Source organism: Salvelinus alpinus, chromosome 3 (assembly GCF_045679555.1).
Source record: "Salvelinus alpinus chromosome 3, SLU_Salpinus.1, whole genome shotgun sequence".
In the NCBI taxonomy this organism is placed as follows: Eukaryota; Metazoa; Chordata; class Actinopteri; order Salmoniformes; family Salmonidae; genus Salvelinus; species Salvelinus alpinus.
Window position 1 is genome coordinate 33,264,394 of NC_092088.1, and position 211,073 is coordinate 33,475,466.

Here is a 211,073-nt window from a genome sequence, read left to right on the forward strand (position 1 = left end):
TGGAGCTGCCTTGGGAAAAACTCGTGGGTTTGACAACCGACGGAGCACCTGCGATGTGTGGACACAGGAGCGGACTGGTGGCGAAGATACGGGAAAAGATGCAAGAGGAAAACGCGACAGGTGAGCTGACAGCTTATCATTGTATCATACACCAGGAAGCGTTGTGCGGTAAAGCCTTGAAAATGGAGCATGTAATGAGCATCATCACGCGCACAGTTAACTTTATCAGAGCCAAAGGTTTGAATCACCGCCAGTTCAAGGCATTTCTGACGGAGTTAGAAACGGAGCATGGTGATTTGCCTTATCACACAGAGGTGCGATGGCTAAGCCAGGGAAAGGTGCTTCAAAGATGTTTCGAGCTTCGTGAGGAGATTTGTCTGTTCTTGGACAGCAAAGGGAAAGACACAACACAACTCCGAGACGAAATGTTTCTGTGTGAAATGGCTTTTCTGTGTGACATTACGAGTCATCTGAATGCAATGAACTTGCAGCTGCAGGGTCGGGATCATGTCATCTCTGATATGTACAGTACAGTGAAGGCATTTAAAACCAAACTGACTCTGTGGGAGACGCAGATGCGGAAAGAAAATTTGAGCCACTTTCCCAGCTGCCAGACCATGAAAGAGAAGCTCTCTACCAGTGCGTTCCCGAGCGCACAGTTGGCTGATAAAATAGGTATGCTTGCCGCTGACTTTCGACGCCGATTTGCTGACTTTGAAGCACAAAAAAGCAGGTTGGAACTGCTCGGTAACCCATTTGCTGTTGACGTGGAAAGCTCACCACCAAACCTCCAAATGGAGTTGATTGACCTCCAATGCAATGATGCACTGAGGGCAAAATATGCGGCAGTGGGTGCTGCGGAGTTCGCCCGTTTCCTCCCCGACACAATGCCCCAGCTGCGCATCCAGGCTGCTCAAACGTTGTCTATGTTTGGCAGCACATACCTGTGTGAACAACTGTTTTCTTTGATGAACCTGAACAAAACATCACACAGAAGTCGACTTACTGCTGAACACCTCCACTCAATTCTGAGGATTTCCTCAGCTCAGAGCCTTACCCCGAACATTGATGAACTTGTGGAAAAGATGGGACACCACCAAGTATCACCCTCAACCTCAAACAAGTGAACATTACTGTGCAATCACATATTTAGAGTTTTTACTCAGTTCAAGTTTAAAAGTTAAAGTTTAATATTTGTTTTCACTGCATGTTACTTCTCCTTAAACAAAGTGTTGTTTTTGATTAATAGATTTTTGCACTTTATTTTATTGTATTTCAATCCAATTATATTTTAAAAATATTTCAGTTGAGTGGATGATAGAAAATTGCTATTATTGTTTTTTTCTTTGAAGTAAATTTAGCCCACTTTTGCTAAAATAGAAAATATAGGCTACTGATGGTGCCTTGAATACCGGTTTCTTTCATTTAATGTTCATGTTATGGGGATTTTTATATAAAGGAAATTTGTCTTTTGTGTCTGTTGAAAATTAAAGATTACTGACAGAGCCATAAGAAAATATTGCTTTATTTATCTGATCATATTGGAATATATTTGTTAGGTTTTCAGTAGGTTCAATTAGGTTCACTAGACTATATGCGTCATTTAAAAAATTTTCAATGAACATTCGAACAGTCCGGCCCTCGGCTTGTAGCTAAATTTTTTATTTGGCCCTCCGTCCATTTGACTTTGACACCCCTGCTTTAGGGCATAACTGTACGCGTGCCAAATAGCCTACCCGCCTATTGCCAAATGCTTTTGGGAATAGTCCAAAAAAGTGGCGTTTTCACAGCTTTCTATTTCCTTACAAATGGTCAAACTGATGTAATTTGGACATTTTCCCCCAAAAAAGGGAAAGTATTTTTTATTTTTTATTATTGCATTTTCTCCCCGGTCCCTCTCTTCTCCGCGAAAGAAGTGGAGATGACAGAACTTTACCGATGTCAACTAGATTTAATTCTATCGACTTATGACATTCTGAACAATAATACACTGCTCAAAAAAATAAAGGGAACACTAAAATAACACATCCTAGATCTGATTGAATGAAATATTCTTATTAAATACTTTTTTATTTACATAGTGGAATGTGCTGACAACAAAATCACACAAAAATTATCAATGGAAATCAAATTTATCAACCCATGGAGGTCTGGATTTGGAGTCACACTCAAAATTAAAGTGGAAAACCACACTACAGGCTGATCCAACTTTGATGTAATGTCCTTAAAACAAGTCAAAATGAGGCTCAGTAGTGTGTGTGGCCTCCACGTGCCTGTATGACCTCCCTACAATGGCTGGGCATGCTCCAGATGAGGTGGCGGATGGTCTCCTGAGGGATCTTCTCCCAGACCTGGACTAAAGCATCCGCCAACTCCTGGACAGTCTGTGGTGCAACGTGGCGTTGGTGGATGGAGCGAGACATGATGTCCCAGTTGTGCTCAATTGGATTCAGGTCTGGGGAACGGGCGGGCCAGTCCATAGCATCAATGCCTTCCTCTTGCAGGAACTGCTGACACACTCCAGCCACATGAGGTCTAGCATTGTCTTGAATTAGGAGGAACCCAGGGCCAACCGCACCAGCATATAGTCTCACAAGGGGTCTGAGGATCTCATCTCGGTACCTAATGGCAGTCAGGCTACCTCTGGCGAGCACATGGAGGGCTGTGCGGCCCCCAAAGAAATGCCACCCCACACCTTGACTGACCCACCGCCAAACCGGTCATGCTGGAGGATGTTGCAGGCAGCAGAACGTTCTCCACGGCGTCTCCAGACTCTGTCACGTCTGTCACATGTGCTCAGTGTGAACCTGCTCTCGTCTGTGAAGAGCACAGGGCGCCAGTGGCGAATTTGCCAATCTTGGTGTTCTCTGGCAAATGTCAAACGTCCTGCACGGTGTTGGGCTGTAAGCACAACCCCCACCTGTGGACGTCGGGCCCTCATACCACCCTCATGGAGTCTGTTTCTGACCGTTTGAGCAGACACATGCACATTTGTGGCCTGCTGGAGGTCATTTTGCAGGGCTCTGGCAGTGCTCCTCCTGCTCCTCCTTGCACAAAGGCGGAGGTAGCGGTCCTGCTGCTGGGTTGTTGCCCTCCTACGGCCTCCTCCACGTCTCCTGATGTACTGGCCTGTCTCCTGGTAGCGCCTCCATGCTCTGGACACTACGCTGACAGACACAGCAAACCTTCTTGCCACAGCTCGCATTGATGTGCCATCCTGGATGAGCTGCACTACCTGAGCCACTTGTGTGGGTTGTAGACTCCGTCTCATGCTACCACTAGAGTGAAAGCACCGCCAGCATTCAAAAGTGACCAAAACATCATCCAGGAAGCATAGGAACTGAGAAGTGGTCTGTGGTCACCACCTGCAGAACCACTCCTTTATTGGGGGTGTCTTGCTAATTGCCTATAATTTCCACCTGTTGTCTATTCCATTTGCACAACAGCATGTGAAATTTATTGTCAATCAGTGTTGCTTCCTAAGTGGACAGTTTGATTTCACAGAAGTGTGATTGACTTGGAGTTACATTGTGTTGTTTAAGTGTTACCTTTATTTTTTTGAACACTATATTTAGTGACCGAAGAGAAGCTGCATGTATCAACTCAAATTTTATTGGTCACATACACATGGTTAGCAGATGTTACTGTGAGTGTAGCGAAATGCTTGTGCTTCTAGTTCCAACAGTGCAGCAATATCTATCAAGTAATATCTATCAATTCAACAACAACTCCTTAATACACACAAGTCTAAGTAAGGAATGGAATAAGAATATATAAATACAGTTGAAGTCGGAAGTTTACATACACCTTAGCCAAATACATTTAAACTCAGTTTTTCACAATTCCTGACATTTAATCCTAGTAAAAAGTCCCTGTCTTAGGTCAGTTAGGATCACCACTGTATTTTAAGAATGTGAAATAATAGTAGAGAGAATGATTTATTTCAGCTTTGTTTCTTTCATCACATTCCCAGTGGGTCAGAAGTTTACATACACTCAATTAGTATTTGGTAGCATTGACTTTAAATTGTTTAACCTGTGTCAAACGTTTCGGGTAGCCTTCCACGAGCTTCCCACAATAAGTTGGGTGAATTTTGGCCCATTCCTCCTGACAGAGCTGGTGTAACTGAGTCAGGTTTGTAGGCCTCCTTGCTCACACACACACGCTTTTTCAGTTATGCCCACAAATGTTCTATAGGATTAAGGTCAGGGCTTTGTGATGGCCACTCCAATACCTTGACTTTGTTGTCCTCAAGCCATTTTGCCACAACTTTGGAAGTATGCTTGGGGTCGTTGTCCATTTGCGACAAAGCTTTAACTTCCTGACTGATGTCTTGAGATGTTGCTTCAATATATCCACATAATTGTCCCTCCTCATGATACCATCTATTTTGTGAAGTGCACCAGTCCCTCCTGCAGCAAAGCACCCCCACAACATGATGCTGCCACCCCTGTGCTTCACGGTTGAGATGGTGTTCTTCGGCTTGCAAGCCTCCCCCTTTTTCCTCCAAACATAATGATGGTCGTTATGGCCAAACAGTTATATTTTTGTTTCATCAGACCAGAGGACATTTCTCCAAAAAGTACGATCTTTGTTCCCATTTGCAGTTGCAAACCGTAGTCGTCTGGCTTTTTTTATGACGGTTTTGGAGCAGTGGCTTCTTCCTTGCTGAGCGGCCTTTCAGGTTATGTCGATATAGGACTCGTTTTACTGTGGATATAGATACTTTTGTGCCTCTTTCCTCCAGCATCTTCACAAGGTCCTTTGCTGTTGTTCTGGGATTGATTTGCACTTTTCGCACCAAAGTACGTTCATCTCTAGGAGACAGAATACGTCTCCTTTCTGAGCGATGGCTACATGGTCCCATGGTTTTTATACTTGCGTACTATTGTTTGTACAGCTGAACGTGGTACCTTCAGGCGTTTGGAAATTGTTCCCAAAGATGAACCAGACTTGTGGAGGTCTACAATTTTTTTCTGAGGTCTTGGCTGATTTTATTATTTTTTTCCCATGATGTCAAGCAAAAAGGCACTGCATTTTGAAGGTAGGGCTTGAAATACATCCACTGGTACGCCTCCAATTGAGCCTATCAGAAGCTTCTAAAGCCATGACATCATTATCTGGAATTTTCCAAGCTGTTTAAAGGCACAGTCAACTTAGTGTATTATAAACTTCGGACCCATTGGAATTGTGATACAGTGAATTATAAGTGAAATAATCTGTCTGTAAACAATTGTTGGAAAAATGACTTGTGTCATGCACAAAGTAGATGTCCTAACCAATTTGCCAAAACTACAGTTTTGTAACAAGAAATTTGTGGAGTGGTTGAAAAACGAGTTTTAATGACTCCAACCTAAGTGTATGTAAACATCCGACTTCAACTGTATTTGTTCTTCTGCTGGAACAAGGTGTTAGTGACAATGAGATCGTGCTGGGCATATAGTTAGCGGTCTCATGCCGTTCTCACTGACCTGGCAAACACCATGTCTACCCAGCACTCCGCTCCATATCCTGTTGTTCTGTCCCACCCTAGCGTTGAAGTCACCCAGCAGAAAGATCTTGTTATTCCTGGGGATGCGGTGAAGGTCTTCCTCTAGTATCTGGTAGAAGCAGTCCTTTGCCTCATTTTCAGATGGTAACGTTGGTGCGTATGCATTGACAAGAGTAGCATAACACATCTTGGCTAGGGGGATACAGAGAGATATGAGACTTTCACTTATGGCGACATGTGTTTAGGTGAGGCTGGGTCGAAGGCTGTTGTTAATTGCCAGTTCCACACCGTGCTGATGTTGTCCACCCAGAGGGTAACCGTTCCAGAAGGTGTAACCTTCTCCCTCCTCTTTCAGGAAACCTTCATCCAGGTACCTGGTCTCACTCAGGGCAGCAATGTCAATGTGTAGTGCCTTAGTTCTGCAGCAGTCAAAGCTATCCCTTTTATCGTCAGTGTCCAAAAGAGTTCTGATGTTCCATGTCGCCAGCTTCAGGGTTATTATTTTCTTTAGGAATTTTTGACCGCTGAGTGGAACTCCCGATAGGTGCTGTAGCCTGTCCAGGATGGAGTGAGTGGGCAATTTTTAGGCCACCTTTTCCAAGCCTCTCCATAGCTGGGGTGAGCACTGTGGCTCTTAAATAGGGCTGTTCAGTCACACGGGTCTGCCAAAAGCAGCTGCCACTAAATTCCCAACTGCTGGCGACCATAATAGTCCTGTGCCGCTAGGATGCAGGGTTCTTATTTAAGGGCTCCCAGTGCATTCACTCCTGCCCCCGTCACCAGAGACTCCAACTCCGCCAGACTTTAGTCCGGTTACCGGATGATTGCTTCACCGAGGTCAGAAGTGGATACCTGTGCAAAGGAAGTTATTTAAAGTGCTGCTGAGGGTGTGCAATCCCCAACAACACTACTTCACTGTAGGAAGGTAAATTCTAGTGGCAAGGGGGGAAACCCAGGACGACCAGTATCTTCCACAGCTGCAGGAGGCTGCCGGAAACTCAGTCTGTCGGCGGCGTCCTAGCGCACTCTGCTTTTCTCTAAAGGTCTGCTAACCTAGCCTTTGTTGTACTACACTAACCCACAAGGCAGCGGGACAGTGATTGATGGCTGCCAGGACCTGTCCACACACAGGTGGGCCTGTACAGGTGCATCTCTGGGGCCCACTGCTGCTCAGAGATCCCCTGCCAGTTAGCCTGGAGTTCCAAGAAAACCATTTAATGTGTGCCGCTACGAGGAGGCCCGACGGGAGTCTTGGTCATGGAGAGGCTTTGTACCGGCAAGGGGAGACTTGTGCATGATGCTGCTCCCCAATTCACAAGGGCTAGCGAGCTGTAAGCGAGAGTATGCAAGCACGTGATAAGCGGGCATGCAACTAACCTCTACCTAGGCACTACTGTACTAGACGCATCACATGCACCCTGCTCTTTCCCGCTGACACGTTTGATCCACAGGTACATGCGTTATACCCTGGTTTGTCCTGAATAGAATGAGCCTATTTGTCTTAAGACCATTGGCCGCGGAACACGCACTTGAATGCAATCATGAGTCCAATCTATGCGCACCAAAATTGCAAGATGGGAAAACTGCACCCTCCCTCCCTCTAGAACTATTTGGCCATAATGACCATCGTTATGTTTGGAGGAAAAAGGGGAGGCTTGCAAGCCGAAGAACACCATCCCAACCGTGAAGCACGGGGGTGGCAGCATCATCTTGTGGGGGTGTTTTGCTGCAGGAGGGACTGGTGCGCTTCACAAAAAGATGTCATCATGAAGCAGGAAAATTAGGTGGATATATTGAAGCAACATCACAAGACATCAGTCAGGAAGTTAAAGCCTAGGTCTTCACTGCAGGCTGCAGGGGTTGCCGTTCACCAGCAGGACGCTGACATTTTAAAGGTTAGGAAGACAGACTTTGTGGCCTTTATAGCTATGGTGATTAATGTCGCTGCCAAGGTGGAGAGCAGATCCAGGAAAATAGATATCATCTTCGATGAGTCAGAGCAGTTCCTGGGACTGAAAGATTTCTCGGCAGAGGAATTACGGTACATGGAATATTGTCATACGCCCGTACCACCCTCTCAGGCCCTAGAGCCTGAGAAGGGAGATACGGAGATTTGAAAAGAAGAAATGGGAGTTTTGTTTTTGTCAATGTACAATTTTTATGTGGGTGGATTAAGTTAGTTTCCCTATCACATATGGATTTTCTTTTTAAAACATGTTTTGGTTTTTCAACCCGTCCAGTTCGTGGTGGCAATACACTTTTTGGGGTTGTAGTCCGCCATAAAACCCACAGAAGAAGAAGGCCTATGGGAGTGACTGGAACTGCAAAACAGTCTTTTGACCATACCATGCTGTTTGTTTTTTGTTGTTTAATGATCGGGATTCGTTTTGGTAGAATTCTATATATTTTTGTATGATGAAGAATGACAAATACATTTATTTTTCAACTTAAATCAAACTCTGTACATTGGATTTGTATGCGTCAAGACTAACATTTCACCACTCTCCATTGTGGCTAAAGGAGTAGAATGGAAATTGTATTGGGACAATTATATTGTAACATTTTGGCACTACATTTAGTCAAAGTACTACGCTGGAAAAGACTAAGTTGGAATTGAAAAACTGGATTGTTTGGAAAGACGGGTAAGCAATGAACAAGGGACTCTCGCGACCTCAAGACTACGGCGTAGAAAAGACGCACTTAGGTATGCAAAATAACCTAACAAGCGCACAAACTTTTGGATTGATTAATGGGTACATTTAAGTGTATGGCTACATTTATCATGTATTCAAAGTAATGGAAAGTTTACTATTGGAGAGACTTATTTAGACACAGGGTTGAATGCATAGAATCCAATTTCCCATATCTACTTCCTAATTCATTAAAGTGTGAATATTAATGATATAGTGACACTGTTAAAGGAACGTAGCGCACCGGATCGCTTATTGATCTATGTTCATGCTTGCATATTCAAAATATACATTGTGACAGTCTATTGAGGGAATATGGCTGAAGATAATTATACCACTGCAAATAGCGTTGTGTTTGGGGGCGACATGGTGCTAGTGGAGGAGCTTCAATCAGAAAAGGCCTTGAAGGAGAAATGCGCAAATGCAGAAGGGGTAAACTGGGAAAGCCTACTCGCAAAATGAGCATTGTTACTGATCTGATGACTGTCAATAAGAATATTGAAGTTGTAAAACAAAAACATGTTACAGTTTAGTGAAATGTTGAATGGATTCAAATAATTTTTTGATCCTATCATCACCTGTCGGGGCGACAGGTAGCCTAGTGGTTAGAGCGTTGGACTAGTAACCGAAAGGTTGCAAGATCGAATCCCTGAGCTGACAAGGTAAAAATCTGTTGTTCTGCCCCTGAACAAGGCAGTTAACCCACTGTTCCTAGGCCGTCATTGAAAATAAGAATTTGTTCTTAACTGACTTGCCTAGTTAAATAAATAAAACATGATACCTGAGGATGAAATAAAAAATGATATGTTGAATTGGTATGAACCCAAATGGTAGCATATTTAGGCATTTCTTGTTACTGTGTCCCAATGGATCTCAGGTCCAGCACCAGAGAAACGTGATGAGAAAGATGTTAAACCTACTGACAGTGTGTCCCAAACCTCCAGCCACAGGTCTATCAGGAGTTCACGCTCAGGTGTATCATCTTAAGCCTGCATTCGAGCAGAGGCTGAAAGAGCAGCATTAATAACAAAGGCTGCTGCTCTCAAGTTCAACCACCATAGAGGATAACGAGGAGGAATTAAACCAACAAAAGATGGAACTGAGGAAAAGAATGGAGACGCTAGAGCTGCAAACTGAAATAGTAGCTGCTTCAATAAAACTCAGTTTTGACATCCGCAGGTGAAGAAAGGCCAACTCAACAACACTAGATGGCATGAATGACTACTTTGAGTAAATGGCAGAGCGATACAGGATCTCAGACCTTGAATTTCACACAGAGCAGAGACAGAGCTTCTGCCAAACATGCACTAAGTGTGCGTCCCAAAGAAGGACCCCAATTCATGTAGCACATTGACATTCAATCAGCCCAGGCTCACAGTATTTCAGCTCAATCAGAACAGTCAGGACACAGCAGCTCACGGAGAGCATACTGCAGACAGCAGCTCACGGAGAGCATACTGCCGCACAAGACTCTAACCCAAGTCTGCAGGCCTGTACAGGACTAGGCCCATCTGTGTTGGCCAACTCACATAGAGGGCCACGGGGAGAACAGGCAATACTTTCCAATTCACACGACGGTGCTCAGTACATTTCACAGGAAAACATAGAAAACCCTCTCATCACCATTCTCTAAAAACCGAATGAAGTTACTGCTATGTTAGTCTTTCTAGTTTTTGTCACAACCCGGCTTTTAGGATGTGACGAAGAGCTCTTATAGGACCAGAGCACAAATAATAATAATCAATAATTTTGCTCTTTATTTAGCAATCTTACATATAAGACCTTATTCATTCATCAAAAATTGTGAATAACTGTGAATAACCACAGGTTAATGAGAAGGGTGTGCTTGAAAGGATGCACATACCTCTGCAATGTTGGGTTGTATTGGAGAGAGTCTCAGTCTTAAATCATTTTCCACACACAGTCTGTGCTTGTATTTAGTTTTCATGCTAGTGAGGGCCGAGAATCCACTCTCACATAGGTACGTGGTTGCAAAGGGCATCAGTGTCTTAACAGCGCGATTTGCATAGGCAGGATACTCTGAGCGCAGCCCAATCCAGAAATCTGGCAGTGGCTTTGATTTAAATTAAATTTTCACAGAACCGCAATTTTGATGAGGCTCTCTTGTTGAGATATCTGTAAGTGGACTGGAGGCAGGGCATGAAAGGTACAGTATAACGAATCCAGTTGTTTGTGTCGTCCGTTTCGGGAAAGTACCTGCGTAACTGCTCACCCAGCTCACTCAGTTGCTTCGCTATATCACATTTGACATTGTCCGTAAGCTTGAGTTCATTTGCACACAAAAAAATCATACAATGACGGAAAGACCTATGTGTTGTCCTTCTTAATGCAGACAGAGAAGAGCTCCAACTTCTTAATCATAACCTAAATTTTGTCCCGCACATTGAATATAGTTGTGGAGAGTCCCTGTAATCCTAGATTCAGATCATTCAGGTGAGAAAAAACATCACCCAGATAGGCCGGTCGTGTGAGAAACTCGTCATCATGCAAGCGGTCAGACAAGTGAAAATGATGGTCAGTAAAAACTTTAAGCTCATCTCTCAGTTCAAATAAACGTGTCATTACTTTGCCCTTGATAACCAGCGCACTTCTGTATGTTGTAAAAGCGTTACATGGTCGCTGCCCATATCCTTGCATAATACAAAATATAAACGAGAGTTCAGGGGCCTTGCTTTAACAAAGTAAGATGTCAGGAATTCCCTTGGCAGCAAGAGACTCTCAGTGGATGCTGCATTGTACCCAAGTGGCGTCGGGAGAAACTGCTTGCACGCGCGTTACCACTCCACTATGTCTCCCTGTCATGGCTTTTGCGCCATCAGTTCAGATACCAACACATCTTGACCACAAGTCCATTTGATGTCACAAAGCTGTCCAGTACTTAAAACATATCCTCTCCTGCTGTCCTGGTTTCCAGTTGTTTGCAGAAGAGGATGTCTACCTTAATTGACCCCCCATAAACGTAACGGACATATACCAGGAGCTGTGCCAGGCCAGCGACGTCTGTTGACTCATCCAAAATCAAATACTTATGTCATGCAATAAAATGCAAATTAATTACTTAAAAATCATACAATGTGATTTTCTGGATTTTTCTGGATTAGATTCCGTCTCTCACTGTTGAAGTGTACCTATGATAAAAAAATACAGACCTCTACATGCTTTGTAAGTAGGAAAACCTGCAAAATCGGCAGTGTATCAAATACTTGTTCTCCCCACTGTATATCCATCCTGCCCTGCCTTTCTAAAGTCTTCAAATGCCAAGTTAACAAACAGATCACTGACCATTTTGAATCAAACCATACCTTCTCCGCTGTGCAATCCGGTTTCCAAGCTGGTCACTGGTGCACCTCAGCCACTCTCAAGGTACTAAATGATATCATAACCGCCATCGATAAAAGACAGTACTGTGCAGCCGTCTTCATCAACCTGGCCAAGGCTTTCAACTCTGTCAATCACCGTATTCTTATCGGTAGACTCAACAGCCTTGGTTTCTCAAACGACTGCCTCACCTGGTTCACCAACTACTTCTCAGATAGAGTTCAGTGTGTCAAATCGGAGGGCCTGTTGTCCAGACCTCTGGCAGTCTCTATGGAGGTGACACAGGGTTCAATTCTCGGGCCAACTCTTTTCTCTGTATATATCAACGATGTCACTCTTGCTGCGGGTGATTCCTTGATCCACCTCTACGCAGACGACACCATTCTGTATACATCTGGCCCTTCTTTGGACACTGTGTTAATTAACAAACCTCCAAACGAGCTTCAATGCCATACAACACTCCTTCCATTTTTTTTTTTTTTTTTTATTTCACCTTTATTTAACCAGGTAGGCTAGTTGAGAACAAGTTCTCATTTGCAACTGCGACCTGGCCAAGATAAAGCATAGCAGTGTGAACAGACAACACAGAGTTACACATGGAGTAAACAATGAACAAGTCAATAACATGGTAGAAAAAAGAAAAAAAAGAGAATCTATATACAATGTGTGCAAAAGGCATGAGGTAGGCAATAAATCGAATAATTACAATTTAGCAGATTAACACTGGAGTGATAAATCATCAGATGATCATGTGCAAGAAGAGATACTGGTGTGCAAAAGAGCAGAAAAGTAAATAAATAAAAGCAGTATGGGGGGTGAGGTAGGTAAATTGGGTGGGTAGTTTACAGATGGACTATGTACAGCTACAGCGATCGGTTAGCTGCTCGGATAGCAGATTTTTAAAGTTGTTGAGGGAGATAAAAGTCTCCAACTTCAGAGATTTTTGCAATTCGTTCCAGTCGCAGGCAGCAGAGAACTGGAAGGAAAGGCGTCCAAATGAGGTTTTGGCTTTAGGGATGATCAGTGAGATACACCTGCTGGAGCGCGTGTTGCGGGTGGGTGTAGCCATCGTGACCAGTGAACTGAGATAAGGCGGCACTTTACCTAGCATAGCCTTGTAGATGACCTGGAGCCAGTGGGTCTGACGACGAACATGTAGCGAGGGCCAGCCGACTAGGGCATACAGGTCGCAGTGGTGGGTCGTATAAGGTGCTTTAGTAACAAAACGAATGGCACTGTGATAAACTGCATCCAGTTTGCTGAGTAGAGTATTGGAAGCTATTTTGTAGATGACATCGCCGAAGTCGAGGATCGGTAGGATAGTCAGTTTTACTAGGGTAAGTTTGGCGGCGTGAGTGAAGGAGGCTTTGTTGCGGAATAGAAAGCCGATTCTTGCTTTGATTTTGGATTGGAGATGTTTGATATGAGTCTGGAAGGAGAGTTTGCAGTCTAGCCAGACACCTAGGTACTTATAGATGTCCACATATTCTAGGTCGGAACCGTCCAGGGTGGTGATGCTAGTCGGGCGTGCGGGTGCAGGCAGCGAACGGTTGAAAAGCATGCATTTGGTTTTACTAGCGTTTAAGAGCAGTTGGAGGCCTCCAACTGTTCTTAAACGCTAGTACAACTAAATGCATGCTCTTCAACCGATCGCTGCCCGCACCTGCCCGCCCGACTAGCATCACTACTCTGGACGGTTCTGACTGAGAATATGTGGACAACTACAAATACCTAGGTGTCTGGCTAGACTGTAAACTCTCCTTCCAGACTCATATTAAGCATCTCCAATTCATAATTAAATCTATAATCGGCTTCCTATTTTGCAACAAAGCCTCCTTCAGTCACGCTGCCAAACATACCCTCGTAAAACTGACTATCCTACCGATCCTCGACTTTGGCGATGTCATTTACAAAATAGCCTCCAACACTCTACTCAGCAAACTGGATGCAGTCTATCACCGTGCCACCAAAGCCCCATATACCACCCACCACTGCGACCTGTATGCTCTCGTCGGCTGGCCCTCGCTACATATTCGTCGCCAGACCCATTGGCTCCAGGTCATCTATAAGTCTTTGCTAGGTAAAGCTCCGCCTTATCTCAGCTCACTGGTCACCATAACAACACCCACCCGTAGCACGCGCTCCAGCATGTATATCTCACTGGTCATCCCCAAAGCCAACACCCCCTTTGGCCGCCTTTCCTTCCAGCTCTCTGCTGCCAATGACTGGAACGAATTGCAAAAATCGCTGAAGTTGGAGATTTATATCTTCCTCATTAACTTTAAGCATCAGGTATCTGAGCAGCTTACCGATCGCTGCAGCTGTACACAGCCCATCTGTAAATAGCCCATCCAACTACCGACCTCATCCCTATATTGTTTTTATTTACTTGTTTTGCTCTTTTGCACACCAGTATTTCTACTTGCACATCATCATCTGCACATCTATCACTTCAGTGTTCATTTGCTAAATTGTAATTACTTCGCTACTATGGCCTATTTTTTGCCTTACCTCCTTACTCCATTTTCACACACTGTATATAGATTTTTCCATTGTGTTATTGACTACTTTTGTTTATCCCACGTGTAACTCTGTATTGTTGTTTTTTGTTGCACTGCTTTTCTTTATCTTGGCCATGTCGCAGTTGTAAATGAGAACTTGCTCTCAACTGGCCTACCTGGTTAAATAAAGGTGAAATAAAAAATAAATGAAACATTTTTTGTTTCTAAATGTCTGCGCTACAGTGAAGGTTTCCCACGAGAGAGTAATGGTTAATGTGATTGGATGTTCATTATTTGACTAGGCTACCTGTATTTGACATTGTTATTTCCCTGAACACTAGATGGTTTAATTTCATTTTTGGCAGTGAAACGAGGCTACTCAGGCGAGGGGAAAAAACCTCACCCAAATGTATAACCCAGTTGGAAAATATAAATGTACTGTTTGAAAATGTGAAGAAAAAACATTTGAATCAGATTTTTACTTGGCGTACCCCCGACGGTATTGCGCATAGCTCTGGGGGTACACATACCCCAGTTTGGGAATACCTGGTATAGAGAATAGAGCCCAAACTATTCAAGACAAACTGCACTTCCTCGAACAGTACACCAGAGGACAGGCTCGAGAGGTAGTTAGGAGCTGCCAACATATGGCTCCAGATAAGGGCTATCAGATAGCCAAGGGCATATTAAAGGAGCACTACAGCAATGAATACAAGATTGCCAATGCATACATGGAGAAGGATTTTAGCTGGCCTAGCATCAAATCTGAAGACCCCAAGACATGACAGGCTTATGCATTATACCTCAGAGGTTGTTGTAATGCAATGGAAGATGGAAGACATGGATGAGTTGGATCTGGCCTCCAGCTTAAAGAACATCATCCTGAAACTACCCTACAAGCTCAGGGAGAGGTGTAGGTTGGTTGCTTGTGAGTTACAGGAGCGGCGCCATGGCAGGCGTGCTAGATTCCTTGATCTCATCCTGTTCATTGAAAAACAAGTGAGAATAGCCACACATCCAGTGTTCGGTGATATTCAAGATCCTACAGGATCCAGAGGCCACAGTCAAGGCTCATTCACACGTCTATTCACAAATCCACAGGGAGCAGCTTTGCTACCAGCGTGTCATCACCACAGAAAACCCCCAAACCCAATATACATCAGATGTCTGTTCTGTAACGGCGGTCACAAATTGGAGCTGTGTCCACAACTTAGGAAAATGAGCCACAGGGAGAAAATTGGGTTCCTAAAGGAAAAGGGAATTTGTTTTGGTGGCTTGACAAGTGGAACACATGCCAAGAGATTGCAATGGGCCTCTCAAATGCAGTGTATGTAACCAAACTCATGTTGATCAGAGGAACAGCAGAGCAGTCATCAGAAGCACCAGTGAGCAGTGCATCGGTTTCTCTGAACACATATGGGCATACCGGGGCCGGGGACCAAGAATGTGTACTTGCTATTGTACCAGTAAAGCACAGTAAAGGCAATATGGTTATCCAGACATACGCCTTTCCTAGACCCAGGAAGCACAGCCACATTCTGCACAGAGAGACTGATGACACATTTTGACATCACAGGAAGAGGAGCTAAAATTGTATTGAAGACCATGAATCAAATAAAAGGGAAGTTGATGCACACCCTTGTTATCAGAGGATCGGACATTTCCGAGTTGAAGAAAAACATTAATGGAATTACCTGAAGTCTACACTCAGAACAACATGCCAGTGAGTACAGAAAACATCACCACAGAGAAAGACCGGCCCAAGTGGCCTTACCTGAGTAATATAAAGATTACTGAAATGAATGCAGAAGTGGAGATGTTGAAAGGAACCAACGCTCCTAAGGTCATGGAACCATGGGAGGTGGTTAACAGCTGTGAAAATGGACCATATGCTGAGGACCCTACTGGGGTGGGTTGTCAATGGTCCCCTTAGAAGCCATAATAATGAGGACAAGTGTCGCCATCCTGCTGTTACAGCTAACAGAATCTGTTTCAAATCTGGAATAGATGTTGATAAGTCAATACAACACAGATTTCAATGAGAAATCCTATGAGGAGAAATAGAAAATGTCAGTGGAAGACAAAAGGTTTATGAAGATAATGAATGATTCTGTCAAGTTACAGGAGGGCCATTACAGCCTGAGGTTACCTTTCAGGAAGGATGATGACACCTTACGCGACAACCATCATGTTGCTGAACAGCGCCTCCTAAACTTGAAATGCAAGTTCAATGTTTTTACCTTGCTACATAAATAGATACGCAAGCGCAGGGGTGTCAAATTCAATCACCGCACGGGCCAAAAAAAACGTGCAACTGCCACCCAAACTGGCCATTGTTTTATTAGAAAGAATATGGTCCTTTAGAATGTCCAGTTACGTACATAGGAATCTGTATATACAGTAGCATTTTAACATATTAAAACAAAAGTGATAAATAATATTTGTCAAGCCTTTGCTGCTATTCTTGTAGATGAATAATATGCTGCGATCCTAATCAAAAAGTAGTTAATAACTCCAAATAACAGAAACGGAGCTATAGGTTTGTAACATTTAAACTTAAAACATGTTTTAATTTTTTTTAGCACTGCATGGATCACTGGTGCGGTTGAATGCAGCATTGCTGTATGGAGCACTCAAAAAGTATTGTAGTTGAGTAGCCAACCTAGGCTACTGCCCAAATGGTCTACATGTTTCTCCTTTGCATGTTGTTTTGTTGCAGGTTTTGTTTTTTGGTTATTCATTGTCCAGCTTTAAAAGCCAAAGCCAGACTGCAACATTTTAGTAGCCTAGCTAGGACTGTGGCGTTTGTTTGTACACTTTCCCTCCACTGTGCACTGTAAATGGGACACACGAAAGCAGCGCAATTGAAATTGAATTCACTGACTCGAGTGCATCAGGCTGTAATTTCATGAAGTAGATTACTCAACTGTTAACTCCTTTATACATTTACATTTACATTTAAGTCATTTAGCAGACGCTCTTATCCAGAGCGACTTACAAATTGGTGCATTCACCTTATGATATCCAGTGGAACAGCCACTTTACAATAGTGCATCTAACTCTTTTAAGGGGGAGGGGGGGTTAGAAGGATTACTTTATCCTATCCTAGGTATTCCTTAAAGAGGTGGGGTTTCAGGTGTCTCCGGAAGGTGGTGATTGACTCCGCTGACCTGGCGTCGTGAGGGAGTTTGTTCCACCATTGGGGTGCCAGAGCAGCGAACAGTTTTGACTGGGCTGAGCGGGAACTGTACTTCCTCAGAGGTAGGGAGGCGAGCAGGCCAGAGGTGGATGAACGCAGTGCCCTTGTTTGGGTGTAGGGCCTGATCAGAGCCTGAAGGTACGGAGGTGCCGTTCCCCTCACAGCTCCGTAGGCAAGCACCATGGTCTTGTAGCGGATGCGAGCTTCAACTGGAAGCCAGTGGAGAGAGCGGAGGAGCGGGGTGACGTGAGAGAACTTGGGAAGGTTGAACACCAGACGGGCTGCGGCGTTCTGGATGAGTTGTAGGGGTTTAATAGCACAGGCAGGGAGCCCAGCCAACAGCGAGTTGCAGTAGTCCAGACGGGAGATGACAAGTGCCTGGATTAGGACCTGCGCTGCTTCCTGTGTGAGGCAGGGTCGTACTCTGCGAATGTTGTAGAGCATGAACCTACAGGAACGGGTCACCGCCTTGATGTGAGTTGAGAACGACAGGGTGTTGTCCAGGATCACGCCAAGGTTCTTAGCACTCTGGGAGGAGGACACAATGGAGTTGTCAACCGTGATGGCGAGATCATGGAACGGGCAGTCCTTCCCCGGGAGGAAGAGCAGCTCCGTCTTGCCGAGGTTCAGCTTGAGGTGGTGATCCGTCATCCACACTGATATGTCTGCCAGACATGCAGAGATGCGATTCGCCACCTGGTAGGAGCGACCTAGGTTTATAGTCGCTTTTGTGTCCTATTCGGCCCGTGGGCCTTGTGTTTGACACGTGTGCTAGCCCATTAGCCATGTTATGCCTGAATTGTGATCATTGCCCTTGCTAGTTTGATTGTATGGACATTCTCAGACAGACTGTAGCTCAATCTATTTACCACTACAAACCGATGGTGGCACAAAGACCGCACTCAACCAACTCTATAAGGTCATAAGCAAACAAGAAAATGCTCATCCAGAAGCGGCGCTCCTAGTAGCCAGGGACTTTAATGCAGGCAAACTTAAATTGGTTATACCTCATTTCTACCAGCATGTCACATGTGCAACCAGAGGTAAAAAAAACTCTAGACCACCTTTACTCCACACACAGAGATGGCCTCCATCTGACCATAATAGTATCCTCCTGATTCCTGCTTGCAAGCAAAAACTAAAGCAGGAAGTACCAGTGACTTGCTCAATACGGAAGTGGTCAGATGACGCGGATGCTACGCTACAGGACTGTTTTGCTAGCACAGACTGGAATATGTTGCGGGATTCATCCAATTGCATTGAGGAGTATACCACCTCAGTTATCGGCTTCATCAATAAGTGCATCAACGACGTCGTCCCCACAGTGACCGTACGTACATTTCCCAACCAGAAGCCATGGATTACAGGCAACATCCTCATCGAGCTAAAGGGTAGAGCTGCCACTTTCAAGGAGCGGAAAACTAATCTGGACGCTTATAAGAAATCCCGCTATGCCCTCAGACAAACCATCAAACAAGCAAAGTGTCAATACAGGATTAAGATTGAAACCGACTACACCGGCTCTAATGCTTGTCGGATGTGGAAGGGCTTGAAAACTATTACGGACTACAGGGAAACCCAGACGCGAGCTGCCCAGTGACACGAGCCTACCAGGCGAGCTAAATGCATTTTTTGCTCTCTTCAAGGCAAGCAACACTGAAGCATACACAAGAGCATGAGCTGTTCTGGACGACTGTGTGATAACGCTCTCGGTAGCCGATTTGAGCAAGACCTTAAAACAGGTCAACATTCACAAAGCACACACGTTTACTCAAAGCATGCGTGGACCAACTGGTAAGTGTCTTCACTGACATTTTCAACCTCTCCCTGACCGAGTCTGTAATACCTACATGTTTCAAGCAGACCACCATAGTTCATGTGCCAAGGAAGCGAAAGTAACCTGCCTAAATGATTATCATGCCGTAGCACTCACATTGGTAGCCATGAAGTGCTTTGAAAGGCTAGTCATAACTCACATTAAAAGCATCCTCCTGGATACCATAGACCCACTCCAATTCGCATACTGCCCCAACAGATCCACAGATGACGCAATCTCAATCGCACTCCACACTGCCCTTTCCCACCTGGACAAAAGGAACACCTATGTGAGAATGCTGTTCATTGACTACAGCAAAGCGTTCAACACCATAGTGCCCACGAAGCTCATCACTAAGCTAAGGACCCTGGGACTAAACACCTCCCTCTGCAACTGGTTCCTGGACTTCCTGACGGGCCGCCCCCATGTGGTAAGGGTAGATAACAACACATCTGCCACGCTGATCCTCAACACTGGGGCCTCTTGGGGGTGTGTGCTTAGTCCCCTACTGTACTCCCTGTTCACCCACGACTGCGTGGCCAAACACGACTCCAACACCATCATTAAGTTTGCCAATGACACAACAGACACAACAGGCCTGATCACCAACAATGATGAGACAGCCTATAGGGAGGAGGTCAGAGACTTGACAGTGTGGTGCCAGGACAACAACCTCTCCCTCAATGTGAGCAAGACAAAGGAGCTGATTTGATTTGAATCATCCCCAGCTTCCAATTGGCTCATTCATCCCCTGTCACGCCCTGACCTTAGAGATCCTTTTTATGTCTCTATTTTGGTTTGGTCAGGGTGTGAGTTGGGGTGGGTATTCTATGTTCTATTATTTGTATTTCTATGTTTTGGCCGGGTAGGGTTCTCAATCAGGGACAGCCGTCTATCGTTGTCTCTGATTGAGAACCATACTTAGGTAGCCCTCTTTCCCACCTGTCTTTGTGGGAAGTTGACTTTGTTTGTGGCACATAGCCTTAAGCTTCGCGGTTTGTTTGGTAGTGTTTATTGTTTTGTTTGGCGTCTTTTCTAATAAAAAGAAAACGTACGCTCACGACGCTGCGCTTTGGTCCAGTTCTTTCAACGGCCGTGACATCCCCCTTCTGTTCTGTAACTATTCCCCATGTTGTTGCTGTAATGAGAATGTGTTCTCAGTCAATTTACCTGGTAGAAATAAGGGTTAAATAAAAAATGAATCAATAAATATCCAGGTGTACTCATACCCCAATGCATCCATACATAAGAATGGCAGGGTCCAAGACATGCTGTTGGCGCGAGGGTCGTCACTAATTACCACAGCCACAAAGTCATAATTATAGCTAAACCCTGCCTATTTCTACAATTTCTGCAACCTTAACCACATTGCTAACCTTATGCCTTAACCGTAGCCTTAAATTAAGACAAAAAAGCACATTTTTGTTTTCATGAATATTTACGATACTTTGGACTTTGTGTCTGGGGTAACTAGTGACAACCTGACCGAGCCACCCAACTTTCTCAACATTCAACAAAACATTCATCCATAACTTCACAAATATATTACTTAAGAGAAGGTGATAAAACATTTGTTTTTTCTTATTTGTAATGATCATACACTGTTAATGTTATTGAATGTTAAATATGCCATCGTATACCAACATCTTATAGCTTATTTGTAATAATTGAGGATCAAAATAATACAATTCCTAAGTGTCTTTTTTTGTTTTTGAAATTGCCTTACCATAAAAAATATGTGGAAAAGTGAGCACACACAGTAGGTCACCCACAGAGATGGAGAAAAACCCCTCTAAAACAGCTTGAAACTTTAGATACCGGACTGAGTACATAAGGCATAGGCTACAGAATATAAATATTTATATCCACAAAAAAAAATCACTTATGTAGGAAAAAGGATCAGAAAAAGTAGACTAGTATCGGCCTAGTGTGTGCAATATAATAGTCTGAAGTAAATAAAACGTTTCTTCATTAGCATTTTCAGGTAAGCCTAAATGAAGCCTTTAACATACGAAAATGAAATTCCAATAGAAGTAGCCTGCCTGTAACCTGCCTGTTAGAGCAGGTAGCAAGAACACAAATGGTATAGGCTATAAGCTTACTCAACATCTTGTAAAAGGTGCAATAAATAAAAAGTGAAATCTCTAAGTAGTTTTGTGCAGTTGTGCATCTCTATTATAGCACTTCATAAGGGACAGGATTTTTCCTGACCATATGGAAAACTGAATGTGAATTAAAATAAATAACTGGACGAGGGACTACTGGATGAGATTGAGAAAGGTGCCCGAGTGGGGGGTGTCACTGTAACACAAATACAATCTATACCCGTCCCAGAGTTTAAGACCACAATTCACCCAAAAGTCAAGACCTATTTCACATTTGTGTTTTTAACTTAAAAATAGAGAGGTACTGTGTTTATTAATAGGACACGCCCTGCTGCCCGCTACCATGTTCTCCATCGCGTCGCGCAGGACTATTTCCTGCGCCAAGCCCACAAGCCTATATACGGTCTAATGTAGCCTAGCCTACACAGGGAAAATAGTGTATTTTAATGGCCTCTCCAAAGCAGCACTTTAGGATCCACTAGAACCGTTCCCGCAAGAAGGTGGTTACCGGACATGTCTGCAAGAGGTGAGTAGCCTATCCAATACCGCACTAACTGCAAAAGCCGTCATCTCATTCTGGACAGGAAAAACACATGTCAGATTTTGTTATCTCGGATGAATTCGAGAGATATACTGTCATCCTGCGGGAGTAGGCTACGTGATTGAAATACACTTCATGATAGGATACCAGTAGCCATATGCAGCACATGCACAGCTAGAGGAGGGGGGAGGCTACATAAGACTATATCGTTCCACTTATACGGGACTAGTAAAGGCCCAGTGCACTACTTTTGTGAAAAAAATGTTTGTGGCATTTTTTTAATTGTTAAAAAAAAAATATTTTCAGGGGGTGCTGCAGCACTCTCATCAACCTTACTTCCCGCAGCTATGCATAGTGATATGATATATCCCTTGTTGATATTGACTGCTAACATGAATTACTTTCAGCTCCAAATCCAAGTGTAAAACGCTGTTTTATTTTGTATTTTGACAAATAATTCACAGTTTATCGCTGTAATGAGTGTTTCTTGGTAGTGCTAAACAAATCTACTTTGAAATAAATTAAAACACCTCACACACATTGGTTATGGACTTAAAAAAGAAGACACCTGTACCATATCAGATATAGAGTTGAAAAGTATGACATTTAGATTTTGCATCCCAATATTACACTTTATATCACAGAAGACTGAAATACATTGAAACCGTTTAACATAATTTCAAAATAAACATTATGTTTCTATGAAAAATATTAATAACATTGCACCCATGAGGCCACGAGGTCATTTGACTGCAGGAAAGGGCAACTAAGTGCAGCATTTATTACAGTTCAAAATAAACTCAGCATAAAAAGAAACATCCTCTCACTGTCAACTGCGTGTATTTTCAGCAAACTTAACATGCGTAAATATTTGTATGAACATAACAAGATTCAACAACTGAGATATAAACTCAACAAGTTCCACAGACATGTGACTAACAGAAATGGAATAATGTGTCCCTGAACAAAGGGGGATCAAAATCAAAAGTAACAGTCAGTATCTGGTGTGGCCACCAGCTGCATTAAGTACTGCAGTGCATCTCCTTCTCATGGACTGCACCATATTTGCCAGTTCTTGCTGTGAGATGTTACCCCACTCTTCCACCAAGGCACCTGCAAGTTCCCAGACATTTCTGGGGGGAAAGGCCCTAGCCCTCACCCTCTAATCCAACAGGTCCCAGACGTGCTCAATGGGATTGAGATCCGGGCTCTTCGCTGGCCATGGCAGAACACTGACAGTCCTGTCTTGCAGAAAATCACACACAGAACGAGCAGTATGGCTGGTGGCATTGTCATGCTGGAGTGTCATGTCAGGATGAGCCTGCAGGAAGGGTACCACATGAGGGAAGAGGATGTCTTCCCTGTAACGCACAGCGTTGAGATTGCCTACAATGACAACAAGCTCAATCCGATGATGCTGTGACACACCGCCCCAGATTATGACTGACCCTCCATCTCCAAATCGATTCCGCTCCAGAGTACAGGCCTCGGTGTAACGCTCATTCCTTCGACGATAAACGCGAATCCGACCATCACCCCTGGTAAGACAAAACCGTGACTCGTCAGTGAAGAGCACTTTTTGCCAGTCATGTCTGGTCCAGCGACGGTGGGTTTGTGCCCATAGGCGATGTTGTTGCCGGTGATGTCTGGTGAGGACCTGCCTTACAACATGCCTACAAGCCCTTAGTCCAGCCTCTCTCAGCCTATTGCGGACAGTCTGAGCACTGATGGAGGGATTGGGCATTCCTGGTGTAACTCGGGCTGTTCTTGTTGCCATCCTGTACCTGGCCCGCAGGTGTGATGTTCGGATGTACCCATCCTATGCAGGTGTTTTTACACGTGGTCTGCCACTGCAAGGACGATCAGCTGTCCGTCCTGTCTCTCTGTAGCGCTGTCTTAGGCATCTCACAGTACAGACATTGCAATTTATTGCCCTGGCCACATCTGCAGTCCTCATGCCTCCTTGCAGCATGCCTAAGGCACTTTCACACAGATGAGCAAGGACCCTGGGCATCTTTCTTTTGGTGTTTTTCAGAGTCAGTAGAAAGGCCTCTTTAGTGTCCTGAATTTTCATAACTGTGACATAATTGCCTACCGTCTGTAAGCTGTTAGTGTCTTAACGACCATTCCAGAGGTGCATGTTCATTCATTTCTACAGTTGCCTATACCATACCATAGTAGCCTAATTAGTAAACAGAAACTTTTGCAGACAGCCAGGCACAATCTTACAGATGTAAAGAAAACAGTTACAGTAAGGCTGTTTGACTATAATAAACAGTTTATTATAGTCCATCAAAAAATTGTGAACAAAAAAGGCTCATACTGCTCTGTAATTTGCACAACCTCAATTCACTATGTTGAATATGTGGCTGTGCCTGGAATGTTTTTTTTCTTCGTCTGTATGTGTGACTTTTTAGACATTCATAGGTGCATAGCCTACTGGATGAAACCCTGCCATTATATTGAATACATTCATGTCTTCATATGGTATAAACATGTAGTGATTATATTTCAGGGATGAAACACCTGTAGTATGGAGGTAGACAACATTTCTTTCCAGAAAAAGTCTTGAGCCCTGTGTACCCGTCCAGGGAGGTTAGTCAAATATAGACTACACTCTCTTGCGAACATCTTCAGCAGAAGAAAGGATCAATGAATGTGCAATAAAACTATTATTTGAATAGCCATGTTCATTATTTCACTCAATGAACTAGTTATTGCATTTGTTAGTGTAAATTGATGGCACAGTAACCAATGTTCCCTCAATTTTTTCGGGACTGAGCAAATGTCAGGTCTGCTGAGCGCAAACTTGAGCACGTTTACTGTGAACACCGAGGCTGTACCCACTTTTATAGTTATAACAGTGGCCAAGTAGGCTACTGTGGCTATTTGATCATAATGTAGGCCTACCATTTACATTTTAGTTTACCATAAAAAACAATGGACAAAATGCATCCCAAAGTAACATGGAAATAGCTGTTCTATCATTCCGCCTACAATAGCAGCCAATGTCTGGTGTTCAATGTAGGCCTACATTCCGTGAGGCCTTTGGAAAAAAATATACAGGGCTTGACATTAACCTGTTTATCCACTTGTCATTCAGACAAGGAGGTGACTGCATGTTTGGTTTAATGCAAGAAACCACTTTACAAAACAAAGTTCATTATTATTCCCATACTATTATTACAGAGAATCAGACAAATTATGCTACCCAGCTTATTCAAGCCTGTCTCAAAATACAACACTGCCCCTTTAAGTCAGAAAAAATGCTCTTTACCTGACTTGCTTTTCAAAGATGGCTAGAAATGCAGAAGTGTTGTGCTCTTGTAGGAAGCAACTACTTCCCCATTGCTGACTAGAATTTTTAGCTATAACTGGGCTAATAACTCACTTACTAGCAAAGAATATTAACAAATGTGCACACGTGGCTACCTGCAGCTCTCGCTTTGATCTCAAAACAAGCTTATCTACTCCCAACCAGTCATGCTGTAAACACAGTCTAGTTCAAAGTGAATGGCACAGATCCATATATGACAATGTTCTATTTGCATAGAGGGATACTGTAGATCTGATTGGTAATGCCGCACTGGTCTGTAGAGTATGGATGAGTCCTGCATGTCAATGCGATAGCATCCTACTCTGGTGCATTCTGCCTACAATAACATCTCTTGCATAGTTCATTTTGTTTCGGTGTGTTGTATTAAAAGTGGGTAATATTGGCAATTCCCACAGTAGAGGGAAACATTGATAGTGTTAACTAAAGGGGAAAACTAAAAAGTTGAGTGATGTTAAATCTCGTGCTTCTCTGCCCTGGCTAATATTTATTCTGTGCAGCAGTCCTGAGGGAGCTCCGTGCAGTAACTTCATTTCAATGTAATATAATTTCCACTCCAAACCATTTTTTTCTTCCATTTAGTCCTTTTTAAAGGGGCAATCCAGGATTGGCACATCCACTTTTCCCCCCAAAAAATTATAATCCCAGATTGTCCCTTTAACAAACTCATGTAATTCAGTGTTTTACTTCCTATTGCTTAGCTAGGCAACAGGACGACTGATGGGGAACCATCCTGGGCTGAACAAAAACAGTTGTTCTCATGAGGGGTTATCTTTGCTGGGGGACAATGACAAACAGCACACATCTTCATTTGTCAATTCCTCTGTACGTTGTAGAGTATTTTCCTCACATTCAGTGCATTCGGAAAATATTCAGTCCTCTTAACTTTTTTCCACATTTTGTTATGTTACAGCCTTATTCTGAAATGGATTAAATCCTTATCGATCTACACACAATACCTCATAATGATTAAGCGAAAACAAGTTTTTAGACATTTTTACATAAGGAGTCAGACCCTTTGCTATTTTTTGTATTTTATTAGGATCCCCATTTTAGCTGTTGCAAAAGCAGCAGCTACTCTTCCTGCTATGAGACTCGAAATTGAGCTCAGGTGCAACCTGTTTCCATTGATCATCCTTGATGTTTCTACAACTTGATTGGAGTCCAACTATGGTAAATTCAATTGATAGGACATGATTTGGAAAGGCACACACCTGTCTATATAAGGCCCCCACCTAACAGTGCATGTCAAAGCAAAGACCAAGCCATGACATTGAAGGACTTGTCCGTAGAGCTCCGAGAGAGGATTGTGTTGAGGCACAGATCTGGGGAAGGGTACCAAAAAATGTCTGCAGCATTGAAGGCCCCCAAGAACACAGTGGCCTCCATCATTCTTAAATGGAAGAAGTTTGGAACCACCAAGACTTCCTAGATCTGGCCAAACTGAGCAATCGGGGGAGAAGGGCCTTGGTCAGGGAGGTGACCAAGAACCTGATGGTCACTCTGACAGAGCTCTAAAGTTCCTATGTGGAGATGGGAGAACCTTCCAGAAGGGCAACGATCTCTGCAGCACTCCACCAATCAGGCCTTTATAGTAGAGTGGCATGACGGAATCCACTCGTCAGTAAAAGGCACATGACAGCCTGTTTGTAGTTTGTCAAAAGGCACATAAAGGTCTCTCAGACCATGAGAAACTAGATTCTCTGGTCTGATGAAACCAAGATTGAACTCTTTGGCCTGAATGCCAAGTGTCACGTCTGGAGGAAACCTGGCACCATCACTATGGAGAAGCATGGTGGTGGTAGCATCATGCTCTGGGGATGTTTTTCAGCAGCAGGGAGACTAGTCAGGATCAAGGGAAAGATAAAAGGAGTAAAGTACAGAGAGATCCTTGATGAAAACCTGCTCCAGAGCACTCAGGACGTTAGACTGGGGCAAAGGTTCACCTTCTAACAGGTCAGTGACCCTAAGCACACAGCCAAGACAATGCAGGAGTGGCTTCGGGACAAGTCTATGAATGTCTTTGAGTGTCCCAGCCAGAGCCCGGACTTGAACCAGATAGAACATCTCTGGAGAGACTTGAAAATAGCTGTCCCCATCCAACCTGACAGAGCTTGAGAGGATCTGCAGAGAAGGATGGGAGAAACTCCCTAAATACAGGTGTGCCAAGCTTGTAGCGTCAATTTCTAAAACCCTGTTTTTGCTTTGTCATTATGGGGTATTGTGTGTAGATTGATGAGGGGGGGGGGGGGGAAACAATTTAATCCATTTTAGAATAAGGCTGTAACATAACAAAATGTGAGGTCTGAATACTTTCCAAATGCACTGTTCTTCCTCTCAGTGAACAGCCTATGTGGTGAAGAGAAACTGTTGGGGTTGTGTTCATTAGTGCACACCGTTTTAAAACATAGCAAAGCGTTGTGAAAAGGAAAATTAGCTATTCTTATTGAACAAGTTCAGGTAGGTTCTCCCTGTTTTGTGTTTTCTTTCTAGTGCCTAATACAACCCCACTGTTTTACTGATTTTAGTGCTGTTTCTCTATGAGCTGGCTCTGCGGCTTCACCCTGTTGGCCTGTGATGCATTGACTCATCTGTCTTACATTTCCCAGTGTTACCTGGCAAGCTGACTGTACAACACAATAACTGAATGCCACCCACTTAAATAACAAGAACAACAATACACAAGTGGAATCAAACATGTTGTAGCACTTCACTTAAAGCCTGTAGGTATTGCACATTGTTATGCATTTATAATGCATTATGTTTTCTTATCATCTCATAATGATCCTGACTAGCTAACATACATTTTTTTTGTTAAAATGTTATAAACCTTCTAAGACAAAGTTTCATACATGCTTATAACTAGTAATAAATAGCTGTAGGCTTCCCACTCTATAACACATTTGAATTTAAATGTATCAGGAGTTATTTTAACTTGGAAAATATGGTAATACAGTATATTGCTTTGCTTAGCAGTCACCAATATTGTGGAGAAATGTGGACCAGTGTCCACAGGGTAAAGTTTCACAGTGAACAGGTTTTAATCCCCCAGGTGGGCGTTTGTTGTGTCCTGGATTTGAGGGCGATTGCAATTATTTGACACAGATGACGTAAACTACCTCCAACTGTTACTGCTAGAGATTCTGATTAGATATACTGAATGTTGTGTGTCCTGTAGAAGAGCTGGGGCTGGACAGAGACAAGATAAAACAAATATATCAATCTTGACCTCTACTGTATATGATTATAGCATGCTTTATCCATGATTTTGGCCTGAACTTAAACGAATCATTTCGGTGAGAAAAATGTCCATATACTGTTGGTGAGACCGGGAAACAAAGTAACAGTTTAAGGATTTTTACTTAGTAAGAAAATAATATTTGAGGTAGTTTGACAATATTTATATACAAACAACATACATATCTTACCATTACACACAGTAAGTGTCACAACTTCCGCCGAAGTTGGTGCCTCTCCTTGTTCGGGCGGCGTTCGGCGGTCGACGTCACTGGCTTTCTAGTCTCTACCGATCTACATGTATTTTTCCTTTTGTTTGGTCTTGATTGTACACACCTGGTTTCCATTAAGTTATAATTTATTCCCTATTTAACCCTCTGGTTCCATCATGGTTTTGTGCGTGTTTATTGTTGTCAAGTTGTCTCATTTATGTGCTCTGGAATTTTGTTCTCCTTGATGGAAGATTGTTTATTGAGTAAAGTTACGATTATTACTCATCTCTGTGTCCTGCGCCTGAATCCACCTTACCCACATCACCTAGACTATTGACAGAAACACGCACCTCTAATGGAGTTAGCAGGTGCACACAGCCCTCCTCTACCTGTGGAGGAGCGCGTCCAGCAGCACGCGACTATGTTGCAAAGTCTCGGCACAGCCATGGATCGCGTGCTGCAAACCATGGAGCGATGGGAGAGAGGGGGTTTTCCAGCAACCCCATCATCATCACCCCAGCTCCCACATCAACCCACACCGCTGTCCACCCCTCCTTCACCTGGATCCAGTGGGATTCGGCTCGCGCTCCCGAGGGTATATGATGGAACGGCTGCCGGGTGCCAGGGGTTTCTACTCCAGCTGGAGCTCTACCAGGCAACCGTTCACCCGACTCCTTCGGGACGCGATAGTGTGAAAGCCCTCATCTCCTGTCTGACTGGTAAAGCACTTGAATGGGCCAACGCCATCTGGAGAAGGGAAGGACCGATGTTGGACAACTATGAGGATTTCACCCGGTTTAAGATCATCCACCTGAAGGGAGAGCGGCGGGGGAACGCTTGTATCATCTCAGACAGGGGATGAGGAGCGCACAAGACTTCGCTCTGGACTTTCGAACTCTGGCCGCCGGCACGGGATGGAATGAGCGGGCCCTGATCAACCAATACAGGTGTAGTCTACGAGAGGACGTTCGCAGGGAACTAGCCTGCAGGGACACCACCCTTACCTTTGACCAGCTGGTGGACCTCTCCATCCGGCTGGATAACTTGTTGACCTCCCGCGGACGTCCGGATTGAGGTCCGTCAGTTCCATCCCCCAGCACCTCCGATCCGACACCGATGGAGCTAGGAGGGGCTGCTATGAGGGGGACCGGAGGGGGGGCCATTCCCTGCACCACCTGTGGCCGCAGAGGGCACACTGCTGGTCGGTGCTGGGGAGGTTCCCCAGGGAGTCGAGGCAGCAGGATCATCCCAGGTGAGTAGGCACCCGACTCACCCAGAGCCCCCTGTTGCGCACATGTGTGTATGTATAACATTTCCTGAGTTTTCCCCGCATTCCCAGCATAAGGCACTAGTAGATTCAGGCGCAGCTGGGAACTTTATTGACCGTTCATTTGCACTTAGATTAGGGATTCTTATTGTTCCTGTTGATGTGCCCTTCCCTGTACATGCCTTAGATAGTCATCCTTTAGGGTCGGGGCTGATTAGGGAGGTCACAGCTCCACTACGTATGATAACGCAGGAGGGTCATGAGGAGAGAATTAGTCCCTTGTTGATCGATTCTCCTGCTTTCCCTGTGGTGTTTATTTAACCCTCTGGTTCCATCATGGTTTTGTGCGTGTTTATTGTTGTCAAGTTGTCTCGTTTATGCTTTTGTTCTCCTTGATGGAAGATTGTTTATTGAGTAAAGTTACGATTATTACTCATCTCTGTGTCCTGCGCCTGACTCCCACACCTTACCCACATCACCTAGACTATTGACAGTAAGGACGTTTCTAGGACGTACCAGTTGTTTACAATTCAACAGAAAAAAATCTAATCAAATTTTATTTGTCACATGCGCAGATTACAACACTGCCCTACCAAGCAAAAAGCCAGTAACTGCTCATTTGGTTCAAATGTGAGTTAATGTCATTTTTGCTACATTAAATACGTGCTTAATCGTGTGGACAAGTATCATGCCTCTAGTGTATTGTGTTTTGGACAAAATGGGGGTCATGTTAAAAGTAACTGCATAAAGTTACTGTGAAACCAAGGTTTAACAGTAACTGAGGCATTTTTCTCAGATCCACGCTATGAGCAGTTACTGCCTTTTTGCTTGATAGGGCAGAACAGGTGTAGACGTTACCATGAAATGCTTACTTACAAGCCCTTCATTTTTAACCAACAATGCCATTTTAAGAAAAGAAAGTTAAGAAAATATTTACTAAATAATCTAAAGTAAAAAATGTAATTAGAAATGACACAATAAAATAACAATAACGAGGCTATGTACAGGGGGTACCGGTACCGAGTCATTGTGTGGGGGTACAGGTTAGTCGAGGTAATTTGTACATCGAGGTAGGGGTAAAGCATGGATAATAATAAACAGTGAGGAGGAGCAGTGTAAAAAATAAAGGGGGGTCAATGCAAATAGTCTGGATGGCCATTTGATTAATTGTTCGGCAGTCTTATGGATTGGTGGTAGAAGCTGTTAAGGAGCCTTTTGGACTTGGCGCTCTGGTACCTTTTGCCATGCGGTAGCAGACAGAACAGTCTATGACTTGGGTGATTGGAGTCTTTGACAATTTTTTGGGGACCTTCCTCTGACAACACCTAGTATATACACTACCGTTCAAAAGTTTAGGGTCACTTAGGGTCCTTGTTTTCCATGAAAACATACATGAAATTAGTTGCAAAATGAATAGGAAATATAGTCAAGACATTGACAAGGTTATAAATAATGATTTTTAATTGAAATAATAATTGTGTCCTTCAAACTTTGCTTTCTTCAAAGAATCCTCCATTTGCATCAATTATAGCCTTTCAGATGTTTGGCATTCTAGTTGTCAATTTGTTGAGGTAATCTGAAGAGATTTCACCCCATGCTTCCTGAAGCACCTCCCAGAGGGCACCACGGAAAATCTTCAGATTACAAAGTTATAATTTTCAGAGTATAACTTGAGATATTTTAATATCTGATCAATTAGTCTTCTATTAATTAATTATTCTTTACCTCACGTCAGTCTCATTCCAAACGTCGAAAATTGTTGGTTATCTGCACGAACCCAGCCTAAACTATGAATCATCCATACACCAACTGGCTTAATCATTTATTTACTAACTAACTAAATAAATAATCACAGAAATGCATAAACAAACGAACAGTAGATATTGGTTACTAGCAATGATAGGGAAGATCCCCTAGTGGGCTAAACCGATATGACAGCTTGGTTGACAAAGGGAAGGGCGTGTGGACTGATTAAGAGTGGGAAAGACAAAATGGATCACTACACACAGTGGATAATTATATTCATTGAAATGCGAATTGTTTGCAGATGAACGCTCGCTCATTCGGGAATAATTGCAATCAATATATTTACGCCCATATGTCGTTGTTGTCTTCTTTGTTGGAATCGTCAGTCCATCTGCGGGAGAGTCAGTTCATCAGAGAGTCTCTGGCTACTCGTGGTGGTTGCTCTATCGGCAGCTCCTGATAGTGTCTGTTGTAATGGATACGTCAGGCGTCCATTGTTCTTAGACTAGATGTTTCGGCGGTTGTCGGTATTCACATCCCAGGTTTACATAATTTCTAGCTGCAGACTAGTAAATAGTATCTAAGATTTGCTCTTATTCTATAGGGATTGATAGTCTCAGAGTTGAACCATTTCCAGATGTGTAGCCAATGCTCCCCGTGGTATGGTTTTCTAATCTTGGTACTCAAACATTTCTCAATGTTTCTGAAACTAGACACTGTAATGTACTTGTCCTCTTGCTCAGTTCTGCACCGGGTCCTCCCACTCCTCTTTGTATTCTGGTTAGAGACAGTTTGCGCTGTTCTGTGAAGAGAGTAGTATACAGCGTTGTACGAGATCTTCAGTTTCTTGGTAATTTCTCGCATGGAATAGCCTTCATTTATCAGAACAAGAATAGACTGATGAGATTCAGAAGAAATGTCTTTGTTTGATTTTGAACCTGTAATCAAACCCATAAATGCTGATGTTCCAGATCCTCAACTAGTCTAAAGAAGACCATTTTTTTTTTAGATTGCATCATCTTTGGATCTGTTGGGGCGGTATGTCAATTGGAGTGGGTCTAGTGTTTCCAGGATGATGCTGTTGATGTGAGCCATGACCAGCCTTTCAAAGCACTTCATGGCTACCAACGTGAGTGCAACGGGGCGGTAATCATTTAGGCAGGTCACCTTTGCTTTCTTGGGCAGAGGGACTATGGTTGAAACGTGTAGGTATAACAGACTCGGTCAAGGAGATTTTGAAAATGTCAGTTATTGCATTCTCTGAATACACGTCTTGGTAATCCGTCTGGCCCTGCGGCCTTGTGGATATTGACCTGTTTAATGGTCTTGCTCACATTGGCTACGGAGAGCGTGATCACACTGTTGTCCGGAACAGCTGGTTCTCTCATGCATGCTTCAGAGTTCCTTGCCTTGAAGCGAGCATAAAAGGCATTTAGTCTGTCTGGTAGGTTTGTGTCACTTGGCAGCTCGCGGCTGGGTTTCCCTTTGTAGTCTGTAATAGTTTGCAAGCCCTGCCACATCCAAAGAGCATCAGAGCCGATGTAGTAGGATTCCATTTTAGTCCTGTATTGATGCTTTGCCTGTTTGATGGTTTGTCTGAGGGCATAGCGGGATTTCTTATGAGTGTCCAGATTACTGTCCCGCTCCTTGAAAGTGACAGCTCTAGTCTTTAGCTCGGTGCGGATGTTGCCTGTAATCCATGGCTTCTGGTTGGCATAGGTACGTATGCTTATTGATGAAGCCGGTGAATGAGGTGGTATACTCCTCAATGCCATTGGATGAATCCCGGAACATATTCCAGTCTGTGCTAGCAAAACAGTCCTGTAGCGTAGCATCCGCGTCATCTGACCACTTCTGTATTGAGTCACTGGTACTTCCTGCTTTAGTTTTTGCTTTTAAGCAGGAATCAGGAGGATAGTATTATGGTCAGATTTGACAAATGGAGGACGAGGGAGAGCTTTGTATGCGTCTCTGTGAGTGGACTAAAGGTGGTCTTTTTTCTCTGGTTGCACATGCTGGTAGAAATTAGATAAAATGGATTTAAGTTTGCCTGCATTAAAGTCCCTGGCCACTAGAAGTGCCGCTTCTGGGAGAGCATTTTCTTGTTTGCTTATGGCCTTATATAGCCCGTTGAGTGCGGTCTTAGTGCCACCATCGGTTTGTGGTGGTAAATAGACGGCAACGAAAAATATAGATATACTCTCTTGGTAGATAATGTTGTCTACAGCTTATCATGAAGTACTCTACCTCAGGCGAGCAGTAACTTGAGACTTCCTTAATATTAGACATCACACACCAGCTGTTATTCAATCAAATGTATCAGCAGATGTCGCAAAGCACTATACAGAAACCCAGCGCAAAACCCCAAACAGCAACCAATGCAGATGTAGAAGCACGGTGACTAGGAAATACTCCCTAGAAAGAACGGAACCTAGGAAGAAACCCAGAGAGGAACCAGTCTTTGAGGAGTGGCCAATCCTCTTCTGGCTGTGCCGGGTGGAGATTATAATAGTACATGGCCAAGATGTTTAAATGTTCATAGATGACAAGCAGGGTCAAATAATAATAATCCCAGTGGTTGTAGAGGGTGCAACTGGTCAACACCTCAGGAGTAAATGCCATTTGTCTTTTCATAGCCGATCATTCAGAGTTAGAGACAGCAGGTGCGGTAGAGAGAAAGAGTCGAAAACAGCAGGTCCGGGACAAGTTAGCCCGTCCGGTGAACAGGTCAGGGTTCCATAGCCGCAGACAGAGCAGTTGAAACTGGAGCAGTAGCATGACCAGGTGGACTGGGGACAGACAGCAAGGAGTCATCAGCCCAGGTAGTCCTGAGGCATGGTCCTAGGGCTCAGGTCCTCCGAGAGAAGAGAACGAGAAAGTGAGAAAGAGAGAGAATTAGAGGGAGCATACTTAAATACACACAGGACACCAGATTAGACAGGAGAAATACTCCAGATGTAACAGACTGTTATTGACAAATAGACACACACCACCACCCCTCGTCTTACCGGACGTAGGTGTTCTGTCCTGCCAATGCACAGAAATCCCAGCCAACTGTATATTATCTGTGTCATCGTTCAGCCTCGATGCGGTGAAACAAGATATTACCGTTTTTTATATCTAGTTGGTAGGATAGTCTCAAACGTGATTGCACGTTGGCCAATAGCATGGAGGAGGAGATGTGAGGGTGCTTTGCTGGTGTCACTGTCAGTGATTTAACCAGCATGGCTACCACAGCATTCTGCAGCAATACTCCATCCCATCTGGTTTGCGCTTAGTGGGGCTATCATTTGTTTTTCAACAGGACAATGACCCAACACACCTCCACACTGTGTATTGGCTATTTGACCAAGAAGGAGAGTGATGGAGTGCTACATCAGATGACCTGACCTCCACAATCACCCGATCTCAACCCAATTGAGATGGTTTGGGATGAGTTGGACCGCAGAGTGAAGGAAAAGCAGCCAACAAGTGGTCAGCGTATATGGGAACTCCTTCAAGACTGTTGGAAATGCATTCCAGGTGAAGCTGGTTGAGAGAATGCCAAGTGTGTGGAAAGCTGTCATCAAGGAAAAGGGTGGCTACTTTGAAGAATCTAAAATTCTATTTTGATTTGTTTAACACTTTTTTTTGGTTATTTCATAGTGTTGATGTCTTTCACTAGTATTCTACAATGTAAAAAATGTAAAATGTAAAAAACCCTTCAATGAGTAGGTGTGTCCAAACATTTGACTTGGACTGTATGTTAAATAGACGTCCGTGCCCAGTGGGATGGGTCGTTCCACCAATTCGGTGCCTTTGAAGAGTGTACAGTAACTTGTTAAAAACATTTTTTTTAGGATTTAACCTAATTGTTTAACTTAATAAAAAATACGTTTTCCTATCTCAAGAGGTTAAATAATAAAAATACTCTAGTAAGTGCCAAATAAAGTAATGAGTTGACCGTAACGGGGTTGACGATTTCATCTTAAATCAGCCATAAATCCCCTTGTGACAGGGGCAATGGAAGCTTGTTGTGTGCAACAGGGAGTGGCAATTGAATTCAAGCGTCACAAAAAAATGAAATACCTAAAACATTTCTAGTCTGTCTATCTATGGGTAACAGGGTTGACGTTTTAAGCTCAAACCAAACCAGCTCACTTGCTTTTACACTATGATTTGACTATTAGATGTTCAATGTTTCTTTTTGACAAAATATTTAAAAAGGAATAGTTTCACCATATTAAAACGAGAGTTCAGTTCACGTAACATATCAGGGTTGATTTTAAATGATGGACTAAGGCTTTACAATTATTATTTTGGGATTAAGTGTTCAAAATCTACCTAGAAGTGACACAGGGTTGACCGAGGGACATGTCACAATGCTATATTTTGGCAATTTAGTAAGCCTTTATTCATGTAAAAATATGATTGATTGAATTCTCCATGTGGTCTATATTAAAGGGCACTTAATTTAATACAACAGGCTTTTGAAATTCAATATTGGTGCACAATAAAAATATATTTAAAAAAAAAAGGGACACAAAGGTACTCTTTTCGTGGAACGACCCAGATACAGACTCACAGCAAGCATGCCCAGCCATTTATTATCAGGGTTTCTCTGGAATAGCTGACTCTGTATTGAAGGAGCTCTTTGATCTCCACATCTCTGATGTGTGCCTGGCTGCATACAGGCTATAATGTTCTGTTATTGGGGATCGATGCAGTTCAGAGCTCTCTGTTAAGCACCCTCCCATAGTATGCAGATGTGATTAGCATCGCTTTAAGCGTGTTCAGTGTTAAACCAGCCAATCGTTATCAGTTAATTTAACGGCCGGTTACCTCCCAAATGGCACCCCACTCCCTATATAGTGCACTACTTTTGATGAGGGCCCATAGTGCATGTCATAGAAAAAACCAAACCATGGCAAATCCCTCCACTCTACAACTGTTTCTTGGACTCCACTTTACATACGAAGGAATTGTCCGTAGAGCTCCGAGAGAGGATTGTGTCGAGGCACATGGGAAGGGTACCAAAAAATGTCTGCAGCATTGAAGGTCCCCAAGAACACAGTGGCCTCCATCATTCTTAAATGGAAGAAGTTTGGAACCACCAAAGACTCTTCCTAGAGCTGGCCGCCCGGCCAAACTGAGCATTCGGGGGAGAAGGGCCTTGGTCAGGAAGATGGAGACAGAGTTCTGACAGAGTTCCAGAGATCCTCTGTGGAGATGGGAGAACCTTCCAGAAGGACAACCATCTCTGCAGCACTCCACCAATCAGGCCTTTATGGTAGAGTGGCCAGATGGAAGCTACTCCTCAGTAAAAGACACATGACAGCCCGCTTGGAATTTGCCAAAAGGCACCTAGACTCTCAGACCATGAGGATCAAGATTCTCTGGTCTGATGAAACCAAGATTAAACTCTTTGGACTGAATGCCAAGTGTCACATCTGGAGGAAACCTGGAACCATCCCTGTGGGGATGTTTTTCAGCGGCAGGGACTGGGAGACTAGTGAGGATCGAGAGAAAGCAAAGTACAGAGAGATCCTTGAAGAAAACCTGCTCCAGAGCACTCAAGACCTCAGACTTGGGTTCACCTCAGGACAATGACCCTAAGCACATAGCCAAGACAACACAGGAGTGGCTTCGGGACAAGTCTCTGAATGTCCTTGAATGGCTCAGCCAGAGCACGGACTTGAACCAAATCGAACATCTCTAGAGATATCTGAAAATAGCTGTGCAGCAACCTGACAGAGCTTGAGAGGATCTGCAGAGAAGAATGGCAGAAACTCCACAAATACAGGTGTGCCAAGCTTGTAGCGTCATACCCAGGTAGACTCGAGGCTGTAATCGCTGCCAAAGGTGCTTCAACAAAGTACTCAGTAAACGGTCTGAATACTTATGTAAATGTGATATTTCAGTTTTTTGTTGTTGCTTGGTCATCATTGGGTATTGTGTGTAGATTGATGAAAAAAATGATTTAATCAATTTTAGAACAAGGCTGTAACGTAACAAAATATGGAAAAGGTGAAGGGGTCTGAATATGTTCTGAATGCACTGTATGTGTTCTAGTCAAAGTCAAAGACACTGGAGTTAATATTTCGATCCAGAGCCATATATTTTGTAGATGGTTCTGTCCACAGCCAACACGTATGATTTCAAGCTGTTCACCACACTGTTGGCCTATGGAGAAGTTTCCCTGCTAGAATAGTCAGGGATGTCCTCTTGTCTACCTTCCCGTCATTAAAGCCCCATTCATGCACTACTCTTCCTCTGGTCCAAAGCACCACCCTTCCTCTGGGAAGTGCCAGCAAGCTCGCCCTACTTACCTGTTGCACTGCAGCAGAATCTGTACGACTCAGTCGGTGCTGAATTGGAAGGCATCGCACAGCACCGCAGCAGTAACCCAATCCCCTGGCTTCTCCAAAGTTTGATCATAGGACAGGGCTGCCTGCTCACACTCAGCAGCATGAAGACCCTTTCACCTCTACATTTTTTTCTCTGCATGTGTGTGAGTGCATTTGGCCTGTGTGTGTGTGTGTGCGTGTGTGTGTGTGACTGTGTGTCTGTGACTGTGTGTGTGTGTGACTGTGTGTGACTGTGTGTGACTCCATGCAAGAGGCTGCATTATTGATGTGAAGAGGAAGGAAGGATTGAAAGCAGTGCCGGGACGGGACGGGACGGGACTGTGTGTGTGTGTGTGTGTGTGTGTGTGTGTGTGTGTGTGTGTGTGTGTGTGTGTGTGTGTGTGTGTGTGTGTGTGTGTGTGTGTGTGTGTGTGTGTGTGTGTGTGTGTGTGTGTGTGTGTGTGTGTGTGTGTGTGTGTGTGTGTGTTTGAGTGTGTAGAAGAGATGAGGGAGAGGAGTTCGGTGCAGCAGCACAAGCATCCTCCCTACGATGGTGGGCTTTGCAACTATTCCCAGAAAATCATCTCCTGCTTCGGACTGGACGGTAACAGAGAGGGGTGGTTGTCCTGTACAGTGTGGAGGGGGGTTGGAAGGAAAAGACCAATGACTGAGTATATATGACATTAATTTCTCTCAATGATCCGGATGTCTAGGATGACATAGGAATGTTGTCTTTTGTGTCTAGTCATGGTGCGTTTGTGAGAGTGTGTGTCTTGGTGTGTATTTGTTTGTGTGAGTATCGATGTGTGCCGGGCTGACTGGGTGTGTAGCTAGCTGCACCCACCGATAGACGGTAGAATCGGGGAGCAGGGACGAGCAGGGCCGTGCCCCACTGCAGCAGAACTAACCAGCCTGTCCTCTAACAGAGCTAGCCTCGGTCATCAGCCTGTGTGTGTGTGCGTGCGTGTGTCCTCTGCCTTATTCTTTATCATGCCATATCCTTTTATCTACATTTTATTGGTCTCTTTACTGTACATTGGATGTGTGAGAAATTGATGTGGGATAGATTTGTGGGTGAGAAATAGACCGATAAATAAAACATTGATGTCAGTATTAAAATGCTCAATAAGCAGTAATAAGCCCTAGTTCTCTGCAGTAATAAGCCCTAGTTCTCCTCTAGAGTCTGTTCCTGCTCTGTTTTCATCCTCGCTTGTGTCATGATTTTCAAAAGCTTTCGAGTGGGTAGTGTAAGGTAGATGTTTGCCGTGTTTACTGTATCTGTTTTGTGGACAGTGTTACTATGAGAGAGCATTAGTAAAATATTATATTGGTTTATATAGAAGTGGTGTGTGTGTGTGTGTATGACCTTAAGTGACTGTGTTCAGTTTGTGCAGGTAGCAGTAGCACGTCAGTAAATGTGTTCAATTGAAAATGGTTCACCTTACAGACCAAAAAGTGTATAGTTCATCTTTACATTTTAGTCATTGAGCAAATTATCTTATCCAGAGCGACTTACAGGAGCAATTAGGGTTAAGTGCCTTGCTCACGTGCACATCAACATATTTTCACCTAGTTGGCTCGGGGATTCAAACCAGAAACCTTTCGCTTACTGGCCCAATGCTCTTAACCGCTAGACTACCTGCCGTATTCAATCATTTTAAATCAACATTCTCTATAAGCGTGTCTCTGTAGGTTTTGCTCAATTCATACTGGTAGGAAAACAGTTAATTTTCTTTGCCTGTTTCATCTCGCATATTACCTCTCACCGGGAGAGCCTGATGATTTTCTAAATGTGGCTTAGGAAGGAAAATCCAGTCCTTAATCAAGGAGATGGAAGGTATCATCTTTAATTCATGAAGTCTCACGCAAATCCAAAGATGGATGAAATAAGGGGGCTTGTAGAGGGACATCTGCTATATCTGGATGTTTTTCCAGAATCTTGGTGATAATACATTTCTCCCAAACATTAAATGGTTTCAAGATTACAAGACCAATCCAAGACCCTCTACATAGTTTATATCCGCCTAATCCTGAGGATCTGTTTGTGTGTGTGTGTGTGTGTGTGTGTGTGTGTGTGTGTGTGTGTGTGTGTGTGTGTGTGTGTGTGTGTGTGTGTGTGTGTGTGTGTGTTTATGGTTTTAATGAAGTAGAGGCAACAAATGTGACCTGCAGAGTAATAGAATAGAAGTAATGTTGCTAATAAGGCTTAATTTGTAATCAAGTTGTTGTAATCAATGTAGTTGTGACTTGGATCAATGTGGTCCTGTGTGCCTCAGTTGGTAAAAGCATGACACTAGCAACACCAAGGTTGTACGTTCAATTCTCTCAGGGATCACATACATAGTGGTGTAAAGTACTTAACTAAAAATACTTAAAAATACTACTCAAGTAGTTTTTTGGGGTATCTGTACTTTACTTTACTATTTCTATTTTTGATAACTTTTACTTCTGTCACGATCGTCGTAACGTGGAAAAGAGGAGGACCAAGGCGCAGCGTGATAACAATACATCTTCTCTTTATTTGAAGACGAAACGAAACGACACTGACAAACTAAACAAAACAACAAACGACCGTGAAGCTATGAAACGAAAGTGCAGACACAAGCAACTAACGTAAAGACATAGACAATCACCCACAAACTACCTAATGACTATGGCTGCCTAAATATGGCTCCCAATCAGAGACAACGATAGACAGCTGTCTCTAATTGAGAACCAATCTAGGCAACCATAGACCTACATACACCTAGACTGAACAAAACCCCATAAACATACAAAACCCCTATACAAAACACATACATCCCCTATGTCACACCCTGACCTAACTAAAAATAATAAAGAAAACAAAGATAACTAAGGCCAGGGCGTGACAACTTCTCTTACATTCCTAAAGAAAATAATGTACTTTTTACTCCATACATTTTCCCTGACAACCAAAGTACTCGTTACATTTTGAATGCTTAGCAGGACTGGAAAATGGTCCAAGTCACACACTGCCGCTGATCTGGCGGACTTACTAAACACACACGCTACGTTTGTAAATTATGTGTCGGGAGTGATCCCCTGGCTATCTGTAAATTATGTCTGAGTGTTGGATTGTTCCCGTGGCAAAAAACAAGAAAATGGTGCTGTCTGGTTTACTTTATGTAAGGAATTTGAAATAATGTATACTTTTACTTTTGATACTTAAGTATATTTGATCAATTACATTTACTTTTGATACTTAAGTATATTTAAAACCTTACACTTTTACTCAAGTAGTATTTTACTGGGTGACTTTAACTTTTACATGAGCCATTTTTTATTAAGGTATCTTTACTTTTACTCAAGTATGACAATTGGATACTTTGTCCACCACTGCATATATAATGAAAATGTATGCACGCAGGGTTTAGATAAAAGTGCCTGCTAAATTGAACATTTAGAGCATAGTGTAACCTGGCTACTTTAGATCTCATATAACCACTCAGCATGTAGGAAGATATAGTCCACTGGTATTGGACTTTGTTTTTACTACAAATAATTCACACTATAAATAAACAATTAACTTGAATCACGTTTTTTTTTTAAATTTAACCTTTATTCAACTAGGCAAGTCAGTTAAGAGCAAATTCTTATTTACAATGATGGCCTACCCCGGCCAATCCCGTGTTTGCGCGCAGGTTTATGCATCTATTATACAGTTGAAGTCGGAAGTTTACATACACATATGTTGGAGTCATTAAAACTAGTTTTTCAACCACTCCACAAATTTCTTGTTAACTTCTCTGGGATATGTGGGACGCTAACGTCCCACTTGGCCAAAAGTCAGTAAAAATGCAGCGCGCCAAATTCAAATAAATTACTATAAAAATCTATCTTTCATGAAATCACACATGAAAGACACCAAATTAAAGCTACACATGTTGTGAATCCAGCCAACATGTCTGATTACAAAAAGGATTTACGGCGAAAGCACCCCAAACGATTATGTTAGGTCAGTACATAGCCAAAGAAAACACAGCCATTTTCCCAGCCAAAGATAGGAGTCACAAAAAGCAGAAATAGAGATAAAATGAATCACTAACCTTTGATGATCTTCATCAGATGACACTCATAGGACATCATGTTACACAATACATGTATGTTTTGTTCGATAATGGGCATATTTATATCCACAAATCTCAGTTTACATTGGCGCCATGTTCAGAAATGCCTCCAAAATATCCGGAGAAATTGCAGAGAGCCACATCAAATAACAGAAATACTCATCATAAACTTTGATGAAAGATACATGTTTTACATAGAATTAAAGATACACTTGTTCTTAATGCAAACGCTGTGTCAGATTTCAAAAAAACTTTACGGAAAAAGCACACCATGCAATAATCTGAGACGGCGCTCAGATATAAACAACATTTCTCCGCCATGTTGGAGTAAACAGAAATACGAAATTACATCATATATATCTTTATCAGAATGCACTCCCAGGAATCCTAGTTCAACAATAAATTGTTGTTTTGTTCGATAATGTCCATTATTTATGTCCAAGTAGCTACTTTCGTTAGCACGTTTAGTACACATATCCAAACGCTTGCGCAGATCCAGGCGAACGTCAGACGAAAACTTCAAAAAGTTATATAACAGGTCGAATAAACTTGTCAAACTAAGTAGAGCATCAATCTTTAGGATGTTGTTATCATAAATATTCAATAACGTTCCAACTGGAGAATTCCTTTGTGTCTATAGAAGTAATGGAACGCAAGTAGATATCATGTGGAATGCGCGTGACCAGGAACTGGCACTCTGCCAGACCATTGACTCAAACACCTCCCATCCGGCCCCACATCACAGTAGAGGCTTCATTCAACGTTGTACAGACTGTTGACATCTAGTGGAAGGCGTAGGAAGTGCAAACATATCTTACTGGGATTTGAATAGGCGATGAGTTGAAAATCGACCAGCCTCAGAATTCTCACTTTTGCCTGCCATATGAGTTCTGTTATACTCACATACATCATTCAAACAGTTTTAGAAACTTCAGAGTGTTTTATATCCAATAGTAATAATAATATGCATATATTAGCATCTGGGACAGAGTAGGAGGCAGTTCACTCTGGGCACGCTATTCATCCAAAGTGAAAATGCTGCCCCCTATCCTAGAGAAGTTAACAAACTATAGTTTTGGCAAGTTGGTTAGGACATCTACTTTGTGCATGACACAAGTAATTTTTCCAACAATTGTTTAGAGACAGATTATTTCACTTCTAATTCACTGTATAACAATTCCAGTGGGTCAGAAGTTTACATACACTAAGTTGACTGTGCCTTTAAACAGCTTGGAAAATTCCAGAAAATATGTCATGACTTTAGAAACTTCTGATAGGCTAATTGACATCACTTGAGTCGATTGAAGGTGTACCTGTGGATGTATCTCAAGGCCTACCTTCAAACTCAGTACCTCATTGCTTGACATCATGGGAAAATCAAAAGAAATCAGCTAAGACCTCAGAAAAATAATTGTAGACCTCCACAAGTCTGGTTCATCCTTGGGAGCAATTTCAAAATGTCTGAAGGTACCATGTTCATCTGTACAGACAATAAACACCATGGGACCACACAGCCATCATACCGCTCAGGAAGGAGACGCGTTCTGTCTCCTAGAGATGAACGTACTTTGCTGCGAAAAATGCAAATCAATCCCAGAACAACAGCAAAGGACCTTGTGAAGATGCTGGAGGAAACAGATACAACAGTATCTATATCCACAGCAAAACAAGTCCTATATCGACATAACCTGAAAGGCCGCCCAGCAAGGAAGAAGTCACTGCTCCAAAACCGCCATAAAAAGCCAGACTACGGGTTGCACATGGGGACAAAGATCATACTTTTTGGAGAAATGTCCTCTGGTCTGATGAAACAAAAATAGAACTGTTTGGCCATAATGACCATCGTTATGTTTGGAGGAAAAAGGGGAAGCTTGCAAGCTGAAGAACACCATCCCAACCGTGAAGCACGGGTGTGGCAGCATCATGTTGAGGGGTTGCTTTGCTGCAGGAGGGACTGGTGCACTTTAAAAATAGATGGGATCATGAGGAAGGACAATTATGTGGATATATTGAAGCAACATCTCAAGACATCAGTCAGGAAGGTAAAGCTTGGTCGCAAATGGCTCTTACAACTGGACAATGACCCCAAGCATACTTCCAAAGTCGTGGCAAAATGGCTTAAGGACAACAAAGTCAAGGTATTGGAGTGGCCATCACAAAGCCCTGACCTAGAACATTTGTGGGCAGAACTGAAAAAGCATGTGCAAGCAAGGAGCCCTACAAACGACTCAGTTACACCAGCTCTGTCAGGAGGAATGGGCCAAAATTCACCCAACTTATTGTGGGAAGCTTGTGGAAGGCTACCCGAAACATTTGACCCAAGTTAAACAATTTAAAGGCAATGCCAATCAAATACTAATTGAGTGTATGTAAACTTCTGACCCACTGGAAATGTGATGAAATAAATAAAAGCTGAAATAAATAATTCTCTCTACTATTATTCTGACATTTCACATTCTTAAAATTAAGTGGTGATCCTAACTGACCTAAGACAGGGATTTTTTACTAGGATTAAATGTCAGGAATTGTGAAGAACTGAGTTTAATTGTATTTGGCCAAGGTGTATGTAAACTTCCGACTTCAACTGTATTTCTGTGATCCTGTTCTGAGCGCTTACTAAACAGACAATGATTTATTTAATCGTATTTAATAGACAAGATAGGACAGAGGGTTTAGTTCTATTCTAATATTGTAAACCTCACAATTCCACAACCTTAATTGGACAGATTTGATCGTGAACAACAGACTCATCCATGAATGTTTGTGGAGCAAATCGGAAACTGCAGTGTAATGGAAAATCTAACATCATAACAAAAGCATGATGCCGTTACTAATATTCTTAAAGTGACCTGTCCCAGTAAATTATTGTGAACAGTGGCATTGCTCTTTTTTAACATCACTGTCCCAGAGCACCCATCAGGTGCAAAAGTGTGGCAATGACACACCGTAAAGGAAAACTGTAATTTATACGGTACATTTATGTATTATCAACAGTAAATAATGTGAAACGTTTTACTGGAGCGTATTGTAAATTATGGTGAAACAATTGCTGCATTTTGAATGGTGTTGTAATTCCACTCCACAGAATACAGTATGATACAGTACCATCTTTTTTTGGAGCACTAGTGCATGGTACTGTTGTTTCTGTCTCATTAACATCTTTTTAGGTGTGACTTGTAAGAGGCTATGTTTGTCGCATCCTTTTGTGAGAGTCCTGTATAAATTTACCTCCTATGTGATAATAGTGCCGTATCAATTTGAAAATGTATAGGGGACAGATTGGAGTGGCAGCAAACCTTAAACCTTTAATGGTTGAGAATTTTGCCATGTCCTTTGGTTTGTTTGGCCCTGTAGTTGCTGCCAATTTCAAAGCCTTTGTTAAGGCCTCTAGAAGTGCAGGTGATTGATATGCTGTCATCTATCAATCAATGAAATGTATTTATAAAGCCTTTTTTACATCAGCAGATGTCACAAAGTGCTATACAGAAACCCAGCCTAAAACCCCAAACAGCAAGCAATGCAGATGTAGAAGCACGGAGGACAGGAAAAACTCCCTAGAAAGGCAGGAACCTAGGAAGAAACCTAGAGAGGAACCAGGTTCTGGGGGGTGGCCAGTCCTCTTCTGGCTGTGCCGGGTAGAGATTATACGAGTAAATGGCCATTTAAGGCCAGATTGTTCTTCAAGATGTTCAAATGTTCATAGAGGGTCAAATAATAATCAGTGGTTGTAGAGGGTGCAATAGGTCAGTACCTCAGGAGTATATTGGCTTTTCATAGCCGAGCATTCAGTTAGAGACAGCAGGTGCAGTAGAGAGAGAGAGAGAGAGTCTTAAACAGCAGGTCCGGGACAAGCTCAGGGTTCCCTTGCCACAGGCAGAACACTTGGAACTGGAGCAGCAGCATGACCAGGTGGACTGGGGACAGCCAGGAGTCATCAGGCCAGGTAGTCTTGAGGCATGATCCTAGGGCTCTGGTCCTCCGAGAGGGGAGGAAGAGAGCGAGAATTAGGTGGATTATTCTTAAATTCACACAGGACACCAGATAAGGCAGGAAAGTTACACCAGATATAACAGACTGACCCTAGCCCCTTGCCACAGACTATTGCAGTATAGATGCTGGAGACTGAGACGGGTGGGTCGGGGGACACTGTGGCCCCATCCGATGATACCCACAGACAGGGCCAACCAGGCAGGATATAACTCCACCCACTTTGCCAAAGCACAGCCCCCACACCACTAGAGGAATATCAACAGACCACCAACTTACTACCCTGAGACAAGGCTGAGTATAGCCCACGAAGATCTTCTCCACCGCACAAGCGTAGGGGGTGCAAAGCCAGATAAGAAGATCATGTCTGTGACTCAATCTACTCAAGTGACGCACCACTCCTAGGTAGGGCATGGAAGAGCACTAGTAAGCCAGTGACTCAGCCCCAGTAGTAGGGTCAGAGGAAGAGAATCCCAGTGGAGAGAGGGGATCCGGCCAGGCATAAACAACACGGGCATTTTGTCAAGGGCATTTTGTCAATACAGTGCCTTGCCGTTCACCTTCGCACCCCAAGACTACACGCAATCATAGGATCTACTGAAGAGATGAGTTTTCAATAAAGACTTAAAGGTTGAGACTGAGTCTGCGTCAATCTCATGGATAGGCAGACCATTCAATAAAAATGGAGCTCTATAGGAGAAAGCCCTGCCTCCAGCTGTTTGCTTAGAAATTCTAGCGACAATAAGGAGGCCTGCATCTTGTGACCGTAGCGTACATGTAGGCATGTACAGCTGGACCAAATCGGAGAGATAGGTAGGAGCAAGCCCATGTAATGCTTTGTAGGTTAGTAGTAAAACCTTGAAATCAGCCCTCGCCATAACAGGAAGCCAATGTGGAGAGGCTAGCACTTGAGTAATATGATCCAATTTTTTGGTTCTAGTCAGGATTCTAGCAACCGTGTTTAGCACTAACTTATTTAGTGCTTTATCCGGGTAGCTGGAGAGTAGAGCATTGCAGCAGTCTAATCTAGAAGTGACAAAAGCATGGATTAGCTTTTCTGCATTATTTTTGGACAAAAGGTTTCTGATTTTTGCATGTTAAGAAGATGGAAAAAAGCTTGAAATATTCTTGATATTTTCATCAAAAGAGAGATCATGGTCCAGAGTAACGCAGAGGTCCTTCAGTTTTATTTGAGACGACTGTACAACCCTCAAGATTAATTGTCAGATCCAACAACAGATCTCTTTGTTTCTTGGGACCTAGAACTAGCATCTGTGTTTTGTCAGAGTATAAAAGTAAAACGTTTGCCACCATCCACTTCCTAATGTCTGAAACACAGGCTTCCAGGGTAGGCAATTTTGGGGCTTCACCATGTTTCATCGAAATGTAAAGCTGTGTGTCATCCACATAGCAGTGAAAGTTGACATTGTGTTTCCAAATGACATCACCAAGAGGTAGAATATATAGTGAAAAAAATAGTGGTCTTAAAATGGAACAAGGGCCTCCCGAGTCACGCAGTGGTCTCAGGCACTGCATCACAGTGCTCACTGTGCCACTAGAGATTCTGGGTTCTAGTCCATGCTCTGTCACAGCCGGCCGTGACCGGGAGAGCCACGGGACGGCACACAATTGGCCCAGCGCCGTCCGGGTTAGGGGGGGGTTTGGCCGGCGGGGATGTCCTTGTCCCATCGTGCACTAGCGACTCCTGTGGCGGACCGGGCGCAGTGTACGCTGACACATTCGCCAGGTGTATGGTGTTTCCTCCGACACATTGGTGCGGCTGGCTTCCGGGTTAAGTGGGCATTGTGTCAAGAAGTAGTGCCGCTTGGTTGGGTTTTGTTTCGGAAGACGCACGGCTCTCGACCTTCGCCTCTCCTGAGTTCGTATGGGAGTTTCAGCGATGAGACAAGACTGTAACTACCAATCTGATACCACGAAATTGAGGAGAAAAGGGGCGGGGGGACGGAACCTTGAGGAACACCGGAACTTACAATTGATTTGTCAGAGGACAAACCATCCACAGAGACGAACTGATATCTTTGACAGATAAGATCTAAACCAGGCAAGAACTTGTCAGTGCAAACCGATTAGGGTTTCTAATCTCTCCAAAATAATTTGGTGTGCAGCACTAAGGTCTAGGAGCACGAGGACAGATACAGAGCTTTGGTCTGACGCCATTTTATAATTTTTTTAATATATATATTATTTTACATTTTCCGGGTCATGGTTTGACTTTTTCAAGAGCCTTTATTGCTGCGACTTTTAGTGAATTTGGTACACATCCGGTGGATAGGGAGCCATTTATTATGTTCAACATGGGAGGGCCAAGCACAGAAAGTAGCTCTTTCAGTATAGTTAGAATAGAGTCCAGTAAGCAGCTTGACGGTTTAGAGGCCATGACTATTTTCATGAATGTGTCAAGAGATACAGGATTAACTTCTTATGGGCAGGTGGGACGGTAGCATCCAACATCGGGTGAAATTGCAGAGTGCGAAATTCAAACAACAGTATTATAAATATTTAACGTTCATAAAATCGCAAGTGTAATACATCAAAATAAAGCTTAACTTCTTGTTAATCCAGCCGCTGTGTCAGATTTCAAAAAGGCTTTACGGCGAGAGCAAACCATGCGATTATCTGAAGACAGCGCCCCGCATACAAACACATGAAAAACATATTTCAACCAGGCAGGTGTGACACGAAAGTCAGAAATAGCGATATAAAAAATGCCTTACCTTTGATGATGATCTTCTGTTGGCACTCCAAAAGGTCCCAGTTACATCACAAATGGACCTTTTGTTCGATAATGTCCTTCTTTATATCCATAATAACTCAGTTTAGCTGGCACGCTTCAGTCAATAATCCACCCAGTTTCCCTCCATCAAAATGCACACAAAATTAATCTCAAACGCTACTAATAAACTTTTCCAAAAAAGTCAAACAACGTTTATAATCAGACTGTTGACATCTAGCGGAAGCCCTAGGAACTGCAATCTGGGAGGACTTGGCCTTATAGTAAAAGTGGTAGCCATTGAACATTTTGGTAGGCTGAATTTCTTTTGGGGGGGGATGGTTTTTCCTTGGGGTTTCGCCTGCCATATCAGTTATGTTATGCTCACAGGCATAATTTTAACAGTTTTAGTAACTGTAGAGTGTTTTCCATCCAGATCTAGCAATGATATGCATACCCTAGCTTCTGGGCCTGAGTAACAGGCAGTTTACTTTGGCCACGCTTTTCATCCGGACGTCAAAATACTGCCCCCTACCTAAGAGAGTTTAAAAAACTTGAGTGTCTCCATTGATCCTAGGTCCTGGCAGTTCTGTGCAGACTCAGAACCACTGAGCTTAGGAGAAATATGCAGATTCAAAGTGGAGTCCGTAATTTGCTTTCTAATGATCATGATCTTTTCATCGAAGAAGTTCATGAATTTATCACTGCTGAAGTGAAACCTGTACCCTCTGTTGAATGTTGTTTTTTAGTTATCTTTGCGACAGTATCAAATTTTTTTGGGGGAATGTTCTTATTCTCTTCAATTAGGTTGGAAAAATAGGTTGATTGAGCAGGGCTATTCGATATTGCACGGTACTATCTTTCCCAACAAGTTTGTTGGAGCGCCATTTCCATTCAAATTTTCAGGATGCTTGCTTCAGGGCTCGGGTGTTTTCTGTATACCAGGGAGCAAATGTCTTGTGACAAATGTTTTTTTTTTAAGGGTGCGACTAAATCTAGGGTATTACGCAAGGTTAAATTAAGATCCTCAGTTAGGTGGTTAACCAATTTTTGTACTCCGATGTCCTTGGGTAAGTGGAGGGAGTCTGGAAGGGCATCTAGGAATCTTTGGGTTGTCCAAGAATTTATAACACGGCATTTGATGATCCTTGGTTGGGGTCTGAGCATATTATTTGTTGCGATTATGTGATAATCCACTATTTATTCCACGGGACAAAATTAGATCCAGGGTAAGACTGTGGCAATGAGTAGGTCCGGAGACATGTTGGACAAAACCCACTGAGTCGATGATGGCTCCGAAAGCCTTTTGGAGTAGGTCTGTGGACTTTTCCATGTGAATATTAAAGTCACCAAAATGCACATGGGATATGGTCACTAGTGTAACCAGGAGGAGAGGCCTCATTTAACACAGTAAATTCATCAGGCTTGAGCCATGTTTCAGTCAGGCCAATCGCATCAAGATTATGATCAGTGATTAGTTCATTGACTATGTGTCATGGCCGTTGAAAGTAGTGGACCAAGGTGCAGCGTGGTAAGCGTACATATTCCTTTTATTATAGAAAAATGACGCCAACAAAACAAGAAACGAAAGAACAACCGTGGAGTGCCACTAACAAAAGTCAACTTCCCACACTGAAAGGAGGGAAAAGGGCTACCTAAGTATGGTTCCCAATCAGAGACAACGATAGACAGCTGTCCCTGATTGAGAACCATACCCGGCCAAAACATAGAAATAAAGAAACATAGAAAACAAAACATAGAATGCCCACCCCAAATCACACCCTGACCAAACCAAATAGAGACATAAAAAGGCTCTCTAAGGTCAGGGCGTGACACTATGACTGCCTTGGAAGTGGGTAATCTAACATTAAGTAACCCTATTTTGAGATGTGAGATATCACAATCTCTTTAAATAATGACAGGAATGGAGGTCTTAATTCCAGTGAGATTGCTAAAGCGAACACCACCATGTTTTGTTTTGCTCAACCTAAATCCAGGCACAGACACGGTCTCAATGGGGATAGCTGAGCTGAGTACACTGACTGTGCTATGTGTTCAGCCAACCTACTTGCACCAATCCAATGTTATTACAGTAAAATACTGTGAAACACAAACCCCATCTCCCGTTAATTAATGTAATTAATTTGTTCATTCATTATGATTACAGTAGCATTTACTTTTTAAACATTAAAATACAGTCCATTTTACGGTATTGTACTGTGTGTTATATAGGGCCCTTTGTTTTGGTTAATCATGCTACATGACCTGGGATTTAACGTTTATTTTAAGCCTTTTCCAGAAATGAGAATTAGACCAAAAATGAAAACAATTGTCTGAGCAGGGTGCTGGACCATCTGACATGAAAATAAAAGGGGACAGTTTGATGAAAACACTTTAAATAAAGGTAAAAATTCTGGTCATTTGACATGATTAACCAAAACACAGGGCCATATTCATTACACAGTACTGTACTTGCTTTGATACTGTATTTATATTAGTAGGTGTACTGCAATATGAAATACAGTAATTTACCACTAGTTGCCTGTAAGTTACTGTCAAATTCCCGGCAAACCTCTTACAGTGTACCCAGGCCACCTAACTCCACCCGAAGATAATCATGTAGTCTACGTCAGCCATAAGCTGCTTAAGGAAGAGGAGGAAGAAGCTTGCTGATCTGAAGACACAGTGCAAGCCTCTTTCCCCCTACTCTGCTCTGCTGTATACCTGTAGGCTCTGCTCTGTGGTCTATGCTCTCTGCCTGCTGTTTGCTGTCTTGACCTCGACCCTGAAGCCTGAAATTAACACCTGTGGTACAGGTTCCACTTTTGAAGAGTTACCTCTGCTCTGGAGGTCTGGGATGTACACTTGAAGGAGATCTACATGATGAGATTCTTTTGGAAATGTATATCACTCTCTCTCTGGATCTTTACATGACATGTTCATAGCTCCGAGATATTTTTTAGGCCTGTCCCTATGTTTTTGTCAAAGTCTACTACAGTGGAGGTTTGAAGTGTCCTTGTAGAGCTTAGAGCCATCCTAGGATTCTGGCTGAATTGTACTTAGTGTTGCACCCTGCTTTGTGGGAAGGCTGAGGGGGAGCCGGGCAACATGCCTACCCTCAACAGCCTGGGCAAGCTGTGTAGCTCCAACCGCAGCCACACAGTGGACCGCCCCCACCAGCATCAAACGTAGAAACTCATTCAAGCGCATGTCCATCATCGAGGACGGGCACGTGGCTGAGGTGCTCTACCTCATCCCTAAAGTGTACATTTAGCAGCTGCCGTACCTCAACCTTAACTATTACCTGAATGAGAGACTTGTCGATCTGGCACCAGTAGGGCTATGGTATGGGGTAGGAGGTGCCGGCAGGGAGAATCTATCTTGTCTGTCTATCCTCAAGTCAACTAGGTGAAAAATCTGTCGATGTGCACTTGAGCAAGGCACTTAACCCTAATTGTAACTGTTAGTCATTCTGGATAAGAGCGTCTGCTAAATGATTCAAATGTAAATATCTGTCTACTGGCCTGTGTGTGTACATGCAAATCCACGTTTGTGGTGTGTCACGCAATTATATCTTATTGACTCCAACAAAGTATTGCAGAGAAGTCAAAAATGAATTGCTGTCCTCTCGAAATGTATGTAATATCAAAATTATGCAGGCAAAGGGGCCACAGTTTGCAAAGCAAGGAACCGAGATGGTGGTTTACATCAGGATTACAGTGAGCATGAGGACTAGCCAGACATTATTCATCCACTGACTCCATGCCAGGCCGTGAGATATGGTCTGCATCCCAAATGGCACCCTATTCCCTATATAATGCACTACTATAGTGCATTACTTATGACCAGGGCCAAGAGAAAGAGAAAGAAATTAAGGTTTAAAGTACATTTCCTGCACTTCTACACATTTTGCCATGGGGAGTAGAGACTGTGAGTCACGTGGCTGTGGCTTGCTATATAAAGCAGAGGCAGCCCCAAAAATCTCCAATATGGCGCAGCAGTAAGACATATTTGTTTTTGGCCTATGTAAATATTCAGTCTTTTTCGTTTTCTTTGAAATATAATGAAATGTATACAATCTCTTTTTTCCATTTTCGAAATAAATAAATATACCTTCCTGCAACCCGCTTCACCCAATGTGGTATGGATCTGCTATTTTTTAGACCTTATAACTGGAACCTCCATCGTAAGCTAGCCATCAGAAGCTAGCCAGCTAATTGGCTACTAGCTATTTAGTCATTGTTAGCCACTGCTAGCGGTCTTTACCTGTAGCTCGGACACCAGCCGCTTTAGTCCAGATAGCCCAGATAATACCTGCCAGTCTGCACAGCACGATATCAGCCCTGAGCATATCAGACTGCTTTTTCCCCCCACTACATCACCAGATTCCTGCCGCAAGCTCTGGACCATTGCACTGGATATTCGCAGCTAGCTAGCTGCTACAGTGTGGCTATTGTGGCTAACGCCCTTGTCCAGAAGCATGCACCAGTTAGCCTCGAGCTAGCTTCGAGCTAGGCCCATCTCCCGGCTAGCAAACAAAGTACACCAACTACAATACCGCTCTTGCGGTACCATTTGTCGACACGGAGCCCCGCCGATCCATCACGACTGGTCTGTTGATCTGCTGACGTAATTTGGCCAATGTGCTTTCAACCGGCCTCTGCGACGTGGATATGGTGAAGATCCATCTGCTAGCCCCGGCCCGCTAGCTTCCTAAACGCTGTGTCTCCCGCTCACCTAGCGTAGTAATCGACTACCGAACAGCTCCCTGTTTCATCTATTGCTGCTCATTGGACTCTATGATCACTCGGCTACACAGCTGATGCCTGCTGGACTGTTCATTAACACGGTACTTAATTGTTTTTATCTGTCGGCCCCAGCCTCGAACTCAGGCCCTGTGTGTGGCTAACTGATCCTCTCTGCCCATTTATCGCCATTTACACGCTGTTGTTGTCTTAGCTGTATACCTTGTATACTGTTGTTTACGGCAGCTCTCATTGTTTTGTTTTACTGCGGAGTCACTAGTCCTGCTCAACATGCCTCAGATTGCCCCCTTGTCCCACCCCCCACACATGCGGAGACCGCACCTAGCTTAACTGGCGCCTGCAGAGATGCAACCTCTCTCATTGTCACTCAATGTCTAGGTTTACCCCCACTGTCTTCACACCCTACCATACCCTTGTATGTACACTATGCCCTGAATCTATCCTACCACGCCCAGAAATGTGCTCCTTTTTTTCTCTGTCCCCAACGCACTAGACGACCAGTCTTGATAGCCTTTAGCCGTACCCTCATCCTACTCCTCCTCTGTTCCTCTGGTGATGTAGAAGTTAACCCAGGGCCTGTGTGTCCCCAGGCGCTGTGTCCCCAGGCATTTGCTTTATTCACTGCTTTAGCACACTCTGCCAGCCCTGATGTCCTAGCCGTGTCTGAATCCTGGCGTAGGAAGGCCACCAAAAATTCAGACATTTCCATCCCCAATTACAACATTTCCCATCAAGACAGAACTGCTAAAGGGGCGGAATTGCAATCTACTGTCGAGATATCCTGCAGAGTTCTGTCCTACTATCCTGGTCTATGCCCAAACAGTTCAAGCTTCTACTTTTAAAGATCCATCTCTCCTGAAATAAGTCCCTCACTGTTGAAATCCCTCACTCCTGAAATAAGTCCCTCACCCCCCTCAGCTCCCAGCTGTGCCCTGGACACCATAAGTGAATTGATTGCCCCCATCTATCGTCAGAGTTCGTACTGCTAGGTAACCTAAATTGGGATATGCTTAACACCCCGGCCGTCCTACAATCTAAGCTAGATGCCCTCAATCTCACACAAATGATCAAAGAACCTACCAGGTACAACCACAAATCCTTAAACATGGTCACCCTCATAGATATCATATTATTTACAACTTGCCCTGTAAATAAACCTCTGCTGTTTTCAACCAGGATCTCAGCGATCACTGCCTCATTGCCTGCGTCCGTTATGAGTCTGCGGTCAAACGACCACCCTTCATTACTGTCAAATGCTCCCTAAAACACTTCTGTGAGAAGGCCTTTCTAATCGACCTGGCCCGGGTATCCTGGAAGGATATTGACCTCATCATGTCAGTAGAGAATGCCTGGTTATTCTTTAAAAGTGCTTTCTTCACCATCTTAAATGCCCCTTTCAAAATATGTAGAACTAAGAACAGATATAGCCCTTGGTTCACTCCAGACTTGACTGCCCTTGACCAGCACAAAAACACCCTGTGGCGTTCTGCACTAGCATTGAATAGTCCCCGCGATATGCAACTTTTCAGGGAAGCCAGGAACCAATACACACAGTCAGTTAGAAAGCAAAGGCTAGCTTTTTCAAACAGAAATTTGCATCGTGCAATACTAATTCCAAGTTTTGGGACACTGTAAAGTCCATAGATAATTAGAGTACCTCCTCGCAGCTGCCCACTGCACTGAGACTAGGAAACACTGTCACCACTGGCCCAAGCCCCCCCCCCCCCCCCCCCCCCCCGCTTCTCCTTCACCCATATCCAGACAGCTGATGTTCTGAAAGAGCTGCAAAATCTGGATCAGTACAAATCAAATGGGCTAGACAATCTAGACCCTCTCTTCCTAAAATTATCCGCCGCCATTGTTGAAACCCCTATTACTAGTCTGTTCAACCTCTTTTGTATCGTCTGAGATTCCTAACGATTGGAAAGCTGCCGCGGTCATCCCCCTCTTCAAAGGGGGAGACACTCTAGACCCAAACTGTTACAGACCTATATCCATCCTGCCCTGCCTTTCTAAAGTCTTCGAAAGCCAAGTGAACAAACAGATCACCGACCATTTCGAATCCAACCGTACCTTCTCCGCTATGCAATCTGGTTTCCGAGCTGGTCATGGGTGCACCTCAGCCACGCTCAAGGTTCTAAACAATATCATAACCGCCATCGATAAAAGACAGTACTGTATAGCCGTCTTCATCAACCTGGCCAAGGCTTTCGACTCTGTCAATCACCGTATTCTTATTGGCCAACTCAACAGCCTTGGTTTCTCTAATGATTGCCTCGCCTGGTTCACTAACTACTTCTCAGATAGATTTCAGTGTGTGAAATTGGAGGGCCTGTTGTCCAGACCTCTGGAAGTCTCTATGGGGATGCCACAGGGTTCAATTCTCAGGCCGACTCTTTTCTCTGTATATATCAATGATGTCACTCTTGCTGCGGGTGATTCTTTGATCCACCTCTACGCAGACGACACCATTCTGTATACATCTGGCCCTTCTTTGGATACTGTGTTAACAAACCTCCAAACGAGCTTCAAAGCCATACAACACTCCTTCCATGGCCTCCAACTGCTCTTAAATTCTAGTAAAACGAAATGCATGCTCTTCAACAGATAGCTGCTCGCACCCGCCCGCCCGACTAGCATCACTACTCTGGCTAGACTGTAAACTCTCCTTCCAGACTCACATTAAGCATCTCCAATCCAAAGTTCAATCTAGATTCGGCTTCCTATTTCACAACAAATCCTCCTTCACTCATGATGCCAAACGTACCCTTGTAAAACTGACTATCCTACTGATCCTTGACTTCAGCTATGTCATTTACATATTAGCCTCCAACAGCGAAGTGGATGCAGTCTATCACAGTGCCATCTGTTTTGTCACCAAAGCCCCATATACTACCCACCACTGCGACCTGTATGCTCTCGTTGGCTGGTCCTCGCTACATATTTGTCACCAAACCCACTGGCTCCAGGTCATCTATAAGTTGTTGCTAGATATAGCTCTGCCTTATCTCATTAGCACGTGCTCCAGCAGGTATATTTAATCAAATCAAATCAAATTGTATTTGTCACATACACATGGTTAGCAGATGTTAATGCGAGTGTAGCGAAATGCTTGTGCTTCTAGTTCCGACAATGCAGTAATAACCAACAAGTAATCTAACCTAACAATTCCACAACTACTACCTTATACACACAAGTGTAAAGGGATAAAGAATATGTACATAAAGATATATGAATGAGTGATGGTACAGAACGGCATAGGCAAGATGCAGTAGATGGTATAGAGTACAGTATATACATATGAGATGAGTAATGTAGGGTATGTAAACATAAAGTGGCATAGTTTAAAGTGGCTAGTGATACATGTATTACATAAAGATGGCAAGATGCAGTAGATGATATAGAGTACAGTATATACATATACATATGAGATGAGTAATGTAGGATATGTAAACATTATATTTAGTGGCATTGTTTAAGTGGCTAGTGATACATTTTTACATAATTTCCATCAATTCCCATTATTAAAGTGGCTGGAGTTGAGTCAGTATGTTGGCAGCGGCCACTAAATGTTAGTGGTGGCTGTTTAACAGTCTGATGGCCTTGAGATAGAAGCTGTTTTTCAGTCTCTCGGTCCCTGCTTTGATGCACCTGTACTGACCTCGCCTTCTGGATGATAGCGGGGTGAACAGGCAGTGGCTCGGGTGGTTGTTGTCCTTGATGATCTTTATGGCCTTCCTGTGACATCGGGTGGTGTAGGTGTCCTGGAGGGCAGGTAGTTTGCCCCCGGTGATGCGTTGTGCAGACCTCACTACCCTCTGGAGAGCCTTACGGTTGTGGGCGGAGCAGTTGCCGTACTAGGCGGTGATACAGCCCGACAGGATGCTCTCGATTGTGCATCTGTAGAAGTTTGTGAGTACTTTTGGTGACAAGCCGAATTTCTTCAGCCTCCTGAGGTTGAAGAGGCGCTGCTGCGCCTTCTTCACAACGCTGTGCCTTCTTCACAACGCTGTCTGTGTCGGTGGACCAATTCAGTTTGTCCATGATGTGTACACCGATCATCTCCTTTGTTTTGTTGACGTTGAGTGTGAGGTTATTTTCCTGACACCACACTCCGAGGGCCCTCACCTCCTCCCTGTAGGCCGTCTCGTCGTTATTGGTAATCAAGCCTACCACTGTAGTGTCGTCCGCAAACTTGATGATTGAGTTGGAGGCGTCCATGGCCACGCAGTCGTGGGTGAACAGGGAGTACAGGAGAGGGCTCAGAACGCACCCTTGTGGGGCCCCAGTGTTGAGGATCAGCGGGGTGGAGATGTTGTTACCTACCCTCACCACCTGGGGGGCGGCCCGTCAGGAAGTCCAGGACCCAGTTGCACAGGGCGGGGTCAAGACCCAGGGTCTCGAGCTTGATGACGAGTTTGGAGGGTACTATGGTGTTAAATGCTGAGCTGTAGTCGATGAACAGCATTCTCACATAGGTATTCCTCTTGTCCAGATGGGTTAGGGCAGTGTGCAGTGTGGTTGCGATTGCGTCGTCTTTGGACCTATTGGGTCGGTAAGCAAATTGGAGTGGGTCTAGGGTGTCAGGTAGGGTGGAGGTGATATGGTCCTTGACTAGTCTCTCAAAGCACTTCATGTTGACGGAAGTGTGTGCTACGGGGCGGTAGTCGTTTAGCTCAGTTACCTTAGCTTTCTTGGGAACAGGAACAATGGTGGCCCTCTTGAAGCATGTGGGAACAGCAGACTGGGATAAGGATTGATTGAATATGTCCGTAAACACACCAGCCAGCTGGTCTGCGCATGCTCTGAGGACGCGGCTGGGAATGCCGTCTGGGCCTGCAGCCTTGCGAGGGTTAACACGTTTAAATGTTTTACTCACGTTGGCTGCAGTGAAGGAGAGCCCGCAGGTTTTGGTAGCGGGCCGTGTCAGTGGCACTGTATTGTCCTCAAAGCGAGCAAAAACGTTATTTAGTCTGTCTGGGAGCAAGACATCCTGGTCCGCGACGGGGCTGGTTTTCTTTTTGTAATCCGTGATTGACTGTAGACCCTGCCACATACCTCTTGTGCCTGAGCTGTTGAATTGCGACTCTACTTTGTCTCTATACTGGGACTTAGCTTGTTTGATTGCCTTGCGGAGGGAATAGCTACACTGTTTGTATTCGGTCATGTTTCCGGTCACCTTGCCCTGGTTAAAAGCAGTGGTTCGCGCTTTCAGTTTCACGCGAATGCTGCCATCAATCCACGGTTTCTGGTTTGGGGATGTTTTAATCGTTGCTGTGGGTACGACATCGTCAATGCACTTTCTAATGAACTCGCTCACCGAATCAGCGTATTCGTCAATGTTGCTGTTGGACGCAATGCGGAACATATCCCAATCCACGTGATCGAAGCAGTCTTGAAGCGTGGAATCAGATTGGTCGGACCAGCGTTGAACAGACCTGAGCGCGGGAGCTTGCTGTTTTAGTTTCTGTTTGTAGGCTGGAAGCAACAAAATGGAGTCGTGGTCAGCTTTTCCGAAAGGAGGGCGGGGGAGGGCCTTATATGCGTCGCGGAAGTTAGTATAACAATGATCCAAGGTTTTACCAGCCCTGGTAGCACAATCGATATGCTGATAGAATTTAGGGAGTTTTGTTTTCAGATTAGCCTTGTTAAAATCCCCAGCTACGATGAATGCAGCCTCAGGGTGTGTGGTTTCCAGTTTACAAAGAGTCAGATAAAGTTTGTTCAGGGCCATCGATGTGTCTGCTTGGGGGGGGGGGATATATACGGCTGTGATTATAATCGAAGGGAATTCCCTTGGTAGATAATGCGGTCGACATTTGATTGTGAGGAATTGTAGATCAGGTGAGCAGAATGACTTGAGTTCCTGTATGTTGTTATGATCACACCACGTCTCGTTAATCATAAGGCATACACCCCCGCCCCTCTTCTTACCAGAAAGATGTTTGTTTCTGTCGGCGCGATGGTCATCCCCAAAGCCAACACCTCCTTTGGCCACCTTTCCTTCCAGTTCTCTGCTGCCAATGACTGGAACAAATTGAAAAAAATCACTGAAGTTGGAGACTTTTATCTCCCTCACTAACTTTAAGTGTCAGCTGTCAGAGCAGCTTACCGATCACTGCAGCTGTACACAGCCGATCTGTAAATAGCCCATCCAACTACCTACCTACCTCATCCCCATATTTGTTTTTGTTTTTCTGCTCTTTTGCACACCAGTATTTCTACTTGCACATCCTCATCTGCACATATATCACTCCAGTGTAAATTGCTAAATTGTAATTACTTTGCCACTATTGGCCTATTTATTGCCTTACCTCCTTACTTCATTTGCACACACTGTATACAGATTTTTCTATTGTGTTATTGACTGTACGTTTGTTTATCCCATGTTTAACTCTGTGTTGTTGTTTTTGTCGCACTGCTTTGCTTTATCTTGGCCAGGTCGCAGTTGTAAATGAGAACTTGTTCTCAACTGGCCTACCTGGTTAAATAAAGGTGAAATAAATAAAAACTATGAACACACTGCTCAGAAACGTATTTTCCATAGATCATGTTTGTGTACAATATACTGTACATTGACTATAACCACTTGTCTAATACTCTTCGCTGCCAGTCTCTGTCCCCCTTAAGACAAATAGCTAACATTAGTCCTTTTTGTGTGCACTAGTAGTAATACATGAGTTTCTGGATAGAAGTAAAGCACAACTGCATGGAGAATTGTGTGTTTAGTCAACTGGTTAGGGTGTTGCCTGTCTTTATTAGGCTGACAAGCAAACAAAACTCATGTCTCCCCCAGGAGTCCTTAGTCCTATGTTGTCTAGTTTGAGACTGGAATCAATAGCTGTGGATTTACTATGAGAGCACAACAAGAGAGATAAAAAAGAGGCAGACCAAGAAATTATTTGAATGACTGAGTACTAGAGACAGCATGACAGCATAGCATGATAGAGGTACTGGGACTCAAAAACGGACAAAATAATGTTTGTTTGTGGGCATAATGTGACATATACACTCCGGACCCCCAAAACATCCCCCTATATGTGACTTGTTTCAGGAAACTAGGCGTATGTCGCGTGTCATTACTTCACTGGAGAGACATTTGAACAGTAACTTGTTATATTTTATCAAAATGTTTTTTTTTTTTGCAGAAATGCCTTCTCGAACATGTGAACTTTCATGTGCCTTAATAACAAACTTGTATGCCATGTGTAAATACAAATAAAATAGTTCAATTACGAGCCTAGTTGGTTTATCCACAGATAAAGACCGGAAACTTCCTGCTAGCCATGATTGGCTAAGATAATGAGTGGGCTGGACATGCCGAGAGATGAGTTCGGATTGGTCAGTATGTGTAGGTAATCCTTTCTAACGTGACTTTTTAAAAAAGATATCACGTAGTAGAACTGCATAAGTGTTGCTCTCCCCTTTTTGGAGGATCGGGTTTTGAAATCAGTGGAATTAGATTAGGATAGTTAAGGAGATGAAGAAAATTCTGGCGTTTGATTGCAAATATGCAGAGTTGAAAAGAGAACACACAGAAGGCTGTTGTAATCTTTAAACTAACAGCAACCTTGGCATCCGTGACAGAGAGGGAGAAGTGTTAATCCATGTATACAGGTAAGATAGTCTCGCTTGACCTCACGTGTGGTGCAGTAGTCTAAGGCACTACATCGCAGTGCTTGAGGCGTCACTACAGACCCAGGTTCGATCCCAGGCTGTGTCACATGACCGGGAGACCCCGGCCATGACCGGGTGACCCATGAGGTGGCGCACAATTGGCCCAGTGTTGTCCGGATTTGGCTGGCTGGGATTTCCTTGAACGATCGCGCTCTAGCGACTCCTTGTGGCAGACCAGGACCCTCGGTCACCAGCTGGACGGTGTTTCCTGCAACAAATTGGTGCGGCTGGCTTCTGGGATAAGCGAGCAGTGTGTCAAGAAGCACTGCGGCTTGACAGCGTCATGTTTCGGAGGACGTATGGCTCTCAACCTTCGCCTCTCCCGAGGCCATAGGGGAGTTGCAGTGATGGGACAAGACTGTAACTACCAATTGGATATCACAAAAAAGGGGTAAAACTATATTACACGTTTCTAATTTCGTCAGAAAGTATTTTTTATTTCAAGTTAAAAGTATACTGTTAGCTAGCGAGCTAACGTCAGCTGGCTGGCTCGCTAGCTAACTTTACATGTATGATCTGTGTAGTTGTCACGACTTCTGCCCAAGTTGGTCCCTTCCCTTGTTCAGGTGGCGTTCGGCGGCCGATGTCACCGGTTTTCTAGCCGCCACCGATCCACTTTTCATCTTCCATTTGTTTTGTCTTCATTGCACACACCTGGTTTCCATTCACATAATTATATGTTCCTTATTTAACCCTCTGGTTCCCGCATGATTTTGTGCGTGTTTGTTCGTTGTAAATTTGTCTGTATTTGTGAGCTTGATTATTTTCCTTCTTGGAATATTTGTTGTTTTGAGTAAAGTTACGTGAATTACTCATCTCTGTGTCCTGCGCCTGACTCCGCCTTACCTGCTACACCTAGACGCCTGACAGAAGTAAAATTATTCATATCTCATTTGTATGGCTAGTTATAGCCTAATGTTAGCTAACATTGAACCTGGTTGGTTAGCTACCTGCAGATTCATGCAGGGTAGTAACGTCATGAGTTGGGATTATGGTTAATTGTTTAGCTAGTTGGCTATAGTTGAAGTCGGAAGTTTACATACACCTTAGCCAAATACATTTAAACTCAGTTTTTCACAATTCCTGACATTTAATCCTAGTAAAAATACCCTGTCTTAGGTCAGTTAGGATCACCACTTTATTTTAAGATTGTGAAATGTCAGAATAATAGTTGAGGGAATGATTTATTTCAGCTTTTATTTATTTCATCACATTCCCAGTGGGTCAGAAGTTTACATACACTCAATTAGTATTTGGTAGCATTGCCTTTAAACTGTTTAACTTGGGTCAAACGTTTCGGGTAGCCTTCCACAAGCTTCCCACAATAAGTTAGGTGCATTTTGGCCCATTCCTCCTGACAGAGCTGGTGAACTGAGTCAGGTTTGTAGGCCTCCTTGCTCGCACATGCCTTTTCAGTTCTGCCCACAAATTGTATATGGGATTGAGGTCAGGGCTTTGTGATGTCCACTCCAATACCTTGACTTTGTTGTCCTTAAGCCATTTTGCCACAACTTTGGAAGTATGGTTGGGGTCATTGTCCATCTGGAAGACCCATTTGGGACCAAGCTTTAACTTCCTGACTGATGTCTTGAGATGTTGCTTCAATATGTCCACATCATTTTCCTACCTCATGATGCCATCTATTTTGTGAAGTGCACCAGTCACTCCTGCAGCAAAGCACCCCCACAACATGATGCTGCCACCCCTGTGCTTCACGGTTGGGATGCTGTTCTTCGGGTTGCAAGCCGCCCCCTTTTTCCTCCAAACATAACGATGGTCATTATGGCCAAACAGTTCTATTTTTGTTTCATCAGACCAGAGGACATTTCTCCAAAAAGTATGATCTTTGTCCCCATGTGCAGTTGCAAACCGTAGTCTGGCTTTTGTATGGCAGTTTTGGAGCAGTGGTTTCTTCCTTGCTGAGCGGCCTTTCAGGTTATGTCGATATAGGACTCGTTTTACTGTGGATATAGATACTTTTGTACCTGTTTCCTCCAGCATCTTCACAAGGTCCTTTGCTGTTGTTCTGGGATTGATTTGCACTTTTCACACCAAAGTACGTTCATCTCTAGGAGACAGAACGCGTCTCCTTCCTGAGTGGTATGACGGCTGCATGGTCCCATGGTGTTTATACTTGCGTACTATTGTTTGTACAGATGAACGTGGTACCTTCAGGCGTTTGGAAATTGCTCCCAAGGATAAACCAGAAGTTTGGAGGTCTACAATTTTTTTCTGAGGTCTTGGCTGATTTCTTTTGATTTTCACATGATGTCAAGCAAAGAGGCACTGAGTTTGAAGGTAGGCCTTGAAATACATCCACAGGTACACCTCCAATTGACTCAAATGATGTCAATTAGCCCATCAAGTTTCTAAAGCCATGACATAATTTTCTGGAATTTTCCAAGCTGTTTAAGGCACAGTCAACTTAGTGTATGTAAACTTCTGAACCACTGGAATTGTGATACAGTGAATTATACGTGAAATAATTTGTCGGTAAACAATTGTTGGAAAAATGACTTAGATAGTAGATCACTTAGAAAGTAGATGTCCTAACCGACTTGCCAAAACTATAGTTTGTTAACAAGAAATTTGTGAAGTGGTTGAAAAACGAGTTTTAATGACTCTAACCTGAGTGTATGTAACCTTCCGACTTCAACTGTATATGTATAAACCAAAGACTCCACTATTGCAAGTAACCGTTTCAATAGAATGTTCATGATGTCACTGCGACAACTGTCGATAGACATAGCTGGTAAATTCGCTCTGGTTATCTACTCTGATTTCAGAGCACTCTCGTCTGAGTGTGCCAGAGAGCAAAACTGCTCGTCACCCGTTGAATATGGCCGGTGTCAGTAAAAGTTGGTAAAAAAGCGTGATTAGATTGTTACCAGCAGCACAGTTGCAGTCACCAATGCTCTGGATAACATAAAAACATCCTTACCAACTCTGCTTGGGCGAGTAAAATGGTCAGAAGGAGCTGTTCTCTCATTTGTGTGTGGACGTAGCTAGCAAGCTAGCCAACATTAGCCAGTTAACTTGGGTGTTTGACTGCTGCTGTTAGGTTAGAACGCTCCAATCAACCTTACTCCTCGGCCAGAGCGAAAAGCTCTGAATTTACAAACGGACAATCTGACAACGCTCTGAGTCTACGAATGCCCAGAAAACACTCCAGATTAAATTTATGAACATACCCATGGTATAAACCAGCCTTTAGTCTTAAAATCTTTGGTTGTTTAGTACATGGCCTCATATGTGAATCCTTAACGGGATAAGGCTAAAGCTTAAGAGGGTGTGAACGATGCTGAATGGGTGTAGACAAAGAAGACCTCTCCAATTACTTTCCCATTGCTCCTCAAGTTTAGTGTATGATATAATTTTCTCGCTCTGTGTCTCAACTTTTATCCAATGTCAAAAACACCACTTCAAATTTTTCTACATAAAATCTAATCGAGCCGGTCGGTCATATAATTGTAAAATGGCAGCAGCTGCCACCGAGACACTGCAATGAGGAGAGGGCTGACACAACAGAGGTGATGAGCTAGGGGAGGGGGATACAAGGGGAGTGTGAGGGGGAGGTGGGGGTAGAAAATAGGCTGGCAGAAGGCATACCCCACGCTGCCGTATTGGTTTACGGAAGAGAGATTTTCTCCTGCATGTTTCACGTCTGTCTAGCTTGCATAGCTCATTTTTCACTCAAGGACACACCATCTCCCTGGACACATTTTTTACATATCACCCCTCATTTTCTGATCAGTTTTACCTGGATATCAATGGTCATGGTGAAAGAAAAAGGTAACTGAATCGTATTGGAGTTGCTGTGTCTGTGCGGTTTTTGTTTGTCAGCATTATTGTCCGCAGTCGGTTCTGATGTGCAGTGTGTTTTTGGGGATCTGTCCTGGTTTGAATGTTACATTGTACATGTATTGCTGATGTAAGTTGGGGACCAGTATTAGTGATCAGCAACCACATTTTGTAAGGATTGTTTTTTTGAAGGAGCATTCCAAAGCATAACCAATCTACAATAGTTAGAACAGGGCTCTTACAACCCTGTTCCTAGAGAACTACCGTCCTGTAGGTTTTCGCTCCAACCCTAATCAAGGGCACCTGTTTCTAATAATTAGCTGGTTGATAATCTGAATCAGGTTAGTTACAACTGGGGTTGGAGCAAAAACCTACAGGAGGGTAGCTCTCCAGGAACAGGGTTGGAGAGCCCTGGGTTAGAAGATCTCTTTTTGCTATCAAGGAGTTATCTGAAGCGTAGCGCTCTGCTGATAAAGACACATACGCAAACATACAGTACAGTTCTTTATGCTGAAATATGCCTGTTGATATTTGGGTTGGACAGTGATGCTTTTCCTGGCAAAACAGTTAATTGAATGGCTTGATGGCCAGTTTGAGTGGTGAGTTTGTGGTAAGGTAATGTACATTTCTGTACAGTGGAAAGTGGAAAGTGGAGCACTAGTGTAGAGGTCACAAGAGGTTGCTGAGGGGAGGACAGCTCATAATAATGTCTGGAATGGAATGGTATCATTTGATGAGTTCAATACCATTCTATTTACTTTGTTCCAGCCATTACTATAAGCCTGTCCTCCCCAATGAAGGTGCCACCAACCTCCTGTGGTAGGGATCTATACTGCTCAGAGCAGCCCCAGTTGGACTGCACACACACTCATCAGTCTGCAGCTGTAACCATGGCAACTGGTTAAAAGGTACACTCCATTGTTATCTGTCGTGGCCTCATTCATAGAGACCTATTTCTTACTAAAATCAATCCATGTCCTACCATAATATGTATCAAGTGTGAAATATGTGTGTGTAAAAAAAAAAAAAGAAGTTGCACTTGTCTTTTCCTACTAGCATTGATTTTGCTTCTTTATTAAGGAAACATTTACTTACTATGACTGTGATATGTGGTTGTCTCACCTATCTATCTTAAGATGAATGCACTAACTGTAAGTCGCTTTGGATAAGAGTGTCTGCTAAATGACTAAAATGTAAATGTATGTTTGTGTGTGCGGGTCTGTGTGCGTGCATGCTTGTATCTATGTAAATGTGTATGGTGATTGTGTGTGTGTCAGTGTGTGTATGTCAGTGTAAATGCATCACAGTCATCACATTAGTCATATCAATAAATTATTTTAAATCATACACTCTTAGGAAAAAAAGTGCTATCTGGAACCTAAAAGGGTTCTTCAGCTGTCCCCATAAGCAAACCCTTTGAAGAACCCCTTTTGGTTCCAGTTAGAACCTTTTCCACAGAGGGTAGAGCTAAGCTACCCCGAACCGAGCCCGACGGGCGCTGACATTATACATCGGGTTAGGGCTGAGTAGGACCTGCTTTTTCATCAATAACTATGGTACGGTCAGGGTTCGGGTATAACTAAATTGATTGCTAACATTTTGAAGCCAAGCAATTTGCGAGTGCTCTGCTGTGCAGTACAGTCATATCTCACTAAGATCATAACATGTCAGAAGTGTCAGAAGTGCTTCAACCTCATCAAAAATAAAATATAAGAGATTATTTCACAGAAAATAATAATGTTCCTTGAGTTTTGTCGGAGTTTAGACTGACGAAAAGTAGCAAACTGCTCTCTCATGTCTCTTTATTGAGCAGAGCAGCCCAAGCGGAGCCGTTGCTATGGATACTTAGACTCAGAGAGCCGCCATGAGTAGGCATGGGTAGGGCTCGGGCTTGAAATGTATGCCCGTGCAGGGCTCTAACAGAGGGTTCTACATGGAACCAAAAGGGTTCTCCTATGGGGAAAGCTGAATAACCCTTTTGGAACCATGTTTTCTAAGAGTGTATGAACAGACAGTGACAGCTGTGTATGTGTGTGTAATAGAGACAGAAGCGCGCTACATGGCAGACCAATCCGAACTCATCTCTCGACATGAGTGCATTATCTCAGCCAATCATGGCTAGTGGGAAGGTTCCGGACTTTTTCTGTGGTTAAACCAACTAGTCTCGTAATTTAACAATTTCATTCGTATTTACAGATGGCATACAAGTTTGTTATTTAGGCACATGAAAGTTCACATGTTCCAGAATGCATTTCTGCCAAAGGCAAGTTCATGTTCAAATGGCTCTCCTGTGAAGTAGTGATGTGCGACATACGGCTAGTTTCTGAAACAAGTCACTTATTTTAAATCTTTCTAAAACCCCCTGTGGCAAAAATCAATGGTGAAAAAACGATTGGAAGCATTTCCGTTTGACCGCTAGGTTTTATGGGTATTATGACTCATACTGTGGTACTATATGGCCTGCATGTTTTTCCAAAGAGCTTGCCATGAACCTCTAAATCACAGACAGGCAGACCGACAAACAGACCACATGACATGGTCTATCTGAGACCCACTGAGCTTTGGTGTCTGAGCTGAATGTGTGACACATGAAAAAATAAGCTAAACAATGACGACACTCAGAGTGATCGTACTTGTTGGTGGATTTCCCTATTAAACTAAGAATGCTCTAGATATACTTGGCAATTTACAGGGTATACCACATACACCCGAGGAGACAGACTGATCTACTTACCTTGAGCTATTTGTCCTCTTTACCCCATCACATCAGTTTTGTCTGTCTCAGTAGTATGTGTGTGTGTGTGTCTGTGTGCGTGCACATGTGGGTGCACTGCACAGTCTCTGTGTCTAATCTTGTTGGATCAATGATACACATAATCCCGTAGGTTCACCACATTCACTTTTATATTTTTATGCCTCTCCCAGCATCTCTGATTTTGCAGAGTATTGCAGACACTGCAGTAGTGCCTCCTCTTTGGATGGTGCCTCTCTCTCCATCTGTATCTCTGTCTCTCGCCTAAGTGACAATCATCCTCACTATTGCCATTTGCTCTGTGCTAAAACTAAACCACTATTCTGATTATTATAGGAAATGTGACACAAAATTCTAAGTAGAAAAGATAGCCTAGATTTGGGTCTGATTTTGGATCCTGTAATGAATTTAAATGGACTGTCTTTCAGATGGAGAGAACCATGCATTTATAAGGTCATTTTAATGAATTTCAGACACAAGGATTTGTATTGTTTGAAATAGAATAGGGGGCAAATAGTATTGGACACAGTCCTCCTGTATAAGAAAACACTATACATTACACACTTGACACATGCACATGTTTACAAGACAGGCTTTGTCTCTACACACGGTATGTACCACCAGCTGGTAAATTGATAGTCATTCTGCGTTCAAACAGTACATGGCAGGTACCTGTGTTAGTTAGAACACTCCAACAACAATAACTCTCTGGTCTATGACAGCCAGCCATTTAGAAACGATAATTATTCTGTGTTAGGTCCCGAGGGATTAGTTTGTCAGGGGTTGGGGGCCTGGTAGAGGGAGATACGTTCCCCCCAGTGTTTGAAGTGCTTTGTCTAGGAAGATGGTGCAGGGGCTGGTGGATGGATGGGGGTAGGGGTTGTGAATCAAATCATACATATTTATAAGAGGGAAGTTTAAGGACGTCTTGTTATGTTTGTGTGATGAAAAGTACCACACACCCACACCATAACACACATCCACACACGCAAACTTGCGTACCGATGCCTCCCTCCCAGACGAGCTTAACACATTCTATGCTCGATTCAAGGCAGACAATAACGAGCCATCCTGGAAGACTCTCGCTGCTCCGGACAATCAGGTGCTTTCGCTCTCTGAGGCTGACGTGAGGAAAACTCTCAAAAGAGTGAATACTCAAAAAGCCTTCAGCCCTGTAGCAATGTGAAAAAAATATAAACGCATAAAAATATATATATTCTTTTTGACAATATCACAATATTGTTTTTGCGCAAGTTGGATGTACCTGCATCAAAACTCCAGTATTCTTCCTTCAAAGCTTGTTTTCCATCTTCTTTTAATATTCGTAGCCAATTTGTTTTCATCACTATTATTTCCATGACTGATCAAATCTCGTTTTCTCATGGCTCTTTCTTGTCCCTCTGCAGAAGACATATTTTATCCAAGATGGCGTAGCAGTGCAGACGTGGTTTTGTCATCCTCTCGTGTGCTTTTTGTATTTTTCGTCTTTTTTGTATATATTTCAATTTATTTTCAATCTCTTTTCCATTTTTAAATTAAATATACCTTCCGGTAACCTGCTTTTTTTTTTATATACCTTATAGCCAGAACCTCCATCAGAAGCTAACCATCAGAAGCTAACCAGCTAATTTAGCTATTTAGTCATTGTCAGCCACTGCTAGCGGCCTTTACCTTCTGCACAGACACCAGCCGTTTTTTTTTGCCTGGATATTACTTGCCAGCCTGCCAGCATCGGACTGTTTTCTCACTACAACGCCGGATTCCTGCCGTAAGCCCTGGACCTTTACTCCTGATAATCACAGCTAGCTAGCTGCCACCGAGTGACCCAGCCCTGAAGCTAGCCCTGAGCCAGGCCCACATCCCGACCTACTCAGTGATCACCTCCCGGACCCTACCCCAACACGGCTTGAACTCCTCTACTACACCGGATCCTGCCGTAAGATCCGGTCCCTTACATCGGATCATCGCTGCTAGCTAGCTGCTACCGAGTTGCTATAGTGGCTAACGCCCCTGCCCTGAAGCTAGCACCAGTTAGCCGCGAGCCAGGCGCATCTCCCGGCTAGCAAACGAAACTACTACAACTACAATACCTCTTTCGCCACCTGTCCCGGACCCTTTGTCGACACGGCACCCCGCCATTCCACCAAGACTGGTCAGCTATCCGCTGTGCCCTCAACCGGCCTTTGCCGGACGTCGAAGCAGAAGCTACTATTAACCCCGGCCTGCTAACTTTAATCGCCGTGTCTCATGCTAGCGTAGTAAGAACTACCCCGCGGCTTCCTTGCTCCATCTATTGCTGCTCACTGGACCCTATGATCACTTGGCTATATAGCTGATGCCTGCTGGACTGTTCATTAATCACGGTACTCCATTTGGTTCATTTTTGTTTATCGAACAGGCACTGTGTGTAGCTAACCTACCCACTCTGCCCATTCATCACCATTTTACCTGTTGTTGTTGTCTTAGCTGATTAGCTGTTGTTGTCTTAGCTAGCTCTCCCAATCAACACCTGTGACTGCTTTATGCCTCACTTTATGTCTCTCTCAAATGTCAATATGCCTTGTATACTGTTGTTTAGAATAGTTATCATTGTTTTAGTTTACTGTGGAGCTCCTAGTCCCACTCAACATGCCTCAGACACCTCTTTTGTCCCACCTCCCACACATGCGGTGACTTTATCCAGCATAACTAGCGCGTCCAGAGATGTAACCTCTCTTATCATCACTCAGTGCCTGGGCTTACCTCCACTGTACCCGCACCCCACCATACCCCTGTCTGTACATTATGCCCTAAACCTATTCTACCACGCCCAGAAATCTGCTCCTTTTATTCTCTGTCCCAAACGCACTAGACAACCAGTCTTGATAGCCTTTAGCCGTACCCTCATCCTTCTTCTCCTCTGTTCCTCGGGTGATGTGGAGGTGAACCCAGGCCCTGCGTGTCCCCAGGCACTCTCATTTGTTGACTTCTGTAACCGAAAAAGCCTTGGTTTCATGCATGTTAACATCAGAAGCCTCTTCCCTAAGTTTGTTTTACTCACTGTTTTAGCACACTCTGCCAACCCTGATGTCTTTGCCGTGTCTGAATCCTGGCTTAGGAAGGCCACCCAAACTTCTGAGATTTCCATACCAAACTACAACATTTTCCGTCAAACTGCCAAAGGGGGAGGAGTTGCAATCTACTCCAGAGATAGCCTGCAAAGTTCTGTCATACTTTCCAGGTCTATACCCAAACAGTTCGAGCTTCTAATTTTTAAAATTAATCTTTCCAGAAATAAGTCTCTAACTGTTGTCGCCTGTTATAGACCCCCCCCCCTGCTCTCAGCTGTGCCCTGGACACCATATGTGAATTAATTGCTCCCCATCTATCTTCAGAGTTCGTTCTGTTAGGTGACCTAAATTGGGATATGCTTAACACCCCGGCAGTCCTACAATCTAAGTTAGATGCCCTCAATCTCACACAAATTATCAAGGAACCCACCAGGTACAACCCTAAATCTGTAAACATGGGCGCCCTCATAGATATTATCCTGACCAACTTGCCCTCCAAATACTCCTCTGCTGTTTTCAATCAGTATCTCAGCGATCACTGCCTCATTGCCTGCATCCGCTATGGGTCCGCGGTCAAACTACCACCCCTCATTACTGTCAAACGCTCCCTAAGACACTTCTGCGAGCAGGCCTTTCTAATCGACCTGGCCTGGGTATCCTGAAAGGATACTGACCTCATCCCATCAGTCGAGGATGCCTGGTCGTTCTAAATTTCCTCACCATCTTAAATACGCATGCCCCTTTCAAAAAATGTAGAACTAAGAACAAATATAGCCCCTGGTTCACTCCAGACCTGACTGCCCTCGACCAGCACAAAAACATCCTGTGGCGGACTGCACTAGCATCGAATAGTCCCCGCGATATGTAACTTTTCAGGGAAGTCAGGTACCAATACACGCAGTCAGTCAGGAAAGCAAAGACTAGCTTTTTCAAACATAAATTTGAATCCTGCAGTTCTAACTCCAAAAGTTTTGGGACACTGTAAAGTCCATGGAGAATAAGAGCACCTCCTCCCAGCTGCCCACTGCACTTAGGCTAGGTAACACTGTCACCACCGATAAATCCACGATAATTGAAAATTTCAATAAGCATTTCTCTACAGCTGGCCATGCTTTCGTCCTGGCTACCCCAACCCCAGCCAACAGCTCCGCACCCCCCGCAGCTACTTGCCCAAGCCTCCCCAGCTTCTCCTTCACCCAAATCCAGATAGCAGATGTTCTGAAAGAGCTGCAAAACCTGGACCCGTACCAATCAGCTGGGCTAGACAATCTGGAACCTCTCTTCCTAAAATTATCCACCGCCATTGTTGCAACCCTTATTACCAGTCTGTTCAACCTCTCTTTCGTATCGTCCGAGATCCCAAAATATTGGAAAGCTGCCGCGGTCATCCCCCTCTTCAAAGAGGGTGACACTCTAGACCCAAACTGTTATAGACCGATATCCATCCTGCCCTGCCTTTCTAACGTCTTCGAAAGCCAAGTCAATAAACGGATAACTGACCATTTCGAATCCCAACATACCTTCTCCACTGTGAAATCTGGTTTCTGAGCTGGTCATGGGTGCACCTCGGCCACGCTCAAGGTACTAAACGATATCATAACCGCCATCGATAAGAGACAGTACTGTGCAGCCGTCTTCATCGACCTGGCCAAGGCTTTCGACTCTGTCAATCACCACATTCTTATTGGCCAACTCAATAGCCTTGGTTTCTCATCGCCTGGTTCACCAACTACTTCTCAGACAGAGTTCAGTGTGTCAAATCGGAGGGCCTGTTGTCCGGACCTCTGGCAGTCTCTATGGCGGTACCACAGGGTTCAATTCTCGGGCCGACTCTTTTCTCTGTATATATCAACGATGTCGCTCTTGCTGAGGGTGATTCCCTGATCCACCTCTATGCAGACGACACCATTCTGTATACATCTGGCCCTTCCTTGGACACTGTGCTATCTAACCTCCAAACGAGCTTCAATGCCATACAACACTCCTTCCGTGGTCTCCAACTGCTCTTAAACGCTAGTAAAACCAAATTCATGCTTTTCAACCGTTCGCTGCCCACACCCGCCCGCTCGACTAGCATCACTACTCTGGACGGTTCTAACTTAGAATATGTGGACAACTGCAAATACCTAGGTGTCTGACTAGACTGTAAACTCTCCTTCCAGACTCATATTAAACATCTCCAATACAAAATTAAATCTAGAACCGGCTTCCTATTTCGCAACAAAGCCTCCTTCACTCACGCCGCCAAACATACCCTCGTAAAACTGACTATCCTACCGATCCTCGACTTCAGCGATGTCATTTACAAAATAGCTTCCAATACTCTACTCAGCAAACTGGATGCAGTCTATCACAGTGCCATCCATTTTTTTACCAAAGCCCCTCTAGTTGGCTGGCCCTCGCTACATATTCGTTGCCAGACCACTGGGTCCAGGTCATCTATAAGTCTATGCTAGGTAAAGCTCCGCCTTATCTCAGCTCACTGGTCACGATAACAACACCCACCCGTAGCACGCGCTTTAGCGGGTATATTTCACTGGCCATCCCCAATGCGTACTTTGGGCGCCTTTCCTTCCAGTTCTCTGCTGCCAATGACTGGAACGAATTACAAAAATCGCTGAAGCTGGAGACTTATGTTTCCCTCACTAACTTTAAACATCAGCTATCTGAGCGTCTAACCGATCGCTGCAGCTGTACATAGCCCATCTGTAAAAAGCCCACCCAATCCACCTACTTCATCCCCATTTTTTGTTTTTATTTACTTTTCTCCTCTTTTGCACACCAGTATTTCTACTTGCAAATCATCATCTGCTCATCTATCACTCCAGTGTTAATTTGCTCAATTGTAACTACCTCGCTACTATGGCCTATTTATTGCCTTACCTCCTCACACCATTTGCACACACTGTAAATAGACTTTCTTTTTTTTTCTATTGTGTTATTGACTGTACGCTTGTTTATTTCATGTGTACCTCTGTGTTGTTGTTTGTGTTGCACTGCTTTGCTTTATTTTAGGCAGGTCGCAGTTGTAAATGAGAACTTGTTCTCAACTAGATGTCCTGGTTAAAGGTGAAATAAAATAAAAAATTTAATATGGTGAGCAATACTTTTAGAACATTGAAAGACAATGAAATCACAGTATTGAATTGCAATATATAGTACCAGATAAATGTTTGGACACACCTACTCATTCAAGGTTTTTATTTATTTTTATTATTTTCTACATTGTAAAATAATAGTGAAGACATCAAAACGATTAAATAAAACATATGGAATCATATAGTGACCAAAAAATTGTTAAACAAATCAAAACATATCTTATATTTGAGATTCTTCAAAGTAGCCACCCTTTGCCTTGATGGCAGCTTTTTGGAATTCTCTCAACCAGTTTAACCTGGAATGCAGCTGGAATGCAGCTTCCTTTAAAGGGGTGAAGGTGGGGGTTGGGGTTGTGGTAGGTGGGTTGTATGGCAGAAGGCAGCCTCCGTCTCAGTGTGCTGAGCCTGGGAATGCTCCGGTGGTTATTGTTCCCCTACGACAACGGATTTGGAGGCTACCCCTGTCTGTTGCCTTGTATCAGTCCTAAAGCACTGGAGGCTGTGGGCTGTGAGTGTGAGGGGAGACCTGGGTGATGATCAGGGCCAAGTTCAGTAGGCAGACCCTGTGGAACCATGCAAATAGTACTTCCTAAATAGAGTGGACATGACTCCTTAATCTAGGTAACATATTTATATCTGAATGTTATACAATGTTCTGCCCTGCTGAACGTGCCCAGTGTACATAGTCCCGTCTATCCTTTGATCTTCCAGTGATGAGGCAGCACAGCTCTCTGTCAGTAGAGCTTACAGTCACATCCTCTATAGACTAAGATATCAATGCAGTAGTTTATAGTCTAGAGGGTAGTGTGTGATGATAGTGGCTGCTACTGAGCAATTCCTCAGTAAGAGCATGGTATAAACAGTTAGACTTACTTTAGGGATAGCACCGTCACAGTATTGGGCTTGCCCTGCATATTCACTATTACTGAGGTAATATTGTCACAGTTGGTTAAATCTCGGAACCCAGAACCAAACCTTGCAAGAGACTTCAGTTGGTTTGGAGTATTCATTACTCCTTAGTTCCAGTAAGGTGCTGTTTAATTAAATACCAGTGCTGAGGTGCCATGTCACATTGAGAGTGCTGAGTACTGAGCCCTCACCACCACTGCTGTTAGTCTCAGTTCACTGCCACTCTTGTCTAACACCTTTGTCATTTAGGGATAACCGCATCTCAGTGGGAATCATGTTGGGAACATGAGGGAGACAGACGCCTTCCCTCCTGTGTCTCTCTCTCTCTCTTTTGTTCTCACTTCCTCTCCCACTTGTGCTCTCTCCCTCCCTCTGCCCATGCTCCATTGCTCCTTTCTTTTGCCTTCATTTCTAATCTAATCTCATCTCTTGAACCATGAATGGGTGTGATCTCTCTCTTGCAATGTCATCCCCACCACTTTCAATTCAGATCCAGACCCACCTTGGAATAGGTTTCTGTCAAGTCATGAATATTCCTGAAGTGTGTTGTAGCATATGAAACAAAGAATGACAGTGGCTTTGTGACATTTCATTTGGGGATGGATTGACAGCATTTGTTGAATATGTTCCTACATCAGAAACTGAAGGAAAAGTGAATGTTTGCTCAAGGTTTTCTGAAGGTGTTCCTTTGTCAGAAACAATTGAATGTGGACGGTTTCTCTAAGTGATTCGTATCTGTTGTGATAGTTCCCTGGCTTATTACACAGAGAATGCCTGGTACTTCATCCTGCAGGTATAATGGAAACAATGGACAATGCAGCATAGTTTATTTTGGACAGAACAGAGGCATTTATCCCGCTTATACCACATTTGCCAAATAAAACAATATGAAAGCACACATTTACTGGTAGAAATATACATTTGAAGTCGGAAGTTTACATATACTTAGGTTGGAGTGATTAAAACTCGTTTTTCAACCACTCCACATATTTCTTGTTAACAAACTATAGTTTTGGAAAGTTGGTTAGGACATCTACTTTGTGCATGTGTAACGGATGTGAAATGGCTAGCTAGTTAGCGGGTACGCGCTAGTAGCGTTTCAATCAGTTACGTCACTTGCTCTGAAACCAATATGTAGGGTTTCCCCTTGCTCTGCAAGGGCCGTGGCCTTTGTGGAGCGATGGGTAACGATGCTTCGTGGGTGACTGTTGTCGATGTGTGCAGAGGGTCCCTGGTTCGCGCCCGTGTCGGGGCGAGGGGACGGTTTAAAGTTATACTGTTACACATGACACAAGTAATTTTTCCAACAATTGTTTACAGACAGATTATTTCACTTATAATTCACTGTATCACAATTCCAGTGGGTCAGAAGTTTACATACACTAAGTTGACTGTGCCTTTAAACAGCTTGGAAAATTCCAGAAAATTATGTCATGGCTTTAGAAGCTTCTGATAGGCTAATTGACATAATTTGTGTCAATTGGAGGTGTACCTGTGGATGTATTTCAAGTCCTACCTTCAAACTCAGTGCCTCTTTGCTTGACATCATGTGAAAATCAAAAGAAATCAACCAAGACTTCAGAAAAAAAATTGTAGACCTCCATAAGTCTGGTTCATCCTTAGGAGCAATTTCATAACGCCTGAAGGTACCACGTTCATCTGTACAAACAATAGTACGCAAGTATAAACACCATGGGACCACGCAGTCATCATACCTGTCACGGCCGTCGTCGGAAGGAGAGCAAGGTGCAGCGTGATGAGCGTGCATTTTCTTTTATTTATAGTAAATGTCGCCAACAAAACTAGAAAACGAAGAAACGACCATGAAGCTTAACAGGGCAGTGCCACTAACAAAGATAACTACCCACAAACACCAAAGGAAAGAAGGCTGCCGAAGTATGATTCCCAATCAGTGACAACGAATGACAGCTGTCCCTGATTGAGAACCATATCCGGCCAAAACATAGAAATACCAAACATAGAAATAAAGAACATAGAATGCCCACCCAAATCACACCCTGACCAAATAAATAGAGACATAAAAAGGCTCTCTAAGGTCAGGGCGTGACAATACCGCTCAGAAAGGAGACACGTTCTGTCTCTTAGAGATGCACGTACTTTGGTGCGAAAAGTGCAAATCAATCCCAGAACAACAGCAAAGGACCTTGTGAAGATGCTGGAGGAAACAGGCACAAAAGTATCTATATCCACAGTAAAACGAGTCCTATATCGACATAACCTGAAAGGCCACTCAGCAAGGAAGAAGCCACTGCTCAAAAACCGCCATAAAAAAGCCAGACTATGGTTTGCAACTGCACATGGGGACAAAGATCGTACTTTTTTGAGAAATGTCCTCCGGTCTGATGAAACAAAATTAAAACTTTTTGGCCATAATGACCATCGTTATGTTTGGAGGAAAAAGGGGGAGGCTTGCAAGCCGAAGAACACCATCTCAACCGTGAAGCACAGGGGTGGCAGCATCATGTTGTGGGGGTGCTTTGCTGCAGGAGGGACTGGTGCACTTCACAAAATAGATGGCATCATGAGGATATGTGGATATATTGAAGCAACAATCGGATTCCACGCTTCAAGATTGCTTCGATCACGTGGACTGGAATATGTTCCCGCATAGCTTCGGACAATAACATTGATGAATATGCTGATTCGGTGAGCGAATTTATTAGCAAGTGCATCGGTGATGTTGTACCCACAGCGTCTATTAAAACATTCCCCAACCAGAAACTGTGGCTTGATGGCAGCATTTGCGCAAAACTGAAAGTGCGAACCACTGCTTTTATTCAGGGCAAGGTGACCGGAAACATGACCGAATATAAACAGTGTAGCTATTCCCTCTGCAAGGCAATCAAACAAGCTAAGCGTCATTGTAGAGACAAAGTAGAGTCGCAATTCAACGGCTCAGACACGAGAGGTATGTGGCAGGGTCTACAGTCAATCACGAACTACAAAAGGGAAACCAGCTCCGTCGCAGACCACGATGTCTTGCTCCCAGACAAACTTAACAACTTCTTTGCCTGCTTTGAGAACAACACAGTGCCACTGACACGGCCCGCTACTAAAACCTGCGGGCTCTCCTTCACTGCAGCCAACGTGAGTAAAACATTTAAACGTGTTAACCCTCGCAAGGCTGCCGGTCAGACGGCATCCCCAGCCGCGTCCTCAGAGCATGCGCAGACCAGCTGGCTGGTGTGTTTACGGACATATTCAATCAATCCTTATCCCAGTCTGCTGTTCCCAAATGCTTCAAGAGGGCCACCATTGTTCCTGTTCCCAAGAAAGTGAAGGTAACTGAGCTAAATGACTATCACCCTGTAGCACTCACTTCCGTCATCATGAAGTGCTTTGAGAGACTAGTCAAGGACCATATCACCTCCACCCTACCTGACACCCTAGACCCACTCCAATTTGCTTACCGCCCCAATAGGTCCACAGACGACGCAATCGCAATCACACTGCACACTGCCCTAACCCATCTGGACAAGAGGAATACCTCTTAATACCTATGTAAGAATGCTGTTCATCGACTACAGCTCAGTATTTAACACCATAGTACCCTCCAAACTCGTCATTAAGCTCGAGACCCTGGGTCTCGACCCCGCCCTGTGCAACTGAGTTTAAATGTATTTGCCTAAGGTGCATGTAAACTTCCGACTTCAACTTTATATATTTGTTATTTTTTATATTTTCAATTCATACTTTTTCATCTTTTGGTTGCTGGATACACGACCCAGTCATTCGTTCTTTATGTTCCGTTGCTTATCCCTTGCTTGTTAACTATCCAGATAGCTACAGCTAACACAGTCACGACCTCTGCAGCCAGAATAAGTAGCTGTTTTTCTATTGACATTCATTTGGTTACATCCATAACAATGAGCTGATAATGCCCGATTTTGCCTGGCATAGCTGGAAAAGTATACCTTCTCATCAGGACACTCGTCAACACTGACTGTTAATTACGGGGAGATCACATTCCATATCAAACACTAGGCTAGAAGCTCGGTAAATAGTTTGTTGCTACCAAACCTGCCAATATGACAACCAAATTCAAAAATATCAGTTGCTGAAAATAGCTGGTCAAACTAAAAACGTGGGAGGATTTGACAGCTTTAGCGGCAGAGGGGACCGGAGAAATTCATCTTAACCACTCACCACGTCAGGTCATCAGATGCTCAAAAAGAATATGTCTCTGCAAAGACAAATCAATGCTAGATAGCTAATTACGATTTTTCTTCGTTTGACCTGCGTTTACAATGTATCCAATTTCAGTTTGTGTAGTTGTTGGTTTAGCTTTCTGTAACTTTGTAGCAAGCATGTGTAGGCGCATATTGCATCATGATTACAAGGTGTCCCGATTATCTTTTCCAACTGTCCCGTTATCTGGTTTTAATGTCCATTCAAGAATGCCCTTCTCGCCAATCAGAAACGAGTATTCAACAATGCTGTGGTATAATGCTTTTTGATTTGTTATAAGCATGTATACTTCTGGCCCCTTTGGATACTGTGTTAACTAACCTCCAGACGAGCTTCAATGCCATACAACTCTCCTTCCGTGGCCTCCAACTGCTCTTAAACGCAAGTAAAACTAAATGCATGCTATTCAACCGATCACTGCCCGCACCTGCTCGCCCGTCCAGCATTACTACTCTGGATGGCGCTGACTTAGAATACGTGGACAACTACAAATACCTAGGTGTCTGGTTAGACTGTAAACTCTCCTTCCAAACTCACATTAAGCATCTCCAATCCAAAATTAAATCTAGAATCGGCTTCCTCTATCGCAACAAAGCATCTTTCACTCATGCTGCCAAACATAACCCTCGTAAAACTGAGCATCCTACCGATCCTCGACTTCGGTGATGTCATCTATAAAATAGCCTCCAACACTCTACTCAACAAACTGGATGCAGTCTATCACAGTGCCATCCGTTTTGTCATCAAAGCCCCATACACTACCCACCATTGCGACCTGTACGCTCTCGTTGGTTGGCCCTCGCTTCATACTCGTCGCCAAACCCACTGGCTACAGGTTATCTACAAGTCTCTGCTAGGTAAATCCCCGCCTTATCTCAGCTCACTGGTCACCATAGCAGCACCCACTCGTAGCACGCACTCCAGCAGGTATGTCTCACTGCTCACCCCCAAAGCTAATTCCTCCTTTGGTTGTCTTTCCTTCTGCCAATGACTGGAACGAACTGCAAAAATCTCTGAAGCTGGAAACACTGATCTCCCTCACTATAGAGGTTAAAGGTTATGTATAGAGGTTATGATATGGAGAGAGCAACAAGATGGCGACCGGCAAGTTTGGCATGGTGGCAGCACTTTTACTTTATGTGTTTGTTTTCAATGTTACTGGAAATAATTGCATCTGCTATTTAGATGAAAGAATAGTAAATTCTCAGCAACTTCTCAGTCATGCAAACACTTTTGATGGCATCCAGCACTTCGGATTTGGAAGGAATGTTATATACCAAACTTTCATAGCACCTTGGCACAAACCAAAACGATCATCGAAATCCAGTCTGAAATCGCAAATTAATGGTGGAGATCTTATAATAATTATATTATCGGGTGATATCCATCAATGCCCTGGACCTCACTTTATCACAAACCCCATCAAACGGCCTATGCACCCATGCTCCTCTTGCGAATGGTGGATAAAGAGTAACAGCAAAGCTTTGGAATGTTTGGAATGCGCGCAGTGGATTCATTTCAAATGCAGCGACTCTAGCTTTGGACATGGGGTCAATGAAGCATTCCGTTGCTGTCGGTGTGCCGTACCCACAGGGTGTGTGAGCACTGAAGGTGGAGTGGGACCAGAGAACTTACCGAGGGTGGAGAGTGCACCGGAGGAGGGGGGATCCACAGTGGAGTGGAGGCAACCAGAGGCGAGTGACGGGGGACATGGTGGTGAGGACGATGGAGTGGCACCTGGGGAGTGGTGCTCCATGGCGACAGAGAGGCCACCGGAGGCAGGGCAGTAGGAAGATGGCAGCGCAGTGGGAGGCGATTTACAAGTGGATCGGGAATTCAATGAGGCCTTTGGGAAGAAGGGCTTACATTTTGTGCACTTAAACGTCCGAAGCCTACTTCCGAAGATCGATGAGATACGCCTGTTGGTTTGCAAATCAGAGGTGGGTGTCTTATGTTTTACTGAGACATGGTTGGATTCATCTGTTTGTGACTCAGAAATTGAGATTTGTAAGTAATTACTCTGTTGTCAGGAAGGATCGGAATCGGAACAGTGGGGGAATATGTGCGTTTGTAAGATCAGACATTGCTCTTAAAGTCAGATCAGATTTAAACGCTGATCTGGAGATTGTCTGGCTGGATATCTGCCTTCCCAAAACCAAGCCGATTTTGTTGGGGGTGTGTTATAGGCCGCCCAAGCAGAATGCATTCTATGAAGGTCTTGAAATTGTGTTGTCAAACTGTAATGATTCGCTGTTGAAGGAAATCATTTTGTTAGGGGATTTCAATACTTATGTCTGCAAAAAGAATAGCCCAACCCACAATGTATTTATGCACTTTTGTAGATCACTTGCTCTGACCCAAATTATAAAAGATCCCAATAGGATATGTGAAATAGTGCAAAGTACAATTGACTTAATATTGGTGTCTGATAAATCTAAAATATCGCAGAGTGGAGTAATAGTCTATGGAATCAGTGATCATTTTATTACATTTTGCACAAGGAGGATTTTTAAAGATGTCACGATCGTCTTGCGGTGAGAGATTGGACCAAGGCGCAGCGTGTGAAAAATACATCTTCTTTTATTAGAAGAGAGAAAACCAAGAAACGAACACTATACACAAACTAACAAACAGACGACCGTGAAGCTATATAGAAAAATTGTGCTGACACAAACACTACACATAGACAATTACCCACAAATGCATGATGCCTATGGCTGCCTTAAATATGGCTCCCAATCAGAGACAAATGAAAGACATCTGTCTCTGATTGAGAACCACTCAGGCAACCATAGACATACCTAGAAACATTCACTCAACCATAGACATACCTAGAAACATTCACTCAACACAAACTCATACACTAAACCTAACACCCCCTTTACCATATAACCACCCAAAACGACAAAACACAAACATTCCCCATGTCACACCCTGACCTAACTAAAATAATAAAGAAAACAAAGAATACTAAGGCCAGGGCGTGACAAAAGATATATTTAAGTGTCACAAAACCGTTAGAATCAGAGGACTCAAAAAATACTGTGTAGAAAAGTTTAGGGAGGAAGTGGGTAAAATTGACTGGTCACCTGTGCTGGATAGTATAGTGGTAGACAGTGCCTGGGAAGCATTTAAATGTAGATTCCTTGATGTGGTGAATGTGATGGCTCCCATTAGACAGGTCAGGGTAAAGCAGAGATCTAGCCCTTGGTTTAATCATGAGATTCTAGAATCTATCCAAGCAAGGAATAAGGCCTTTAAGAAATGTAAGAACTCTCAAGAGCAGCGTGATTTAGTCCTATATAAACGTCACAGAAATGAAGCACAGAGCAGGATGGATGAAGCTAAGAGGGGTTACTTTGCTGAGAAAATAATTGAAAGCAAAAATGACCCTAAAAAGCTTTGGAAATCATTTAAGGAACTAGGCTGTAGTAGTACTACCAAAAACAAACTAAACAGTATTGGACTGAACATCAAAGGGGAGATGGTATATGAAAAGGCAGAGGTTGCCAATGAATTCAACTCTTTTTTTACTTCTGTTGTCAGCAAGCTGCCCACCAGTTCTGGTTTGTATGGAAGCAACCAAATCAAGAAGTATTATGTAGAGTTAGGGGTTCAGCCAAACTCTTTTTCTTTTGCAAATGTAGCAACAGCCAAAATAGTCAGTAAGCTTAAATGCTCCAAAGCCACAGGCCTGGATAATATTCCTGCAAGGTTTCTAATAGATTCTGCTGAGCAAATTGGCCCTTGTATTACGCATATTGTTAATCTCTCTCTTGAACAAGACACCTTTCCCAGGGACATGAAACAAGCTAAAGTTATACCTCTGTATAAGAAGGGGATAAAGTCTGACCCTGGAAATTATAGGCCTGTATCTATCCTCTGTGTAACATCAAAGATCCTGGAGAGAATTGTACATGAGCAAATGTATGAATATGTTAACAAACAGGGTCTAATGTATGATTTTCAGTCGGGTTTTAGAAAAACATACTCCACTGATTCATGTCTACTTTACTTGACTGACTTCATCAGGAAAGAGATTGATGAGGGAAATCTGTGTGGAATGGTACTGCTTCACCTACAGAAGGCCTTGATACAGTTAACCACTGTCTCCTAATCTCCAAACTGGACGCACTGGGGTTAAGCAGTATCCCTCTAGGCTGGGTAAAGTCCTATTTATCAGGAAGGGAGCAAGTAGTAGAGGTTAATGGTTCACTGTCTCAGGCAAAACCAATGAGTTGTGGCGTTCCGCAGAGGAGCGTGCTTGGGCCTCTGCTGTTTTTATTGTATATTAATGATATGAAAGATGCTTGTTCTTGCCGTCTTTTTCTTTATATGGATGACTATACTTCTGGTGTCTCACAAAGGTAAAACTATGTTGGAGAGCATACTTAGCACAGAGCTTACTAACATTAGCAAATGGCTTGGAGATAATAAGCTATCTCCGCACTTAGGGAAAACTGAAGCAATTATTTTGGCATCCAGACCTAAATTGTGTAGGTTGTCTGAAATCAGAGTGGAGTTAGGTGGTGAGGTGCTGACTACTAAAACCTCTGTTAGCTACTTGGGATGTATCCTTGATGGAAGCTTGGAGGTGTGAGCATGGCCAATAAGGTGCTAGGGAAGGTTAATGCCAGGATTACGTTTTTGGCTAGAAAGTCCAAGCTGCTTGATAAGGACTCCTATGAAAGTGCTAGCTACTGCCCTCATTCAATGCCATTTTGACTATGCTAGTACTTCCTGGTTTGGGGGCTTATCTAAACTTATGAAGGGGAAGCTCCAGATAGCCCATAATAAGTTGATCAGGGTAGTATTGAAGGTGAGTCCACGTACTCACATAGGCAGGAGCTGCTTTCAGGAACTAAACTGGCTGCCTGTTGAGGCTAGGGTGTCCCAGATTAGACTAGGTTTGGTTTACAGGAGTATTTATGGTCCTGCGCCCAGATATTTAAGTGATTACTTTCATGTTAGGGATGCACACAATCACATCACCAGATCAGGAGTAATGCTGGGAAAGGTACTTTCTTGAATACTGGAGCCTCAGAATGGAATGAGTTGCCTCTGCCTATAAAAACAACGTCCTCTCTGGACAGCTTTAAAAATAAAAAATAAAATATGTTTGATGTCCTCTGTGCCCATATGAATAACCCCTATGATGTAACTGGAATGATGAGATAGATGTTCTTCTTTTATGTTTTTGTTTTATTATTTCACTGCCATACTGTGTTCAATCTTGTATAGCCATCTTGTCTCAAGAGGACCACAATGGAAATAAGTCCCAGACTTTATTGTGTGTTATCCTCAATGATTTTATTCATGTGCATGTATGGCTTTCAAGTTTTATGTGTGCTTGTTTTTTAAAATGGTCGAATTAATAAACTAAACTAAAAACTAAACACTAGCTTTAAACACCAGCTGTCAGAGCAGCTCACAGATTACTGCACCTGTACAATCTATAATTTAGCCCAAACAACTACCTCTTCCCCTACTGTATTTATTTATTTTGCTCCTTTGCACCCCATTATTTCTATTTCTAGTTTGCACATTCTTCCACTGCAAATCTACCATTCCAGTGTTTTACTTGCTATATTGTATTTACTTCGCCACCTTGGCCCTTTTTTTGCCTTTACCTCCCTTATCTCACCTCATTTGCTCACATTGTATATAGACTTATTTTTCTACTGTTTTATTGACTGTGTTTTGTTTATTCCATGTGTAACTCTGTGTTGTTGTATGTGTCGAATTGCTATGCTTTATCTTGGCTAGGTCGTAGTTGCAAATGAGAACTTGTTCTCAAATAGCCTACCTGGTTAAATAAAGGTGAAATATATATATTTAAAAAAAAATGTATGAGCCTTTATAAACTCTTATAATAAGGCTAATTATATGTTATGCCTCTGTATTAACATTTCAACTGACTCAAATTGCTGTATTTTTGTCAGGATCATTATGAGATGACTAAAATACATTAAAAAGGGGGCGTACATGCTTAGCAAGGCATCATAATACATTAAACCTGCCGGCTGTAAAGTGTAACTGAATAGTTTGGTAAAAGGTATGCTCTCCATACGATTTGATGGACACTGTAAAAGGAGAAGTCACACCATCTGTCGAGGTAGAACAATGTCATTAACAATCCAAAGTGTCTCACTTTTGCAGCAGACGATCAATTTGTCATGATGCTATTCCTGTACCCTCAGTAATGTATTTTGTTAGTGTTTCACTCTAATGGTCCATTGCGGGGGAGACAGAGTCAAAGTGTGTGTCTTTGTGTGTTTGCGTACAGGGCTCCTTGCATGTTACTGCTGTGTGTGTGTGTGTGTGTGCTGTTCTTTTCGCAGTCATTGTTTCTCAGCAGTTGGTCCTTATCCATGACCCACATGGAGACACAAATACAGAGAGAGCCTCTGCCTGCCCATCTACCCGAATCAATAGCCATAGGAGGGCAAAAGCTACAGCTTACTAATGATTAACGTATTTATATTTCATAGGGCAGGTTTTCCGGACATTGATTGAGCCTAGTCTAGGGCTGGGCGATATTGCCTAAAAATCAGGTCTAGAATTTTTCACATTTATGGGCGATTCACCATACACAGTACCAGTCAGAAGTCTGGACACATCTACTCATGCAAAGCTGTCCTCAAGGCAAAGGGTGGCTACTTTGAAGAATCTCGAAATATAAAATATGTTTTGATTGGTTATTTTTTGGTTACTACATGATTCCATATGTGTTATTTCATAGTTTTCATGTCTTCACTATTATTATACAATGTAGAAAATAGTAAAAATAAAGAAAAACCCTTGAATGAGTAGGTGTGTCCAAACTTTTGACTGGAACTGTATATCTCGGTTTTCTTTAACGTTTTCTTTAAATAAGCTTTGTTGCACAATTCATGGTCAATACAATGCATTTCAAACAGTCAGGAATAATCTAATGAATTCAGGGCTTGTGAAATTTTACCAAGGCTAATTATAAGGCTTCCACAAACATAAGACCCACTAATAATGTAATTATTTTATCAAAATAGTTAACCTGCTTTTTTGCAATAATAACTGATCTGGCTTTCAAGTCTGTCTATGAAAATGTCGTTTTTGTTACATATTTAACCAAAACCATCCACAATCCACTACTAGTGACCAACTTCTGGCAGCAGACATTATAGAAAATGAACACCGGTCTCATAAACAATCTCTGAAGCACAAGCCCACATGCTAGTGAGTAGCTAGCTAATCTTTATATTTAAATTATAGCCTACTTGGATCTATTTGCTTGTTAACTAGGTAGAACAGTTGAATTGTTATGAATTCACCGTTCTGTCTGTCTCCAACTGTTTGAACAACATAGCCTGTTCACTTTGTTTAGATTGTTGAAATCAAGTGGCTACCTGGTTAAGAACATGCTTATTTCTCAGAATTAGTATTTTATTGCTCATTGCACATTTATAAAACATAGACTAGACAGCTAGCACATAACCGTATGTGGCTACAATGCTGCTAGCAGTACGTGGTACCGCAATGCCACAACAAACTGAGCATTCATTTTCTATAATCATGATACTCCCATTTTAGTATGGTCTGCTCTAAATTTGGGGAATTGAGGCATAAAAATGAGTTTTGTTAGAAAGGGAATTGACTGATTCTGTTGAACCAAACCTCAAATGCAAATAGTGAGTTCAGATTTTATTCGGCACGTGTCTTAAATAACAAGTGTGGACTAACAATGAAATGCTTACTTATGGGCCCTTCCCAACAATGCAGAGAGAAATAAAATATAAGAATAATAGAAAAAACACAGTGTTGAGTGTTGAGTTGAAGTCGGAAGTTTACATACACCTTAGCCAAATACATTTAAACTCAGTTTTTCACAATTCCGGACAATTAATCTTAGTAAAAATTCCCTGTTTTAGGTCAGTTAGGATCACCACTTTATTTTAAGAATGTGAAATGTCAGAATAATAGTAGAGAGAATGATTTATTTCAGCTTTTATTTCTTTCATCACATTCCCAGTGGGTCAGAAGTTTACATACACTCAATTAGTATTTGGTAGCACTGACTTTAAATTGTTTAACCTGGGTCAAACGTTTCGGGTAGCCTTCCACGAGCTTCCCACAATAAGTTGGGTGAATTTTGGCCCATTCCTCCTGACAGAGCTGGTGTAACTGAGTCAGGTTTGTAGGCCTCCTTGCTAACACACACACGCTTTTTCAGTTATGCCCACAAATGTTCTATAGGATTAAGGTCAGGGCTTTGTGATGGCCACTCCAATACCTTGACTTTGTTGTCCTCAAGCCATTTTGCCACAACTTTGGAAGTATGCTTGGGGTCGTTGTCCATTTGCGACCAAGCTTTAACTTCCTGACTGATGTCTTGAGATGTTGCTTCAATATATCCACATAATTGTCCCTCCTCATGATACCATCTATTTTGTGAAGTGCACCAGTCCCTCCTGCAGCAAAGCACCCCCACAACATGATGCTGCCACCCCTGTGCTTCACGGTTGGGATGGTGTTCTTCGGCTTGCAAGCCTCCCCCTTTTACCTCCAAACATAACAATGGTCATTATGTCCAAACAGTTCTATTTTTGTTTCATCAGACCAGAGGACATTTCTCCAAAAAGTACGATCTTTGTCCCCATGTGCAGTTGCAAACCGTAGTCTGGCTTTTTTATGGAGGTTATGGAGCAGTGGCTTCTTCCTTGCTGAGTGGCCTTTCAGGTTATGTCGATATAGGACTCGTTTTACTGTGGATATAGATACTTTTGTGCCTGTTTCCTCCACCATCTTCACAACGTCCTTTGCTGTTGTTCTGAGATGGATTTGCACTTTTCGCACCAAAGTACGTTCATCTCTAGGAGACAAAACGCGTCTCCTTCCTGAGCGGTACGACGGCTGCGTGGTCCCATGGTGTTTATACTGGTGTACTATTGTTTGTACAGATGAACGTGGTACCTTCAGGCATTTGGAAATTGCTCCCAAGGATGAACCAGACTTGTGGATGTCTACAATTTTTATCTGAGGTCTTGGCTGATTTCTTTCTATTTTCCCATGATGTCAAGCAAAGAGGCACTGAGTTTGAAGGTAGGCCTTGAAATACATCCACAGGTACACCTCCAATTGACTCAAATTATGGCAATTAGCCTATCAGAAGCTTCTAAACCCATGACATAATTTTCTGGAATTTGCCAAGCTGTTTAAAGGGACTTAGTGTATGTAACTTCTGACCCACTGGATTTGTGATACTGTGAATTATAAGTGAAATAATCTGTCTGTAAACAATTGTTGGAAAAATTATGTGTGTCATACACAAAGTAGATGTCCTAACCGACTTGCCAAAACTATAGTTTGTTAACAAGACATTTTTGGAGTGGTTGAAAAAAAAAGAGTTTTAATGACCCCAACCTAAGTACTGTATATGTAAACTTCCGACTTCAACTGTATGTTAGGAAGTTCAACATCTATTACATTCTATAACAATTGATGTCATTCTTGATAGGTACGACAACCCCATCCTCCCCCTGGGGCTACACCCCATAGGCATTCAGGATTTCCAAATGGACAGTCCAACGGCCCACCATTAGTATTGCATACTTTTCCACTTTTGTCAGTGTATTGTCCAGGAGCTCCGAAAACAGGGTACACCTCCACGACTGGGTCGGTAATGACAGTTTTTACAGACATCTGTTTTACTATGGTTTGGATGAGGAGAGATTTCAGTAAAGGTAAAATACAACAGAATACAACACCCATCACCACTAGTGCTATGCCTATCATGATTGCCTTTTTTGTAAACATTGCACCCCATTTTCCCAGGATTGAGTCCAACCAATCCCAGGCATGGGAATCATGTCCAGCATTGCCCTTTACTTCCTCTCGCAGTCCTTTCAGCTTGATCATTGCTTTAGTAAAATAACCATCTGGGGCAGTGTTATTGGGGATGAAGATGCAGCATTCATCTCCAAACATAACACAAACCCCACCTTTCTCTGCCAACAGCCAATTTAAAGCCTGCCTGTTCTGCCATGTCATTTTGCTAGTGGCCTGTACTTGTTCTCCCAAAGCGGTCAACGCAGAATCTGTATAGTTAACCTGTCTAGCCCCGGGGTTTCGCTAGCGGAACCCCCCCCCACATTCCACTGAAAAGGCGAAATTCAAAAAATATTTTTTTGAAATATTTAACTTTCACACATTAACAAGTCCAATACAGCAAATGAAAGATAAACATCTTGTGAATCCAGCCAACATGTCCGATTTTTAAAAATGTTTTACAGCGAAAACACCACGTATATTTATGTTAGCTCACCACCAAATACAAAAAAGCACAGACATTTTTCACAGCACAGGTAGCATGCACAAAACCAACCAAACTAACCAAGAACCAACCAAACTAACCAAGAAACAACTTCATCAGATGACAGTCTTATAACATGTTATACAATAAATCTATGTTTTGTTCGAAAAATGTGCATATTTCAGGTATAAATCATAGTTTTACATTGCAGCTACAATCACAAATAGCACCGAAGCAGCAAGAATAATTACAGAGAGCAACGTGAAATACCTAAATACTCATCATAAAACATTTATGAAAAATACATGGTGTACAGCAAATGAAAGATAAACATCTTGTGAATCCAGCCAATATTTCAGATTTTTTAAGTGTTTTACAGCGAAAACACAATATAGCATTATATTAGCGTACGACAATATCCAACCACACAACCGCATTCATTCACCGCATAGGTAGCGATCGCAAAAAACCACGAAAAGATATAAAATTATTTACTAACCTTGACAAACTTCATCAGATGACAGTCCTATAACATCATGTTACACAATACATATATGTTTTGTTCGAAAATGTGCATATTTAGCGGTACAAATCGTGGTTTTACAATGTGAATACGTAGCCAAACTGCACAAAATTGTCCGGATATATTTCTGACACTCACCTAATCTGATCAAAGAACTCATCATAAACTTTACTAAAAAATACATGTTGTACAGCAAATGAAAGATACACTAGTTCTTAATGCAATCGCCATGTTAGAATTCTAAAAATAACTTTAGTACGACATACAGCTTACGTTATAGCGAGACAGTGCCTGCAATGAGGGCGGAAAATAGTACTAAACATTTTCCACAGAAATACGAAATAACATCATAAATGGTTCCTACTTTTGCTGAGCTTCCATCAGAATCTTGTACAAGGAGTCCTTTGTCCAGAATAAATCGTTGTTTGGTTTTAGAATGTCCTCTTCTCCTGTCGAATTAGCAACCAAAGCTAGCCAAGTGGCGCGAAGTTGTCCATCTTCACCAAACGCAGAGAACGGAAAACGCCAAAACTCCCGATAAACGTTCAATAATCTGATAAAACTATATTGAAAAAACATACTTTACGATGATATTATCACATGTATCAAATAAAATCAAAGCCGGAGATATTAGCCATCTATACCGAAAGCTTTTCAGAAGGCAATCCAGGGTTCCTTCCCGCGCCTTGCTGAACAAAGGAAATTTGGGGTCACGTCATTCCATGAGCTCTTGTTCGACCTCAGATCAAGCTAGACACCCCATTCCACCTCCCACTGCCTGTTGACATCTAGTGGAAGGCGTATGAAGTGCATGTATATCCATAGATTTCAAGCAAATGAATAGGAAGGCCCTGGAACAGAGCCTCGATTTCAGATTTTTCACTTCCTGATAGGAAGTTTGCTGCAAAATGAGTTCTGTTTTACTCACAGATATAATTCAAACGGTTTTAGAAACTTGAGAGTGTTTTCTATCCAATAGTAATAATAATATGCATATTGTACGATCTAGAATAGAGTACGAGGCCGTTTAAATTGGGCACGATTTTTTACAAAGTGAAAATAGCGCCCCCTATCCCAAAGAAGTTAATGAATCTTTGTTGGTTATAGTAAATGTATTTTATCCATTTTAGGTTTTTGTTTGGTGATATCCAAAGAAATATTGATTAAAATCCTGACTTAACCCCATCTCTTGCTTTGTATTCCTTGGGGATTTTCCCCAGCCTGTTTGGTTGTAATATCTGTGATAGTGTGGATTTCCCAAATATGACAAACATTCAGCTGGACAATAAGGCCTTTCTGACCCACTCAAATAACAAATGTTTTTATTAAAGTCAGCACAGTCCCTATAATCATAAGGATTAGGTACCACCACTAACTATTTTAGTGGAGAGAGTGCACACAATAAGCAATTTGTCAATCTTAATTTAGACGCTGTATATTGAGCACATTCATACCATTCATTACTTGCTAATTTCTTCAAAAGTCTGTCCTTGTATTGTTCTGGGGTTGAATCACCAATTGGAATTACAGACACCATTTTTTGACGTAAACTACTGGGATTGATTGGAGAGTTCCAAATGTTTTGGAGGTATCCAACTGACACTGAAGTTTCTGACCTATCTCTAATGGCAGTAGGCGGTAGCTGGGGTGTTGCTGCTGTTGTCTTTACTATAGCCGTTACTGCTGTCTGTCTTGTCAGAGGCTCTAGATTTGGGTCAAGATGGATAAGTGTCACACTATTCCCTTCAGAACATTTAGTGCTAATTATTTATATTATATATTCTTCACCTTCCTTTTGAACACACTTGTCCATGGTAATCAGCCAATTAGCTTCTCCTTTGTTTCTTTCTATATTGCATCCTTCTGAGTCCCAGATGGCTTCTCCCAATGTCTGATGATGGGTCCATCCACAGAGTGCTATTTCTGGTAGAGGTCTGATTCTCCTAATTGAGAGGGACCTCTGAACTTCTGCGTCCGTTATTATTTGGGATGGAATGGGGATGCTAGTCCTACTTTTATCCAAAGGAGATTTAATAGAAACTTGTTTTCTTACCCTACTTCTGACATACTCTATAGTTATACGTGGGTCTATTACCATGTTTCCTAGGTTTGCTGCTGTTGCTGTGAAGGCCATTTTCCCACTTTCCAGTTGTTTTGGTTTCCACTGTCTGTCAGAGAGACCATGTGAGGGCAGAGAAGTCGATGGTAGGGAAATCTCCTCCCCATCCTCCTGTCAATGTTTCTCCATCCCCTTTGACAGTGTCTCCGTCAGGGGGATCTCCCAGAGTAGGTATGTCATCAGGAGCAACAGGCATGTCACTCCTCCCCATCCCTGGAACTTCCGGATCGTCAGGCGAGTGTATCTGTTGACGATTGGGAGTTGCGCCATGATCCATGTCTCCTTCTGTTTCTTCCAGGCTCCTGCCTGGAGTATCAGTATCCTCTCCTTTCGTTCCTGTCAACAGTGTGCGCAACTGGGTAACTGAATTCAGGTGCAGGAGAGCAGAGATGAGTGAACAGGCACTTTATTTGGCAGAAGGAAAACAGTCGGACGCAACTGCGTAACGACACTCTCGCCAAAGGCAAAAGCGAATAGCGCACTCATCACACAAATAATCTACAGCATACAATACCACGGGTTCCAAACAAGACCCGGCGAAAAAACAGCATGAAGCGTCACATATGACACGTAACGAACAATTAAACACACAGACATGGGGGGACCAGAGGATAATATACACGTAGAGTGATGAGGGGATGTAAAACAGGTGTGCGGAAAAACAAGACAAAATAAATGGAAAATGAAAGGTGGAGCGGCGATGGCTAGAAGACCGGTGACGTCGACCGCCGAGCGCCGCCCGAACAAGGAGAGGAGCCGACTTCGGCGAGAGTCGTGACAGTTCCCTCCAGACTCAATGGTCGTTCAATCTCCCTTGGAGCTTTGGTGCAGTGGTTTAGATGGTACCAGGCGGTGCTTCCTTCCACCTGGACTGCTGTTTGTGTTGCTAAGACCACCTTGTAGGGACCCTCTCGCCTTGGCTCGTTCCTTTTCTTCGGAACACACGGACGTAGACCCGATTTCCTGGTATCACTTGACAGGGAACCTTTGGTCGTGGTTCAGGTTCTTGTCCTTTTTCCTGGAGATAGATAACTTTATGTATGGCAGTTAATTGTCTCATATATGCTTTTACCGCCATTTCTAATTGTTCTAATGGGGGCCCTTAGAGCTGGCACAAGTCGACCTGTAAGCATTTCATGCGGTGTTAGATGCGTAATTTTGTTAGTTTGCATGCGATACCTCATTAGAGCAAGCGGTAGTGCATCCACCCAATTAAGCCTTGCACTAGCACACATCTTATTTATCTTAGCCTTAAGAGTACCATTTATTCTTTCAACCAATCCTTGTGACTGGGGATGATAAACACATCCTAGTCTTTGTTTAATCCTTAGCTGCTATACTACCTGTTTTACTGTCTTTTGAATAAATGCTGATTCATTGTCTGAGCTCATTTCTGTTGGCATTCCGAACCTAGGTGTTACTTCTCTGGTTAAGAATTCTATCACTGTTCCTGATCCCTGATCAGTTGAGGTTACTGCTTCTACCCATCTGCTGAATCTGTCTATGATAACCAGCATGTATCTTTTACCATTTACTGGTTTTATCATATGCACATAGCCCATTACTAGGTGTCGGAATGGTCCTTCTGGGACCGGTATATGGCCTATGGGTGTGGTTATCCCTTTCCGCACATTATTTTGAGCACAATTCGCTATTGCCTCATCCACCATTGCCTGTAGGTATGGTGACCAGTAGCCTTGCTTTTTAATCTTTCTTATCACCTCCCCCTTGCGCAATGGTCCAACCCATGCCCATCAGTAATAAGCAAATTAAGCAATATAGTAGATGCCACTATCACCGCTGTCATCTTTGGTTGCACCTCTTTGGTGCCACATGGATTGCTCATACAGTCCGGCATGTTCCTGCATCCTAATGATATCATCCGGCTGAGGTATTGATTCAAGGATAACCATCGGTGCTGTTAAAATTGTAATTGTGCATTTAGATGCCTTTTTCGCCTCCTCATCAGCCGCATTGTTTCCCTTAACAACAAAGTAATTTCCTTTTTTATTTTCCTGGCATTTTACTATCGCTAGTCTGGTAGGATACATCAATGCCATATATATATATTTTTGTTTTTCACCTTTATTTAACCAGGTAGGCTAGTTGAGAACAATTCATTGTTCTCATTTGCAACCTGGCCAAGATAAAGCATAGCAATTCGACACATACAACAACACAGAGTTACACATGGAATAAACAAAACATACAGTCAATAAAACAGTAGAAAAAAATATATAAAATATAAACAAAAAGTCTATATACAGTGAGTGCAAATGAGGTAAGATAAGGGAGTTAAGGCAATAAATAGGCCATGGTGGCGAAGTAATTACAATATAGCAATTAAACTCTGGAATGGTAGATGCGCAGAAGATGAATGTGCAAGTAGAGATACTGGGGTGCAAAGGAGCAAGATAAATAATAAAATACAGTATGGGGATGAGGTAGATAGATGGGCTATGTACAGGTGCAGTGATCTGCGAGCTGGTGCTTAAAGCTAGTGAGGGAGATATGAGTCTCCAGCTTCAGTGATTTTTGCAGTTCGTTCCAGTCATTGGCAGCAGAGAACTGGAAGGAATGGCGACCAAAGGAGGAATTGGCTTTGGGGGTGACCAGTGAGATATACCATATACAGTGGGGAGAACAAGTATTTGATACACTGCCGATTTTGCAGGTTTTCCTACTTACAAAGCATGTAGAGGTCTGTAATTTTTATCATAGGTACACTTCAACTATGAGAGACGGAATCTAAAACAAAAATCCAGAAAATCACATTGTATGATTTTTAAGTAATTAATTTGCATTTTATTGCATGACATAAGTATTTGATACATCAGAAAAGCAGAACTTAATATTTGGTACAGAAACCTTTGTTTGCAATTACAGAGATCATACGTTTCCTGTAGTTCTTGACTAGGTTTGCACACACTGCAGCAGGGATTTTGGCCCACTCCTCCCTACAGATCTTCTCCAGATCCTTCAGGTTTCGGGGCTGTCGCTGGGCAATACGGAGTTTCAGCTCCCTCCAAAGATTTTCTATTGGGTTCAGGTCTGGAGACTGGCTAGGCCACTCCAGGACCTTGAGATGCTTCTTACGGAGCCACTCCTTAGTTGCCATGGCTGTGTGCTTCGTGTCGTTGTCATGCTGGAAGACCCAGCCACGACCCATCTTCAATGCTCTTACTGAGGGAAGGAGGTTGTTGGCCAAGATCTCGCGATACATGGCCCCATCCATCCTCCCCTCAATACGGTGCAGTCGTCCTGTCCCCTTTGCAGAAAAGCATCCCCAAAGAATGATGTTTCCACCTCCATGCTTCACGGTTGGGATGGTGTTCTTGGGGTTGTACTCATACTTCTTCTTCCTCCAAACACGGCGAGTGGAGTTTAGACCAAAAAGCTCTATTTTTGTCTCATCAGACCACATGACCTTCTCCCATTCCTCCTCTGGATCATCCAGATGGTCATTGGCAAACTTCAGACAGGCCTGGACATGCACTGGCTTAAGCAGGGGGACCTTGCGTGCGCTGCAGGATTTTAATCCATGACGGCGTAGTGTGTTACTAATGGTTTTCTTTGAGACTGTGGTCCCAGCTCTCTTCAGGTCATTGACCAGGTCCTGCCGTGTAGTTCTGGGCTGATCCCTCACCTTCCTCATGATCATTGATGCCCCACGAGGTGAAATCTTGCATGGAGCCCCAGACCGAGGGTGATTGACCGTCATCTTGAACTTCTTCCATTTTCTAATAATTGCGCCAACAGTTGTTTCCTTCTCACTAAGCTGCTTGCCTATTGTCCTGTAGCCCATCCCAGCCTTGTGCAGGTCTACAATTTTATCCCTGATGTCCTTACACAGCTCTCTGGTCTTGGCCATTGTGGAGAGGTTGGAATCTGTTTGATTGAGTGTGTGGACAGGTGTCTTTTATACAGGTAACGAGTTCAAACAGGTGCAGTTAATACAGGTAATGAGTGGAGAACAGGAGGGCTTCTTAAAGAAAAACTAACAGGTCTGTGAGAGCCGGAATTCTTACTGGTTGGTAGGTGATCAAATACTTATGTCACGCAATAAAATGCAAATTAATTATTTAAAAATCATACAATGTGAGTTTCTGGATTTTTGTTTTAGATTCCGTCTCTCACAGTTGAAGTGTACCTATGATAAAAATTACAGACCTCTACATGCTTTGTAAGTAGGAAAACCTGCAAAATCGGCAGTGTATCAAATACTTGTTCTCCCCACTGTACCTGCTGGAGCGCGTGCTACGAGTGGGTGCTGCTATGGTGACCAGTGAGCTGAGATAAGGCGGGGATTTACCTAGCAGAGACTTGTAGATAACCTGTAGCCAGTGGGTTTGGCGACGAGTATGAAGCGAGGGCCAACCAACGAGAGCATACAGGTCGCAATGGTGGGTAGTGTATGGAGCTTTGGTGACAAAACGGATGGCACTGTGATAGACTGCATCCAATTTGTTGAGTAGAGTGTTGGAGGCTATTTTATAGATGACATCGCCGAAGTCGAGGATCGGTAGGATGGTCATTTTTACGAGGGTATGTTTGGCAGCATGAGTGAAGGATGCATTGTAGCGATATAGGAAGCCAATTCTAGATTTAATTTTGGATTGGAGATGCTTAATGTGAGTCTGGAAGAAGAGTTTACAGTCTAACCAGACATCTAGGTATTTGTAGTTGTCCAGAGTAGTGATGCTGGATGAGCGGGCAGGTGCGGGCAGTGATCGATTGAATAGCATGCATTTAGTTTTTACTTGCATTTAAGAGCAGTTGGAGGCCACGCAAGGAGAGTTGTATGGCATTGAAGCTCATCTGGAGGTTAGTTAACACAGTGTCCAAAGAGGGGCCAGACGTACACCGAATGGTGTCGTCTGAGTAGAGGTGGATCAGAGAATCACCAGCAGCAAGAGCGACATCATTGATGTATACAGAGAAGAGAGTCGGCCCGATAATTGAACCCTGTGGCACCCCCATAGAGATGGCCAGAGGTCCGGACAACAGGCCCTCCGATTTGACACACTGAACTCTATCAGAGAAGTAGTTGGTGAACCAGGCGAGGCAGTCATTTGAGAAACCAAGGCTGTTGAGTCTGCCGATAAGAATGTGGTGATTGACAGAGTCGAACGCCTTGGCCAGGTTGATGAATACGGCTGCACAGTAATGTCTCTTATCGATGGCAGTTATGATATCGTTTAGGACATTGAGCGTGGCTGAGGTGCACCCATGACCAGCTCTGAATCCAGATTGCATAGTGGAGAAGGTACGGTGGGATTCGAAATAGTCGGTAATCTGTTTGTTAACTTGGCTTTCGAAGACCTTAGAAAGACAGGGTAGGATATATATAGATCTGTAGCAGTTTGGGTCTAGAGTCTCACCCCCCACCCCCTCTTTGGGAATCTCAGACGATATGAAAGAGAGATTGAACAGGCTAGTAAAAGGGGTTGCAACTATTTCGGCAGATCATTTTAGAAACAGAGGGTCCAGATTGTCTAGCCCGGCTGATTTGTAGGGGTCCAGATTTTGCAGCTCTTTCAGAACATCAGCTATCTGGATTTGGGTGAAGGAGAAATGGTGGGGGCTTGGGGGGTTGCTGTGGAGGGTGCCGGGCAGTTGACCGGGGTAGGGGTAGCCAGGTGGAAAGCATGGCCAGCCGTAGAGAAATGCTTATTGAAATGCTCAATTATAGTGGATTTATCGGTGGTAACAGTGTTTCCTAGCATCAGAGCAGGGGGCAGCTGGGAGGAGGTGCTCTTATTCTCCATGGACTTTACAGTGTCCCAGAACTTTTTTGAGTTTGTACTACAGGATGAAAATTTCTGTTTGAAAAAGCTAGCCTTAGCTTTCCTAACTGCCTGTGTATATTGGTTCCTAACTTCCCTGAAAAGTTGCATATCACGGGGGCTATTCGATGCTAATGCAGAATGCCACAGGATGTTTTGATGGCGCAGGTCCTAATCCAGGCACTTGTCATCTCCCGTCTGGATTACTGCAACTCGCTGTTGGCTGGGCTCCCTGCCTGTGCCATTAAACCCCTACAACTCATCCAGAACGCCGCAGCTCGTCTGGTGTTCAACTTTCCCAAGTTCTCTCACGTCACCCCGCTCCTCCGCTCTCTCCACTGGCTTCCAGTTGAAGCTCGCATCCGCTACAAGACCATGGTGCTTGCCTACGGAGCTGTGAGGGGAACGGCACCTCCGTACCTTCAGGCTCTGATCAGGCCCTACACCCAAACAAGGGCACTGCGTTCATCCACCTCTGGCCTGCTCGCCTCCCTACCTCTGAGGAAGTACAGTTCCCGCTCAGCCCAGTCAAAACTGTTCGCTGCTCTGGCACCCCAATGGTGGAACAAACTCCCTCACGACGCCAGGTCAGCGGAGTCAATCACCACCTTCCGGAGACACCTGAAACCCCACCTCTTTAAGGAATACCTAGGATAGGATAAAGTAATCCTTCTAACCCCCCCCCCCCCTTAAAAGAGTTAGATGCACTATTGTAAAGTGGTTGTTCCACTGGATATCATAAGGTGAATGCACCAATTTGTAAGTCGCTCTGGATAAGAGCGTCTGCTAAATGACTTAAATGTAAAATGTAATGTTTTTGTGCTGGTCAAGGGTAGACAGGTCTGGAGTGAACCAAGGACTATCTATTTCTAGTTCTACATTTTTTGAATTTATTAATTTCATTTATTCCATACATTTTACCATTTGTACGTGATGTTGTATGGGGGTTCCATCACTTTTCTTAAATCCTCTTTGTTTCCACACAGCTCCAAATAAGTGGCATACTCCATGTGCATAGGCTGAGTCAGTATATATATTTACTGTTTTACCTTTCCCTAAGATGCATGCTGCAGTAAGAGCCATTCGTTCTGCCAACTGAGCTGAACATGGTTGTGGACAGTATTCAGTTTTTTCCTCTTTAAAATCTTTTCCCTGTTTTCTTACTACTACATATCCTGCATGGTTACCAGGATAGTCTTTATAACAGGAGCCATCTACAAAGTATTCTTCTAAATAAGTTCCTTCTCTGTCCAGAAAAGGCGTAGACTCAAGATCTGGTCTTAGTTTGATGAATGTTAGAGATACTGCTACACAATCATGAGTAGTTCCTTCGAATTCCAATGGAATTCTTTCAGCTGGATTTACTGTATTACACTGTCTAATATAAACATCTGGATAATTTAGCAGGGTCATGTATTCTAAAGTTCTTGCATTGGTTAATACAAATTTTCCCTGTTTTATCAACTCTACTATTTTACGGTGTGTGAGGAGTGTTACTGAATATTCCATAGTTATTGTTTGAAGCTTTATCATACGCATACTGCAATGCTGCCACTCCCTGATAACAAGGAGGATATCCCTGGGCAACAGAGTCCAGTTTAGTACTGTAGTAAGCAATGGGTTGCTTCCGCCTTCCACTACATGTATTCTGCATAAGTACCGCTGCTGCATAACCATCGCACCAGTTTGCTACATATAACAAACATGGCTTTGTGTAGTCTGGATCCGGCTAAGGCTGGTGCTGTCTGCATTTCCTTTTTTAATGTTTCATATGCAACCAGAGCATCATTGTTCCAGTCTAGTTTAGCCCTGAGATTAAGCTGACCTGCTTCTTTCATTATTTCTCTCAAGGGGGCAGTCTTCACTACATATTCTTCCATCCAGTCTGAGCTAAATTCAGTCATTCCTAAAAAAGGTCATAATTTGAGCTACTGTTTGTGGCAAGGGTCCATTACTGATTCCTTCCAGCTGTCCTGGTGCTATTGCCTTGGTTCCAAGAGCTATAGTTCTTCCTAGGTACTCAACTTGAGGCTGGCAGTATTGACGTTTTGTCTTTGAGACTTTATGTCCTCCCTCTGCCAATCTCTTTAGCACTTTCATGGAGTCTGTGTGACACTGTTCTAGAGAGGGAGAACAGATTAGTAAGTCATCCACGTATTGAATCAACATTCCACCAAGCACCAAATCTTCCAAATCTGCTCTCTGCACTTGATTGAATAAATGTGCTTAAAATGCTTAAATCCCTGTGGGATTCGAGTATAAGTAAATTGGTGTTCTCTGTGCGTAAACGCAAACAAATGTCTGCACTCTTCCGCCAGGGGCACACAAAAAAATGCTCCACATAGATCAATCACTGTAAAGTACTTGGCATCTGGGGGGACATTGGTCAGCAATGTGTGAGGGTTAGGAACTTCTGCATCCCAGTCAAGTGCAATGTCATGAATTGCCCTTAAGTCATGTACCAGTCTCCATTTTTTACCATCTGCTTTAAGAACCGGTAATAAAGGTGTATTACAGCAACTTTGTGTCTCTATTAAAACCCCTGCTTTGATTTGTCCCTCAATTGTCATGCTTATGCCTTCCTCAGCTTCAGGCTTCATATAATATTGAGCTTTCCAAGGGGGTTTAGCACCCGGTTTTACTTTGATGCATACAGGATTTGCTGATGTAACCAATCCTATGTCATGTTGCGACCCTTTAGGTAATTTTTTTCTCCATTTCCTGTCTCTGTTCACTTATTGATTCAATATGATCTCCTAATTGTATTTGTTGATTAGCTGTAACCTCTACTACCCTTGGATCCCCATTCATTACTGTTGTGGTCATTTTGATAAAGGATTCATCTTTAGAGTGAAAAATCTATGGATTGTCTGTTTTATTCCATTTACATTTCTTGGCTTTCTTCACCAGGGGTCCCAATTCTTTTGCTTTGACACCTTTGTTAATCAACAATGTAATGTGAGGGACAGAATCAGAGACACTATACCATTCCTCTACAAAGGCAGATCCATCCCTGTCCATTACATCCATTGCTGCTCCCTGTTTCCCTATAATTATGCACTGAGACATTGGTGCTGATTTTCCATTTGCGTTCATTATCCAAGCTGTTCTAACAAATGGTCTTGGTAAGGATCATACTGCATTGTGCAGTGATACTCAGATTTAGCTCTACCAGCTTCAGGTATGTGGGCCTGAATAAACCTTCCCCATTCTCTATGGTTTTATTTACTTCAGACTCAAGGTCCCCTAACCAATATACATTTGCTGTCTCTCCTGTCATTACCATTTGTCGATTTACTCCTGTTCTATCAATAATTACCCCTTCAGCTGAGCACTTAATTTGTATTCCCATTTTGCATAGAGCATCCCTACCCAGTAAAGTAATCAGAGTTTGTTCTGACACTAGTATAGGGAGTGTTGCTGATCTACCATCAGTCATCAGATGTACAGGAGCTGTCATCAGAATTAGCTGTGTTTGTCCCGAGAATCCTATAGTTTTGGCATATTTGCCAGACATGGGGAGATGAGAGGCATAATTTGGATCTATACAAGTGGCTCCAGTATCTATCATCATAGGTGTGCCTCTGTTCTGAATTTTAACCTGCAGCATAGGTTCTTGATCAGCTCTTGTGGTTATTATTGGAAACTGACCCTCCACTGTAGAATTCTCTGGGCACCGCTAGTATCCCCGCCCATGGGTTCACAGGGCCCTGTGGTTGTCTCTGATTGTTTTGCCAGCTGCCTTCTTGGTTCCATTTATTTTGATACCTATTTCTTTGTGGTTGCCGATTATTTTGGTTCCTGTTTCCTTGTATCTTCCAAGGATTTGTAGGGCAGTTTATTTTGAAGTGTCCTAGCATACTGTTGGGGTTGTTGTGCATACACATTTACTACTGGTCTTGTGGGTTGCACTTGGGCCTGCAGGACGGGAGGCAGTTGCGGCCCTTTTATTTATTTATTTTTATTTTACCGTTATTTTACCAGGTAAGTTGACTGAGAACACGTTCTCATTTGCAGCAACGACCTGGGGAATAGTTACAGGGGAGAGGAGGGGGATGAATGAGCCAATTGTAAACTTATGTAAACTTATCCAGTCTCCCTCATGAGGAGACTGCAGCCATAGTCCCTACTTCTGGCACAGGTGTTGTCACTGGAGCCTGGATGAAATGTTTTCCTTGGAATGTTGTTTTCTTGTTCTGTGAGTCTCTGTTCATCCTTTCTGTGTTTTTCCACTGCATGGATGACATGGTCACAGAATTCTTTGTGTGATTTTGAAGTCAGTCCCACTACATCCTCCAGCTTGCATCTCACTGGCAGGGGCATGTCTTCTATCACTGAGTTTCGGTACAGAGTTGTCATCATTGGGTCTCCCTCTGGATCCCGTTCTGTTTCCTGCCTACATCGTTTCAGCTGTCCGTGTAAGTACACAGCCGGATTCTCTGTCACCCCCAGTAGCTCTCCTTTTAGTGACTTTGCGTCCATCCGCGCAGGGTACTCATCTCTTAGGGCTCTCCAGACTCCTGTCCGGTATGTATAAAAGTCCACTCCATCCCTCATTGGATCCCCTATTGCCGTTATCAGGCCAATGGCATCCAGCGAATCTTCATCTACATCCTTTTGAACCTTCATTTTAGCTAAGGCCTTACTTAATCCTTCATTACAATTAAAATTTCTGGGTTTCTTCCTGCACCTTGCTCAATCTCCCCTGTCTTTTCCAAGTCCTTTCTTCTCTCTAAAGGAAGTGTAGAGGCAACAACCCCCTCGTCCTCTAATTCCACTTCCCCTTTTATTTCCACTATTCCAGACACCAGCGGGAATTGTCCACTGGCGCATGGTGGAGGTTCTGTAAACCATTCCACCTCCTTCCTGTCTGACTTTTCATTGTCTTCCTCTAACATTCCTCTAGCTGTCTTTATACATTTGAACAATCCCTTGCCTTCTACTTTGAACATCTTCATCATCTCGTTTTCTCTAGCTCTTTTACTTTTCCTTTTCTTTTCTGAGACCTTTGCTTTACGTCTTTTTATTCGAGTTTCCATTTCCTCACACACTGAGACATCAAATGTTCCCTCCTTTGGCCATGTAGTACCCATTTTCCTGGTGCATTTTTCCCATTTCTTCGACATTTCTTCTCGTTCTTTTTTTGCGTAGGGGATGTCTAGCGCTCAGAATGTCTACAGCCGTTTTACTCATTGTTGCGGCCTGCATCGTTTTGGTCTTCCTACCGTCAGTCTCAGTTTTATTCCTTTTTTTGTGTTAGGTCTACCAAGTACTAGTATTTTCTTTGATATTAGTCTGTAGACCGTTTGTATTTTTATAATTTGAAGTAATTATCCTTATTTATTCTAACACTACGGATATTCTTCTTTCCGGGTTTATTTTTTATTTATTCATTTAGCTTTCTGTGATATACGTATTTACTCCCTATTTTCGTTTTTTGTGCTATTCCCTTATTAAACCACTTTATCTTGTTCTTTATATTACTCCCTATAGATCCAGGGCTAAAAACGTTAACGACCTCTTCAAGCCCTAAATATTTTGATTTTGATTTATATATTTTTCTCTCTCTATTATTGTACTTGGACTATTGGTAATTACCCATTTATCGGTTTTTATAATTGTTCTCTCTTTTTGAGTATATTCTTACTTCAAATTCCAATTTCTATAGACTGTATATTCATCCACTTTGCAGTACACAATTTAACGGTCTCACCGTGCAATCGCTAATATCGTCTCGACATTTATTACGAAGTTACTATATTGTTCATGTATTTTACAATTTCTCCTAACTGTTCAAACTTCTAGTATCATATTCCTTCAATGGGTATTTATGTACCAATCACATTCACCTCCCCTAATGCAGAACTGGTTGCGTCCCCTTCGTCAGACCAAGAGAGGCACGCAACCTTTTTGTCCCACAACAGCAGAGAACTGTCACACTCACGTTCACGCTTTCCTAAGCGACCTGAGTATACAGGATTTGCATCTTATTTAATTAATTATCGATACACTCCCTCAACACGATAAGTAATCTAATAGTATTTCTCTTACACTTTCCTAAGTGATCTTCCACGCTTTCCTAAGCGACCTGAGTATACAGGATTTGCATCTTATTTAATTAATTATCGATACACTCCCTCAACACGATAAGTAATCTAATAGTATTTCTCTTACACTTTCCTAAGTGATCTTCCACGCTTTCCTAAGCGACCCGAGTATACTCTTACATTTTCCTAAGTGATTTTTCACGCTTTCCTAAGCGACTCTTTCCTACGTGATTTTTCACGCTTTCCTAAGCGATACTTTCCTAAGTGATCTTTCACCTGAGTATACAGGATTTTTCATTTGCAATTTCCGATTCAGTTTCTAGCTGTCCTCATTGATTCACTTCCACGACACGATAAGCGCTCTTTAATTTGACCATGCAAATGGACAATTGTCACCTCAAACTAGATTGAACAGAACAGTCAACAGGGCAGACAGATAACCTGAACAAGACCGATCACCCCCCCCCCCCAGCTGAGCGACTGCGTGAGCCAGACAAATTGAATGACCCGCTGACAAGGACCAATTGAATCAGACAAATGGGCTGTGTTTGCGCGCAACTCACACAGGTCTAATCAAACATATCCCGGCCAAACAAAATCAGACAGCATAGTCACAACTTAAACATTCTGAACAACTGGTCAGATGAACCGTCTGAACAAATCAGATGAATAACCCCACCCAACTGAACCAGTCAAAACAGATGGTGCACACAACTCTCCCTCTCCAATGGTCATACACCAATTACTATACTTATATGCACGGTTGCAAGCTCAAAAGCTTTATTTTACCCCCAATATTTAGCGTGCATTTCATTGAACTCAAAAGCTCCCAATAGTTCTTTGGTTCATCAAATTTGGAGAGACCTACTCGGTGACCTACCTCTGAAACAGGTTCTTAGAGCGAACCACACAAGAACTCTATTACTATAGGTAAGAACTCAATTCACCGTCTTAACAGGTGTTTTGTGCAGTCTGTCCACGAAGCCCATTCACAGCTGCAGATTTTCACCGTCTCTGGTCCCTTTTCGCCACTCTTGGCAAGCTCGCCATTTATGTCGTGGAATTATTCAGTCAATAATAATTCTAAAATACTGGAGCATGTGCGTTCAAATAGACTTTTATTAATCAATATAACAAAAGCTGAGCTAATTCATGAAGTAACTCCCTTCCAGTCTTGGCACAAGCTTCTTATACATTTGTCCTCCTTACGTCATACTCATAGTAACTCCTCTTAATGGCTCATCAGCTATGGCATTTAGCCACCGTTATCATATTGCCTTCATATTAGGACATGGAACCTGTAGAGTCACAGAAATAGTTTCATGCATGTAGGACCATAGTAACAGACCTTGGCCCTCTACAAGAATAACCAATACATGCCATCATGCTAACTCATCTGAAAGGGACACCCCTGTTCTGGAAAAAAAACAAGAGGTGTAACCATAGCAACAGCACATAGTTGGCCATAACAGTTACAGGAATAACCAAAGTCGTGTCCAACCCCCAGGTCTAATAGTGTCTAATGACCCAGAGCACAAAACTTGTGCACTAGTTTTCCTGGCTCCTTCTGAAATAAATAATTGCCACATATGTACTGACAAATTCACAATAATATGTACATATAACTAGGAATAAAGTGACAGATAGTTAACAGTAGCAGCAGCGTATGTGATGAGTCAAAAAAGGTAGTGCAAAAAAACAGTCAATGCAGATGGGCAAATAGTTAACCAAATAGCTACACGGACTAACTATTTAGCAGTCTTATGGATTGGGGGTAGAAGCTGTTCAGGGTCCTGTTGGTTCCAGACTGCATCGGTACCACTTGCCGTGCGGTAGCAGAGAGATGGGTGGCTGGAGTCTTTGACAATTTGTAGGGCCTTCCTCTGACACCGCCTGGTATTGAGGTCCTGGATGGCAGGGAGCTTGGCTCCAGTGATGTACTGGGCCGTCCACACTACAGGTCGAATGCCAAGCAGTTACCACACCAAGCGGTGATACAGCCAGTCAAGAGGCTCTCAATGGTGCAACTGTACAACTTTTTTGAAGATCTGAGGGACCATGCCAAATCTTTTCAGTCTCCTGAGGGGAGAGAGGTGTTGTCGTGCCCTCTTCACAACCGTATTGTGTTTTTCCCATGATAGATCCTTAGTGATGTGGACACTGAGGAACTTGAAGCTCTCGACTCGATCCACTACAGCCCCATAGATGGGAATGGGGGTGTGCTCAGCCCTCCGTTTCCTCAAGTCCATGATCAGCTCCCTTGTCTTGCTGACATTGAGGGAGAGGTTGATGTCCTGGCACCACACTGCCAGGTCTCTGACCTCCCTATAGGCTGTCTCATCGTCGTCAGTGATGAGGCCTATCACCTTCGCATCGTCAGCAAACTTGATGGTGTTGAACTTGTGTGTGGACACGTAGTTGTAGGTGAATGGGTAGTACAGGAGAGAACTAAGCACGCACCCCTGAGGGGCCCCCGTGTTGAGGGTCAGCATGGCAAATGTGTTGTTGCCTACTCATCACCTGGATATTATTAATAATATGCATGTCAATCTCTCCTGGCTCAAAATGGAGGAGAGATTGACTTCATCAATAATAGTATTGATAGGTATTGACATGTTGAATGCACCTAGCTGTCTGATTGAACAACACAGCTCGGACACCCATGCATAACCCACAAGACATGTCACAAGACGTCTTTTCACACTCCCCAAGTCCAGAACAGACTATGGAAGGCGCACAGTACTAAATAGAACCAAGACTACATGGAACTCTATTCCACATCAAGTAACTCATGCAAGCATTACAATTAGATTTTTTAAAAACAGATTAAAAAAACACCTTATGGAAGAGCGGGGACTGTGAAGTAACACAAACATAGCCACAGACACATGCATACACACACATACACATGCACGATAGCATACGCACTATACACACATGCACACATGGATTTTGTACTGTATATGTGGTAGTGGTGGGTAGGGGCCTGAGGACACACAGTCTGAATGTATTGTAATGTATTTAAAATTGTATAAACTTCCTTAATTTAGCTGGACCCCAGGAAGAGTAGCTAATGGGGATCCATAATAAATACAAAATACCTGGGGGTGTCCCGTCAGGAAGTCCAGGATCCTGTGGATCTGTTGGGGTGGTATACGAATTGGAGTGGGTCCGGGGTTTCTGGGATGATGGTGTTGATGTAAGCCAAGACCTGCCTTTCAAAGCTACAGATGTGAGTGCTACAGGGTAATTGTCATTTACACAGGTTACTTTGGAGTTCTTGAGCTGGAACTGCTTGTTGTCAGAGAGGAAGAAAGGAAGAAGTGATCTTTCATCTGTGTTGTGGGTGGCAGGTGGAGGGGTGTCTGAGTGAGTACGAAGGTGCACAGTGTAAACAGCACTGAAGGAGACAAGGAGAGGAGACCAAAAAACTTAAAATCTTGATTCTTGTGATACAGGCATTTGATTCAGAGTTCCTCTGTCCAGTGTTTGTGTACTTTTGCCAATTTTAATCTTTTATTTTTATTGGCCAGTCTGAGATATGGCTTTTTCTTTGCAACTGTGCCTAGAAGGCCAGCATCCCGGAGTCACATCTTCACTGTTGACGTTGAGACTGGTGTTTTGCGGGTACTATTTAATTAAGCTGCCAGTTAAGGACTTGTGAGGTGTCTGTTTCTAGACACTCTAATGTACTTGTCCTCTTGCTCAGTTATGCACCGGGGCCTCCCACTCTTTCTATTCTGGTTAAAGCCAGTTTGCGCTGTTCTGTGAAGGGAGTAGTACACAGCGTTGTACGAGATCTTCAGTTTCTTGGCCATTTCTCGCAAGGAATAGCCTTCAATTCTCAGAACAAGAATGGACTGACGAGTTTCAGAAGAAAGGTCTTTGTTTCTGGCCATTTTGAGCCTGTAATCAAACCCACAAATGTTGATGCTCCAGACACTCAACTAGTCTAAATAAGGCCAGTTTTCAGCTGTGTTAACATCATTGCAAAAGGGTTTTCTAATGATCAATTAGCCTTTCAAAATGATAAACTTGGATTAGCTAACACAACGTGCCGTTGGAACACAGGAGTGATTGTTGCTGATAATGGGCCTCTGTACGCCTATGTAGATATTCCATAAAATCTGCCGTTTCCAGCTACAATAGTCAGTTACAACATAAAAAATGTCTACACTGTATTTCTGATCAATTTGATATTATTTTAAGGGACAAAAAATGTGCTTTTCTTTCAAAAACAAGGACATTTCTAAGTGACCCCAAACTTTTGAACAGTAGTGTAAATTCAAATTAATTGAATTAATTTATATATATATCACCCAGCCCTAGCCTAGTCCAGGGCTCGTATTCTTAAAGCATCTCATAGTAGGAGTGCTAATGTAGGATCAGTTTAGCCTTTTAGATCATAGCACATTTAGCACTCTGAGACGCTTTATACGCTTGGACTAAAAAGCAGTATACATGGAGAATCTCTATTAGACATGCTTCTAAATCTAAGTCTAGGATTAATCTGTGTGCGGGAAACCAGACCTATAATGTGTGTGATTATAGTGGTTCATGTTTATCTCTGTTCTATTCTAGTGGCACATGCGCAGGACACACACCATTCCAATGAGAAGCCTCTGATTCAGTGCTACAAGTGTGGGGAGCCATGTAAGGGTGAGGTGCTGCGGGTCCAGTCCAAGCACTTCCACCTGAAGTGCTTCACCTGTAAAGGTAAGTACAGTACCAAACCATGGAGATCATTTGAGGGTTTAAGTACAGTAACGGGGGACTCCGACTTAGCGATAATCCATATTCAAGTCAATGAGCTATCCCAGGGTGAGTGTAGCCTTCACACAGCATGCATGATGGCAGTTTTGTTTTTAGACAATAGTGCTGAGCGATTAGTGCTTTTTGAGTTCGGTTCGGTTTCGGTACGATTATTTTTTTAAACATTAAATTTTGATTTCGATAATTTTTTTTGTTTTCAATAAGAGCACAACGGTAAAGGCCGTCAGCCGCCACAGTAGACGGAACTTCCCGCCAGAGTTCAAATAATTTAGAGTTCTAAACCAGGCAGTGTCAGAGAAAGGCCCTAAAAATGGTCAAAAACTCCAGCCACCCTAGTCATCGACTGTTCTCTCTGCTACCGCACGGCAAGTTGTACCGGAGCGCCAAGTCTAGGTCCAACAGGCTTCTAAACAGCTTCTACACCCAAGCCATAACACTCCTGAAAATCTATTCAAATGGCTACCCAGACTTTTTGCATTGCCCCCCCCCCCCCTCTACGCTGCTGCTACTCTCTGTTAGTCACTTTAATAACTACCTACATGTACAGTGGGGCAAAAAAGTATTTAGTCAGCCACCAATTGTGCAAGTTCTCCCACTTAAAAAGATGAGAGAGGCCTGTAATTTTCATCATAGGTACACTTCAACTATGACAGACAAAATGAGAAACAAAAATCCAGAAAATCACATTGTAGGATTTTTTATGAATTTATTTGCAAATTATGGTGGAAAATAAGTATTTGGTCACCTACAAACAAGCAAGATTTCTGGCTCTCACAGACCTGTAACTTCTTCTTTAAGAGGCTCCTCTGTCCTCCACTCGTTACCTGTATTAATGGCACCTGTTTGAACTTGTTATCAGTATAAAAGACACCTGTCCACAACCTCAAACAGTCACACTCCAAACTCCACTATGGCCAAGACCAAAGAGCTGTCAAAGGACACCAGAAACAAAATTGTAGACCTGCACCAGGCTGGGAAGACTGAATCTGCAATAGATAAGCAGCTTGGTTTGAAGAAATCAACTGTGGGAGCAATTATTAGGAAATGGAAGACATACAAGACCACTGATAATCTCCCTCGATCTGGGGCTCCACGCAAGATCTCACCCCGTGGGGTCAAAATGATCACAAGAACGGTGAGCAAAAATCCCAGAACCACACGGGGGGACCTAGTGAATGACCTGCAAAGAACTGGGACCAAAGTAACAAAGCCTACCATCAGTAACACACTACGCCGCCAGGGACTCAAATCCTGCAGTGCCAGACGTGTCCCCCTGCTTAAGCCAGTACATGTCCAGGCCCGTCTGAAGTTTGCTAGAGAGCATTTGGATGATTCAGAAGAAGATTGGGAGAATGTCATATGGTCAGATGAAACCAAAATAGAACTTTTTGGTAAAAACTCAACTCGTCGTGTTTGGAGGACAAAGAATGCTGAGTTGCATCCAAAGAACACCATACCTACTGTGAAGCATGGGGGTGGAAACATCATGCTTTGGGGCTGTTTTTCTGCAAAGGGACCAGGACGACTGATCCGTGTAAAGGACAGAATGAATGGGGCCATGTATCGTGAGATTTTGAGTGAATATCTCCTTCCATCAGCAAGGGCATTGAAGATGAAACATGAATGGGTCTTTCAGCATGACAATGATCCCAAACACACCGCCCGGGCAACGAAGGAGTGGCTTCGTAAGAAGCATTTCAAGGTCCTGGAGTGGCCTAGCCAGTCTCCAGATCTCAACCCCATAGAAAATCTTTGGAGGGAGTTGAAAGTCCGTGTTGCCCAGCAACAGCCCCAAAACATCACTGCTCTAGAGGAGATCTGCATGGAGGAATGGGCCAAAATACCAGCAACAGTGTGTGAAAACCTTGTGAAGACCTACAGAAAACGTTTGACCTCTGTCATTGCCAACAGGGTATATAACAAAGTATTGAGATAAACTTTTGTTATTGACCAAATACTTATTTTCCACCATAATTTGCAAATAAATTCATAAAAAATCCTACAATGTGATTTTCTGGATTTTTTTTCTCATTTTGTCTGTCATAGTTGAAGTGTACCTATGATGAAAATTACAGGCCTCTCTCATCTTTTTAAGTGGGAGAACTTGCACAATTGGTGGCTGACTAAATACTTTTTTTCCCCACTGTACATACTACCTCAATTACCTCGACTAACCGGTGCCCCTGCACATTGACTCTGTACCGGTACCCGCTGTATATAGCCTCGCTATTGTTATTTTACTGCTGCTCTTTCACTTTTATTTCTTACTTTTTTAGGTTTTTTCTTAACTGCATTGTTGGTTAATAGCTTGTAAGTAAGCATTTCACTGTAAGGTCTACACCTTACACACCTACACCTACACCTGTTGTATTCGGCGCATGTGACAAATAACATTTCATTTAATTTCATTTAAACTTTTGCTGTCTGCTGTAGCGTTGTTTTCTACCGGATGTTAATTTGCACAGTTCGCTTACTGAAATCCCCATAGCAATGCATATCGTCGTGCAGGCTTGGTTTTGCCATCAACCTCTTTCTTGCTTTCTTGTTCCGCTATACCAAATAGTATGAAGTGTTTTGCGTCCCTAGTCTAAATGCAGAATTACTTTAATAAAATATTTAAGTTGTGTAAATTACATTTGTTTTATTTGATTACTTTATTATTTAATTCCAATGCATTATCTCATCTTAATAGAGCTGCTGCCTATGCTGTCTGACTAAATCACTATTTTAGTAGTTTTTCTAAGTAAATAAGGCATACTTTTATGACTGCTGAATACCAACTATCAATCATGTAGATCAAGTATTTTCAGGTAGACATACCACGAGCAGAAACTGATCTCTATCCCTCTTGATCCTGCATTCTCTATCCCTCTTGATACTGCAGTCTCTTTTATGTAGCAGGCGTGAAAGACACACAGACCGGACAAGTATGTGCACAATGGATTATGGTTATTGTAGTTAATTACCACATTTTCTGCTCTAAACTATTTAGAACATTGGCCTGTTGGAAACCAACTCCCTACTACATCACAGTTTGGGCTTGATCTGATTTATCTCTAGAGAAACTATGCGTTGAGCTCACAAAAAAATGTGAAATCTAATCTAATTGAACCGATGTCAGTGAATTGCTTGTTTAACCTCACTAGGGTATGTGGTAGCGTCCCACCTCGCCAACAGCCAGTGAAACTGCAGGGCACCAAATTCAAAACAACAGAAATCCCATAATTAAAATTCCTCAAATATACATGTATTTTACACCATTTTAAAGATACACTACTTGTAAATCCAGCCACAGTGTCCGATTTCAAAAAGGCTTTACGACGAAAGCAAACCAAACGATTATTTTAGGTCAGAGCCAAGTCACAGAAAAACACAGCCATTTTTCCAGCCAAAGAGAGGAGTCACAAAAAGCAGAAATATAGATAAAATTAATCACTAACCTTTGATGATCTTCATCAGATGACACTCATAGGACTTCATGTTACACAATCATGTATGTTTTGTTCGGTAAAGTTCATATTTATATCCAAAAATCTGAGTTTTCATTGGCGCGTTACGTTCACAAGTTCCAAAACATCCTTTGATTTTGCAGAGAGCCACATCAATTTACAGAAATACTCATAATAAACATTGATAAAAGATACAACTGTTATGCATGGAATTTTAGATCCACTTCTCCTTAATGCAACCGCTGTGTCAGATTTTAAAAAAACTTTACGGAAAAAGCAAACCATGCAATAATCTGAGTACGGCGCTCAGACGACAAATCAACCCAAAGAGATATCCGCCATGTTGGAGTCAACAGAAGTCAGAAATAGCATTATTAATATTCACTTACCTTTGATGATCTTCATCAGAATGCACTCCCAGGAATCCCAGTTCCACAATAAATGTTTGTTTTGTTTGATTATGTCCATCATTTATGCCTAAATACCTCCTCGTTGTTCGCGTGTTCAGTACACAATCCAAACTCACGACGAGCGTGCAAGTCCAGTGGAGAGTACGGACGAAAAGTCCAAAAAGTTATATTACAGTCTGTAGAAACATGTCAAACGAAGTATAGAATCAATCTTTAGGATGTTTTTAACATAAATCTTCAATAATGTTCCAACCGGAGAATTCCTTTGTCTGTAGAATTGCAATGGAACGGAGCTCGCTCTCACGTGAACGCGCAAGACTGAGCTCATGGCTCTTTGGCAGACCTCTGACTCATTCCCCTCTCATTCGTCCCCACTTCACAGTAGAAGCATCAAACAAGGTTCTAAAGACTGTTGACATCTAGTGGAAGCCTTATGAAGTGCAATTTGACCCCATAGACAATGTGTATTCGATAGGCCAAGAGTTGAAAAACTACAAACCTCAGATTTCTCACTTCCTGGTTGGATTTTTTCTCAGGTTTTTGCCTGCCATATGAGTTCTGTTATACACAGACATCATTCAAACAGTTTTAGAAACTTCAGAGTGTTTTCTATCCAAATCTACTAATAATATGCATATCCTAGGATCTTGGCCTGAGTAGCAGGCAGTTTACTATGGGCACGCTTTTCATCCGAACGTGAAAATACTGCCCCCTAACCCAAAGAAGTTAAAGTAACTTACTTTGGCCTTCTGGATAGCCTGAGTGCACTTATTTCTCATTTGCCTGAACGAGAGCCAGTCAGCCTGAGTATGGGCGTGCCAAGCCTTTTGCCAAATGCAATTCTTGAGGTGGAGTAACTCTGCAAGATCACGGTCGAACCTCGGGCTGAACCTGTTTTTAATTCAAATTTTCTTTATGGGGGTGTGTTTGTTAACTATACCATTGAAATTTGCCACCACAGATTTGCCCCTTATAGGACGCATCACTGCACTCTATACTCCTCTGTAAACTGGTCATCTCTGTATACCCATTGCAAGACCCACTGGCTGATGTTTATTTATAAAACACTCGTACACGGAACCCAAACCGGTTGCGCGCGTGCGCCATCGTGCATACATTTATTTTGTCACCCAAACGTGATCACGACACGCAGGATAAAATATCAAAACAAACTATGAACCAATGACATTAATTTGGGGACATGTCGAAAAGCATTAAACATTTATGGCAATTTAGCTAGTTAGCTTGGACTTGCAAGCTAATTTGTCCTGGGATATAAACATTAGGTTGTTATTTTACCTGAAATGCACAAGGTCCTTTACTCTGACAATTAATCCACACATAAAACGGTCAACCGAATCATTTCTAGTCATCTCTCCTCCTTCCAGGCCTTTTCATCTTTGAACTTATATAGTGATTGGCATCTAAACTTTCATAGTATTACCACGACAACCGGCAACACAGTTTGTCTTTCAATCACCCACGTGGGTGTAACCAATGAGGCGATGGCACGTGGGTACCTGCTTATATAAACCAATGAGGAGATGGGAGAGGCAGGACTTGCAGCGCGATCTGCGTCAGAAATAGAAAGGACTTCTATTTTAGCCCTTGGCAACGCAGACGCTCACGAGCAGTCTGGGTGCAGTAATTGAATAACATAGATTTCTAAATGTATTTTGCAATGCTCGCGCACACGATGCAAGCGGTGTAGTCAGGGTATTAGGCCTCACTCCCCCCTATCTGAGATATCTACTGCAGCCCTCATCCTCCACATACAACACCCGTTCTGCCAGTCACATTCTGTTAAAGGTCCCCAAAGCGCACACATCCCTGGGTCTTTTCAGTATGCCGCAGCTAGCGACTGGAACAAGCTGGAACAAACACTCAAACTGGTTAGTTTTATCTCAAGCTCTTCATTCAAAAACTCAATCATGGACACTTACTGACAGTTGTGGTTGCTTTGCGTGATGTATTGTCTCCACCTTCTTGCCCTTTGTGCTGTTGTCTGTGCCCAATAATGTTTGTACCATGTTTTGTGCTGCTACCATGTTGTGTTGCTACCACGTGTTGTTGGTGCTGCAGTCCTCACAGGCGGTGTGTGTGTGCGTGCGTGCGTGTGTGGGCTGGAAGCTCTCAAAGCATACATTAGAGCTTTCCTCTTAGAAAGTGAAAGAGCAACTGTCATCATATAGCACTTTTGTTGATTCTGTTCTCTTACTGTGTCCCAAATGATACCATATTCCCTTCACAGTGCACTACTATTGACCAGAGTCCTATGAGCCTTAGCCAAAAGTAGTGTACTATATATGGAATAGGGTACCATTTGGGACACCCACTTTACCTTAATTTGCATTGTTGTTGCAACATGCTCCCTCCTACACGTATGTCAGCCAGACATACTCATTATGCTAAAAATGTGTGCATGGTCCTATTGAAATCTCTGTGATAGAGTACTTTCTGATGTGTTGTCTCCAGAAAAATTGGTTGTAATATACTCCCACAGTGCCACTCCTGCACACACAAATACTGTTCACATGCACATGTGTACACGTACACACAGACACAGGACACAAACCCCAGATGGTATTTGTGCGTGACTGTCTATAAAGGAACTCATTGCATGCTACGCTCAGAGAAAAGCTAATCTTGGCACTGCATGCATTTCACTTTCTATTACAAATGGTTTATAGCTCGCAGCTTCTCACATAGGGAGACAAACTAGCCATGACAACACCAAACACCGTTACCTGGCATGCAAACCAGCCTGGCTTGTGTGGCCTAAACCTACTTTAGATGAGGTGGTCTGAGGACCAATTAAATAAATGTGCGTCCCAAATGGCACCATATTTCCTACATACTTTTGACCAGAGCCCTATGGATTCTGGTCAAAAATAGTGCACTAGAGAATATGATGTCATTTGGCACACACATATACCGTACCTCTGGCTGAAATCGATTTGGTAAAGAACTAATCTTGTCACACCCGCAACTCTGAGTCTTGATCCAATTAAACGTTATTCTCTCTCTCTGTCCTATTCATCCCTGGGATTGAATGTGGCTCGTTGCATAAGGATGATTAGACCTAGTTATCTCAAGCATTGAACCGTCCCAGGCTCCTAGTCCTCAGTTCTCTGGCTTTTTCCAATACTGTAGGACTTTTGTTATGCTCTCTTTTGTAATTGCACAATGTATCGTACATTACTCATATGGTAATTGTATGGCTATGATTAAGTTGTCTCCGACCTGCCAAAACACTGTCTCTTTAAACTGAAAGAGTTTTATTAAGCACAGAACTGTTATTCTGTCACATTTATACAACTCAACCTCTCTGCATACTAATGAAATATGCAAAACAAAGTGCAATATAAAGTGTAATAGGTGAGACAAAGGCCACATAATATTGTGACATAATAACAGATCAGTGATCTTCAAGTTGAGGATAACAGGGTGTTGACCCATGATGGGATATAGATCAATGGTAATTGATCAGATCCTACAACAGATATAAATACAACAGCACCATAGGTCCTCTCAGACCTCTGTGGTTGGACCATTTAAAGGGGAAGTTCAGGGTTTTACAACTTGATGTTAGGTTAAGGAACCACCTAAAACAACCACTACAAACTTCAGCTAACTTTAGCCACCGCTAGCTAAAAATCTATGGGAGTGATATGGGCAATCGAACTTCCTCTTTGAAATCATCCATCCAAACCCACTGACTAAAGCCATTTAAGGATATCTGGGTATAGGTGCTGGTAGAGAGTAGCCTTGCATGCAGTCTCAGAGCGTGCTGCTTAAAGACGTCTGTTGGAAAGAGACTAGTTGGAGAGCTATGGATGATCTAGTCCCACACATTGTTTTTACCACTGATGTACTGTATACTGCATTTGACGCAACTGTTTCCATACAACAGAGCTGCACACAAATAATTACATAAACGCTGTGGAGACACCACACAATGGTTGTGTAAAGATTTTTGTGCAGACCTACTCTCTATTGTATCAACAACAAAAAATCAGTTGTACATCCAATTGTGAAACCTGAGTGTGTGCGGGGCCATAGATCTTCATTCACACTGTTGACGACCAGCAGGCTGTATTGACTGTAGCGGTCTGGGCTGTGCTGACTGACTGAGAACTAACAAGCCATGGTAAATCCCCAGCCACAGATAGTCTATTTTGAGTCTGCAGAGCTGCTGGTCCAAGATAAATACTTTGAGATTTAACTGTCATTCATTAAGTGAATGGCGGCAGTTGTGACACTCCTAGTTGAAGATAAACTCGTCCTCAGGCTCAATTCCCACTGGGCACACACATGTTGAATCAACGTTGTTTCAACATAATTTGTCAATGTATTGTGATGTGGAATCATCATGGTAAATACATTGGATATGAAAAAGTCATCAACCAGTATTGTTTTCATCTAATTTCAACCAGTGTAAACATCGAAATTAGGGTAAATCTTCAACTTAAATACATTGACTTAAAATGTAGATTCAGATATATGGCACAGATGCAGAAAGTAAACAGCGTAGTGGGTAAATTTCCGCAACAACTAAGAGCATTAAAGCATGAGGCTCAACTTCACTGCTGTTTTGGTCGAGTGGCTATCACGATGTGAACAGCTTGAAGTGAACCCGTGCACATGCGCAGATACTGTGTGTGTGAGCGAAGTCTTGCATCTCGCTCATCTCAGTATCTGCTATGGCAATATCATTTTGCTGAGTCTTCCTATAACTTGACTAACAGGTTGTTTCATCAATATAATTTCAACATAATCATCAGAACTATGTAACCATTGAAATTGTGTTAAATTCCAAATAGAAACGTAATTCAAGTGGGTGGTTGAATTTTAGTTTTAATTACAGTGGCTTGCAAAAGTATTCACCCCCCTTGGCATTTTTCCTATTTTGTTGTCTTACAACCTGGAATTAAAATAGATTTTTGGGGGGTTTGTATCATTTGATTTACACAACATGCCTACCACTTTGAAGATGCAAAATATTTTTTATTGGGAAACAAACAAGAAATAAAACAATGAAAACTTGAGTGTGCATAACTATTCACCCCCCAAAGTCAATACTTCGTAGAGCCACCTTTTGCAGCAATTACAGCTGCAAGTCTCTTGGGGTATGTCTCAATAAGCTTGGCACATCTAGTCACTGGGATTTTTGCCCATTCATCAAGGCAAAACTGCTCCAGCTCCTTCAAGTTGGATGGGTTCCGCTGGTGTACAGCAATCTTTGTCATACCACAGATTCTCAATTGGATTGAGGTCTGTGCTTTGACTAGGCCATTCCAAGACATTTAAATGTTTCCCCTTAAACCACTCGAGTGTTGCTTTAGCAATATACTTGGTGTCATTGTCCTGCTGGAAGGTGAACCTCTGTCCCAGTCTCAAATCTCTGGAAGACAAACAGGTTTCCCTCAAGAATTTCCCTGTATTTACTGCCATCCATCATTCCTTCAATTCTGACCAGTTTTCCAATCCCTGCTGATGAAAAACATCCCCACAGCATGATGCTGCCCCCACCATGCTTCACTGTGGGGATGGTGTCTTGGGGTGATGAGAGGTGTTGGTTTGCGCCTGACATATAATTTTCCTTGATGGCCAAAAAGCTACATTTTAGTCTCATCTGATTACCTCCTTCAGATTACCTTCTTCCATATGTTTGGGGAGTCTCCTACATGCCTTTTGGCAAACACCAAATGTATTTGCTTATTTTTTTCTTTAAGCAATTTTTTTCTTCTGACCACTCTTCCGTAAAGCCCAGCTCTGTGGAGTATACGGCTTAAAGTGGTTCTATGGACAGGTACTCCAATCTCCGCTGTGGAGCTTTGCAGCTCCTTCAGTGTTATCGTTGGTCTCTTTATTGCCTCTGATTAATGTCCTCCTTGCCTGGTCCGTGAGTTTTGGTGGGCGGCCTTCTCTTGGCAGGTTTGTTGTGGTGCCATATTCTTTTCATTTAAAATAAATTGATCCGTGGGATGTTCAAAGTTTCTGATATTTTTTTATAACCCAACCCTGATCTGTACTTCTCCACAACTTTGTCCCTGACAGGTTTGGAGAGCGCCTTGGTCTTCATGGTGCCCCTTGCTTAGTGGTGTTGCAGACTCTGCGGCCTTAAAGAACAGGTGTATATATATACTGAGATCATGAGACAGATCATGTGACACTTAGATTGCAACTTAACTAATTATGTGACTTCTGAAGGTAATTGGTTGCACCAGATCTTATTTAGGGGCTTCATAGCAAAAGGGGTGAATACATATGCACGCACCACTTTTTCGTTATTTTTTTGCTTCATTTCACTTCACCAATTTGGACTATTTTGTGTATGTCCATTACATGAAATCCAAATAAAAATGTATTACAACCTGTAATTTAAATACAACAAAATAGGAAAAACGCCAAGGGGGATGAATACTTTTGCAAGGCACTGTAGGCATTTTATTTGACCTTGTTCCTATGTTGATTTTTCAAAAGGCACTCGCACATCTGAGCTATCTTTTTTTGTAGGTGCATGGTAACAGTTTAATAAAATGAGAAAAAGCTTTACGTAAAGCTTATTAAAGAGCAGTGATACTATCAAGAGCAGTGTGTGGGTTTCCTCTTTTTTCTCTCCTATGTTTGAAACAACGTCATACTATCAACCTAATTAAAGAGGCATATTGAAATAGAATGTGATGCCACAGTCCAATGATTTCTGCCTGAACAGTGAGAGATAATGGGCGATAATGTACTGTATTTCAGTGAGAACAAGTCTACCATCCAGATACCTACCTCTATGTAACCTGCTTAGCTTTGGAAACAAGCTGTGTTCGTTTCAACTGATATCAGGTCAACATATTTAGACATTGATCAGCGTCCATACTCATTTGCGTAGAATACCTGAATAACATTGACTAGTTGAATGTAACTTACTTTAGTTGAAAGTAACGAAGCTGTATGTGAAAGTAAATTCGGAGTGAGGACGTGTTTATGTAGGCTACATTGACATGGGACCTGGTCAAAAATAGTGCACTAAATAAGTAATGGAGGCCAATTGGAATGCAGACTTAGAATTCTCCAATTACAAATACAATAAGCAATATCTGTAAATTGTCAGCGAAGGAACCTTGACGTTCTGGAATTAACTTTCCTCATATGGGAAATATTTGGATTCAGATTATTTACACTTTGCTTTCAGTGTAGCATATTACAATATAAGGTTGGGTGATGTCAACCGTTGTCCCATTGTGGTTATGTACTCAGAAAACATTGTGATATACAATGGTTTTGCCCCTTATTGGCCAACTGCCCTCCACATTTTTAAGAAAATGTAATTTAAAAAACTCTGCTAAAAGCAGCGTTGAGCTATAGCGCAAAATCGCGCGCTACAACTGGACGAATCATGACAAAAGATTATGTTGTTAAATTACATGTCCTTACCATTAGGCCAAACTACAAGGAAAGGAAGCTAGCTATATTTTGCTATGGAAGGTTTTCCACATGGATGAAGTCATCTACACCCAGCAGTTATGGTGTATAATAATGTTGTGTAATCACCTTCCAGGGCAAAAAAAGAAAGGAAATTGACATGAGCACCACAATGCCTCCTCCACCCATGGTTTTCCTTTTTAATAATATTTTTTTCTTTGTGTACTACACCTGGTATTCACAGGTGGTCTCCTATCCCAGTACTAACCAGGCCCGACCCTGAACAGGCATGGTGGTATGGCCACAAGCGTATTTTTTTTTAACCTCATTTTCTCCCTGAATTTGGGTCCTTGGCTCATCTCTACAAATCCTCAATGGGCCAATTGGGCTCCGTCCTATCCCTATGGGGCTCCCGATCGGTTGTGACACAGCCTGGCTGTAGTAGTGCCTCTGCATTGCAGGCAATGCTTTTGACCGCTGCGCCACCCAGGACCCCAAGGTTTTCCAGCACACAGCTTTGAACTACTACAGTAGCTATGTTGGCCTATTGTACTTCAAACAATGTGTATCAGACCAATGCCTACATCTCACGTAACCTTTTACTGCAGTGGACTAAATCAGGGTCACAGAGTTTCTACAAATCTGTACTTTGAAACAAAAGTATACACCTCACACACATGGTTATGGCCTTAAAAAAAGTACACACCTTGTCAGATATAGAGTTGAAATGTATTACATTTTTAATTAGCATCCCAATTTTACACATCACAGAAGACTGAAATATAACAAAACAGTTTGACATAGAAACACCGGATTTGTCTGTTTAAAAAAAAAAAAGCTTTATTAATTATGTAATAATGAAAAATATATATAACAAAAGAGGGTGTCTTTGGTCATTGACTGCAGGAAAGGGCTACAACAGTTTGTTATTAATAGACACTAGTGTACATCCCAAAACATACATGTGGAAAAATAATACATTATTTACAAGTGCAAAATACAGCAGTGCTAGCAATCCCATAGGGGAAGACTCCAGGAGGGGCCATCTTAATAATTGATTAATTTGAAGGTGAAAGATATTGTTCTTGTCTCTGGAAATACAATCAAAACTTAACCTTACATATCCACAGAGGTATTGGCATTTTACATTTTTGATTGTTTTGTTGTCATACCCTTTGTCAAAGTAACATACAGTAGCCTAATCTAATGGAGACACAAGCACACATTTCTGCAGTCGAACACATGGAAGATCAACAAATGGATTTTCAGATTTCCTCAAAACCATCAAACTTTATTAATAATTACTGCAGTAATGGAGCGTTAACTCTACACCATTGGGTGACCATTAAAGCCCAAATAAGCAGGGTTCGGTTACAACTCTTTATAGTCTTCTTCAGTCCTCGTAACAAAGAACATATGTGAAATTATACACAGGTACATTGTGCGCTCATACAACAGACAGCAGGATTTACATGGCGCCAAATATCCATCTCTAGGTCATTTACTACTTGTATATCCAAAAATACTTATGCAACATGGGACGCTAGGTCCTTCCCTTAAATTGATGAAGTCCAGTATTCATTAATAACCTAGAGGGAGGGTTCTCCTCCTCACAGATCAGCATCTCACAGACACTACTCATGGAATGGAATGTTGTCTTTTCACCAAACCATCATACATCGACTGTCAGTGTTAAACCTCAGAGGCTCCTCTCAGAAAAAGGCAGTAAGAATGTAATATAGGAATACATTCTAATATAAAAGTAATGTGCTTAGCATAATGTTGTAATTCTACCACAGATGATTTGATGGATATAAAAAAAAAAATCACCTTTATTTAACCAGGTAGGCCAGTTGAGAACAAGTTCTCATTTACAACTGCGATATAGATAGATATAGATGAAGAGATATATATATATATATATGATGCAAGGAGGATAGATGAATAGCATGACTTACTGACTTCTGTTGCGTCCCTGCAGTGTGTGGCTGTGACCTGGCTCAGGGAGGCTTCTTCATGAAAAATGGAGACTACCTGTGTACCCTGGACTACCAGCGAATGCACGGTACACGCTGCAACGGCTGTAGGGACTTTGTGGAGGGAGAGGTGGTCACTGCCCTAGGCAAGACTTACCACCCTGCCTGCTTTGTCTGCACCATCTGCAAGTAAGAATCTATTTTTCAAAGGAGCCCTGGTCAAGAGCTAGCAGAATTACTCATTGTCCATCTCATTACTCTTATTGTTCACATTCATTTTACTCTTATCATCCTGCCTGCATCCTCGTCTGCATTGATTGGCGTTGGTCTTGAAATGGGTCAATCGGCTCACTCCAACAACGCTGACACACATTCACCTCATCATCCACTGTTAATCAATACACTGAATATTCCCAAACTGATGTACCCTAATGTGACCCGTGCTACACATCTGTCTGTATCCGTCTGGTGTCTGATCATTAGTCCATGTATGCTTTCTGTCTCTCCCACAGACGACCATTTCCTGCTGGGGATAGGGTTACCTTCAATGGCAAAGATTGTCTGTGTCAGTACTGTGTCCAGCCCACGTCCCCAGGACCTGGCAAAGACCTCATGGACTCCAACTGTAAGTAGCCTCTGTCTCCACTATACTTACAGTACTGTAGTTTCATTGAACTAATACTTCAACTCAAATACAAAAAAAAAATGTACCAACCAATTTATTTGAGCTCATATGATGTGTGTAACCCATTGTCTGTGATAACTACCAGAACTCTGTAAACTACTAGTAACCAATATAAAGTATTCAGTAATAAGTACAGCAATATTCCATCTATACTGCAGCTCAGTCCTAGATCTGTTTGTGCTGTATAGCCAAATCTGGGACCAGTTTAGCTGAGCAATATTTTCACAATACTTTTACTCTAACCTAGTTCTACAGTACGTTAACTGAGAGGGGACAAGAAAGGAGGGGAGACTACTGACTCTCCCTTCCCTCCCTCCCTTCCTCTCCTCCCTCCCCAGGCTCCAGTAGGAATACTTGTGATAATGCTGTTTGAAAAGACAGCCTGAAATTTCCAGCCTGTTTTGGTAGGCTGGAGTTTTGGTAAATTAGTTAGAGAGTTCCAAACCTCTGCCAATAACATCTAGTTTTCAGTTTTCCTCTCCACACTCGGACCACTCCCAGACAGTCCAAGCAAAATTCTTGTTTGAGAAATTGCTCTCTGCTAAGAAGCAATATTTGTTAATTTTGACCATTTTAAAATTGTTTTCAAATCACAGTAAGGCACTTAATTACGTTTATGCACGCCCACCTCTGCTTTTAAGCTCCGCCAGCCCAACAACTTCCTGTGTAGTGCCTGTTTCGATCTTTTGTACTGACAGCTGTCAAAACACAAAATGTCTTCTACACCAATTGCCTCACCCCTATTACAGTGAACTATGTTCACTGTATTGTGCAAGCCTCAGTTGTTGCTTCAAATAGAAAAGAAAAAGGGATTTACAAAGCACATAGAGTTACGTCGACAACTATGAGAGTGAGTATTCTCAACTAGCTAGCTACCATATTTCAGCCGGCACATTTCAGCCTGCACAAACCATTTGATAAGGGTTAGCCAATTTAACCTTTTACTGCAGTGGGCTAAACCAGGGTCACAGTGTTTCTTGGTAATCTTAAACAAATCTACTATGAAACAGATGCATCCACCTCACACACATGGTAAAAGGCTTAAACAAAGAAGACACCTGTACCATGTCAGATATGTTGAAGTGTATTCAATTTTAAGTTTGCATCCCAATATTACACTTTATATACATCACAGAATACTGAAATATAACAAAACCGTTTGACATAGAAACAATATCTTCCGCAGTAAAAAAAAAAAAATCTTTATTAATTATGAAATATATTAACATTCCATCCATGATGTCAAAGAGGGCGATTTGGTCATTTGACTGCAAGGGAAGGGTTACAACAACTATGGATCCCCATTAGCTGCTGCCATAACAGCAGCTACTCTTCCTGGAGTCCAGCAAAATTAAGGAAGTTATACAATTTTAAATACATTACATTCACAGATTTCACAACACAGCCCTCAGTCCTCAACTCCACCACATATCTACAATACAAAATCCATGTGTAACGTTACGTGTGTGTATAGTGTGTATGTTATCGTGTGTGTGTGTGTATGCATGTGTCTATGTTTGTTGCTTCACAGTCCCCGTTGTTCCATCAGGTGTATTTTTATCTAATTTTACTGCTTGCATCAGTTACTTGATGTGGAATAGAGTTCCATGTAGTCATGGCTCTATGTAGTACTGTGTGCCTGCCATAGTCTGTTCTGGTTTTAGGGACTGTGAAGAGACCTCTTGTGGCATGTCTTGTGCATGCATGGGTGTCCGAGCTGTGCGCTATTAGTTCAAACAGACAGCTCGGTGCATTCAAAATGTCAATACCTCTCATAAATACAAGCAGTGATGAAGTCAATCTCTCCTCCACTTTGAGCCAGGAGAGATTGACATGCATATGTTTAATGTTAACTCTCTGTGTACATCCAAGGGCCAGCCGTGCTGCCCTGTTCTGAGCCAATTGCAATTTTCCTACGTCCCTTTTTGTGGCACCTGACCACACAACTGAACAGTAGTACAGGTACGACAAAACTAGTGCCTGTAGGACCTGCACTTCTCCACAACTTAGCTGCTGTTGTATCAATATATTTTGACCATGACAGTTTACAATCCAGGGTTACTCCAAGCAGTTTAGTCACCTCAACTTGCTCAATTTCCACATGATTTAATACAAGATTTAGTTGAGGTTTAGTCATTCTTTGTCATTTATCTTTGTTTCATAGTGTAGTTTCTTTTTATTCAGTTTAGTCACATGATTTCTCAATTTGCCAATCGCTTGTGCAGGCAGACTTACTTGCCATTCCTTTTGCCTCATCCCTCTCAAACATGAAATGTTTTAATTCCTCATCAACATGGATTAAAGTTTTTCCAGTCATTTTCTTAATGGATGTATGTGTGAAAGGCCGTACCTATTCAATGACGAAATCCTAGGCGGGACAGCACGAAATGAGACACATGGACATGACTTTCAACTCTCCCCGGGACCGTACAAACAAAGGCCGGGGTAATGGCTATCCAAACAACCCCCCCCCCCCCCCCCCCCCCAAAAAAAACTAACAGTTGGTTCCCAACGCCACTACAACAACTTGAGCTGAACCTATAACAGGGAATTCTACTGTCCCGGAATTTGGCATAGTCTCCGGCTCATAAACACTCCCCCCCTCTGCCCCTTCAGTCAGGTCCTTAAGAGAGCACAAATAATAAAATCAGTCAATTGGCCTCAGGTGAGCTCATCAGTAGTGGCTGTACTGCGGCCCACCTGCAGGAGAGGGCGCAGTCGGACCACTTGATCTGGCTGATCCCTCACACATGCTTATTAGTAACTGGAATAAGGAATTTCATAAAGGTGTCAAGTGCATTGTCTGTTTGCTCCTCATTACACACCACGGACCAACAAATATTATTTACATAAATGACATAGTTATCACGACAACACTTCTTGTATGACTTCTTATACACTATATTAGGCCCAGCTTTTGGAACTTTGGTTTCCCGAGATTTGGCTACTATATTGTGATCACTACATCCGATGGATCTGGATACTGCTTTCAACAACATTTCTGCAACATTAGTAAATATATGATCAATACATGTTGATAATTTCATTCCTGTGCTGTTTGTAACTGCCCTGGTAGGTTGACTGATAACCTGAACCAGGTTGCATGCATTGGTTACAGTTTGAAGCTTTTTCTTGAGTTGGCAGCTTGATGAAAGCCAGTCAATATTTAAATCACCCAGAAAATATACCTCTGTTGATATCACATACATTATCAAGCATTTCACACATCTTATCCATATATTGACTGTTAGCACTTGGTGGTCTATTGCAGCTTCCCAAAAGAACGGGCTTTAGGTGAGGCAGATGAACCTGTAGTCATATTACTTCAACAGTATTTAACATGAGATCCTCTCTAGGCTTTACAGGAATGTGGTTCTGAAAATAAACAGCAAAACCTCCACCATTGGCATTTCTGTAAATATTCTAACCTTGTATTGCTACCACTGTATCAAAGGTATTATCTAAGTGAGTTTCAGAGATAGTAAAAGATGACATCCATATTCTGACAAACTAATTATTGATTCCATTAAGCTACATATATTAACATGGGCTATTTTGAGCACTTTTCTGGGATGCTTGCTAGTTTTCATTGCGTTACTGGGAAGCTTAGCAGAAGTAGATATGCTCATGTTATTTATGTTAGTGCAGGGTGAGCTGCATACAGTGGACTTCCTACTAGGGCCTCAGTGCTAACAGTATAAATCTGGTTCATTGGCACATGATTACTACATACAATAGCTGTAGGATCAGCAGAGGCATTCAGAGCAGTTAGAGGGACATACATTAGGTTACTTATATTTTGTCTACCAACGCCCCTGGTGTAATGTACATTTGCTGAAACATTAGGACAACTCAGTGTCACAATTGTAGGGATTACCGGAGCTGGGCTTGGGTCATTGATAAGTCATTGTCTTAACGTTGGCACGCTATTTAACTGTAGCTTGCTAACGTTAGCTTCTCTGGTGTTTTTGTTAGGCCTATCAAATAGGTTAGCTAGCTAGTTACCGTTTACACAATAGACTTTCAATGCAATTTGTTTAGTTTTTTGGATTAGCTAGTACGTTAGCTAGCTAGTTTTCTAACCTTGACTAGGTTGCTACCTAAAGCTAGGAAATAGCTATGCCATGGTCGCTATTCACTAGCTAGCAAATGTTAGCTGGGTTAGATTGTCTAATCTTCTGTGAACCTTGTTTTCATGGTATCGGTACCACAAGGGTATTATTTGAGACACACCCAGCATGTTAACGGTAGTTAGCTAGCTAGCGCTTGTGTCAACACACTGAGTAACATTAGTTCCTTTTCAATATAGCTAAACGCTAATTTATTAATGTTAGTAAGCACTATTATTGGTACCTGGATAACACAACTAGTTAGGTAGCAGGTCTAAACTATAGAAATCATGATGATGATGATTTACATTACCCTATACTAGTTATAGCTTCATTTTCTTCTCTACTGAAGATTACTACAAGGTCTTACTCTAGGGTGGGAAAATGCCTACGAGAAACCAAACAGATGAAGAGTTGTCGATTTCCTTCGTTACTTGTAATGTTATAAGGGAAGAAAAATAATCAGTTTTTTCTGAATTAGCTTTCAAGCTACTACACACCACCAGTAGAATAGTTATTTTTATGTTATCTAGTAGGCCTTTATCTTTGTTTAATCTAATTATTAAATCTAACAAAAATCCTTCTAATTTTGTAAGAAATGTAAGGTCTTTTTACATGTTGCAATAAAGTATACCCTTGGGGTACCTGTACCACTAAAGGAGAAGCTCATCTTTTAATTGTAGGTATTTTCACTTGGGAAAGGGGGTACTTAGTCAGTTGCTCAACCGAAATGTATCTTCCGTATTTAACCCAACCCCTTTGTATCAGAGAGGTGCGGGGGGCTCCCTTAATCAATGTCCACAGCACCCACGGAGCAGTTGGGGGTTAACTGTCTTGCTCAAGGGCAGAACAGCAGATTTGTTCACCTTTCCGGCTTGGGAATTTGAACCAGCTGCCTTTTGGTTGCTGGCCCAATGCTCTTAACCGCTAGGCTATCTACCGCCTTACTTACTAATGTAGAAATTGCTCATAGGTAACTGTAAAGTTATACATAACTTTAAATAGCAAATCCTGTGTTACAACCTTGTACTTATGCCGAAATTACAGATATGTACTCTGGTGTATTAGTGTGATTATTTTCTCACTTGGATGGATGGCGCTGTCAGAAGCTGACGATTTAGATTGTCAGGATGGTAGGTACACAATAATTACAAGTAAGTATCCCTCAAGATACAATTCATTTTAACTAGCTAAGTCCTGTGTAACACCTATTAATTACAATGTATGTATGCAGATATGACATGTACTCTGTGGTGTACTAGTGTGTTTATTTTCTCACTAGGATGGTGCCTTCAGAAGCTTTGCAATTTGGGTCAGGTTATCAGGATGTGTAATGTGCTATATAAGTGCACATTGATTACAAGTAAGTATCCCTCAAGATACTTCATTTTAACTGGCTTAATCTTGTGTAACACCTAGTAATTACATTGTACTTATGCAGATATTACATGTACTCTGTGGTGTACTTGTGTGTTTATCCTCCCACTTGAGGATGACACCTATATGGTAGACCCCAGTCAGAAAGGTTGACATATATCTTATCTGTTTATGTAAACTCGACCAAGTTAACCCAGATGGTACACTTTTGGGGGGCAAGCACAAGATCGAGTGGATATTTTGAGGAGTGTGCATTCACGGCTAGGTAACTCGAGCCTATGTAATCTCAGGACACCCAACGCATCTGCCCACAACAGATTACAACCTTGTGATAGTTATTACTGAATTGGATGCAGTTGAGAAGAAACTAAATTGGTGAATTAATGGAAACTTACCCATTTGTAACAAGCATGTTAACAGTTATTCGTTGTTACATGTTATTATAGCGTAACTGAGTCATTACAATTGACTATAATGCTTGTTAGTGTAATTACAATGTAATAAGGACTCCGTAAAATTAAGTGTTACTGCAATTTCTCGCTAGCTATACTTTACATCATATTCTTAGTTATCTAGCTGGATTAAAACATTTGCTATTAGGTCAAGTTCAATTGATATTGAAATGTAGTCATTTTTCTAAAAGCATAAGTTCTAATTATTTGTATTTCTCAGTTTTCAATAAAGATCAGGTCACAGGAGAGATCAGCATGGGGGCGACTTGTTACAGGTCAATAAGGAAATCCGAGAGTCCACACAGTTTGAGAGTAGGATGAATATTACTGTTCTGGTTGTTATAAACAAGTTCCTGGGTATTCGTAAGTGTCTCAAAATAATTGCATGCTTAGGCTACTTGGAAATTGATTAGATAGTGGAGTCAACATAGTACAGTTTAACAGTCATATTCAAAATAATTCACTGAGGTGAGAACTAGTTTGAGGATTGGTTTGTTGGCATTTGAACAGCACTGTTATTGCAGAGAATTGTGGTTTTATCCGTTCTTTATTTTCACAGATTGTGTTAAAGGACTCACTCCCTGCCATCCTGGCCCACAGCCACTGCTCCTGTGTTGCTGGGACTACTTTGTGCAACCACACAGTTGCACTGCTCTACTAGACAACACATTACTCTCAATTTGGGATTGGTGCGGTTCCCCCCATCCATAGTTGCACCGAGAGTGAGCAGAGGTGGCAAAAGCCCAAAACAATATTAAGGCTGTGTGGATGGTTATTGAAGGCTAATATGAATAATCTAAATTGGTGATGTGATTGTGATGATCTAAGTGCCCCTTTGTATTCCTAGGGTGTGAAGCCAGGCACTGTTAGCAGGATGGTGTTCCTATCAGCAAGACCCAAAGAGAGAAGACTGGTTGAGGGAGTGAGGTAAAATGTTGAGCATCTATCATAATCTGAGCTAATCTTTGACAAATGCTTTACAGATAAATACATTCGTTTGATTGTGATAAATTAATTAGATTGTGTAGCCAATATGCCTCTGTTACAAGAGCTACATGATATTATCCAAATCCAGAAACAATCCCTAGTGGTCCCTACAATCTAGACACTTGTGTAGATCCAAAAGAGATAGGTGAAAGGATGATGGAGTTATGACCATCTTGCTTTTACCCATATCCAATCCTTTTGAATCGACACAAGTGTCTAGGGAGTACAAACTAAGTTTTTTCCCCTGATATGTCAGTTATAGGCCCTACTTTTGTGTCCATCACAGGAGTACCTTCTATAGAGGTGTAACCTGGGAGCTGCCTGACCTCTGTCCTCCATGTGGAAGAGGTGTACAGGGACTTTACCAATGCTACAGCCCCTTTGGTCATTCCATTGGACATATCCACTGAGGTCCAGTTAGTGGATTCTGCCATTGGTGAAGTCCGGGCTGGCTGCTGCTACAACAACTCGCAACATCACTTCGCATGAAGACAGAATCCTCAGGGGAACTCGTCAGTCTGCAGGAATACTATGTTCTCCAGAATGTTAACTGTTACCCCCATGGGTTTATTATCCACCTAGATGCCCCTTGGCTTGGGGCATCACCACTTTGTGGTGTATGCCCAGGAGGACATGCTGATCCAGTGCATCAACAGAGACTGCCAAATTTGGGAAGCAATCAACAAGAAGGCTGACCATTTATTTGTTTACTCTTACTTGCAGAGATGCCTAATGATCTCCTATGTCAAATGTTAAAAGATTAAAAACATTTTTGTACTGTGAATTTGTATCTTATTTATAGATTATTTCTATGAAAGATAACCACTGTGCTAACTATTTTATCCCGACTCCAACAATGTTGATAAAATTATCATTTTTTTTTGTGGAAACTTGTTGGTTTGTTAGTGAGAACACTGGACAAAATAGTAGAGTGCAGGCCAACATAATGCAATTTATTTTGAAGAGAGGGTCTGAAGGTAGCTGTTAAACACAGGCTGTAGACTTGGAACATGCTGGCCTCCTAGGCAGAGTTGCAAAGAAAAAGCCATAACTCAGACTGGCCAATAAACACAATTTAAGATGGGCAAAAGAACTTCTCTGCCGTCTCTCACAGTTGAAGTGTACCTATGATAAAAATTACAGACCTCTACATGCTTTGTAAGTAGGAAAACCTGCAAAATTGGCAGTGTATCAAATACTTGTTCTCCCCACTGTATATGTCCTACCCTGCCTTTCTAAGGTCTTCGAAAGCCAGGTTAACAAACAGATTACCGACCATTTCGAATCCCACCGTACTTTCTCCGCTATGCCATCTGGTTTCAGTGCTGGTCACAGGTGCACCTCAGCCAAGCTCAAGGTCCTAAACGATATCATAACCGCCATCGATAAGAGACATTACTGTGCAGCCATATTCATCGACCTAGCCAAAGCTTTCGACTCTGTCAATCACAACATTCTTATCGGCAGACTCAACAGCCTTGGTTTCTCAAATGACTGCCTCGCCTGGTTCACCAACTACTTCTCAAACAGAGTTCAGTGTGTCAAATCGGAGGGCCTGTTCTCCGGACCTCTGGCAGTCTCTATGGGAGTGCCACGGGGTTCAATTCTCGGGCCGACTCTCTTCTCTGTATACATCAATGATGTCGCCCTTGCTGCTGGTGATTCTCTGATCCACCTCTACGCAGACGACACAATTATGTATACTTCTGGCCCTTCTTTTGATACTTAACTAACCTCCAGACAAACGTCAATGCCATACAACTCTCCTTCCGTGGCCTCCAACTGCTCTTAAATGCAAGTAAAACTAAATGCATGCTCTTCAACCGATCGCTGCCCGCACCTGCCCGCCCATCCAGCATCACTACTCTGGACAACTACAAATACCTAGATGTCTGGTTAGACTGTAAACTCTCGTTCCAGATTCACATTGAGCATCTCCAATTCAAAATTAAATCTAGAATCAACTTCCTATTTCACAACAAAGCATCCTTCACTCATGCTGCCAAACATACCCTCGTAAAACTGACCATCCTACCGATCCTCGACTTCGGCGATGTCATTTACAAAATAGCCTCCAACACTCTACTCAACAAATTGGATGCAGTCTATCACAGTGCCATCCGTTTTGTCACCAAAGCCCCATATACTACCCACCACTGACCTGTACTCTCTCGTTGGCTGGCCATCGCTTCATACTCGTCGCCAAACCTACTGTTTCCAGGTCATCTACAAGTCTTTGCTAGGTAAAGCCCCACCTTATCTCAGCTCACTAGTCACCATAGCAGCATCCACCCGTAGCACACGCACCAGCAGGTATATCTCACTGGTCACCCCCAAAGCCAATTCCTACTTTGGCCGCCTTTCCTTCCAGTTCTCTGGTGCCATTGACTGGAACGAACTGCAAAAATCACTGAAGCTGGAGACTCATATCTCCCTCATTAGCTTTAAGCACCAGCTGTCAGAGCAGCTCGCAGATCACTGCACCTCTACATAGCACATCTGTAAATACCCCATCCAACTACCTCATCCCCATACTTTATTTATTTATCTACCTATCTTGCTCCTTTCCACCCCATTATCTCTACTTGCACATTCATATTCTGCACATCTATCACTCCATTGTTTAATTGTTATATTGTAATTACTTCGCCACCATGGCCTATTTATTGCCTCACCTCCCTTATCTTACCTAATTTGCACACACTGTATATAGACCTTTTCAACTGTATTATTGACTGTATGTTTGTTTATTCTATGTGTAACTCTGTTGTTGTATGTTTCGAACTGCTTTGCTTTATCTTGGCCAGGTTGCAGTTGTAAATGAGAACTTGTTCTCAACTAGTCTACCTGGTTAAATAAGGTGAAATAAAAATCATATTTTTTTTTAGCAAAATGGAGTAAGTGAAGGGGTCTGAATACTTTCCGAATGCACTGTATACTGAAGCAGAGGCAAAAACAGGGCAATCAGTTACCAGTCTAATAGTACGGAAATTGACAGCATCACTAGTCCTTTGCCAGTGCTTTGACCAAGGGCCCATTCCGGTAGTTGACGAGGAGGCAGGCAATGGTGTAGAGCTGGTTGATGCGCCCAATGATGGTGAGAGGGATGACCATGTCAAACAGCTTGCGCTCGTTCACTCTGTGAATCAGTCGCTCCACATGGACCCTTAGCCGAGCAATGGCTTGCGTCTCCTTCACTTCTGCTGCTGGCATCTGTAACCTCTGAGAGGAAAGCCGGTCTTAGGACCTTGCAGGGCACACAGTCGTCCACGATTATGGACATCCCTGCTTTCAGCACAGACACGATGCCCGACTGCTTCAGGATCTCCTTGTCACTTACAGAACCTCAGTGCAAACACCTTTGTTTCAGCCCTTTACTATGTGGTGCCATGTCAATCATCGCCTTGAAAGTGCAGTGGGACTTCATTCTGAAGCAGGAGAGAAGATTGTGTTTGGCAACACAACTCTGTGCAGTCTATCACCACGTGTGTCTGTGTATTCCTTGAATTCCTCTCGCAGGTGAGCCTTGACTGCTTCCTTGGACATCCAGATACACACTGACCCAAGAACTGTGTAAAGAAAGTTGCCCCGTGTTGTCACGATGCGTCACAGTCGACTGGTGGATGTTGAATCTGTGGGCCAGATCCCTCTACTTCAGACTCAGTGAAAGATGGGTCATGAAAAGGAAAAACATGTATATGGACTGCAGGAAAAAAGTATTATGAAGAAAAAAAAAGTATTATGATGCATGAATATGCAAAATTAGAACTAAAATGATCAACCCTCCAGAGGGCAGAAATTATTCACTGTTGTAGGTTTATGATTTATCTTCCCTCCCTAACCCAGAAAGATCCATTATCGTGATTGGTTTAATGGATTAAAGTAGATTCAAGTAGCATCAAGCTTGTCAAAGTGGCATTTAGCCCTTCTGTGTTTGTCTAACGTCAGTTGTAGCTTTGATGATTAACATTACCAGGAAATGCAAAGGTAAATTCAAGTAGTGTGACCTCATTCCTCTTTGCAGCTGCCCTTGTTATGGTCACTCGTACCATGTTATGGGATGCCGGTTCGATGAGCTTCTGGGAGGCCATTAGGTGGGCATACTTCGCAAACCTACACTCACTGGCCAGTTTATTAGATACACCCATCTGGTACTGGGTCGGACCCCTCTTTGCCTCCAGAACAGCCTGAATGATTTGGGGCATTCTACAAGGTGTCGGAAATGTTCCACAGGGATGTTGGTCCAGATTGGACGGTGGTACATTCATGCTGCAAACAGCCTGTTCTATGTCATCCGAAAGATGCTCTATTGGGTTGAGGTCTGGGACTGTGCAGGCCACTCAAGTAAACTGAACTCGTTGTCATGCGATGCATTTTCGTGAACGGGGTGGTGTACCTAATAAACTCGCCGGTGAGTGTATATGTCAGAAGTGGGAAATATGATGAATGAGGAGAATGACGTAATTGATATCTAATCCTAGGTGCTGTTACTGCCTCCAGAGGGAAGTACTACCCAGGAGTATATAACGCGTCAATAACACCTACAGCGTCATTACGCAAAATGGTACGCAGCATCATCTGGATATGTGTACCACGAAAGTTAAAAATTCACATTCTGCTACCATTTCTGTCAACTCATCGACGCATACAATTTGATGCATACTGTACGTTCTATAAATCCAACGTACAGTATGCACCACACAGAACACACTGCAACGCAATGCTGCAAAGCAAATGCAGTGTTCCATTGGAAATGAATGTACTTCTGGTGTACCAAAACGCAATGACACTGTCGGTGTGATCGAGGCGTAAGACACAAGATCCTTTTATTGCCACCGGGGCAACAAAATAACACCAGACAAATGCAGATAAATTAAGGAATGATGAGAAAATAAAATATTATTGTTACCTACAACAAAGATCAAGGCAATGCTTTTGTGCAAACATTTTAAAGCCTTTATTAAACAAAGCATTTATTTAGGTTGGTTTTTACTTAATTAGTTGCATGCTTATTTTTACACATTGTTTCTACTTAAGCCACAACACAGTTTTAGTCTCAGTCTAGTTAGACCTTGTTTTAAATGACCTTTTGATACCACATATTATTCATTTTATAGAAGCAAAGCAGCACTCTTTATCCTCTCTATGTTATTGTCACGTTCCTGACCTGTTTTCCCTTGTTTTTGTATTTGTTGAGTATGGTCAGAGCGTGAGTTGGGGTGGGCATTCTATGTTATGCGTTTCTATGTTTAGGTTCATTGTTAATTAGCCTGATATGGTTCTCAATCAGGGGCAGGTGTTTTACGTTTCCTCTGATTGAGAACCATATTAAGGTAGGCTGTTCTCACTGTTTCGTTTGTGAGTTTGTTCCTGTGTTAGTGTTTATGCCACACGGGACTGTTTCGTTTGTGAGTTTGTTCCTGTGTCAGTGTTTGTACCACACGGGACTGTTTCGTTTGTTAGTTTGTTCCTGTTCGTGCGTTCTTCGTTGTCTGTAAGTTCTCATGTTCAGGTCTGTTTACGTCGTTTATTGTTTTGTAGTTTGTTAAGAGTTTTCCGTTTTCGTCTTTCTTTAATAAACAAACATGTATTCTACCCAAGCTGCGTTTTGGTCCGATCCATGCTCCTCCTCAGACGAGGAGGAGAACGAACGTTACAGAATCACCCACCAACCAAGGACCAAGCAGCGTGGGAAAAAGCAGCAGCAGCGATCGCAGGATTTCTGGACATGGGAGGAAATTCTGGACAGCGAAGGACCCTGGGCACAACCGGGAGAATATCGCCGCCCCAAAGCTGAGCTGGAGGCAGCGAAAGCAGAGAGGCGGCGTTTTGAGGAGCTAGCTTGGCAGCATGAAAAGGATCTGGGCTATACAACCTGGGAGGAAATAGACAGGTGGTCGGTCGACCCAGGGAGAGTGCCGGAGCCCGCCTGGGATTCGATGGAGCAATGTGCGGAAGGATACCGGCGAATGGAGGCAGCACGACGACGCGGTAGGAAGCCTGTAAGTCAAGCCCAAAAATTTCTTGGGGGGGGTGGCTAAAGGGTAGTGTGGCGAAGTCAGGTAGGAGACCTGCGCCAACTTCCCGATCTTACCGTGGAGAGCGAGAGTACGGGCAGACACCGTGTTATGCGGAAGAGCGCACGGTGTCTCCTGTACGTGTGCATAGCCCGGTTCGGTACATTCCAGCTCCACGTATCGGCCGGGCTAGATTGAGCATTGAGCCAGGTGCCATGAAGCCGGCTCAACGCGTCTGGTTTCCAGTGCGTCTCCTCGGGCCGGCATACATGGCACCAGCCTTACGCATGGTGTCCCCGGTTCGCCAACACAGCCCAGTGCGGGTTATTCCACCTCCCCGCACTGGTCGGGCTACGGGGAGCATTCAACCAGGTAAGGTTGGGCAGGCTCGGTGCTCAAGGGAGCCAGTACGCCTGCACGGTCCTGTATATCCGGCGCCACCTCCCCGCCCCAGCCCAGTACCACCAGTGCCAACACCACGCACCAGGCTTCAAGTGTGTCTCCAGAGCCCTGTTCCTCCTCCACGAACTCGCCCTGTGGTGCGTGTCTCCAGCCCAGTACCACCAGTTCCGGCACCACGCACCAAGCCTCCTGTGCGTCTCCAGAGTCCTGTGCGCCCTGTTGCTGCTCCCCGCACTAGCCTTAAGGTGCGTGTCCTTAGCCCGGTACCTCCAGTTCCGGCACCACGCACCAGGCCTACTGTGCGCCTCAGCCGGCCAGAGTCTGCCGTCTGCCCAGCGCTATCTGAGCTGCCTGCCTGCCCAGAGCCGTCTGCGCTGTCCGTCTGCCCAGCGTCGCCTGCACTGCCCGCCTGCCCAACGCCGTCTGAGCTGTCCGTCTGCCAAGCGCCGCCTGCACTGCCCGTCTGCCCAGAGCCGCCTGAATTGCCCGTCTGTCCTGAGCCTTCAAAGCCGCCCGTCTGTCCTGAGCCGCTAGAGCCGTCCGTCAGTCAGGAGCCGCTAGAGCCGTCCGCCAGACAGGAGCCGCTAGAGCCGTCCGCCAGACAGGAGCAGCCAGAGCCGCCCGCCAGACAGGAGCAGCCAGAGCCGCCCGCCAGACAGGAGCAGCCAGAGCCGCCCGCCAGACAGGAGCACCCAGAGCCGCCCGCCAGACAGGAGCAGCCAGAGCCGCCCGCCAGACAGGAGCAGCCAGAGCCGCCCGCCAGACAGGAGCAGCCAGAGCCGCCCGCCAGACAGGAGCAGCCAGAGCCGCCCGCCAGACAGGAGCAGTAAGAGCCGCCCGCCAGACAGGAGCAGCCAGAGCCGCCCGCCAGACAGGAGCAGCCAGAGCCGTCAGCCAGCCATGACCAGCCAGAGCCGTCAGCCAGCCATGACCAGCATGAGCCGTCAGCCAGCCATGACCAGGCAGAGCCGTCAGCCAGCCATGATCACCCAGAGCCGTCAGCCAGCCATGACCAGCAAGAGCCGTCAGCCAGCCATGACCAGCCAGACCCGTCAGCCAGCCATGACCAGCCAGAGCCGTCAGCCAGCCATGACCAGCCAGAGCCGTCAGCCAGCCATGACCAGCCAGAGCCGTCAGCCAGCCATGACCAGCCAGAGCCGTCAGCCAGCCATGACCAGCCAGAGCCGTCAGCCAGCCATGACCAGCCAGAGCCGTCAGCCAGCCATGACCAGCCAGAGCCGTCAGCCAGCCATGACCAGCCAGAGCCGTCAGCCAGCCATGACCAGCCAGAGCCGTCAGCCAGCCATGACCAGCCAGAGCTGCCCCTCAGTCCGGAGCTGCCCCTCAGTCCGGAGCTGCCCCTCAGTCCGGAGCTGCCCCTCAGTCCGGAGCTGCCCCTCAGTCCGGAGCTGCCCCTCAGTCCGGTGCTGCCCCTCAGTCCGGTGCTGCCCCTCAGTCCGGTGCTGCCCCTCAGTCCGGTGCTGCCCCTTAGTCCGGTGCTGCCCCTTAATCCAGTGGGGTTAATATGGAGGGTGGCCGTTAGGAGGAGGCCACGGAAGCGGGGATTGACTATGGTGGGGTGGGGACAACGTCCAGAGCTAGAGCCTGTTGAGTATGGTCAGGGCGTGAGTTGGGGTGGGCATTCTATGTTATGTGTTTCTATGTTTAGGTTCATTGTTAATTAGCCTGATATGGTTCTCAATCAGGGGCAGGTGTTTTACGTTTCCTCTGATTGAGAACCATATTAAGGTAGGCTGTTCTCACTGTTTGTTTGTGGGTGATTGTTCCTGTGTTAGTGTTTATGCCACACGGGACTGTTTCGTTTGTGACTTTGTTCCTGTGTTAGTGTTTATGCCACACGGGACTGTTTCGTTTGTTAGTTTGTTCCTGTTCGTGCGTTCTTCGTTGTCTGTAAGTTCTCATGTTCAGGTCTGTTTACGTCGTTTATTGTTTTGTAGTTTGTTAAGAGTTTTCCGTTTTCGTCTTTCTTTAAATAAACAAACATGTATTCTACCCAAGCTGCGTTTTGGTCCGATCCATGCTCCTCCTCAGAAGAGGAGGAGAACGAACGTTACAGTTATTATCATTACCATAACCTACCTTGTCTAGAACCGTGTGTCGGAGGCAGCAAAATCGCTCCAAACAGAAATCGCTGACAGACAGTTATTTCCTCCACCTGTCTCCTCAGTTTCTCTACCTCCTTATGAAGATCTTCGCCTTGCTCCAGTGCCAGGTCAGCAGCGGAACAATAATCATGATACAGGTGGAGGAAGTCATTCATCCACCTGAGCCAGCTCATAAGTTGGTTGCTCTCTCCTTTGCCATATCCCAGGTCTTGGCGCTGTAACTGAATAGTCAGTCCAATGGAACAGGGTGGGGAGAGCTTCCTTCCTGAGTAGCCGACGTCCAGTGAGAGTTAAAGGCTCGATCAAGTCATCACTTTGGAAGTGGCAGCTGCAGACCCTTGTATGGGAGGTGATGTTGAATCTCACATCAAATTTTCCAGTGCAGGTGTGAAAGCTCAACATGGAGTTGATCTTGGAGGAAGCCGCACACAGTGGGACACAGCAATGCTCAGCTGTACTGCTACCATCATGTCGTACAATTGTAAAAACCTTGCTTGAACTAATTTGAGTTTAGGCTATAATGGAACAAAAAAATATAACAAACGGTACTAATAAAAATATAAGATTTGTTTGACTGACAATTTATGCTTTCCCTGTTAGTTGACTATTGTATCAAAGATGATGAGTGCGCTATACCGGTAATCAAGGGCTAGCTGTAATTTTTTCCGAAATACATAGGCTAGTGGGCATGCATAAAGCGAATTGTTACACAGAAATGATTTGATATTGAGATTAAAAAAGGCTGCATTGGAACTTTAAAAAGAGCTGAGTGTACCAAGTCCAGGCAGTGCTTTCCTGTTTGTTTGTTTTCTTCTGTTAGGTGTCAAATGAACACGACCCTGGTTTCTCTCTGTGTTGCCAGTTAGCTTATACAGTGGGGCAAAAAAGTATTTAGTCAGCCACCAATTGTGCAAGTTCTCCCACTTAAAAAGATGAGAGAGGCCTGTCATTTTCATCATAGGTACACTTCAACTATGACAGACAAAATGAGAAAAAAAAATCCAGAAAATCACATTGTAGGATTTTTAATGAATTTATTTGCAAATTATGGTGGAAAATAAGTATTTGGTCAATAACAAAAGTTTCTCAATACTTTGTTATATACCCTTTGTTGGCAATGACAGAGGTCAAATGTTTTCTGTAAGTCTTCACAAGGTTTTCACACACTGTTGCTGGTATTTTGGCCCATTCCTCCATGCAGATCTCCTCTAGAGCAGTGATGTTTTGGGGCTGTTGCTGGGCAACACGGACTTTCAACTCCCTCCAAAGATTTTCTATGGGGTTTAGATCTGGAGATTGGCTAGGCCACTCCAGGACCTTGAAATGCTTCTTACGAAGCCACTCCTTCGTTGCCCGGGCGGTGTGTTTGGGATCATTGTTATGCTGAAAGACCCAGCCACGTTTTATTTTCAATGCCCTTGCTGATGGAAGGAGGTTTTCACTCAAAATCTCACGATACATGGCCCCATTCATTCTTTCCTTTACACGGATCAGTTGTCCTGGTCCCTTTGCAGAACAACAGTCCCAAAGCATGATGTTTCCACCCCCATGCTTCACAGTAGGTATGGTGTTCTTTGGATGCAACTCAGCATTCTTTGTCCTCCAAACACGACGAGTTGAGTTTTTACCAAAAAGTTATATTTTGGTTTCATCTGACCATATGACATTCTCCCAATCTTCTTCTGGATCATCCAAATGCTCTCTAGCAAACTTCAGACGGGCCTGGACATGTACTGGCTTAAGCAGGGGGACACGTCTGGCACTGCAGGATTTGAAACCCTGGCGGCGTAGTGTGTTACTGATGGTAGGCTTTGTTACTTTGGTCCCAGCTCTCTGCAGGTCATTCACTAGGTCCCCCCGTGTGGTTCTGAGATTTTTGCTCACCGTTCTTGTGATCATTTTGACCCCACGGGGTGAGATCTTGCGTGGAGCCCCAGATCGAGGGAGATTATCAGTGGTCTTGTATGTCTTCCATTTCCTAATAATTGCTCCCACAGTTGATTTCTTCAAACCAAGCTGCTTACCTATTGCAGATTCAGTCTTCCCAGCCTGGTGCAGGTCTACAATTGTGTTTCTGGTGTCCTTTGACAGCTCTTTGGTCTTGGCCATAGTAGAGTTTGGAGTGTGACTGTTTGAGGTTGTGGACAGGTGTCTTTTATACTGATAACAAGTTCAAACAGGTGTCATTAATACAGGTAACAAGTGGAGGACAGAGGAGCCTCTTAAAGAAGAAGTTACAGGTCTGTGAGAGCCAGAAATCTTGCTTGTTTGTAGGTGACCAAATACTTATTTTCCACCATAATTTGCAAATAAATTCATTAAAAATCCTACAATGTGATTTTCTGGATTTTTTTTCTCATTTTGTCTGTCATAGTTGAAGTGTACCTATGATGAAAATTACAGGCCTCTCTCATCTTTTTAAGTGGGAGAACTTACACAATTGGTGGCTGACTAAATACTTTTTTGCCCCACTGTATACAGGGTTAGCCATAAATAAGGGATGCTGATTCTCCTCATGTCATCATTTCAAGCTCTTTATACTCGGTGTGTCATCACACATGTCATGGGATGACACTGGGGTCCTATGACATGACTGGGAGCTTAGGAAGAGGTGATTTATTTCTTTGTAGATCGCCTGGATAAGCTTTTGGTAATTAAGTGATAATGCCCGATAATGCCCAAGAAGCCGGTGTTTGTTGGATATATTGGCACGGGTGTTAGGCCCGAGACGAAGTCATTGTTATAATATTGTTTTCCAGTAGCCTAATTACGAGTGAACTTAGAAATAACCCAAACAGGCTATGAACAACATACCTTATACCGTTCTCGTCTGTTTTTACAAGGAATGAGATGGGCTTTGGTGCCAATATATCCAACAAACACAGGCTTCTCGGCATTATCACTTAAATATACCTTAACGGACGATTGAAGCACCCATTAATAAGCCATGGCTATTGAGCCTCTGCCACCATCTAGCGTATAGGTTTTGAATAGATGTAAACTATTGTTTGTGTGTGTGTGCGTGCGTGTGTTTTACAGGCTGTACGGGCTGTGGTAGAGACATTAAGAATGGTCAGGCTCTCTTAGCACTGGAGAGACAGTGGCACCTGGGCTGCTTTAAGTGTAAGGCCTGTCAAAAAGTCCTCACTGGGGAGTACATCAGCAAGTAAGTCTAACAACTATTATACACATGAAATGCTTACACACATAATGAAATACACAGTGTACTTGCAGACAAAGTAAAATCCACTATTCTATTATTTTATACACACAACATACTTGCAGACACAGTGAAATCTACTATTCTATTTTATACTATTCTAATGCAGTCTCTCTGTATTCTCCTATCTCTTTGCTCAGGGATGGCGCACCCTATTGTGAGAAGGACTACCAGATCCACTTTGGGGTCCAGTGCGAGGCATGCCAGCAGTTTATCACAGGCAAAGTGCTGGAGGTAAGCCAATCACCAATCACCTAACATTCATCATGAGAGAGGAGAGAGAGGAGGAGAAAGGTAATGAGAAAGGTAATGGCGGACTGAACAAAGTTATGTGGAACACCTTCAAGATAAAAACGTAATATTCAATATCGGCAAGTTAGACTAAATATTAGTACTACACAATCTGGTGAGTGATAACCTTCGATCTGGATAATAACACAAAACAAATCTTAAGACATTTATCGACAAATATTACAAAAACAAGCAACACCCAAACATGACGGAGAGTAAGACAGGGGAATTTTTTAAAATAAATTATCTAATTTATTTATTTATGATCCTATATTGATGGAACGGTCCACAACCCTATACCCTAGACACCCACCTGAATGATACTAAGGAGAAGTCCCTAACTGTTTTATGGGCCTGCTGTAAGTGGCCTGTATGCAGCCAAAATGCGGTCAGAGACCTAGAGCAGCACTGCCCCCTCAAGATTCTGATTCTGCTTGGCAGGGTTGGTCCTGCAAAGCCAAACCCCCTAAAGGGAGAGTATACTATACAAGGACATTCTCAAAGCTGCTAATGAGAACCTTGACGACCTTGTACCTAGCCGGTGGGGATTCCGGTAGGGTGCCCCCACCCAGGCAGTGGCAGTCCTGGCAACACTAGCTGCAGTAACCCATGGGGAGGGGGTCACACTCAGACATTCAGAGAGGGGGTATATTATTGTGGCCTTGGTGGCACAAAATCAAAGGTCTGACTGCATGGAGATGCTTGGGAATATAGTCAATACGGGGGACCGTGTTGTGGGTGTTTCAGGGAAAGGTGTACATTTGACCTCCATCATCTAGGACGTGACAATGGTTAAAATCTCTCAATTTCTACCCATTTGTTTGCATGGTCTTGCAGGCCTTCTCATACAGCTGCAACTGTAAATGCATTTGTAAATCAAGACCTTTCTTGAGTTGGGCTCTGGGATGGTGCAACTTTTGAGAATGCGAATCAAAAGAGCTGCTGAGGCCCACCCCTTTTAGCCATGTCTGCTGCTTGTAAGTGTGGTCATGGCCCCTGTCCTTGCGCTGTCGGGGTGTAAAACGTTGGCTCCCATTTCCCTGCCCCTGCTGTTTCGGAAGAGGGGGATCAAGACGTTGCTGGAGAGCTGACTTCCACTTCCTCTAAGGTGCAGCGTTAGGGCTCACAGTTTTGTAGTCTGCTGTATGATGTTGACAACCCCTGGCCCCAAAGGGTGAACCTGGCGTGAGGGGGAGCTCCAAGAATGTTTCCTGAACTGGCGGTGGCAGTTTAGACTGTGCCAGCCAGAGATGGCGGTGTGAGATCACCACTGAAGCCAGAAGTGGCCGAAGGGGTGCCACTGCGACGACGCACCACACCCAGAGGGGGGAATGCAATCATCAGAGGAGGAGGACTGTACTGTGGCCCTCATCCCCTTCAGGCGTGCTATGCGCATGCGTTCTCCAAAAGCGATGCAGGCCAGATAACTGTTGGGTGACAGTGCGGGGAGAGCACGAGAACTCACACATATTTATAGCTTAGTCCTAGCTTTACATGTGTGGGTCGGCTATAACTCACGCCACGTATAAGCTTATTCTTGCTTATTTGTTGGGGTTCAAGTTGGCAGGATGTAAGGGAAGTGTGTTTTGCAACTTAGTACTTAGTCCTGCAATGGTCAACTCTCATTAAGTTAGTTACTTTGCATAGCTTGTTCACCGTGGAGATAAACGTGGTGTGCCTTGCGTCACGTTGCTCACTCTCCAGGGAGAGCTGCAAGTCCGCCAGAGGGAAACATACAAAGGATCCCATGGAGCCCGAGGGCTAAACGAAAACTGGGAGAGTACCGGTGGACAAACCAATACGAGTATCACCCAGGTTGGTACACTGTCACAAGTAATTAAACGAAGGACAAACCCAAACAAGATGCCACGTGCCAAACCGAGTGGGGGGACAGCAGAGCACCCAGATAGAGAGGCTAGCTAGCAAGGATCTCTATGCTATTGATATCTGGGTATACATCTGCGCTTATACACTCTAACATAGAGCTCTTACCAAGAGAATCCTCTCAGGAATGCACAGAGAAAAAGAAGAGGTGGCCCAAGCAAGTCTCTTCTTATTGGTGTCCTTTAGTAGTGGTTTCTTTGCAGCAATTCGATCATGAAGGCCTGATTCACGCAGTTGAGATGTCTGTTACTTGAACTCTGTGAAGCATTTATTTGGGCAACAATCTGAGGTGCAGTTAACTCTAATGAACGTATCCTCTGCAGCAGAGGTAACTCTGGGTCTTCCTTTCCTGTGGCGGTCCTTACGAGAACCAGTTTCATTATAGCGCTTGGTGGTTTTTGCGACTGCACTTGAAGAAACGTTCAAAGTTCTTGAAGTTTTCCGTATTGACTGAACTTCATGTCCTAACGTAATGATGGACTGTCGTTTTTCTTTGCTTATTTGAGCTGCTCTTGCCATAATATGGACTTGGTCTTTTACCAAATAGGGCAATCTTATGTATACCAACCCTACCTTGTCACAACACAACTGATTGGCTCAAACGCATTAAGAAGGAAAGAAATTCCACAAATTAACTTTTAACAAGGCACACCTGTTAATTGAAATGCATTCCAGGTGACTACCTCATGAAACTGGTTGAGAGAATGCCAAGTGTGCAAAGCTGTCATGAAGGCAAAGGGTGGCTACTTTGAAGAATCTCGAATATATAATATAATATATAATAACACTTTTTTGGTTACTACATGATTCCATATGTGTTATTTCATAGTTTTGATGTCTTCAGTATTATTCTAAAATGTAAAAAATAGTAAAACATTTAGAAAAATCATGGAATGAGTAGGTGTGTCCAAACTTTTGACTGGTACTATAAGTACTAGAATTACATGTTTATACAGTTGAAGTCGGAAGTTTACATACACCTTAGCCAAGTACATTTAAACTCAGTTTTTCACAATTCCTGACATGTAATCCTAGTAAAAATTACCACAATAAGTTGGGTGAATTTTGGCCGATTCCTCCTGACAGAGCTGGTGTAACTGTGTCAGGTTTGTAGGCCCCCTTGCTCGCACACGCTTTTTCAGTTCTGCCCACACATTTTCTATAGGATTGAGGTCAGGGCTTTGTGATGGACACTCCAATACCTTGACTTTGTTGTCCTTCATTTGCCACAACTTTGGAAGTATGCTTAAGGTCATTGTCCATTTGGAAGACCCATTTGCGACCAAGCTTTAACTTCCTGACTGATGTCTTGAGATGTTGCTTCAATATATCCACATAATTTTCCCTCCTCATGATGCCATCTATTTTGTGACGTGCACCATTTCCTCCTGCAGCAAAGCACCCACACAACATGATGCTGCCACCCCCGTGCTTCACGGTTGGGATGATGTTCTTCGGCTTGCAAACTTCCCCCTTTTTCCACCAAACATAACGATGGTCATTATGGCCAAACAGTTCTATTCTTGTTTCATCAGACCAGAGGACATTTCTCCAAAAAGTACGATCTTTGTCCCCATGTGCAGTAGTCTGGCTTTTTTATGGCGGTTTTGGAGCAGTGGCTTCTTCCTTGTTGAGCGGCCTTTCAGGTTATGCCAATATTGGACTCATTTTACTGTGGATATAGATACTTTTGTACCTCCCAAGGATGAGCCAGACTTGTGGAGGTCTACAAATCTTTATCTGAGGTCCTGGCTGATTTCACCTCCAACACCTCCAATTGACTCAAATGATGTCAATTAGCCTATCGGAAGCTTCTAAAACCATTACATCATTTTCTGGAATTTTCCAAGCTGTTTAAAGGCACAGTCAACTTAGAGTGTGTGAACTTCTGACCCATGTGAATTGTGATACAGTGAATTATAAGTGAAATAATCTGTCTGGAAACAATTGTTGGAAAAATGACTTGTGTCATGCACAAAGTAGATGTCCTAACCGACTTGCCAAAACTATAGTTTGTTAACAAGAAATTTGTGGAGTGGTTGAAAAACGAGTTTTAATGACTCCAACCTAAGTGTATGTAAACTTCCGACTTCAACTGTATATGATTTTGTGTTCAGTAACTTATTTCCAGATTTTATTGTATTTCATTATTTATATGGTGAGTGAACTATGTAGTTTGTGATTCTCTGGGCATAGATATTTTTAAGTAAATTGCAATCTGAATATTGTTTTCTTTATTTTTGAATTATTATTTTGTGCATTAGTCTGGTCTTATTGTTTGATATACATTTCAGTATGTTCTGTTCTCTCTGTGTATCCTTTACTATTTTTCCAATACCTACTTTTACCTGAAGGGAAGTGACCCTGAAAATCAGAGTTGTTTTGACAAGACAGTAAATGAGAGAGTATTCATGGGGTATATTAGACCCTTCATTTGCAGCCAGTGGCTTTCTAAGTTTTCAGATGCTCTGCAGCAACAGGTGACATGTCATTTTTAAGGAGTCATTTTATTATCACGATTACATTGTGCTCTGAGAATGGCCTTAGCTGCTGCAGACAATATGCAAATCAGGCCAATGAGTGTTACTGGGTATGGGACCTCACTAATGGGTCATGAGTGCTTTAGCCTTGTTTATCCACTGGCTACACAGAGGGATGAGACATTTTCCTATTATCTATCACCAAGAGCAGCCTTATGACACGATTACTGTAAGCCTGGAAGGCAGTGACATTATCCAAATATTTGATTTCCCAGAACTCATACTTGGTTTGCATCTCTGTCTGCAGACACACTGACACCTACTATGGCAGGAAGGAGAGAGAGACAGAGAGGAATAACAGCAGCAAAGGAGAGAGTGGGCAAGCAGAATGATTTGTGTCACTTACATTGAGGCGGACAGATCTGTTGTTTTGTTCAATTCTGGATACACTGATGAAATGGATCCATTGCTACTCTTTCATTCCCAAGGGATTTGGCCATGACAGAGTGTGTGTGCAGAAGATTAATCAGGAGATTACATTAGAGCATTTCACAATTCCGCTAAAGATTAATTGTTTTTGTGTAAACACACCGATACTAGAGTGTTGATTAGTGCGGTTTGTGTGTGTGTGTGTATGTGGAAGGTAGTCCTGGTCCAACAGGGATGGTTAAAGACACATTTCCCAGGCCATAGCCGCATATCCGTGGCACTTGTCTGTTGGAGTGCTGTTGAGTGGGGAGGCTGTTTGCTGCTCCATTTGGGTATTTATCTCTTCTGGTCAGTGTCCCGTTCCTAAATGCATTAGTGAAATGTCGCTGTGTATGCAAAGCACCTCATTATGCAGTATCAGGGGAGGATACTTTTGACTTAAGTACTGCACAAAGGGAAGATCGCTCCTATATTTCAAGGCAGGTTGAATGATCATGCTAGACAGTGAACCCTTTGTAGTGTGCCTGGATTAATGGGTGAATGGAAGGTTGATTTAATCAGTTAACTGTATACAGTTTGTGTACTACATTGATGTAATGTAAACTGCTCTTGCGAATGTAAACTGCTCTTGACTGCTCTTGTGAAGAAATGTACATACACTGGACATTACACTAAACCATGCCCTGGATGGAATAGTGAGTCTGCATGGCCACAGGTGGATCATATATTCCAGTCCTTAATGATATCTGTGCGTGTGTGTGTTGTTTCCAGGCAGGGGACAAACACTACCATCCCAGCTGTGCACGATGCAGCAGGTGTAACCAGATGTTCACAGAAGGAGAAGAGATGTACCTGCAAGGTAAGCAGCTAGATGAGCTGACATTATGATTGAAGCATTTTAAGGGTTATTACAGTATAGCTGGGTTGGTTGAGGCTGGTCCCAGATCTGCTGTATAGCCAACTCTTAGGTTTGAACATACATGTTGGCAAGATAGCACAAATATATCTGGGACCAGGTTAGGTTTGGATGTCTTTGTTCTCTAAGACCATCTGTCTCTGTTCTGTTCCACAGGATCAACCGTGTGGCACCCTGGGTGTAAGAACACAAACAGAACAGAGGAGCAACAGAGGGAACAGGTAGGAATCTATCTGGACATGAATGACCTCTTGTACCTTGACCTTGTTTGCGTTGTGCAAGTGTTTCTTCTATGTCAGCCAGTCCCAATTTGCTCCCCATACCCCTTCCCATTGGACCTAAACCTTCGATGTGTGCAGATGTGTAAGTAATAAATCAAAACAAAGTTGATTGGTCGCTTACACAGATTTGTAGGTCTTATAGCAGGTGCAGCGAAATGCTTATGTTACTAGCTCCAATAGTACAGTAGAATGTCTCGCAAATACACAAATCATTTTAAAAATCCAAACCAAAAGTAGATATATTAGAGTGAGCATGTTTGAGAATATAAATACGTGGTGACTAGACAGTATATAATTTTGAAAATAAAATGGTATGTACAGTAGTAGGTACAGTATATTAGGATGAGCTATGTCGAGAATACAGTATATACAGACACAGTAAACAACAGTGTATAAAAAAGAATGAGGTGACCAGCATTCAATGACTTTATACATGGGGCATTAGTCTCAATGTGCAGGACTGAGTACCAGACAGGTAGCCGGCTAGTGATGGTTGTTCAATAGTCTGATGGCCTGGTCATAAAAGCTGTTTCTCAGTCTCTGTCCCGGCTGACGCGCCCGTACCGTCTCTGTCTGCTAGATGGTAGCAGGGTGAACAGACCGTGGCTTGGGTGCCTGAGGTCTATATAAAGATCTTCTTGGCCTTCCTTCAACACTGAGTGCTGTAAATGTCCTGGAGGGCAGGCAGCGTGCCCCCGGTGATGCACCACCCTCTGGAGAGCCATGTGGCTGATGGTGATGCAGTTTCCGTAACAGGTGGTGATGCAGTCCTACAGAAGAGTATGGTGGAAGCTCCACCACTACACGGCCTAGCCTATACCTACTCAGACCTCTCAGATCTGCAAACATCAAAGAGTTGGGGCTAAAAGGAAGGGTTAGGGAGCAAACCGAGACTGGCTGTGTCTGTGTTACTGGTTTTTAAGCGGGCTAAAATGTATTTCTAGGCTGCACAGACACCTCCCCTTTAACCTTTGTCCGTCTTATGTCTACCTCTGTATGTAGTGTGTGTCCCTCACTCTGTGGTGGTCGTGTGTGTGTGAGCTGCAGGTTCGGGGTCAATTACATTTAATTTCAGTCAATTCACGAGGTATTGAATTAACTGGAATTCCAATTGAAAAGCATTGAGAATTTTTTTTACAAATTGGAATTAAAATGTCAGTTTACTTCCGTAATTGATTGAATTGGAATGGAATTGACCCCATCCCTGGTGAGCTGTGACTTGGACCGCTGAATGGGCTTCATCTAAGTCAGGTTGGAGAGGAGGCACAGCACGGCCCCCTCTCTCTGACACACTCATGTGGAAGGAGTAAGGGCTAAAGACAAGGACATATTTGAGTGGTGGACATAAACATGGTTCAAATTATACATGAACTTTTGGGGATGCCCAATGTCTCTTGAGGACACCCGATTTGTTATGGGGGCACCCAGCCACCCCTGTAATTTGAGCCACGAAGATAAGTATCAAACAATATATAGTGATGGTTGTTTTCACGCTAAAACTCTTTATAAAGCCCCCATTTATAGTAACCATGTGGTTGTGAAAACATGATTCATGTCAATCAATACATGAATTCAGGACTGTTGTTTCCATCTGAAGTTCATTGCCCATGGGAATGCATGTGGTATTTACAGTGTTAAGGACATTACTAAGTCACAATGCAAATGCCCTCATTCACTGTGCAAGAGGCAAATGAATGACGTCATTGCAAGATAATGTGTTTGTATTTTATTTAAAGATTGAATCTACTTGTCATGTTACAATGTGGTGGAATTTGAAAAACAAGTTAGGTGTTAAACTGTCTTTTCTTTATTGAACCTTTATTCATCCAGGCGAGTCAATTAAGAACAAATTCTTCTTTAAAACGACGGCCTGATGAATTCTTATTTTCCCCTCCTTTTGATGAAGCAGTGATTGAGTGGATAAATGTCATTCCTCATTTGCAAACTGAGGCGAACACAATACTGTAGCAACTTTGATCCAACGCCTCTAAAACTCATCGAGAAGTTGTTGGGATGTTGTCTTGACTTCCTTTTCTGTTCTCCTCTTGCAGCCTTCAAGGTCGTCATCCGAGAGTATCTGTTCCAGACCTGGTTCAAGCATACATGGCTCACCAGGTCATACCATATATGTGAGTTCTGTCTACCATACAACTACCCTCACACACATACTGGGCTGGATGTACTGCTTATATTTTTTTATAGGCCACATCTTCCCTAGGGAAGCTTAAGATAAATTGTCATTCCATGTGTAAACTTTGTCTAACATGCTGACCAGATCGCGTGTGGCATTGCGCGCATGTTGATTTTGTCCCCCCACACCAGACGCCATCAGGACACGCAGGTTGAATTGTTAAAACAAACTCTGAACCAATTGTATTAATTTGGGGACAGGTTGAAAAGCATTAAACATTTATGGCAAATTAGTTAGCTAGCTTGTTGTTGCTAGCTAATTTGTCCTGGGATATAAACATTGGGTTGTTATTTTACCAGAAAAGCACAGACTAATACACAGAATAAAGGGTAAAGGTTTGTTTTCTAGTAATTGCTCCTCCTTCAGGCTTCTTCTTCTTCTTTGGACTTTAAAAGGTGCATTACCACAACCGACTGGAGTGTGGACCTCAGTTCATCTTGCAAACACCCACGTGGGTATATGCTCCTAAAAACCAACGAGAAGATGGCACGTGGGTATATGTTCCTAAAAACCAATGAGGATATGGGAGAGGCAGGACTTGCGGCGCGTCGAGTGTCACAAATAGAACCAAGTTATATTTTAGCGCCTGGCCACGCAGACGCTCGCGAGCAGTGTGAGTGCAATGATTGAATAACATGTACATTTATTTTGCAACGCTCGCGCACGCGACACGTCCGGTCTGCTCAGCATCTTAGTCGTAGACCTTATTCTTACCGATACATACATTTTCTGTTCAGCCTTACATCTAAAGTGGAAGGAGCCCTCTTTCTCTTATAGTTCCTTTATAGACACTGACCACTGGGGTTGTTGTTTTTTTGCAACCCCAGTGGTCAGGGTCTATAGAGGAACTTTTTAGCTGCCCTAATACTGGCTAGTAGATGTGTGCTTTTAGTTGTGTATAACCTCTCGCGCTCTGTCTCTATGTATGTGTCGATCTGTCTATCTGTCTGTCTGTGTCCCTAGGCAAAAGTAGACAATGAGATCCTTGAATACAGGGACCTAGCCGCCATTCCCAAAGTCAAAGCCATTTATGATATAGACCGCCCTGATCTGATTACCTATGAGCCTTTGTACACCTTGTCCCTTGATGAGAGGGAGGAGAGGAGGGAGAGTGTGGGAGAGGTAATTAGCATGCATGAACGTGTATGTGCTTGTGCGTGTGTGACGCATCATGTTGAAATGAACAAGCCCTCATTCTGAAGTTGCAAGCTGTGCCGGGTAAGTATTGGTTTGAGAGAAAACAGCTGTGATGCATACATTATATTATCCTAAATCATATCCATTTTCTCCATCTCTCCCCCCCAGAGAGTCATGTGTCAGGCAATAAATATGTCTGTTGTTGCAGGGTGGAAGGCTAACACGTTGTGTACATTTCGTATTTAATACATTATAATTATACAGCGCTTTTTCAAGGATCCAAAGTCTAGTGTTAATGTCACACTCAGGTTCATGGCAAACTCACCCTTATAAAGGAAACCTATTATTGACACGAGAGTGCTCAGTCATTTTTCTGTGTCTACAGCTCCATACTGCGAGAAGGGAGCGTTCCCCCATGCCAGATGACAAGGTAAGACAGCCACCAACTATTCTCATTGATGATAACATGGTGTTGGTGTGTGCTTAAAGTATGTTGTATGGTATTTCTTTGCTTACAGTATGGTCAGGATTGTTAGCTAAGTTAGCTTGAAAAAAAGACAAAAAAAAGTTATCTTTCAGTCCTCAAGAAACATGTCACCTACACCATCCGCTGTAGGTGGTACTGCATTACACAGTAATACACTGTACATGTTTAGCTGCAAACGTTCAGATCGAATTACAATGAAAGGAAGCTCTTGACTTTGGGTTGATAGTGATTGACAGGTGATGTAACTGTGTTGTCCCTGTAGAGCTGCTATGACATAAGGGAACGCATCCTTCAGAGGTCTACCAGTCAGGGCTCCATCGGCTCACCTATCTACAATCGTCATAGTTACACCCCGTTGTCACGCTCACCACAGCATTTTCACAGACCAGGTGAGAGGTGTGTGTGCGAACGCATCTTTGTGTGCGTGCGCGCATGCATGGTTTGTATTGTTAGTCTTTACAGGTTACACAGGTGAAATAATTTAAAATAGTCTGAGATATACAGTAGGCACTGCCTCAACACTCTTCCTTGACTATTTTAACAAGAACATAATACCACTTGTTCACATCTCACAGGAGTATCATTCATGCCTGTCACTCTTTCTTAACCCCACCTTAATCTTAACTCCCCACTGCAGCTCCTCTGTTGCTGTCCTCCTATATCTTTACTCTTCACTGAGCACTCTGAAAACACTTTATAATAACTGTCATGAATAAGCCATTATATTTATTTTATTTAACCTTTATTTAACTAGGCAAGTCATTTAAGAACAAATTCTTATTTACAATGTCAGCCTACCATTATGAATGCTATAACATGGTTAATAATCTAATAATTTAATATTTATTATTGAAGTGGAACTGAGTGTTTTAACTTCTTTGCAGATTTGAAACAAACAGACAATCATAATATCAGTCAAAAATATAAAATCCCCAGTTTATGTTAAAAAAACTACTTTATAAGAAGTTTTAAAAATAGATTATATTTGACAAAAAAAATCCATGACGTAGTGGAAGGCATTGTTGGCAGAATAGATGGATGCAGTTCAATGCATGATTCATATTATTCACCAATACTTTTCTTGGTAGTCCAACAAATATTGCTATCAGGTTATAAATCACAGCTGTCCTGGTACATTGTTTGCTGCCTCTAGCCATTCGGGATACACTGTTTCAGTTTCAATGACTCAATATTTTGGACAAAATCTGACAAATGTAAAGAAGACTGGGAATGTCAATACAATCAAACTTTTTTTTTCACCTTTATTTAACCAGGCAAGCTAGTTGAGAACAAGTTCTCATTTACAACTGCGACCTGGCCAAGATCAAGCAAAGCAGTGCGACACAAACAACAACAACAGAGTTACACATGAAATAAACAAGCGTACAGTCAATAACACAATAGAAAAAAAGAAAGTCAATATACAGCGTGTGCAAATGGCGTGAGGAGGTAGGCAATAAATAGGCCATAGTAGCGGAATAATTACAATTGAGCAGATTAACACTGGAGTGATAAATGAGCAGATGATGATGTGCAAGTAGAGATACTGGTGTGCAAAAGAGAAGAAAAGTACATAAAAACAATATGGGGATGAGGTAGGTAGATTGGGTGGGCTATTTACAGATGGACTATGTACAGCTGGAGCGATCGGCTAGCTGCTCAGATAGCTGATGTTTAAAGTTAGTGAGGGAAATATAAGTCTCCAGCTTCAGCGATTTTTGCAATTCGTTCCAGTCAATGGCAGCAGAGAACTGGAAGGAAAGGCGCCCAAAGGAGGTGTTGGCTTTGGGGATGACCAGTGAGATATACCTGCTGGAGCGCGTGCTACGGGTGGGTGTTGTTATCGTGACCAGTGAGCTGAGATAAGGCGGAGCTTTACCTAGCATAGATTTATAGATGACCTGGAGCCAGTGGGTCTGGCGACGAATATGTAGCGAGGGAAGGAGGCTTTGTTGCAATGATCACAAGCCAGTCATAACCTGGCTAATAGGCTAGCTTTTATTTAGCAAGCTGAAAACACGGAGCCTAATGTTAGCTAGCTAGCTGCTGGGAGGATGTCATGTCATTGGACGAGTGGGTGAGTGCCCACCCCATATAGTTTTTCATTCCCAAACATAGTCATTCCCAAACATTCTATGAAAGTATGAAAATGTGAAAATGACCATGTAAGTGTTCGCTAGTAAAAATAAATAAAAAATAAGAAAAATGTGTAATTCTTCCTGGACAGATTTTTAATAAGATTTCATGTTGCTAAAATGCTGTCAGTTCCACTTTAATGTAGAGATAATACAAATGTTTCCCTTATTCCTTATCCCCATCTCACTCAAATAGTCCTTCCTCCTCGTTTCAAGTTTCTTAATTTCTAGTTTTGACATGATTCCGATTTTCTCCCTTTTCCCCTTCTTTTCTTCACCCTCTTTCACCTCACCTCCTCTCCTGCCCTAACTGTGGTGGTGTGTATCCACTGGCTCTGTCTCCTCTCTTACCTATCCTCTAACTCTTCCCCTCGTTCCTCCCTCCCTGCCTCCTTGTGTCTATCTGTGATGGTGTGTCTACCGACTGTCTCACTCCCTTTTCGCATCCACACCTCGGTCTTCCTCCTCCTCCAACTCCCCTCCACATCATCTGTAATGATGTCTTCCCAATGGCTCTGTCCCACCTGCCCTCCCTCTCCCCTGCAGAAGCTTTGACAGGCATGCAGAAGCTCTGCTCCGCCCTGTGCAGTAACAGTGTGGGCTCCTCCAGCCATAGTGACTCCCGTCCCACCTCACCTTTCAGACACCACTTCTTTCCCCATAGCCAAGGTAAGACAGGGCCTTAGACCCCATCGTCCCTCCACTGTCCCCACTCCCCAGGCAAGCTATGTCACCTCATTCAAGTCTTACTGCCTCAGACTCTATGGCTTAACTCATGTCCCTACCCTCATCTCCAGCCCCTATATACTGTAGCCATGCACATTTGATGTAAAACGGCTGTCAGAAGCTGAGTACCCTGGTCCAAAATCTTTTTGTGCTTTTCTTGCCAACTGACCATCTCTGGCAAAGAGATCTAGCTAGAGACGTCTCATCTGCTGTCAAAGTTATAAGATGACATAGACATGCAGCCCAGCTCACTTACACCAACCAAATGTCCAGAGACCTTTACTGGACCTCTGGACATTTTGGTCCATGTAATATTTAATTTTTGATCTGAGTGTTTGTGTTTGGCAGTGGTGATGGCCATGCATGCACTTGAATGTCACCCAAGTCACATTACTGGCATTCTGCCTGTTTAATGATCAATGTCCATTATGTCTGGCTGCATGCTTTGGATAGGTCTTGTATTACCTCATGGCTACAGGATGTAACTAGGGCTGTCATTACATTTCATCAGCCGGTGATTGTCATGCAAATAACTGGCAGTCAAACTGTATTTAAAAAAAAAAATGTAGTTGAACCTTTATTTAACTAGGCAAGTCAGTTATGAACAAATTCTTATTTACAATGACAGCCTAACGGGGAACAGTGGGCTAACTGCATTGTTCATGGGTAGAATTACATATTTTTACCTTGTCAGCTCGGGGATTTGATCCAGCAACCTTTCGGTTACTGGCCCAACACTCTAACCACTAGGCTACCTGCCGTGGATACACTAGGCTATGGTAATTGACCATTAATTAACATAAACACATTTAGCATCTCCTGGCTTCCACGCAAGCCACTAATGCGGTCCTTTGGTAATAAAATCCCTTGAGCCTTATTGCTTAAATAGAGCGCTGAGTACCAGGCCATTAGCGACTTGCAGTTAGAAAGTTTGGTAGGCTACTAATGACCATCAGCGGCATCAGAGCGCAGATTTGGAGAAGCCTAGCTACCGTGACTAAACGGTCACATGGAATTTGACTGTCGTCATGACTCGTGACCACCGATGTGGCGGTAATACGGTCACCGTAACAGCTCTAGATGTAACTGACCTCCATAGTGTGACTAACTGATTTGCTAACACAGGATTATTCAATAATTCTCAAAATTAGATGACTCTTTCAATCTCCTTGCGTCCATTTTTATGCTTTATCCTAATCTCACATGCCAGACTTTACAGCTAAATGCAATAGTCCCTCGTCTGGCTCTGCGAGATTAGCTTTTTACAAATTTATGTTTTCCGTATCGTTGCCCTGCTTATGTTTTGTTCTTGGTTCTTCTCATTGGAGGCACTGATCCACATAGCGGGCGGAGCTCCCCTATACCCCAAAGGCCAGACAGCCGGCCTGTCACTCGGCCTCTCTCTCTGACCCCTAAACATTTCCACCTCCCAGGTAGGAGACACACGGAGCGCACCCTGTCACTGTCACTGCTACTGGTCACCTGAGATCTTTTATATCTCTCTCTCTCTCATCGTTCTCTCACTTCACTTTTGTCTACCACTTTTTCCATTTCAATAATGCTTTTGATTCAGTCCATTAAAGGATGCTGGCACTTAGTGTGCCCTTTTCACCAGTCACATCATGAATATAAGACTCTCTGTATAAAATAATAATTGATTTTAATTTAAATTTTTATGTAAATGCTGATGTTTATTGGTTTACAGTGTGTGATTGTGAAGACACCCTCCCTCTGTGGTATTTTTCATTAGTCATTTCACAATGCCCTCTGTGTCACAGGAAAAGTGTTTGATACGTATACATGAAATGCAAAAGACTGAGTTTTGTCTTTCTCCCTTTATCCTTTCAGATCAGGGGATCAACATTTACAGGAAACCACCCATCTACAAACAACACGGTACATTCACTCTCCGTGACCTGGTTTCACCAGCATTAACAGCATCATTATTGTTATGAATACTTATACTGATACTATTATTCCCAAATAGTGTCATGAGCCTCATTGGCTATAACAAATCAATAAGCTTAGCTTATTGATGAGCGGGTTGACTCATAACCCTCAGTCCCCGCGGTTATATCTGCGGGGCAGGTTTAGGGTCATGAAATACTGTGTGGATCAGCTGTTTGTTCACCCGCCCGCAACCCGACTATATGTGATAAAGTTCAAATCTGAGGCTCACACCTGACCCTTACCCGCTAGTATAGAAAATGTGGCTAAATGTAGCCTAAAAGCTGATAGTATCAACCACATAAAATATGTATCCAAGCCAAACTGACATTTTATCAAAAACATGTTGGTTCATTTTAACAGCTTTGACTTTCCTTAAAACTGGTCAAACTGTTGTAATTTGGAAATTTAGCACGAAAGATCTTTCACATTTTATTTTTTTTTGTGCATTTTCTCTTCAGTCCCTATAAACATCTTTGCAGAAGTCAAAGAGAAAACAAACTTTACCGATGTCAACTAGATTGAAGCATGCATTCAAGCGATTTTTGACATAGGGTTTATTTAGTCTTCTAGGGCAAAAACGAATGACCGAAGAGAAGCTGCATGTATCTAATTATAGACAAGTTGACTAACAAATAGCCAACCAAAATGTTTGAAATTATAAGCAGAAACATGGGTCTATCTAAAAATGCCTGTCAAAAAAAAGTAAAGACATCTCTGACTGTACAATGCATTTTCTATATTTACGGGTTAGGGTCGGGTGCAGGCCTCAGTTATTAACAATTTGCGGGCGGTGTGGGTGAACAAATACCTGACCCGCACATCACTATTAGCTATACAAAGCAGCACCTAACCTTTTAAAGGTATAGGGTCCTTTCAATTATGGTTTATTTGTTTGGATTGAAATCGTGTGATCACCACGTTGATCTCTGATTGTACACCACCTTACTGTAACCACCTCCAATGTCAATGTGTCAATACTGTTTGAAGTCTCTCTCTGACCAAACAATTTCGGAACATTTTCTGAGCATCTAACGCCTAAGCAAAATATCAAGGCATGTGAGCCTACAGCATATCCAAAAATCTAAAAAGAAGTTCCAGGATGGAACTTAATTCCCTTCAATAATACTTAATCCTGACATGTTTTGAAGCCTGCTCCTTACCCACTAGTGGTGCTTTGACGAATAAGTATGCTCCGAAACATGTCACTAATAAATATTTAATGGAAATAAGGTCTAGATTTGATCAGATCCGTGCTAGCCGACCTCTGCATGGAGGTTGTTTTAATGGTGGCTGAGGTGGAACTGCGTTAGAGCTGTCAAATCAACAAACGGCTCCTTGCGTTACCTTATCATGGACACTGCCATTGGATACAGCGAAACCACATCCAGCTTTATATCAGACAAATCCCATGCAGCCGTGTTACAAGTTCAAACACTAAAATGCGCGATCTTCTATTGTCTACACCTCGATTACACTGATAAGTTATAAATACCCCCCATCCAAATTAACATGGAAACATGCATTAGCCTATCATTATTTCTATCATCAATAGAGCCTACACTTTATATTGCCCTTTATAACTTCTAACGCAGTAGGGATAATAAGGAAGGGAGTGGTTGATGACACACAAGAGCAGCCGCTCACCAACACCGCCAAAACATCCGCAATTCGGATGTCGGCCAACACGGGTTAACGCTCAATCTGATTGCGTCGAGGCCTAAGTTGCCATCCTGAACCATCTTTCAAGATTTCCTTTTAACATTCCTAGGACGGAGCACCCCTTCAGCGGTGCACACTACAACTGTCTACAGTGCATTTGGAAAGTATTCAGATCCCTTGACTTTATCAACATTTTGTTACGTTACAGCGAAAACAGAAAACATTTTGGGAAATGTATTAAAAATAATATTCAGAAATACATTATTTACATAATTATTCAGACACTTTGCTATGAAATTTGAAATTGAGCTCAGGTGCATCTTGTTTCCATTGATTATCCTTGAGATGTTTCTACAACTTGATTGGAGTCCACCTAGTAAATTCAATTGATTGGACATGATTTGGAAAGGCACACACCTGTCTATATAAGGCCCCACAGTTGACAGTGCATGTCAGAGCAAAAACCAAGCTATGAGGTCGAAGGAATTGTCCGTAGAGCTCAGAGACAGAATTGTGTTGAGGCACAGATCTGTTGAAGGGTACCAAAAAATGTCTGCAGCATTGAAGGTACCCAAGAACACAGTGTCCTCCATCATTCTTAAATGGAAGAAATTTGGAATCACCAAGACTCTTCCGAGAGCTGCCCTCCCAGCCTAACTGAGCAATCTGGGGAGAAGGGCCTTAGTCAGGGAGTTGACCAAGAACCCGACGGTCACTCTGATAGCGCTCCAGAGTTCCTCTGTGGAGATGGGAGAACCTTCCAGAAGGACAGGACTCCACCAATCAGGCCCAATCAGTGGCCAGACAGAAGCCACTCCTCAGTAAAGGGCACATGACAGCCCACTTGGAGTTTGCCAAAAGGCACCTAAATGACTCTCAGAACATGAGAAACAAAATTCTCTGGTCTGATGAAACCAAGATTGAACTCTTTGGCCTGAATGCCAAGCTTCACGTCTGGAGGAAACCTGTCACCATCCCTATGGTGAAGCATTGTGGTGGCATCATCATGCTGTATGTTTTTCAGCGGCAGGGACTGGGAGAATATTCAGGATCGAGGGAAAGATGAACGGAGCAAAGTACAGAGAGATCCTTGATGAAAACCTGCTCCAGAGCGCTCAGGACCGCAGACTGGGGTGAATGTTCACCTTCCAACAGGAGAACGACCCTAAGCACACAGCCAAGACAATGCAGGAGTGGCTTTGGTACAAGTCTCTGAATGTGCTTGAGTGGCCCAGCCAGAGCCTGGACTTGAACCTGATCTAACATCACTGGAGAGACCTGAAAATAGCTGTGCAGCAAAGCTCCCCATCCAATCTTAGAGTTTGAGAGGATCTGCAGAGAAGAATTAGAGAAACTCCCCAAATACAGGTGTGCCAAGCTTCTAGCGTCATATCCAAGATGACTCGAGGCTGTAAACGCTGCCAAAGGTGCTTCAACAAAGTACTGAATAAAGGGTCTAAATACTTATGTAAATGTGTTATATTATTTTATTTTTTATTATAAATCAGAACAGTTTTTGCTTTGTCATAATGGGGTATTGTGTGTAGATTGATGAGGGGGAAAACAATTTAATCAATTTTAGAATAAGGCTGTAACGTAACAAAATGTGGAAAAAGTCAAGAGGTCTGACTACTTTCCGAATGCACTGTATATAATCTATGTACAATTCTGAGTAATAGGTGTAAGTGTAAGGTTGCGGGATTATTTTGATCTTTACCATGTAGGGATTGTCACACAACTTTTCAGACAGATGTTGAAATGTTCAGCTGTGTTTCAAAGGACTTATTCAGACACTGATAGTCCAGTTCCCCTGGTTACCAACCTATATTCACCCGCACCAAAAAGAAAGTCTGCTGATGAAATCATCAGATCCGCTACGTTTCCTGCTGCCCATGTCCCCCCTCTGGATGACACATCACTGAACAAGAGCGACCACTGGCCCCCCTGCGCTCTCTCCCGGGCCCTGGTTGCCTTAGGTACAGTAGGCTCCATATGAGCATGCTTACACTGCCCTACCTCCCACCCCTTGGAGGCTCACTACCCCTTAGACATTTGTGGAGAACCAAGAGGATTTGATAGGTTTGAGCAATATGCCAATAGCTCACTGATATAGGTGTAATTTCTGCCATATTCTCTCAGATTTCAACAAGTGTCTAGGATGTAGTGGTTGGGGTTCTTTATGAATAGGGCAGAATATAACTTTTATGCACTAGTAGCTTAAACCCACCACTACGTTTTATTGCATCCCTGCTCTCACTAGAATTTGACTCCAGAACACAGACTTTTACAATTATTTTTGCTGATGCTGAATAGTGTCTCCTTGAAAGGCTGTCATGTCACTTTTTGCTTACTAGATCTTCAGTTTTACTTTCGTTTACAGCTACCTATACAACCAATTGATTGATATACAGGTAATTACCAAAATAATGGAACCACTTTTAGTTTATTGATAGCAGGTGCTTCCACACAGGTGTGGTTCCTGAGTTAATTAAGACATTAACATCCCATCATGCTTAGGGTCATGTATAAAAATGCCCAGTTGCACATTATAATTGTTGTATTTTTTTGTTGTTGAAGGGCTGTGTGTGTCTCAGTCACCAGATCTCAACCCAATTGAATACTTATGGTAAATTCTGGAGCGGTGCCTGCGTTTTCCACCACCATCAACCAAACACCAAATTATGGAATTTCTCATGGAAAAATGATGTAGCATCCCTCCAATAGAGTTCCTGACACTTGTAGAATCTATGCCAAGGCGCATTACAGCTGTTCTGGCGGCTCGTGGTGGCCCAACGCCCTATTAAGACACTTTATATTGGTGTTTCCTTTATTTTGGCAGTTACCTGTATCTACACCATTCACAAATGACTTGGACAGAGCTACTGTAACTGAGACTGGCCTCAAACTGACCTGTCTTCCTACACTGTGTTTTTCTGTGTATTAAACTAATAGTACAAAGCTCATCTTGTGAAGACTGTTGTAATGTCTGCATTAACATTCAGTGCAGCTGAGTAGTTGTACTGCCCTGGTGTTGTCTGTGTGTATGTCTAGTCAACGATGTCTCTCATTTGTGTTCTCCCACACTCCTGTTCTTCAATCCCACTGAAATGGATGGAAAGATAAATCCTACAGTACTTTTGTGAATCCATTTTAAAATCCTGGACAGTACTTTTGTGAATGTGATGACCACAGATGGAAGCATTCTATTATGCATTCTGTTGTAGTTTTGGACAGTCTCATTTTACTGTTTCTAGCACTGCTCCTCGGTCAAGATGTCCGACTGTGTTCACGCACAGTGATAAGTGTCATGCCCTGATCTGTTTCACCTGTCCTTGTGATTGTCTCCACCCCTCCAGGCGTCGCTGATTTCCCCTAATGTATTTATCCCTGTGTTTCCTGTCTCTCTGTGCCAGTTCCTCTTGTATGTTTCCAAGTCAACCAGCGGTTTCCCGGTCTCCTGTTTTTTGCATTCTCCTTTTTCTAGTCCTCCCAGTTTTGACCCTTGCCTGTTTCTGGACTTTGTACCTACCTGCCTGACCTTTCTGCCTGCCTTGACCATGAGCCTGTCTGCCACTCTGTACCTCCTGGATTCTGATCTGGTTATGACATTTTGCCCTGTCCACGACCATTCTCTTGCCTACCCCTTTGGATTAATAAACATTGTAAGACTCCACCCATCTGCATCCTGAGTCTGCATCTGGGTCTCGCTTTTTTCGATCCATGAACTCCTGGTAGACATGGTCTCTGATCGGGGTTCTCGTCTCAGCTCTGGAAGGCATTCTGCACCCTTATTGGGTCATCAGCCAGCCTGTCATCCAGATTCCATCCCCAACCAATGGTCAGTCGGCGCGAGCCAACCAAGACCTGGAAACCACACTTAGATACCTAGTCTCAACCAATCCCACTACCTGGAGCCAACTGGTCTGGGTGGTGTATGCCCGGAACACCCTTCGCTGTTCTGTATGCCCGGAACACCCTTCGCTGTTCTGCCACGGGACTCTCCCCTTTCGAGTGCTCCATGGAGTATCAGCCTCCACTCTTCCCGGAACAAGAGCAGGAGGTCAGCGTACCCCTGACCCAGATGTTTGTCCGACACTGTCGACATACCTGGGGAAGAGCCAGGGCGGCTATTCTCAAGACCAACTCCAGGTATCGTCGACAAGCGGACCGTCGCCGGACCCCAGCTCCCCGCTACCGCATTAGGCAGAGGGTATGGCTTTCCACTCGAAACCTGCCCCTGCGGGTAGAGTCCCGCAAATTGTCTCCCCGGTTCATTGGTCCTTTTCCCATCTCCAGAGTCCTGAGTTCCACTGCTGTCTGTCTTTTTACCCCTTACCCTCCATATCCACCCTACCTTCCATTTGTCCAGAATTAAGCCTGTGTCTCACTGTCCTTTGTCTTCTGTTTCCAGGCCCATCCCGCCCCCCTGGGTAATCGATGGCCAGCCAGTGTATACAGTGAGACGCCTCCTGAAGGTTCGACCTCGGGGCAGGGGTTTCCAGTACCTGGTTGACTGGGAGGGTTATGGCCTGGAGGAGAGGTGCTGGGTTCCTGCTAAAGAGATCTTGGACCCGGCCCTCATCGCCGATTTCCACCGCCGACACCCCGGTCAGCCAGGTATGCGCCCAGGTAGGACGCCTGGTGGCGTCCCTGGGGAGGGGTGCTTTCACTCCCTGATCGGTTTCACCTGTCTTTGTGATTGTCTCCACCCCCACCAGGTGTCGCTGATTTTGCCTAGTGTATTTATCCCTGTGTTTCCTGTCTCTCTGTGCCAGTTCCTCTTGTATGTTTCCAAGTCAACCAGCGGTTTTCCTGTTCTCCTGCTTTTTGCATTCTCCTTTTTCTAGTCCTTCCGGTTTTGACCCTTGCCTGTGTCTGGACTTTGTACCCACCTGCCTGACCTTTCTGCCTGTCTGCCACTCTGTACCTCCTGGATTCTGATCTGGTTTTGACCTTTTGCCTGTCCACGACCATTCTCTTGCCTACCCCTTTGGATTAACAAACATTGTAAGACTCCAACCATCTGCCCCCTGAGTCTGCATCTGGGTCTCACCTTGTGCCTTGATAGATATGGACCTGTGTGTCGGTGTGTGCGTGCATGTTTTTTGTTGGCTTATTCGTGGGTTGTGTATGCTACTCCTAGGATCAGAAGGAGGAAGGAGACGGTCTAGGGAAGAGGAGGAAGAGGAGGCCCTGAAGAGAAAGCAGCTCCAGGAGGAGCATATCAACAAGGTTAGAGAAGGCACATTAATACACCTGTTCCCACAAACACACACTGGTCCAGTTATGCAGCTCTGCTCTACTATTGTACAGTATGTTTGTAAAACGTTATGCCTGCAGGTATAATGCTTAGAAGCATGATCAAGCCTTCATACTGTCTCATAATAATGTTTACACTACTTTATGTTTCAACATTTTAACTGACTCAAAATAGCTGGTATTTAGTAAGGATCATTATGAGATCAGAAAACATAAGATGGTCATACGTGCTCAGGACAAGTGTTACAGTGCGTTATAACTTGATCATAATGCATTATACCTACCGGTTTTAAAAAGGCACTGAACATGCCGTTTGGCATGTGTATTTTTCTGTTGCTCATTTGAAAATCGAGATTTCAGTCTTGAAGGTGTGTTTCCTGACCGATTCCGCGTTTGGTTAATGATCTTTCTCCCCCATGAGGCACTGTAGACGCAGAAGCTTATTTCACTTCCTCAAAATCCACAGAATGGACATCAAACTAAGGTGTTTGGTGCAGTATTTCTCAAGTAAAAAATGTGCGATGATGTGTTGTCTCATGTAAACAAAGTCAGGCTGCTGGGCAGGTCTGTGTCTCTATCTATGCTATTGGATAGAGCGAAATCACCGCAGCTGTTCACCCCATCTTAGTGGGCAAATATAAATGTACGTCAAATCAAAACACAACCTTCATTTACCCGTTGTGTCACACGGATGTTCCAAACTCCGTTTTAGACAAGACTATGACCCAAATAATCCTATTTTCACTTTAGTACATTGTACATACTAGAATAACTGTTTCTGACTCATATTGATGCCATGTAGGCTGTTTTCAAAAGGATTCATTTCTTTTTATAGACAGTTGCTCTTTAAGTTACATTTTACCATAATGTTCTGTGGGTCCACAGATCCAGTCTGGTTTGGGGAAGCTGATAATGAAGGAGGAGAATGAGAAGGAGCAGATCAGGGAACGCAGCCAATCAGCTCAGCGCTATGACCCCCAGCAGACCAACTGTGATGGAGGTATGTTCTCACCATATAGTAACTAGCACATTGTTTAGAAGAACCACATCAAATGAGCTGTAAATTATGGTAGTGTTCATTAGGCACCAAATTGAAGAAAGCGATCAGAAGCTAATTGAAATAGTACCTCTATCTATAGAGTAGAGTCTTTAATATCCCTGAGGTGCAATTCATTTTGCAGCACGTAGTTAACAAAACACAATGAGCACATGACAATACATTTCCACAAAAACAAAACCAGTATTCACAGCAATATGCACACAATACTACTACAGCTTGTTTGAGGAAGCTGACAGCAGCTGGGATGACAGTTTAGACCTGTTAGTTTTAAACTTAGGGAGCCTGTATCTGCGCTCTGAGGGAAGCATTGTAAATTCATCAAATAAGGGATGCTGGGAGTCTTTCCGGATGGATTGCACCTTGAGTCTGACCTGTGCCTAACATGCTGACCATACCGCCCGCGTTAATAAGTTTGCACACTTCAACGTGTGTCTGCGTAGCCAGGCACTAAAATAGATTATATTTTAGATTCTAGGTTCTATTTTTGATGCTTGACTTGCTGAAAGTCCCATCTCCTCATTGGTTTTTAGGAGCATAAACTCATGTGGGTGATTAAAAGATGAAACGAGGTCCACACTCCGGTCCAGTTAGTACCGGTAATGCACCTTAAAGTTGGTTGCAAACCACCATATAAAGTCCACAAGAGAAGACCAAAGGAGGAGAGATTACTAGAAACTAACTAGGTGTCCCTTTTTATCTGTGGATTAATTTTCAAAAAAGAGAACATACGATTTTGTGTGACTCAAAATAGGTCCAAATTCAACAACGATCCAGAAAAAAAGCACCTAACAACAAGCTAGCTAGCTAAATGTCCATGAATGTTTCAACCTGTCACCAAATTAATATAGTTGGTTCAGAGTTCATTCATACCAATGATCCTGCTACTTTATTTCACAACGCCACTTCCAAGATGGAGGAGCAGTCGGACGTGTGTCTGTCTTGTCCTGTCCCATGTATATATTTTAATCTCACTTCCCATCTACGGACTGAATATACTCTCCTGCAACCCGCCTGACCCAATGTGGTACGGATCTGCTATTTTTATACTTTAGAACCGGAACCCCCTTTCAGCAGCTAGCCATCTAACTAGCCACTAGCTAGTAGTCAGTTAGCCACTGCTAGCGATCCTCACCGTTAACTCGGACATCAGCCAGCCTCAACCCGGTCAATTCCTGCCAGTATGCACAGCTCAATATCAACCCAGAGCATATCGGACTGCTTTTTCTCTAGCACATCTCCGGATTCCTACCGCAAGCTCTGAACCTTTACACCGGATCATCGCAGCTAGCTAGCTGCTATCCGAGTGGCTACTCCTGGCTAACGTCTCTGTCCCGAAGCAAGCACCAGTTAGTCTGGAGCTCGTCTCGAACTAGGCCCATCTCCCGGCTAGCCAAAGAGGTAAACCAGACAATTCTTGAGCTACAATTCCTATTTTGCCAATTGGCCTGGACCCTTTACTGCCGACACGGAGCCCCTGCCGACGTAACCGTCCGAGGTGGTCTCAACAGGCTCTTCTGTTGCGACGTCCCCGGCTGCCCATCTGCTATCCCTGGCCCGCTAGCTGTCTGAATTGCCATGTCTACAGCTCGCCTAGCGTAGCAGCGACTACGCAATCTGGCTCCCTGACTCATCTAGTGCTACTCATTGAACACTATGATCACTCGGCTACACATGCCTCTCTCTAATGTCAAAATGCCTTGTCTATTGCTGTTTTGGTTAGTGATTATAATCTTATTTCACTGTAGAGCCGCTAGCCTTGCCCAATATGCCTTAGACCTTTTGTTCCACCCCCTACACATGTGGTGACCTCACCTGGCTTAACTGGTGCCCCTAGAGACAAAACTTCTCATCGTCACTCAATGCCTAGGTTTACCAACACTGTACTCACATCCTACCATACCCTTGTCTGTACATTATGCCTTGAATCTACTCTTCCGTGCCCAGAAACCTGCTCCTTTTAGTCTCTGTTCCGAACGCACTAGACGACCAGTTCTTATAGCCTTTAGCCGTACCCTTATCCTACTCCTCCTCTGTTCCTATGCTGATGTATAGGTTAACCCAGGCCCTGCAGCCCCCAGCATCACTCCCATTCCCCAGGCGCTCTCATTTTTTGACTTCTGTAACCGTAAAAGCCTTGGTTTCATGCATGTTAACATTAGAAGCCTCCTCCCTGAATGTGTTTTATTCACTGCTTTAGCACACTCCGTCAACCCTGATGTCCTAGCCGTGTCTGAATCGTGGCTTAGGAAGGCCACAAAAAATCCATACATTTCCATCCCTAACTATATAATTTTCCGACAAGATAGAACTGCCAAAGGTGGCGGAATTGCAATCTACTGCAGAGAACTCTGCAAGCTGTCATACTATCCAGGTCTGTGCCCAAACAATTCGAGCTTCTGCTTTAAAAAATTCCACCTTTCCAGAAACAAGTCTCTCACCGTTGCCGCTTGTTATAGGCCCCCTTCAGACCCCAAGCTGTCTTGGACACCATATGTGAATTGATTGAACCCATCTATCTTCAGTTTCAATAAGCATTTTTCTATGGCTGGCCATGCTTTCCACCTGGCTACCCCTACCTGGGCCAACAGCTCGGCACCCCCTGCAGAAACTTGTCCAAGCCCGCCCGCTTCTCCTTCACCCAAATCCAGACAGCTGATGTTCTAAAAGAGCTGCAAAATTTGGACCCCTACAAATCACCTGGGCTAGACAATCTGGACCCTCTCTTTCTAAAATTATCCGCCAAAATTGTTCCAACCCCTATTACTAGCCTGTTCAACCTCTCCTTCGTATCGTATGAGATCACCAAAGATTGGAAGGCTACCGCGGTCATCCTCTTCAAAGGGGGAAACACTCTAGACCCAAACTGTTAGACCTACAGTCGAAGTCGGAAGTTTACATACGCCTTAGCCAAATGCATTTAAACTCAGTTTTTCACAATTTCTGACATTTAATCCTAGTAAAAATTCCCTGTCTTAGGTCAGTTATGATCACTTTATATTAAAAATGTGAAACGTCAGCATAATCAGAGTGATTTATTTCAGCTTTTATTTCTTTCATCACATTCCCAGTGGGTCAGTTTACATACACTCAATTAGTATTTGGTAGCATTGCCTTGAAATTGTTTAACTTGGGTCAAATGCTTCGGGTAGCCTTCTACAAGCTTCCCAGAATAAGTTGGGTGAATTTTGGCCTTTCCTCCTGACAGAGCTGGTGTACCTGAGTCAGATTTGTAGGCCTCCTGGCTTTCTCACACTTTTTCAGTTCTGCCCTCAAATTTTCTATGGGATTGAGGTCAGGGCTTTGTGACGGCCACTCCGATACCTTGACTTTGTTGTCCTTAAGCCATTTTGCCACAACTTTGGAAGTATGCTTGGAGTCATTGTCCATTTGCAACCAAGCTTTAACTTCCTGACTGATGTCTTGAGATGTTGCTTCAATATATCCACATAATTTTCCTACCTCATGATGCCATCTATTTTTAAGTGCACCAGTCCCTCCTGCAGCAAAGCACCCCCACAACATGATGCTGCCACCCCCATGCTTCATGGTTGGGATGGTGTTCTTCGGCTTGCAAGCCTCCCCCTTTTTCCTCCAAACATAAGGATGGTCATTATGGCCAAACAGTTCTATTTTTGTTTCATCAGACCAGAGGACATTTCTCAAGTACAATCTTTGTCCCCATGTGCAGTTGTAAACCGTAGTCTGGCTTTTTCATGGCGGTTTTGGAGCAGTGGCTGCTTCCTTGCTGAGTGGCCTTTCAGGTTGTCGATATAGGACTCGTTTTACTGTGGATATAGATACTTTTCTACCTGTTTCCTCCAGCATCTTCACAAGGTCCTTTGCTGTTCTGGGATTGGTTTGCACTTTTCGCACCAAAGTACGTTCATCTCTAGGAGACAGAACGCGTCTCCTTCCTGAGCGGTAGGGCGGTTGCGTGGTACCATGGTGTTTATACTTGCGTACTATTGTTTGTACAGATGAACGTGGTACCTTCAGGCATTTGGAAATTGCTCCCAAGGATGAACCAGACTTGTAGAGGTCTACCATTTTTTTCCTGAGGTCTTGGCTGATTTCTTTTGATTTTCTCATGATGTCAAGCAAAGAGGCACTGCGTTTGAAGGTAGGCCTTGAAATACATCCACAGGTACACCTCCAATTGACAAATTATGTCAATTAGCCTATCAGAAGCTTCTAAAGCCATGACATCATTTTCTGGAATTTTCCAAGCTGTTTGAAGGCACAGTCAACTTAGTGTATGTAACTTCTGACCCACTGGAATTGTGATAGTGAAATAATTTCTGTAAACAATTCTTGGAAAAATTACTTGTGTCATGCACAAAGTAGACGTCCTAACCGACTTACCAAAACTATAGTTTGTTAACAAGAAATGTGTGGAGTGGTTGAAAAACTAGTTTTATTGACTCCAACCTAAGTGTATGTAAACTTCTGACTTCAACTGTATATTCGCCCTGCCTTTCTAAAGTCTTCGAAAGCCAAGTTAATAAACAGATCACTAACCATTTCGAATCCCACTGTACCTTCTCCACTATGCAATCTGGTTTCCGAGCTGGTCATGGGTGCACCTCAGCCACGCTCAAGGTCCTAAATGATATAACTGCCATTGATAAAATACAGTATAAAAAACAGCCTTGGTTTCTCAAATGACTGCCTCGCCTGGTTCATCAACTACTCTCAGACAGAGTTCAGTGTGTCAAATCGAAGGGCCTGTTGTCCGGACCTCTGGCAGTCTCTATGGGGGTACCACAGGGTTCAATTCTCGGGCCGACTCTTTTCTCTGTATACATCAATGATGTTGCTCTTGCTGCGGGCGATTCCCTGATCCACCTCTACGCAGACGACACCATTCTATATACTTCCGGCCCTTCCTTGGACACTGTACTATCTAACCTCCAAACGAGCTTCAATGCCATACAACACTCCTTCCGTGGCCTCCAACTGCTCTTAAACGCTAGTAAAACCAAATGCATGCTTTTCAACCGTTCGCTGCCTGCACCCGCACGCCCGACTAGCATCACCACCCTGGACGGTTCCGACCTAGAATATGTGGACATCTATAAGTACCTAGGTGTCTGGCTAGACTGCAAACTCTCCTTCCAGACTCATATCAAACATCTCCAATCCAAAATCAAAGCAAGAATCGGCTTTCTATTCCGCAACAAAGCCTCCTTCACTCACGCCGCCAAACTTACCCTAGTAAAACTGACTATCCTACCGATCCTCGACTTCGGCGATGTCATCTACAAAATAGCTTCCAATACTCTACTCAGCAAACTGGATGCAGTTTATCACAGTGCCATTCGTTTTGTTACTAAAGCACCTTATACGACCCACCACTGCGACCTGTATGCCCTAGTCGGCTGGCCCTCGCTACAGGTTCGTCGTCAGACCCACTGGCTCCAGGTCATCTACAAGGCTATGCTAGGTAAAGTGCCGCCTTATCTCAGTTCACTGGTCACGATGGCTACACCCACCCGCAACACGCGCTCCAGCAGGTGTATCTCACTGATCATCCCTAAAGCCAAAACCTCATTTGGACGCCTTTCCTTCCAGTTCTCTGCTGCCTGCGACTGGAACGAATTGCAAAAATCTCTGAAGTTGGAGACTTTTATCTCCCTCAACAACTTTAAAAATCTGCTATCCGAGCAGCTAACCGATCACTGCAGCTGTACATAGTCCATCTGTAAACTACCCACCCAATTTACCTACCTCACCCCCCATACTGCTTTTATTTATTTACTTTTCTGCTCTTTTGCACACCAGTATCTCTTCTTGCACATGATCATCTGATGATTTATCACTCCAGTGTTAATCTGCTAAATTGTAATTATTCGATTTATTGCCTACCTCATGCCTTTTGCACACATTGTATATAGATTCTCTTTTTTTTCCTACCATGTTATTGACTTGTTTATTGTTTACTCCATGTGTAACTCTGTGTTGTCTGTTCACACTGCTATGCTTTATCTTGGCCAGGTCGCAGTTGCAAATGAGAACTTGTTCTCAACTAGCCTACCTGGTTAAATAAAGGTGAAATAAAATAAAAAAAATAAAAAAAATCTTCTACATTTGAACACACTGTACATCAATTTTTCTATTATGTTAATGACTATGTTTGTTGTTTTTGTCCCTTTGCTTTATCTTGGCCAGGTCGCAGTTGTAAATGAGAACTTGTTCTCAACTGGCCTACCTGGTTAAATAAAGGTGAAATATATAAAAAAAATGTTATCCAGTTTATTACCCTAAGATTACCAAAACAGCAGATCATATTGAATGTTAAAATGGATTCAATTAACAATCTGTAAAATATGGTCATCAGCTTCCTATCCACCCTGAAACGGCTGAGTTTCCTCAGGAAGAACAGGTGCTGATTTCCCGTCGCACAGATAGCGTCCACATTGGCCTCAACTCTGTTGAAAGGCTGTCAAAGGAAGTGCCAAAGTATTTGTATTGATCAACAATCTCCACTGGCTCACCATCAATCAGTCTGCATTGATGTCAGGGAGCTCCTCCGGAAATCAATAGCCATATCATTGGTTTTCTTGACATTAAGTTCTTAAAAGGCGCGGTCACCCCATCCAACATACTCCTCCACCACTGGGCCATGGCTCACCTCTTCATCCGGTAAAACACTCTCGATAACGGAGTCATCTGCAAACGTAATGGGGTGTCTAGAGTCGTGATTACTCTGAAAATCATCAGTGCACAATACAAACAACAGAGGGAAAAGACATACCCCCAGGAGGATACTGTGCCAGATTGGGAACCGTTGACTCTCACCCTTTGAGTTCGGTTGGTTAAAGTCAATCAACCAGCTGACTACTGTACTGTATGTTAAAATCAAGATCAAAATTGGACAAAAGCCTCTGCTTAGAGGGTGTATACAATTAACTTCAGAAGAGAAGTCAACAGATAGTAGTCTGGCATGGGTCTTACTTCCCTCAAGATGTTTAAGGACCTAGTTAAGAAGAGTGATGGTTGCATCTTCCACCAAATCAACATAACAAACACAAATGTTTTTGTTTTCCGCCGAAATTTTTTTTGAAACCTTTTGATATGGTGTGCACCAATAAATACCATCCTGGTCAGATCCAACCTCAAAAGCAACCCTATCAAATAAACAGCATGAACCATTCAAACTATAGGACAGCCAAATCGATCTTAGATGTTTCATCGAAATTATGCTTACTGTAAGTGTCAACTTTTCAGATGATTCCAAAACCTCATCGCTGCCTGGTTATGGACGGAATGGATTACATCGGGTAAGATCAGATGCTTCACATATCAGATATCACAACTATTTATTCACTCCAACAATAAAATCTAACTTATTGATTCATGTGGATGGTTTCCCCTTATAGGCTTTGATTGACAAAGTGTTGTTGATTATATTGTACACATGTGATCGCTGTTACAATACTGTCTCTGCCCCTACAGCCTCAGTCCACAGATTTCACTCCGTACAACAGCCATGGCAACATGTGTGGGGGAGGAAGAGGTGAGTGTTGCTCAACAAATACAGCTGTGGTTGTGTTCACAGCTACTTCTACATCTACATACAATTTCAATATTCTTAAAACTACAATCTAGACATTCGTTTTTCAGCAAAATGACAGCCCTGTCACTACTTTTGGTATACAGTTGAGGAATGGGGCTTGGGAAATGTAACCCCTCCCAGATTGTACCTTTAACTGATAATACACTGCTCAAAAAATAAAGGGAACACTTAAACAACACAATGTAACTCCAAGTCAATCACACTTCTGTGAAATCACTGTCCACTTAGGAAGCAACACTGATTGACAATAAATTTCACATGCTGTTGTGCAAATGGAATAGACATCAGGTGGAAATTATAGGCTACCTCCGGCCTTTGTGCAAGGAGGAGCACTGCCAGAGCCCTGCAAAATGAACTCAAGCAGGCCACAAATGTGCATGTGTCTGCTCAAATGGTCAGAAACAGACTCCATGAGGGTGGTATGAGGGCCCGACGTCCTCAGGTGGGGGTTGTGCTTACAGCCCAACACTGTGCAGGACGTTTGGCATTTGCCAGAGAACACCAAGATTGGCAAATTCGCCACTGGCGCCCTGTGCTCTTCACAGATGAAAGCAGGTTCACACTGAGCACATGAGCACATGTGACAGACGTGACAGAGTCTGGAGACGCCGTGGAGAACGTTCTGCTGCCTGCAACATCCTCCAGCATGACCGGTTTGGCGGTGGGTCAGTCATCGTGTGGGGTGGCATTTCTTTGTGGGGCCGCACAGCCCTCCATGTGCTCGCCAGAGGTAGCCTGACTGCCATTAGGTACCGAGATGAGATCCTCAGACCCCTTGTGAGATCATATGCTGACACATGCACATTTGTGGCCTGCTGGAGGTCATTTTGCAGGGCTCTGGCAGTGCTCCTCCTTGCACAAAGGCGGAGGTAGCGGTCCAGCTGCTGGGTTGTTGCCCTCCTACGGCCTCCTCCACGTCTCCTGATGTACTGGCCTGTCTCCTGGTAGCGCCTCCATGCTCTGGACACTACGCTGACAGACAAAGCAAACCTTCTTGCCACAGCTCGCATTGATGTGCCATCCTGGATGAGCTGCACTACCTGAGCCACTTGTGTGGGTTGTAGACTCCGTCTCATGCTACCACTAGAGTGAAAGCACCGCCAGCATTCAAAAGTGACCAAAACATCAGCCAGGAATCATAGGAACTGAGAAGTGATCTGTGGTCACCACCTGCAGAACCACTCCTTTATTGGGGGTGTCTTGCTAATTGCCTATAATTTCCACCTTTTGTCTATTCCATTTGCACAACAGCATGTGAAATTTATTGTCAATCAGTGTTGCTTCCTAAGTGGACAGTTTGATTTCACAGAAGTGTGATTGACTTGGAGTTACATTGTGTTGTTTAAGTGTTCCCTTTATTTTTTTGAGCAGTGTACATTGTAAATAAGCGACCCAATTATTGAGCAGTCAGATTTGGAAATAATGTAGTATTTCTTTCAGATTTAAATAGTACAGGAAAAACTAACTGAGTCTCATTTTCTGCCCCATGCTGTCTTGCAGAGTTTCAGGTATGTCGCTCATTTGCTTATCCACAAATATCTTTCATTATGCAATTTCATTTTGCATGCGTTTGCTCACTCTATACCCAGGATCGCAAACTTCATGTTATCCTGAATGTCAACCCACTCCTGCTAAATGCCTGCATCATTATTAGCTATCCCAAACTGTAGTGAATGCATTGCAGTGACCGCGCATGCTCTTGTCAAGGAACACATACAACATTGCTCAGACATGTTCAGTCTCACTGTGACTAGATGGAACCACTACTGTACATGCAACGTAGAATGATCTTTGTATCATTGCCTGTTTTATTGTTGCGAATTGTCTCCAGATGTCACTAAATGTCATTTATTTACATATTCAATTTTAAACTGTAACAGTCCTCTTGACTGTGAGGTCGAGGTGTCACAAGTGTAGGTAACCTAAGATGCTATTGATAGTATTTGTATTAAAAGAATGCCAATCTTTGAGTGCCGTGACCTATTACCGACAGACAAAAGTACTGCAGTGACCATAAGTACCAGTATGCTGCTCTATATGATAGGAATAAGATACAGTAGCTGGGATAGTAGTAGATAGTGATGGTAGATATATCTCGGTTCCATACCACTATATTACATGTGTGTGTGTACTGTATGTTCTATCCTGTAGCACATAAGGGATGGCAGTGCTGCAGTAACAAGAATGGACAGGGGAGTATCTATGCCTAATATGTTGGAAACAAAAGCAAGTATCTTTTTTTTTTGTTTATATAATTTCTTTATAAAGATTTTGAATTTACCTGATGTATGTGCCCTATCCTTATTAGTATATTTGACTGACATTCCATTTTTTAAATGTATACTTTACTACAAAAATGTGTATGCTACAAAAACAAATATGCTGAGTCAGTAGAGAGAGCTTCAATTGAGCTTGGCATATCGGAACCACCGCACACATTGGGTGATATAATAGAAGGAATAGTGAGGTAAACCTCGGCACCTATAACAGGAGGTAGAGTTGAAGTCGGAAGTTTACATACACCTTAGCCAAATACATTTAAACTCAGTTTTTCACATTTCCTGACATTTAATCTGAGTAAAAAATCCCTGTTTTAGGTCAGTTAGGATCACCACTTTATATTAAGAATGTGAAATGTCAGAATAATAGTGGAGAATGATTTATTTCAGCTTTTATTTCTTTCACCACATTCCCAGTGGGTCAGAAGTTTACATACACTCAATTAGTATTTGGTAGCATTGCCTTTAAATTGCTTAACTTGGGTCAAACGTTTAGGGTAGCCTTCCACAAGCTTCCCACAATAAGTTGGGTGAATTTTGGCTCATTCCTCCTGACAGAGCTGGTGTAACTGAGTCAGGTTTGTAGGGCTCCTTGCTCGCACATGCTTTTTCAGTTCTTCCCACAAGTTGTGATGGCTTTGATGGCCACCCCAATACCTTGACTTTGTTGTCCTTAAGACATTTTGCCACAACTTTGTAAGTATGGTTGGGGTCATTGTCCATTTGGAAGACCCATTTGCGACCAAGCTTTAACTTCCTGACTGATGTCTTGAGATGTTTCTTCAATGTTTCGCCATCTATTTTGAAGTGCACCAGTCCCTCCTGCAGCAAAGCACCCCCACAACATGATGCTGCCACCCCCATGCTTCATGGTTGGGATGATGTTCTCCGGCTTGTAAGCCTCCCCCTTTTTCCTCCAAACATAACGATGGTCATTATGGCCAAACAGTTCTATTTTTGTTTAATCAGACCAGAGGACATTTCTCCAAAAAGTACGATCTTTGTCCCCATGTGCAGTTGTTAACCGTAGTCTGGCTTTTTTATGGTGGTTTTGGAGCTGTGGCTTCTTCCTTCCTGAGCGGCCTTTCAGGTTATGTCGATATAGGACTCGTTTTACTGTGGATATAGATACTTTTCTACTTGTTTCCTCCAGCATCTTCACAAGGTCCTTTGCTGTTTTGGGATTGGTTTGCACTTTTCGCACCAATGTACGTTCATCTCTAGGACACAGAACGCGTCTCCTTCCTGAGCGGTATGACGGCTGCGTGGTCCCATGGTGTTTATACTTGCGTACTATTGTTTGTACAGATGAATGTGGTACCTTCAGGCGTTTGGAAATTGCTCCCAATGATGAACCAGACTTGTGGAGGTCTACAATTATTTTTCTGATGTCTTGGCTGATTTTCTTTCGATTTTCCCATGATGTCAAGGAAAGAGGCACTGAGTTTGAATGTAGGCCTTGAAATACATCCACAGGTACTCCTCCAATTGACTCAGGCTAATTGACATCATTTATCAGAAGCTTCTAAAGCCATGACATTTTCTGGAATTTTCCAGCGGGACATCTGTTAACAACTTCCGGTGAAATTGGAAGATATCATGGATATTAAACATCTAGGTACATACAAGTGTCTTATGTCGGTTAAAAGCTTCAATTCCTGTTAATCTAACTGCATTGTCTGAATTACAATAGGCTTTACAGCGAAGGCATGCGATTGTTTGAGGACTGCGCCCCATATCAAAATATTTTTCAACCAGCACAGGCTTCGTAAAACAACTAAATAAAGCACCTAAATATTCACTCACTTTTTGAAAATCTTCCTCTGATTTGCAATCCCAAGGGTCCCAGCTACAACATGCATGGTCGTTTTGTTAGATAAAATCCTTTATATCCCAAAAAGTCAGTTTAGTTGGCGCCATCGATTTGAGTAATCCACTCATTCAACATGCAGAGAAAGGAATCCAAAAAGCTACCACTAAACTTTGCTAAAACAAGTCAAAATACGTTTCTATGCAATCCTCAGGTACCCTAAAATGTAATTAAACTATAATATTTCATACGGAAAGAAGTATGTTCAATAGAAAAGTAAAATTAGTCCTCTTCGTTGTGTGCGCACAGACTGATTTCCAACTGATTTCCAACTTTGACTCCCAGTACCAAAACTAAAAATTCTTCCTCGTTTGGGAAGAAACAAACCTGAAAGCTTGAACAAAGACTGTTGACATCTAGTGGAAGCAATAGAAATTGCGATCTGGAAGCTGGATTTGCATGGGACCTATAGTTTTCCATTGAAAGTGATTGACTCTCCAAAAAATAAAATCCTGGTTGGTTTTTCTTTGGATTTCCTCCTACCATATCAATTGTGTGATAGTCTCATACATTATTTTAACATTTCTACAAACTTCAAAGTGTGTTCTATCTAATGGTACCAATTATATGCATATCCTGGCTTCTGGGCCTGAGTAACAGGCAGTTTACTTTGGGAACGTCAGTCAGACAGGAAATGGAGAAAAATAGACCTTAGCCTGAAGAAGTTTAAAGGCACAGTCAACTCATTGTATGTAAACTTCTGACCCACCGCAATTATGACACAGTGAAGTAATCTGTCTGTAAACAATTGTTGGAAAAATTACTTATGTCATGCACAAAGTAGATGTCCTAACCGACTTGCCGAAACTACAGTTAGTTAACAAGAAATTTGGAGTGGTTGAAAAATGAATTTTAATGACTCCAACCTAAGTGTATGTAAACTTCCGACTTCAACTGTATATGATTGGTGTCTCATATCACCACTAACTACCTACAGTATGCAGCTGGTAGTCAGTCCCTTCATGGGTTCCTGTAACCAAAGGCAGCCCCTCTAAAGTACTAACTCTCCCATGAGGCTATGGCTGTGCTGCAGTCTAGACAGGAGCTAGTGAACTGAGTCGCCTCTCGCTTAGCATGCCGGCTTCTCCATGCTCATTCGCACATGGCTTCAATACAGACTGTATGTAACATACAGTGGAAAATCCAACACCAAATGTGTCTTTGATACAACTTAATGAAGGAGAGCCACCTTCATTGTTGGATTTTCATGGCTGGTTTGACTACTATGAGTTGATCAGATAGAGGGCGGGAAAAAAGCACAAATCACTCCCCCTGTTGCTTATTAGAGCATTTCAGTAAGATCTTGCAAAACTCTTCCTCTAAATTTCAACCGATCTCATCTAGGTGTGTTTGTGTACTGGGCCTAACATACGTTTGCTGTAAAGCCCACAGTATAGCTGCTTCCCAGGACTCGATCTATGACTTGACAATTTCATTTAAACAAATTGTGTAACACGTACTGTATCTATTTTGTAACTTACTTACCATTATTTTAGGGCCACAGTTCTTTGAAAATGTCGATCTGTAGCCTAATCTTGTCTAGTCAGATATTCCAACATATTCACATTTTAACTGATATACACCCCCCCCCCCCCTTGCCCTCAGAACAGCCTCAATTCGTCAGGGCATGGACTATACAAGGTGTCAAAAGCATTCCACAGGGATACTCGCTCATGTTGACTCCAATGCTTCCCACAGTTGTGTCAAGTTGGCTGGATATCCTTTGGTGGTGGACCATTCTTGATACACACGGGAAACTGTTGAGCGTGAAAAACCCAGCAGCGTTGCAGTTCTTGACACAAACCAGTGCGCCTGGCACCTACTATACCCCGTTCAAAGACACTTAAATATGTTGTCTTGCCCATTTACCCTCTGAATGGCACACATACACAATCCATGTCTCAATTTTCTCAAGGCTTAAATACTTCTCTAACCTGTCTCATCCCCTTCATCTACACTGAAGGGGATTTAACAAGTGACCATCAATAATGGATCATAGCTTTCACCTGGATTCCCCTGTTCAGTCTATATCATGGAAAGAACAGGTGTTCTGAATGTTTTGTACACTCAGTGTAGATGTTTTGGTAATGAGAGCACTAATGCACGTACCTACACAACGATACTGGCATCATGCACCTCCCTATCAACTGATACCCTTATAGTTGAGCTCCCAGGGTCTATAGCCCCATCAGCCCTCACTCACAATCTCCTGTCACACGTGTTGTCCCTACCCAGTGTTCCCCTGTCTCAGACAAGACTATCAGTTTTGAACATGCTATAACTGTAAAAACAATGCCCTATCCAATCAAACTTGGATACCCGGTTTCTGTGGGATCTCAAATATGATAATGCGCTGTCTGCAGCGATGAATGTGTGGATTCATGTACTTACAGCATAAGTATTCTTTATTTCCCCTTTTTGGATATACAGTGCATTCAGAAAGTATTCAGACCCATTGACTCTTTCAAACTTTTGTTACGTTACAGCCTTATTGTAAAATTGATGAAATTGTTTTTTTCCCCCTCATCAATCTACAGACAATGTAATGACGAAGCAATGATTACAGAATCATTGCTGATTACAGCCTCGAGAGTCTTCTTGGGAATGATGCTACAAGCTTGGCACACCTGTATTTGGGGAGTTTCTCCCGTTCTTCTCTGCAGATCATCTCAAGCTCTGTGAGGTTGGATGGGGAGCGTCGCTGCACAGCTATTTTCAGGTCTCTCCAGAGATGTTCGATCGGGTTCAATTCTGGGCTCTGGCTGGGCCACTCAAGCACATTCAGAAGCCACTCCTGCGTTGTCTTGGCTGTGTGCTTAGGGTTGTTGTCCTGTTGGAAGGTGAATCTTCGTCCCAGTCTGAGGTCCTGAACGCTCTGGAGCAGGTTTTCATCAAGGATCTCTCTGTACTTTACTCCATTTCTTTCCCTCGATCCTGACTAGTCTCCAAGTCCCTGCCGCCAAAAAATCATCCCCACAGCATGATACTACCACCACCATGCTTCACCGTAGGGAGGGTGCCAGGTTTCCTCCAGACGTGACGCTTTATATTCAGGCCAAAGAGTTCTCAATCTTGGTTTCATCAGACCAGAGAATCTTGTTTCTCATGGTCTGAGTCATTTAGATGCCTTTTGGCAAACATCAAGCGGGCTGTCATGCTTTTTACTGAGGAGTGGCTTCCATCTGATTGGTTAAGTGCTGCAGAGATGGTTGTACTTCTGGAAGGTTCTTCCATCTCCACAGAGGAGCTCTGGAGCCCTGTCAGAGTGACCATCGGGTTCTTGGTCACCTCCCTGACCAAGGCCCTTCTCCCCTGATTGCTCAGTTTGGCTAGGCAGCCAGCTCCAGGAAGAGTCTTGGTGGTTCCAAACTTCTTCCATTTAAGAATGATGGAGGCCACTGTTCTTGGGGATCTTCAATGCTGCAGAAATGTGTTGGTACCCTTCCCCAGATCTGTGCCTCGACACAATCCTGTCTCTGAGCTCTACGGACAATTCCTTCGACCTCATGGCTTGGTTTTTGCTCTGACATGCACTGTCAACTGTGGGACCTTATATAGACAGGTGTGTGCCTTTCCAAATCATGTCCAATCAATTGAATTTACCACAGGTGGACTCCAAGTTGTAGAAACATCTCAAGGATGATCATTGGAAACAGGATTACCTGAGCTCAATTTCGAGTCTCATAGCAAATGGTCTGAATACTTATGTAAATAAGGTATTTGTTTTATTTTTAATAAATGTGCAAGCATTTAAAAAAAACTGTATTTGCTTTATGGGGTATTTTGTGTGTAGATTGATGTGGAAAATGTTTTATTTAATCCATTTTAGAATAAGGCTGTAACAATGTGGAAAAAGTCAAGGGGTCGGGATACTTTCCGAATGCACTGTATTTTAAAACCTAGTATCCAGGTTTGATTGAATTGGGTCCTCAGTCCGTTTTGATGGCCCGAGGGGCAATCTTCCAACAGTCTCCTTTTGAAGCTTAATTCAGAATTGACATCCTTTACTGACGAGTGTCTCCCTTTTGAAGGTTGTACCCTATGAAATGCTCATGATAACCAGTAGAGGGCGAGCTAAACTGCCCAGGGAGGTGGACAGAACAAGACTGGAGGTATCATTTGATTTCTGCATGTGTGTGCATGAATGCTACACAAATACTTAGCAAGGAAAGTACAGAATCCATAGATCCATATAGCTTCTTGAGAGTTTTTCAATGACCATATAGGAGCGGAAATGTTAACCACAACATCCCCCCCTTCCCCTCCTTCTTTTCTCAACCTCTCTTCTCACTCTAGCGCCACTTAGCCCCAGAAACGTTCTTTGACATCTTTGGGATGGAGATCCAGGAGTTTGACAGGCTTCCACTCTGGAAACGCAACAGCTTGAAAAAGAAGGCCAATCTCTTCTAGAAGTCAGAGCAGAATGCACTCATCCCATCCTTTCAGATAGCACTCTACTCTAACACTGTAACATAGATGTAAGATTTGTTTCGATTTTTGTCAACCTTTTTTTCTGACATGTTCAAGAAGGCAATGGACTCTCTTTTTTCACGATGCCTCCTCTACAGACTGAATACATGATTTAATTACTAATAGATACATTTGGAAGGCTACAAGGAAAGAAAATAAAACAATTTCTTCCATGTTCAAAAATGAGAAAGAATTAAGTCATGTTCTTTTTGACTGCTGCGCTTGTTTTAATTTCTGGCTTTGCTTTGAATGGAACTGCTTTCCTTGACCTGCTTGTTTCCTCATATTTGTTGCTGTTGATTCCTGTGGAACATTGTTAGTAGAATTTCATGGCACCATATGAAACATGATGTTCACATGCAAAAATGGAATGTCTGTCAGCTTCACATGTCAATGGTCAGCTTGCCTTCATTTGGGCTATCAAGGCAAATCAAATGTCTGTCTTCATCATGGGAAATATTGGGTCTTGCCATTTCTTTATGGCTCTAGTACATACCAGCTAGCCTAAGCACCTAACTATGTTACTCTCACTGGCATCAGAGTCTGGAAAAGCTGCTATTCAAAACAATATAATGTGGTTTACGTATAGATCCGGGTCATATTCTTTAGGGCATGAAACGGAAAACATTTTAAACCGCTTTTCAACAGAAAATGGAAATGAGCCTTCCTTATTGGACGAGTCCAAGTAGTCCCTCCCTGTTTCAGTCTGTTTTCTTTGGTTTGATGCCAAATGAGTACGACTCAGTTTCGCCTCTCAGGCTCCCATTGGAGTAGCAATTCCTATTTTACTAACAAACACATTAAATGTAAAAAAATATATTTAAAAAATTACTATTTGAAATGACTGTTTTATAAATGAAACCCACACTGCCATTTGTTGTATTGAAATATAAGCAAAAAATAAAGCTTTAAATCACTGTGTATGTTAATCCTCGGCTACTCCAAAGGTATTGCCTGTATTAGTTTACCTGTTCTCCTCTCAGCTATTAAACTATAATAAACACTGTGGTTCATATATGTTGTTCAAGGAACTGCAGTGTGTAATGTAATATGAGGACTCCTGTCAAGATTTATGGAACAAATCAAACAGTGTGTTCCGTTGACTTCCTGGACTTCAGCCAATAAAGAGGCAGACACCCATGGAACTGTCTCTTTCTCTCTCAAACACGCACAAACTGATACACAAACACCCAGGTTTATAGTAGGCCTATAGTTTTAAAGTATGGTTTGAATCAAAGTATGAATGGAGGAAATACAGTATTAATAAATATCTATGTTTCAAATTGGATAATAACTTTTGTTAGCTTATTGTTAGAATTAACTGAATTCCAACTGGTTATCAGGACAGACATGAATGCCATTCTGGATATGCGGGACGAATCTAATAAGATCAACTACAATCCAAAGGCAACCAAGGCTCTCCAACATATGCTCTCTGAATACAACCCTTGATGCCTGGCGAGCTCATATCCCTGAAGCAAAAGAGCACACTTTCTATTCAAACAGGCACAAAACATTCTCCCGAATCGATTTCGTACTAGAATCTACTACTAATTCGACATATGAGTCTATCTGATCATCATGCTTATTACTGACAGATACAAATGTCATAATTATCTAAAATAACCACAAGATGGCGCTTTAACGTTTCCTTACTACAAAATCCTACGTTGTGTACAATTTGAATTTATAATGATTAACAAAAATTCAATCTGATCCTCAGATTTTTATGGGACGCCAATAAAGTTTTTTTTTTAAACAATGCAACTGCATTTGCATCTGGGCTGAATAAATCACGAAGAAGATATCAGAATTGTAAAAGTTGTCAACAAACACTTTTTTCAGACGAGGTACTCTCTTCAAAGTCAGAAGATAACTAAAATATATAACTAAATCTATTGAAGAGACAGAGAGGAGAATTTGCCATCCATCGGGTTAGACTTAACCATAACTTCCATGGTAATCGACCCAGTCGTCTATTGGCTAACAAGTTTTTCAGTAATGATCAATTAGTGAATATTGCAACTGTTGAATCCAAATAATCAACCAACAATTATCCAGTTTCTATAAAGAATTGTACACCTCTGATTGTAAATCAAACACCAAGTCAGATCGAGTCCTTTTTAAAAGATATCTCCTCTTCTCGCAACTGAGGAAGCCGGCTTGCTGGGAGTCTAAATCCCTCTACATGAACTCAAAAGGTCATTGGATAACATGAATAAAGGTAAATCACCTGCTTCCTCCTGAGGTCTATTTAAAAATGTGGAACCAATTACGTCATACTTGCAATGGTTAACACAGCCGTTCACAAAGGTTCATTTGGAAGGGATGTAAATGCAGGACTAATTTTGCAATTTTTTTTAAAAGGTAAAAACCATTCAGTGCTCTCATTATCACCCTCTTTCTTTGATAAACACAGATATTAAACTATTTTCTAATACATATTTTACATGCTTCATCAGAAACCAAAGCTCCTTGGGCACTTCTATCTCTCGATGCAGAAAAAGCTTTTGATAGACTAGAATCGTCATATCTTTGGCCAGTTTTGTGACATATGGTACTTGGCTCTGTTTTCATTAATATAATTCAAATACTACAGTATATGCCAATCCCTCAGCCATAGTAATAACAGGCAATACCGGCTCTGTTCTGTTCAGAATAACTAGAAGTAACAGGCAAGGTGATCCCATCTCACCTCATCAAAACTATAAAATAACACATAGGGAATCATGTAGTAACCAAAAAAGTGTTAAACAAATCAAAGTATATTTTATATTTGAGATTCTTCAAAGTAACCACCCTTTGCCTTCATGACAGCTATGCACACTCTTGGCATTCTCTCAAACAGCTTCATGCAGTAGTCACCTGGAATGCATTTCAATTAACAGGTGTGCCTTGTTAAAAGTTAATTTGTGGAATTTCTTTCCTTCTTAATGCGTTTGAGCCAGTTGTGTTGTGACAAGGTAGGGGTGGTATACAGAAGATAGCCCTATTTGGTAAAAGATGAAATCCATATTATGGCAAGAACAGCTCAAATAAGCAAAGAATAACGACAGTCCATCATTACTTTAGGACATGAAGGTCAGTCAATCCTGAAAATGTCAAGAACTTTGAAAGTTTCTTCAAGTGCAGTCGCAAAAACCATCAAGTGCTATGATGAAACTGGCTCTCATGAGGACCGCCACAGGAAGGAAGACCCAGAGTTACCTCTGCTGCAGAGGATAAGTTCATTTGATTTAACTACACCTCAGATTGCAGCCCAAATAAATGCATCTCAACACATCTCAACATCAACTGTTCAGAGGAGACTGCGTGAATCAGGCCTTCATGGTCGAATTGCTGAAAAATAAACACTACTAAAGGACACCAATAAGAAGAAGAGACTTGCTTGGGCCAAGAAACATGAGCCATGGACATTCGACAGGTGTGAATCTGTCCTTTAGTCTTAACCAGCATGGCTACCACAGCATTCTGCAGTGATATGCCATCCCAGCATTCTGCAGTGATATGCCATCCCATCTGGTTTGCGCTTAGTGGGACTATCATTTGTTTTTCAACAGGAGAATGACCCAAAACACACCTCCAGACTGTGTAAGGGCTATTTGACCAAGAAGGATGATAGAGTCACCCAGCCTCAACCCGATTTTTTATTTTACATTTATTTAACTAGGCAAGTCAGTTAAGAACAAATTCTTATTTTCAATGACGGCCTAGGAACAGGGGCAGAACAACAGATTTTTACCTTGTCAGCTCAGGGATTTGATCTTGCAACCTTTTGGGTACTAGGCCAAGACTAACCACTGCCGCCCCCATTGAGATGGTTTGGTTATGAGTTGAACCGCTGAGTGAAGGAAAAGCAGCCAACAAGTGCTCAGCATATGTGGGAACTCCTTCAAGACTGTTGGAAAAGCATTCCAGGCGAAGCTGGTTGGGAGAATGCCAAGAGTGTGCAAAGCTGTAATCCAGGCAAAGGGTGGCTAATTTGAAGAATCTGAAATATAAAATATGTTTTGATTTGTTTAACACTTTTGGTTACTACATAATTCCATGTTTTATTTCATAGTTTTGATGTCTTCACTATTATTCTACAATGTATAAAATAGTAAAAAAATAAGAAAAACCCTTGAATGAATGAGTAGGTGTGTCCCAACCTTTGACTGGTGCTGTGTATATATAAATATACCTATTTTAATATTTTTACATTCTTTGCTTTCAGGCCCATGTGGAAGGGGTTGTATGGGGAGGGTTTTCTTTTCCTGTTGATACAGAATTTATTATCACTTAAACTCTGTATGTATTTCTTACTGGGGTTGTTTTCTTCTTCTTTTGAGTGGCAGCCTACAGGTACATAATGGGGTTCACACAAGTATACCAAATGTTATACAATATGTAGGATTTCCCGGACACAGATTAACTCTAGTCCTGGACTAAATAGAATGCTCAATGGAGAGCTGTGACATCATGATGGACGTCACATTGTCATCTAGTGATTTCCATTGGCAAATATTGACCAATCCAAAACTAAAATCATGGAAAAGAGTTGACAACAATGACACTGGAACTTGGAAGACAGATGCCTGATGACCTGCATGGTCTGTCTGGAGTCAAGGTGAATACTTTCTAGGGGAGAATGAAGGGGTCCATTGACATAACCATATATATACAGTATAATAACTAGAAAGGATAATTCCCTCAGACCACAGCAATTTGACTGCACCCTCATGGGTACACCCAATATGGCTCATAGAATGGGCCAATACCGTTCTAGTGACTATATTTCTATGGACACAACCCTACCCACTATACTCTAGCACCTGAGCTTGTAGAGGCATGGGATTGTTAGAGTGCCAGGTGTCCACTTTAACAATCCCATACCTACTGATATATAGGTATGGTATGTACTGTATGAGACAGGCCATTCTATAAACAGAGGAAGAGAGACAAGCAGACAGACACACGGGCTGTAAGTGAATGTAGTCTATACTGATTTAAGACTCATTGACACAGGACTAGAAGTCTTTGGTTTATTACAACTTCCCTTTGCAATTTCGTCAGCTTTTCTTCATTGGTATAACTGATCATCTCACTTAGAATAAGGCTTTGAAGATGAAGACTCAGGATCAGGTGTGTGCTACTTTTATTCCATTCCTCAGGAGATGCAGTTGAAGCACCAGGAATGTCTGAAGAGGCAAAGAGAGGCTGTGAAGCTCCGAATGAAGAAACTAAGTGCAAAGCAAACTGAAATCATTGTAAGTAAACAGCATGGGGCTTCATCTGTGTGAACAGAGGTCACAAGCATCACAATAACATGTCAGACATATTGAATGCACACATGAGTGTTCCAGTCAAATTGAAGTTTGAAGTGGTCTGAGGGGCTTTGGCCCTTCTAGTAATGATATTTCTATGGTCACATCTGACATTTATATTTCTATAGCATTTATTTGTGGTGAAAAACATGCACAACATGGTAGCATATAAACTCTAAGATGTGAAATGTTGCAATGACTTTCGCATTGACTGGTTCTGTGTCCCATAACCAGAAAAAGTCCTCAGCAATGAGGGAGAGTATAAAGAAGAAGTATGAGGACATCCAGAGGGTTCTGAATGAGGACCTCAGGATGACTCTGACCCAGCTGGAGATGGAGGAGAGAGCTGCAGTCACAGCCCTGGAGGACCTGATGGAAAATAATTGTATCATCATCCAGGAGATAGAGCAGGATCTGGCTAGGCTCACCTCTGAGGTGGCCCAGGGGGACATTCTTCTGCCTGATACAATGGTGATTTGTCTCTTCAGTTCTATTCAACATAAACTAATTTAATGGATATTGATGCTGTTGTATTCACTATCACTGTCTTTATTTCCTCCACATCGACTCTAGGACACAGAGATAGAAGGCAGGTATGTAATTTGATCTAAATACATTTGTTGTTTCTAATACCGCATGCACATATCTTTTTTATGAAACATTTTATTGACAAAGATGTTTACAATCATCATTATTGATCATAAACTGTCAATAGCTATGTTTCCATGAACTTGTCCGGCGATTTTCTGTCGACATGTAGAAAGTTTGCATAGAAAATAGATGCGTTTCCATCTAACTAACTTGTGTCAATAAAAACAGTTGGATGTAATGAAGTTACACCAACAACCCAAAAACTTTTCTGCAAAAGTCTGTCAAATAAAAATGTAGTGGTTGACATATTTCCATTACCAATTTAGGCAAATGGCGCATTAATAAATTGGCGACAGCCTGTATGCCCTCCCACCTATCTGTTTCATGTCACAAGTAGCCTGCGAAAGCCAGCATGGACAGAATGCAATAATTGACAAATATACCTTCAAGAATTTCAGGAATTTTTCAGTCAGGAAAATAATTTTCTTGAAAAAACTTGATAATACTTGAAAAAAAATTATTTTGCAAGCAGTAGACATTTAGTAAATGTGAAGTGACGCTTTATAATTACATATACCTTCAAAATGATTCATTCGGCAATCATCAGTTAATCGAAAAACACCGTTTTCATCATCATTTGTCGCAATAAAGTTATACTAAAGAAAAATCCACCCCTGTTGAACAGATACAAATGTTATCAATCTTTAGAACATTTATCCTATATCTCCTGTTTCCATTACACATGTCGCAATTATTATTTTTGGGTCAATGGAAACCTGCCCACTGTTCATGTGAGGGCCACTGCAGTAAATGTCAACCTGTTCTCAGAGCATTTCGTATTATTCTGTATGTACACTGCTTAAAAAAATTAAGGGAACACTAAAATAACACATCCTAGATCTGAATGAATGAAATATTCTTATTAAATACTTTTTTCTTTACATAGTTGAATGTGCTGACAACAAAATCACACAAAAATTATCAATGGAAATCAAATTTATCAACTCATGGAGGTCTGGATTTGGAGTCACACTCAAAATTGAAGTGGAAAACCACACTACAGGCTGATCCAACTTTGATGTAATGTCCTTAAAACAAGTCAAAATGAGGCTCAGTAGTGTGTGTGGCCTCCACATGCCTGTATGACCTCCCTACAACGCCTGGGCATGCTCCTGATGAGGTGGCGGATGGTCTCCTGAGGGATCTCCTCCCAGACCTGGACTAAAGCATCCGCCAACTCCTGGACAGTCTGTGGTGCAACGTGGCGTTGGTGGATGGAGCGAGACATGATGTCCCAGATGTGCTCAATTGGATTCAGGTCTGGGGAACGGGCGGGCCAGTCCATAGCATCAATGCCTTCCTCTTGCAGGAACTGCTGACACACTCCAGCCACATGAGGTCTAGCATTGTCTTGCATTAGGAGGAACCCAGGGCCAACCGCACCAGCATATGGTCTCACAAGGGGTCTGAGGATCTCATCTCGGTACCTAATGGCAGTCAGGCTACCTCTGGCGAGCACATGGAGGGCTGTGCGGCCCCCCAAAGAAATGCCACCCCACACCATGACTGACCCACCGCCAAACCGGTCATGCTGGAGGATGTTGCAGGCAGCAGACGTTCTACACGGCGTCTCCAGACTCTGTCACGTCTGTCACATGTGCTCAGTGTGAACCTGCTTTCATCTGTGAAGAGCACAGGGCGCCAGTGGCGAATTTGCCAATCTTGGTGTTCTCTGGCAAATGCCAAACGTCCTGCACGGTGTTGGGCTGTAAGCACAACCCCCACCTGTGGACGTCGGGCCCTCATACCACCCTCATGGAGTCTGTTTCTGACCGTTTGAGCAGACACATGCACATTTGTGGCCTGCTGGAGGTCATTTTGCAGGGCTCTGGCAGTGCTCCTCCTGCTCCTCCTTGCACAAAGGCGGAGGTAGCGGTCCTGCTGCTGGGTTGTTGCCCTCCTACGGCCTCCTCCACGTCTCCTGATGTACTGGCCTGTCTCCTGGTAGCGCCTCCATGCTCTGGACACTACGCTGACAGACACAGCAAACCTTCTTGCCACAGCTCGCATTGATGTGCCATCCTGGATGAGCTGCACTACCTGAGCCACTTGTGTGGGTTGTAGACTCCGTCTCATGCTACCACTAGAGTGAAAGCACCGCCAGCATTCAAAAGTGACCAAAACATCAGCCAGGAAGCATAGGAACTGAGAAGTGGTCTGTGGTCACCACCTGCAGAACCACTCCTTTATTGGGGGTGTCTTGCTAATTGCCTATAATTTCCACCTGTCTATTCCATTTGCACAACAGCATGTGAAATTTATTGTCAATCAGTGTTGCTTCCTAAGTGGACAGTTTGATTTCACAGAAGTGTGATTGACTTGGAGTTACATTGTGTTGTTTAAGTGTTCCCTTTATTTTTTTGAGCAGTGTATATCCGGAACATTCAATTTAGTATGATATGTTATGTTTCGTATGGCATGGTATGTATTAATTTGTGGATGTCCATTACCTATTTCATATGACATGTTATGAATTACAATTTGTGTTATATATTACAAATTTGCAAAACGTATGATATGTTATGAATTCTAGCTAGGTGGCTAACGTTAGCTAGCTAGTTAAATTTAGCTAGGCTAGGGGTTAGGGTTAAGTTTAGGAGTTAGGTGAAAGGGTTAACATTAGGGGAAGGGTAGCTAAAAGGGTTAAGTTTAGGGTTAGGAGATGGGTTAGCTAACATGCTAAGTAGTTGCAACGTAGCGAAAAAGTAGTAGACAAGTTGCTAATTAGTTAAAATGCTAAAGTTGTCCGTGATGAGATTTCACACTCTCAACCTTTCAGTTGCTAGATGTTTGCATTATACGCCAACCCATCCACCCTACTTTTGTTTTTGCCTTAAGTAACCATCTGTCTTATTTAACCATACCAAACGTAACATATCATACTCATTTGATTTATTTGATTTACATTTACTATGTTACATTTAGTCTCTGAGACCAGGCTTTAAATGTTGGTAATTGTCCCCTCTCTCACCCAGAGTGATGGATCTGCTGAGCAGGACAGACCCCAGCAAAGTGAACCTGGATGAGCCTAAAGCTGACCAAATTCTCAGCCTCACCAACAATATGCTGCTACTCATCCACTCCCAGACCCCCATTACCAAGAGACTCATCAAGAGCTGTGAGTACCCTTAGTATTCCATGACGTCTTTTCATTTTTATGATTTAAATCTCAAGATGCTATGATGTCACTAGGCAGGTTTCCATTGACACAGGTTTTTTCAATAAAAGCAATGTCGCAAATCTTTGCGACATGTGTAATGTAAACGGCAGATATAGGAGACATTTTCTAAAGATACAACATTTGTATCCATTCGACAGGGGGATTTTTATTTTGTCTAACTTTCTTTATTGTGACAAATAATGATTGAAACATTATTATTTTTATTTTTTTTAATTTTCTCCCGTTTTCTCCCCAATTTTCGTGGTATCCAATCGCTAGTAATTACTATCTTGTCTCATCGCTACAACTCCCGTACGGGCTCGGGAGAGACGAAGGTCGAAAGCCATGCGTCCTCCGAAGCACAACCCAAGCCGCACTGCTTCTTAACACAGCGCGCCTCCAACCCGGAAGCCAGCCGCACCAATGTGTCGGAGGAAACACCGTGCACCTGGCCCCCTTGGTTAGCGCGCACTGCGCCCGGCCCGCCACAGGAGTCGCTGGAGCGCGATGAGACAAGGATATCCCTACCGGCCAAACCCTCCCTAACCCGGACGACGCTATGCCAATTGTGCGTCGCCCCACGGACCTCCCGGTCGCGGCCGGCTGCGACAGAGCCTGGGCGCGAACCCAGAGACTCTGGTGGCGCAGTTAGCACTGCGATGCAGTGCCCTAGACCACTGCGCCACCCGGGAGGCCCCCTGAAACAGTTTTTCAAATAAATTATGATTGCCAAATCATTTTTAAGCTATTCGGAATACATGATGCCATCATGTAATTATAAAGCTCCACTCCACATTTCATTCTAAATGTCTACTGCTGTAAACTATTTTTAAAAAGTATGTTTCTTTGCGGGACTAGGATAGTCCTGACTTTCAATAATATCTGAATAACTTCTCCTTGCTTTTCTTGTTGGCTAGATGCAAGTTTCATGATCCAATTATTTCAGATCTACAGGAGTGCAAGTTTCACCATGGCACGGACCGTGACGATACGTTGGCACATTAGAATTATTAGAATATGTCATTTGTGGCTTTCGTGGGGGGGGGGGGGGGTGGTGACATCATTACATCCAACTGTTTTTATTGACAATGGAAACGCACCGTAGCAGGCAATTGTTGCATCTATTTTCAATGCAAGCTTTTTAAATGTAAAAAAAAAAATACTGGACAAGTTAATGGAAACATAGCTAAGTACAACTGGAAGTGGAGAGATAAGCAGGATATTTTTGTACCGTGGATCCTCTACACCTAGTGGTCTATCAGAATATTGTAGAAATTCTAAAACAATTCAAAAAGTGTATTTCATTATAGATTTTTTAAATGTATTTTATTTCACCTTTATTTAACCAGGTAGGATAGTTGAGAACAAGTTCTCATTTGCAACTGCGACTTGGCCAAGATAAAGCATAGCAATTTGACACATACAACAACACAGAGTTACACATGGAATAAACAAAACATACAGTCAATAATACAGTAGAAAAATAAGTCTATATACAATGTGAGCAAATGAGGTGAGATAAGGGAGGTAAAGGCAAAAAAAGGCCATGGTGGCAAGGTAAATACAATATAGCAAGTAAAACACTGGAATGGTAGATTTGCAGTGGAATAATGTGCAAAGTAGAAATATAAATAATGGGGTGCAAAGGAGCAAAATAAATAAATAAATACAGTAGAGGAAGAGGTAGTTGTTTGGGCTAAATTATAGATGGGCTATGTACAGGTGCAGTAATCTGTGAGCTGCTCTGACAGCTGGTGCTTAAAGCTAGTGAGGGAGATAAGTGTTTCCAGCTTCAGAGATTTTTGCAGTTCGTTCCAGTCATTGGCAGCAGAGAACTGGAAGGAAAGACGACCAAAGGAGGAATTGGCTTTGGAGGTGACCAGTGAGATATACCTGCTGGAGCGTGTGCTACGAGTGGGTGCTGCTATGGTGACCAGTGAGCTGAGATAAGGCGGGGCTTTACCTAGCAGAGACTTGTAGATAACCTGTAGACAGTGGGTTTGGCGACGAGTATGAAGCGAGGGCCAACCAACGAGAGTGTACAGGTCGCAATGGTGGGTAGTGTATAGGGCTTTGGTGACCAAATGGATGGCACTGTGATAGACTGCATCCAGTTTGTTGAGTAGAGTGTGGAGGCTATTTTAAAGATGACATCACCGAAGTCGAGGATCGGTAGGATGCTCAGTTTTACAAGGGTATGTTTGGCAGCATGAGTGAAGGATGCTTTGTTGTGATAGAGGAAGCCGATTCTAGATTTAATTTTGGATTGGAGATGCTTAATGTGAGTTTGGAAGGAGAGTTTACAGTCTAACCAGACACCTAGGTATTTGTAGTTGTCCACGTATTCTAAGTCAGAGCCGTCCAGAGTAGTGATGCTGGACGGGCGAGCAGGTGTGGGCAGTGATCGGTTGAATAGCATGCATTTAGTTTTACTTGCGTTTAAGAGCAGTTGGAGGCCACGGAAGGAGAGTTGTATGGCATTGAAGCTCATCTGGAGGTTAGTTAACACAGTGTCCAAAGAGGGGCCAGAAGTATGCAGAATGGTGTCGTCTGCGTAGAGGTGTATCAGAGAATCACCAGCAGCAAGAGCAACATCATTGATGTATACAGAGAAGAGAGTCGGCCCGAGGATTGAACTCTGTGGTACCCCCATAGAGACTGCCAGAGGTCTGGACAACAGGCCCTCCGATTTGACACACCGAACTCTATCCGAGAAGTAGTTGGTAAACCAGGCGAGGCAATCATTTGAGAAACCAAGGCTATTGAGTCTGCCGATAAGAATGCAGTGATTGACAGAGTCGAAAGCCTTGGCCAGGTCGATGAATACGGCTGCGCAGTAATGTCTCTTATCGATGGCAGTTATGATGTCGTTTAGGACCTTGAGCGTGGCTGAGGTGCACCCATGACCAGCTCTGAAACCAGATTGCATAGTGGAGAAGGTACGGTGGCATTCGAAATGGTTGGTAATCTGTTTGTTAACTTCTTGACGCACGGATCCCTTTAGCGGGATCATTTTCGTAAACAACCGCTGAATTGCAGAGCGCCAAATTCAACAAAAATACGACAAACATTTATAATCATGAAATCACAAGTGAAATATACCAAAACACAGCTTAGCTTGTTGTTAATCCACCTATCGTGTCAGATTTTGAAAATATGCTTTACAGCGAAAGCAATCCAAGCGTTTGTGAGTTTATCAATCACTAGACAAAACAGTAAGAACAGCTAGCCGCAAATTAGCTTGGTCACGAAAGTCAGAAAAGCAATACAATTAATCGCTTACCTTTGATGATCTTCGGATGTTTGCACTCACGAGACTCCCAGTTACACAAAAAAAGTATTTTTGTTCGATAAAGATTATTTTTATAACCAAAAACCTCCATTTGGTTTGCGCGTTATGTTCAGAAAACCACAGGCTCATGCCGGTCCTGAAGGGCAGACGAGGGCAGACGAAAATTCCAAAAAGTATCTGTAATGTTCGTAGAAACATGTCAAACGTTTTTTATAATCAATCCTCAGGTTGTTTTTAACATACATAATCGATAATATTTCAACCGGAAGGTAAACTATTCAATACTACAGAGAAAGAAATTGTCGAGCTACAACTCTCGCGTGCATGAACTAATCAAAGGACACCTGACGCGTTTTGATATATCTCGCTCATTTTTCAAAATAAAAGCTTGAAACTATGTCTAAAGCCTGGTCACAGCCTGAGGAAGCCATTGGAAAATGAATCTGGTTGATACCCCTTTAAATGGAGGATGGGCAGGCAATGAAACAGGGATTTTTCCAAATAAAAGGCACTTCCGGGTTGGATTTCATCAGGTTTTCGCCTGTAAAATCAGTTCTGTTATACTCACAGACAATATTTTGACAGTTTTGGAAACTTGAGTGTTTTCTATCCCAATCCGTCAATTATATGCATATTCTAGCATCTGGGCCTGAGAAATAGTCAGTTTACCTTATTTGTCCAAACATAAAAATAGTGCCCCCTAGCTGAAAGAGGTTAACTTGGCTTTTGAAGACCTTAGAAAGACAGGGTAGGATGGATATAGGTCTGTAGTAGTTTGGGTCTAGAGTGTCACCCCCTTTGAAGAGGGGGATGACCGCGGCAGCTTTCCAACCTTTGGGAATCTCAGACGATACGAAAGAGAGGTTGAACAGGCTAGTAATAGGGGTTGAAACAATTTCGGGCAGATCATTTTAGAAAGAGAAGGTCCAGATTGTCTAGCCCGGCTAATTTGTAGGGGTTCAGATTTTGCAGCTCTTTCAGAACATCAGCTATCTGGATTTGGGTGAAGGAGAAATGGTGGCGGCTTTGGCGGATTGCTGTGGAGGGTGCCGGGCAGTTGACCAGGGTAGGGGTAGCCAGGTGGAAAGCAGGGCCAGCCGTAGAGAAATGCTTATTGGAATTCTCAATTATAGTGGATTTATCAGTGGTGACAGTGTTTCCTAGCCTCAGAGCAGTGGGCAGCTGGGAGGAGGTGCTCTTATTCTCCATGGACTTTACAGTGTCCCAGACCTTTTTTGAGTTAGTACTACAGGATGAAAATTTCTGTTTGAAAAAGCTGGCCTTAGCTTTCTTAACTGCCTGTGTATATTTGTTCCTAACTTCCCTGAAAAGTTTAATATCACGGGGGCTATTCGATGCTAATGCAGAACACCACAGGATGTTTTTGTGCTGGTCAAGGGCAGACAGGTTTGGAGTGAACCAAGGACTATATCTATTCCTAGTTCTACATTTTTTGAATGGGCATGCTTATTTAAGATGGTGAGGAAGGCACTTTTAAAGAATAGCCAGGCATCATCTACTGACGGGATGAGGTCAATGTCATTCCAGGATACCCTGGCCAGGTCGATTAGAAAGGCCTGCTCGCAGAAGTGTTTTAGGGAGCGTTTGACAGTGATGAGGGGTGGTCTTTTGGTCGCAGACCCATTACGGATGCAGGCAATGAGGCAGTGATCCCTGAGATCTTGATTGAAAACAGCAGAGGTGTATTTGGAGGGTGAGTTAGTTAGGATGACATCCATGAGGGTGCCCGTGTTTACGTATTTGGAGTTGTACCTGGTAGGTTCATTGATAATTTGTGTGAGATTGAGGGCATCAAGCTTAGATTGTAGGATGGCCGGGGTGTTAAGCATGTCCCAGTTTAGGTCACCTAGTATCACGAGCTCAGAAGATAGATGGGGGGCAATCAATTCACATATGGTATCGAGGGCACAGCTGGGGGCAGAGGGAGGTCTATAGCAAGCGGCAACAGTGAGAGACTTGTTCCTGGAAAGGTGCATTTTTAGAAGTAGAAGCTCGAATTGTTTGGGTACAGACTTGGATAGTAATACAGAACTCTGCAGGCTATCTTTGCAGTGGATTGCAACACCGCCCCCTTTGGCAGTTCTATCTTGGCCGAAAATGTTATTGTTAGCGATGGAGATTTCAGGGTTTTTGGTGGTTTTCCGAAGCCAGGATTCAGACACGGCTAAGACATCCGGGTTGGCAGAGTGTGCTAAAGCAGTGAATAAAACAAACTTAGGGAGTAGGCTTCTAATGTTAACATGCATGAAACCAAGGCTTTTACAGTTACAGAAGTCAACAAATGAGAGCACCTGGGGAGTGGGAGTGGGGCTAGGCACTGCAGGACCTGGATTAACCTCTACATCACCAGAGGAACAGAGGAGAAGTAGGATAAGGGTACGGCTATACGAACTGCCCGTCTAGCACGTTCGAAACAGAGAGTAAAAGGAGCAAGTCTCTGGGCTCGATAGCATAGATTCAAGACATAGTTTACAGACATAGTTAAGGTAGGATGTGAGTACATTGGAGGTAAACCTAGGCATTGAGTAATGATGAGAGAGATATAGTCTCTAGAGACGTTTAAACCAGGTGATGTCATCGCATATGTAGGAGGTGGAACAACATGGTTAGTTAAGGCATATTGAGCAGGGCTAGAAGCTCTACAGTGAAATAAGACAGTAATCACTAACCAGGACAGTAATGGACGAGGCATATTGATATTAGAGAGAGGCATGCGTAGCCAAGTGATGGGACATATGGGTCCAGTGAGTGGTTGGGCTGACTGGGGACACGGCAATTCAGACAGTTAGCAGGCCGATGCTAACAAGCTAGCAGTTAGCAGACCGGGTTAGCAAGCAAGCAGTTAGCAGGGGCTAGCAGTTAGCAGACCGGGGCAGGCAAGCTACCAGTTAGCAAACCAGGGCAGGCAAGCTAGCTGTTAGCAGACCGGGGCAAGCAAGCTAACAGTTAGCAGACCGGGGCTAGCAAGTTAGCTTTTGGGGGACGTTGCGATAGGGGTAAGTCTGTTTTTGCCTCTTCGTGCGGTGACGTCGATAGACCAGTCGTGGAATTAGTAGGGTTCCAGGTAGCTCTAGGTAGCTAGCAGGCCTAGCAGGTTAGCAGAATGGGCCTTCAGCGGGCGTCACGCCTGAGGGGCCTGTTGGAGTCCTCAGGCAGATTATGTCGGTATTCCAGTCGTAGAGGATCGGCGGGGTTCCGTGCCCCGTAGCGGCAGTAGAAGGGGTCCGGATATTGTAGCCCAGAAGTGGGCTTCGGTGGTAGCACAGGAGCCCTGGCCGGGCTAGCTTCAGCCTAACTGGTGCTTGCTCCGGGATTGAAACGCTAGCCAGGAGTGGTCACCCGGGATTGCGGTTAGCTAGTTGCGAAGATCCAGATGAAAATGTTCAGAGTTTGCAGTAGGAATCTGGGGATATGGAGAGAAATAGGTACGTTATGCTCTGGTTTGAGTCACGTTGTTCGAACTGGCGAGAGCTTTCCGAGCTAAAGGTTAGCTGATGACCGCTAGCAATGGTTTGCTAACTGATAGCTGGTAGGTAGTTAGCTGGCTAGCTTCAGTTGAGGGATTCCAGATCCAAAGTAAATAGAAATACTTTAGAAAAAAGCAGATCCACTCCACATTGGGTGAGGCGGGTTGCAGGAGAGTATTTAGAAGATGAGGTTTAGGAAAATATTTAACATTTGTTACATCTATAATTTATAAGTGAAGGTAAGCCGTTATAACATACATGTTATTAAAACTCACAGCACAAAGTGGTTATGCCTTTTATAATATAGTATTTTAAATATAGTATTTTCTCATGGGAAAATTACACCTCTGTCAACAGATTCTACAGAGGTGTCCCTGGACCCAGAGACAGCGCACCCCAAGCTGGTCATCTCCCTGCGCGGTGACAGTGCCACCTACACAGACACCTGGCAGGAACTACCAGAGCTCCCAGGACGCTTTGACACCACCCTCAACGTGATCAGCTTGCAGGGCTTCAGCTCCGGGCGTCACTACTGGGAGATAGATGTGGCTGGGAAGACTTACTGGGAGCTGGGCCTCACCTACCCCACCATCTCCCGCAAGGGCCGGGCCGAGAACTGCTGGCTGGGCCGCGGCTCTGACTCCTGGGCCATGGAATTCTTTGACGGGGAGTACACAGCCTGGCACGGTGGGGTGCCCCACCAGCTGCCTGTCACGAAACACTTAAGCCGTATTGGGGTCCTGTGTAGTTTCCCAGCGGGCCTTGTGTCTTTCCTGGGGGCGGACAGCATGACCCCTCTGTTCTCGTTTTGTGTGGGGGCGTTCAAGGACTGTCTCCACCTGGCATTGTGCCCAGGTCACGACCACAACGGTACGAACGCCAAACCCATTTTGATCTGTAACGCACCTCCAACTCCTAGTTCTTTCCAGAATGCCCAAGAATGCTGACTCTGCTCCTTATGATACTCAAAGGGAATGATTCCCGTTTTAAGCGATTTTATCTCAACACGTATTCTGACCTTGAATTTAGGCATGAGAATAGCACACTATTCACCCGCTTTTCTTTTGGGGTGGATATCTAATATCTAATGAAGGTGTGGCAGAGGTGTCTACAGATTCGCCGTATTCTGACCTCGACTTAATGCCCTAATAATTCAGCCACCTTTATGCAAGAGGAAAAAGTATCAACTTAATATTTTCCAATAGAAATAACACCATTCTCCATTTAGTGTAATTCACAATTTCATGAGAGCTATTGATAAAAGCTAGGTAAATTAGTAATCCATTTGGATAAGGGGATTGTAAATATTAATGATACTTGTTTTAGATATATTTTATCTTATAATCACTGGAGACAATTGTGAAACCAGTCATATGGCAGCAAATTTAAGCATATCGACATATCAACTTTCTCACAGTAAAGATTCTGAAATGCATTATGCAGAATTTTAATTGTACATCCTTTTAACTTGCAGGGATGGGCCCTCTTGAATATCTTAATTATAGGCTACCCCAACTTTCTCTGTGTCCTATTTCTATTATGTTAAATATTAGCCACTATCAGTATTGACAGTCAGTAGGCTTAATAACAACACATCTGCAATTCTGCCCTTGAGCAAGGCAGTTAACCCCCAACAACAATTGCTCCCCGGGTGCCGATGATGTCGTTTAAAGCATCCCCCGCACCTCTTGGGTTAAATGTGGAAGACACATTTCGGTTGAATGCATTCAGTTGTGCAACTGACTAGGTATCCCCTTTCCCTTGAATAACTGAATGTGGCACTTTTCAGAATGAATCAAACCAATGTCTTCTGTCTTTTGTGATTCATAAATGTGACCGACAGGCTCAAATCGGGCTTATGTAGCAAAATTTGAAATTGTGTTTTTTACATTGGATAAAAGTAGAGACAAAATGGTATATCATACACTACAGTTGAGGAACAATGGGAAAGTAATTTTGCTTTGAAAGTTGATAAACTTGTAAACTCACTTTTGAGAAAATTTTCTTTGAATGTTTTGGAACTAGTACTGGAGAGCCCTTCCTAGTCAACACCCATTCAGCATCGTTCACAATCTCTTAAAACGTCTTATGGCTAGGGGTACCTGCATTCCGCTGAAAAGGCAGAGCGCGAAATTCAAAAATATTTTGGGGAAATATGTAACTTTCATACATTCACAAGTGCAACACACCAAATTAAAGCTTAACTTCTTGTTAATCTACGCATCGTGTCAGATTTCAAAAATACTTTACAGCGACAGCACACCATAAGATTATGTTAGGTTAGAGCCTAGTCACAAAAACACACACAGCCATTTATCAGCCAAAGAGAGGAGTCACAAAAAGTAGAAATAGAGATAAAATTAAACACTAACCTTTGATGATCTTCATCAGATGGCACTCATAGGACATTATGTTACAAAATACATGCATGTTTTGTTCGATAAAGTTCATATTTATATCCAAAAATCTCAGTTTACATTGGCGCTTTATGGTCAGTAATGTTGTGCCTCGAAAACATCCGGCGAATTTTCAGAGAGCCACATCAATTTACAGAAATACTCATAATAAACTTTGATAAAAGATACAAGTATTATGCACATAATTATAGATATACTTCTCCTTAATGCAACCGCTGTGTCAGATTTCAAAAAAGCTTTACGGAAAAATGCAATAATCTGAGTACGGCGCTCAGACACAAAAACAAGCCATGCAGATACCCGCCATGTTGTGGAGTCAGTAAAAGTCAGAAATAGCGTTATAAATATTCACTTACCTTTGATGATCTTCATCAGAATGCACTCCCAGGAATCCCACTTCCACTATAAATGTTTGTTGTGTTCGATAAAGTCCATCATTTATGTCCAAATACCTCCTTTTGTTAGTGCGTTTGATAACAAATCCAAACTCACGAGGCGCGGGCAAGTCCAGGCGAAAGTTCAGACGAAAAGTTCAAAAAGTTATATTACAGTTCGTAGAAACATGTCAAACGATGTATAGAATCAATCTTTAGGATGTTTTTAACATAAATCTTCAATAATGTTCCAACCGGAGAATTCCTTTGTCTTTAGAATTGCAATAGAATGCAGGTCGCTCTCACGTGTGGGAGCGTGATCAGCTCATGGCACTCTGGCAGGCCTCTGGTTGATTCAGCTCTCATTCGCCCCCACTTCACAGTAGAAGCCTCAAACAAGGTTCTAAAGACTGTTGACATCTAGTGGAATCCTTAGGAAGTGCAATATGACCCCATAGACACTGTATATTCGATAGGCAATGAGTTGAAAAACTACAAACCTCAGATTTCCCACTTCCTGGTTGGATTTTTCTCAGGTTTTCGCCTGCCATATGAGTTCTGTTATACTCACAGACATCATTCAAACAGTTTTAGAAACTTCAGTGTGTACTACTAATAATATGCATATATTAGCTTCTGGGCCTGAGTAGCAGGAAGTTTACTCTGGGCGCGCTTTTCATCCGAACGTGAAAATGCTGCCCCCTATCCCAAACAGGTTGCTTTAGCCCCACCCATCTCTTTAAGGGTTGATCCAAGCTTCCTGTACTATCAACAGCAATCAAGCACCCAAGCTAACTTGCTAGTTACTTCCAGACACAAATGAGAGAACAGCTCACTCAACATTACTCGCCCTAGCAGAGCTGGTTAGGCTGTTATGTTATCCAGAGCTTTGGTGACTGCAACTGTGCTGTCAGATTATCGGAGCGTTCAGAGCGCACACTGGACGCTATGGCCGATGAGTAGGGTTGATCAGAACGTTCTGACCTCGCAGTAGTGAAGCACCCAAACTAACTGGCTAACATTGGCTAGCTTGCTAGCTACTTCCAGACACATAATGAGAGAACATCCCACTCTGACCACTTATTTTGTGGTCCCAAAAAGAGACGGAGGATTTCAACCGATTCTGGACTTCCGCAACCTCAATGGGTACTTGAAGGTACTGAGGTTCCACATGTTGTCCCCAGCCGTGTGTTGCAGGCCGTGTCCAGGGACCAGTGGTTTGTGGTGACGCTGGACCTGAGGGTTGCGTACTTCCATGTTCCTGTTCACCCAGCTCAGTGGCAGTACCTCCGATTCGCTTTCGAAGGGACGGTTCTTCCCTTCAGTCTCTCCTTGGCACCCCGCACTTTCACAAAGTGTTGATTCCCAATTACCTGGACGATTGACTGATTTGTGCCCTGACCAGGACACAGGTCCTATCAGACAGAGACATGCTCCTGACCCACATCGGCGGGCTGGGTATTACTGTAACCGACAAGAACAGTCGTATGACGCCCACCCAGAGAGTGGCCTTCATTGGCATGGAGCTGGACTCAGTCCTCATGAGAGCACGCCTGTCCACCAGAAGGGTTCAGGCAATCTCACCTTGCCTCGGATCACTTTTGGCAGGGGCGGGTGGTATCCGCCCTAACCTGCCAACGCCTGTTGGGCTTGCTGACAGCGGCCTTATTGTTGATTCCCCTGGACCTGCTCCATCTCCGGCCTCTTCAACAGTGGTTCAACTCCCACCGGCTGCACCCGAAGTGCCACTGTCACCGCCAGCTGCGGATGACCACACAGTGCCTCATGGCATTGTTGAGGTGGCGCCGTCACTCCTTTCTCTCAGGTGAGGTGGAGATGCTGAGGATGTGCTGCCGGCAGCTGGTCAGCACAGACACCTCCCAGATCGGCTAGGGGTGTGTGACCAAGGGCTGGTCAATCAGCGGCTGTTGGCTACCCCATTGGAGCTGCAGGCACATCAATACACGAGTGCTCCAAGCTGTACTGCTGGCCCTGCAGTCTTTCCTTCCATCTGAAGGGAAGACATGTCCTGGTGAGAATGGACAACACCACAGTGGTGGCTTACATCAACCATCAGGGTGGACTGAGGTCCCACCGCCTACATCTTATGGCACTTGAGCTCCTTCTCTGGGCTCAGGGATGTCTAGCGTCTCTATGCACAGTTCACGTACCTGGCATCCTGAATGTGGCAGCGAATATGCTCTCAAGGGAGGGTTCACCACCTTGGGACTGAAGCTGACATCCCCAGGTGGTGCAGCAAGTTCAGGAGGGCGCAGGTGGACCTGTTTGCCTCCCTGGACAATGCGCACTGCCCCCTGAGGCTTCTCCATGTCGGAGCCACCTGGGCCTCCGGGCTTGGATGCTCTGGCTCACGATTGGCGAGGGCTGGAGCTTTAGGAATCCCCCCCTTTTTCCCCTGTTCCAGGCTGTGCTGGACAGGACCAGGATGGCAGAGCATCGTCTGCTTCTGGTGGCCCCATACTGGCCCAGACGACCCTGGTTCAGCCTTCTCCTGTCCCTGTTGTCTGGGACACCTTGGCAACTTCCCCTGAGACCGGACCTGCTGTCTCAGTCGGTGGGCTTGGCCACTGAACGGCGCCAATGGTCCATGTTAGGACTACAGTAGGGTGTAATGAATGACAAAGTGTACTAATGGCATAGAGAATTATTTTTCTTAAACCCATACATATTAGTTGCAGTAGTTAAAGAAAATCTGTTCAGCTCTGCCTTTTTCTTGGAGTCCCTTCACTCTGTTATCTATTCTAATAATAACTTTCAAGAAATGTGATCAAGTGTGTGGTGGTGATTCATTTAGATACTACCGGATACAACTGGCGATTGTTCTGCTCTTGGTGCACTGGTATTGAGGTGGTGCCTGAGTCATGCGGGGTGCAGAACGTCCTCCAATACCTGCAGTCTCGCTTGGATGAGGGCTTAGCAGCCTCTACACTGAGGGTATTTGGCTGCTATATCTGCTTGCCATGTGGGGTGGATGGACATGCCAGTGGGGCGCCATCCCTTGGTCTCCAGGTTTATGAAGGGGGTTCGTCGCCTGCGTCAAGCTAGGACCTGGTCAATGGCGAGCTGGGATTTGGATGTGGTCTTTTCAGCTTTGGCAAAGCTGCCTTTCGAAACGTTGGAGTCCGCCTCCCTGAAACACCTCTTTATGAAGGTGGCTTTCTTGATTACTTCCATGAAGAGGGTGGGTGAGCTCCATGCTTTATTGGTAAGTTCTGAGTGCTAACGGATGGACCCCGGTGGGAGGAGTACATCTCTCTCTTACACTTGTTAAGGTTCTTATCACGTCCTGACCATAGAAAGCTTTTATTTTCTGTGGTAGAGTAGGTGTGACTGGGGGGTGGTCTAGTTTATATTTTCTATGTGAGGTTCTAGGTTTATTTTCTATGTTGGTGATTTGTATGATTCCCAATTAGAGGCAGCTGGTTATCGGTGTCTCTAATTGGGGATCATACTTAAGTAGCATTTTTTGGGATATTGTTTATGTTTAGTTGCCTGTTAGCACTGCATTGTCGTCACCTTTCGTTTATTCTTTATTTGTTTTGTCTTTGCTAAAGTTTCACTTTATTCTTTAATAAATATGTGGAACTCAACGTACGCTGCGCCTTGGTCCGACAGTCATTATTACGAACAACGTGACAGTTCTCTCCAGTTCAGCCCTGATATATGGCCGCCAGCAGATATTGACATCGTTCCAGTACCACAGTGCACGGCAGAAGCACGAGCAAAACACGTTGACATTAAGGTACAGGTGGAGAGAACCAGGAAACTAATGACAACCGCAGTAAAGGGAAAAATACCATCTTCTGCAGGAACACAATCCTCAAACTAGATAAATCTGTTGAGTTATCTATGAACAGGGGCACGTAACTTGATAGCATGCATGCAGTTTTGATAAACAACAATAATGTTGTAGTCCATATGCTGTAATGTCAAAGCAATAATGTTCTAGTCCATATGCTGCAGACCAAAGACGATCAGCTTATGAACACAATTACCAAGTTGGATGACTAAACTGCGGAACTCATTGAAGTCGCTGACCAAATGAACGATGAGAAAACCCAGGTGAACAAAATTATCTCTAAGCAAGCGGAGGAAATCTCATCACTGAATCTCTCGCTCCGCACTCAAGACCTCTACCTGCAAACCATAACAGATAAGTATGAGACTGAATGGAGCAACTGCGACACTCACATGTCTAAAATAAGTTCTCTAAGCACCCAAGTGGACTCTGCGATGCAGCAGAATACCACCCTTAGGTACCATCTGGAGGAATTCCAGAACAGTCACGCGCTACAGCATGACTACCCTACCCAATCAAGCTCGCAACCGGAGCTCGGTAGGAGCGTAGACGATAGAAGGTTTCAGACTTTGCCTCTCTCAGGTGTCCCTCAGTCTTCTCCTCTTGGCCATTCGGCACAGAGTAATATGGCACCTCCTTGCCAACAAAACCAAAGCTTGGCTTCTCCTCTTGGCCTTTTGGCCCATAATTCCCCACAGGATGAATCCAACCCTCTCTGCGCACTTTGCAAGGAACACCTTGACAAAATCGTCAAAAACTTCCACACCTTTGACCCCGTTCCAGGCAAGCCAAATGACACGGAGACGTTATTAGCAGACATAGAGTACGCCTTGGATGGCTACCCAAACGCTACTGGTACTGACAGGCTTTACCTGTTGAAGCAAACGTCGAATAGACATGTGACAAGGTTAATCCGTCTACAACAGCAGCACGTGCAAAACGACTATGCGAAACTTGCCACGGCTTTGAAAATAGAATTCAGTGGTTCTGCGACTCCCAAACACAACAGCTTGCTGGCTAACACTGTCAAGCAAGCTTGGATTGAACACCCACAAGCATACTATCATAGGCTTAGTTTAGCTTACTTTGGCCTACTCACTGAAACAGGAATGGAAGAGCTATTGCCATTCAAAAAAAAATTCTGTCGAACATGTATCCCCACTTCATTAACGACTTGGGCCCTACAGCCCACGTTGGTTTGCCAATCTCAAAACTCAGAGAGCTTGCGAGCACAGCTTTTGAGGCATCAAAAGTGAGCCACGCTAAGAGCCCTGACTTCTCGGTTTTGAAGATTGAACAGGAGCACTCACTCCAGGTAGGGGGTGCGTTATCAGGGATAGGAGCGTTGATAGATGTCGCACAACAACGGTCTCTACCACGAAACCACGATACCAATAGCCACGCGGTCAAAATAACTATAAAGAACGTTGCCAACCACACAGGTACCGCAACAATCAACCTGATCACTATGTTCCTGCACCCAACCCACACAAAGTGTAACAAGGCTAACAAAGGTTTCAATGACAATCAAATAATTGACCAGTCCTGGAGGACTGCTTAACCCATGATGCGCTAATTGATTCAGGCTCGACAATATCGCTCATCTCTCAAACATTGTTCAATGATCTCAAAAGGGCTTTGCACCCAGCTAAACGTTGGTAAAAACAAAACGATTCGACACTAACCTTTGAGGTTTCACTCAGACTACCTCGCCTCTCACAATGTGACTCATGCTGAATCTACACTTCCAAAACGTATCGCTTGTTCACCCTGTGTATGTTACCAGCCTCGAAACTGAACACCTACTACTCGGAGCAGACTTGATGGATCATTTGATCTCGCTAAGTATAGTCACAAGTAACCAAGGAGTATCTGTCGAAAGGACCCCTTGGGAAAAAGACGTTTCGAAACCTCTTGTTGCAGAATCTGATTCAAGCCGATATTACGATATCTCGTCACATTCAAACCTGATTGACTATTCTTCTCATGATTTCGAGCAAGTAGTCTCTGTGAGTGAGCAACTTCCCTCCTCCTTGGAGTCATGCGATACTGTAGCTAAGATTAACTTCTCTTGTCCTTCAGACACTTCCGCAAGCACCACGGCCGTCTCAGGAAATAATGTATCAACGTTCAGACTGGTCTCTGCTTCCGATGATACATTTTTCCGCTTTAAGGGGGACTGAAACCCCTTACAATGAAACTAACGGCATCAGTCCCGCCACTGACCGGATGACTCTCACTGGTGAAACACTGTGCGATATCGCAGAAAGATATCCTCGTCTCAGTTCGCAGGTACTGGAACGCTTGCCACACAAGGACGCTGTGGTGAATGGCAGGCCACGACAGCCACTGAGCGTTTTGAAGCACAAACACCAGGAGATTTGGTTGAAAGGTTACAGCCAATCTACTAGAAGAAAAAGAAACGCACACCTATTAAGGCGAGGTGCTGGCTAGCGGAGTAGAAAACTTAAAAATAAAGGAGAGCCGCACACTCTAGCCGCACTCTCTAGCCGCCAATCTACTAACAACGCAGCTGCTGACAACTCGTACAAAAGGTCCGGACCTTTTTCGTTTGTGCCTCGGACACCAACAACAACCACTGGTGGGGAGGTCCTGAAACACAAAGGGGGGAAATACTAGCCCAGACCCATGATGAGCCTCATCGAGGCCAGTGGGGGGGGTCGAGACTACATGTAACAATGTACGGGGCCGCCCGATCAGGAAACAAATCAAGTTGTAAACTTCCCCATGATAACAGAGAGGAGTGGACAAGCCCCTCGATGGGGATAACCTTAGAATACATCTGAGATATCACTGTGGTGTCCCACACTGGTCGTAAAAGAAGTCCAGTGGACTTTCCATCTCTCCCCCCAAAAATATTAACAATAATCATTCCTTGCCATGTGCAATCTCAACTACAATGCAACTAGTAAATTGCTCTAATCATGTGTTCCGGTAGGATAACATTTCGGAATAAATCGGTAGGATAGCTGGTTCCCTTGGGAACCAGTACAAATACCAGCAACAGTCAGTCCAGCCACAATCAGTAAGAAGGTTAGTGAGACCTAACAATTCAAATTGCCCTTGATAACAGCGACGGAGGATGTAGTAGTCACTCAGATTGCAACACGTGGAAGTGAATCTCCAAAACACTCTTCTGATGGTTAACACACATAACGCTAATAAATAGAACCCTCCATTCAGGAGGAAAGTTATTAGAAGTCATGATCACCATGATCACTTAGTGGATAACATAGCTATGAAATAGACTCCTTCATACCTATCGCCACTACAATGGTGTAAGACACATTGACTTGTAGTAAAACCACTACAGGTCCCCTTGGCATATGGCTTAAGGTCGGCACCAATTCTTACTGACACACGGTCAATGGCATGGAATTTATCTGATGACGTCAGACTCATTCTGAACAGGTTTCAAATAACCAGGATACTTGGTTTTCTTTACCTTGGCATGTGCGCTTGTCTAAGCATAAACACACATGCACAACGGAACATTTAATGAGGATTTATACTAGGATCACTTAAGGGTCCGAGCAAAATACCAGCCTTGGTAAAGTTGAACATTTACTCTGATGCCCCTTTGACTCCACAGCTACATGAATCACCAATTTCTTCCCAGAGGTCCATAGGTCATCCCTATAGACTGTCCGAAGCTAATGCCTTACAGACGTTTACTGACACCAGCCATATTTAATGGGTGTTGTACAGACGTCACGTAACGTTAGCTAAAGAGCCAGCCAGCTAACGTTAGCTAGTTTACCAACAATGAACAAAGTGCCAACAATGCCAAACATTAGGCTCTAACTAGAAGAGCAAACAGCTCTGGGAAACAAATAATAACGTCCGCTAGGGAGCCAGCCATCTAATGTTAGCTAGCTAGCTAACAGTACACTTTAGCTTAAGACATATAGCTAGCTAGGTAAATAATGAACCTAGCTAGGTAAACAACATTTAAGATCACACATGTCATGTAACGTTAGCTAATGAGCCAGCCAGCTAACGTTAGCTAGCTAAACAACAATGAACAAAGTGCCAACAATGCCACAGTGCTGGAAGCTAACCAACCAGGTCCAATGTTAGCTAGCTAACATTAGGCTCTAACTAGAAAAGCAAACGGCTCTGGGAAACAAATAATAACGTCAGCTAGGGAGCCAGCCAGCTAACAGTACACTTTCTGTCAAAATGAGAAACGTGTAATATCTGAAAATGTAGCTAGCTAACGCTAGACTATCTTACCTGTATACATCATCATGCATGATGCCGGATGCATCTCCCTGTCAGGAATGCCATACCACAGTTACCCTTAGTTTGAAGATGTAATCCGGAGACAGGTGTTTTCTCCATCTCTTTACATGCTGACTACACCGCTCGCGTCGCGTGCGCTCGCGTTGCAAAATAAATGTAAACATAAATGTTATTCAATTATTGCACCCACACTGCTCGTGCGCCAACGAGCATCTGTGTTGTCAAGTGCTAAAATAGAAGTCAGTTCTATTTGTGACGCTGATTGCACTGCAAGTCCTGCCTCTCACATCTCCTCATTGGTTTAGAGAAGCAGATACCCACCTGCCATCTCCTCATTGGTTATACCCACGTGGGTGACTGAAAGACGAACGGAGGTCGGTGGTGGTAATACACGTTATGAAAGTTAGTTGCCAATCCCCATATAAGTCCAAAGAAGAAAAGGCCTGGAAGGAGGAGAGATGACTAGAAATGACCGTTTCTATGTGTGGATTATTTGTCGGAGTAGAGGACCTTGTCCATTTCAGGTAAAATAACAACTCAACATTTATATCCCAGGACAAATTAGCTAGCAACAGCAAGCTAGCTAAATAGGACAAGTTAGCCAGCAACTGCAAGCTAGCTAGCTAAATTTTCATAAATGTTTAATGTTTTTTTGACCTGTCCCCAAATGAATATAATTGGTTCAGTTTTGATATTTTAACCTGCGTGTCGTGATCGCATTTGGTGAGGGGCGACAAAATCAATTTGCGCATGCTGGCGCAAATTCAGTTAGGGTACGGCGTTAGCTATCATACTATAATTCAACTGATTTCAAAACATGATCCTCAACCAACAAGGCTCGTAATTTAACATTTTTATTCATATTTACAGATGGCATACAAGTTTGTAATTAAGGCACATGAAAGTTCACATGTTCAAGAAGGCATTTCTGCCAACAAATGCATTTTGATTTTTAAAAAATGTTTACGTCCAAACGGCTCTCCTGTGAAGTCGTGACTTGCGACATATGCCTAGTTTCATGAATTGGGTCACAAATGTATCAACAATAAGTGTTTCTTTCTCTCGCTCCCTCTTCGTCTTCTTTGTAACAAGCCACCATATGTTGTGTCAGTACGCTAGGGACCTTTTCTCATGTATTAAGTGTGTATGTTTATTCTGTCTTATCAATTTGTTAGCTAGGAAATAAATAATTAAACCAATTTGTGTAGTACTGAATCATAAGGCTGGGTTTTTTGCAGATACAGGAGGTTAACACTGTTCAGAATGATGATATGATACGAGGTTATGATTAATACATTGACTGTTTTATGGATGTGATAGGTAAAGACCTCTAGAGTTTAATTCGGGAGAAGGTAACCGTTTAAAGAACCGCTCTCGTGGTGCCCCAAATCCTAATGAGTTTATTATTACATGATTAATTTAATTGGGTAACAATTAAACATAGTTAGTTGATCAGATAAATAACAGTCATCAGATAAATTAAAGTAAAAGTCACGACAACTGTTACAAGCTAAAGTATGACAGGATGTCGTATCGCATCAATGTGAGTGAGACAGACAATGGAGATTAATGTCTTCACTGGAACTCCCATTTTATCCTGGAGAAAGGCGCTGATCCCTTCAATGACTTTGAGGATGCCGATGGACTGGGCCCTCATAACGTCTTCAGGTCAGGTCTCATATTCACTATGAGTATCAGAGTATCAGTACTGATATGTGATCAATTTAGCCTTTTAGATAATAATTAATTTGATTATATGGACGAGGGGGGCTGATCCTAGAACAGCACTCCTACACTTAAATTGCCTTTAAGACAAATACAAATTTGTCACACAATATATAGAGTATCTGTATAAAAAGACACCTTATATACTTAACTTTCTCACATTCAAACATATTGTTGCATACACCTACAAATGTTGTTAACTGTTGTGTATTGACTCTGGTACAGAAACCCAGATGGTGACACTCAGCCATGGTGCTTCATAGGAAGAGGCCGGAAGCTGCTGTGGGATCACTTTGACGTCAGAGGGTGTGCTGAGCCTACAGGTCAGCCTTAAATATCATATCTCTGACCACTGCCTGTATGGACAACAAGTGAACAATAATAATCCTAATAATTTCTCCCGAGGGGATACCTGAAGCTGTATTCAATTGAATTTCCCATGTCATTTTTCAGCTGTGGCTCCTACAGATACTGGTCCCAAGCCTACTAATGGCCACAAGCCCACTACTGGTCCCAAGCCCACTTGTGCAACTCCCAAGCCAAAACCAACACCGGTCAAACCCTCAGCGGGTCCAGAGAATCCTACAGCAGTGCCAAAGCCCAGTGTAGCCCCAGGACAGACCACAGCCAGCCCAACCTCTGATAAGCAGTTCACCACCTGTGGGACACCCAGCCATAGAAGGCCATGACCATTATCTACGGAGGCCTGAAGGCCATCCCTGGAGCCCTGGCAGCTGTCCCTGCTGGTCCGACCGAAAGGCTCCAGTGCTGGGCTCTGACCATTGACCACTGCATGTAAGCATAACTATAATATACAGTGCCTTCGGAAAGTATTCAGACCCCTTCACTTTTCCACATTTTATCCCGTTACAGCCTTATTCTAAAATTGATTAAACAAAACAATTTCCTCAGCAAAAACATGTTTTCATAAATACGTTATTTACATAAGTATTCAGACCCTTTGCTATGAGACTCAAAATTGAGCTCAGGTGCATCCTGTTTCCATTGATCAACCTTGAGATGTTTCTATAACTTGATTGGACTCCACCTGTGGTAAATTCAATTGATTGGACATGATTTGGAAAGGCACACACCTGTCTATATAAGGTCCCACAGTTGACAGTGCATGTCAGAGCAAAAACCAAGCCATGAGGTCAAAGGAATTGTCCGTAGAGCTCAGAGACAGGAATGTGTCGAGGAACAGATCGGGGGAAGGGTACCAACACATTTATGCAGCATTGAAGGTCCGCAAGAACACAGTGGCCTCCATCATTCTTAAATGGAAGAAGTTTAGAACCACCAAGACTTCCTGGAGCTGAACCAAACTGAGCAATCGGGGGAGAAGCCCTTGGTCAGGGAGGTGACCAATAACCCAATAACTACAACCCGTTGACCTAGCGAGCTAGCACAAAAGCCCATTCAGCAACCCGCTCAGGTCAGCGATGCCCGTTTGTCCCTCACGGACAAATATGACGGCACCTCATCTAAATGACGTGGTTTCCTACTTCAGTGCTCCCTCTACTTTACGCACCAGGTGGGAGCCCCCACCACCGAGAGGTACAAGGTTGCCAAGGTTATTTCTCTGCTGACTGGGTGGGTGTTGGAATGGGCCACGGCCGTCTGGGAAAGAGGAGAGGAGGAGCTAGATTCATATGAGGGGTTCATGGCTCTGTTCAAATGCGTCTTTGATCATCACCCGGAGGGCAGAGAGGAGGGTGAGCATCTACTCCAATTATGGGGACCAGACGGCTGCCAAGTACGCGCTCACCTTCCAGACAGTAGCAGCATCTAGCAGATGGAACGAGCTGGCGCTTCGTACGCTATTCAGAAGAGGTCTGCACGAGGAGGTCCAGACGGAACTGGCCTGTAGAGACGACAACCTCTCCTTGGACGCACACATTGCGATGGCCATCCGTCTGGATAACCTACTTCGGGATGTCGGTACTCTCATCGCTTCTCTCCATCCCTCAGTGTATACTCTGGATCAGAGCCTGAACCCATGGAGGTAGGGGTCACATGCCTCCCCGTGGTGGAGCGACGCAGTCAGAGACAGCTGGGGTTCTGTCTGCATTGTGGTCAAGGAGGGCACCAGCTCCAGCGGTGTCCGGCTCTTCCTAATCCGGGATCCACAAGAACAGAGGGATGGTCACGTGTTCTTCCACCTCCTGGGGCAGGAATGGGTATTCCATCTTCATCACTTTCTTTGTGTCCATCTCACTAGTTGACTGTCCCTCATGTACTGTGTCTATAGCGTTAGTGGATTCCAGTGCCGCAGGGAACTTTATTGACCATATCCTTGTCTCGTCTTTTAACATTATCTCATACCCGATCTCCTCTCCTTTCCCAGTTCAAACCCTCGATAATCGTCCACTAGCATTCGGAACCATCACACACATCACCCACCCACTCACCCTCCGTGGAGTCCATTCATCAGGAGAACATCCCCTTCTTAATTAC

The 211,073-nt window shown here is 43.2% G+C and overlaps 2 protein-coding genes and 1 long non-coding RNA gene across 10 annotated transcripts; all 3 read left to right on the forward strand.

Annotated features, from left to right (window-relative positions):
• Positions 1-21,508: 21,508 nt before the first annotated feature.
• Positions 21,509-171,545, forward strand: LOC139570580 (actin-binding LIM protein 1-like). Of its 8 annotated transcripts, none has more exons than XM_071392550.1 (19): positions 21,509-21,667; positions 108,217-108,351; positions 121,668-121,851; positions 122,175-122,287; positions 140,857-140,983; positions 141,178-141,271; positions 146,893-146,980; positions 147,194-147,258; positions 149,370-149,447; positions 150,473-150,631; positions 151,032-151,076; positions 151,396-151,522; positions 153,815-153,937; positions 155,323-155,427; positions 155,843-155,890; positions 162,747-162,835; positions 163,748-163,862; positions 171,150-171,202; positions 171,378-171,545. In XM_071392550.1, the coding sequence occupies exons 1-19, from the start codon at positions 21,655-21,657 to the stop codon at positions 171,528-171,530; spliced, it is 1,914 nt and encodes a 637-aa protein (XP_071248651.1). In that variant the 5' UTR covers positions 21,509-21,654; the 3' UTR covers positions 171,531-171,545. The 8 variants fall into 8 exon arrangements, with proteins under 8 accessions (XP_071248651.1, XP_071248648.1, XP_071248652.1 ...); XM_071392547.1 differs by lacking the exon at positions 21,509-21,667 and adding an exon at positions 38,271-38,408; XM_071392551.1 differs by lacking the exon at positions 21,509-21,667 and adding an exon at positions 38,339-38,475.
• On the forward strand, positions 127,835-130,056 carry LOC139570582 (uncharacterized). Its single transcript, XR_011674113.1, has 3 exons — positions 127,835-129,007; positions 129,133-129,212; positions 129,559-130,056. It is a non-coding gene; the product is annotated as an uncharacterized lncRNA (long non-coding RNA).
• A 12,684-nt stretch (positions 171,546-184,229) lies between the features above and the next one.
• On the forward strand, positions 184,230-208,090 carry LOC139569799 (probable E3 ubiquitin-protein ligase TRIML1). The gene is made up of 4 exons (XM_071391158.1): positions 184,230-185,366; positions 185,658-185,914; positions 189,050-189,192; positions 196,372-208,090. The coding sequence occupies exons 1-4, from the start codon at positions 185,274-185,276 to the stop codon at positions 196,959-196,961; spliced, it is 1,083 nt and encodes a 360-aa protein (XP_071247259.1). The 5' UTR covers positions 184,230-185,273; the 3' UTR covers positions 196,962-208,090.
• The last annotated feature ends 2,983 nt before the right edge of the window (positions 208,091-211,073 follow it).

Excerpts from the sequence above, each read along its gene's own strand:
- LOC139569799 (XM_071391158.1), top strand. The coding sequence starts at position 185,274 with ATGCAGTTGAAGCACCAGGAATGTCTGAAGAGGCAAAGAGAGGCTGTG. Across the intron at positions 185,367-185,657 it reads CAAAGCAAACTGAAATCATT|AAAAAGTCCTCAGCAATGAG; the intron begins GTAAGTAAACAG and ends TCCCATAACCAG. Across the intron at positions 189,193-196,371 it reads CAAGAGACTCATCAAGAGCT|ATTCTACAGAGGTGTCCCTG; the intron begins GTGAGTACCCTT and ends CTCTGTCAACAG.
- LOC139570580 (XM_071392545.1), top strand. The coding sequence starts at position 64,707 with ATGTTTCACGTCTGTCTAGCTTGCATAGCTCATTTTTCACTCAAGGAC. Across the intron at positions 141,272-146,892 it reads TCACAGGCAAAGTGCTGGAG|GCAGGGGACAAACACTACCA; the intron begins GTAAGCCAATCA and ends TGTTGTTTCCAG. Across the intron at positions 146,981-147,193 it reads AGAAGAGATGTACCTGCAAG|GATCAACCGTGTGGCACCCT; the intron begins GTAAGCAGCTAG and ends TCTGTTCCACAG.